At 45.1% G+C, this 284,999-nt stretch overlaps 7 protein-coding genes and 2 long non-coding RNA genes across 55 annotated transcripts; 5 read left to right on the top strand and 4 right to left on the bottom strand.

The window, feature by feature from the left end:
- On the top strand, nucleotides 15,609-66,795 carry SLC22A15 (solute carrier family 22 member 15). 4 transcript variants are annotated; one of them, XM_021397792.1, is made up of 16 exons: nucleotides 15,612-15,833; nucleotides 28,201-28,413; nucleotides 31,456-31,588; nucleotides 32,603-32,767; nucleotides 34,443-34,572; nucleotides 36,271-36,486; nucleotides 37,870-38,010; nucleotides 38,756-38,841; nucleotides 39,252-39,372; nucleotides 40,308-40,380; nucleotides 46,072-46,260; nucleotides 48,256-48,338; nucleotides 58,229-58,839; nucleotides 59,149-59,271; nucleotides 59,649-59,659; nucleotides 66,720-66,789. In XM_021397792.1, the coding sequence occupies exons 1-13, from the start codon at nucleotides 15,747-15,749 to the stop codon at nucleotides 58,242-58,244; spliced, it is 1,653 nt and encodes a 550-aa protein (XP_021253467.1). In that variant the 5' UTR covers nucleotides 15,612-15,746; the 3' UTR covers nucleotides 58,245-58,839; nucleotides 59,149-59,271; nucleotides 59,649-59,659; nucleotides 66,720-66,789. The 4 variants fall into 4 exon arrangements, with proteins under 4 accessions (XP_021253487.1, XP_021253467.1, XP_021253458.1 ...); XM_021397783.1 differs by having other exon boundaries at nucleotides 58,229-59,271; nucleotides 66,720-66,795; XM_021397812.1 differs by lacking the exons at nucleotides 58,229-58,839; nucleotides 59,149-59,271; nucleotides 59,649-59,659; nucleotides 66,720-66,789 and adding an exon at nucleotides 42,031-42,209 and having other exon boundaries at nucleotides 15,609-15,833.
- On the top strand, nucleotides 59,789-90,948 carry MAB21L3 (mab-21 like 3). 12 transcript variants are annotated; one of them, XM_021397888.1, is made up of 8 exons: nucleotides 59,789-59,853; nucleotides 68,080-68,188; nucleotides 71,621-71,761; nucleotides 73,836-73,907; nucleotides 75,790-76,081; nucleotides 78,574-78,755; nucleotides 79,442-79,636; nucleotides 81,307-82,578. In XM_021397888.1, exons 2-8 carry the CDS (start codon nucleotides 68,141-68,143, stop codon nucleotides 81,538-81,540), a joined length of 1,164 nt encoding a protein of 387 aa, XP_021253563.1. In that variant the 5' UTR covers nucleotides 59,789-59,853; nucleotides 68,080-68,140; the 3' UTR covers nucleotides 81,541-82,578. The 12 variants fall into 12 exon arrangements, 11 of the variants coding, with proteins under 11 accessions (XP_021253563.1, XP_021253552.1, XP_021253573.1 ...); XM_021397877.1 differs by lacking the exon at nucleotides 59,789-59,853 and adding an exon at nucleotides 66,209-66,370; XM_021397898.1 differs by lacking the exon at nucleotides 59,789-59,853 and adding an exon at nucleotides 66,500-66,815.
- LOC110399312 lies at nucleotides 114,725-120,635 on the bottom strand. Its single transcript, XR_002439103.1, has 2 exons — nucleotides 120,557-120,635; nucleotides 114,725-117,432 (listed from the first exon to the last, which is right to left on the bottom strand). It is a non-coding gene; the product is annotated as an uncharacterized LOC110399312 (long non-coding RNA).
- On the top strand, nucleotides 125,721-150,558 carry ATP1A1 (ATPase Na+/K+ transporting subunit alpha 1). Of its 2 annotated transcripts, none has more exons than XM_021397570.1 (23): nucleotides 125,721-125,891; nucleotides 131,602-131,706; nucleotides 132,918-132,977; nucleotides 133,988-134,191; nucleotides 134,547-134,660; nucleotides 135,221-135,355; nucleotides 135,558-135,675; nucleotides 136,457-136,725; nucleotides 137,716-137,914; nucleotides 139,471-139,580; nucleotides 140,027-140,161; nucleotides 140,697-140,889; nucleotides 141,386-141,561; nucleotides 142,101-142,237; nucleotides 144,027-144,177; nucleotides 144,686-144,854; nucleotides 145,485-145,639; nucleotides 145,973-146,096; nucleotides 146,841-146,986; nucleotides 147,114-147,244; nucleotides 147,783-147,884; nucleotides 148,979-149,070; nucleotides 149,570-150,558. In XM_021397570.1, exons 1-23 carry the CDS (start codon nucleotides 125,880-125,882, stop codon nucleotides 149,596-149,598), a joined length of 3,066 nt encoding a protein of 1,021 aa, XP_021253245.1. In that variant the 5' UTR covers nucleotides 125,721-125,879; the 3' UTR covers nucleotides 149,599-150,558. The 2 variants fall into 2 exon arrangements, with proteins under 2 accessions (XP_021253245.1, XP_021253236.1); XM_021397561.1 differs by lacking the exon at nucleotides 149,570-150,558 and adding an exon at nucleotides 149,311-149,547 and having other exon boundaries at nucleotides 148,979-149,136.
- LOC110399273 lies at nucleotides 157,850-205,873 on the bottom strand. Of its 28 annotated transcripts, XR_002439074.1 has the most exons (14): nucleotides 204,926-205,872; nucleotides 196,045-196,114; nucleotides 195,215-195,415; nucleotides 194,696-194,863; nucleotides 193,090-193,318; nucleotides 191,538-191,586; nucleotides 190,019-190,184; nucleotides 189,799-189,928; nucleotides 183,777-183,971; nucleotides 182,471-182,541; nucleotides 179,715-181,365; nucleotides 178,837-179,130; nucleotides 175,807-175,987; nucleotides 159,293-160,106 (listed from the first exon to the last, which is right to left on the bottom strand). It is a non-coding gene; the product is annotated as an uncharacterized LOC110399273 (long non-coding RNA). The 28 variants fall into 28 exon arrangements; XR_002439076.1 differs by lacking the exons at nucleotides 189,799-189,928; nucleotides 190,019-190,184 and adding an exon at nucleotides 157,850-157,964 and having other exon boundaries at nucleotides 159,902-160,106; nucleotides 204,926-205,865; XR_002439065.1 differs by having other exon boundaries at nucleotides 189,799-190,184; nucleotides 204,926-205,873.
- Nucleotides 208,955-226,128, top strand: PLA1A (phospholipase A1 member A). The gene is made up of 11 exons (XM_021397613.1): nucleotides 208,955-209,675; nucleotides 211,013-211,214; nucleotides 212,831-213,008; nucleotides 214,002-214,110; nucleotides 216,770-216,871; nucleotides 217,763-217,852; nucleotides 218,484-218,651; nucleotides 219,576-219,665; nucleotides 220,115-220,223; nucleotides 224,287-224,451; nucleotides 225,743-226,128. Exons 1-11 carry the CDS (start codon nucleotides 209,603-209,605, stop codon nucleotides 225,825-225,827), a joined length of 1,371 nt encoding a protein of 456 aa, XP_021253288.1. The 5' UTR covers nucleotides 208,955-209,602; the 3' UTR covers nucleotides 225,828-226,128.
- Nucleotides 227,733-241,500, bottom strand: POPDC2 (popeye domain containing 2). 2 transcript variants are annotated; one of them, XM_021397628.1, is made up of 4 exons: nucleotides 236,097-241,500; nucleotides 233,798-233,906; nucleotides 231,137-231,653; nucleotides 227,733-228,005 (listed from the first exon to the last, which is right to left on the bottom strand). In XM_021397628.1, exons 1-3 carry the CDS (start codon nucleotides 236,606-236,608, stop codon nucleotides 231,183-231,185), a joined length of 1,092 nt encoding a protein of 363 aa, XP_021253303.1. In that variant the 5' UTR covers nucleotides 236,609-241,500; the 3' UTR covers nucleotides 227,733-228,005; nucleotides 231,137-231,182. The 2 variants fall into 2 exon arrangements, with proteins under 2 accessions (XP_021253303.1, XP_021253309.1); XM_021397634.1 differs by having other exon boundaries at nucleotides 231,275-231,653.
- LOC110399266 (cytochrome c oxidase copper chaperone) lies at nucleotides 241,644-243,651 on the bottom strand. The gene is made up of 3 exons (XM_021397645.1): nucleotides 243,440-243,651; nucleotides 242,415-242,525; nucleotides 241,644-241,850 (listed from the first exon to the last, which is right to left on the bottom strand). The coding sequence occupies exons 1-2, from the start codon at nucleotides 243,556-243,558 to the stop codon at nucleotides 242,441-242,443; spliced, it is 204 nt and encodes a 67-aa protein (XP_021253320.1). The 5' UTR covers nucleotides 243,559-243,651; the 3' UTR covers nucleotides 241,644-241,850; nucleotides 242,415-242,440.
- MAATS1 (MYCBP associated and testis expressed 1) lies at nucleotides 251,793-282,855 on the top strand. Of its 4 annotated transcripts, none has more exons than XM_021397591.1 (17): nucleotides 251,793-251,920; nucleotides 252,452-252,528; nucleotides 254,705-254,862; nucleotides 257,632-257,715; nucleotides 259,414-259,470; nucleotides 260,365-260,546; nucleotides 261,346-261,523; nucleotides 261,830-261,987; nucleotides 262,228-262,410; nucleotides 262,521-262,663; nucleotides 268,117-268,233; nucleotides 270,884-270,955; nucleotides 271,633-271,779; nucleotides 274,782-275,003; nucleotides 276,246-276,394; nucleotides 277,578-277,669; nucleotides 280,660-282,855. In XM_021397591.1, exons 3-17 carry the CDS (start codon nucleotides 254,729-254,731, stop codon nucleotides 280,959-280,961), a joined length of 2,220 nt encoding a protein of 739 aa, XP_021253266.1. In that variant the 5' UTR covers nucleotides 251,793-251,920; nucleotides 252,452-252,528; nucleotides 254,705-254,728; the 3' UTR covers nucleotides 280,962-282,855. The 4 variants fall into 4 exon arrangements, with proteins under 4 accessions (XP_021253266.1, XP_021253269.1, XP_021253256.1 ...); XM_021397594.1 differs by having other exon boundaries at nucleotides 252,452-252,654; XM_021397581.1 differs by having other exon boundaries at nucleotides 251,805-252,111.

The raw sequence follows: 284,999 nt of genomic DNA, 5'->3' as shown, positions 1-284,999 counted from the left end.
TTCAAAGACAGCATCCTGTGTGCAGCAGTGGCCAGCAGCAGCTGTTTGGGAAAGAACACAAAGACTCAATAGACAGAAAGGGATCTTCTGAACCATCACTAGTTTCAGGATCTCTTAAGTCTCTTCGATCTCTAAAAAGTTCCAGAAATTGTAGCTTTTCAGGTTTGATGCCTTCCACGTGATTTCCTATCAAAGTCCATTCTGCAGCTCCTCGGCTGTTCTCATGCTGCTTCTGTGGTTATGTCTACACACTTTCAGGAAACAAGCAAAACCTCTGGTGCATCCTCTCACCATGCTCCATCCACTACCAGCCTGTGGCTCCTCTGATCACACTGCCACAAGGATGCTCCAACCCTGGGCCACCTACAAACTCCAAGGACAGCAGTACTGTGTGGCATCACAAGGACCCAACAGGACACTCACCCACCCAACACTATGCATGTGATACCACTGTGATGGTACATAGAAATCACGGCAGCAGCCTCAGGCTGGGAACTGTGTGCCTTCTGTTGCCTGCACTGAGGCAAGGTGCTGTTTAAGTGTGTGCTGATGACATAAGTGTAAGAGTGTAAGAGATAATTTTAAGTGCATATCCAGACTGGTTCTTGAAACACAGTAGATGTATCCACCATGTGCGACCCAATTCAAGGGCTTGTACACCTCTTAATGGTGTGGGCATAATCTGTTTGTCTCTCCATATAAGTTTCTGGGTTCTCATCCCATCCTTAATACATCTCAGTTTCTAAGGCTCTGGTCATTTACAGAAATTATTGTTTTAACCCTGTGTATAATCATGAAGTCTAGGCACATCTATGGCAGATCATATACTCCTTTTTCACTATATGGCAGGGCTTGCCTGGCCACTGACTTTTCAAGTTGACACAAACATTTTTGATAGCTACAAACGCTGATCTCTTCTTTGATGTTTGCTGGCTTGACTTTCAAAGCAGCATGGATGGCACAACTATATTTTAGCCTTGCAGGACCTTCTTGAACTATTCTGCTAAAGCGCTGGGTAAGATTTCCAATAACCTCTTCATCCATACCACATGGTAGGGATATTCTGGCATTCCTCCATGGACCAGTATTATAAACTAAGAAACAGCATTTTCATGAGGTTTGAAACACTCACTACTTGAAAAGGGTGATATTAGAGCCCCGAGGGCACTGACTGGACTAAATTGTCCTGACAATTGGGCCCTCCATAAACACATCTCTGCCCAGGGATCCAAGGGCTCTAAGCTCAAGGCAGAGACCCCAACGTCTGGCTTGAGCACTGCTATAGGTGTATCTTAGTATGATCCTGAATGGCAGAGGAGATTTTAAGGCTGGATGCCAGATCTATGTTGTAAACAGCTTTGTTCCCAGTCCCAACTCTGATCCTGATCCCTGCTGCTCCTGGTTGGACACCTGGATGGATCTATGACCTGACACATCTCTTTGCCTTCTTTGGGGCTCTCAAAGGACTGTCTCCAATCCACCCTGGTCAGGTACTGTGGGATTGTCTTGTGGCAGTGAAAATGCTGCGGCCACCCTCAGCTCCTTGCTCACTTTCCCTTCTGTTGCTGCTCCAGCACAGATGTCCTGTTGGTACTGTCAGACATGTCCTGTCTGCTCAATTTCATGGCAATAAAAGGCAATCAATTATCTGGCCCTTACTGGGAGAAATGGACAAATGTTACTGTGACGCATCCAGAGAAACAAGGAGATCATCATGCTTACAACCTTCAGGAGATGCTGGCACCCAGATAAACTTGCTTTAGTACAGTGCACACATTAGTACTGAAATTCTTCATGCTGTTGTGATTTTGTTCTCTACTTTTCTGAGGCATGGCTTCCTTTGAATCCTTCCTGAGAGCAGGAGGTGCTTGACTATTTCAATCACGTACCACGTTGCCATTCTTTGTAATTCTCAACAAGGACAGAATAGTGTATTTCTTACCATGAATTGCATTTGCCTTGTGCTGGCCAATGCATATCATCAGCACATGGATGTTTTTCTTCCAGCTCATTTTCCTGACTATCAGTTTTGTAGGTATTACGTGGCAGCTACATCTGCCGTCCAGCAGAAATCAGATTGGTCATTGATCTTAGAGCAGAGTTACTGCAATGGTAGCTGAATAGCTGGCAGGCTTCAGGGGTGTGCCTAGCATGTGTGGATCCCTCTGTCTCTGTTATCACACTGTAGAGATCCTCTTCACTGGAAGTCTGCTCTGCACCTTACCACTCACTAAAGAGCTCTGATTTCCTTCTGCAGAAGATACCATACAGTGTGGTGAAATTGAGCTGGTTCTCCAACATCTTCCATCTCTGTTCCTGACCTGCATGTTATTCTCCAGACTCTTGAGTTGTTTCTGTGGGATGTGCACTGGATTCTGGTTTACTAGTCTGAACAAACTGGAGTCCTCATAATTCAAGGTGGGATCACTCATAGGGATCTCAGATTGTCCATGCCAAGCCTCTTAACTTCTACTCTAAGCATTTTGCTTCTATCTTATATGAACACAAATCTGTTGTAACATTCCCTGAAACAGCTCTCATTTCTCTGTAGCCATTGTACTCAAAAAATACATTGTAGATTTCCTTACACTCTGGGCTGTGGATGTCACAGGGCTGCAGGTTGTCCTCTTCTGCAGTGCTACACAGCCAGCATTAAACTATGTACATGTGTAGACAGACTTACAAGTTTCCCCAGTTTTTCATTCCCATTTTAACAATGCTACATTGACTACTTTGAGGCTACATCAGAAAAGCAGTCCTTTGGTGGATCCTCAAATATGAATGAGGCCCAAGGAAAGGTGTGTGAGTCCTGAGCCTCAAACTAATAAGGTGTAAGTTTCAAAGGTTGGAGCCCTCACTTTGCTAGTAGCTACTTTGACAGTGTCAAACGTGTGTGTAGTTCCCTCCAGTTGGAGACAGTTGGATAAGTGACAGCTCTGCAAGCTAGCAGGGGATTATTTTCTAGGACAGGAGGGAAGAAATGTCTGTTGTGGCTGGTGTGACTCCAGGATGGCACTCCAGACTCGTGGAGTTATCCTGCGTTGACAAGCACTATCATGGGGTGCATGATCTGAAAAGCCAGCTGAATCACACAGTGTCATTGTTAAAGCATTCAGCACGCTGCTTCAAACTGCCTGGAAAAATAAATATGTTTAAGTGTGCAAATAACTTCAACAATTTAAGTGTGATAATACACTGATCAAAATGCTGAGAATTTTTAAGTCATAGAATCATAGAATCATTTAAATTGGAAGAGTCCTTTAATGGTCATCTAGTCCAACTTCCTTGCAGTGAACAGGGACACGTTCGGCTAGATCAGGTTGCGCAAAGCCCCATCCAGCCCAACCTTGAATGTCTCCAGGTATGGGACATCCACTACCTCTCTGGGCAACCTGTTCCAGTGCCTCACCACCCATATAATAAAAAAAACTTTTTTTCTTATATCCAACTTAAATCTCCCTTCTTTTAGTTTGAAACCATTTTTCCTTATCCTATCACAACAGAGCCTGCAAAAGCTTCTGTCCTCTTCTTTCTTGTTGCTCCCCTTTAGATGCTGAAAGGCTGATCTCAGGTCTCCCTGGAGCTTTCTCTTCTCCAGGCTGAACAGCCCCAGCTCTCTCAGCCTGTCCTTGCAGGGGAAGTATTTCATCCCTTGGATCATTTCTGTGGCCCTCCTCTGTAAGCTGTCCAACAGGTCCATGTCTCTCGTGTACTGAGGATTTCACATCTGGATGCAGTACTCCAGGGGAGTTCTCACCAGCACAGAGCAGAGGGACAAGTCAGGGTGCATCTGTTCATCACAGCAATCTTGTTAACAAGTAAACACTCAGAGCCTGAGAGGTATTGAGGAAACACTGCAGGATTTCTGTCTGGCTGGATTTTTTCCCAGTATTAACTTGTGCTGGATCTTCACCATGAAAAGGCTCTTGTCAGGGTCTTAGACACTAATCAGAGAGACATCAGCAGAATCAGGGTCAAATCAAATGGGACTTGAGAGGCTAGAAGAGTCTCCACACTGCTTCTCAGCATCAGCACTGATGAATCACCAAAGCTGATAACCATTAATCAACACAACTAAACAAATGCAAGGAGTTTAGACAAAGTTAAAAGGAGCAAAGTCATGGGGCCAGTGTGCGGAGCTCCTGTCATTCATGTGAGGTTTGGGTCGGTTTCTTGCTTGTGCCACTGATTCATTAGGTAACTCTGGGCACCTGTGGGGCTAACAGGAGGTTTCCTGTTGTCTTCCAGGAGCTTGTCTTTGAGCTTTCATTCCCTCTTCCCTGCTTCTGAAATAAGGACAGTTCTGCTCACCAGAGATGCTCTTTTCAGGCTTGTACTACCTAGTCAGTAACAAAGAGCCAGATCTCCTGTGGCCATTAAACTTCTTGGGATATTAGCCCCACTGTCTGCGTACAATGTATCTTGCCTACCATGAAATTTCTCTGGGAATAAACCCTTTTGAACTGATACACTTCAGTCCTAACAAAGCAGAACAATTTGGATTACACATCCATTGTTTTAGAAGACAATGGCTGAAATCTGGAGCTCCACACTTGGCTTTCACTCAGTCTGTCTTCTGTGGAAATATTGCCAGCCAAAGAACTGACTGAAGAAGCTCTGGTATTAGCACTGTATTTCCACAGCGTTATTTGTCCAAGGACTTTGGAGTGTATTTATTAACCTAAAGTAAAGCCCAGGGAAATCAGTGGACATTTTCACATTGACCACGAGGAGCTTTTGTATCAGAGCCAAAAATAAAGAAATATGCAGGTTCTTGAAAATCTTGGCATGCAGGCAGGAAGAATAATACATTTCCTTTTGGGATGTTGGCAGGAATGGAGGCATAGAATTGAAACTGCTTCCCGGTGCTTCTTGGATAATCTGAGAATGACTCTAGGATAACAATACATACATTTTAGGAAGATGCTGACTTTGGAGTGAGGATATTCAGTTGATGTGAAATGAGCTAAACTTCAAAAAGCAAATTCAAGCCACTTCAGAAAGCCTTTCAATTTAAAATAATCCCAAAGCATCACATGGATTTGAAGTAGCATGAATTAAGGACTAACTTCTTTTAATTGACTATTAAAAAGCTCCCCTGACTAGTCTCTCCTCCATTTCTACCTTACCCCTTCGTTGGTATCTGGAACTGCTATATTTTACTTACAGATAATTGGAAACAGAATACAAACTCTTTCAATGAACCCAACTGGAACTCCAAAGAAATCAGCAATTAATGAGTTTACTTAAAGCAGTCTTACTTAAAGACAGTAATGGTGGACAAATAGGGCAGCAGTTGACATGTCATGGCAGAAGGCATAAAAATCCAAATATTGGCTCCCGCTTCTCTTAGCTTAGGGAAAACTGGATCTCAACCCAAAACCTAGTGACTGACTTCCTTGGGTGCCACCTTTTCTTCATAGGGCAGATATGGTTCTAATCACAGCTCTCAAAACTGATTTTCAAATAGCTGAAAACCTAGATCCTCATTTGAATTATGGGGTGTGGTTTCTCATTTTGTAATAGGCATAACAACCAGTGGTCAAGATGGACCAGAATATGCCAGAGGGGAACAGCACTCTGCTCAGAGTACTAAAATCAGAGCAAGTTTTGAATAAGGGTCTGTTCAGTTCTACTTCCAATAACTTCTGCTCTGCTGTTGCATCTGCTTTCTCAGGGCTGCATCATCTGTGTTGGCTAATAACTAATCTCTTCTCCCCGTGGCCAAATCTTTGGGTCCCACTTCTTGACTGTTTATTTCTAAGTCTAGCAGCAAGTCCCTGGCAAAGAAAGGATCCTCCATTTCAATTTTGACTTTTTCTTTCAGTCAATGTATGCTGTTTCATTTGTTTGTTTGTTTCACTTTCCTGCTTCTTTACTAGTAAATATTAAACTATAGAGGTGTTTGAGCTGAAGAATATGTGGCACATATGATAAAGATGTTCTAAGTGGCACAATGGACAAATCACTTCCCAACTATTTTCCACATGCAAGGAGCACACGCAGTCCTCTGCCCATATTCGTAGCAAATCTCTCCTTGCTTTTATTAGCAATTATTCTGTCTTGGCAGCAACCTGTCAAGTTCAGACCTGACAGAAACCTTCTGGTTTCTTGTGCAAGTTATTTAAAATCTTAATCTCTCCAGAGAGCTTATTTTATGCTCCTAGATCTGTTGTCCTACTGCCTGCCCTCACTGAGAGTTTCTTGCCATTGGTCTCCTTCCTGCAGGAAGGATGCCAGCTCACGACATGCTGTGCTTTGGTCCTTCCTCATCCAATATCATCTGTTTTTCTGCTCACCGCACTCTCTCTCTTTGCAACAACATTAAGTGTGTAGCATTCCACTTCAAAGCTATACCTGGAAAAAGAACTCAGTGTTTCCATCTAGCACTGTTGCTGACTCTCTAGGCTATCTCAAGGCTTAGGAAACCAGTTTAGCTTATGGCCTCCATTTCCCTGTGCCTCCTATCCTGATTCCTGAATTCTTACTGCACTCTACCCTTAGGGAGATCAAGTAATCTAAGATGGGATTCAATTTTCAGTACCCACACATATGGATCTTAAAAATATCGTTGTGAGGCAACGAGCAAGTTAATCTCTACTGAGAAGTTTGGAGCCCTGTCTCCAGCACACCCTACGGTTAGGATAAATAACCCAGCCCCAGCAAAGAGTAATGCAGTTCTTCACACTTGTGCTTCCTTTATCCTTTCTAAGGGAGCCTCTGTCCCCTTGACACAATTCACTTCATTGGCTGCAATCATTAAAGGCGTTGGAAATAGGGTCTGAGACTTAGGCAAACTCCTGCCTTAGGTGTCATGACCAATGAACCGATCAAAAATGCCAGCTCCTCTTAGAATGTCACCCCTGACTTTGTACCCGATGGCAGATCTGTCACTCAGCAGCCAAACATGTTAATACAGCTGAAGCCTTTAGGTGCACTTCTACCCTCGAAACTCAGTGGAGTTGCTGTCATCCTCCAACAGTTCAGTGGCCTAGATGAAATTAGAAGTCTAAGTGCAGCTGCTAATAATGATACTGTCAGTCTCAGAAAAAGCACCAGCTCCCTTCTGCTACCAGATCTCCTCCTTGGCAGTTTGAGTCAACAAGGAGCTAACTGATGAGCACTGAGCACGACCTCCAAGAACAGGCCTCAAGCCTTCAGTGGCAGTGCCAGAGACAGCAGAAGGGAAGTTCTCTGTTGCCACTGCTTTCTGGGGCTTGGAGTTGATGTCAGTTCCTACTTACGCTGCTTGCCACCAGAATCCAACAGAGCCACTTGTGTGAGCTTTTTCCCCTCCAGGAAGCTTCCTCTGCTGGTTCCACATAGGTATCCTGGAGACCATGAGGGGCAGATGGGCAGAGCAGTCTCAGGAAAAATGGCAGGGTCTGGGGTCAGCTAGCAAGTGAAGGTTGTGGATGTCCTGATCTTTTTTAGGGAGGAATGTGCATCTTTCCTGCTCTGCTTGTTACTATCAGGTAGAATTTAGGTTGGGAAATTGAACTCTGGATGGGCTGTGACAACAGAGCTCCTGAAAGGAGGAAACAAAGCTGGAACACTGCTTGCAAACTTTGCTGAGGATTCTGATATGAAGGCTGAATGTAGCTTCACTTCAATACCACTGGACCTTCAAGAGCAGAAGCGCTCTCCAGTTTTCATCCATAGCAACAGCCCCAAATGGACAGCTTTGGACTGAGCAAAGCTGTTTTTGAATAGCTGAATTCAGGGTGAATTCACACTCTGAATGTGTTTTAAAACCGTTTGGATGTGGTGCTCGGGGACACGATTTAGTGGTGGGTTGTTATAGTTAGAGCAGTATGGTTAGGTTGCAGTTGGACTTGATGATCTTGAAGGTCCTTTTCAAACTAAGCAATTCTATGATTCTGTGATTCTGTTTTGAGGCTGGTTACTCTCAGATTTCAGCATCATCCACACTTTCTAGAAACGAAAAATATAGATTTCAATTTGCTGCACAAGACATGGACTCCACCACATCAGTTTTCTGGAGCATTTTTTCTCACAGAGCCTAAGCTAACTCAAGACAGATTTGCTTCTGTGTTACAATCCAGTGGCTTAAATAGATATAAAAAAAATGGAGGTACTGACCCCTAGGAATCCTATGATGTGACTTGGACTTGATAATTCTTTCTCTGCCCCTTTCATAGATTTTGCCACTGTAAACAAATTTTACAGCTACCCTGTACCTGTTATTGCAGTGTAATTCTTCCTAGCAGCATGGAAGGTGCTGGTCAACTTGGTACTTAGCAATGTCATAACAAGAAAGGCAATCGTCTATAAAGCAGCTGCTTTTCTCACTTCTGCTAGCACAAATGTTCTATGGCTTCTGCTTTGTGTTGCAGCTGCATGCCTGTTGCAGTATAGCACAGTATAGTGATTGTGGCACAGTGATTGATCGCAGTAACAATTACGAACTAGATCTTCAACGGTGTGAATGGCAGATTAGTGTATCTTTTACCAGAAACATCTGACAAGACAGCCTCTATATTATGACAAAGCTTAATCCATGCTTAATTTCAGACACGCCAGAGTGATCGCATTGAAATAGCAAGATGTGATTCCCGCTCCAGCAGACACACTGGGAGGACAGAGTACTCCACAATCAGTGCGCAGCAGACCCTGGCGTGGCCGCAGAGCCGATTCCCGGCTTCTAAACAACCTTTGCAACGACTCGGAGCTCTTCTTCGCCCTCCCGCTCATTTCTGAAGCCCGGGGCTGGCCTGCAGCTCCGGCAGAAGACGAGGGGAGCAGCTGCGGGCAGCCGGTGCTGTCCCCGCGGCGAGGCCGGCGGCGCTCGGCCTCCTCCTGCTGGCCCCGGCCGGCAGCGCAGGCAGCCTTTGTTCGTGGGGCGAGCACAGCTGCCCCTTTATTATTATTATTATTATTATTACTTTTTTCTTTCTTTCTTTCTTTTTCTTTTTTTTCCCTCTCTTTCTTTTTTTTTCTTTACTCCAACCTGAAAAGTGATGTAGGCATCTTACAGGGTTCCTCGCCGCTGTCCTGCTGGTGAAAGGACTCCACACTCTGTACTTGTCTCATCTGCCTGGGGCTCCAGGGAAGCCTCAAGCCCACCTTGGAGCAGCATACTTTGCTTTCCTCCCCCCAGTTCTTTTTCCACAACTGCATGTTGCCCAGGAAAATGTGTCCAAAAAAAAAAAAAAAAAAAAAAGGCCCTAATCCTGCCCAGCTGAATCAGTAAACCTCTGTTCCAGGGACACCTCCACAACTATTTTAAAGGAATTGCTTCAATTGTAACACTAAGCTGTGGTGTCCAGGTGATTCAAGCTTGTGTTAGAGCTAGGTGTAGCTGCACAACAAAAAAGAGGGGAGGCTGGAGTGCTCTGAAACCAGAAGTTCCTTCCCTGACACACCAAACTGCTGCCAGTGTTCAGATAGCTGGCCTTGGTGCAGGTCTGACCTTCTCCCAAGCTCAGAAGCAGCCATGCTGCGTCTCTGTAGAGCCAGCTGAATGTTTTGAGCCCAGCTGGATGTCCTGCCTGCTGTCATTTTGCAGGTTGTCCTGAGCCAAATGTATAGGCAGGTCCCAGCTGAGACCTCTGGGCTTTCTGAGATTGCCCCTAGAAGCAGAGCAGGACAATTGTCAGTACTGTATGATGGCTGTTGCCAGAAACCCTCCGGCTGGCCTACTGTTGTGTTCTGCTTCAAAGAGTCCCAGTGCCTCTTTCGTGCCTTGGTGTGCATAGGGAGGGAAGAGCTACTGAGCTTCTTGGGACAGAGCTGGTCAGGCACTTTCCTGCTGTCAGAGCACTGATATGTAAGCTTTTGCACTCTCTGCACTTTCACACAGACATCAAACTCTAAGGTTGAGGCAAAGATCAACTCCTGTGAGGTTTATGGGAAAATACAGACAAGCATCCAGAGATCTCTTTGAGAGCTACAGCTCTTCGGAGGAAGGAAGTTCACAAGACACATCTGTCTTGGGAATTCACTCACAGTGCATACCCTACGGCTGCCAAACAGAAAGCCTCTCTGTGGCTTCCTGATTACTGACAGAAGGAGCATCCCCTGCCTTCACTATCTGGAGATAAAAATGCAAAATCCCATCACCCATGGATGCTTTCTGGTTTTGTGCAGAAGCCTAAAGTATACCTACACCATTCAGTAGATCATACTGTCCAAAGGGACAGCATTTTTCAGAGCATTGTGTGGAGGCTATTGATTGTAACAAACCCTCTTCTGCTCCCAAATAGAGTGCCGTTACTTCTGCCAGACAAAACACCCACAAGTTCTTCTGTGTACTTCTGCGGAATCTTTGGCAGTATACAGAGCAAGAGACATGTCCAAACAAGTTTTCTGCATGGTGATAATAAGGAAGAAAGTGAAGTGTCAAAACATCAAGATTGTGAGCCAAACGATGATTGCACTTGTTGAGATAAGAGCACACAAACAGCCCACGGGTTCTCTCAAAGGCAGCGTGGCACAATAGTTCAAGAGAACCGTTCTAAGGGACAAGTCCCACCTGTATGTTCAATGATGTTACCTCATGCCTCAGTCACTGCTAGGAGATCATAACAGCCAATCCTGCCTCTTAGGTTAATGTCTGAGTTTTTAGTATGCTTTAAGTACAGAAGTGTGGTTCATAAACTCCTTTTCTCAGCCTGGACTCACTGCAGGTTTTAGTGGTGAAACTGAAGCTCCCACCGCAGGGTAGACTCTGTAGGCCACATCGATGTGATGGGAAACTGGATAGGATCATGGCAGTGGTTACAGATACTGCTGGCCAAGAGGGATGTCAGATACAGGTGTGTGCCTTTGGATAGGACCAAAGAACCACCTTTACAGCAACTATCAGAGGTATGTGATGTGTGAGGAAGCTCAGATTCCTCTGGAACCTGAATGGACAATCAGCTTGTAACCTCCTTCATGGCACAGTGAGAAATTCAGCTTTCTCAAGCCTCATCTAAAATTGAAAAGTGTCTCCAAAGCACTTGTTTGTTGCTTTGTTTGCAAGAAGTGCAAACGGCACATCAGAGAAGCAATAATGCCTTGGTGGATTGTTTGGCTGAACACTTAGTCGGAGTATATTGTAATGAGCCATATGCTAGCTTTGCATGGTATTATGGGGCAAGCCAGCTGCAATGTGCAGCTGATTAGTCTGGTTGAAAAAATCTTCATTTTCCATAACAGGAGGCCAGCAAAGGCAAGCGTTCTGGCAGGTGCCAAACAGCCCCTCTGACTGCTTCTGTCATGTTGCCGTGGATCAGACCAAGCCAGGAGAGAAAAAGAACCTCTGCTTTTTTTCTGTCCAAAGAAGGGAGCCTCCTTTAGCACTAGGCTGGTTTAACGGTAGCTGTATTTACGAACCATAACCTTTTCATTTTCTTATAGAAGAGGTTTCCACCACCTTTCCCTGCAGCTGTCGCTTTCATTGTCTCAGTCAGAGTTCAGTCATTCAGCACTGAGCTCAGCTGATGTGGTGGCAACCTTCTGTGAGATAAGGGGATAGAGGCCAGGAAGAGATGGGTGCCAGCTGAAGTGCAAGATCACAAGACAGCACAGAAGCAATGGTCCTTTTCCCCCAGAGCTGATCTTTTGCTGTGGCCAAAAGCTGATGCTTAGAAATCTGCTTTGAATTTCAGCTGTGCCAAGTGCTGAATCAAGTGTTTTTGTGGTCACCTTTTGAATGGGTCAGAAGTCCCCATTAGAAGGAGGAAACGCCAACAGCTCTTTTAAGGTCTTCTTTCAAGCTATTATTCGTTGTGTTTCCAAAGCAAAATTAACAGCCATGTCAGAATCTACTGTGAATTAATGCAACAAATCTGGAAACACAATCCTAATGAACCAGAATGAGATTTTAGCTTTAAGAAATCTGATTTAACAGATTTTCAGAGAGAAATTTAGCTTAGGATTATCCCTTTGTACATAGCTCTAGTGCTTCAAAAGGCCAACATTGCATACAGACAGGAGGGGGGCTGAATGTACATGAAAGTTACTTCAGAAAGGCTGAAAAGAAGCAAAAAGGCTGTCTCAGTTTTGGGGTGTCCACATGAATTTGTCAGACAGGCATCTGAAGTGCAACAGTGCTACAAAGCAGAGGTAATAGAAGGGAAGTTGGGAGCAATGTGGGAAAACCTAAGGTATACCATATTTATGTCTGACTGAGAAGCCTGGTTCAGTCTCATTAAAAGAAAAATTCCCCACAGACAGGAGTGCTTAAACTATTCTTATTTGATATGGTTATTAATGAGGAGGAGGATGGAGCAAATTGCGCATTAATGAATTTCACAGATAGTAATACTCTGGGAAGCTCTGAGGGCTCCAGTGAGGAGAGATCATTGGCCAAGTGGAGTGCAGTACTACCATTTTGTCAATAAAATGCTGAGGCTTCTGAATATTGCATCCAAATCTTTCCAAGACCAGTGGGATCACGGGGTAGACACCTTGCATTGTCAGTAAAAATCAGGAAGATGGAAAAGCCTATTTTCCTCTAAGTTCACCATATGGTCTTTGCAGAAGACATGAGGTGACCTGAGTGTTTGGGGGTTAGGGTCATGGTTTATGGGTATTTTACTTCACCCGGACAGTTCCTCCTGTCATCTCCCTACACCCAGCTGAATTTCTTGCTTCAAACCTCTGGTCAATGACTCAGTGGCTGGATGGAGATTGGTGATGAGTGGTGTCCCCCAGGGGTCAGTGCTGGGGCTGTTACTCTTTACTATCTTCATCAGTGATGTCAATAATGGGATCGAGTGCAACCTCAGCAAGTTTGCTGATGACACCAAGCTGTGGGCTGCAGTCAACACACCAGAGGGACGGGATGCCATCCAGAGGGACCTAGACTGCTTGAGCAGTGGGCCCAGGTGAACCTCATGGGAGAGCTCATGGCAAAGGCAAGCAGAGGACAGCTTGAGTTAGAGCTACAAATGCCATAGAGCGTGGCTGAATGGAATGGGTGGGTGGGAAGGGTGCACAGGAAGAGGGATGTCGAGTGTGCTGAGCACCAGAACACTTCCTCTGAGTCTTAGCCAAGTGTTAAAATGAGACAAGTGCAGTTGGATGAACACCAGAAAGGTCCTGACATTTCAGAAATCCTTTGCTGTTTTGCCTTTAATCAATCTGTACTAAGCCTCAAATATGAAAAGAAGTGCTTATGGCAAAGGTGAATTTCATATTAAGAGTAAATTGCTTTGATGCTTGTCAATTTGCCAAGATTTTTATAGCAAGGAAATGATATTATTTCCCAGGCTCCTGGCATGGCCCTAAAGGTCACATCTCACAGCACAACTCTCTTCCTTTTTCTCCAGCTGTTGTTCATATGACAAAAGCATGACTGGCACGAGTGGCATTGCTGCTGCTTCTTGGTACCACTAGGAAAAAAAAAAAAAGTCTCAACATCCTAGTTTGTTTATGTTCTTGGAGTTTTATTGTGAAGGTAGAATGAAAATGGACCATGAAAAGTTCATGGCCATTTTGCATGAATATTCTTGAGTATTTCACAGATGTATTTATCTCCCTTCTCACTTAGTGGAGTTCACGTTCCTTCACGAGTCAGCCCTTTACTTCTAAATGAGAATCTCTCCTACACATTCACAATGCAGGCTCTCTAAACAAATGGCAAAAAGCTTTCATAAAACACATGGCAAGTATTACATGAAGATAGAGAGAGGTATGTCCTCACTGAGTATTAAATCACAATATGATATTGGTAGGATCAGAATCAAACTCTAGTGGAACATACATAATAGTCTCATGCCAAATCTGTGTGTGTGTTCCTTTTTTTTTTTTTTCAACACACAGCAGGTATGCTCTGCTTTGAAATATAATTACAGAATATCGCGTAGTTGAGGTATCATAGAATCATAGGATTGTTTCAGATGGAAGAGTCCTTTAATGGTCATCTAGTCCAGCTCCCCTGCAATGAACAGCGAGATCAGGTTGCTCACAGTCCCATGCAGCCTAACCTTGAATGTTTCCAGGGATGGGGCATCCACCACCTCTCTGAGCAACCTGTTCCAGTGCTTCACTACCATTATTGTAAAACACATCTTCCTTATAACTAGCCTATATCTCCCCTCTTTTAATTTGAAACCACTTCCTGTTGTCCTATCACAACAGACCCTGAGAAAGAGTCTGCCCCATTCTTTCTTGTAGTCCCCTTTAGATACTGAAAGGCTGATCTCAGGTCTCCCCAGAGCCTTCTCTTCTCCAGTTTGAACAGCCCCAGGTCTCTCAGCCTGTCCTCTTAGAAGAGCTGTTCCATCTCTTGAGTCATTTTTGTGGCCTTCCTCTGGATGCACTCCAACAGGTCCACATCTCTCCTGTACTAAGGACTCCACATCTGGACGCAGTACTCCAGATGAGGTCTCATCAGCACAGAGCAGAGGGGCAGGATTACCTCCCTCGCCCTGCTGGCCACTCTTCTTTTGATGCAACCCAAGATCATAGAATCATAGAATTAGCTAGGTTGGAAAAGACCTACAAGATCATCCAATCCAACCATCCACCTACCACCAATAGCCCCACTAAACCACGTCCCTCAACGCTCTATCTAAATGTTTCTTGAACACCTCCAGGGACGGTGACTCAACCACCTCCCTGGGCAGCCCATTCCAGCGCCTGACCACTCTTTCAGAAAAGTAGTACTTCCTAATGTCCATTGCTGGCTTGTGTCCAGCTGCCATCCACCAGTACCCCCTGGTCCTTTTCAGCAGTGCTGTGCTCCATCCTTACAACTCCCAGCTTGTACTGATAGTGGGTGTTGTGCAAGTCAGGTGCAAAACCGTGCACTTGGCTTTACTAAACCTCACAAGGTTCAGCTGGGCCCACTGCTTGAGCCTGTCTAGGTCTCTCTGAATGCCACCTCATTCCTTGAGCATGTAAACCGCACCACTCAGCTTGGTGTCAAAGTTGCCAAGGGTGCATTTGATCCATTGTTGATGCATGTCATTGATGAAGTTATTAAAGAGCACCAGTCCCCATACTGATCCCTGAGGGACACCACTTATCACTGATCTCCATCCAGACTATGAGCCATTGACCACCACTCTCTGGGTATGATCTCGCAACCAGTTCCGTGTCCATTGAACAGTCCACCAATCAAATCCATAGCTTTCCAATTTGGAGAGAAGGATGTTATGGGGGACCATGTCAAAGGCCTTACTGAAGTCCAGATGATGTCTGTGGCTCTTCCCACGTCCACTGACACAGTTACACCATCATGGAAGGCCATCAGGTATGTCAGGATACAGGAGCCGTGCATGAATTTACAGGCTTAAAGCAGAGTGCACCATATAGGTACAGCTTCTCAGTCTGCTTGCTGCAGCCAACTGCCTCCCTCACGCTCCCCTCACAGACACACCACAGGCCCCATCACACGACCCACAGTCTCCCTTCACACGTCCCTCACACCACCCCACAGGCTCCTCGCAGACCGCTCAGCCACCCTCCCCTCATTCTCCTTCACACAACCCTCACTCGATGCCGCCCCTCCCCGCCCCCTCCTCACTGGCAGCCAATGGCAGCCCGAGGAGTAGGCGAGCCTCCCTTCCCGCCCACCCTCTACTCAAACTCCTCCCGCGCGCGTGCGCTATGGCTCCTCCCGGCGTTCGGGCGGCCGCTGCCTTTCCGCTTCCCTCGCGGGCGGCGGCGGGGCTGCGGCTGCGCGTGAGCGCCGCCTCGCGCCTCCCGCCCCTCCCGCCCTTTCCTGCTGGGCGAGGGCCCGGTCTGAGCTTCGCTGCCAGCCCCGGGCCGGGGATGCGCGGCGCGGCGGGATGGAGGTGGAGGAGGCGTTCCCGCTGGTGGGGCAGATGGGGCCCTACCAGGTGTATCTGTGCGTCCTGCTGGCCGTGCTCCTCCAGGTGAGGGGGGCCGCCGCCTCTGCCCCCGGGGGGGGATCGCGTGCGGGCTGCAGCTCGGTGCTGACCGCTCGGAGCCTGCTCGGGGCGCAACCGGCGGCGTGTGCCGCGCTCCCGGCGCTGGGAGGAGCTCTAGCCAGCGGCAGGGCTGGAGCTGCTGCTCTTGGAGCTTTGGGCACAAGGCTGGTGCTGCCTGTGCCTTGAGGAGTCCCGGCTTGTGTCGTTCGGCGCACAAAGTGAGAGCGTGCGCTTTGTCAGATGAAAGGCAGCTTGCACTGAAATTAATTAATTTCCTTGAACTAGGCTGCGAGGCAGCAGTTTGTGTTGGAGATTCTGCAGGGGATCCTGCACGGCTTCAGGCTGGATATTAGGAAAAATCTCTTCTCAGGAAGAGTGGTGAGGCACTGGCATAGTCTGCCCGGGGAGGTGGTGGAGTCACTGTCCTTGGAGGTGTTCAAGAATCAAGCAGATGTGCCACTGAGAGACATGGTTAGTGGACGTGGTGGGGATGGGTTTGTAGGTGGTCTGGATGGTCTTAGAGATCTCTTCCAACCTTAATGAAGCGGACACAAGGAGAATCTGTATCTTTATAGTCTGGCCTAGGCATAAGGTACAGCTTGAATCTGACACAAGTTTAGTTTACGCCGATTTAACTGATCAAAACCGTGACTGTAGTGAATTCATCTAGACTCATTAATTCTGGACTACTGCCGCTATAGAAACGTACTAGTTTCACAGAAGAGGGGGACTTAAAAGCATCCCTCCCTCTGCTGACTGTGTTTTACAGTCACCTGGAACTTCCAGTCGTAAGCAGTGAGACTGAAGATGTCTTCTGCCAGCTAAGGGATTGACAAAGGTAGTAAGAAGCTCCGTAAGATAACCAACAAAGTTCAGATGCTCAGTTCTGTCAGTTGGGAGTTCCATAACGTGGTTGCAAAGCTGAGGTGTTGGATGGCAAAGACCTTATAAGTTTCTATTTCCTTGTACTGTTTATCCCCATTCATTTTCCTCCACCACCCTTGCTTTAGCCGATTGATCTTTTAAAGTTAAGCATTGATTAGAGCTTGTTCTACTGGCCATCCAGACAACTTGTGTGCTCATTGAAGATTAGGGAGGAAGGAGGTATTAACTATTTCTACCAGTAATGGTCATGCTTTGCAACTGTAACAAGTGCTCCATATTCCCAGGGTGTTACATAGTGTGGCTCAACTGTTCTGCAGTGCCTTTTCTTGTTCGTTTACTTTTTGACAGCTTAACTTATTTCTCAATTCAGAAGTAGACTGTATCTTTACAAATCACGAAATAAATTCAGGGTTGTTGTACGACAGAAATGAACAGGTGTACAGGTCTGTTTGTTTGTTTTCCTCTTGTGTTATTTTTAATTCCTGAACTTAATCCATGAGAATCATCCTCTGGCTGATATAAACTCCTGTGCCTGCACAGATGTGAAGTACAGAAAATGTTAGGGATGGAGCTTTTTGTCTTTCAGCCTGTGAGTCAGATTTACACGAGTTCCTGCTTGGGTGCTGATTGCCTTCTGCATTCCTTTGTTGATGCCAAAGTATATGATCTGTCGCTGGGATGTGCTACAATCAGGCTGAAGATAGTTGCCATGACTTGTGCTAGTCATTTGTCTGGTTTATTGTCAGACTCTGGAGGACTCACACAAAAGTGTAAGTAACGTATTTGGTACATGTGACATGGATTCAGGTAATCATGGTCTCCTTCAGTGGATTAGATGCAGCATCTGGCTACAGAAGGAGAACTCGTGTTAGTCTGTCAGTGCCTCTGCTATGGACTGACAGTTCACTTCATTGCTCACTTCCCTGTCCCTTGCCACATGCTCCCTCAGTTGGCTTTGTGTTTTCACATTAGCGTATTTGTTTCAGAACTATTTCTACATTCTTAAAGATAAAAGCACTATAGGATGAAAACTATTTATATTTTATCTAATCTGTCAAGTTCCTTCACCTGATATGAGTATACAGAGTTCAAATTCTATGCGTTCCCTAACCCATAAGATTCCTTGCAGATTTTCACCTTTCCTTGTAGACCTTGTGCTTTTTCGTCTCTGAATATTTCTGATCTGTTGACTTTCGTGCTGCTTTGTAGTTGTTTTCCCTCGTGTTACAGTGATTTTGTTCTCATATAAATTTTTACATTAAACTGCTTTTACCACGTTCCTTACTGACGTGCCAAAATGAAGTCTTCATGTCTGGTCTCTAAATTCTAACTACAAACAGTTTAGCTCAAAGAATTTCAAGTCTGTACGTGTGAAACTTTCCACGTGGCAGTCAGTTTTCTTGTGGGCTTGAGTGAACTGGTGCCAGACCTTTGGGACAAGCTTACTGACACTGGTGGGTGGGGAGCGGAGGGAATTCCTCCAGGTTGGTTCTAGTTGGAAGATTGTACATCATCAGTGTAAAACTAGCCTAAGTATAAGACTTGTAGGTCTCCCTTTTTCATCTTTGCAGGGTATTTGTTTTCACTTCTTCATTTTGTTCCTGTATTACCTGCTGCGGTTATTCATTAACTTGTTGGAGCTGTTACTGTATTAAATTACTGTTGGCTTATTCACTGCTAGCTTAATGACTTTGGAAGATTTTATGGCATATTCTGCAGCATTGGTTGCTGTCTTTATAGTAACATGATGATAACTGAAGTAGAGAAACGATTTGTTCTAGTTTCTATAGACATACCTGAAAACCAAATTTGACTGAAGGTAATGAGGTTAGGCTAGTTCTATGAATTCTAGGCTGATAAGTCTTGCATTTCCAGTGTATATTCAGGAGTTAGAGAGGAGTAAGGTGAGCTAATAACTCTTCGAATACTTATAACTTTACTTTGAACTGAAAGTAGTTGTTTGACACTATTGATTACTTGCTGCTTTTTGGAGAAAGTGTATGGATGAGTTATTAAATAATTGTCTTGTGCTGTTGTTCAATGTGTAGCAACACTGAACAATCTCACGTCTTACTTAAGATACTTAAGAGTGTACAAAAAATGTTTATTGCTCTCATGTCTCAATATATACAGTTGACAGAGATTTATGTTGACCATTGAGCATGAAAGGTTGGTCAAGTCCAAACAGAACCTGTGATAGGAATCTGAGAATGGGAGCATGTTGCTACTATGGTTCTTTTAAAAAGGATTTGTAAAACCTTTTAGAGTTTAAAAGAGAGGTCTTGTCTGCAAAGCTGAAAGAGTCTTTGCCTAAAGTTGGGTAACATGCGTATTGCATGGTAGTTTGAATAATTACTTAGGGTGTTGTTTCTTTCCAGCTTGGAATTATCACTAACTAAAGGGAAGATAAGATAATAAAGATGGTTAGTATAATCAAGGTTATTAGAAAAATGTTTAAACTTCTGACAAAGACACTCGATGCAGTTGCAGCCCTACCGAGAGGTGTTGCTAATCCCCTTGTAGCTGGCAGCAAGGTAGTGACCTCTATCATTAGAATATCACGATGCAGAAAGCTACTCTTTAATGAGCCCACCTGTATGAGCGTTCTGAGGGAAAGCATATAGCTTACTTAAACTTTTTGTCCAAGTAAGTTATCCCTAGACCGTGAGAAATACTTCAATTGAAGCAGCGTCTGGCTTCAGGTAGGATACAGATGTGATTCCATACATAGCATTGCTTAACTGTGTATCTTGGCGTAACATTTCTTATTCTCCTCGTGTTCTGCTTCCTGAGTGGTATGGGACATCACTCTACAGTTGTAGTGATAATATTGAAATCTTGTCTATGAATCTTATCAGTGCTTGTATTAGAGTTAGATATGCTGTTCTTTGAGCTATGTGGACTTGATATAAATTAGTACAGTTTACTCTGTACTTGATGAGGTATTCTGTTAGGATTTTATTTGAATAGAAAGTACAAAACAAATCTGAGGTGTAAGAAAGAGTCATGAACACCTAATCTGCTGCCAACATCTCTACCATCCCTCACAGTCGTCTCAATCCAAACCAGTGTGTCATCCTAAGCTTTAGACATATGCTTATATGCGCAGGTGGATCTTAACCACCAAGCACATGTAACCGAGCTTATATTTTTAGGTGGTTCTACATGTCATCCCACAATTCCCAGGTTTTGTTGCTCTTTTTATGATTGCCACTGAAACAACATGTTCTGTGTATGTCTCTATATAAACACATCTGGTCAGCATTCGCAACTTAATTTGCAAGGCTGGCTTCAGTTTCTTTGCAGTTCAGTCCTAGAAGATGCCTGCTCAATGTGCTGTTGAAAGACAGGAGTTCTTGTTGATGGATGTGGCAAGAAGCATGAATATGGGGAGGAACACCCAGAAGCAGATATCCTGAATGCACAGCAACAGAGGAAATCAAGCAGATCATTTTGCTTACTTAAAACAAACAGGACAGCAAAAACTTTTTAAATAATTGGAGGCAACAGCTATAAGTCCAGTAACACTCTACCTGACATCACTTACTACAGAAACTCTATTTCTTTTTTTACTGACACCCCAACTATAGAGAGCATTCTTCTGTGTGATGAGGTTCCCAGCAGGGGTGATATGATTTTTCTCATGAGCAAAGATGATGTGAGAAGTAATTGTGCTGTGTAAGGAGTGAAGTTGTCAGGAGGAGCTTTTTCTGCAGCAGTTTACTCTAGCTGTTGTTGAACACTTTGCCTTTGGGATATCTTGTTAACAACTGGAAACAGAAGGTAACTGGGAGGCACTGGGTGAATGGTGTCTGATATCTTTCTATGTTGTATGGCTAAAACATACAGGGAGATGGGTTTTTGTGTGTTATTAACAGTGAATTTATTGTTACATCAAGTATTTTGTGCAATGGAATGGTAATTGGCTACAGCAGGAGCTGAAGCAGTCCCCTCTTCTGCTGTTAATCAGGATGACTTTCAACATGGCAAATTCTGCTGAAACTATCAGTCTAGCTAGTCTGTCCTCTGAGCACCTTTGGAAGATGAGCTGGCAAGTTGGACATAATTGTACTGGATGCCAAAGATTATGAAATACAGATATTTACTTTATGACACACTACTCCCTTTCCTTCTTCCCTGCCCATGTGTACATAGGCTCTCCAATCTTTCCGTGTTTTATAGGCAATAAATTTGCTGTGTTTTTCCACTAGCAAGCCACGTCATTATTGTTCTCCTCGATGACATTCCCTCCATTTTAGACAGTTGGTTTCCTTTTCTGCCAGATGATTTAACTGGTAGGTGTGTAAATGCATTTCACTGATTCTGTGATTCTAATTGGCTTCAGAATAATTGTTTCCAGTTTGTACATGATTATTTGGGTGACTTAAAGAGAAGCGAAGTTCTATGCACTCAGATACCTTTTTCTTCATTAAAAGAAAAGAAACCCACAAACCCAACTACTAAAGTTAAATATTGGGGTTTATGGGTAACGAACAGGTTTGTGTGTATTTCTTGCATTGAGTCTTGCTCTTTGCAAGTGCCATGCCAGTAGACTGGAGGCACTTTGGAGCAATAGCATCTGTTTTCTAGGCTTTCTCTGTTTCCACATCTAGCCAGAGGTCATGTTGTAAGAAAGTCAGTTCTGCTGTTATCAATATTTAACCTGAGTAAGCACTGTATTTGTTTCATCGTTTTCCTAATCCTGGTGGGCTTGGAGGGGAAGGTCTAGAATTTGCCTTGCGGGGCAAAATGAAGATTTAATAGCCTGCAGTAAAGAAAACTGGGAAGAGTTCTCTCACTAGCTTATCCCAGCTTCTGATTTGCGGCATTCTGTTCAATGAGTGGTGTGTTAAATATACATATATATATATGTTTAGAGAGAGATGGGAGCTTTAAAATCTCCTTCAAGACCCCTACAGACTTCACGCTGCAGATATTAAATCCTTGTACGGTAAATTTAAAATTTAAGACTGCTGCCACTTCGTGTTTCTTAATTATTTTCCAGAGAACTTTTCGAAGTAGTTCAGGGACTTTGAAATTGAAAATCACTGGTTTAGGGAGTTCTACCACAAAATTGGCAAAAATGTTCTTTCATTTCTGGAAATCATGTTGCTCTCAAGCAGCAGTAAAACCAAGGCAGTGTTTTGCTGTTGTTGTTTTTAATTAAAAACTACTTATCCTCAAGCAAGCCCTTAAAATGATTAAATTAATGAAAGCTGATACGAATACAGCAATAACTTTTAGTCTGGATACTGGCTGTCAGTATGTCACTGAAGTGATCAGCGTATGCTTTTAATTGCATCTTTTTATTGAGTTAAATGCTTACTTAAATGCAGGTTATTGCTTATCAGCTTGGTTCTCAAACTTAAGCGTGTAAGCATTTAGCAGAGGAGAACCACAGGTTTACATGTGGATGTTTTAATAAGGCACTTAAGCTTTCTTTCGACCTTCTGATTTTAAAGGTGGAAAAATAACGCTAGGATATCCCAATTTGCAGTTTCCTCCTTCGTATTTAGAGGGCTGTCAGCCTATGATGCAAGGTTTGCTTTATTTCCTTTGCACTAGGGGGATCCAGTCAGAGCAGTGGGAAGTCCTGTCACAGCCATCTGAGCTGCAGCACATGAGCCCGTGCTGGATGGCTATGCTTGCCTCTGTGTTGTTACACATGCTGTGGAATGGAAGCAGTTCTGGCCTCATGTTTTCAGTTTACCAGCATGCAGTCAACTGCTGTGATATTCAGATATATAGCAAACTTGGTCAATTCGTGTCACTGAACTTGATGCTTTACAGGGCAGCAAGACCGTGCATCTCTTTTTCAGGTTGGTGTACTTTCTTTATATACATTAGTTTATTCAAGGGAGTGGTATGGCAAGGTTGGGGAGTCCTGTGGAAGTCTTTTAAATTCAGAAAGTTGTTTCATCTTTCCCTAAGTAAGTCCTGTAGATAACTGTCTGGAAGGATTTTGCTACAGTAGAAGATTGGCAGATGACTAGCAGAAAACTCTGTGCATCTATAATACTATGTGGAAATCTAGGTTGCAGGTAGTAAAAGCAATGCGTCACTGAAGGTAAATTTTCTTATTTCTATTTTCTGATGTTTGGGGAGCAACTTAATGAAGTATGTGTATTAACAGAGTAAAATCCACTGCTGTGATCATGTTATGTGAGGAGCCTTGTGGCTGGGTTTTTGTTGTGGTTTTTTTTTTTCTGCCCATAACTGAGAAATCTCAGGTGGTATCGATTAACTTGGAAACACTGGGTCTCCAGGATGGCACTAATGTGAGAAGTCCAGAGCTTAAGTTACTGCACTACATTTTGCTAGTACAACTTTAAATTGAGTAGATTGTGTCTCTAGAGAAACCTTAGGTTCTTTCAAAATACCTGAGATCTTAAAGAAATTGTAATTGTTACAGTAATCCCGGCCTTGCCTATTGTATTTCTGCTCATCCCGTTTAAAGAAGTTAATAAATGTTCTCTGTCTTTGTTATGGGTAGGTTAGTTGCAACATCTTTCCTGTCACGGACTTGTAGTTTCCAGGCTTCCTTCACAACTTGTTCTTACTGCCATTGCACAGGTAATAGCCAACAACAGTTACAGTATTCTTGAGGAGTATTTCCTATCAGAGTGGGATTGGAGTTGTCAAGTGTCTGAGATATTATACTGTGTTTTTATGCATGTGGCTTTTCTTCGCTAAGTACAAGATAGCCTTTCCTTCTAGTATGTGGGATCTTCCCCCACTGTGCTACTTTCATTAAAGAGCATTTTGTCAGCATCAGGGCATCACTTTGCAACAAGAAGATGCTTTTAGGGCTCCTCTACAGACAGGCACACGCACATGGTTGCTCAGAAACAAAACAAAACTAAAATCATGTGACTTAGTAGGCAAATTGCCCTTTTTGGAATAACTCGGAGCAGATGAGTTCATCGGACTTCCAAAAACTTAAGGTGGCCTCCAGCTTTAGAGCTGCTTGTACTGTGCTCAGGAGAAATAACTTCAACCTGGAAATGTAACTCTGTTTGTCATGGGCTTCTATCAAGGTCATTCGTTGTCTTTCCTTGAAGATGCCGTTCTTGCCTTTCTGTATTTGAAAGGTCAGAAGCTAGTGGTTGACTCATAATTTTGTTTAGCAGTGAATGCTTTGGCTGATGTTTGTCCACAATGACTAGCCTGGCTATGAACTACTGATGAGCTGCTAAAAAGTTTGAAAGCACCTCTTAATAGAATAAGTCTTGCTTTTTTTTCTTTATTTGTACTTCATAATGGATGAATTAAGGGTTTAAAAGGTTTCTTAAATGATTTTGTGTGTGTTTGTTGGATTAGGTTCTATGTCTTTTTTTTCTTGGAAGTCATGAATATTGAGAAAGCTGGTCAAGCGATTTCATTCACTTTTATTAATATCAATTTAAAAAAAAAAACTGTTTGCTTTGCAACAAAACTAAGAGGGTTTACCACACCTGTTAGCCAAAGTAAAAGGCAAATGATCACTAAGAAGAAGTCTTGTCACACCAGTGACTTTGATGTACATCTTATGAAACAGCATTTTTCTGTATTCAGCCTGTCACCATCTTCGTGTATGTTTCTGATTCAGCATACTAATTGAAAGTGTTTCTGTTGTTCTCTCCTTGCTTGCTGCAGCCACTAGGATGCTTATGGCTGAATTTTTTTATTTAAAAAATATTCGTTGTGTTTCTTTGTGTGCCTGCAATCATTTATTTTTTCAATTTAATCTTTTGTAGCTGAGTTGGGCTTCACTTGGAGCAAAAATGTAGAGCGTTCTGCTTTCATTCCCTAAACTAAATGCCTTGAGGATTTCATTTCCTGAGCTAATTCAAAAATGTTTATCATTCCACAAGACAAAACCAAGGATATTATTGCTTAGTCCTGACATGGTACTGTCTGAGTGGGTCAGTACGGGGATGCACCAGAGGTAGTGACCCGTAATTCTAAGTTTTCACTGATTCAGACTATTCCTGAGGGCTTGAGGGTACCGTGTCCACATGTCTCTAGCAATATGTTAGCTCAGCTTTTTCATGACCCCTTCCTCATCTAATCTTACTCATTGTGCTTTTTCTTGGGTGAGGCCTTTTACTTCTCATCATTATCTGCCTATAAGTTGTTCTTTATCTTAAATAATGTAATTTAACAGATTGTTTTTTCTTCTAGGTGTAACAACTGAGGAGTTTCTTTATTAACATAGTAGTAATTCTGGTTCAGACTGGGGTGTAACTCCAGCTGTTCCTCAGTACAGTGCAGAATAGGATCACCTGCTGCTGCTTGCGTCAGAATTCAGGGGCTCTTGGCTATTTTTTGTGCCTATCCTCATTCTCCTGAGTTCTGCTTATTACTTGTATAGCAGCCTTGTGGAAGACTGCATTCCCAAGGGAGATGCTCTTTCCAGGAATACACCGAGGAGGTGCTGGGAGTAGAGCAAGGCCCATTCAGATGCAGGTGGTTGAAGGAAAGTTTGAGGGATGGAGTGGCATGACAGGTTTTCTTCATGGAGAAAGTAATCGGCAGGAGAAGCAACAGAATCCTGTTTTTTCGGGAGCTCCTGTGCTGAGTTAGTTACCTATGCTCAGAGAGGTCTAAAGCATTGAATTTTAAGATGAGGTTGTAACGGTCTAGAGACTGTTAAAGCAGTGACCTGTGGCTGTTCTCCTGGGTACACACCAGGAGCCCTGCTCTCTGCCATGTTTAAACCATCTGGGGTTCCAGTGCTTTTATTTATTCTTTCCCTTAAACAAAACCAGCTATTAATTACTGTATGTAGGCCTTGTGTGGGTGTATAAATATTAAAAATATATCTGTACATTCACATGTGCCTCTGTTCCTCTTTTTAAGAGTAAAACAGATTAACAGAAAAAAATTGGTGTTAGTGGGAATATGAAATTATAAGATCTATTCTAAACATCAAATTAATGGAATGAATAACACAAGTAAAAGGAGGAATAAAACAGAATAACATACTTGCATTAAAGACTTTTTGGCATTAATCTGATAATCAGGTATTTGCTGGCAAGGCAGCACGGTGAGCTGTAAGTGAACGAGGAGACTGCCAGAGTCCATTGGCAATAACTTTCTGGTTCAAGTATTGGGCAAATCAACCAGAGGTGAAGTATTGCTGACCTGGTGCTTACCAGTGTGGAGGAGATTGTTAAAGATATTAAGATCAGAGGCAGCCTGGGCTGCAGCGACCATGCCCTGATTGAGTTCATGATCCCAAGGAACACAGGCCTGGTGAAGAGTGGAGTCAGGACCCTGAACTTCAGGAGAGAAAACTTCAGGCTGCTTAAGGAATTGCTGGTTTAGATCTCCTGGGAAGAAGTGCTTAGAGACAAAGGAGTGGAACAAAGCTGGCTGCTCATAAAGGTTGCCTTTATGAGCATGCAAGAACTCTCCATCCCTCAGAATAAAAAAGCAGTCGGGCAGGCAGGAAACCAGCATGCCTTGGCAAGGACCTGCTGGTCAAACTGAAGGAAAAGAAGGACAAGTACAGGTAGTGGGAGCATCGATGTGTCACCAGGGAAGAATACAGGGATGCTGTCTGTACTTGCAGAGATGGGATTAGGAAAGCTAAGGCACAGATGAAAACTGAACTTGGTGGGGGATGTTAAAAACAAGAAGGGATTCTTGCATCCCTGAACCTCTAGATGGGAACCAGAGCAAGCTCCACCCCGTTGTAAGGGCAGAGCAAGTCTGAAACCGACTCATGAGACTGAATGTGTACAAGTCTATGGGGCTGAATGGCATGCATCCCAGGGTCCTAAGGAACCTGGCTGATGTGATTGCTGAGCTACTCTCCATCATATTTGAAAAAATCATGGCTGTCAGGCGAAGTCCCCAGGGACTGGAAAAAGTCCCATTTACAAGAAAGGAGGAAGAAAAACCCAGGAAACCACAGGCTGGTGAGCATCACCTCTATGCCTGGGACAATCATGGAACACATCCTCCTGGAAGACATGTTAAGGCACATGAGGGATGAGTGGGTGATTTGAGACAGCCAGCATGGCTTCACTGAGGGAAGGTCATGCCTGACCAATCTGGTGTCCTTCTATGATGGAGTGATGGCATCGGTGGATAAAGGGAAGGCAACTGGTGTCATCTACCTGGACTTCTGCAAGGCTTTTGGTGTGGTCCCCTACCACATCCTTATCTCAGAATTGGAGAGATGTGGATTTGAAGGGTGGACTATTCAGTGAATAAGGAATTGGTTGGAAGATCACAGTCAGTGGGTTGTGGTCAATGGCTCTGAATCCAGGTGGAGGCTGGAAATGAGGGATTGAGTGCACCCTCAGTAAGTTTGCTGATGACACCAAGATGAGCAGCGCAGTTGATACAGGAGAAAGAAGGGATGCCATCCAGAGGGACCTTAATAAACTTGGAAAGTGGGCCCTTCTGAACCTAATGAGGTTCAACAAAGCAAAGTGCAAGGTTTTGCGTTTGGGTTGAGGTAATCCCAGATATGTACACAAACTGGGAGAAGAACTCCTTCAGAGCAGCCCTGCTGAGAAGGACTTAGGGGGCTTGGTTGATGAAAATCTTAGCGTGAGCCAGCAGTGTGTGCTTGCAGCTTGGAAGGCCAATGGCATCCTTAGTTCCATCAGAAGAGGGGCGGCCAGCAGGGTGAGGGAGGTGATTATCCTCCTTCTATTCTGCCCTTGTGAGACCCCATCTGGAGGAGGCCCTGACACGGAAAAGATGTGAAGCTTTTGGAGAGGGTCAAGAGGAGGGCCACAAAGATGATCAAAAGGCTGCAGCACCTCTTCTGTGAAGCCCAGTTCCTTCAGCCTGTCTTGTTCAGCCTGGAAAAGATTGGAAAGCCACAATGAGGTCTCCCCACGACATTTAAAGAGAGTTTATGAACATGAGGGAAATCAAGGGTGGATAGTGATATGACAAGGGGAGGTAGTTTTAAACTGAAGGAAGTGAGATTTATATTAGATGCCAGGGAGAGTTTTTACTGAGAGAGTGGTGCGGTGCTGGAACAGGCTGCCCAGAGAGGTTGTGCATGCCCTGTACCTGGAGGTGTTTAAGGCCAGGTTGGATGGGGCCCTGGGCAATCTGATCTAGTACTTGGTCTAGTGGCTGACAACCCTACCTTTGGCAGGGGGGGGTTTGGAACTTGATGATCCTTGAGGTCCCTTTCAAGCCATTCTATGATTAGCAACTCTTTAAGCATCCGGGTGCTGTACTTGTTGTGTGTGGGAGCTGGGATTGGTCTCTGAGTGAGGAGTGTCAGGAACGGAACTTCCTTTCTCTCAAACAGTCCACAGGTAAGAAGTGCAAGAACAACTGTGTTGAAGTTGTAGTTCTCTGCTTTGTGATATTGAATAGATGGGGACCATATGCAACATGCTGTAGTGGCAGAAGGAAAATATAGGATTATTGAAATGCTGTATTGATCCAACTGTAAAGGAAACATTGCTTGGATGTGTGTTTAGCATCTTTGATGTTTTTCTCTTTCCAGCTCTATGTGGCCACTGAAGCCATCCTCATTGCATTGGTGGGGGCAACTCCTCCATATCACTGGGATCTGGAATTGCTCTCGGCTAACCAGAGCCATAGCAACCAGTCAGCAAGTGAGCAGAGAGCCTTTGGGGAATGGCTCCTGACTGCCAATGGCAGTGAGGTTCATAAGCATGTACACTTCAGCAGCAGCTTCACATCAATAGTCTCTGAGGTAAGTCTGAAATGGGTTTTGCTGTCCTGTGTGTGAGCATTAAATCTCGTTGACAGACTGGGAAGGAAAGCTGACAGAGTTGCTGATTCTTTCTCCCATACTAATGCATGTTTTGATTAGCAAATGAAGCAGGTGCATTTTCCAGGTAGAGAATGAGTAACCTATTCCTATCCTCATCGGCACCTGCAAAACCCTTATTTTGCAGTACAAATCTTGATCATCATTCTGCACTAAAACTGCCCACCTTCTGCATGTAGGAGGTGGGTATTGGATCGCATAGCCTGGTTCCACCATGGGGCTGGAATCATGTCATTGTACTAATGTGTTTAAAATACTGTATGTACCTTAAGCTCATTCTGTCTGCCTTCTGCAGTTCCCTTGGTAAGACAGATGCATGTAGTGAATCCATCCTGTAATTAGCAAGCAGTGAAGGGAATTGGAGAGAAAACAGCTTCTGCTGTTATTTTGCAACTTCAGGGAGGGCATGGGCAGTGGAGAGCAAGATGTATGAAGCAACCTCATCTGTTTTATCCCAAAACAATCTTTAGCTTTGTCACCGTGACCTCTGTGTTCTGTAAGTGTCCTTTTTCATGGTATGGCCACTGTCTTAAAAGGAGTGATTCCAGCTTTCATGCTGTGCTATGTGCAACACCTGCCATTGCTGAGGCCTACAATATCTATTAACATTGTTCTTCTGTGCAAGAGCCCTATCTGAGTAAGACCTGAATTTAGCGCTGTACAGCTGAGTTAAACGTAGCATCACTTGATAATTCATGGCTATTGTCCAAATGTGTTAATGCTGTTTGAGTTGGTCCCATAAAGTACTTAACGTTATTGGTTATGAGCGTATTAATAACTGTCAGTTTTGGAACAGTACCAAGCAATTGTGTACAACGTGTACCGCTTCTTATTCTGGTAATAAAGAGGATGAGTACGTATGCCTCTATTGCAATTAAAATCCTAATGGACAGTGGCTTTTTTGAGCATAACTTAAAGCCAATTGTCGGTAAGTTCTTTAAATCTTTTCTGAGCTTTTCATTTTTTGGTTTCCAGTTTCTCCGGTAATGGTTTATTCTCTTAATCTTGACAAGTCAGACATGTTTTCGGAGCCTAGCAGTGCCTTAGGACGTAAATTTTGTGAAGATTCTTGTACACCTTAGCTGCACAGGTGAAAAATTTGTGTAAAGAACATAGTTTACTTAAAATACAAAATTAAAAAATATATCCCAAGGCATCTTGTACATTAAAGAATTTCAAAGCAGAATCTGAACTTTTCAGAAAAGGCCCACGAGTATAAAAATCCTGTTGCCTCCTATATCCCACTACTAAAATCAACTTTGTTCAAAACTTTAACTGCGTGTACCACATATTTGAAAATGGGGTTAATTATAAAGATCTCAGTGCATTTCTTCAAAAACTATTTGATCTTATCTTGGAGGCTTTTGATCACTAAGCGGTCTCTCTACTGACGTGTAGAGAATTTTTTTTTCAACATTTGAGGAGGATATTTTTAATGTTTACCTTGTGGTATCATTTCCCAATTATGTGACTATTGCAAACTTACACTGAAAAATCTGATGTAAAGAGATATGTAATATCCTCTCTGTAGAAGAGAAATCTCAAGTCCTTTAAAGGATGTCTCAATCACTGAGATTGAACAAATTTTACTTCACCACAACCAAATTATGCTCTGATCTCTGAATGATTCAGAATTAATCTAATGTCACTGAGATCGGTTCTTTTCCACAAAATTTATACCAAAATTAGGGAATTATTCTTGTAGCTCTTATAAAATTAACTGTCTATGTTATTTCTAGTTAAATGTAATCTCATCATATGCTGTTATTATAGAAATATACTTTATTGTGAATTATTTTTTTAAATCTAGAGAAGCTAATTTGTGGTCACATGGTTAGTTTCAGAAGATAGTTTCGTCAGAGTCCTGACACGCTACTGCTGATCATGTCAGTACATGCTTCACCATTTAAGTGACAATTTGATGAAGCATGTACTGAGAGTAAGCAAGTTATTTTCTTGGAGCTTCTGTGTGATTATATTTTGTTAGCTCTGTAATCTTGGTGAGGTTTAATTGCACAGTTCTCTTTTCATGGTGAGGTAGTTTATAGCTGAGATGTGAAATAATATAAGCCTGACTAAAATGGATATCTGATGGGGTTTTGGTAGGGGAAGAGATTATGAAGAGAGGATTAGATTGTTATTACAGGGATAATGACATAATCAGCAGCTTACCTGTCCAGGAAGAAAATATGGGTATCTCTGAAAGGAAACATTATTTCAGGACAAAAGAGGAGGAAAAAAAAAAAGAAAATAACACTATATGTGAAGTTTTGAGAATAAAAAAGGAAATAAATTTTGAACGGTGAGTACATGATATAATTTAACTCAAGTTTTGTAGCGGAAAGGATGTTCTCTGCCAGGCTGATCCTTTCTGAGGCAGTATCAGGTCTGTAAGAACATCTGAAGATCAGGTGTGTATGTGGAATAGGGAATTGGAAGTTGCATAAAAAGTTCTGTAAAAATAAATAAATAAAAGGATGAGCAATACCAGAAAGCCTGTCAAAAGCTACCAAAGTGTTTCTCAGTGACAAGACAGTTAGTAAGGGGGAGAGAAATATTTCTGGACATAAATCACAATGCTTAATTTTGCACAGTGTGCCTACGCACATGCCAAGAGGTAGGACTGAATATATTTAAGCTAGTAGCTTTTATGTGAGGAAAGGCAATAAAAATGAGAGAGGGGACATAGGCTACAAAATTACAATATCCCATGAGGGATCTATCTTTGAGTTCAGGATCAAAGACTATACTTGATCTGGGGAGTTGTGCAATTGGTTACTACCCCTCCAGAGAGTCTGGAAGAAAGCACTTGTTCCAGTGGCTATGGGATGACAGACTGACTGGGATGCTTAGGAGATTTAGGCAGTTTTATCTTCCTGAAAGTATGTGTCACCCCCCTCCATCTATTAGCTTTTGGTGAACCGTTTTGACTCTGGTTAATTCTCCTTTTTTGTCTCCATCCAGTGGTTTTTAATTGGCAACACATCATACAAAGTCAGTGCTGCCAGTTCTTTCTACTTCAGTGGTGTGTTTGTTGGAGCAATCTCATTTGGCCAGCTCTCAGACCGCTTTGGAAGGAAGAAAGTCTATCTCACAGGTAACAGTAATGATCTTTTCCTCCGGTAAATGATCAAAGTGAATGAAGTGGAGGTGTTGCATCTCTGAAGATGAGTGGCAAGAGCCCAGTTTCTGCTGGGAGCTTAGTACAGAGCTGTGATTTGTCTTTCCAGTATATTTCTGGGGACAAGAAATTAATATTTGACTGTTCAATCAGTACCTGAGTATTAGGGAGACGTTCTGAATTTAGGAATCATACTACAGGGGCTTGCATTTAAAAAAAAAACAAGTACAAACGATGGTTCTCATGCTCAGAAGTAATTAGTATTTCTAATAATTTATTAGCAATGTATATGTATAATCTTATATGTATAACATGCAAATTTGTTTGATGCTTTATCTCTTGACTGCATTATTTAATTTTTTTTTCTATTTGGGATCATCACTTTAAAGTTCATGAGGGTTTTTTTTGTTGTTTTTACTTTCCCCAAATCAAACATTTGGAACTTTGTGTTTTGTGTATGTATTTTGTCAATGGATGAGCATATAGAATTAAAAAGAGTGCAGTTTCTTTTCCAAAGAAACAATCTCATTAATTCAAAGGTGATAAAAAATGAGCCTGCTGTGCAGCGCAAACTTCCCACGTACTATCCCCTGATAAAGGTTCACTAATCTATATGGAGTGCTATCCAGAAATGAGGGGAGATATTTGGTCATACGCTTAGTCTGGGACTTCTGTATGAACATAAATATGAAACCATCTTAACTGGAGCCAGGAAGTAATTTTAAATGTTTGAAAAATTGTCTTCCATGAATTCAATTTGGAGATTTAGTACTGCAAGTCACGTATTAGAAATCACTCCTTGTGTTCTCCCTTTTATGGTATTGACTTTGGGTTCTTGTATTTCTACCCATACTTGTGGAACGTAGTGGTGTTTTGTAGCTGATGAATGTGATTACTTAAGGTATCAAGTGAATATCAAGTAAAGACATTGATAAACACTTCTATTTTACTATCCTTTCCTGAAATGAAACCTTTTGCCTTCATTTCCAGGTTTTGCCCTCGACATCTTGTTTGCCATTGCAAATGGATTCTCACCCTCATATGAATTCTTTGCCGTGTCTCGATTCTTGGTAGGGGTGATGAATGGTGGGATGTCACTGGTGGCCTTTGTTCTACTGAATGAATGTGTGGGTACTGCCTACTGGGCATTAGCAGGTAAAATTTGAGTGTCAGTGTCTTTATTGTCAGAACTTACCGACTTCCATCATATGTACTGCTTGAGACACATGAAAGCTAACTGGCATTTACAAAGTTAACTCTGCTTTCCTGAGCATCTGCGTGACCACAGTCTTTGAGCCCTGTTTTATTTAATATGAACTTTAGACAAGCACAGCAGATAACTTGGCCATTCAGGTTTCTGCATCACCCAAGTTAACTGTGTACTCAAGCTGAAACAAATACCCTGTGGATGTTATGCAGCTAAAAGCTTGCCTGTAGTTTATGATAGCTGAGCTCTGCCCACCAGAATTGGGACTGTGCGTTGTGGTTTCACCCTGCAGGTGGCTAAGCACCACACAGTTCGCTCACTTCCCCCCATCCTACTGAGATGGGGGAGAGAATTAGAGAAAAAGAGTAGAACTTGCGGGTTGAGATAAAACTATTTACTAAGCTAGTGAAAAGGAAAAGAAAGGAAAAGGATAACACTTTATACACACTATATATATATTCGTATGTATGTGTATATATATATATTTGAATGTGTATAACCAGTGATGCACAAACATTTGCTCACCACCCCCTGACTGATGTCCAGCTAGCCCCCTGGGCAGTGGAAAAGAGAGAGATGAACTCCTGCTCATTTCAAAGCTCCTTCTACATGATGACATATGGTATGGAATATCCCTTTAACCAGCTTTACTCAGCTGTCCTGATTCTGTTCCCTTCCAGCTCCTTGGGCCCTTCGCTGAGAATGGCCTTGGTTCTGTACAACACTGCTTAGCAGTAACTATAAATATCAGTTGTTTATCAACATTGTTTTTCTCCTGGAACCAAAAACATAGCATCATACCAGACACTCTAGAGAAAACAATTCCATCCCAGCTGAAACTGAGACACTGTGGAAAACAGAGCTTAGTTTGTGTCTCTTTGCTAAATATCAATTGTTTCATCCCTGGCTGTTCTCAAAAATAAATTAAAAAAAAAAAAACTTTTTGTACAATGGGAAGATAACTATTGTTAGTGTTCAAAAGGAGATCTGTCCCATTTGGTAATCCACCTTAGGACTTAGAACAAAAGATACGGCCCCTTTGACTGTCCTGGTTATTGATGTTGAAGCTGTCCTTCAGATATGATGCATACTAGACTGTACCAGTACAGCTCTGGGGTTTGAATTACCATGTCCCTAACAAGTACCAAAGAGGTGTTATGATGAAAGATCAGTGACTGTTTTTTTTTTTAAAAAAAAAAAGAAAGGGTACCTTCCAGATCATGAGGGCAGCAAATGAATACCATGTATTTCTAAAAATGCCACTTTTCCAATGGTTTGTACTACTTTTTATACATTTTTAATTCTTTACAGAGCTTTAGGTGAGCAGAATGTAGAAAGATGCTTTTTGGACTTGTCTTGATGTTTGCAATTAGGTGCAGTGCACCTGCGTTGAGTGGGTGAAGGATGGAATTCTCTTTTGTTGAATAGCTGTGTGTTTGCCTGAGCTACTGAGTGACATGTTCTTAATGAAGTGGTATTTTCTGTATGATCCCATGTGTTGGGAGTTAGCAATGTTCTTTAAAGGAGTGATAATGGTGTTTTTGTTCTTGTTTTTTTTTTTTTTTTTTTTTTTTTTTTTTGTTTTTTTTTTTTTTTTTTTTTTTTTTTTTTATTGTGTGTTAGGATCTATTGGTGGCTTGTTCTTTGCTGTGGGAATTGCCCAGTATGCTTTATTAGGGTACTTCATTCGTTCCTGGAGGACTCTGGCTGTTGTGGTTAACCTGGAAGGAACAGTAGTCTTTCTTCTCTCTCTGTAAGTTGTTTTTCAAACTGAACTTCGTCAGGGAAGATGTCAGTAATGAGAGAAAATACAGTTAGGTCAAGGAGCTTTTCTAGGAGGGTATGAAGTGCTGTAACTAAGGTATTTTTCTCAACTTCAACCACCTCGTGTTACATGCTTACTTCAAATTGCAGTGCTGTAATATCTGAATGCAAGTGTATGTCGCATTGTGTATGTATTTTTACTGTAAATCAGAGTAGTCTTAAGTGGTGTTGAACATCCTATTCTTTCATTGTTATGTATAGATTCTTTCAACTGTTGTCTGATGTGCTACAAGATACTGTGTACATGTCCTAAAAGATAGATAAATGTTTATGTGCTTATATGATAACATATTTCTCTTATTCTGCTTATGAAGAAGGAACTGCATTGAAATTGTTTGCATGTACAGTCTTAAATGTGACATGCAAAAGAAAAAAATGGGCAACTTCCTTTTGATTTTTCAAATATTATGATTAGGAAAGATTAGGAAGAAGGCTTCTTTATTAAGGTAGTCAGGATTTCTGTTTGTGGAGTTCAGCACTGAAAGGTATGTGGTGCAATATTCTCTTCCTTTCTCATTTCTTTTTTTCTCAGCAAAAACTCAGCAACTGAGAAGAAACAAAATTTAGCTGCTGTTCAAACTTAAGGCTTTTTCCTTCCAATAGCTATTTAACTTTGGTAATTACCTTCTCGCTAAACAGTCAAAACAGCCTTTCAAAGGAAGCATCATAACTCAGGGAAAGATCTTAAAGGCTGGCTGTGAGGTGGAAGGCATATTTGACATTTCTAATGTTTCAAAACTTAAAACAGTGGCGTTTGGGGCTTTTTGATATTTATTTTAATTTTCAGATAACATGTACAACTTTTTTTGAAGCACTTTATGCTTGGGACTTCAGAGCTGTGCTCAGAGGCCCATATCACTGTAAGTAATGATTTTTCATTCCAAATTTCACACTACCTCCCACCTACACTACTTAAAAATGACTATTTGTAGGAAAAGTTACCAATTTTTTTTTATCATGGAGAAGAAAGCATATTCTGTTCTAAACTCTTGTTTTATAAAAGCACAGAAACACTTGTTTCAGGAAAAAATGATACTTCAGCCTTTTGCCAGAACCTTTTTAAGACTTTGTCTCTGTGCAGAAGTTTAAATTAGTTCTAGGGATCTGAAAATAGTTGATTTGTTTTCTAGGGTGTATTGGAGTTACAGACCTATCAAGTGAATGCTGTGTGTGAAGTGCAATAGCCTCATTTTTTTGTACAGCCTTGCTATCTACAAGAGAGAATTTGGGAAAATGTTGGAACATGAGGAACAGAAGACAGCTAGTAAACACTGTGAAAACATTTTTCTTTCAGTAACACGGAGTGTCTTTGATTCTGAATTCCACTAGGAGGAATCCTAATGATACTGGAACTTATACTGTTGCGTGTGTGTGTATACATATACGCATAATTTTTTGTTACCTAAATTACATTTGAATTATTTCCCTTTACTTCCAACATACTTCGTCTGTATCAGTAAATGTATTCTATACCTGAAGGGTTGTTTGAGAAACTACCTTATGCTGAAACATATTTCAGCCTTATTTCCATAGGCAAGCCCAGCACTGTAGAATAGAAAAGCCCTCAAGCTATCTCTGCAATATATATGATTTCTATATATAAATTAAAAAAATGTGTGTGTTACAGATTTATTCCAGAGTCCCCCCGCTGGCTATATTCCCGAGGCCGGCTGAGTGAAGCAGAAGATGCCCTCTACCTCATTGCAAAGAAGAACCGCAAGCAGAAGTATACTTTTTCATTAAAACTCCCTGCTGAGAGGAGCCCCAGAGAAGCTGGCAGTTTCTTGGATCTCTTCCGATACAGGATTCTCTTGGGACGCACCTTAATCATGATGTTCACCTGGTACTTGAAATGCTTTGTAGGCCCAGCTGTGTTGCTTTGTCTCTTTGAGGGAATATGTTGCTGAGAATCAGCTAATCCTGCATGTCGTATGTTGTCTCAGCCTTTATTTTTAGGGATACCGTACATGAAAAGGATCCCTATTATGGTATTTCCTTAGTGCATTTCTAACGTTAAGCCATTTTTACAGTTCAGGTCTGAGGTATTCTATCTTTGCATTTCACTCATGCTTCTTGAGGCATAGAGCAGTTGAGAGCTGTATATTCCTCCCTGACCCTCAAAGGCTGCTGAGATTAGGGCCTCAGGGCTCCCAGCACAAGAAAGATGTAGAGCTCTTGGAGTGGGTCCAGAGGAGGGTCACTAAGATGATCAGAGGGCTGAAGCACCTCTCCTTTGAAGAAAGGTTGAGGGAACTGGGCTTGTTTAGCTTGGAGAAGAGAAGGCTCTGGGGAGACCTCATTGTGGCCTTCCAGTACTTGAAGGGAGCATATAAACAGGAGGGGGAACAACTGTTTACATGAGTTGACAACGATAGGACAAGGGGGAGTGGTTTTAAACTAAGACAGGGGAGACTGAGGTTAGGTATTAGGAAGAATTTCTTCATTCAGAGAGTGGTGACACACTGGAACAGGTTGCCCAAGGAGGTTGTGCATCCCTGGAGGCATTCAAGGCCAGGCTGGATGTGGCTCCGGGCAGCCTGGTCTGGTGGTTGCGGACCCTGCACACAGCAAGGGGATTGAAAGTAGGTGATCAGTGCTAGCAGTTGCTATAGTATGGAGCAAGAACCCATGACACTACCTCTAGTCACTAGCAGAAATGTAATTATCCAAAAGTACTTATTTGGTTTTGGATAGTTCCACTAGCCCTGAACTTTTTTGCTGTCTTTTTGGAATAAACCTCATGTATGACAGGGTATGCAAGTTCTCTGGTATTGCTGTTCATCCAGTTGCTTTTATAATGCGCGTTTTTGGGGAAGAGAAAAGAAAAAAAACCATGGCATTATTTTTTCAGCAGACAGCATAAATCTGTACTTCTCTTGCTTTTCCTAATATTTAGTGCAGAACAGTCAGTTTTCTGCTCTGTAAATGAGAATTAGAAGGTTGCCTTGTTGATTTACTGCTGAATTAATTGGTGACCTGTTCCTTTTTTCTCTGTACAGAGTTCAGTAAGGGTTACAAAGGAAGAGTGAAAATCAGAATCTGGAAATTAGGATTGGGTATAGAACTGGACCAGGGTATAGAAATTAGAGGAAGGTAGAAAAGTTCTAGGCCTGCTATCTAAAATGCTGTATATAATGTGTACTACTTTGTGCCAGATGAGTGCTTTGGTATGGCTGCCAAAGTTACAGCTCTGATTTTACTCTTTTTTTTTTCCTGTCTTTTACAGGTTTGTGTGCAGCTTGGTTTATTACGGTCTTACCCTTAATGTGGGTGACTTAGGTGGAAGCATTTATGCCAATTTAGCCCTGTCAGGGTTGATAGAAATCCCAGCATACCCGATCTGTATTTACTTGATTAACCAAAAATGGTAAGTATGAAATTCTACTAGTGTGTATTCCTTTTTTTTTTTTTGTAAAATATAAGTTTCTTTCAAATTGTATCTCCTAGCCCATAGGCATTGTGTGGGACTTTCTGCTTTGATATTTCCAGTTCATTATATTCTCCCAAGAAATGCTTTTTTATTTGAAAGCGCTGCTGGTAGATCTTCACCTCTAACAAAGTTTAAGTTGTTCTCAGTGACTCATTCTAATACGGCTCAAAGATGAAGATGATTGTCAGTCGAACTAGCTGTGCTGACTCCATCCTGACACAAGATGGCATTCTTCCCACCTGTCTTGTAACTCCCATTCTCACTGTTAGGTCAAGGATACTGCAACTAAATTCAGTTGAAACCGTTGTGTGATGTTATTTAACAGCTGCTGCACAAGTATAAGAGCAGAGCTGTCAATTGTGACTCTTAGCCTTTTCCTGAGCTGTGGTACTCTGGACAATGTCTTCCTTTTTTTTTTTTTTGTGAAATTCACTTCCCAGTCACTTCTCTAAATGTCTCCTGAGCAGCTTTACACACATGCATGCAGTGGGATGGAAATAAAGATCCTAGAAATTGTCAGCTACAGCATGAATGCTTCTCCGTGCTCATTTTGTTGAGAGTAGCAGAATTTTTTTTTAAGCAGTGAGGGAGGAGGTGTTTGTGGAGATGACATTCAATATTTCTACAAGTAGAGACAAGGTGAATTTAGAGGCTTCATTGGTTATCCTTTTCTGGACATCAGGTTTGGTCGGAAGAGAACGTTGAGCACATTTCTGTTCCTGGGAGGATTGGCTTGTCTTATTGTCATGTTTCTTCCTAAAAAGAAAGGTAAATGATTCCTTTTGTTTCTGGAATATTTAGTAAGAAGTTGCAAAACTCCCCATCCCACAGCCTAAGAATGTATTGGTTGTCAGTGCATTAGGCTTGTACCACACGAGTCTCAATTTTAAAGCCTGAGAAACTAAGCCATAAGCAGCAACTTCCCTAAGATCTTAAGAAAAGCTTGTTGAAAAGATGTGGATTTGACCTCATCTTTGGATTCTGTCCTGCACTTCCATTTTAATCACATCAGTCACTCCTTTCCAGTGTTTCTGAAGTAATCCCAAAGAATGATGTTTCCTAGCGTATCTCCATTATCCAAATGAGCTGTCAGTGTAAATACGCAAGCAGCTTTTAAGTATCTCTCCAAGTGAAAGAGTGATGCCAAAAGAGCCTAAGTGACACATTTTCTCTATCAGATACTGGAGTTTTTGCAGTGGTGAACAGTCGCTCACTTTCTTTGCTGGGAAAACTGACAATCAGTGCTGCATTTAACATTGTCTACATCTACACATCAGAACTTTATCCCACAGTGATCAGGTAATGCAAGTTAATCTTAAGGTCTTCCTTTTTCTGGTTCTTCTCCCTGATCACCTTTTACTTCTCTTACTTTTTCTATTATTACATTTCATTTGAGATCTTCACTTAACATACAATGATTATCTGTATGGTCTTGTATGTATTAAACTTTCTTCTTTTTTCTTATCCTCACCTCCATCACATTCAAATCTGCAGTGTTCTCTTCAGAGTCACTATATTCTCCGTAATAGTAAAACCATTCTTTTGGATGCTTTGTGTTCACCGCTAATGAATATAACAGTAGTATTGCTGATGTTCTAATGAACAACATCTGTGGGTTCCTCAGTGCTTTCTAAACCAGACAACTCTGATATTCATGCTTCCTTAACCAGTGATGTTAAAGATGTGACCAGTCAGTAAGTTTTATGAAAGTAATTTGGTGGTTCAAAGGCAGAAATGCCCTGTACTTGTGGTGACTGAGTAGACAAAAGCATCTATTATACAGGTGCAATTTTTAATACATGCAGATGTTTGCCAAGTGTCACTGTTAATGGCTAGATATCATTGAAACTATCCTGTAATGTTGTTCTCCTGTGTGGGTGAATCTACTGATATGGATAAAGGAATTTTGCCAAAGTTTCAGGAAGAGATGAGATGCATTGACTGAAATTACACTTTTTTTTTGTTGTCTTAAATGTATGCATATGTTAGAATTCTGACTGAGCAGTGGGTTTGTGCTTCTTTCAGAGTACAAAGCATATAATTTAATTCCTTTTTTCAGGTATTTTCATTTAGATTTCACTTTTTGTTGCCAGTTAATATGGTCAGGATCATGAGCGAGACTTTGTTGCTGTTTTTTAAAAAACCCTTTTCTGCACTTGCAGCTACTTACTCTTAAAAATCTTAGTTTTTCCTGTGCAAATCTGACTAATTAATGATTTTTGGTTTCTTCTTAGGAATGTTGGAATGGGTGCCTGCTCCATGTTTTCCCGTGTTGGTGGAATCATTGCTCCTTTTGTCCCTTCATTGGTTTGTCTGAACTCACTATTTTAAGTACATTTTTGTTCTGTGGCTCTGATGATTCAGAGGCTTGCAGAAGTGGGAATATCTGGGTAAACTATCTATATAAAATCTGGAAATTAGGTGTCTTGGCAGTGGTATGGTAGGCTAAAGGCATTATAATCTGGATAAAGGATATAAAGGATATAACCTGTAATTAGACAGAAAATCCCAGTGTTTAATTCAGAAGGTACTTTAGGATTTTGGAATTTAGCCCTTGAATTTCATCAATATTGTCATTTGAAAAAACCAAATTGATGTTCCCAAATTTAAACTGTAAGCCAGCAATAACAAAAAATGTATTTAAAAGATGTACTACATCAAGATGATAAAGCATAAGAGCTCAATGCCCTTCTCAGAAACTCATATTTTTTGAGAAGAAACTCATTTTACTGTTGCTGCACTTCACTGAATCTGTGCATTATAATTGTCAGCAAAGTGGTTTATATTTCAATGAATGCAGACACTGTTGTGGAGACCTGAGAAACGTTTAAGCTTCTGAGCACAAATTTCACAGCAGCCTGTCAAGGCAAAGAGAAATTCTGAAGAACCAAATATGAAGATGGTGCTATTATTTTCCCTTATGTTTATAGGCACGTGTGTTTGCAGGTACAATAGATTGCAGGTTTCTTTACTGACACAAACTGCTCAGTGAGGTCAAGTGAGTATTCCTTTAACGTGACATGAATTTCATCTGGAATAACTTTTGTCTGTGCCATCTGCCATCTTACTATGGCATGCAGAAGGCTAACTGAAGGGTAGATGAGCACGCTGGACTTCTTGTTCTGTAGAATGAAACATACGGTAGGTGAGAGTGTGTTCAGGGCAACAACAGACAAAGCCGAAGCTGGTACAGATCTCTGAGGCAGATTTAATAGGCTACTTTTATGTGGCAGTGGGGGCATCCATCATGTTGTATATAGTGGACATTTGGCACTGAAAGAGACAAATACTGAATCATTGCGTTTTGAAAGGCTCCAATGAAAGTCAGAATAGCTCTGATTAAAGAACAAATGAGCAATAATTTGTGGGAAGAACTAAGATTTTCACTGGAATTTCTTCAACTATTTGAATGTATTTTTAGTAGCTTTTTTTCTGGGAATCTTATACAAAGGGTAGCAATGGGGAAAAGTTAATTGCTGAGCTAAGAGATGAAATGTTCTCTTGTATTTAGTCACAGCCTGTTCTTTTTTTTTTTTTAACTTAGCATTGCTTTTTTACTATAGAAAATGAGTTTTTGAAACAGTGCTATACTCCTGTATATTTTTAAATAAGCCAGCTTCCAGTATTCTTCTGAAAGTGAATATATACATTTTTGAACTATATTGAAGATAATTTGTATTTTTACAAACAGCTATATGAAGTGTAGCTCTGCTTTTAACAAAACATGTGTAAAGAGGGATGGGCATTAAAGGTAGTCTGTAAACATCATTAGGCTGTCATCAAAGGTGATGGCAGGAAGGCCAAAGCTCAGTTGAAACTAAAAACTAGCAAGGAGCATAAATACAGATTCTGTCAAAGGACATATATAGAGAAAGTGTTTAGCTCATTGTTGAACTGAGTAGATATCCTGTTGGCAGATGAGATGGAATAAGATGAAATACTTAATACTTGCTTTAGTCTTCACAGGCAAAGCCTAACCCCAAGCTGTTGTGCATATCAGCACAGTTCAGGAAGCAGAGGGCCAGGCAGCAGTGGAGAAGCAGTAGGTTCATGAACCCCGAAAGAAGCTGGAAGCTTTCCAGTCCATGGGATAGGATTTCCCAAGTGGTGGTGAAAGTGCTGGCTATGCTAGTGAGGCAAGTGTCTATCTGAAAACTCATTATAGTAGATGGAGGTCCCTGATAACTGGGGGGAAAAATGCTAATACCATGTGTGTCTTTAAGATGGATCAGAAAGTGGATCCAGGCAGTTACCCGCTGCTCAGCTCAAACTCAGTCCCTGGGAAGATCAAGGGTATGACCTCATAGAGTCTGCTTTCAAGCATGTGAAGGCCAAGAGGATAATCAGGAACAGTCATCATGGATTTACTAAGGAAAGTTAATTCTCAGGCAGTTTGATAGTCAGCCATTCCATCACGGAACATAATGTGGGTAAAGAAATGGAGGAGAACAGAAAAAGCCTTTTGGCACTGTCCCACAGCATTTTTGTTTGAAGGAATATTAGATGGATTTGAATGTGGCTCGTACCATCCTCATCATATTTGTAGGGAATGCAAAGGGGTGTTTTGCACAACAAATGGTAAAGCTTGAATCCAGAGAGACCTTTTGGACCAACAGGAGCACCATGAAGACCAGCAAGAAGTGTAAAAATTCTCTTTCTGGTGTGGACTAATCACAGAGCTTGTATAGGCTGGGAACCAACTGGATGAGTAGCAGCTTTGCTGGAAGAGACAGAGGGGTTGCAGTTATATGAGAAGTTAAATGACAGCCAGCAGTGTCCACACTGCAAACAGGCAAACTTCATGCTGAGCTGCATCAAGCCCATATCAGTGCATCGTTTCCAGATCAAGTTCAGGGTCTCTCAGATCTAGAAGGTTATGGAAAAAACTGGGGGTGACCAGAATAAGGCAGCAAAGATGATGAGGGGCCTAGAATTTGTGGCTTTAGATGAAAGCTGAAGTAGTTGTGCTTATTTGGCCCCAGACAAAATTGACCAGTTATGTGAAATAGTTCAGCAAGGGTCAGTGGTAACAATCTGCAATTTGAGGGTTACAAATAAGCATGGAAAACTTTTTTGTCTGAGAGGCTTATTGTAGACCTGGAGTGGTCCTCTCAGGAGGAAGAAATCTCCATCCTTGGAGTTTTTCAGTACTTGGCTGTAGAACGCTATGGTTGACATGATCTAATGTTGGCTGTAGCCCTGCTTTGAGTTGGTGGTTGAGCTAGATGACGTGTAGAGATCTCTTCCAACCAGTGTCTTTGTGTGGTATATCTCCCTGCTACGAAGCAATGTTACATTTTATTAGAAAGAATGTACTATGGACAAGAATTGAGTACAAGTTCAGCAGGCATTTCTTTTTAAGTCCATCCCAAAATGTGTATGGCTGTGACAGTGTTGATAGAAGTTGTCGTAGTTTCCTCTGGGATAGAGGTAATTTTATTCATACAGGCTTCTGTGATTCTGTATTTTGGATTCTAGATGAAAATAGCGGTGTTAACACTGATGTTTTAGTTGTTATAGAACAGTGCTTTCATAGTCAAGGACTTTCTGCTTTTCATGCTGCCCTGCCAGCAAGGGGAGCTGGGGTGCACAAGAAACTGGGAGGGGACAGAGCCAGGACAGCTGGCCCAAATGGATATCCCATACCATATGGCATCATGCCCAGCAGTAAAAGCTGGAGTGAAGGAGAAGGAAGGTGGAGAGCCATTTGGAGTGATGCCATTTGTCTTCCCAGGAAACCATTGACGTGTTAAGCTCTGCTTTCTTGGAAATGGCTGAACATGTATTCTCATGATTTTACTATTCTGATTCTCTCCCCAGCCCAGCTGGGGAGAGTGAGAAAGCAGCTTTGGTGCTTAGCTCCCTACTAGGGTTAAATTACATCAGATGCAATTGACAATACTGATAAGAAAGAATGAAATTTGTAATTTTTACAGTAAGGGTAAAGCACAGAATGGTTAAGACTGTAAGGGATCTCTGGAGGCCATCTGGTCCACCTGTTCCACCTGTTCCACCTTCTTGCCCTTGGCTCAAGCAGGATCACCTAGAGCCACTTGCCTAGGACTGTGTCTGGATGGCTTTGGAAATCTCCAAGGTTGGAGGTTTCACAACCTCTCTGGCCAACCTGCGCTGGTACTTGGTTGTACTCACAGTAAAAGTGTTTCCCAATGCTCAGATGGAACCTCCTGTGTTTCTGTTTGTGCCCATTTGTGCTTGCTGTGTCACTTGGCACAACTGGAAGGAGCCTGGCTCCATCCCCTTTGCACCCGTTCTTCATGTATTTATATACCACTCTGGAAGCAATGCCTCCTATTTATTTCCATGAAAACAACAACAGATAGAAAGAGCACAATAACACTATTTGATAGAGTACATTCATAGCTACAAAACACTATTTTTCAACATAGTCACCACCATTAGCTTTGCATTTTTGCCAGCAATGAACAAGAGCCTGCATGCTGTGTTTGTGAAAAATGTGCACCAGCAGAGGTGACCCACTGTTTCACAGCTGCTCCAGCAGTGTCAGTGCTATGAAAATGTTGCCCATCTTTCATCTGCCCAAATAGACAGAGTCATAAAGTGCCAAATCTGGACTACATCGTGTGTGTGGTAAGAGAGTCCAGCCAAGACTGGCAATGGTGCCTGGCATTATTGTGTTGCAAGATAAAGGCTGTCTTCTTCTCTGGCCTGACTCTGGAAGTCTGAGCCTTCAGTTTAGTCAGCACTGCAGTGTAGCTGTCAGAATTGATGGCTTGTCTAGGTTCCAGGAGATCCTGGAAAGTCATCCCTTTCCTCTCCTGAAAGACTTTACATCACTTTACCCACTGAGGACTATGTCTTGAACTTTTTCTTTTGGGGGAATTCACACGTCGCCACTCCATGGATTGCCATTTTGTTTCTGGCTCATAGTGGTGACACCACATCTTGTCACTAGTAATGATGCAGCTCAGGAAACCATCACTTTCAGCCTTGTGTTAGTTCACTGACAAACTTGCTTGTGGTGTTCATTCTGTTCTTGTGTGAGCATTCAGGGGACCAACCAGGCACAAACTTTGTGAAATACCAATGTTGCTGCCATTGTTTCCAACGCATTGAAGCCAATATTCAGCTCTGTACACTGATCCCTGATCTTAATCTGCCAGTTCATGCAGATGAGCCAATTGAGATGCTCTTCAATTTTGTGGTGCGACAGCTGTACGTGACCATCTGGACCGTGGTTTATCTTCCACATTGTTGTTGCCACTGCTGAAACTCACCACCCACTGCCTCACTGTGCTTACATCAACTGTTTAGTCTCCGTAAATGTTCATCAAGTCTTGATGAATGTCAACGAGTGCCTTTTTTTCCTGCATGGAGGAATTCAGTGACACGTCTTTGCTTCATCTGCACTCCCATGTCAGACGCCATTTTGTCAGACTGCCCTCTGCTGCCATCAGTCACACGGCAACAATATGTAACAGAGTACTGGCAGGAAGGATCAACTTCTATTGCCATACAACCAACATCCACCTCTGATGTTATGGGCCAACATAATAAAATAGGAGATATTACTTTTGGAGTAGGCTTTGTATGTTGATAAGATCTTCCTGAGCTGCCTTCAGCCTAAACAGATCCAGCTGTCTCAGCCATTCCTTCTCTTATATGAGAGATGCTCCTGTCGCAGTATCACCTTTGTGTCTCTTTGCTGGATTCTCTCTAGTATGGTTATGTCTCTTGTACTGGACAGCCCAGAATTGGATACAGAACTCCAGGTGTGGCCTCACCAGTGCTGGGTAGAGGGTGAGGATACTATTAGCTTTTTTTTTTTTTTTTGCAGTAAGGGCACATTGATGGCTAATGTTCAGCTTACGTAAGTTGAATATGAGCATAAAAGTTTCAAGGATACGAGTTCATTATATTCCTGAGAATTGCCACATAGAATGATTGTGAAGGTTAACTGTTTGAGTGTGCAGTATGCACTAAAATGAACCAATCTACTTTCTCTGCTCTTGTTTCCAGAAATCTGTGCAGTGGTCTCTGCCTTACATTGTATTTGGAGCAACTGGTTTATTGTCTGGGCTCTTAAGTTTATTGTTGCCAGAGACTTTAAACAGCCCTCTGCTAGAAACTATTTCAGACCTGCAGGTGTGTTCATACTGGAGACTGGGGGATGAAGCCATGTCATTGCAAACCCTAGATGGCTCACAGGTATTTTATTATTATTATTATTTAATTATTTATTTCCCTAACATTTCAACTTGAATATCTCACTCTAAATTCAGTAGGATATTGATTTTTTTGGCCTGTGGAGAAAAGATCCTAATGAGATACACAAGATAGTTTAGTAACTTTACCATCCCATCTGCATTGTTCTGTGGAAATGCAAGCTGAAACATAACTGGATTAATTTATCCCTTCAGGGCCAAAAGCTTACAATCTTTTTGTTTGGGATGAAGGACTTGGTGATATCTGTGTCTCTCTAGTCTCTAAGATGGATTGCTGCGTTATGTTTCATGCACAGCTGGCCACAGAAGTTTCTGAAAAGTCTTAGATGTTAAAGAAAATTCTTGCTGGCAAAACAAGTCTATCATATGCATTTACATCAAGTTTGTACCAGCTGTTATTTTGGTAATTACATGAACATTATTTATTAACATTGATGGCTCACTAACACAAAGTGATTCTAACAAACAGTACAGTTGTTTTAATTCAGAGGAAGGGAAAATCATCATTTTGGCCCTTCCAGCCAGGTAAGGTCAGTATTACCATTTGGGGGTGACGTACATCTATAAACATGCATACAACTGCATTCACTTTCATCAAGCAGTCTTCTCAGGTTTAAATTTTCTGTCCTTGCATTTCTGCAGGCCTTCTAAAAATCCCAGCCTGAACAGGATCATATATATATGATATATGTATATATAATTTTATACAAAGAAAGTGCTGATAAAATGGAAAGCTGGTAAACATTAACCCTGTTTGACAAGGCCATGGAGAGGTCTGTGAAACTGCTATAAGAAAGCAATAGAGTTTATCTGGCATACCCTGAATTTCCCCTGTGGAATCTGTTGTCCTTTTGTACCACATTCAGGATAACATGCAGTCTAGTTGCCCAGAGTTGGAGGTTTTGTCCCTGTTAATGTACACAAATGTGATATGCATGTTGGATAGCATCCAACAATAGTCTGATTCTCCTCAAATAATTTTAGAAATAAAAAAAACAAAAGCATAGCATGATTCCCTTTATATCTTCTGGCAGTTTCTCATGCTCAAACTATTTGAAATTCTTTTGCAGTTACACACGTTGCTGTAGCAAAACTCCATTGAAGACAGATCTAAAGCTACAGATTTTGCTTGTGTGGTTCTGTCAGTCAGGAGCATGATTTCCATTTCTCTGTTTTTCACCTTCTTTCTCACCCTTCTTTGCATATGATTAGTTAGGCAGAAGTCTTAGAATAGATGTAAGCATACTGGAAAAAATCCTACTCATTTAAACTAGATGGAGTTTATGCTAGCAATTGACTCATTATAACTTGGATAGTCCATATTGGTTCCACGGAAAAATGCCACGCTGGCCAAATAAAAATCAACTAGCTATAATAGCTGATTTTAGTTTGGGTGTGTGGTATAAATTATGCTGTTGAAAGGACTCTAGCTGGAGTAAACATGCCTGTATCAGCGAGTTTATTTTCTGCACATACAAACTTGGTTTTTTCCTTTTCCGTAACACCTTTGTATCGTATCAGAGAGGTATCTTTCAAAATTAAACTTCCATAGAAAGATACCCATACTACACATGAAGAAGTAATAATTCAGGATGCAGAAACTTTTACCTGATCAAGTAATCTTTGTGTTCTGAATCTCTGTCTCCTGTAGCTCACAAGAGAGTAGGGTCCTTAGGCTTGAGTGGAGAAAGCTGAGTAGACTACCACTTCAGAACCATCCTAGCCAGTTTCCCTCATGCATGGCTTTTCTCTGGTATACTGATAGAGCCAAGAAAGTCCATCTAGTATAAGCCCAAATCTTTCCAAGAGATTTTGAAGAATCGAGCACAAACAAATCTAGATTCACAAAGCGTTAATAGTGATTTGACTTGTCTTTTCTTTACCAACATTCTAATAGAGGTATCGTGCTCAGTGCTATGTGTTTTGAGATTTATTTGATAGCTTCTATGTTAACCAATTGCTTCATTTTTCTTTCTAGTCTGGAGACAAGGACAATTCTGCAGGAAGTGGAAGTGAAGATGAGGAGTTTTATGATGCTGATGAAGAGACCCATATGATCAAGTAATGAAAAGAAGAAACATGGACTTGTTTTCTTATTTTTTCGTACTTGTCCAGTCAGTCCAGCTCTAAGATGAGAGTACTGGAGACCACCTATCAGGGAATGTAATTGGGCAAGTGCCTGTGTCTTTCCTGACTAGGAAGGGATTTGGGTACCATTAAGATTAATTACACCGCTGATTTTTTTCATGTGAGACAGCCATTCAAAAACTTGTGGGTAGGAATGAGAGAGAATGCACAAACTGCATTTGAATCCAGGTGTGATAGCAAGGGAAGGATGATGCATTTCTGAAGCACAGGAAATTATAAACTATTTTTGCAGATCATCAGTGCACACATTTGTATTTTTGAGGTGGTTGGTTTTGAGTCATCATAAACTGACAAACTTGAAAATGTTCACTGTTTGATCTCTGTGGAGTGGAAGTGATCAGACAATATGCTGTGTGCTACCCCAGGAGGAACAAACTTAAGAAAATTGTATGTTAAAATGGCATTTGTGTATTGAGTAGGGGAGAGGCAACTATGAACGTAAGGTTTCTCTTTCAGCATGTGGACACCCGTGTAGAATTACAGGGTACAGCCGATCAGTTCATGATCTATCCATGAACTTTGTGATGATGAAAAGCTGGGAAGAGTCCTCTGGAAAGAGTCCATAACATCTGTAGATTTTGAGGATGTTGCTGATTTCTCTCTCCCTTATCCACCAAACTTTCTCTTGGGCTGCCTTATCCATAGATTTGTCACATGTTTCCCACATCCCAGGACTGCTGTTCGTAGCTTTGCCTACTTTTACTTTCTCTTCACTTTTCTATAAATATTGAAGCTTAGCAACTTCTCTGACTGTGCAGTGAAGCAAATCTGTTTAAGGATATAATTTCATGAGTGGTACACAGGTGAGGTGTTTATCACATACTGTGTAATTTGAAGTGTGTTTTTAGGGTATTTAGCTCAATTCTATGGACCTATCTGTGTCTTTATTTGTGGAAGAAACATAACGCTTAAGTGACAAGAGGAGCCATGGGCTGCTGTTACATTTTGTAGGATTATTGCCAGAAAGCTGCTAATATCTATTTAAAATTCTTTTGTTAGATAATGCTCTTAAACTCTAAGCCAGTGTTTACTTGATTACTTGACCTTGTTGAGGAAGACAACTTCATTCTTTAGTTTACACTACACTTTGTTTTGTTAGAAGGATATGGAATCTTGAAATATGAACAAGTGCAATGTTATGACTACAAAAATAAGGCCTTAGGAAGATTCAACTTTCTTGATTACATTATCATTTTCATCCTCTAACCACTTGCTTGTTATTTATTAAGATTGATTTCCATAAGTTGTTTGCTAGTTTTTATACTTGGAGTTACTAAAAAAGTTCTGTGTAGTGACTGAAAAGAGTTGTCACCCTTGCTAGCCATTTTTTGCGAATAGTAGATTTAGAAAATGGAATTAAAAAAAAAAAAGAGAAGAGCTGTCAGCTGAATTTATACTGGGAAGTTCATTTTCTCTGAAAGGAAGTGAAAGTGAACCACGTCTGAAGTTTCCAGCTAGCTGCTTGACGTTTGTTCATTGGAACTGTAGCACTGAGCAAAATGCAACTACCCTGCTTGGTACAGCAGGCAGCCCAGAGGCTACAGATTGAAGCATGTAGTACTCCCTCTTGATTGGAATTTGATTCAGGAATTGGCTGTGAGCAGAGTAGGAAACTTCAGTCCCTGCGGACAATGTGTCTTCAGTTTTTCTTCCAGACTGCTGTATAGCTGTTGTAGCAGGGCGCTTTTAATCCCAGCTGGATATTCTTTCTGCCTTAATTTGGCCCTTACGTATGCTACGAAATTTCTCTAAATAAGGTACTTGGAAAAGCATGGAATGTCTGAGTATATTTATTCAAGATATTTTTAGTTCTGTATTCACATTTTGAATTATGGATAGCTGGAGAAGTGTCAGGACACTCAGGGACATGATTTAGCGGTGGGTTGTTAGAGTTAGAGCAGTATTGTTAGGTTGTGGTTGGACTTGATGATCTTGAAGGTCTTTTCCAACCTGAGCGATTCTATGGTTTTTTGATTCTATGACTGGTTTTGTTGTTGATGACTTCTGAAGACATAAAACCTGCTTACTTGAAAGCAAACTGTGGTAAGCCTGGCATTATTAGCACGCTGCCAAGATCCAGCATATTTTTTAGAGAATTGCTGCTTATTTTCCCTTCTTGTGTGGTAGGTTCCCTGAGAGACAGACAGGAACTGTTCGCCATTCTTTGTCCATAGTTTTTGTGTCATTATCTGCTACTGGCAACACTAGTCATGACACAGGACATCATGTCCACATAGTTTTCATTAGAAGAGTAGGATGTAACGGTTCAGGTGGGGAGATCACTTTGCAGAACCAGAGTTGGATTTTGTGGTTCTTCAATTTTAGTCAGTCTTCAGCTTATAATCGAACTTACTTCTCCATTCATGCACTTTTATATTGTAAGTATAGATGGAAAAATGCAAAAACAAGAGTAAAGAAAAGATCTTCTGTTTGACGAGTTACTGTGCTTTACTTTAGAAATATAGGAATAGAAGCATTCAGTACGTCTTTTTGTCATGCAAATTCTTGTGAAGTGATACTTCAGCCGCCTTTTAAGAGAATTTTTCTGGCTGGCTATAGTTTTAGGCTAGAGAGAATAGAATACAGAAGTGGTTTGGTGTTTTTAAAAAACTAGTTCCCCTGAAAACAAGCCCGGTACCCTCCTTCTAGGGGCCGGAAAGTTGCTGTTCAGTGACTGAAGGATCCTAAAACACTGCAAAATCAGAAACTCTGTTAAAGTAGGGGTTGCAGCCTCATGGTGCTGAATGAAGAATACACCTGCACCTCTCCAAAGAGACATAATTAAGATGGAGCAGGCTGTAGCTAGTTGCCACTTTTGATGTTACAGTCAAGACACTAAGAATTGTAGTCACGTGCTGATCTGCTCACAGTGCAATCTCCATGATGTGATATTCAGGCTGTATGGCTGTACCAAGGTTAGCAGAATACCCTTTACAGGGTATTCAGGATATTCAGACTTTGGGAAATGCGGTTGAGCTGTATGTTTTCCAGCATATTTCATTTTAGTATATCAAAGTAGTATGCAAGAGAATGGGTTGGGTGTTGATTTGGGGTTTTTTTTGTGGACTGAGGAAGAGGGGAAAGTAAGGAACAAACTCTTAATGGAAACATTGAGCTAGAACTCATGAACAGGAGTATTCTGCACAATCTCCAACTGTAAATTTGGTCAGTATCTTACTTTGTTTCAGCTGAAGGATGTACTAATTTTAATTTTTCCCACTCTTAGAGCTTCCTCTAATCGTGCTCTCTGACATATAGCTGAATCTAGGCATCTGTGCATGCAATTTGTGAACATGCTGGTAAATGTCAGAAAAGCTCACGAGCAGCAGTACTGTCATTTGATGGTAGAAGTCAGTCTGGCCTGATATACTGAGCGCCTGTGTCAGAAATGTCTATGAGCAGCTGTTTACCAAACAGAACACTTAGTTATAGGTGTATTTTGAGTCTCATTGCTTGTATCTTGCTGCAAGATGTATTAGGTGGAGGAAAGACCTGTGTACGAAAACTTTTGTGACATCTGAGTGTAGAATTGGAGTGTGAACAAACTTATACAGAATTTTGCCATGTCTTTTTAATGCCTTGTCCAGTGTATGTTAACCTTATCCAGATTATCCAGGTACTGCAGTTATTTCAGTCTTATAGAGGTGTGCAAATATTTCATCCTGACAGTCTGAATTTACTGAACTTTCTCATCTTTTTTTGGTACTACTAGCTCCTATTATCCTGAAAAGAAGCTCTCATATTGCCTAATGGAGAGTGGATTTTTTCTGCTCTAGTTTATTGCAAGTGCCTGTTTCATGAAACACTTGTTTAATTTCCTCAATCAACTTGATATAGGACTGTGTGTAAAGTAACATCATAGCACTGGATGATGTAAGTGCCAAAGACCGCTTTTGCTGGAAAGCAAAGGTCCAAGACTAGTTCTAGCTGCATACGTTTGGAATTCTTCCATGCAACCTGTCAAAACTGGTATTTACAAGCATCTCCAGAGCTTTAGGGGACAGAAAGTTACCTTTGTTTGCTTGTCTTTCCTTTTTCAGTTCACTTAAATATTTTATGTTTTCTGAAAGAACAAAGAGTAGGATTTGTAGAAGAGGCTGAGTATACACTACTTGGCAAGTAGGGAAATCTGCAGAGCCTGTTTGCTTCTGAGCTGCAAATGCCAGAGCTCACTCTCAGACTGATACAACCTGGTAAAAACCACACATTGGAATTGTACTTCAGTCATCAGCCTTACCAATTAGCATTGCTAATAATGGCTTACCTAGAGCATCGTAGGATATAGCAGATTTTTATAAAAGGTGCAGTTTGAGGCATCATTAAATAGTAATTTCTGTAATTTAACTCCCTACTGCAACTACAACATTCGATGCGAGTCTTCTCTATCATAGCTGTTTCTTCACCAGCAAATGGGCAAGTGTCTAAATGTTTGTGCAGCAAGAGGTGGCTGCCATCAGAAAAGTGGTTTAGAGAAAGTAACCTGCGTTCTCGGCTGTGTATGCACAATGAAGTAAGACCCTGATGTGCCAGGATTCTCTCTTATATAGTAAGCTTATAGAGTGGAGTACATTTAAACAACTACTTGCCCATCCTCAACTGCAAAAGGCTTTAGAGAAAAAATATCTTTTGCATGCAAGTTAATGCTTACCAATATGTCTGAGATGCTTATGTTATACCTGCTCCAGCAGGCAGGCAAAAAATGTGGCAATAAGAATATCCCTGCCAATACTTAAACAGTTATTTTGTCTTAAAGTTGTCCCAGTAGAAGTATCTAGTACATCCGTGTTCAAACAAAATATTTTAAAATGATGGAAACTTGACTGGGAGATAGATATTTCTGATAGCAGCTTGCAGGGGGGAAAAAAATCATTGTTTCAAACTGATTAAAAAGCCTTCTAATGTAGAACTGACAACTGCTGAGTGGTTTGTAGTAAAAGAGTTTATTGCAGTTGCTGTGATGTTAAGTATGACTCCAAATGACTGTTTTTGAGTACTAGACTCACCTCACTACCCAAAGTCTAGTCCTGTTCTTGTTAAAAATCTGAATATCTTGTAGAAATCGGAAATTTATTTTTCATATGGATACATTTATTGCACTACTTTCCTTCTTGAATCTAATTTTACTTTCATTTTTTAAGCTACTACCTCCTTATGTTGAGCTTTTTGTCACTTCTGTATTTAATAGATTTTTGGTAATATAAAATATTTCAATTTTTTATTTATGTAGTAATCCATGATTTAAGCAGAAGTAAGACTTGTGTTTTTTAAAGTTTTATTTTTAAAATTAGCTTAAAGTGCTAATGCTTTTGAAGGACCAGAATTGTTGCACCTTTAGAACTTGAGTTCTCTTGTGTATACTGTTGTTAAGGGCAAGAAACCTGTAATTTTGTACTAATCTCAGTTGAGGAGATAACTTGTTTGAAAGGAAGTTTTGAGTTGGTAAATTTAATTTATTGCCAATTAAAGAGCTTTTATTTATTGCTTTTTGTATTGGGAGGGGAGAAAAAACAATTGGGGAAACACTGCTACTTCTCTCTGGACACTCTTCTATTGCCACCTTGGCGGTCTCCTGTCCCTGGGCTGGATATTACTCTCAGTTCCTTCAGCAAGGCTTGGGAGACTGGGATTAGGACGTTGTGCTAGCTGTCTTTCCTTGCTCCTTGTTTCTTACTTAGCTGCTCTACTTTGGGTTTCTTCACTGGATTCAGTGCCCTTTAGAGCTGCATCTCCTTCTGAGTCTCATCCTGTCTGCCCCGGCTTGGGTTCTTTGGCATTTCTCCTGCCCTGCTGTCACCCCTCTCTCTTCCTGTGCTGGGATAGTCTTCTCTTTTTTTTTTTTTTCCTTCTCCTTCTGTAAGTATTATCAGTTTTTCTTAAATATGCTGTTAAATTGCAGATATACCACAACCTCCTCTGGCTGTCTACAGCATTGGGATGAAGTGGGTCAGTGCCTGCTGTCCCAAAGAGGCAGTGCGCCCAAACTGAGAGACAGGAGGATCTGCCTAAGCATAGGAGAACACTTTTTCTTTTCCTTTTTTTCTTTCTTTCTTTCTTTCTTTTTTTTTTTTTTTACTGCTAGGATGGCCTATCACTGCCACAGGTTGACCAGAGAGGTTGTGGAGTCCTTGGCAATGTTCAAAAGCCATCAGGACGAGGTCCCGGGCAACCAGCTCTATGGGACCCCAGATGACTTCCAATACCAAAACTCTGACAGGTGTGCCTAATACATGACTCCACAATGCTCTCTTTCAGATCAAGTCCTTACAGAGCTGACAGTTGCTATGAGCAGAACTTGGTACTATATTCCCTTTCTGTGTTACTATTGTCTTAGGTCAAGTAAATGAAACTCCTGCGGATATAACCAGACATTTATAGCCAAGTTCTGTGTCTGGTTACATGTTTGTATTCTCACTGATTTCAGAAGACAGATCTTAGATTTCCACTTGACCAGAGGAACAGCCAAAGGGGTAAACTTCCTTCTCTCTGCTTAAGCCTTCATCGTCATGAAATAAAATCTTTCTACAGTCTCTGTATCTTGTAGATGTGAAGTCCTGGTCAGCTCAGAGTTGAGTAACAGAAAAGTGGCAGTACAGGGAATTGTTTTTTGTTTGCAGCAGTGAATCAAGTTGTATATAGTTGGTGTGCATCTTTTTAAACATTTTTTGGGAGTGACTTGAATACTGACTGTTATGAGCCTTCCAATGTTAAAATGCAGACTGAAAAATTTCAGAGTACTTCTTTAATTGTATTAGTGTGCTGTTGTTAACTCTAAGTTGTACTGATGAAAAGTTTCTGTGTTTAGAATACTTGATTGGAGAAGCCACAGTTAAAGCATCATGAGCTTTTCCACAATAGACCTTTTATGGTATTATACCCATACATTCTGTGAACAGCTGTTGGGTCCATCTCTTTTTAAGATGTTCTTTACCCTAAGGAGGGGACCGTAGCAACAAATGTAGAAATATTCAGAGTAATTGCACTTATCTGTGTTCTTTTCTTAATGTATTTCCTATGCATACTGCCTTACCCATGTGTACTGTGCTTCACTGGTGGTACTAAGGGTAAATATCAGGTTTTAATTTATAAAATATAAAATGATTTTTTAAAAAATAATAATAATTCTGTAACATTAGATATTTATTCCAAGATAGAGGAAAGAGATGAAGGTAAGCCTAGGCAAATTTAATCAAAAGTTAATATTGGTGGTCTTTATTCTCCGTTAATTTCTGAATGGTTTTGATCATTTGAAATAAATTTACTATTTTAAGATTTTTGTAGAGGAAAGCTCACTTTTAGGTGACTTGTGACAGCTCTGATACTGCCTCTCACACGTGTACTTCATATAACGTCTTTGTAACTTATTTTGTGCCTTTTCTTCCCCTGACACAAAAATCTCTCAATAAAAACAAACTCTTTTGGAACACTGTAAACCTATTTTATTGTACTGATTTTATTTGCCTGACCCTTTTGTTTTCTGGAGGGCACTGAAGCTATCTTATAATAGAACAGATATTTATAACGGATGCTGCAGAAGAAAATTGACAAGGTGGAAAGCAGGTCAGTTTGGAATGGCAGCACTGCAAAGCGCCTGGGAAACTGGGGCTGTCAGTACTAATCAATATATTCCACCATATCTATCACAAATCATTTCTAACAAAAACCGGCAGCAGTGGAATGTGAGAATCAATTTTCTACTGGCTTCAGTTGTGCTGATTGATGTTGAAAGACTGGAAACACTTTGGGGCTTTAGCATAACAAAATATCTGTTGTTGTTGCTACTAACACTTGTGTTGGTGGAGTACTCAAAAACACTAACTGGCATTTACACCTCTTCTTCAAAGTGCTGTGCAAATGCACAGAAGCACAGACCCTGTCTGGGGGTTTCTGCCTACACACTTTGGCAAGGAATAGCAGAATTCGAATATTTGTTTTCGTTACCTGGAAGAGAGGTGGTAAATAGCCTAACTGCATTTCCCTCCTCTATCCAGTGATATTTATTCTCTGAATCTGAATAACCGGGAGCAGTGCTCTGTTTTAAAGCGCTGGTTAGCAGAGCTTTTGGACCTTTGCATATTCATCATGAATTTAAACATTCTCCTTAAATATCTAGTGGCTTGAGTGGATGCCAGAGCACTTCATATATATCAGTATTTTAAAGTATATACGCTAAAGAAAACAAGTGGTCTTGCATGATAGGTAACATACCAGGCCATCTGTTCTTGTTTTTCCCAATTCTTGTGAACTTTAGTCTTTACTTCTGGTAGTTGAGATGCATTGGATTTTAGTTCTGTTTTTACTTTTGCTGCTGTTTTACCATGGAGTCAATTGAAAACCCTGATTTTCAGAGGTGTCTATTTACATGCTCTGCTCAGTTCTTCCCGTAGCCATCCAAATTTGTTGTTCCCTCTCAGATTTACTTCAATTACATATGCAGGGAGCCAGTGGCCTGATAGAGTTGGTCAGCTGTCATCTGTGGAGTGCTTCCGTGAGCAGCCATTGGGATTATTTACTTTCACACCAGCCCTTGGGCAGGGCAGATCGTGCTGATGTACCCAGCCACACTGTGTTAAACTGGGCTGCCATTAAATAAAGCTTTGCTTTCCTGCCCATTGTATGGGAACTGGCCATATCTTGCTCTAACTCGAGCCTGTTTGACTACTGAGTAGTTGTATTGTGCTGTTTGTTGAGTCAAGATAAGGAAAAACAGGGTGAGACTGGAAAGGGGATGTAAATTACTTATGAGAAGGGCTGTGGTTCGCATTGCTGTTTTGTTTTTTTTTGGCGGATGTAACTGGCCTTTGCCTTGTTGTGACGCTTTTGCTGTCCATAATTTTTCACGGTAGCAAGGAGAAGACATCTCTGAACGTCATCAAGTGGGAGGGGTGGAACTAAAGTACCATCCTTTGAAAGGAGGGATGGTTTGATATGAATCCTTGGCAATGAGAGCTGGTACTGCTGTAAATTGTGGTGGCGGAAGTAAGCTTTGCCTACCAGCTACCAAGCAGCTATCAGGCAAAAGCACTCAGTCCTTCAAAGCACCAGGTTTTTGTTTAACTGAGGTGTTAACCACAGTGAACTTCTGCTGAATTGATACATTAGCTTGTGCAAAGAACTCAACTCTGCCTTTTCCAGCAGTGTCGTCTTGCATCTTGATGCTACATAGGACAAGAGACAGGACGAACACTTGTGGCCAAATTATCTCTGTCTTGGTGAATAAGCCTCTAATCCTGCTCAGTTACTTAAGAGCATTTTCAGTGAACAATCCTTGCTGCAGGGAGGAGGGAGGAAATCTCAACTTATTTATCAAACTTGCTAACAGCATATAATACAATATCAAACTTGAAAAATTGGTTCACAGATGACTTATTCTTGCCATTTTTTTTTCTAATAAGGAAGACAAAGATTCAGTTGATGAGATTTGCCTCCATTTTGGGTATGGAGGGTGTAATGTGCACCAGAAGAAAATTCAGCCCTCTTTTTGATCTCAGTTTGCTGAGAGGTAGCTAGGATATGGCAATGGCAATCCTGCAATCTGTTCTGCAGCTATAAGTGGGCAATTTTGTTCATTTCTATGCACTCTGAATAATCCATGCAGTGCCTTGGCAAAGCTACAATGAGGAATGTCATGAGGACTTGTCAAAGGGAAGGCTGACTGATCCGTGCAGATGGGTTTGCTTGGAAGTCTGCAAGTTTAGAAACAATTTAAAATCTAGTTCAGCTTTATTCTGGTTCAGCTATGGATTGAGCCGTGGACCAGATTCCAGTGCTGGGGTGCTCTAATGTTTATTTTTTCTTTTATTTAGGCGTGTCCTTAGGTAGCTCCAAGAGGCTGCATCCTGAAGTGTGAGCATAGCCCAGACTCATGGTCCCTAAGTTGTCTTCCAGCTGTGACAGTGCAAGGTGACATTTTTGCTAATATCATGATGGAGCTATCCTGTGGGTTTACCTAACAAAAGCAGAGGAACATGCATAAGAAGCATATAGGTGCTTTGTGCAAGCAAGAATGACTGATAATGGAAGTTGTTCAGCTTAGGGTGATGCCTCTTGACCAAGTACTACTACTTGCATGATCTCCTGTAAATATTTGTTACTTCACAATGCTTTTAGTAGCACTTTGGCTTGGTAGGACTCCTTTACCTCAGTTTTGGTTGGTGGGTGTACCAGATAGTAGGTTCTCCTTCTGCATGTATTGTAGCACAGCTGATAGTTTGTCCCTGTTCTTAACTCTGAGCTCAAGTAAAAGTAGAAGCTGTTAGGGAAAGTAAGTATTCTACCTCCAGTTACACCAGGGAGCCAAATCAGGGCCAGTACAGAGCTTTCTTGTGTGACAAGAAGGCAATGGGCTCATTTCTTCAGCGTGCATGAATTGCCCTTTGTGAAGACCTGCCCTGCCAGCTTGAGCATGCAACTCTAGGTATGCTTTTCACTGTGCTAATTTCCTGGTCTGCAGCCACCTTTATTTTCCTGTAATAGTTAATCTGTCTCCTTGTATTTCATGTACTTGGTTTTTCTTCCAAATTTTAACCTGTATCAAGGCACCTCAATGCTTGTCAAATGTCCTGGTGCATGGATATATTTGCAGTGGATACCAGATATCCACCCTGTTGTTTGTTGTTTCTTCAATAGCTGCAGTCATGCATGCACTTACCCAGGCCTCGTTCTGTTTGTGTCAAGTACTCTTTCTGGTTTACTTGATGTTCATTTTGAAATGTTTGACGAACAGCTTGTTAAAGGAAGTAGAGAAAAATGCACAGAACCTTCTGCAAGTCCTGCCAACACACATTACCGGTGTGGTGAATAGGACAGAGCCTTCGAGTACTGCAGCTGAAATAGGTACCAGCTTTGGGTAAGTCGCTTTTCCTCACCAAGTTTGCTGCTTTCTTCAAACCTCTGCCCCAAATCGCATCTAAAATTCAAGCCAGTGTAATTTCCCTGGATCACAAAATCATAGAATTGAGTTGGAAGGGACTTTTAATGGTCACCTAGTCCAACTTGCCTGCAATGAACAGGGACACGTACAGCTAAATCAGGTTACTCAGAGCCCCGTCCAGCCCAAATGTCTCTAATTGAAATAATAATACTATAATTTAATTTAATTTAAATAATAAAATGTCTCCATTATTGTAAAACACTTCTTCCAGTCTAAATCTCCCCTGCTGAAAGCATTTGCCCTTGTCCTATCATCACAGGCCCTCCTAAAGACTGTCCTCTTCTTTCTTGTAGCTCCCCTTTAGGTACTGAAAGGCCGCTGTAAGGTCTCCCCAGAGCCTTCTCTTCTCCAGGCTGAACAGCCCCAGCTCTCTCAGCCTGTCCTCATTGGAGAGGTGTTCCATCCCTTGGATCATTTTTGAGGCCCTCCTCTGGAAGCACTCCAACAGGCCCACATCTCTCCTGTATGAGGACTCCACATCTGGACACAGTACTCCAGGTGAGGCCTCACCAGCGCAGAGCAGAGGGGCAGGATCCCCTCCCTCAACCTGCTGGCCACGCTTCTTTTGATGCAGCCCAGGATACAGTTGGCTTTCTGGGCTGTGAGGACACATTACTGGCTCATGTCCAGCTGCCATCCACCAGTATCCCCAGGTCCTATTCAGCAGGGTTGTGCTCCATCCTTACATACCCCAGCTTGTACTGATAGCGAACATCGTTGTGACCCAGGTGCAAGACCTTGCACTTGGCTTTGTTGAACCTCTTGAGGTTCTCCTGGGCCCACTGCTCAAACCTGTCTAGGTATCTCTGGATGGACCATGGCTTATGTTCAGTTAGTATTTACTCTGATGATTCTGGGCATCTCTACTGAAGTCAGCATAAGGATATTACAGAGGAATTGAGAAATCCTAGGGATTAAATTTTGAATGCTCTAATCCTTGTGTAATATATAGAAGAGTAAACTATTGGGATAATGTGGCTTTCAGAAACAATATGCACAAGAGTAGGATCAATTGTTTGTACTGTGACCTCTCCTGAGTGTTCCTTGAACTGAGGGTCTCTTACCTCCTCAAACTTTGGGTTACAACTGATGGCATTTGGCCTTGTTTGTTAAAGAGTGGTGAAAGCAGTAGACAGTTCTCTGAACCTTTTAAAATGAGATCTCTCTTGTCCAGTTCCTGCTGTCAGGGATGGAATGGCTCTGTGCTCCCATAAATGCTGCTGTGCTTCCTCTTCCCTTCTGACCCAAACTCAGTATGGTGAAGAGGCAGCCCTTCCCTGTCTTCCCAGACAACTGATAGCTTTATTTACCTTGTTTTCCTTCCTAAACTTCACCTTCCCACACATGTGCATCTGTAATACCTTCCCCTCCCTCCAGGAAAAGCCCGAGGAGCAGAGGTGCACTTGCTCCTGACACTGACTAGTCAAGCAACTTCCTTTGCACATTCCCAGTGCTTTTATTCCAGGATAATTTCTCCTCCCCTAGTCCTGCTTTCCATGCTCTGAATTTGCATTTAACTAGTTCCAGCCCTACATATCTACCCTGTGTCCTGCCACAGCCTGGAACAGATGCAGCACAAATGATTGACCCTTTTCCCTTGGGCGGTTTGGCTTTGACTGCAGAAAGCAGCCAATAAAGTGGAAAGGGTTGGGCAGCTGGCTGCGGGGATTCACTTGAAGCTGTATAGCTTTATGGTCTTAGGTAGAGGAGGAAGTTTGCTTAGAAAATGCAATTGCATTCCTCCTTTTGCTGCCAGCTCTTGAAGACACATTTTTAGAAGTTGCCAACTACAAGAATAACATCTATTTGCCAGACACAGCTTGGGCTGGAGGCTGTTAGCTGTCTTCCAGTCACTGGAGCTGGAGCGTGTAGCAATGCAGGTCATGATCTCCTCTGATAGAAGTTCTTTGAGCAGACCCAACTGAAGCCTCTGCTGAGATTCTCTCTCAGACAAGGCGAGTTCTCACTGCAGTTTGTCTGCTGAATCTCTTGATCTGCTTTGTGGTACATGTAGCATACTTCTAATAAAGTGAATCTCTTTTTGCACTTCTGCTGGTGCTCTCATTCTTGTCTATGTTTTATTGTTCTCTCAGCAGCTGTTTCCCTGAAGGCCCTCATGCTATTGAGTCTCTTAATGATCTTCCCCTCCTCTCCCTTCATCCCATCCAAAACATGCAGCTGTCTGTGCTTTCCTTGTGCTTTTCTCTGGTCATTCCTAAAGATATACTGACAAAATCTCCCTCAGCTTTTCCTTTCCACCTTGTCCTCGGTGCTTGTGTTACCCTCAGAATACAGCACAGCATTCAAGTTAACATATCTTGGGGAACACTTACTGGTTTTCTGTTTGATATTTATTAGCTGTGCGTGATGTGACACAAGCTGAAGTGTGATCAAACAGCTTCTTTTACCGTAGATCATACTGCCAACAAAGATTGTACAAAAACACGGGTGCTTTGATGTCGTTCAGGTTCACGCTGAGTGTGGAAGTCCAACTCCCTTTACTCTTGTTTTGTTTTTCACGTCTGTCGCACCCTGACACACAAATACATCTCCTAGCACTCAGAAATATCCAAAAGGAGGGAAATGAAGCTGTGAAGGGGAGCACAAGTCTGGTGGGGAGCAGCTGAGGAAACTGGAATCGTTCACACTGAAGAAGAGGAGGCTCAGGGGAGATGTTATTGCTCTCTACAGCTCCCTGAAAGGAGGTTTTAGCGTAATGGGGGTCAGCCTCTTCTGCCGGGTGACAGCGATAGGATGACAGGGAATGGCCTTAAGTTGTGTGAAAGGAGGTTCAGGTTGGATATTTGAAAAAATGTCTTCTCAGAAAGAGTACTGAGGCACTGGCACAGGCTGCCCAGGGAGGTGGTGGAGTCACCGTCCCTGGAGGCGTTCAAGAACTGTGTAGATGTGGCGCTGAAGGACACAGCTTAGTGGGCATGGTGGGGATCGGTTGGTGGTTGGACTAATGATCTTAGAGGTGTTTCCAACCTTAATGATTCTATAGTTCTATTCTAAGTAGCTCCCAAGGATCCAGCTCTCAGACTGGGACCCTTCTCACCCACTTGCTGAAGCTGGCTTCTTTGTTCTGGAATAATTATATTTTCACTTAGAGAAAGCAATAGACCTCATGGCCATGTAGCTGTCGCTGCCTGTAAGATATAAAACCTAGTTTCTAGTTCTGGCTCCAGTGAACACGTTTTTTATCAGTCAGTCGCTGGATGAAGCACATAAGCAGGGATGCCAGCTCGAGTCCCTCTTTCTCAAGTGAGCTTGCATTGCAGTGACTATTCTCATTTAGCACTAGTGATTTATTCAATTTACTTCAAACTACCATAGACTCAAGCAATAAGTTATGAATCAGGTCAATTTGGACACAACAGCAAAGTGTAAAAAATAATAAAAGTGGACATTGTTTGTGCTCTGGAGGGCAGCCACAGAAATACACCAGCTCCTTGAAGTGCTGCAGCGCAATCTGATTTCCACCCCATATAGACCGACCATTGCAGTAAGCAGGCTTCTTCTTTTGGCTCTTTTAAAGGTTGGCTGTGGTCTTTGTCCTGGAGTTACTATGCCTCTATATTTAAAGTATTTTTCCTGACAGCTGAAAGTAATCAGTCTACCAGGAGCTGAGCAAGCCCATGCTGAGCCCAGAAGTGTGGCAGCTTTTTCTCACCTGCCGTGACTTCTAGTGCTAAATGCTTTTCCGCTTGCAATGTGCTCTGCCAAACATCATGTTTCCTCCAGATGCAGCTCTTCCAACCATGTGCTTAAATCAGTGAGTGTTCCTTGGTGTTTTATATTTCCTTTTTGGCATTCAGGCCATTTACCTAGGCATATAAATAAAAGTGCTGGAAGGCTCCTGTTTGTATGAATGTTGGCCACAACTAGCTTTTCAGGATGGTGGGACCTCTGGATTAAAACAAGATCAGTCACTGTAGTTTAGTGGTGGATAAAACGGTAATGGAGGAAAAATATCCATTACAGATGCTTGGAAATGATCTGATGACATATTTTGTTTAAATCTCGATGCGCGAAACTTGACTATTTCATTGAATTTCCAGAGGATAATGCATAGACTAAGAAGTCAAAATGTCACTCTTCTGGCCCACATCTCAGTCGGAGCTGTCCTGGGAACCTCAGAGCTGGTACAGCCTGTCTCCTGTGCTGCCCCATGAGCTGACCATTATGAACTTGGAGATTTCCAGGCTCTCTGAACAGCTCACCACACTGGGTACCAGTGATCTTAGCAATACTAGAAGCCAAGCTGTATGTTTTGTGCTTGTTACCCTGTGACTTGCTTCATAACAGCTGCAAAAGGGACTGCATTCTCATGAATTTGCTAGTTGGGGGTGGTAAGTAGGGGGCAGCTGCTTCACAGTCTTAGTAATTTTCAGAATTTTCTGCGTCCTCAGCTGGTTCTGCTGGAGTGATCACTTTCTTTGGAGATACTACTCTGAAGTCTGAAAAGATTCAGATTGCAAATTGTTTTGAGTTTCCAGATCCCTCAGATTTCCAGATAATTATTTTCTAGCGAAAGCTACTTCCTTTTTCCGACATGTCTGGTCTGGTCACAAATGGAGAAAAGATATCAGGCTGCGCCTGATCCAGTGCTGTGCTTAGTTTGGAAAGTATATAAGCTTGATGTGTAGTACAGGTTGAGGGCTGATGTAAGAACACGTGGCAGTGAGACCAAGCAGTACGAGCATTTGGAGCTTGCCAGGTATTGATTGGTGAGGAGTGGGAATGAGAAGAGAAGCATTTCAATTTGGCATCCATACGCGATTCTGATGCTGTCATAGTGAATTAGCAGCACTTTCTTTTCCCTGTAGCCCATCCCAGGCTTTTGTCATTGAAGCATCCCTTTTGTCCATATCTCTTTGTTGAAAGACAAAGTGAAAAAAAAAAACAAAGTAAACAAAAAGAAAACCAAACAAATAAATGCACAGAACTTGTGCTCCTAGAAAGTCTGGTTATGTTATGCTAGTATCCTCTGAATGGAGACTCAGTAATACTGTGCCATCACTGCTAAAGACTGTTACAGAATAAATACAGGGGATTCAAGCTACAATTATCATTTTGTACAGTCGCTTAGTCCACTAATGGGGAGAAACAGGGCAACAGTTTAAAGAAGGCAAGAGGACTGTCAGAGGTTATTAAATCTACGGGGATGATTTGCTTTGGTAGCCTCTCCTGACCCAAGTACACACTTTGGCAGCAGACTTAATGCCTCTGGTAATTAGAGCAAGAAAAGATGGGTCATCATTAGCAACTGCAAATTGTGTTGTATTTCGTCTGGAAAGCAGCATCATTTTCAGTAGGGCTTATTTGTTGCCACTGCAGATCATCTGTGAGTTGCAAGTGGTACACTGGGCTAACTCATTTATGTGATTTAGTAGAGGCTTTCTAACGCATGCTTACTGTTCCGTATGAGTAGCTTTTCTAGATAGTTGCAAAACAGAAAATGCCACAATATTAGACTTCCTTGTGCAGCTACTACTACTGTTCTTATTTACATGATGTTGGTGATTTTTTGTTGTGCACTTCATGGTTCAAATGGTTTTTGATTGTGTGTTTGAAATATATTTGTCATGTCTGTAGAACTAAAGAGTGAAGAAAGGAAAGCCAGACAAGCATAGAAAGCATCCGTAATTGTCAGCTTCAGAATATACAAGAGCCAATCCAGTACCATTCAAGGTATATATTCGCGGAATACTTTTATGTGGGCTTCCCAGAACCACAGTCATATCCAGTTCTGGATGTTGCCAAAGACCCAAATAGATGATCTATCGTAGATTCAATGTAGTTGGAGATATTAGGAAATCCTCAAATACTCTTAGAAGCATATCAATAAGCAACTGAGGGCACAGGTGCAAAGCAAATGAGGTACAGAGGAAACTGGCCACAGTGAATGCTGTTAGAAGGTGCTATGTGGACACTGAAATAAAACAAAGGGGAAGTGTGTAATACAGCTGAATAATTTCAAATTAATTTACATAGATCAGCAGGGAACTATGATTGAAGAAGAACGAGATATTGAAGCCTGGCTTGGAAATGCATGTGAACAGCTGGATAAATCAACGGATGCTCATCAAGCAGAAACTGGGGGACTGTCAGTGGTCAGCTAGCTATATATGAAAATGAAATGAATGAAAACCTCCTGAGGGACATCCTTATGCCATATTCTTCTCTATAGAGAGAGGGAGCTGGGGACATCTAGGCCCATCTGGGGCAATCCCAGGTATTTATACAAACTGGGGGAAGAACTCCTCAAGAGCAGCCCTGCGGGGAAGGACTTGGGGGTCCTGGTGGATGAGAAGCTGGACATTTGCCAGCAGTGTGCGCTGGCAGCCCGGAATGCCAACTGTGTTCTGGGCTGCATTAAAAGAGGAGTGGCCAGCAGGGAGAGGGAGGTGATTGTCCCCCTCTACTCGGCTCTTGTGAGACCCTAACTGGAGTACTGCGGCCAGGCCTGGGGCCCCCAGCACAAGAAAGATGTGGAGCTCTTAGAACGAGTGCAGAGGAGAGCGACTAAGATGATCAGAGGGCTGGAGCACCTCTCCTATGAGGAAAGGTTGAGGGAACAGGGGTTGTTTAGCTTGGAGAAGAGAAGGCTCCTGGGAGACCTCATTGTGGCCTTCCAATACTTGAAGGGAGCATATAAACAGGAGGGGGAACAATTGTTCAAGAGGGTGGATAGCGATAGGACAAGGGAGAATGGTTTTAAACTGAGACAGGGGAGGTTTAGGTTAGATATTAGGAGGAATTTTTTCGCACAGAGGGTGGTGATGCCCTGGAACAGGTTGCCCAGGGAGGTTGTGGATGCCCCGTCCCTGGAGGCATTCAAGGCCAGACTGGATGTGGCTCTGGGCAGCCTGGTCTAGTGGTTGGCGACCCTGCACACAGCAGGGGGGTTGAGACTAGATGATCTTTGAGGTCCTTTTCAACCCAGGCCACTCTATGATTCTATGATTCTCTTGGAGAAGTGCTTACAATGGAAAAAGATGGTAAACTCAAGGTGTGTTATTGTACACAAGAAAAATGACCAAACCCATGTTTTTTCTGTGTCTGCCAGCAACTGTGATTCCAGACAGCTGTCATGAGGAGAGAGACCTTATAGGTGCAAGAAAGTGAGACTGACTCCTTGCTGCCTAATACACATCTGATGGTTTGGGTTTTGAAGTAATGTATGGTACCAAGGTTGTTAAGGAAGTTATCATTGTGCTTACGATACTTGAGGGGGCATGAGGGAGTTGATGTATTAGTGACATATTTTTAGCCAAATCACCATTTGTAGAGCTCATTCTCCTCCTTTGCACGCTGTTTGAACTAATCCCATCTAATGCGGCCCTACACGCCCTTTGTAGCCAATTGTTCCAGTCACCTTGTTTTGGATCCTGCCTTTTGTCTGACTTCCCTAGCAGAGCTCTCACACCGCTGGCCCCTCAGGTGAAAGACATCCAGTAAGTCTTGAAGCTAGAAACAATGAGGTAGGATTCCTGAAAATAGAGGGTTCCATCTTTTTCAGTGTCCAGCTCCCATGGAGGCAGGTTGGGGAAGTAAATGTGCCTATATATCTTTGTGAATATTCCCTGAGTCTCTCAGCAAAAAGACAAAGGCAGCTTTGGTGCTCGGGAAGCACAGAGAGCAGTTTGATTTGTAGATTCTGGGGGATTGGATGTCCTCAGGTATTGGTTCTCCATTAATGTACTTAGCGTTCAGCTCTTAATGAGAAATGATAATCACAAAAGATACCCAGCAATGAAAGAGCTTGCTCCAAGATTCTGAGATAGCAGCCAGTGCCTGTGGATGTGCTGCCCTTTGCTGGCTGCTGTGGTGGTAATGTCAGCCAAGGGATGTCAAAGTTCAATTTCCAGGGGAAATAAAGATTTTACTGGAAAGTAGAGTGTGCCTTCCTTAATAAGGAAGCAGCATTGGATCTCAACCGTATATTCCATCATTGCTCTCCGTGTGCTGATGTACCCTTTTTTATAAAAGCCAACAACCCTCACTGGATCGATAAGTCCTGATCAATTGTTTTTCTCGCTGAATTATCCATATGGGGTCGTTAGCTGAGCTGCTGGCAGAAAGTGAGAGAGAGCGTTCAGCCTGTTTACTGTAAAGAGAGCGAAGCAAGCAACCAGGAGGGGACAGGCAGCAGGATATTTACTGTCAATACAGCCGGAGAGAGAGAAGAGATATAAGGAGAAAGGAGCCGAGGCTGAAGACCGCAACTCAAATGAATGATCAGAGCGTAAAAATACCCATGCGGTTTCCGATGGAAAGTGGGTGGATTGAAGACAACAAGGGATAACTGAGAGTGTTTAACAAATGGTTTAGTGAAGGGTTAGAGAGACAGGGAAGTACTTGTGGTGCACAGAATGATAGCGCTGTGCATGAGCCTACTGGATCTGCAATGCAACCTGAAAGGATCTGCCGAGACAAAGCAGTAACTGGGATATTTGTGGGTGTGCCTGCACACAAGACGTACCATTTAAGAGTAATCATAGTAAAAATAATAATGATCAAGTTTAGAAAATAGTAGTTGGAGTTAATTTTCCTAAGCAGTTGGGAGTCACTGTTGTTACTCAGACCAAAGGAAAAAAAAAAGGCATATTTTCTTGCTTCTCTCTCCATTTCTTCATGCACAGAGGAATTAGGTGATCTGAGCTTTACAGGGCAAGAAGGCTCTGAGCAGCTGTCTCTGAGTGTCCTTCCTGTTTCCAGATGCAGGCGAACAAGTGAAGAGTGAATTCACACTTTAGAGAACAGTGAAGACCATCTTGCCATGAAACCATTCACAGATGAAGATGTAGAAATCTACATCCAGAGCAAGGTAAGGCTTTATCTGTCCAGATTTTCTGTCTCCCACACTAGGTGTTGATTCTGAAGGGTGCCAACTTGACAGATAGTTGCTTGCCTTCTGTCTTCATTTTTTGAGACGAGACTGGGTAAAGTTTCATGAGAACTGTATTTCTAATGAGATTTCTAGGTTTCTGTTGCAGAATGTTATCAGGGATCTTGGCTGGTAGCCTTGTTTTCCAAGTTGTATGTTCTCTTCTTTATCTTCACATCTCCTGAGTTTTGTTCCCATTCTCATAATTCCAGATGTGAGATGAGCTGTGATCACTAGCATTTAATCTAGGGAGAAGTCCTCGCCTCTTTCCTTGTCCAGTGGTATGGGATTGACAGAAACAAGACCAAAGCCATGACAACAGGGGCTGCTACTTAAAAAGATGCACGTGTAGGAATTAGGGAGAGATGGAAAGAGTTTGAATTCTCCCATTGCCTGTCACCTCAGCTAAGGATACTTCACTATACGCCATAACTAAATAGCTCATCTCAGTACAGGCAGGTTGGAGATCCTTCTATTTTATAGAGGTACTCCAGCACTGTGATATTTTTCTCCATTATGAAATGAAGTAAAACAATAAAAATTATCAATGAAACTGTACATTCCATGAAAAGGGCTTCTAAATGAGCCATAATATATTATTATTTTTTTAAAGCTTGTGCTTCATCACAATGCTTAGCTAATTTCTGTCTGACTGTCTGTTATCCATTACAAAATGCAAGACACTGAAATGAAAAATGATTTCCAAGTGGAAAGCTGTAAGTCTTTCTTTCAGAAAAGGATGAAATATTCTAATACTGTGAAAGGCCTGGTAAAAAATGTTTGGTTTTTTTTCCTGTGGAAATGTTTTGGTGACAAGTAATTGTGTTTCTTTGAGAACTTTCATTTTTCACCCATTCAATGTTTTGCATTGGAAGACCATTCCATTAGAATCTATGCAGTGAGCTATAACAGTGAACCCTTCTCTAAGGATTTATAGAGCTATAAAAGAGGGAACAGAGGGAAGCCATGCACAAGGAAGATGCTCATATGGCCACCACGAGTACAGAATAGACATGGAGCCTAGTTGTGAGGCTCATAGAAACAAATGTTTTCCTTTTTTACTGAAAATCTGATTTCTAGCAGCCTTCCAGCTCTGATGGCTTACTATTACTAGCTTCTTCCTACTCCCAGATTGACTGTCCCAGGGAGGCTGTCCAACCTTCAGGTAGCCCTATGTCTGCCTGTAAAATGCTTCTGTATTTCAAAATAGGTCAACCACCTGCAGCAGTGAATCTCTGATACCAAAGATTTCTTCCTTAACCCACTCATCCATCAAAGGAAACACTTTTTGTTCTGGCAAACTTCTGAAGTAATTGGCTTGGTAATGGAAGTGCCAATAAATGGTAGAAATGGCTGCCTGATGAAGAACTTTTTCTGCCTTTTCTCCCAGCATGCTCATTCTGGTGCTAAACACATTAGGTAAATGCCTTGGTCCTTCAGAAATTGCATTCACTTGGTCATGCTCTATCTTCTGATGTTTATGGCTTCCCTTATGTAGGAAGGTTTAATTTTGCAACAGCGGACTGGGGACATATTTGGAATTAGCTGTGGGTAACACGTTTCATGTCACTTGTTCTTCCATCCTTGCCTCAGTGATGAGGATCTACTTGCAGATGAAGGTGTTTAGTGGTATCTCCCCTAAGCTTTTAGAGTCTGTACTTTCCTAATGACTTCGTGGCGGCAGCTCAAGTTCAGCCAGTAGGCAATGAATGTGCAATTAAATGAGGCCATGCTGGGTTGTATGGATTCTCCCAGGATACCAGAGATAGAAGGAAGTGTTTCTGACAGGTGCCGCTCAGAGAGAGCACAGCATGAGGAAGCAGTACAGGGGCAGTCCTGGACCTCAGCTTGAGCCAACCAACAGTGATGATATACTTTATACAGTCTGTTTTTAGTCTCTGCAAGCTCTTAGGGGTGGATAACTTTCTCTACCACTCATAATGTTTGCTTGTTGAAGGACCCATTAGGTGTCTTGTTGAGCAAGCCAAGTTTATTGGACTGCTCTAAGAACTAACTGGTTCTGGACTAGTGAAAGAAGTAGCTGTAGCTACAGGTGGATACATGTATTACATCTGTATTAGATATAAGCATAAGGGACTATGTGTTGTTAACGTAGCAAAAAATCAGGATGTAAAAGGCAGATGAGAGTCTGGCAAAGGTAATACAATACTGCTGTCTTGATGTATTTCCCACTTGTAAACACTATAAAGGCTTAGTAAAAATACTGTTACCTTTCATAGAATCATTTCCAAGGTTGGAAAAGTCCACCAAGATCATCTTGTCCAACCATCCACCTACCATCAATATTTCCGCACTAAACCATGCTCCATAGTACAACATCTAAATGTTTCTTGAACACCTCCAGGGACAGTGACTCCACCACCTCCCTGGGCAGCCCATTCCAGCACCTGATCACCCTTTCAGAGAATAAATTGTTCCTAATCTGCAACCTGAATCTCCCCTGGCACAACTTGAAGCCGTTCCCTCTAGTCCTATCACTAGTTATGCAGGAGAAGAGGCTGACCCCCACCTCATCACAACCTCTTTTCAGGCGGTTATAGAGAGCTGTAAGGTCTCCCCTGAGCCTCCTCTTCTCCAGACTGAACCATCCCATCAATCAGTTTTGTTGGCTGAGAAAGGAGTTTATTCCAACTCTGTTCGTCTTCAAGTTGTATTAGTCAATTGCTCTTCCTTGATCTAAAGCAAACAATTATCCATTCTTCACTTCAGACCTTCCACTGAAATATTTTTTTAATAAATAATTACACTAATGCTGCTTGAATTGAAGGACTATCTATCTCCTAGCCCCCAGCAGAATCATCTTTGGAAAGATACCTTGTCACTACCTAGGCTGGAACTGTCGCCTGTACTCAGATATGAAGATAGCATGGATATTTTCAATATTCTACATGGGCAACTAAATGTTGCCACATACAGTTGCAATCTGACTAATGCATGAGGTATCTGTGATTCTTGTAGTCTTGCCAGCTCTTGGAGCAAAAAGTAATCCAACTCTGAGAGTGGCTCTGCAGGGGAATAGCTGGCTGTCCTGGATCAAAATGGGTGAAGAACAAGACTGCAGCTAGTTGTTAGCAAATTCATCCATGTAATTAACTCCTTCTCTTCCATCCACTGGAACTGGCATGAGAATATCAACTAATATACTTGGAAGTCTTGAATACTGCCTTTCAGTGCCCACCAGCAAGAGCTCTCCCTCATGGTAAGTTGATTGTAACCTAAAGGGAACAAGTTTTTATTCCCAGAGCAGCATAGGCACATATGTTTCAGGGTGCTCCAAGCTGAATGTTCTTACCACTGGAGACAAAGACTACAGTTATATGTAATATGAAGTGTCTTTCTTGGAACTGACAGGTGGAGCCACGCCATTATCTGGTTTCCAAAACAGTGGAGGAGGTGCAGAAAATCATCCAGCAACTGACCACAGAAATCAGCTATAAGGCCACACGATTCCAGGCTATCTCCAACTCTGGCATTCACAATGAGAATATTAAGGTATGGACAAGAGATCTAGTGTAGTGTCTGAAGTTTGTAGGCAATCAGCCAGTGATTTTCCATTCTGTAAGTGTATGGACAGGTATCTCAAGTAAAACACCACAGAAGATACAATAACATTTCAGTGTGGGGATTCTCGTGACTATCTGGGTCATAAGGACTTACTTGTGGGCATCTAAATACTGGAGGTGCATCAGAGAGGGATGGGTAAATCAGGCAGTTCCTTTTTTCACAACTGCTGCTTTTACAACGAGATGCTGTTGCCAGAGCTGTCAATCTGCAAGCAGAAGCAAAAAGATAGAAAGAAAAAGAAAAAAAAGTACTGCAGTAACATTAAGGGGAAAAAATGTCCATGCCGTTATGAGCTGTGACTCATATTTTTCACAGGTGGAAAGCCTGTCAACTCGCTAAAAAAATTCAGAAAGCTTTCTTCTGCTGTGAACATAGAAAGCTTCTTCAGAAAAATATATTATTTTTTTCCTTGGTCATGAATTACAACTTCTTTTTCCTGGGAAGAAACATGCTTATTATTGGGAGAAGAGAAGCCATTTTAGACTGTCAGATACGAAAAGAACGATGTCCTGTCCCAGATATGACAGAAGACTGATTATTTCCTTTGGCTGCATAACACAGGAATAACAACTGTAAGGGTATAAGTAATACTGATAACAGTGGAAACTTAAGATGAAAATGATCCTTCTCATCTGAACTAATTTACATACTCTAGTTACGTCAACCCATACACTAAAATGCAGCCACTTATGGATAAACGCACAGGGTGTGAAAGCATAAGGCAACTTTTGCAGCTGTCTAGGATTGAGAGGGAAGAATTCTGGGTATGAAGCTGTTTGAAGGGCATGGAGGTGGAGGCAGAATAGAGTCATCCAGTCTGAAAACTGGCTGTTCCTCTGGGGATAAACACATTCAGATTTACGTATTTTCTGGAATGGCGAGTGTCCCAAGGCAGATGTGCTTGCCAGTAGGAAAGACCACAGTGCCACAACACAGTGCCACATCCTGATCCACACGTTCCTTGGTTCTGTGGTCTGCCACCCACATCTCATGCTGGAATGAACCTGCTTGTCTAATGACGTCTGCCAAAACCAAGGCCAAGGTAAAATGGCAGTTCTGAAAAACAAAACGGAACAAAAACAAGGCAATCTATTCTGGTCGGTAACTTGGCACACTGTAGGCTGGTCTGAACACTCTCAACTTAAAAGAGACTCCTGAAATGTATTTTCTTAAAAAGTGGCAGAATTGTTACACACACTTAACCCAGTGCTGTAAGTCAGTGACAATTGCACTTGGAGGACTAGCTAACTTTGTGCTGTAGATAAGGGGCAGCAAAGAATGGGTTAATAAGAAAATGTTTTTGACTTGATCTGTTCTGCTTCCAAAAAATAGAATCTTTAATATCGTTGTTGAAATAAATCACCCTAGAGGAGACTTGTGTCAAGGGAAAGTCAGTATATTAACAATTCTGTATTTAATTTTGCAGCATCTTTCTTTTTTCATGTAAATTAAATTTATGGTGACTTTTCAGAACTTCCAGCTTCTGGTTAAAAAAATTTAATTTAACTTGATGCAGGGTCTAGATTTGTTGAGAAACTACAAGCCTCCTTATAGATACACAGGGCTGTGTGTGGAATTTTAAGAGTTTATAGATATTCAGTGGGTTTTTTTCTGCAACTCAGGGGCAGAAAGCCAAAATCTTCAATAAGAGAATTTGAATTAAACTCAGAGAGTTATTAAATAATTAAATAGTTCATTTTTTACAGCTTCCAAGTTGTGGCCCATTGTTTTTTGCAGCTGTCATCTGTGCAGGTCTGGTGCAAAGGCTGTGGAGGCTTCAATAAAGATGTACGGAGTGGGTTAGCATCCAGAGTAATTCCTAGTACAGCACTGCCCAACCACAGTGCCAAGCGGTCAGCTCTGTAGTGCTGGCAGAGGGGATTTCTTTCCTTTAGCAAAGAGGCTTGAAATATGCTTGCGGCTTTGCTTGGTGAACAGATAACCCGGCACATGCTTTCTCTCTGTTCTATGTGATTCTTGTTTTCCTCTCTGCTGCTCTCAGGATCAGCCAGCCTTACTGGCCAAGTGGTCAGCTCTGCTGCGGGGAAAGCGCCCGTTCCACCCGTCCATCCAGGTACAACACCCTCCCAGTGCCCACTTTCTCCTTGCCCACCCTCTTCTCCAGAGAATTCGCCCTCCTAACTCATCCTCCCATGACTATCTCAGCCTTTCTGCAAGAAACTTCCTTTTTTACTCAAGGCATACGTGTTGTATTTCTAACCTAATGCTTCCACTGGGAACTGAGACATCCTGGCTGCATTTAATTTTATCAGTGTGCTGCAGGCAGGTTTTTAATACAACAGGATTGGCCGCAGGTTACACGTCACAGAGCTTGGGGCCTGCAGTCTGGGTCTGGCATGCAAGGCCTGGTGTGACAGAGCATGGGTGCAGGCCTGGAGTTTGTTTAGGGCGGGAGGATACCAGCTGCACAGCTGAACTTGGTATGAGTACAGCCTCTCAGGGTGATGTTTGAGCCTGGTCAAGCAGAGCATACACTTGTGTACGGCCCAGATCAGCATTATACCCCAACCAACGGCTTTCTTCTTTTGCCTTCAGCTGGGCTGTTGTTTCCCAGCCAGTGGCATGCCCTTCTGATTTTGAGGGGGATGACAGCCACCTGCATACAAGCTGGTTTTGTTGTGGGAAGGAGCAAAGTCTGGGGCTGAGCTGAAATGGAGGTCCACAGGAAAAAGGTGTGGGTAGAAGCCTCAGAAAGCCTGCTTGGAACCATTAAGGTCTTGACAGTGCCCTTAGGGCCTTGGCACCTCTGCAGTAATATTTTAAATCCTAAGTTACACTGATAAGTATCTGAATGTTTGGGATTATTTCTGGAGAATGACAAGGGTGCTTAATTCACCTTGAGGTAACCACCTTCCAGCAACTGCTGTCACCTCACATCTTGCTCACACAGCACTTTCACCTTCTTAATGCCAGTGTAAGTAAGGCTTGGTTGCAAGGGAGATGGAAAAGCTTCTAAGTCAACACAGTAAAAGTCTCAATGGGTTTGGACACCAGCACCTGGAGCCAAGATTGCCAAATGCTTCCAAACTAGTGTCTGGCAGTTCGGGCTGTGTCCTGAACCTGTATGAGGTTTTCTGATATTTTTGTGCCATCTTACACACTCTGCAAATGCTGGTTGAGCGCTGGTTTGGTTGGAAAATGGTTCTCCTCAAAGTGAGGATGATGAACTGTCTTGCAAACAAGCTTGCTTGTGGGTGTTATCCACAGATCATTTTTCCATCCTTACTCTGCTTCTCGCTTCTGCTCAGCAGGAGATGCAGCTTCATACAGCACTGGTCAAAACCTGGGGTTGTTTCTGACAGTGCCACTGCCTGTGTAGGCTCAGGCATGTCACTTGCCTTGATGTTTAGGTCTCTTAATGGAGGACAGTTGTTCTAGTCAGGCAGAGTGAAATCCTAGTAAAATGAATGGGCTGTGGTCTTATTCTACTAATGTCAGTAGTGGATTTTGGAAAACATCCAAAAAGTGCACTTTTGCTATGTTGTGGAACTCTAGGCTTATCTCTGGTAATGGCTCCGAGTTAAGAACTTGAAATACTTTGTTTCCCATTGCTGTATCTCAGAACAAGCTGTCTGATGCTCTTCTGCTCCTTGGAAGCTGTTAGTTATTACATTTCATACAATTGCAGACTAGAAGTAACAAGGAGTGGGGGAAACTATAGCAGATGTGGTGGCAAACCAGCCAGAGTGTGTTCTTGTCTTCTGTGGGCCATGTCTGTCACATCAGGCTCCTCTAGGACAATTTCCTCTCACTCTGTATACTTCCAAGGCAAATCTCAGACAGGTATGGAACAGATCCTGGATGCATTCAATCATTCCTATCATACCATGTTTTTCCTTCCCTCCAAAGCCTCCACTTGCATGTGTTACTTCCTTAACCCTCATGATCATTGATCTGCCCTTGCCTGCACTCTTAATCTCTCCAAATTCTCCTAGGTCTTAGCACCCAGCCAATTCCTCATCACAGTCCCTCTGCGTGGTCTGACCGGGTACAGGGAATGCCAGGTCCGACACTGGCGTTATTACACCGTGCACGGAACCAAGCTACTCTCCTCTGTGCGAGACCCTGAGGAGCTGCATCAATGGCTCGAGGTGGAACAGTTCTCAAAAAGCCTTCAGCAGTGGCATGAAACAGATGTGAACATTGAAGGTGATCTGGTTCCAGCCAAAGTCCTTACCGTCTTCCGAGAGCTGGTGGAAAAGTCAATTGTTTCCTGTAATCTCTCCAGTGAGTTTAGTGGGGATGGGTATCAGGGGAGCTGGCTGTCTTCTGTAGCTAGCAGGGGGAGAACTACTGCATAAACAAAGTGGGCCATTCACATACTTAGAAGTTAAAAAACAACAAATCCCTCCGAAGTCAGGGAGCCTTTAACCCATTGCAGTGGTGCAAATGTAGACCTGCAGAATTAAGTAGTCCTTGGGTTCTTTAAAATCATAGAATGAATCATAGAATGGCCTGGGTTGAAAAGGACCATCATGATCACCTAGTTTCAATCCCCCTGCTGAGTGCAGGGTCTCCAACCACTAGACCAGGCTGCCCAGAGCCACGTCCAGCCTGGCCCTGAACGCCTCCAGGGACGGGGAATCCACAGCCTCCCTGGGCAACCTGTTCCAATGCGTCACCACCCTCTGAGTGAAAAATGGTGTTCTTCTCTTAGGAACTTGGGTAAGTTCTCCAGCAACATTGCCTTCAGCCAAGATGCAACCCAGATTTTCAAAGCAGTTAGAAATTTGGGGAAAAAAATCTTTTTTTTTTTTTTTTTAACAGCAGCTGCAATATGACTTGACTAGTCAGAAAGACGCTTTAGGAAAACTTGGTTACAGGGGAAGTGCATAGGCTGGAGAAGTCTTTGAAGATATGCATAGGGCAGATAATGTTCTAGGGAAGCCTTAGATGCCCATACCTTTCCAGCATGTAGAAGGACTTGAAGCAAAGTCTGTTGGACAAGTGCTCCATTTTCCCCAGTGCCCAGGCTATTCAGCAGATATCACAGAAGCTTGCTTTCAGTAGTAGTGCTGATCCCTCTGTGAGCAATTCCAAAGTGCCTGTGTATATCCTGTGGCAATTTGTACTGGAAGTGCTGACATAATGCAGTCAGTGGTGCATGCAACATGCCTTCATAGCTGCGACATCTGCAGCAAAACGCTGCCTAAACAGTGATCCTCATATTTAATTCTTAGCGTCCTAAAGGCATGTTATAGACTTCAGCTAATGAACACATGGCTTCATCCAAGCTGAATGGTTTATGTTCATCTTTTCACATTAAGATACTGTGACATGGTCAAGATCAGACTATGGTGCCTTTTCTCACATCATGTTTCTAGACTGTCTTTGCCCATCAGCAGCCTGATATGGGTCTTCTGTATTCTAGAAATGTAGACATATTTCACCTCCTCTGATTACATTCCAAATTTTACTCACAGAAAAAACAAGTTAAAGTCATGTTCAGCTAGATGATTGCATTCTTCCAGAAACTATTTGTTATTACAAAAAGGAAAAGAGGGATGAGAATAAAATTTTACCATTGAGGCTCACAGAAAAGATCACATGGAAAGAGGTTTCATCTGAAGCTTTACTTATGTGGAGGTCATTGTGCTGAGGTGAAAACCTGCCATTGTGTCTAGCAGCAGCTCATCAAGTTGCGGAGCCAGAATAGGTGCTCCAAGGGAGCCAGGGAGTGATGTCTGGGCTGATGATTGTCTTTCCATTTTTGTAAGGCCAGCTGGAAGGAAATGGAGACAGAGGACATGAGCTGAATTGAACTTGGGAGGAGTAATTGACTTTTTTTTCTTGTTTTGTTTTGTTTTTGTGAAGAATGAACTTCCTTCACCCCATGGAACATTTAAAGTTATGTAAAAATGTCCCCAGTGTCATTGCTTCTCTGTTTTTTAGTTCTTTGAGAACCAACAAAAACAGAGTTCCTGTGTTGCCTCTCTTGCCATTGGTGGAAAGATAGGTAGCACAGTCATGATGCTTTTGGAAATGCTGTGAATTTATTTATGCGCTGACAAAGCTATGGCTTTAATGCTTTTCAGCTGCTTGGTCTCTCTGCTGAGAGCTTCAGAGCAATATAGCTCCTGTTTTGGTGCCAGGCTGGGCTCATTGGGGAAATAACACCCAGATTTACTGATGTTTACAAAATTATACTGGGGGTGTACTCCACTATGCTTTCTGGAGGAGATGCTAAGTTGCCACTGGGACTAGGTGAACATTTCTTCAGTGAAAACGGAAGAAATTGCCATCCTAAATGTCCATTACTGTCCCTTCAAGTCTGCTGCATGGACTCCTTTTGGAATTGGAATCCCTACCCAGTGTCAGTTGAAATGAGATGGACTAACATGCAATTACTTAAACTGCTTATGGTAATCTGCTCTGTATTTACTTCAGTGGCTTAGAGCATGATCACATAATTGGCTCAAACAGCAAAGCTGAAGGAACAGTGATCCATTCAGAATGACAGGAAAAGATGGGGACAGAAACTTTTTCCATGAATACAGTTGGACCAGCATTGACAATGTTCAGCTTTTCTTCCTGTTCTCATTCCTCTGGGCAGATTGAGATAAGCTTTTTCTTGTGTTCCACTTATGTCACTGAAGAGAGTGCTAAGACAGCAGTGGAACTGCAAGGCTCTATTTGGACATGGGCACTAGACAGCCCTTCACTTGTCTTGAGGAGAGGATCTTTTCACCTTTATCACCTTTCATGTTGTTCCCTCACAGATAAAGTGACGGTGCTGGAGAGCTTCAGCTCAGTGGTCAGGGTGGCTGTGGAAACATCAGAATTCCCGGTTGAGGTGGAGCTGGCCCCTACCGTGGAGATTCCAACTTGCTGGCCCGAGAAAGCTCGGTGGCCTCGTTGCCTCAAGCGTTGGCCGTCCCAGGAGAAAGTGCAGTGCATCAAGGTGAGCAGTGTAAAAACAACTGTAAAGTCTGTGCAGGAATTTACTTTGCAGGTATGTGATACTAGTTTGGAAGGCTACAGAGAAGAAATGTTTCAAATTATTTGGATTTTATTGAGAATTTCTTCCCTCAATGATGGTGAATTCTGTGGAGGGAAAACTGATTTAACTGTCTATTGCATGAGTCTCTTGCAAGTAGCTCTGGCCATTTAGCTCAGTCCATTTTTCTTGCTGTTCTGCTTTCTCTCATGTAATCTTTCTGCAAGCAGGGAACTATCTCAGAATTTTCCTTCCGCCCTTATCCCGTTTCTCCCCTTGGCTAGATTCTGGCACTCCATATCTACCCTAGTTGCCATGATGCCACACATCCAGTTCTGCCTTCCAGTCCTGCTCCTCACTTGCTCAGGACCTGCTGCTCCATGGCAAAGTGCCTGCAGAGCTGTGCCTCAGCTTTAGTAGCACTGCTTGTACTGCACCTGGCACCTCTAGAGCTGAACCTCCTGGGAGTAACCAATGTCACCACATGAGGAAACAAAGCGAATTGCTTGTTCCATCAATCAGGAGTCACGATGGGAGCGTTAACCGTGTTTGCTGCCTCTGATAACATACAACATCTTTGTAACATCCCTCTGCATTACTCAGAGAAGTCTGCCTCTGATCTGGTGTCACACTTTCCCTTTTGTCCATAGTCACTTGGATTTGACCTCTTGGCCCGCTCCAATTATCACTGGCAACTGTGCTTCTCCCGTGCTGAGCATATACTCATGGAAGGCCTCGATGAAGATGGTGGTTGTCGCATGAAATGCTTCAGAGTCATGAGGCAGATGAAGGAAGATGTCTGGTGTGCTGGAAATAAGCCTGTCATCACAGCTTATCACCTTCAGGTAGGCATCACCATGATACGAAGATACAGTCTCAGTATCTGTTATAGGGGAATGACATTCATAATCAGGAAGTCTGAAAGACCTAGGTGCATTTTGAAAGCCGTGTCTCCTTCAATTGGCAGCTCTGGCCAGTTCAGTAAATGCTGGGGACAGATCACCTGTTTTTCGCCTGACTGGAAAAGTTTCCTTGCCTCTGGAAACTTCACTGTAACAACTGCCTGTGGATCTTGCTGAATTGGTGTTGGTGCTGATGGGAGGTAACTGCCCTGCAAACCTCCAAGGAGTAGCTCTTACTGAACTACAGCTTGAATCCTCACTATGTCTTTTGTTCCCTGGCAACATCAGAAAGAAGACTTTGTGGTCATTGTAGCTATGAATAAAAAAAATTTGCTCACATTTGAAAAGATATCTGAGAAGAAATTCTTCAGCGCTACAGCTATTGCACGGCCAACTGGAGGGGGAAAGCAGGCAATCTAGAAAATAATGCCTTATTGTGAAGAAGCAGAGGAACTGAAGGCTGTAGTTCAGCTGTGTCTCACAGCATCTGTGGGCCTCTTTGGGGCACTGAATCTGCAGAAGAAAATTTGAGTTAAAAGAACACTAAGAAACTTAGTGGAATTCTTACACCCAAGATCGGTGACTTTTTTGTTTTAGAAAAGATTTTCAGGTTGATCAAGATGGTCAATATTGCATTTCTTTGGTACAATAACTGTAAGTACATCCAGAAAATTCTTCACAAACGTAGAAAAGTCTGTAAAAATGCAATTTGAGCAGCATAAAAATAATACTATGAGAGAAATAATCATATGCAATTAATTATTTTATCTATTGATTCCTCTTTTTACACAGGTAGATAGTGATAGGAGAAGGGGGCATGGATTTAAACTGAAAGAGAGGAGGTTTATGTTAGATATTAGGAAGAAATTCTTCATTCAGAGGGTTGTGAGGCACTGGAACAGGCTGCCCAGAGAAGCTGTGGATGCCCCATCCCTGGGGGCATTTGAGGCCAGGCTTGATTGGTTACAAGTCAGTCTGATTTAGTGGTTAGCAACCCTGCCTACAGCAGGGAGGTGGAACTGGATGGTCTTTGAGGTCCCTTACAACCCAAGCCATTCAAAGATTCTATGATATTACATGAAATAAACTTGGAGAAAGAGAACATAACACATGCGATACTGTGTGTCAGAAGAAAAGCAAGTGTAGCGTGGAATCCCAGTGTACTCAAAAGGCAAATCTGTGTGCATCTTCAGCACAAGTATGGCTGAAGCTAACAGTTATGCTCATATGATTATTATTCTCTCCCTCCTTGCACCTACTGGCTTCTACACTTGTTTAACTGGCAATTTTCTACAGCCTAAACCATTTCTGCAGAGGTCCCTGGCTTTTACAAATCCTCCTTTCCTGCCTGCTCTGGCCATAGGTGCAGGATCCTTGGTATGTCCAGTGAGGCAAAGGAAAGGGGACAGGCAAGGGAAGGTGAAAGGGCTCTGCCTTAGGGTGTTGGTCATGATCCCTCTGTTGTCAAATCGTTAATGTAGGAAGACTGCAGTGCGAGGCTCTCCAATTTCCAAGGCTGTCAGCCACTTACCAGCACTCAAATTGCCTTAGCAAGCTGTGTGAGCCCTCAGCAGAACCTCTAACACCTCTTCTCTCCCATCTGCTTCTTGCAGACAGTGCTATTCTGGACGTGCGAAAAATACCCACGCACCAAGGATTGGCGCTGCTTTCATGAAGCCTTCCTGAGGCTGGTGCAGAAGCTGCACAAGTGTGTGAGCCAGCACTTCCTCAAGCATTACTTTGTCAAGAACACCAATCTGCTCAAATATGCCAACACCAGTGACCTGGACGTGGTGGCCAGCAAGCTCGCTGTCTTCTTAGAGAACCCTGTCTTCTGCCTGGACTAAGGCAGGAAAAAGCTTCCTCACCTCAACTTTGAGCAGTTTCCCCACCTCTTCTCCTCATTGATGGTGTTCTTGTCCTTCCAGTAGGTGTTGCAGCTGGCTTTCTGAGGCAGTTGGCATCGATGGCATGAACAAAATGTCAAGATTGCAGTGGTGGGTGGTGAAAACTGATGGAAGGCATTGCTTGATGCCCAGCCGATCTAATTTGCTTTCAACAGCAACAGCTTGCCTGGAAGCTACAGCCCGTGAAACCCAACCCTGTGTCAGTCAGAGCAGCAACTGCCTTGTTCTCTGCCTCCAGCTTTGTGGCACATAAGCAGAAAGATGGTGCAAATAAGTTTCACTCTGCTGCCTACCCACTGTGCAACCTAGCACATGGATGGTGGCTGCCTCCTCCTTCCTCACAAGGACAGTGAGTTTAATTCATAGGATCATAGAGTGGCCTGGGTTGGAAGGGACCCTAAAGATCATTCCCTGACAACCTTGTAGGCCAGCTCTGCAGAAGAGCAGAGGAACATTATTTTGGAAGTATGCTAAAGGCGGAAGCCTTCTATGAGACAGTTTGTGATGCCTCCATCTACAGTCAAATGGGATCCTGCTCCTGTACAAAGATAACCCTGCCAATAGTGTTGAATAGCTCAAGGGAAGCAGGATGAAGAATGCTGTTTTCTTCTTGCCTCCTCATTTTTTTTTCTCCTCTACCTCCATTTTTCTTCCTGTTACTTCAAGTATATTTTTCTTCATGTTTGCCAGTCTTGTTAGTGCCATACAAACAGGGGGCTTGCCCAGAGCTGATTTCACTTGCACCCCTGGCTCCACCCAGCAGGCTGGAGGAGGAGCACGTCTTTCCCTAGTCTTAAACACCCATGTCTTTCTGGGGCGTTGCATAGGAGGAGAATATTTTTTCAAGGGCTCGTAGCTCCAACATTCCCAGCGCTTTTAATATTAAGTAAATCAGTTTTAGTGTTTCAAAAAGAACCAAGTGCTAGAATGAGTAAAATGAGTGTTGGTTTTAATTGTAATTAAATCTCTGAAACTACACCAAAGTGCACTTTTTTCTTACGCCTGTGAAAGAAAGTAAATAAGCATGTTCTTAGCCCAGGGAGATGAAGTAGTAAGGATGGGATGTGCAGCCCTACTCCTGGGAGCCGCTGTGGTGAGTGGCCATCTGTGGCAGAGCATCTCCCCCGTGTGTTTAATTGTGGTCTTACCATTCATCTTCAGCACAGTCCCCGCTCTCTGGCTTGGTTCTGTACGCAGGATTAACTTGCAGGAGTTACCTTGCATTTGGGAGCTGTGCTATGTGGGAGTGTTGGTCCCAGGCTCACGACTGGTTACAGGTTCAGGAAGGATTCAGGAAAGGATGAAGACATCCTCACCTATCCAACTTCTAGGATACTTCTCTCTCCTTGGTCAACAACCTGGAAGACAAGAGAAGCAGACAGATGGAGAAGAAAGAGGATGAATAGTACCTTCCTTCTTGGCTACTCACAGCTTTGTCTGGTTTTTCCCACTTGTCTGGTTTTTCCAAGTAAGCTTTTCCTTTTCATTTCTTGCAAAGGAATAGTAAGGAAATTTTGCAAAGGAAAAGTAGAAAGACACAATGCATCTTGAGATCTTAGACAATATTCCTTAGGCTCCTGATCAAGTATGTGTGTTGGTATTAAGTATATTTTCAGAAAATTTGATAACCTGCAGGTGATCATGTGTTGACCCCCTACAGAAACCAGTGTCTGGCAGAAGGATTGTTTTAGGATAAGCCCAGTGAATGTACCCATGTCCAGCATCAGCATCTTTCCCTCTTATTTCAGCCTGGTTACCAGCACTTAGAAATCCCTAATGAGTACCAAAATGAAGAGCTTAATTCTGCTAGTGTTGGTGGCCGTATTTAGAGAAGATGATCTCGATATTCTTCACATCTCCAATTCCTCAGTGGTCAGCCATTTCCTTAAAGAGCTTTTGCTTCCTCATCCCTCACCCAATAAAGGAGGTCTTCTTCCAGAGTCAATGCTTTAGGATGTCAGAGAAGGGCCAGGTGGGATCTCAGCTGTGTGGCCCTTCTTGTGCTGCTCTCCTGCATCAGATCCCACCCCTGGGAATACCCTCCAAGGTGCTGTTCCACACCAGTAGACGTGTTGTGTGGAACTGTTTTGAACAGGTCACTCCTCTTGCTAAACCTTTGTGCTCCAGGCTCACTTCTGAATGGAGCATGAGTGGCAATTTCTTGATGACACAGCTTAAAGCACAGCTTCACTGTTTCTGGTGAGCAGAGCTGTTCCTGTACCTTCCATCTAAGGAGCGCAGAGACATCAGTTTGCCAAGAGGGCTGTGACTAGGACATAATGCCTCCTGATGTACCTTGGTTTCTGCTGTTGTTGTAGTGTGTAGCTTCTGAAGCTGGAAGAGGGCAAAAGCAGTTTGAAAGGACAGTGAAAAACCATTCAGGATTCTTTATCCCAAATGTGATATTTTAGAGCACCGATGCATGGTCCGTTTGGATTTAGTTGAAGAGAAGGCCTCCCTCTGTAGCCAGGGGCAGAAGGTGTTTGAGTGGTGGTATCCTACCTTGGCTGCAGCTGTGTATCAGGGTCCTTGGCTGCTGCAGTTCACAGGGAGATACGAAATGGCATCATTTGCAGAGCTACAGGATGGAAGCACTGTTGCTCTGCCCCAGCCCTTCTAGCTGCCAGGAATGAATCAGCAAAGCCAGCAAATGAGCCCAGAGAGATGGAGCCCTGCTTGGAGCCAAGTCTGACAACTTTTTTTCTCTTTTCTTGTTGACACAGAGGCAAATGCATCAGCTAGCATATAATGCTGCAGGAAATTTCATTGTGACTATAGCTACAGTGGTTGTAGCTACAGTGCTATTGACCACAAAGGCACAGAACCATCCCTAGTTTTTTCTCCAAAACAGTAAGTTACAGCCACTAATTGAGGGTGAGGAAAAAGGCTTTCAAGGAAGAATTAGTGTAAGAATTAGGGGCTGAATACAAGGAATAATTTAATCTCAGAGATGGATGGGAAGCACGACGCATACTATCGCTCAGTGTAGGTCAGGTTGTGGGAATGTTTTTGTGTGGTGGTGGTAGAATTCAGGAGGTCTCTGTTTTAAATGACTTCTTCAAACGTAGTTGTTGCATTTATTTTTATCATAGTCAGCTTTCTGCAAGCAGCTTTTCGTTTATGCTGATTATAAACTTGTGGCCTGGGAGCCTCCTACGGACCCGAGGCATTCTCAGCACTCGCCACGGGCCCTCTGCTCCCCCTAGCAGAAACCTCGGTAGGAAATCTGTTGCTCTGTTCCGAAGGAAAACCGTGCAGAACTAGTCCTAGCACTAGAACTTTTACACTGCGTTTAAGTCACTAGAGGGCAATCTCGCTCTCAAAAACACGCACCTCGCGCTCAGGATCTTTCTTGTTGTCAGAATCCGGGTCCTATTAGTTTTCATCGGACTGAGAAGCAAATGATCTCAATTAATCTAATTCTAAATGCCGTTGCCAAAAAGGAGGGAAGGCAAGAGACCAAGGGAGGGCCTTCTAATAAGTAGCGAGGCTCAAGTAGAAGAAAGTCCCTCAACTCTGGGAATGGCTCCAAGGGACAGATTATGGATTTATTGGTTTCTGCAGCAGAAGATGGGCTGGCAGCAATTCCCAACAGCCTTGTTTCAGGGACAGCACCAACAGGCAGAGAGCAGGAGCGTGCCGGGAAGAAGACAGCTACCACCCCGCCTCTCTGTCCATGGAGCTGGACTATGCACCTGCTGAGGAGGGAACAAGCATGGCTTCAGCTCCCTGGCAACTCCGTCTTCCTCTTTCTCTCCTTTTTCTGCCCCAGGAGATATACTCTCCAAGCACAGCTTTCTGATGCCATTCCTTCAGCTCGGGTGGTCAGTTCTGGCCTCTCCTTGACGTCACAGGCACCACGTGTGGACAGTGCCCAGTACAGACCCTGTCCTCATGCTCCTCCTTGAGTGACACTGAAGTCAGACTACCTTGCAAACTGTGTTCCTGGTGGAGCAGCCCTGCCCCTCTGAGCAAAACTAGGGCATAGAGAGTTACAGATAACAAGCTAATTCTGCCTGCACTGTAGATGTTTCCCTCTCCACCAATGCGAGGGTTGCTGTTTTTAAGGATAAACATTGCTTTTTCATAGTCATAGATTGGCTTGGACTGGAAGGGACCTCAAAGACCATCTAGTTCCAACCCCCTGCCATGGACAGGGCTGCCACCCACCAGATCAGGCTGCCCAGGGCCCTATCCAGCCTGGCCTTGAGCACCTCCAGGAATGGGGCACCCACATCTTCTCTGAGCAGTTTGTGCTAGTGCTTTTCTAGTGATGCAGGTGTTAGTCAGTTTTGCTCCAAGCAATACCTTTTGGTCAGAGCTTGGCTTTGAAAGCAACTCCTCGGTGGGTCAACAGCTCAGAGAAATGTACTTCCTCCTGCTGGCAGGGCACAGCTTTGGGTGCAGGGTCATCTGCAGCCTGATCCTAAGCTAGGAGCCAGTTGCCTCTGGTTCATCGCTTATTTGCTCTTGCCTTGGAGGAGATGAGTACCATTTGTACTGCAGCAAACCAGGCAGCCAAACCTCTTCTGCTGCAGGGTCAGGTAGCCTTAGACCCATGCTGCTTCTGCAGCAACAGCTGGGTCATATCCCCTGCAATACCCACGCTGCCACTGCAGTGCCAGTACAGCACTGGCATGACTGGTAATGATAAGAAAAGACAATGCCCATCAGGAGATTTTTTTTCTAAATATGGCAAAAAGAATTTTAAGAAAAATGAACATGGATTCCTGTTGATCCCCTTTTCAACATGTGAGAAAATGGGTTAAGAGTGATCTCACCAATCGCCGAATCCCATCATTTGTTCTTTCTGCCCCTGATCTCCAAATGAACCAAGAGCTGTTTCAAAGGCCTCCAGATGCTCAGCCTCTGCTCCTTCAGCAGACAGACCATTTCAGGCCTGCACAGGTCATCAGGAGCTTTCTCTGAACTTTCAGCCTGAATTCATTCGACAGCCAACATTGTGGTCTTGCACCAATACAGACTCAAGATGCCACTCTTCCTCCATAGGGTTTGCTGTCCATACAACCATCAGAGGGGTAATCATTATCTCCCTTGCTTTTAGCAAAGCATGACCAGATACGCCAAATCCTAAGGCCCCTTTTTCTCTGCCAAAATCTGTGTTCCAGCCCTGCTGTGCTACTTTTTCAAGTGTAGTTCACCTGAGCGGGAATAACCAGGGTGCTTTGCACAGTTCCAGATGAGGTGTCTTCAGCACCTCCTCTAGTGGCACGCCAAATAAATATGGGATGTGCTACATGGATTAGTATTGCGCTGAAAAGAACACCAAAGGGTCAAGTTCCCTTAAAGCATAACTGCAGCTTCAAAGGAGGAGCAGCTATCGTCAATGATTTCCTTATTAAACCAGGTTAGGCTGGTTGAAAGGCTCGCCATGGTCCAGTTGTCTTTGAAGTGAACCAAACTCCCAAGGCTGTGAGCCAGCAGATCCATCATCTCTGCAAGCCATGAGCTCTGGCCAGAATCAATCCGTCTGTCCCAGCCTGTTCCTCTGTGTCCTCCCCAGCCCGCAGCTGCCTCAGGGCTATGCTTCTTCCCTACTTCTCAATCTGCTGGTGGACACCATCCCTCCTTGTAACACCCATCTGGCTTCCTACGCCTAGGCTGAGGAGTTTGACTGTTTTCTAGCTGTGTCGTTAAAATATTGTGAGCTGGAGAGGCAACAGATCAGTGACCAGAGCTAATGGCAGCAAAAAGGATTAAATGAACAATAGGTCTTGAGCGTAATTTATGAATGCCATTAGCAGCTGAGAGGGAGTTACGTTATGACTGCAGTTCTGAGGGGGAAGGGTGGTTCTTATCTGGCAGGAAGAAAAAAAAAGTGTCTGATTGCATTTGGATTAACAAACAATGGTAATATTAATCTATCTTGGACTGTTATGCTTAGATTAGGTCTAATAACAGCCGAGCAAACAGACTGCATTTCCTGCATCTTGCCTTGGATGCCCGTGGCCAGTGAGTGTTGTGTTGGTACCTGGGGTTGTGGCTGTGCAGCATGCACTGCCCTGCCTAGCACAGCGTGGTTCTCCATCAAAACTCATGCAGAATGCGAATTGTCCAATGCAGTGCTCTGCATCGATCAGGACATCTGTTACAGGAGCGTTTGGCTGGAGCCCCACAGCCCAAGGATGGCACTGAGCTAACCTCTCCCTGGTCTGAAATAGCATCTCCCTGCTTTGTTTCATAATCAATGCAGCATCTCGTTAAATTGCTTAGCTTGGCATCTGGGACCATTAGTCATCGCGTGATGCGAGGGATCCTAATCAGATTAAACCTCAGGATCATATTGTGGAGGGAGAGATTAGACTGGAGAATAAAGCAAAAGTAATTTTGTGTGGCAGTGCAGTTGCCTCTCCTTGGGGTGGAGGGGGCATAGGAAGTCCCTGTGGAGGGTGGATGTATTGGGGATTTCTTTCACCGACCCCCAGCCCAGCTCTGAGCAGAACAGCTTCAGCACTGTTGAAGGAAATACAGCCCTGCATGGGGTTGGCTCGCTCTGCTTTTCTTCCCAAATGGGACTAGAGTGAGTGTTTGCCTGGGGAAGGAAAACCCAGGGGATGCAGGGGCTGCCAGGAGCCAAAGCCGTGTGTGCACTGAAGCAGTACTTCTGGGTGGGGGATGCCCTGGGCCCCGGCTACTTAGTGCTGGAGCTAAAGCCAATTAGGGGGTAAAATCTGTACAGAGCACGGCTTTTTCTCTGGGAAACTCCGGGTTCAGAGGAAGTGCAAGCACTCACATAGTCACATGCACGCCCCGTCACCACCAGTGAAATCAGTGGGAATCTATAAATACACTCACTTGCAAAATGGGGCTAGGCTGACTCCTATCCCAAAAGAAGTAAACAGCTGTCAAAAAAAGTGGAGATAATGTGTACATAAATTTTTTACAACTGTATCTAAGACAATTGTAAGCTCTGTTCCCGCGCTCCTTGTTACTTGTCCTGGAGATACGCTTAATGCATAATATATCCTTTCATCAGCTTGATCTTCTGTTGAGATACGGTGCCGTCTTCCTTCCCCTTTGTCTGCTCTCCATTCCCAGGAGATTAGGTAGTCTAGGGCAGGAGCCTGGCATAGGAAGGATCTTCATTTTCACTGTGCTTCCTGAAGCTTAACACAATGCAAGCCCATAGAATAACCTCAGAGTAAGGGCAGGAGAGGGGCAAGGGTGGCAACCCCGGTCCTGCTGGCTGAGCCCGCCTGGGTACAGCAGTGTTCTTAGCCAGGGGAAAGCAGCTCCGAGACCTCGGGAGCTCCATGACACCACATGCTCCCAGCAGCATTCCAGCTGACAAAGGAGCAAAGGCATCTCAGGCCTTGCCGTGGGTTTAATGAGATCATATGCAATATGGATATGATATGCAATGAACGTAGTGATCCAAACATAGGCTGTATTTCCCTCCCTCCCTCTCTCTGTGAATACAGGCACCATGTAGTAGGAGTAGAGCCGAGGCTCCCTTTGCCTGTGCCCCAAGCTGGCAGCAAAGCCGCAGACCCTACGAGCAGGGCAGGGCATGAGGTAGAGGAGGCTGACCCAATGGAAGGCCTCCTATCGCCTGCTGATGTTCTCAGACCACATAGCCTGCCCTCCGGGCACTCTCTGTTCCTGCATTAAAGGCTCTTAAGGCATTGATCCTGCTACAGCCCCCAGTGCCAAGAGGCCCTGGTCTTTGTCACGTTCATGGGATCGCAGCGTGGTTGCTTTCATTTGCTAGGATTTAATGAGAGCAGAGATTTTCCAGGCAAAAGGAAGGACCACATCTCTGTTTAGATTATTTGATTTCTGTCTTTTACAGAGGAAACCACAGCAAAGGCTGCTCTTGGTGCTCTCAAACTGGATCTCTTTGAAACCTCACCCCACAATCAAAATAAGAAAACAGAAAACAATGCTTCAATAAATAGTCACTGTTTATATCCCAAATCCATGTCATTTAGGAAAAACATGCTAGCATCCAAAACGGGTGTCTACTTACAGAGGTCTGTTTAACACGTGGTTAGTAAACAGGAGGGCACCAGGGTCTGTGTTTTTCTGAACAGGAAATGTCTCAAAACCCAGAAATTTTGGCAAAACTCCATAGTTCGCATGCAACCTAAAGCAGCATTGTAGGAGCAGCCTGTGAGAGCTCTGGCACCCAATTCCACTTTACTCTGTGCCCCGAGCATTGCAGGCATGCCTTTTGGAGAGACTGATCTGGTATCCACAAACTGCTTGTGTTGAGTCTACTGGGAAATTTTGCACAGAACTCCAAACAGGCATGTTCCTTTCTCTTTTCACAGAGAGACCAACCTGTAAGGAAAACTGATACATGCCAAATTCTGGGGCTTAGTAGATAGAAATTCTAATGTTAGCTCAGCAACTTGTAATACTAACATGGCTATGTGGGAACAGTAGACTGGTTCTTAGCTGTGTACATTGGACACAAATCGATCTAAAAATCACTCTGTAAGAGGCTGTAACTATTGATTTATTTTTTTTTCAGCAGTCTTCTCTTACAAGCTGGAAAAGCCCTGTAACAAAATCCTGGTCAAATGGAACGTGACTGCCAGAATCGTATTTGAAATGTTTGGAATATAAGGTACAGCTAGTGCTCTGGGAGAAAATAACCATTAAAATCACCTTTTTTTCTTCTTTCCATTTCATAGAATCATAGAATCAAAAAGGCTGGAAAAGACCACTAAGATGATCTAGTCCAACCACCAACCCATCCTCACCATGCCGACTAACACATGTTCCTCAGGACCACACCTACACGTTTCTTGAACACCTCCACAGGCGGTGACTCCACCACATCCTTGGGCAGCCTGTTCCAATGGCTCACCACTTTGTTTCTGAGAAGAAATTTTTCCTAATATCCAGAAGAATCATAGAAAAAGACCACTAACATCATCTATTCCAACCATCATCCCCAAAAGCATTCCCAGACTCTCTACTCCCTGGCTATACTCTGTTAGACAGGGCATGAACACACTGCAAGCTTCAGCCCACCTCTGAGAGCCTTCACAGACTGGCTAGGGCTCAAGGTGGGCCTAGCAGAACATTCAACCTGTATTTTGACCTGCTGAGCACGGCCTTTTAGTGCAGGTCATGCTGTGCATCCTTAGCTGGGAAACAGAGAAAGATGTGACTGGTGTTGTGTGGCTGCATGGGGCAAAAGGGTGGCTTGTCCAAGGGGCAGAGGGTGGGAGAGGCTGCTGGGCTTTGCTGACCTGAGAAACTCTTCTCTGAGCCTGTGGCTGCTCCTGTCTGCAGAAAAGCTGCTGCTGCTGATTGTGACACTGTGCTGCTCTCTCTGCTGTTATTTGATATTCTTAATGGATATGAGTTTCTATATTTGTCTGTTTGTTTATATCCTCCTTGGTGATTACGGATCCATCTCCTGTCAACTTGCAGGGCCCTGCCTGCACAACACATAGCATTTCTGATGCTTTGGGAGTACATAGGCTGCTCCAAAAGTAATGCCTCCTATTTATTTCTATGGAAACTAGCTACAACAGATACAAAAAGCACAATAACGCTATTTGATACAGCAAGTTTTCAGCTACAAAACACTATTTTTCAACACTGTCACCACCATTCACTGTGCTCTTTCACCCATGCTAAACAAGTGGAGGTGCCCCACTGCTGCTGTTGCCGCTGCTGAAACACACTACCCACCTCCTCACTGTGCTGACATCCACTGCTTGGTCTCCATAAATGCTGAGCAAGTGTTGATGACTATCAGTGCGTGCCATTTTTTCCACATGGAGGAATCCAGTGACACCCCTCTGCTTCATCCGCGCTCCCATGTCAGACACCATTTTGTCAGACTGCCCCTCTGCTGCCGTCTGTCACAGAGCAACAACATGTAAGGGAAGACTGGGGGGAAGGTTCCACCTCCACTGCCATAACACTGACATCTGCTTCTGATGTCATGGGCCAAAATAATAAATTAGGAGGCATTAGTTTTGGAGACTCCTTGTTATTACGTTTCATTACTTTCTGGCTGTAAACATGAGATCGACACGAGGGGAGCATCATCTCTGCTGCTGCCGTGACCCCTGCTGTCCTGCGACAGGGCAGGAGTGACTGACTGGAGAGATGGAGTTTCTCTGACAGACCAGAATTGTGCCACATTTGCAAGTTTTTCTTCTCTAACCTGGACAGAAAGCTGTAGTGTTGGGCCTGCCATCGCTGTCTGCCCAGAGGCACAGCAGCAGTGTCTGCTGCTTCTGGGCACCTTGCTGGCCCTCACGGTGATAGCTCCAGCAGCTCCAGCTCTGCCTAGCCCTTCAAGGAAAGGCCCTTGCTCCTTCCTCCTCCCTCCTCCCTCCTCCCACCTTCCTCCTCCTCCTTCTCCTGCACTCCCTGCCCTGGAAAGGTCTGGTGTCTAGGGAGGGGACCAGCTGCTCCTCCCTCTTGCTGCAGGCTGGTGCCCCACAGCCATGCATTTTAATGTAATACAAAGCTGCATGGTTGTTGCTGTTGTTTTTTCCTTTTGCCACCTGCTTTGATCCAAGCCTAATTTTTCCTCTGTGCTAGCTGTGCCAAGGTGAACAGGCAGGCTCTCCCTTTGCAACAAGCACGCCCAGTGCCCCCTGTCCCTCTGCTGCCCGTGCCCCTCCTTGGCCAAGAACACGGTGTACCTGCTGGGTGCTGCACCCCTGCGCTGCCTGCGCTGTTCTCTTCCTCAACCCGGCACTAAAGCTCCGCTCCCTCCCCCCTCATTTAAATGAGAGTGTTAGATTTATTGGGCAATGGAAACTTTCCATTGCAAATGACTCAAATTACGTTGGAAACTGGAATATTTCTCAGCAGCCTTTCACACAGCTCCCTCTTCTCTCCAGGACAGCTTCCAAACTCGCTGAGGAGTGGGGGGTGGGAACACATTTTGCTGCCCTCTCCCAAGACTCTGGCTTGCAGCCCCCCTTTGCCACTATGAGGTCTGGATGTAGCCAGGCACTTGGGCCTCCATCACTCCTCCTCACGCCAGGTTTTCCTCTGGCCGATGAGGCGAGCTGGCTCTGTCTCATCAGTGACTGCCTCCTTAATGCTGTAATCAGATCTGCTGGGTCTAAATTCCATCCTGTGCCCAGAGGGCAGTGCAGGAGGAACGAGGGTGCCCCAGCCCAGAGGTTGCTGGGCATCTTAGCACCGTGCTGCTGCTTTCCCAGCCCGATCCGGGCCCCCCTGTCTTCAGCAGTCAGAGCAGTTTGGGGTGATGCTGTCTGAAACCTCATCTGTCTCAAAGAGTGTGTCTATAAATGGAATTATTTCAGAGCAGGGGAAAAGCACTCACTCTTCTTCCACACATGGTGTTATTTAGGCGGAGCGATTAACATTCAAATGCCATTTGCATCCCAATTAATCGTTTAGCAAGGGCAGGCCCCGTGGCAGCAGGTCAGCCCGGTCCTGCCTCCGTGGCTTGTGAGGCCCACATGCCCGCAGTGCTCCCAGGCACACAGAGTGGAGGGGCTCTCAGTGTGACTCTTTGGTGGCCCTGGGGACGTCACCAGGGCTGGGATGGCAGCCAGGTGCCCACAGGAACCCTCTCATACTCCACGGCACGGCCCCACGGCACAGTGCTTCCAGACGCAGGCTGCAGAGGATGCTCGTGGCCGGCTGCTGAGCCAGCCCCAGGGAGCCCAGAGCACTTGGCCTCTCGCTGATTGACACAATGACTCACATCACCCCATTTTTTCCCAAGAACAAGAGGCGTCGCCGAGGCTGAGTCACTTGGGCCCCGGCAGTTTTATGCAAAGTGTGAGCAGCCATCTTGGCCCTGTCCCCAGTGGGAGCACAGACGGCAGCCAAGACAGGCGGGGTGGGACCAGCAGCAGTTTGATGCAGCATCAGGCTGGCACGCCGCCTACTGCAGCACGGCTGGAGGCTTGGTGCTGAAGGAGAGATGGAGATGACCCCTCCATGCCCTCTGGGGGCTGGATTTCCACCATGACGAATGTGGAATGGGAGGCTTCTGGATGAAGTGCTGCTTTGCTGCAGTTCAGCAGGGAGAAAAAGAGCAAGCTGCACCTTTTAATTTTCTCTCTCCCATCCCCAGCACGTTTGCTGTGCTCCCCTCGGTCTGCATCCCGATCTCTTTCTGCTTCCCACCAGGGTTGTGTTTGTGTTACCTACAGGGAAACTCACAAATCCAGGTTATACCCCTCTGTTCTCGCTTGATAGCGATAATTTCTCCAAACAAACTCTTTGATTTATATTCTTTTGTACATCAAAACTCTGTCAACAATCATAATTACATGTAAATCACTTCCGTGGTTTTCATATCAAATATTACTTCTCCAAGCCCTAAACAGAAGGGGAGAGACTTTGCTCTTTGCTTGCAGTAGGACTGAAACCTGATGGTCCCTGTGCAGGTGGCTGCTGACAGGCAGCATTACTGCAGCAAAGCCCCAGATCTTGCGGCCATGTAATTATGAAAAACACCCTGTTTTCATTTAAGAACAATAAAATACTTTTCCAGCCCTGGGCTGTGTGGGGGTGAAATGTGAAAAAAAAACAAGCCTACGAGCCTCACATTTCTCAAACTAAGCAGCAAATAAAACCCCTACAGTTTCCTTTTTAAAAGCCACGATTTTTTTTTTTAGCCATCGTCATGACACTTTGGGACCTCGCATAGATTTCTTTTCTTCCCCAAAAGCTGAAGAGGTGGCAATAAAGAGGAAGCTGTTAATCCACCCATCGAGCGGTTCTGAAAATACAACCTGTGGCAAAGCAGCCGACATGGCTGGCGGTGCCGGGATGGCTGCATACACAGCGAGGGAGGAGCCTTCTATATTTAAAAGGCTAATGTGGTGGCTTGGGCAGAAAATGAGACAAGTGAGCCTGTTAATTAGGAATATAAGCTTCATTCCCTGCAGCTCTGGTACACATCACACTTTCCTCCAGCCCTCGGCTTCCTCTCCACCTTGATTATTTCATCTTTCTTGTTCATCTTATATTAAATTACAGAGTCTTTGAACAAAGGCTTCATTGACGCCACACAGCAGCATGGCCAGCTGCAATGTGCTTCTCTGCTCTCCAGGTCCCTGAAAGTGTTCCTCAGTGATCCCCACGACAGGGTACAATGGCTCTCACAACTGCCTGCTGCTACGCTTTAACCTCAGGACATCATTTAATAGCAAAAGATCACCTGGCACCCGTGTCCGCAACCAGAAGCTGACATTTCTTTGAGGTATCTCCCAAAATTTTCCCGTTCCCAGTGACACTGTGATGTTCTGCCAGTAAGAAGCCAAAATAGTTGATGCTAAAGATTTTAAAATCAAAGAGTTCTGTAACTTGTGGGACTAAAGGAGCCATATCAAAATTTGGAAGAGCAAGAGCTTCTGTGTTGGTTTTGGCCTGGTGCTTGAAGCAGGAAGTGCCCGAGGTCTCATCAAGAAGCCAGTTTCCACAAATCCAGACCAATTTTGGCAAATTCAGAAGGCTTGGAAACTACAGATGACTTTTATATGATCTTAATCACATGGAAGCAGGAGGGTGGGAAGAAGTCAGGTTCCAAGGCACTTGAGGGTTTCCTCATTGCTTACCAAGAGCCCAAGTTTCTCAGAACAAATGTTGCACCCTCTGCTGCTTGTGAACCCTTGAAGTGCAGTGCAGGGCCAGGCATGTGCCCATGCTTTGGTGTCACCCACCAGCCCTACTGAGGGCTTACAAGGCTGGGGGGAGGCAGGCGGTACTGGGGCAGCCTGTTCCAGAGGGAGACTGTCCTATTCTTTTCTTCTGGAATGAATTTGGATCTCTTTCCTATAGTTCTGAGGAACGCAGTCACGCTTCCCAAGGGGAGAACCATGCCTATCTTGTGGCTGCAAAGTTGGGTGTGATGGACTTGGCAGCTAACACTGCAGAGGTGACGGTGTGCTTGGAACACAATGCCCATGTTTCCAGTGTGGTCCATCCAGTATGTAGCCTATCTGGGGCAAAACCAGGATCCTGCTGCACAGTCTGTGCAAGAGAAAAGCATGTGTGGTAGCAAGGGAAGAGGAAAACATTCACCTCCCTGCTCTGGTGAGGAGGTGAAAGGCTGTTTGGGGCTCACCAAGCAAGAGCAAAGCCTGGATGTGGATTCTGCTGGAGAATTGAGTGGTTGAGGGGGATCTGCTCATCTCAGGCTCCCTGTAGTGCTTCCAAAGACTACACTGCCCTATCAAGAAAAGTAATTCCCTGGGGCAGTGATGTTCTATACCACATCTGCTCTAGCTTGTTGTGTTGCTCCACAGCTGAAAAATTGTCCTGCAGTAGCCAGAGAGGTGGTTCTCCATCAGATGCCCTTTACCCTGAATGGCAACCACCTGTAACGCTTTGCACTCCACCTGCAGCCTTAAGATTCCTCGTCTCAATAATTCAGCATGTGCTCAGCAGAAGCTTGGCTGCTTTCCCTGGGGACTTTGCCTCCTGGCATCAGGCATTGCGAGTGCTGCCCTTTCTTTCCCTGGGAATGGGCTCACCCCAGCAACCACCAGCAGTACTGCCAGGCCCATCCAAACCAGGATGGGAGGTACTGAGCTGATTTTCTTTCCGTTGTACTCTCTGTCCTGTGGCTCCTCTGCAAAGTGAAAGGCTCTGTTGTTTGCGGTGCTGGGCATCACCTTCCAGGTGTACAAAGCCTGCATTGAGGGAGGGCTGCTTATCTCCTGACCTGTGATGGAGACAGCAGTGTGTCCTTGGTTATGTCTGGGTCTGTGCACCATGCCTGAACATGATTGTCTGAGGATATGTGATTAGATAGCAAGAAACAAGCAGCAGAGACAGGTAATCAGAGGTGTGGAAAGACCAAAAATAGGCTGAAAATCCCATCTGTCCCCAGGCTGATGTCCAGCAGGGAGCTGGGCACTGCTGCAACGTGGAGCTAAATCCTAAATGCAGGTGGGCAAGGGAGGATTTAGCAGCAGAGAAGATGGGTGGGCACCAGGGGTTACCCCAGAGGAGGAGCTGGGAAACAAAGGATGCTTGGAAAGGATGCGGGAGATGGGTGCCCACCTGAGAGACAGTGTGCCCAGCAGCACACAGGGCTTGCTCCACCATGGGCATTACAGCCAGTCTTGGCCATGTTCATGACTCTTGCTGCAGTAGTTTTCCACTGGGGGATGTGTGCAAGGCTGGTTATTTTCCAGAAAGTAAGACAGAAACATTGACATCTTCCAGGACCCCCTGGCCATCAGCTGGTGGAGCTGACTCATTAATACCTAGTTTTGGGTGCTGCTCCTGCCTTTCCTTTCTCTCTCCCCCTGTGCCTCCCCCAGCAGAAGCACTGCACACACCCACGCTGCTGGCACTGCCAGCCCTCCTGGCCAGCTCTGTCCCCATGAGTGGCACGTGGCCATGCAGGGGGGCAAGAGGCGGCCATCTTCACCCCAGCAGCATCCCCAAAGCCTCCTCCAGCACCCAGGGACAAGCCCACAGACAAATGGATGCGCAAAAAGGGACAAGGGCTGGCAGAGCTCAGGGAAAGTGGGCAGTGGTGCTTACTGGCCCCACAGGACAGGGCTCCCGGCCAGGCAGCCTGCCCTCCTCCTGCCTCCTTGGCCGCATCCAGACTGCAGACAGCCGCTGCTTTCAGCACTGAGACCCACCCAGCGCGGCCACGCTCATTTATAGGCAGTTGTCTGCCCTTGGCTGCCTTACAACATCTTGCAGGGAAAACTTCCATGAAAGAAGGTTTTTTTTTAAAAGCTGACCTGCACAAGCCCAAAACCAACAGCCCAGAAACGCAGGCTCATTAACCTCTCCTTGTGTAATGAGGAGAGAAAGTACGTAGGTCTCTTTGAAAGTAATGCCTCCCATTTATTTTCTTGGAAAATCCTATAGATACGAAGAGCACAATAACAGCATTTGATAGAGCAAATTCTCAGCTACAAAACACTATTTTTCAACACTGTTGCCACCATTAGCTGTGCATTTTTACCAGCCATGAACAAGAGCCTGCATGCCATGCTCATAAAAATCTGCCCCATTGCTGCTGTCATCACTGCCGAAACACACTACCTACTGCCTGACTGTGCTGACGTCCACTGTTTGGTCTCCATAAATGTTCAGCAAGTGTCGATGACTGTCAGCAGGGGCCATTTTTTCTGCATGGAGGAATTCAGTGACACCCCTTTGCTTCATCCACACATCAACCCCACTCCTCTTGGCACCTTCTTCCTGTTTTTCCTCAAGTCTCAGCCTCCAGTGAGGTACATGGAGCCACCACCAGACAAACACGTTGCCCAGAAAAGCTGTGGATGCCCTATCCCTGGAAGCATTCAAGGCCAGGTTGGATGGGGCTCTGAGCAGCCTGATCTAGTGGTTGGCAACCCTGCCCATGGCAGGATGTTGGAACTAGATGATCTTTAAGGTCCCCTCCAACCTCTAAGATTCCAACATTCTAAGATTCTATGATTTTAACACAGCTCTAGACCTAACAAGAGCCACTCAGGGTGGTGCTGCCCACAGCAATCCTGGGCACATGTCCTCTTCCTTTCATGGCTCTGAGGATGGGAAACTGAAGCCATGGCGCTTGCAGTGACCCACCAGAGTCTGCTCATGGTTGCTTCCTGGAGATGTTGGCTCTATTCCTTGGGCCAATGGAAGGCTTTTGGCACGGGAGCCAAATCAGCAAATGGGAACATCCTCTCTGCGAAGCACAGTGACATCCTGCTATTGTTGGCACCCCTTGGCAGGTTTGTTCAGCTGCTTTGGGCCTATTGACATCCTTGGGCTTTCATCAGCATGTCGGTATTGCCGAAAGGCACACGGGCTTCCTGACTCAGCACCCAAGGAAAGCCTTTTTCTCCTGTTTATGAGCAGGATGTGAAAGTAAAGGAAGTCAAAATGCTTCTCAGGAATCCACTCCAGGCTTTAATCATTACTGTCACTGCTAGAAGATGTGGGGAATGCTGAAAAATAATCCCCATCCCTACGTAATAGAATGCAGATGTTCAGGTTGTAATCCATCCAGACACCATGACCTCTTGGCTAATGGGAGACGAGTCTTCATCAAAACTCCAGAGCTGAAAATCATTGCCACCACGAACTTCCAATAAACGAGGACTGGCTTTGTGCATGGTTATGGGATGAACAGTGTCTCCAACCTGAACTTTGGCTGGGGCAGCGGTGCATCTATATGCCAGCAGCCAGGGGTGACCACGGTGCCACGTCCTTGTGTCCCCATGAGCCCAGGTGTGCCACCCTGCAGGTGTGCCCCTGGGGAAGAATCACCTGGTGCTTGGGCTCGCTGCCGATCACAGCCATCAGCACGTGCCAACACCATCTCAGGTTGTAAGAAGCACAAGACTGAAGTGAGCCCTCCAAATCAGAATCATAGAATCATAGGGGTTGGAAGGGACCTCTGGAGATCATCCAGTCCAACCCTTCATAGTCCAATGTCTGCCCCATTGTCTTCACAACCTGTGTTAAATTAGGGAGAAGCCCTGCTGCCAGGTCAGGGCGCTATTCTCAGCTGGGTCCCATAGCTCCCGCAGTGTTTTGCATCTTTCCCTATTCCTCCCTCGGCTCTCTTTGACGCGCATACCCTGCCAGCACAGACAGCTCCAGCAAATCCCAAAATAGCAGAGTTAGATAAATACAGAGGAAAGAGTTTACAAATTTCCAAGTGGGTGACAAACAGCCCTGCTTGCGGGAGAGAGGAGCTTTTTTTAACCAAGCTTTTTTTTCTCTCTGCAGATCCTTTCCTTGCACAACACAGAAGATAGCTGACTTTTAAAGCAAAGTGGCCTGAAACTTGAAGATTGTTTGACTGACAGAGAGAGAAAAAAAGATTTTCTTTGTGGCAAAGACATTTCTGCAAGAGATTGAATGAGCTGAGCCTCAAGTTTGCTCTTTTGCAGATCCCTGGCTCTCAGCCTGCTGACTTTGCATCCGAGCTTCTGGGAACGGCATGGGCAGCCAGCGCTGGGTGAGGGATGGTGTTCGGGGGTCCTCAGGTGGGTGCAGAGGGACAGGCAGCACATAGGACAAGGGACCCCCTGCTTGGGACGTGTCCCCCTCTGCCCATGCTCCCAGAAGGGTGCAGCTGAGGTTGGGACGGGGACAAAAGGGGCTGGAGCCATTCTTGTTTTCCTGACGGATCAGTTCTGTGTGCTTGCAAATGCTGCTGTAAATCAGCCAAAATTCATTCCCGGATCCCTGTGCTCTCAGTGGCTGGCACAGGGGATAAGGCTGCTGTGCCTGAGACTGCAGCTCAGCTCTCCATGCCAACCCAGACCATGGAGGGCGTGCGTACCAGAGATCGTGCCAGTGCCCATTTCAGATAGAGGCATTGTTATCCCAAGGAAATGACCTCTGGTTTTCCAATATCCTTATTGGCAATGAAACAAAAATAACCCGGCCGCTCTCAAGGCAGAACCCAATGAGCTGTAATTGCTGCACAGCTCCAAATATGCTGTGGCATCCTCCATGTGCCTGCTTGGCATGGTGCAGCCTCAGCTCCTGCCACTGCTGCTCCCACACAGGTGAGGATGGCAAGGGAAGCAGGGCTCCTCCCTCGGCTCACATTTATTTTCTTTCCAGAAAAAAAAAAAAAAAAAAAACTAAAATGAAGAAGACTTTAAAATGGCCAGCAGGGAAGGAAAACAGCTGGGTTGGGTTCAAATTGTTGAACAGTAAACAAAAAAACACTGCAAGTCTGAAGTGTATTATTTGATGGTTAAAAAGCCACAAACTCTGTTGTCTCAGTATCCTCCTCCTGCTCTCTCTCTGCCGTTAGTTTCTGGCTTTTCTCAAGCACCTCCCTTTGCTGTCACCACTCAGGAAGGTCGCATGAACTCCATTTCATCTGTGCTTTGGCAGGGTGGTGAGAACAAACAGCAAAAAAAAAGCAACTTTGGGAATCAGCTGGTGTGGCCAGCCAGTTGCTGGCTGGCTTTTAGAACCTCTCGCTCTCTGCTCAGACCTTTGTGGCCAGAGGGAGCGAAGCACAGTCTCCCAGCTGAGCAGTGTGGAAGCAGCACGGTGTGTGCTCCTGTTGCCCCTCCTGTTGTCCAACCCTTCACATTAAACATTTGTGACAGCTACAGGATATTTTTTGAGCCTCTCCAAGCCAAAGCCATGGCTTTGAAGCACACTTGAGTTTTTCACTGGGAGCTGGATAATCACAGGGCAGAGGAGGATGCTAAAAGCAGGGCTGCGCTTGGGAGTCAAGTAGCATCCCTCACACAGGACAAACCCCAAATCCTGCTGAAGGGCACCAAGTGCCATAGGCCAGCTTCTTCACTCTACCACAGGGGAAAACCTCCAGCAAAGCCTCTGGGGAAACCACGGGCACCCTAGTGCCTGCCCTCGGCACTTTTTGGCATCATGATGTCCCTTCGAGCAGCCCCAACAGGGCTGCGGTTGTGCCAACCTGTTCCCAGAGGAAGGAGGCTTCACGCTGCGGGCAGACGCGCTGTCTCCCCCAACTAATTGCAGCCTTGCATGGGGCTGGCACATCCTAAGAACGTAGCTGGCTCTCCCCACTACTTGGGGGCTATCATCCGGACCTTCCCAGCTCCTGGCTGCTACTCTGATGACTCCTTCTTTTGGAGCAGAAGAAGCCAAGGGCCCGTTCGGGCGGGTTTCCTTGCGTGCCCCAACTCCTAAGGATGTCTGTGCACACGCATGGGCACCAACCCCATTAAAATCCCCCCTTCCCCATGAGTTTCCTTTTGGTTCTGCAATCTGGTCACTCAGTGACATTTTGGCCAGACATGGCCAGAAAGAAAAGCTCCAGAAAGCTGTGGGTCTGGGACGAAAGCTCTAAAACAATGGTCAGGCTTCCCTGCAGCCGGGAACCAAAGGATGCACGTGCAGGGGCCGTCAGGCATCAAGGATTAATGACAGCCAGAGGAAACCGCTTGCCGGCTGCACCGTCGTGGGACTCAGCAGTACAATAGCATGCAGCCTCCTCTGCTTTTTCTCAGGACTAGGTAAATAATCCCCTTCCACGGGAGCTCTTCGGGTTCCCATAAGGCCAAATAGCAAAAGCCGTTCCCAGGCTTATGGGCAGTAATCATTGTTTCCCAGGCCACATAATTATTATTTTGACTGTTAGAAACTTGGAGGAGAGAGCGTGCAGCCACAGTATTTTCCTGGTCAGCTCATGGGGAGCAATTTCACTCCGCTCAAAGCCAGCTGGCATGCAGCACCCGAGACAGGACCCGTCAGTGCTGGTGGGATGCGGGGCTTGCAGCGCATGATGGAAACCACATCTCTCAGGGTCTCAGATGCCACAGAAATGCCTTGGGAATTACTATGGGGCTGAGCGAATTGGGGAGGAAGGGAGAAAGGAATGCGCTCAGCCTGCATCAGGCCTGCTCTACCCTAGGGGAAAGCACAGCCACATCAAGGCCTAGGAAGAAGCAGGGCACATGGGGTTTCCAAATACCTCATGCAGGTGAAAACATTGATGGGCATTCACTTGCAGTTGAGGTAGCAGCACTGCAGCCTATGTCTCTGCTGCAGGGGTGGGAGGGCAGCTGCAGGGAGCCGCCGGCCTTGAGCAGGGAGAGGAGAACTAGAACCCAGCGACTCTGGCATGCACAGGTGGTGCAGAGAACCAGTTAGGTCACGTTTCTCAGTTACGAGGGAATTAATTTGCATGGCTGGAGAAAAACCATGCTGAGTGCAAAGTCTTGCCCTGACAGGTCAGAGCTCTTCTCCCGACACCACCTGTGGCGCACACACCGGTGAGCCCATGCACAAGAAGAGGATGCAACCGCTGCCGCCAGCACGTGCCAGCCTTGGGCTGCAGATGCCAGGCCCTGCCCTTGGGATCAAGCACAGCATGGCACGGTCAGGAGACACGGCCAGAGTGCTCTTGCCCTAATGCAGAGCCAGCGCTTGTTGTCTGGCTCTGTCCACATTTCACGAGCGAGCAGACTGGGGAGAACAACAGCCTGGGGGCACACCGTCACCCCGGCGGGCTTGTCCATCCACTCCCCGCTGGGCTTTCAGGACATGTCAGTGTTTGCTCAAGTGCCCGGAGCCTCCCACCTGTGTCTGCTTCCACATTCCCCGGCCAAAAGGGCTTTGCCTCCTCCGACATTGTGTAACTGCTTCCCGGTGCCAGCACCAATTCCGCCCGCTCCGGTTACACAGGATGATTACAAGAAGTGTCTGCAAGCGAGGAGCAGCATCCAAAGGGGCACAGCCACTGCCCCAAAGAGCCTGCAAAATCCACCCATGAGATGCAAAGGCCAGGCGTGCAGAGGAATGTGTGCCCTCGGAGAGGCACGGCCGGATCAGTGAGATGACTCTGGGCAGGTTTGAGGTGCGGGCAGCCCAGGCGGGGTGGTTGCCTGAGGCTGCACTCAGAGCTGCCTTCTGCAGCCGCCTCCCCTCCATTAGGGCTAATGGGCTTTTGGCTGCAGGCCGGATTCAAGGTAGTTCCTGCTGACTGTTGTTTTCAGAGCTGCTCTGTGGAGGGAAGAAGTGTTGGCTTTTAGTGTTTGCCTGCGGGTCTGAGTAAATGCTTCTCTATCTTAAAAACTTGTTCTTGTGGGAAGATTGCTCTGAGGCCTCGGGGAGCTGCAATTCCCCAGGCCTTTGCAGCTCTGCCTGGTTTGGAGGGCAGACCGAGGGGTCCGCCTTGTGCCCATTGCCAGGGCAGTAACACTTCCAGTCCAACACAGCAAAACGAATCCCTGGATCCAGCCCTAGGGCAGCTGGGTTATCATGGGTGCGAATCTGGCTCAATAGGGAATCTTCTCCAAACAGATCTTCTCCAGCACAGTAACAACAACGCTGTCATATTCAAGCCATTGTATCTGTTGACAATACACTTCCAGAAATTAGTCCTCAGGGCCAGTGATGTAAGCCTTTGTCTGGTACCCATTTGAGGCAGCAGTAAGGCTCAGCACCCTGCGTGGCAGCAGCTCCGGGATGCTGGAGACCAGGGGGTGAAGGGTACAAGGGAGTTAGCAGAAGCATGGAGCCTGCAACCCAGACCTGGACAGTGCTCCTTTCCTGTAGTATTTATGTTGAGACAACCTGTTTATATTTCATTGCTGTTCTGCTTCTCTCTTTGGGCTTGATAGAAAAAAAAAAAAAAAAAAGCAGTGGATGCAATGGAAAAATGAAGTGAGAACAGAAATGTTCCTAGGTCACCCTCTTTTTCCTTTCCACTGTGCTTGCCAAGCACAGCCCATTTGTGTCTCTGTGAACAATGCTCCATGCGGCAGCAGGACGGCATGCTCCAGCCTCCAGGGCAGGAGCTAGAGCAGAAACTCCCAGCAGGCCCCAGGGACAGCAAGCAGGGAGGAAGGAGCTTGTGCAACCAGCACGGGGCTCTTACCGGGAAGCCAGAGATGCTTGGTGTCACAGTCCTGAGCTGCGTGCGTCAGGACACTTGCGAGGGTCACAGATGACCGAGGAGGACGGCCAGCATCTGCGCCAGCCACCAGCTCCATCCTTAATTGCGTAGGAAATGCCGCAGCAGTTCTGGTGAGCCCCCCAGAGGTTTACAGACCGGTCCCTTGCACTCAGTTTTAAAGAGCTTAAACCTGAGCCCTCGGTAACAAAGTGACCTTGACCCATGGTCTGCAGACCCCAGCAGGTCTTGGGCTCTTTCCAAAAGGTCCATGAGGGGCACTGAAGAAGACCGATTTAAACCGTTGAGTATAAATTCACCGTATGAAGCTGCACCTTCAAAGGGAGAAAATCTTGCAAAGATCTGTGATGAGAAAATTTGAAAGCCACCCAGCCAAGAGACTGGAGAGGCTCATGGGAGAGATGGCCGTGCCAGCTGGGGTGTTTCCATCTTCCCAAGGGACACCGCAGGCCCTGATTCCTTTCACAGTCCTCTCTTCAGCAGTGGCTATGGAGCAAATGGAACATGTTGTATTTCCCGGAATATCTGTTTCCTTCTCGAATAAGCCACGTTGTTGTTGTTGTTGTTGTTTATGGAAGAAACACAAATCATGAGGGATCTTATGAAGCTTTTAATAGCAGCCTTCGGTCCCTGGATACTAGGGGGATTGATGAGATTCCAGCACACAGAATAGCAGACAGCCCTCGGATCAGCCATCCCATTCTCCTCTCCAGGGCAGGATTAACTCAACCTAGCCCATGCCTCGCACATGTTTCTTAGACATGTCTTTAGCAGCCCTGCAGTACTCCGGTCTGCTCCAGAAGTGATTGGCTTAACTTAACATTTCAAGGAGGCTCATGGCGTTGACCTGCCTCTCCACACTGTGTTTTAAACACGAGTTGGACTTTTTTCCCAGTGGGAAAAGGGAGTGGGTTATTCCCTTCCCTTCTGCAATGACCTTCCACATGTATGAAGCCTGTTGCTGTGGCTCCTCTCAGCCTCCTGCTGACTGGACAGAAACCCAAGTAGGTTTTCCTAGGCCTCCCATCGCAGTCTTGTGACAGCGCTGCTGGATTTGGACCCTCTTTGGCCACACAAGCAATCCAAGGGATGAAACACCTCCCCTACAAGGGCAGGCTGAGGGAGCTGGGGCTGTTCAGCCTGGAGAAGAGAAGGTTCTGGGGAGACCTGAGAGTGGCCTTCCAGTATCTAAAGGGGGGCTAATAAGAAAGAAGGGGACAGGCTCTTTAGCAGCATCTGTTGTGACAGGACAAGGGGAAAGGGTTTCAAATTAAAAGAGGGGAGATTTACATTGGAGATAAGGAAGAAGTCTTTTACAATAAGGGTAGTGAATGAAGCACGGGAAAAAGTTCCCTAGAATGGTGGTGGATGCTCCACCCCTGGAGACATTCAAAGTCAGGCTGGACAGGCCTCTGAGCAAACTGATGTGGCTGTACATGTCCCTGTTCATTGCAGGGAGTTGGACTGGATGACCTTTAGGGGTCCCTTCCAACTCAAATGATTCCATGATTCTATTACCTAGTCTGTCCCATCTACTGATATGAACCCTGTGATATGCTCTGCTCTGACTCCTACCTCCTATACCGCCAGGCTTCTGGAACGCTTGGACTGACACTCCAACACCCTCTCCAGTGGGCAGGTTCAGGCACACACAGGTGTTTGCAGGCAGGTCTTTGCTTCACCCGTGGATAATTCTCATCTGGACTGTTTGCCTCCAGCCCCAATGTTGTGGCCACACGCATGCAGCTCATGGCTTGTTCTTGCCTCCAAGTCCTCGGCCTGACAAAGCCTCATCTCTGTTGCAAATACTGTAGCCCTGAAGAAGCCAGCTACCCTGCCCCTTATCACATTGCAGGAAAATCAATCCCTTGTGTCCACGGAGAACTAAAACTGCACTTAGCTATTTTCCAAATTGGGGCACACTTGAAGTGAGTAAAATGCCAATATTTTGTCCACGGTTTCTGCAAGTCCATGATATAGCAAACTGAAGTAGGTGAGGCCAAACTTTGTTTACGACATGACATTGCTCCATGTCTCACCTATTGCACTGCTGCACTTTCTATCTCTGGCATAACTGTCTGTCCCTCCCACATGAAAATCCTGCTGTCAGCCTATTAATATTGCAGATCCTTCTGAATGATACAGCAAGACAAAATCACGTCTGCAGATAAGATTTCAACAGCACTCCTCAGCCAGGCTGAAGCCTAGGGCATGTTTAAGGTGTTTGGCTGATGAAGCACAGGCATGCTGACAATGACCTTACACTGTAGCCCCATCCTCTAAAAGTTTCCCCTTATCTGCTGTGCAGCATCACAGTATGCTTTCATGCACACACGCATGTCTAATGGGGCAGGTGTGCAAACAACCAAGGCCTTGTGCTTCTCCAGACCGTGACCTGCAACATCTACATGTCCAAGGTGTTCACGGAACCCCTCTCCTTCTCCATGAACCATGTGTTTGGCCTCATGTTGTGCTCTGATGTTGTTCTTGGAGATGCCCAAAAGAGCATGAGGTTCTTGGCTATGGTATTAGGAGTTGCATCATCCTCTTTGTGAACACAGAAAGAGGAGCCCTTGACCCACCAACAGGGTGGTAGTGAAATGGTGGGTTTGGTCTTATTGGTGGTCTGGGTGGTCCAGGTGTTTCAAGCCTCTGCCAGACAATCCGTGCAAGTGCTGCTGCTGGATGTTGTACTAGCTTGTTGAAGGGAATGGTCTTCTGCCTGTGCAAGTCTTTACAAAGCCAGTACAAGGCCCCTGCGCTGGGGTTTTTGCTGCGGGTGTCTCTGCACAATGGGCCTTTGAATCTTCACATAAAACACTGGGGACAAAATGTACAAGACCCTTGCTGTCAAAAGCAAGAGAGTGTTTTTCATAACCAGAGTAATTACATGCTGGAAGTCATGTTGGTGGTTCAGCGTTCCATCTCACCTAGAGTGTTTGCTTGATCACCAACACAGGCGAGGAATGTAGCATGCCTGCAGCATGTCAGTGACACTGACGCTGGCCAGAACAACAGCTCGGCATCACCTGCATCCTCAGAGCAGCTGTTTCTCTGGCCTTGGAACTGTGATTGGCCTCGTGGGTCCCTGCTCAGGTTGCACGGAAAATGAACATCCTCCAAGCCATCAATGATCATCTGCTATTTCTAATGAGGCTACAATTGGAAGTGCTGCCATGAAATTAGTGTTTGCAGTAGGGATCTGCGCCAGCAGTCACGTCTCTGTGCAAACCCCTGTACCAATCTGCTTTCTTCCTGGGGTCTGAATGGAGTCACATCTCTACTGCGGAAATGCAGTTGCAAGTATAAACCCTCCTGAAGTGTGCAGACATAGCACTGTCATTTTGGGTTCCCAGAATTATGATTGTGAAGTCCGTGGCAAAATTTATTCTGAATTCATACTCTAGAAGGGCAGAAAACATTCCTTATTGCAGAAAAACAGGAAAAGCTCTTTGATGGCAACCTACCCTTTATCGCGCTCTTTTTGTTCAGAAGGTTTCTTACCTTGAAAGCTAGGTCTGATACTTGCCTGGCTGTTCTGAACAGCGTGAAAACTTTGCATTATGTGGTTGTCAGAAAACCATGATGAGGCTTGTCCACTAGGGAAAATTTGCTGGCATAACTTCTTTGTATGAATTATGCTGGCATAGCTAAACAGATGATAGATATGACCACATATTATATGTCATTCCTTAGCTAACAATCCTGTGCAAAGAACATGTTGTGGGCAATAGCTTGTTTTGATGTCTCTGGCCTGCATAGACAGTGGCTTCCTGAGACTGTAATCAGTTCTCAGGATTGCGCAAGGTTTATGGATTGCCTTCAGGCTTCCAGTTGGGGACCACTATTGTGTACAGAGGTACAGTAATAACTAAACTACATAATTACTTTTGATGACATGCACCTCAGGGGCTTTAGGGCCAGGCCTTCGCTACATCTGGTAGCAGTTAAGGCTGTGAAGAAGTGCAGTCTTTTCGTTACTGAGCTGTGTTGGCAAGTCCCTGCTGCACTCGGCTTGGAGGAGTAGGGATTAACGACGCTGGTAGTTAGTGTAAAGCCCCAAGTATTTTGCTGCACAATTAGTAGAGGGCTACACTGAGAAGGATTGCCTTTGTGCAGACCTTGCAAGTGAGACAGCCTGGCCAGACAAGAGTTTTGGATCTGGCAGCCTGTACACAGCCCTCACCAAGGCACCAGAATGAGGAAGGGATGAGGGCTTTGGTTCCTGAATGTCAGCAGGGAATAGAAGCAGTTCTCAATGTCATTCTGCAAGCAGGACACTAAACACTGTCATCTCCAGAGACGGGGAAGATACACACCCTATTGCAGATGAAATACAAGCCATTTTTTTTCTGCAAGGAATAAGCAGCATATGCTCTACTGCTGTTGAGCCAGGCTCCTGCTGCTCAGAGGGTCACATGGCAACCTCTCACCCTTATTAATGCCAGGTTGGGTTTCCCCTGCTGCTCTCCAGCTGTTTGCAATCATGTGGCCACTAGCCAAGCTGCTGGGGAAAACCCTACCCTGCAGGTGGGGTGTGGGATGATCCTAATCAAACGGTACAGCTCTTGGGCCAGGGGAACATAAAGAGGGGATCAGAGCAGAGCCCCCCCGCTCATGCCCACCTCTCCTTGCAAGCAACCCAAGCATGGGGAGATAAATAGTCACTGTGGTCCCTCCTCTTCATCTTTCTCCTCCTGGGGCTGCACTAGGACATCTCTCATGGTGCTGAAGGGATTTGTGCCCAAGGACCTGTGAACCACACTGTGACTGTAGGATTGTGGAGTTGGCTCATGGAGCAAGCAGTCTACCTGGGCTCTCTCAACATCTTTTGAGGGTAAAGGGTGACTCTGTTTAGTGCCAAAGAGAGGCATGGGGCTGGGGAAAGGGAGCAAGTGGGGTCCAACCAGTTCTAGTTTGGACAGTCTCTGGCAAGTGTCACCATCTTCTGAAGCACCAAGGGTTCTCTGCCACCTGCACTCAAGAGGTGGAGGATGCATGATGGGGACTCACTTAGGAAACCTCCTCTCTGCCCCTTAGTGATTGTAGGAGACCTAGGTATTCCAGGATGTTTGCTCTTGGAACTGGGCCTGGGCAGAGCACAGAGATGGTGCAGAGCACAGCTCCAAGGACCCATATGGCCTAGCTGACGTGGGCAGAAGAAGCTGCTGTCCATGACCAGACAGACCTCCACGTGTATCATGTCTTTTGGGTTAGGAGGACACACCAGCAGGAGCCCCTGAAAGCCTAGGGGCTTGTGCCCACCCTAGTCTTCCTGTGCAGAGAGAAGAGGGTAACTCAGGAGGGCCTGGCAAGGCTGGCCCAGGGTCACTGCTGTCCTGAGGTACTGCTGTAGCGCTTGTACTGCGGTGGTGTTCTGAGGGACAACAACACTTGTATTTCTGGTCAGACTGCCCCTGGTGCTGCTTCCTATTCCCCAGCCCTGTGTTGTTCCCCATGCAGGCAGTCTGGATTGCTCACTAGCCTCCTTGGTTGCCCAACAGCCCCACCACCTCCCCACAGGGACTTCGGAGGACATAGGCCTCCTCCGCACAAAAGGGCAGGGTGCTGGGTTGCCATTGTCCAGCTGTCTGACACCAATCCTGACGCTCACAGCAAGACCGGAGAGGAAATTAGATGAACTTCCCCTTTCCTCCTTCTTCCCCTGAGCTTTTATTGCTGAGCATGATACATGGCGTGGTCATACGGTAAGCAATATCCCTTTGGCCTGTTGTGGTCAGCTGTCCCAGCTGTCTCCCCTCCCTCCCACCCACTCATCCCCAGTCTAATGGCCATTGCGGAGACGGGAGGGAGAGGAAGCCTTTGCACTGTGCAAGCCTGGCTCAGCAGAGGCCAAAACACTAGTATTATTGGTACTGTTTTAGCCACAACTGGAAAGCACAGTGCCATCGTGCTGTTGTGAAGAATGTTAACTCCATAACTTCATCCCAAACAGACCCAGTATGTACACTGAGCATGTCTGGTCTCTTTTACACATGTATCGTAGAATCATAGAATTGCTTAGGTTGGAAGGGACCTTAAAGATCATTGAACTCCAGGTCCTCTGCTGTGGGCAGTGTTGCCACCCACCAGATCAGGCCGCCCTGGGCCCCATCCAACCTGGCCTTGAACACCTCCAGGGAAATGCATTTGCAATTGCTTAATCTTTGAGGTTTTTTTTGCTCATTTTGTGCCTCTGTTTGCACCTCGATTACATCCATTTCTCAAATGATGTCATGTCAGCTCAGTCATAAATATAATGAACAATTCTCTGATGTCTGCAACAACCTCAGGAGAGCTCCCACCCAGAGATGTACATTTCCCTCATGCACCATATATAATGGCCCATTTACAAGTATTCCTGTTAATAGGCCATCATATATATTTGTGCACATACACACCCATTTGTTCCTACCACAAATACAGCATAAACATGAATCTGAACTTCTGCACTAGCAAGATACTTAGCAACCTAGAATCTTCACACAAACCAGCCTGACTGCAGGAGTGAACAGCACTTGCCATGAAAAGCATGTTAGCTTCCTTCTTGCTTGCCATTCAGACACTGCGGCAGCCTGAGAGTCACATCAGGTCAAGAAACGTAGAAGTCAGAACTAGCTGCAGCTGCCTGGAGCAGCTCTGCAAGAGTCTTTGTTCTGCTGTGATGCTGCTTTAGTAGGCGATCACAACTGGCTTAGGGCAGCATGTTCAGTCTCTGGGAAATCCACTGTTAGAGCAGACACTGGGCTTTATCCGGCTCCTGGGCACCTCAGGCAGAATTGAGACTTTGTGTTGGTGTGTAGAAGATAACCAATTCACATCGGAGGTTCATGAATATTCAGCTCGTGCTTAGAGCTGAGGAGAACAATCCCTAAAACAAAGAGGCAAATTCTTTTACCATTCACATGAGGAAAGGCATGTGAAGCCTATAGCTTCCAGTAGCCTGTGATCCCTGTCTGTCCCGGCAGGATCAATTAATGACCAAGACTGAGCATGCATTGCTTGTGAAAAATGCAGTCAGTGAGGGCCTGGAGTTAATGTTTCCGGAAGAAGGAGGGTTTGAAGGTGAGTTCAAGAGCTCAAGGACCCATCAGTCTGTTGGGGTTTTGTCCCTTTTCTGCAGTTGTGCATGTCCTGGGAAGCTGTGGCAGGGAAATCTGTCAGCAATGTGGATGTGGCTTTTTCTGCAGAACTGCTGTAGCTCTTCTGTGCAATGAAAAACTGATGAAGATGAAGAGGTTTGCTATGGGCATGCTGTTACTAAAGCTGGACATGGCCTCTTCCTCCTCTTTCCTTGCACAGCGCACTTTTTAGGGCTGAGACACGCTGCTGAGGTACTGGTGCTAATAATCTACTAAAAATAACCACTTTGTATTGTCTCTCTGTGTTGAATGATGCTGCAAGTGCTACAAACACCAAATTTCTTCACCATGACCAGGTGATGTGCAGGACTTTGCTATGCCACAGTACGCTGGATGCATATATACAGTCTAGTATACATACTTCTCCATACAAAGCACTTCCTGATGTTTTTTTTGTTGTTGTTAGGTTTGTTTTTTTTGCAACAGTTTCCCAAATGAAGCAAGCTATCCTGCTAAAAGTGCTCTTTTGTGGCATAACTGTGTGTACCTACGCACGAATTGTTACTGCTCTTACAAAGCACTGTCTTTCCAGCTCCCTTAAGAAGTGATTACAGAGGTAACACTTTTAATCCCAGCCTTGTTTTCCTTGCCTTCACACTCCTGGAAAGCCACCAGGCTCCTGTAGCTTTGCTTTTCCGTGTTGCTCGACCGAAGCAGCAGAACAAGTTGGGTGACCAAGGTGGGTGACAGCCACGTGACTGATGCCACCCCACTGCACAAGGCGAATAGCCTGGGCTGCAGCTGGGTGAAGCAAGACTGCTTGCACCAAACAATGGCAGCACTGCCTCTCTGGGTCTCTGGTCTGGTCCCCAAACTCCACAACCCTTAGTTCCCTCCTTACTCTGTCCTCTCCCTCCATTATCACTCGTCTTCATTTTCCAGGAGAGGCGTTGTTCAAGCTATCCATCTGCTGAGGAAGAAGAATTGGGATGAAGGGCAGATGTGGTTCATGGGCAGCAGAACCTGGCACACATGACCACAGGCCGGTTTTGCCCAGAGTGTTGATGGAGAGGGCTGTCACAGTTATGGTGTTGGCATGGCAAAGGTGGGTGGGAGGAGGCAGAGGACATGGAAAAGGCACTTGAAGTGGCTGCTTCCCTTTGTCTTTCCCCCCTCCTCTCATTTTTTCTGGTGCCTGTGGAATTTACTATCTGCTCCTGCAAGGGGCTGTTGTACTGGAAGCTGGAGTGCCTGCCAGCTGGGTGCTGGACCTCGCCTCCTTTGGCCAGCTAGCCTGACCTTCAGCAACCTCACAGGGCTTAATAAGCAACAACAAGCTTTGTCCCAGCAACACATTTGGGCAGACCGATTATCTGTTTTACAAGCAGGGATCGATTGAGTCCAAGTCTCTGTGGTGGAGCTGAGTGATGAATACAGCCCCAGATTTCTCATACATTACTTCGAGGTTGCTAACGAACCTCTTTCCTTTCTCTTCGGGCTTAGCTGGATACTTGCCAGCTTGGAGAGAATAAAAGCATTAACTCTTCCTGTTTGAAAAGGCAGACAATAGGTTAAGCTGAGGAGGATGGGAGTAACTCCAGCTGAAGAGAGCCAGGAAAAATCCTGCCTCAGCAGCTGTCATCTGGGTATTGCTTTTCAGGTAACACATATAAAAGACCTTATGAGCATCAACATTATCTGCCTCTCACCTCAGGGCTACAGTGTGTGGTGAAGGGGGGTAGCCCTTGAAGCCTGCAACTGGAAAGCCACGTTTCTGAAGCAGCTCTGCTAATGATGGTTTTATAATGAAGCAAGCACAAGGGGTAGGTTCATGCCCCATACCCCCTTGTCAGATCATCTTGTTCCCCCCTGGAGGCAAGGTCATGCATGGGATGGGACTAAGCAGCACCAGCAAACTCTTCCTAAACACTGGGCCTTTTTCCCATTAACTGTTCACTGCTAGGAGGGACTTGAAATCAAAGATAAAGGCAGCACCAGGAGTCTGTCTCCTCCTAGCCCTACAGCATGGTCAGGGAGGCAGACAGCAGGAAGGGGAACAACTTTTTATGCCATCTAACAATGACAGGAGAAGGGGGAATGGCTTTAAACTAAAAGAGGAGAAATTTAGGCTAGATGTTAGGAAAAAATTCTTTTACTCAGAGGGTGGTGAGACACTGGCACGGGCTGCCTGGAGAAGCTGTGGATGCCCAATCCCTGGAGGGGTTCAAGACCAGATTTAATGAGGCCCTGGGAAGCCTAATCTGGTAGGAGGCAGCCCTGCTCATGGGTGAGCTTTAAGGTCCCTTCCAACACAAGCCGTTCTATGATTCTATGTCAAGATATGAATTTCATGCCCACTAGCTCCAAAGGAGAGGGATACGTACCTGGGGACATGTCAGGCTGACCAGGAGTCCTCCAAGGCCATGGTAGGTGCCAACACAGCCTTCTGAAGCAAGGTGCAGCTATCCCTTTCCCCAAGCATGCAGCAGCCTGGGGGCCCAGCAGCACACCACTCCCTGGCTCTAGACATGCACAGAGCCCCTGGGCTGCAGCACATAGCTATAGGGCTGTTAGCTCCTTCCTCACATTCCTGAGAGAGGGGGGAAGACAAATGTGCAGCAGCAGCCACACTCCTGTGCAGCTGGGACCCAGGAATGGCCACCTCACTGTGTCTCTTGGCACTTGGTATGGGTCTGCCCTATTCCTGGGTGCAAGAGTGTCAGAGGCCAAGTTGATACCCGTGAGATCCAGCTGTCTTAAAGCTGCTTCCTTGCATGTGGTTTCTCAAGCTTGGTGCCTGAGGCAGGGATATACAAGCTGCAAACTTGTTGAATTTGCCTTTTTTATTCTCTAGAATTCATAAAACATGAGACTTGCTCTTTAGTAATCTCCATTACTGCTGTTCTGATGTCCTCTGAGTAGGATTTGCAATAGGATAGCCCATGGGCTAAGTGTTTCTTGGATCTATTTCAGCTTGCTTTCCCCATAGCTCTGCCACGGCTTCTCTGGTTACCACCTGTAGATGTACTGAAACCCAAATCAGTAACAAACACCATGCCTTCTGCTGCTGGTGCCTGTGGGATGAGTGCTGCCTGCAAAGGCTCCTCTACCCCAGCCTCCACAGGAGCCCTGCATGGCTCAGTCCTAGGACCTGCAACTCAATACATTTGGTGCAAGCTCTTTGGTAAATCAAGCCGAGTATCCCGAGGTTCTAATTCTCCTACATTATTAACGTCTGGTTCAGGAATTAATGTGGGTCAGGCTCTGCTTATGGACCTGTGCACTCATTTCAAATATAAGTTTATCCAAAACTTGGATGTGGCTAAAAGCAGGATTTTGACTTAGAAAAGAAAAAAAAGACTATGTATGAAATTATGGCCTGGGGACAAGCATCCCCATAGGCCAGAGGGTCACATGTTGCGGTCTTGTTTCTGTTCCCTCACCATGGAAATTGTTCACTTAGGGCCAAGGAGAATTTAATGCTGGTGTCAGGATTCAGCCTAAGTTTGCATTATCTCAGATCAAAGACTCAGAGAAGGGAGAAAAATTCTGCAGGAAAGAAGCAAGCCAGACAGTGGGCTCAGAAAGCATGCCTTCTGAGGAGCGTGTTAGCTAGTGTGAGCTAACTCATGGGTGTCCAACCTTTTGGCTTGCCTGGGCCACATTGAGTGAAGAGGAATTGCCTTGGGCTGTGCCTAAAATATATTATGCAGTTAGTATATAAGTAACAAAACTTATTTTATTTTTAAACATTTTTTTTTTTATAGATGGTCACAGACCATAAAGGCATCTGTGCTTTCTTACAGCGGACTCAAGGAGCGGTGCTAGAATCTAGCAGGCTTGTGGTATGCTGCTGCCTGTGTTGGCAACATGGACAAAATGTATTTCCAAAACTCAGATGCAGGGCAGGCTCCTCCTTTGAAAGAGCAGTAAACAGATCTCCATTCCTCCTTCACCCAAATAATTCCATTTTTCTCACTCTTCTCATAGACGGTTGTGCCCTTTTATCACCCTGTCTGTTCTCTGTTGCCTGGGAGAAGCAAAAAGGCAGCATGACAGATCCATCCTTCTTAGGGTGGATGCTCTCCCCAGAGAGAGCTCAGCACGTCCATGAAATCCAACACCTCAGAGAACCACCCACCTAGCTCATGCAAAAACCCATTTCTTGTCAGATCATATAAAACAGTCTGTTGTGCAACATTCAGAACATCAAATAGCCCCTTGTTTATGGTATAAACACTTGCAACAATAAACCTCCTTTTTGAACTTGCTTGGCCAATACAGATTAGAAGGTGTGTTCCTATTAATCAACACCTGAATTTGTTGTTTAAGCATTCAGTTCTTTTGTTTGATGGGCACTGGTCTCGTGACTTCCAGCAGGAATAGCTGATGAGGTTTGCAAAACCTTCTGTTTCCTCTGCTGTGGCTCTCTAGAAGGAGAGATACCGCTCCAGTTTAGTAATGCTGGTGTCTTGCTCAACACACTCAGCTTGCATGAGGAAGCCAATGAAACAGCTGTGTTTTCAGCTTGCAAATACAACTAGGAAACGTTGCCCCAGAAATGAAGAAAGAGGAAAAGGATATTTCCTTGAGCTGTGAAGCAAGATTTAAAAATATCTGTAAAATTCGAGAGGGATGGAAGGGATGTTTCTCCAATAGGTTCAGCTGTGAAGGTCAGCAGTAGAACGTCAGCTGCTTGCAGGCAGTCCCTCCATGCAAGTCCTTTTGCCCGCAGCAAAAACACTGCATCAGGCCCCAGAAGACACCCATATGTCTTAGCTCTGAGCTGGACACCTTGGCCAAGGGCAGCTCCCCATTGCTCACATGAAGTCCACCCACCGGTGTCAGGTCCTGGCCAGATGCAACACCTGAGTCACCCTGGGAACGGCTGGATCTCAAGTGCACTGGGACAGGCAACAGCCATCACAGCTGATCCCACTCATTATGCCTTCTCCATTACCCTGGAGGTTACCCCAGCCTCCCTTTATTTCAGCTAGAGAACAGTAAACTACCTCCATTTCTTCCCCAGTCTTCTCTGTCTCGTCTTCATTGCCGGTGACTTCCTGAGGGCAAGGAAATACTTTCCTTTACGTGTTTGTACAATGCCTAGAGAATGATTTGCATGCTTTTATGGGCGGTCTGTGCCCTTGCCTGGAGATGCATGAAAAGAGGATTGAATGGGCGTGACACGTGTTAGCTCTCCAGAACATACCTTGGGGTGAGATTGGCAATGCCCTTGGAGAGGTTTGTTTGCACACAGTAAGGCTAATAAGCTGAGAAGAATGAAGTCAGGACTAGCGTTGTTTGTTATTCCTGTCTTCTTACTCACATGGGTATCAGTAACAGAGGAAGCTCTCATTCTTTGTATAGGAACTGGAAGCAAGGCAAAGTTTTCTTATCTGCACGTTGGGATAGCTGAGAGAAAACTTGGTTGTAAGCTGTTTTCATTGCTTGCTCTTTGCACAATCTATATAATTTTTAATTTCAGCAGAGTCACATTCTTAAAATTTCCAATATAAATATTCCAGAAGAGCTACCCTAGCAAACATTCCTTGTGGGATTACTGCTTTTACTGTTACCCAGGAGTTCTCTTGCTTTAGCTGATCTTGATAAATGAAACAAAAATGGCAAGAGATTGGCAAAAAGGCTTATAAGTGGATTCAATGGCATTTGCACGAACGTTTTTGCCATTATGGAAATTTCAACTTATCTGCCAAAACAAACAATAAAAAAAGGGTTCCTTAACGATATTGCTGTGCTGGCACAAAGAAAGACTTTTAATGACCTGACTTGCAATGAATTTTTGCAGGTATTTGCTAAACTCACTAAGTACTTTCATTGTAACTACAGGCCAGGCTTGGAACATCCAGCCCTCCTCCTGGACACACAGAATGGGATCTGAACTCTGACACTGAGCCATCAAGCCAAAATAAACTCCTCAGTCTCAAAACTGGGAAAAGTTGAGCTCTGGAAATGCTGGGTCTGGTGGTTTTTTGCTTTTATCTGCAAGAGAGGAGTCTGCTGGGTTTAAGCGTTAGAGCTGAACATCTTGAGGCTTAAGGGTGGATCTCAATTACACAGCTCAGGTCTATCCCAAACCATAATGGGCTCTCTGCATTGTTTCTTGAGGACATGCCCATGCAGACAATAGCTATGTGCTGGCAAGCTGAGGTCTTAACCTATCTAAACACTATATAATTGAAAAAAATATAAGCAAAACCACATGGGGGTATAGGAAGCTGGGCTGCTGGTAAGGCATGTACTTGGCACACACCTGTGTACAGGGCAGTGTCATTCAAGGAACAAAGAACATTCTCCTGGGACTTTCTCCTCAGCGCTGCTCCCCAGACTACAGACTCCCCTGTAACTGCATCTTGGATAGATAGATGTGCACACCGCAGCCTGAGGGAATGCCATTTTTTCAGCAGCCTGTAAGAAGGAACAAAGAGAGCCCAGGATCACAACCAGAGCAGAGCTCAGCAATAGACTCCTTGCTCCATTAGGGAAAAATCCCAAAGTACAAGTCAGCGAATTTACCACAATTTCAACTGTTTCAAAACCGATGTTGTTGTTCTCGTAAAAGTATGTGTTGAACAAATCTAAAGCTGCATTTCCCCAATGCAGCTGCTCCCAGAAAGACATTAAAAGGAACTATTAGTACCCTAGTGAATAGCAGGCTTTTGGGTTACCCTGGACATGAGAACCAAAGCAGAAATAGGGCAGATCCTAGCTCTGCCAAGAGTTTTCCAAGAAGCTTGAGCAAGACAAGTTGTGGTGAAATTCACTGCCCCTAACTTTGTTTCATCCCAATGTTCAGTGTTCTGGGTCAAGTTTAGTGGAGAAACCACACAGGGACTTCCATGTGATGCATCTCACCCTAGGTTCAGGAGCTGGTGCTGGGAGAACCATTTCCTCTTTGGAGAGGCCTCTTCCTCTGCAGGGAGCGTAGAAACAATATAAAACCAACCTTTGTTTCTCGGTGCTGTTGTCAGCTGCCAGCTTGTGCTTGAAAGTTTTGCTAATTTCATTAAACCTAGTGCCACTTTTTCCTAAGCTGGGTGTCATCCCCCAGCCAGAGCCTTTGACCAACTCTTATCTTGAGCAGACAGAAGCCCTAAAGCATGACAGCCACACGATAACCTGCCTGGTGCAACAGATTCAGTTAGCAGCCATCCCAAGATTATTTAAAAAATGAAGCAAACTGGTAGATGCACGCATTTGTTGAAAAGGCTGGAAAAATCCCAGAGCTAGTACTTGTCTTTGCAGGCACCAGAAATCCCGTGTAATGCCAATGAAGGATAAGGGACTAGGCTGAACTCTCTGCAATAAAGACTGAACATATTTCCATCGTGCAGAGGAGCCATTCTCAAGATCTTGATGACTTCTAAGCGTGCTTTTTAGGCTTGTTTGCTTACATTCTGAACACACACATTTAAAAAATGACTTTTTTGTAAAAGGCAGCAACCGTGCCAACTATGTCTGTCATCTGAGTTCTCTCCCTCTCTCTCTCTTCAGTTCTCTTCTTGTAATTAATTTCCTGACTTTTTTTTTTCTGCTAGGTGAAATTACAGAGTGTTGAAAAGCAGCTCTTTTCTCCTGCCCCAGAACGAGTGAAGTGATTAGTGCAAACAGGTACATTTCAGAGTAGTGTTACAAAGAGGACTCAGAAGCTTAAAACAGAAGTCTACAGTTGGTCAGCGATTTGCTTGCTTGTGTCTATGTGACTTGCTCTGGGAATACAAGATATCTTTGGGCTATAGTCCATTTACATAGAACAATTTTGCTGCTGAGTGTGCTTTTCTTACTAAGGGCAACTGCTCATCTCAGAGCTATAATGATCCCGATGTACTCCTGAGATGAACTGCAACCCACTGTTCTGGCAGGCTGCTTGTCTTGTTTCCCTGCCGCAAGAGCTGGAATGAACCGTGTTTGCTGGCGAAGCTTCTTTCTGCTGGCTTTCCACTTTAGGCAGCGGAGGATTTTATGAAGCTATCTTGATTGTTTCAGAACGTTTATAAAATCCTCTTTTTTCTGCCCAGTAGTTACCTTGTACTGAAATAGTCTCATATATAAACACTGACCATCTGTATGCACTTCATGTTTCCCAGGGCACGAGGCACCAAACTCACAATATAAACCCAGTTTAGGGGAATCACTGTGGGACTGCACAGCCCGGCCATTGGCTCGTTTGGGACCTGTATAGGATCTCTACTTGATTCGCCGCAAATCTGGGGGTTCTTGGTTCCCAGGCTGTGTAGCTTTGTGTCAAAACCTTCACAGGGAGTGATTATCCCAAAGGTGAACCGGCTCAATGTCTAACTCCCTTTCAGAGCACAGCACTTCCAACCTTTTCACTATACTCCTGAGGCTATGTGGAAGAACTGGGGGGAAAAAAGTCAGTGCCATTTCTAAACAATAACTAGCTCATTCCCAACCAACGACTGGCTCATTCCAAAGCTCAAGCACTCCTCTGCTAGTTCAGTAAATAACCAACTGAAAGTGCACCTGGTGGAAGATGTGGAGTGGACCTGAGCCTTAAGAGGATGGTCCTAATCCATAACCTATTACTGTGCACACCAACTTCCAAGAGAGCCCACGCAGTGAGGTAAGGCTGCAGTATGCTCCCTGCCTCCTTGTATAAAGTGCCTGATTTAATGAGAATCAAGTCTCTGATTCAGCAAAGCACTTAAGTGATTTGATGAACCAGGGCCAGACTGAACATCTTGTGCAGAACTCAGTTGTCTAGTGAAAAATATCAAATATTTTATTGATGGATGCAGACTTAAATGAAATTTAAAGACGTCGCTATTTAGAGCTGTAGGTGCCCAAACTCATATTGTTCATTTTTTATTGTATTAAAGTAATCATCTCTACGGGAACAGAACCAGCCACCTCCAGAAAATCCATCCTTGTCATGCTCGGAAGAATATTCTCAGTCCTCCCCAAGTGCCCTGGCAATTAGATGGTTTATGCAGGAAGCCTAAAAACTTAGCACACTCAGGCTATTCTGGATCAACAAGTTGCAGACTTATCCTCTCTTTTACTATTGAGAACACCCAGCTTTAGTAGCCCTATTGGCTGCATAAGGTGTGGTGGAGTGAGGCACGGCCTCGTATAGGTGAGATCAGATACCATAGGGTCACCATCAGGACAGTGAACTCCATCAGAGGACTGCCAGACAGATCCTGGGATCCTGATGTCACCCTTTCTTGGCATTCGGTGAACAAGCAAGGTGTTGAACTCTCTATGGACCCTGGTCTCCAGAGGTATCTCCCCCTTTTTATATGACCCCAACCACTCATTCCCACAATCTCTGGGATCACACCAGCTATGTTATGCCCAGGATTTCACAGAACTCAAGGCCATGCATTTTATTCTTGATCAGATTTGAATTAGTGCTCATGAACTGGGAACACAAAATACAGGGTAGGAATTACTGGGAAAAACCTTTCTGCTCTTGGTGGACAAAACAGACTGGGTAGAATGACTCTGACAGGGTGCAGAATGATGAAGGTGAAACTTGGTCTACTAAAGCTTGTTCCTTCTTACTCACCAGGCAGCATTTCACCTGAAATGATGAATACGGTAGAAGGTCATAACTTGAAGACTGCAGCACCACGCATGCAGACAGGTGGAATGGGCCGAGGCTGGACTTCTGCAAATCCTGACTTTGTGGTGTTCCTCTCTGAAAACATCTTACTTTTCTAATGCAATTCTTTAATGAGAAGTTATCAAAAAGAAATATTTTTTTTTTTTTTTGAAAAAAGAGCACACTAAGACATTTTTTGGCTCAATTCTATGCTCTTTAAAATATTCCCGTATAGCCACTAAAGCTCAAAAGAAGCAGTGAGTTACGTGGTACTTGGTTTATCTGCTTTGGAATGGTGAAGTGCGCACACAACCAGATATAGATATAAAGTGGACAGATATAAAGTGTGGTTCCAGGGAGTCTGGGCATTTCAAAGCTGTTTTATCTCCCAGATTACTAACTGGCAGAGGAGGGCAAATTAAAAACAGTGTCTATAACTAAAAATGAAACGATAGATTATGGGCTTTAAAAAAAAAAAAAGCATCACAAACTCATATTACAGCTTTAATCGGCTCTAGAACTCCTATAGCAGGAGTTTAAAACCCTTACTGTGTTTTGATCAGTGGATTCCTAAACATTTGTTTATCTGAAGAACTGCAAATACTTGAACAGCGTATTTGAATTCATTGGCAGTGACTTTGCTGTTCTTGCTCTCACAGCATGCCCCTACAAGTGGTCTTCTGGGCCTTCGAACTAGCAGGAAAAGTCCTTCATGAAGCAGTAGAGTGGAACCCAACTCTCCTAAATTCCGCATTGCCTCTACCTCCTCTTCAGTAAAGCAGAAAGCAAAATAAAAACATGAAAACACAACAGTTTCAACTTACTGTTGAGAAAAGCTGAGCAGCTGAATTTCCCACCTACAGCAGGACCAAGCACCGAGGAATTTTTTAGGAATTTTGTACAAGCATAACACTGAGCCACTCAAAATGAGTGGAATGCTTGATATTTCTGCCCTTCGCCTCTGCAACCCACACAGCCACAGCTCTGAATGAAGGTAGGACCATTCATGTCTAACGGCAAAGGATGGAGACCTAGTGTTCAAAGGGCCTTTAAGGACACTTTGTCATGCTTTTGCAAACAGCATTTGAATGACCTAGTTGAAAGGCTTCTGAAAAATGCAAAACACTCTCAGAAATGCAAAATGTTGCATCCATCATCAGAGAGAGGAAAGAAAGCACATGAAGAACCTTAGCCAAGCCTGACTGCCTGTAGGGGATCTTGATCTTTGCTCAAGCCACAGTCATATTTAATGGAGTCCAGCCTTATCTCTCAAAGCCATCTCATTAAAGGCAGGGGACAAGCCAGCAGGCAGTGAGAGACCTGTAATTACAGCCAGTAGATTGACAGAAATAGTTACATACAGTCACCTGGAGTACTCTGTGTCCCTTGGTAAGTGAACCACCCTTCAGAAGGCATGAGTCTCCTTTTGACTGCCTTCTAAATGGCATTTATATAGAGACCTCATGGAGGAACACAGCTCGCTTTACCTGCACTGCTGCTGGTTTTATTGCCTGCTTTAGCGTGCTGAGTAACTCCATCCTCTGGTGACTGTAGTGATAAGGCATGCATGGATGAGGAAAAATAGCTTGTTTGGGTCCAGCTCTGTTCCTTTTTCTTTAATTCTGAATAAGTGGGAGCTTTGGCAGTTGGACTTGGCGACCTTGGAGGTTCATCTTCCAATCTAGATAATTCTATGATCCTTCTCTGGTGCAAAGGACATTGTACTGTCCACAAGAAACTGCCTCAAAGTGTGTGTATTAGTCGCTGCTGAAGCAGCAGCTGTGGTTTTCAAAGAGAAGGCCAAAGCATGGCTCTTGTTGCAACTCATCCAAAATGGTAGTGGGCACAGAAGATCTCACAGAAAGAAAAACTAAGAGGGAACTGATATTCTTTCCTGTTCCGGGTGGTATCCATTACTGGCATCTACTATTCTAACTTTCCCAACAAATGCAGCCCTAACCTGTAGCAGTTGAAAAGAGATAAAGATTTGCTTTTCTATGTCAAGCTAGATGCAGACTGCAAACAGAAGCAGCAGTATACCTGAGCAGAAGCTGTTGTTTCTAACAGCAAGAGCAGAGGGCTGTCAAAGCCTTGAATAGGCGGAATATTAGGAAACATTTTTTCTCAGCAGGAGTGCTAATGCACTGGCACAGGCTGCCCAGGGAGATGGTGGGGTTACTGTCCCTGGAGGTGTTAAAGAAATGTGTGGATGTGGCACTGATGGACACAGCTTAGTGGGCATGGTGGGGATGGGTTGACGGTTGGAGTAGATGATCTTAAAGGTCTTTTCCAACCTTAATGATTCTACGATTCTATGAACGCTTACCTGGCATTTATTCAAGCTTTTCCACCTCCCTGTCTTCCATCTCAGTGACGCTGTCTTCCCAACCCTAAAATCGCCATAATAAAACTCCCTGCTGTAGAACGTCCTCAGGTTTTCAAACTGAAAAATGCTACAGAAGGGCCATGTGATGTGCATGTTATAAAAGCAGCAGTTGGCACCCACATATTGCCCTGCACTACCTACACAAGGCCCACCCTTCTCCTTTCATTGCACCCAGTGCTCCCTACCCCTGGAATTCAACAGCTTTGCAGCAGCCCACAACTAGCTCCACAAACAACAAACAGTCAGGAGGGAAAAACATCCTCTTCCTTCACATCATCAAAATGGATTTGTGATTACTCCCGGGATGAGCTGAGAGGGACACACAAGCCAAAGAGCAGGAATTTTCAGGCATTAAAAACCGACTTGGACCTAATCCACTGGCAGGAGTGAAGTGCCCTGTATGTTATCTCTGCTTCTCCCAGTCACCATGCCAAGGTATCAGAAAGAGTTTGTAATTCCTGTAGATACTGAAAACAGAGCTCTCTTGGTTTTTCGTAAGCTAATCTCTCCGATACCTATTAAGGGAGGAGAACACACATACTCTACACTCTGTTCCTGGTTTTACGTAATACTATTTCCTTTGATCTGTATGGATTTGCCCTCTTTTTATGTCACTGCCAGCAAGGGAACTCAGCCTCGTTTTTCTCCTGGAAGAGACTTTAAAGCATCAGTTGATCCCTCTGGTTTTTCATCAGGAAGAAACAGCAACGCATCAACTGTCCCAATGCAGAGGATAGATCACATTCATAGTATTCCAGATTAGCTGTACTGTTTAGATCACAACTGTTACACATCAAGGGGCAGAATCACTTGGAAGTTGTCTGGAGGTCTTCTTTCAATGTTCTGCTGATGATGCTTCACAGCCACACTGAAAGAAACTGAAGTTTGATATGGTGAATTGCTGTTAAGGAGTGAAGATAAAACAAATAAGTGATTTCAGCCTCTGAGATTTCTACCCTGTTCCTAATGCCTACAAAGTTCTCTTCTCCCCACCTACTGCCAAGAGCGGGCACTTTCAAGAGAAAGAAAACTCCAGAGGTGAGTAACAGGAGTGAAATGACAGCTCTGCCTTTGGGAAAGGATGGTGCAGCTTGAGAGGGAGATGGCTGCCCAGGTACCCAGGGTTTTGTAGGTAAACTGAAAGCTTTCGTCTCTGAGGCTGTCAAACCAGTGCCAGATCCAATAAAGACCATTAATGGGAGCTTAACATGAAGCTTCTGCAGAAGACTAAAAACATGTATCTGAAATGCTTGCCTGCCATCTGAAATCACATCTGAACTCACTGCAGGTTTTTACTTTAATGTTCACTATGTCCTGTACCAGAAGTGCCTCAGCAGGACTTGGGGACAATGACAGGACTGAGCTCCACCAGTGGCGTGATGCTCCCCAAAAGCCTTTAAAACAGTAATTTGTAGCAGCATCCCTTTGCATCACACAGGTCTGTGGACAAACAGTTGGATAACAAAGCTCCTGCCCAAGACTTGTACAGCTGAGTTCAGTCTTATTCTCTTGCCATGGGGAGTTTCAGCCCTTGCTTACCCAGAAATCACCTATCCAAATGAAAGCTCTTCCCTCTGCAAGAGCATTCCCACTGCTCCCAGCTAACTCTGCGTGCCCAGGGCCCTCCTCAGTCCAGCAGCAGGGAACAGGCCACCCAAGCACATCCTCATCGGGTTTTCCCAGGCACTTCAGGGTCCTGCAAGTTCTTCTGAGCTAACAAGAATGAGGGCAGGAGCTGACTGTCTTTGCCAGAGCACAAAGATAGAAGAGCGAACATGCGCTGCTATAGCTTCAGGGAAGGGTCAGGTTGGGGGTTAGGAAAAGGCTCTTCACCAGAGTGCGGTGGGCATGGAACAGGCTGCCCTGAACAGTGGGCACGGCCTTGAGCTGCCAGAGTTCAAGGAGCGTTTGGACAATTCTCAGAGACCGGATTTGGATTTTGGGTGGTGTTGTGTGGAACCAAGTGTTGCACTTGATGATTCTTATGGGTCCGTTCCAACTCGGGATACTGTAATTCTGTGATTCCATGATTCTCTATATGTCCATCTCTCCCATGTGTTCAAGCGGGAAAGGAGCTGTGAGACCATCGCCTGGCCAGGCACTGAGCAGCAGGGCACAGAGATATGCCGTGCATTTCATCACTGGCTCCTGGCCACAACTTGCAGTAATCACAATGCCTTAAAGCCGCTTTGACGAGCACATACACATCTCCTAACACACAGAATTTGCTTGTAACCCCATAAGGTGTGTTCATGTCAGCACCATGTCACCCCAGCAGGCCGTGTGGCAGATGGAAGCAGGAAGGGACCCCTGGTGGTGCCAGCTCCCTCAGAGCAGGGACCTGCGGCCGTGCCTGGCCTCACCCCGGTGCCTTTCAGCGAACGCAGTGTCGCGCGGTGCCCCGAACCAGAGCGGGGCAGAGTAGTGCGGCAAAGCAGCGGGGCACCGCTCCGACTGCCCCCTCACCGCCCCGACATGGCGGCGGCAGCAGCGCCAGCAGGGCGGGAGCGGGGCAGCGCAGCGCCCTCAGGCGGCCTCACCCCGGGCCCGGAAGGAGCCCCCAGGCGGCGCGCCGAGTCCTCCTCGGTGGGGCGCGGTTGGGGCGGCCGAGGTGAGCCCCGCTTTACACGTGGGCAAAACCAGCACCACCCCCTACCCCAACGGTCCGGTCTGCCGCTTGGAGGGGCGGGCTGCGGGCGGGACGGGGCGGGGCGGCCGGGACTTTATCCGGCGGGAAGCCGGTGCTGTATCGGAGCTGCGGCGGCGAGGAGCCGGGCGGGAGCGGCGAGCAGAAGGAAACCGGAGCGGCGGGCGCTGCTATTGTTCGGCACCTGCTGAGCCACGTGGCGTCGTTGAACGCCGCTCCTCGCTGCTAGCCGCGTGGCCCGCACGCCCAGCACCATGGGCAAGGGGGTGAGCGGCCGGGCCGGGTGCGGGGAGCGTGCGGGGTGCCGGGGCGGAGCGAGGCGGTGCGCTCGGCCGGGAGCGGGAAACTCAGGGGGCCGCCGCAGGGATGGTTGGCGGGGAGGCGTTGTCAGTGCCGGCTCCGCTTTGTCTGGGAGGCGCGGGGAGGGGGGCGGCCATGTCGTGCGCGAGGCGGGGTGCCGGGCAGCGGGGCGGCTCCGGCCGGCTCGGTGCCGGGCTCGGGGGAGGAAGCGGCGGCCCCGGGGGCGCCGAGGGGGGCAGCGCGGGCTCGAGGCTGGCGCCGGGAGGCTGCTCCCCGCGGGCGTTGCTGGAGGGCGGGGGAGCCCGAGCGGCGCTGGAAATGGCCGCGGGTGGGGAACCCTTGCCGCGCGGTGAGGCGTGAAGCCGGCCGGCTCCGCGGGGCCGCAGGTGAGGGCGGTGTGGGAACGGGCGCGTTCCCCGCGCGCGGCGTTATCTGATGCCCTTTTGGAGCTGCGCCGGGAAGTGCGGCTGCCCCGTTGTCTCCTGGCCCTCATGGAAGTACTTTAGACTCCTTAACGGCAGTATGGCCCCGGGGGGGTTCAGGGGGGGGGGGGGGGGGGGGGGGGTGTTGGCAGCGTGCGGCGCTGCGTGTTAGCAGCGGTGAGGGCAGATAGGAGCTGACGGCATAAGGAAGGCGATCAGGCATGATCTTATCATGTGTGCCCTTTTAATTGAGATGATAGCCTCCCGGCATGCTGTGCAGCAGTGGTGTGTGTGTGTGTGTAAGGTCTCTGTCAGCCCGCTTGCCCTCTGTTCTCCATGCTACAGCCCGGAGCAAGAAGTCCTCCGTCCAGATTCTGTCTCTCTTAACCACGTATGTTTGGAGGCTCTCAGAGACGCAAGTAGGAACTCGAGGTTGGACAGAGTCACAGAGTGCCATAAGGATCATTGGTTCCAGCTGTTGGAGTGGAAAGAGAGGAGCCCGCACGGGACTCGAGCGTGTGATCTGGTGTTATCAGCCCTGTGCGCTAACCAGCCGAGCTATCAGGCCTGCTGGAGGGATGGTTAGACCAGCTGCCTAGAAACAGAGCTGTCCCAGCCTTCTCCGCTTCTGTGTGGAGAGTGTGGCTGTGGGGTGCCTCAGGGCAGCAGCCCTGTCCCATCCACCCCCCCCCCCCCCCCGCCCCTTGGTGGTGGAACTTAGAGGTGCCGTGTGTTTCCGGAGCGCTCCTCAAATACCTGCCTTGTCCTTATCAGTGTGGAGTAATGGTACTGCCGGCACTCCTGTGTGAATAGAAAGGCAAGGGCAGCCATTTGGAAAAAGGGGCTGGGGAGGGTGTGGAGTGGGTTTGGGGCTGCCTTCTTGCATGGGTGAAGTCCTCTTGCAATTTGGTTGCCCCAGCATAATATGTTTCAGTCTAGTGAGCAACAGGCAGCATGTGTGATGATCTCATCTGAGGGATGAAACATGGGGGATGGGGATTGATGCAGTCCTAAGGATGCTTTAAATTGTCCTTATAACTTAGCAGTGCAACAGGTTTGGGGGTTTAGGCTTCACTGAGGGGGGTTATAATTACTTTCTAATACGGAAGGCATATTTTCACTTCACATGACGTGGGTTGTGTGCATAGTAAACAATCAGCTTGAGGCTGAAGTGTACTGCCGGGAAGTCTGAGGCAACCACACACTGCTTCATTATTCCATAAGTCACAAGGTTTCTCTCATTCAGCGGTGAGAGCGTGCAGTAATGGGGACCCTCTGAAAAACAGGGATGTGAAAGAGCCAGGCTGCAGGGAAAAGTGGAGTGTGACTGCTGGGCTGAACAGCGCACTTGTCCTGCCTTGGGGTGCCCAAGAAGGAACCTCCTTCCCACGGGACCATGGGGGTGCAGAGGGTGTGTGTGTGTGTGAGCTGCTGTGCTGATGCTGTGTGACTTCAGATAGTAGTGGGAGGGCCCTGGGCTGCCTGGGTGTGTGTATTATCTGGGGAGAGTGTGCTTGTGTAGGGGAGGAGAGCGGGCTGGAGGTCATTACTGTCTTCAGGCAGCAGTATGCTTCTCTCCAGCCTTTTCACACATTACTGCTGCTTTAGGTTGCTTCTGGAGGTTGGTGCTAGTGTCCAAACCCTGGTTAGGTGTAATGCACCAAATGAGGGGAAACTATACCAATCAAAGCAATCCTTATGTGGAATAATTGAGGCATCAATATGACTCTTCCTCCTCCCTGTCTCTTTCATTCCAGCTCTTTATTTGTACAGTTAGAAGGTGCCAAAGAAAACCCCAGCCTAGTCAATGCACACTCTCAAAACAGAGTGATGGGTAAAAAGGATAGCTGACAAGTCATTCGTTCCTGAGGGCTGCCATCCCCCAAGCACAGTGGGGTCCTGACATGCTGCACAGTGTCAGCAAGGGGTTGCTGAAGCTACCAGCTCCTCAAAGGGCTGTGTCCAGCCCATTAGTCTCCCAGTGCTTCACAAGCACTGGAGATGTCTTGATGTGATGGTAAAGATGCATTAATATTCTACGTAAAAAACTGTATGATGACATGTTAACACCAAAACAAGAAACAGGGCAGGTTGTTCAGCTGTCTACCATTTAGGAAGCCTGCTCTGCACGAGGGTCTTCAAGCAGGCTCACAAGAAGTGGACATGCTTGTCCCACCCTACAGAAAACTGTGTGGTTCCCTTTCAACCCTGAGGATGATAGCCCTTGCAAGATTTGGCTCTGTTTTCACAGGAGGAGGACTTCTCCCATAGTTTGGGAAGCAGCTGTCTGCTTGCTGAATCCTAGTGAGAAGTGCTCGTATCAGGCTGTGAAGTAAAAACTGCTTTGTGTTGTCCTCGATGCTGAGACTCTGCTCAGCTGTGGCAGGCAGACCTTTGTGTGAAGGATTGGAGGTGAACACAGGAGGAAGGATTCCAAGAGGGCATTTGTGTCCCTTGCTTAATGTTAAATAGGGTCATGAAGCAGTGTTTCTAGTCTGGTAGGAATGGTCACTACTTTGGCTCATCTGGTTAGTGTATTTAATGAAGGCTGTCTCATGAGACAGCAAGACAGTAACTTCTCTGTTTGCTCTGCACAGTTGATTGTAATGACATAAATACTGGAACAATCCGGGCCTCCAGAGACTGGTTAATTTATTTTGGCATTTACTTGACGTTGCTGGTTGGATTAGGCGACGTTAGAATAGGATACTTATGAACTCATCTGCTGATTTGCACCCCTCCCGTTTCCTGGTCAATCATGGCTTGTGTTTAGAACATCAGCCATGAATGGCTCCATTAGTACGGATGGAAACGTAGAAGTTTTCTTTGAAAGACAATAGGGTTGCTGCAGGCTGCATAGTCCTCGTTACCCTAGTACCTACAAATGTTCTGTCTGAGCCAATGGAAAAAGTCATACATGAAGAAAAACTTTTTTCTTCTCCATGTGGCAATTCTGATGAGTCAGAATTCCTCTAAGTGAACTAACAGAGGTGACATTTCTGATGAGACAGACCTTCCTTTGTGTCCTGGCCGTGTGCTTGCATCTTGATAAGTCAGGAGCACCGTATGCTTTCCTCATTGTCTGGCAGGAAAAGGAGGGGGAGAGCAGGGACACCTTCTGACTCGGAGGGGCGGGATGGATGGCCCCTTGCAGCCCACCCAGCACTGTTCAGTCTTTGTTGAACTGATGAGCTTCCTCTTGCCAGCACAGCGCAGTGGCCCTGACTGCAGGGAACAGAATGGGCAGCACTGTGATTGTTCCTCAAGGTCACATGTGAGTGACAGAGCAGGAAGTTCAGATTCAGAATGATAAAACCCTGAAGTGAGAGCTGAGATCATTGTTACTAAGCTGGCTTCCATCTAAGGATGGGTTGCGGTAGTAAAGGGAAGGGAAGATACTGTGGGCTCTTCCAGAAACCCACCCTGCAGCTGGTGCTGAGGCTTTCTTAAGGATTTCTAAGCAAATCATGCTTGAACAAAGGCAGTGGGCCTTTTCATGCTGGAGCTAAAACTCCTATGTTCTTGGGCTGTTCACTGCTGCCCCAACAGGCTTGGTCCTCACATCACCTCTAAGACCTTGTCAGGCTCTTCTCGTGGGGAAGGGATGAGGCAGATATGTTGCAATGCCAGGCAGGGCCCTGGCTTCTCCAGCCTCACTAATGATCACTGCTTTCTTGAAGTGAGCAAGGAGCAAGTGTTTTGTGTGGGACTGCTGGAACTTCAGCGGTGAAAGATGTTTCTTTCAGACTAAAGGAAAGAGAAAAATATCATGGTGACTTGAGAATTGCCCCGTGGCAAATTCTTGTGATGCTGGAATGTGAGCACTGCCCGTTTGAAAGCTTTTTCTTTTCTTTCTTTTTTTTTTTTTGAAGTAGTGCAACGGGAGTTTAGGTACAGGGAAGAGAATGTCAAGAATGCTGATGGTCTGCGGTTGTGTGCCCTTTTCCAGAGTGGGAGGTGGCAAACAGGCGTTTCTACTTGGTTAAAACTGTTTCTACTGTGCAGCTCTGTATCTGCATGCAGGTATATGGGGGGTGCAAAGTCTGCCTTTACTGAACAGGGCAGGAGAGGCTTCTGTGCACGTGAAGTGCATGGATATGGTTGCAGCACGATGCACCCAGCACTTGCTTAGAGCACTCGAAATCCTGGCCTAGGCGTGCCTGATTGGTTTTGTAGAGAAGCTGTGATTTTTTTTTTCTGGAAAACTATTTTTAGCGTAGTTTCGCTTTTAGTTTCGTCTTCTACTTTCCTTGCAGTAGGTAATAATAAAAATTTCCTGTGCTTGTTGCTGAACAGGACAATTCTTGGACTTTAACTGTAGTCTGTGTCCAGAGCGCTCTGAGGAATCCAGTTAGTGATTTGAGGCACTTGTGCAAGGAGCACGGAGGGTCTGGAAACTTGTGCAATATTCATAGGAGGAACTGCTCCATGAGGCTGTGCTAGTGCCTGACTTTGCTATCTGCCAGGGTGTTAAAGTCCCTGTAGTTTGTTTTCTGTCTCTAAGCGATGCTTATATTTGCTGCCTCACGCTTTCTTTACCCTTCTTGCCTCTTTTACCCCATAGTGACAAGATCCCAGTCTCTGCATGATTTCATGTAGAATTAATCATAGGTGATACGAGTAAAATTCCATTACAATAAAGGGGCCTTATTGAACAGATCGTCAGCTCTCTGAGGCTGAAGCAGGGACTGAGCACAGATTTAGCATGTGGAAGTGTATTACTACTTTGTATACCATTCTTGCTGGACAGATTTCCATAAATTGAAAGCAGATTTCCATTGCGTAACAGCCCAGCTAGCGTGCCAAACAGAATTGAAAATGCTTGGAACTTATCCCTCAAATGTGATATGTCAGAGATACCACCTTTTATCTTCTCTTAGTAGGCTGCTCCTTGCTGAAGGGTCTGGAAGACTGAGCAAGGGGAGGAGGAGTTAATGCGTAGAGAGGAATGTTTGTCTTCAGGAACTGACTTTTTTTCTGCTTGAGCTGTGGTTCACACACCAAGGCTGACTGAATAGCACGCGGCTTGCTCTTATCCTAGATAGATGGCCATCTATTATCTGTGTATTAGTAGTGACAATTAGCTGGTAGTGATTGGTGATTAACTCACTCTTTTTAATGAAGTGGTTTATCTTTAAAAGAAAAACCTAAAAATTAATTTGTCTACCTGGCAGTCTTATGTACGTAGCTGATATATACTGGTGTAGAAATTCACTGTATCTTTTTCTTAACAGTACTGTATTTTCTCTTATAGGCTGGAAGAGACAAGTATGAGCCTACTGCTACATCAGAACATGGCACAAAGAAAAAAAAGGCAAAGGAGAGGGACATGGATGAGCTTAAAAAGGAAGTCTCAATGGTAAGATTTGTAAAGCATGGAGTGAGCAGTTACAAGAACGTTCACTGCTCCCAGAGCTTTGTGCCTCATATGACTAAAAGATCTGGGGAGTTGACAGCATCGTGTGGCTGAAAGCACTGATTTCCCTTCTCCCCTTTGTGTCCTAGCCAGATACCTTGCAAGTGTTTTGGTATCAAGATGATCATGCAGTAGGCCCTGAAAATACCACTTCTCAAAAGGTGTTTGAGGCAGAACACAAGTCCTCTTTGCCTGTGTTACATGTAGCAAAGTGTACCTGCATTTTCTCACTCAGGCTAGCATTGTCTCGGTATCAGCAGTGCAGGCTTTATTGTGTTGTCATAGGGGGAAGACTGCTGTTTTCATTACAGCTGGAATGGGGAGTTGGATCTGTAAAGCTCCATTTACTGTTGGCCTCTGCTCAGACTGACCTCAGTATTATTCCTTCTAATCATGTTTGAGACTGACGAGTATCTCCCATCTGTGAATGCTGGATGATGTTTGTCATCTGTATGAGCATCATCCAGCTTAGATCTGATGTTGAAGTTGATACAGATTTTATTTCTGTGCTGTGTAATGGAGTCTGGCCTCTTTTTTTTTTTTCCCCTCCCCTGTTTGTTTGGGAGAGGCGCTACTAAAAAACTCACTCAAGGTGAGTTTTCCTTGGTAGCAAAGCTTGCTTAAAGCATCTGTGCCCTCCAGTGTCATTGTTTAGTGAGACACTGCTGTGTACTGGTTCTTTTTTCCAATTGAAGATAGCCTGGCTGTGAAATGGAGCTTCTGGGGGAGAAAGAAACACTGCTTAAGTTGACAGTGTTATTTAAGATTTGTGAAATTCCAGAGTTAATCTTCTGTACACTCCTACCATCCTTCCAGCTACTTTTCTTTGTCCCCCTACCTCCCACTTCCAAGAAACAAAATGCTAAAAAAAAAAAAACCCAAACAACACTGTGACTTCACAGAATTTGCTGTGAGCATAAAGACAGCACTGAGGTAAATCAAAGGTTCTTTAAAAAGCTGTTATGTTGTACCCAAATAGCCATAAGAATGTTTTGAGTTACTGGCTGAGATAGCAAGACTAGCTTCTCCTTGGAGAGAATCTGTATCTCACTGAAATGATGCACATAGGAAACCTGGTGAGGGGGGAATTGCTGAGCTTGTGCTGACTGCTCTGCAGGGACTGTGGTCACTCTCATGTGTTACTTGTCTTTCAGGATGACCACAAGCTCAGCCTTGATGAACTTCATCGTAAATATGGAACAGACTTGAATCGGGTAGGTAGACTTTGTTTTCTCTCCTTCCTTGCTGGAGCTGGGACTCTTCAAATTCAAGGCACTTCACAATGGGAGACCTGGGTGGTCTGAGTTGTTTACTTTTTTTCTGTTTAATCTCCACTCTTCCAGTTAAATTTCCCAGGCTTTGAGAGACTTTTTGAGCTCACAAATGGTCCGCTTCCTCCTACTGTACAACCTGGCTGCAATGCTTTAGTGACTTTGTTTTCTAACAAAGTCACTGTTATCTACCTCCAAATTGTTCCAAGGTCAAGTTGATTCTTGGATTTTTTTTTCTCCTAGGAGCTTGTAATAAAGGCAAATGTTTGTTATACTACAGATGTAGCCTAGTGAGCTAGCACGTGCCCAAAGATTTAATGATGACTAGTAGCAATTAAAACTCTACCCTTTTATAGTAAGAAGTGTGCAGATATCCTGGCTAACCTCAAAGGCCAGTGCAGAAGCTCTGCAGTGATTTTTCTTGCACCTTTGCTTTTGTTTGCTTTTAACATGTTTTATTGTTGGATTGCATCCAGCGGTAGATTTGCCTTGTCTCTGTAGCAAAGGAGACTTGTGTACTTCTGTCAAAGACCTTGGCTTCTAAAAGTTGAACTTCCTGGAAAGCCAATCCAAAGTGTCATTGTCTTTATAACCCCAGCTTTCACTTGTTCCATAATTTGATAGTATAGATTGCACTGGGCTGTTCCTCAGAGACCAAAGTCTGCTGCTCTAGCCTTCTTGTCCTGCCCTCCTTCTGTGCTTGTAGCCCTGTGATCTGCAGACTTCTCAAGTAGCTTCCAACATTCTGTGGTTCATCTTCTAGCATTCAGTTTTCACATCCTGTTCTACCCTGCAGCAGATTTGCTCTGCTGCAGATTTCCATCATCCATTAGTGTCCCCTTATTTCTTTAGCAGGACTCTGCCTGCCTTCTCAAGCAAAAGATGAGCAAATTAAAAGCTTCTTTCCTCAGTCAGTCTTGCTACAATGCCTCTAAAAACAAATTCTCTTCTAGGGTTTGACTACTGCACGTGCAGCTGAGATTTTGGCTCGTGATGGCCCAAATACTCTCACACCTCCACCCACCACTCCTGAATGGGTAAAGTTCTGTCGGCAGCTCTTTGGAGGATTCTCCCTCCTGTTGTGGATTGGTTCCCTTCTGTGTTTTCTGGCTTATGGCATTACAACTGTGACGGAGGGAGAGCCAAACACTGATAACGTAAGTAAAAAACCATGTCTGTTTTACCTCAGTCTCCTCAGCCTGCCTGTGGCTCAAAGCATATCAGCTTCCTTTAATCATTCAGTCCAGAAGCTTTTCCCATAAGCTCACCCACTGAATTTCCCCTGCTTAACATGTCTTGGAGTGCTTCCACGTAATGAAATGAGCAGCTGACTTCCTTCATGTTGTCTTAACAACAGTGGCTTGTGGATAGCCTTTGTGTACAAAATGTGCAGAGACTGCAATTATCTCCGTACTTTGTAATAGAGCACTTAAATACCAAACAATTTATCTGAACAAACTGGAAGCCTTTGAGGTAAATCCTCCTCTCAGTCACTTTCTCTGCTCCTTGTAGCTGTACCTAGGTGTTGTGCTGGCAGCTGTGGTTATCATTACTGGCTGTTTCTCTTATTACCAAGAAGCGAAAAGTTCCAAGATCATGGAGTCCTTCAAGAACATGGTGCCTCAGGTACAGAAAACTTCATTTCCTTGACCTGCCAAGCTTGCTCAGGGTTATTAACTGTAATGAGCTTCAATTGCAAAAGGCCTGGCTGTGAACGTTATGTGTTAGCTTTTAGGAGACAAGGTGTCTTTTTTTGCCAGGTTCTTAGTATGGGTTTCTAGCTTTTAATGTTGAGGGAATGTTTGTTCTTTATGTTCCAAGTAGTTATGCAAGTAGCCCAAGGCAGTCCCAGGTACCCTGTGAGTTGCACTGGTTTTATTAACATCCATAACTTTCTTGATAGTTCCGTAACTGTGAGATAAACAAGCACTAAAACTTAGATTTCTTCATGGACAACCTGTATCATACCTAACCATCTTGCTGTCACCTTGGCAACAACAAGGAATTTTGGCGTCAAGAAAACAAAAATAGCTCTCTTTCTTAAATATCAGATGTATCTGAGATAAATGTGTTAGTATAAGTAGAAACTTCCTTTGAACCATTACAGAACTATTTCAAGGTACTTGGATCTTTTGAGCACCTTAAGAGTTGCTTGTGACATAGATTGTTTCTTTACTGTCTTTCAGCAAGCTCTTGTAGTCAGAAATGGTGAGAAGATGAGCATAAATGCTGAAGGTGTTGTAGTTGGAGATCTAGTAGAGGTCAAAGGAGGAGACAGAATTCCAGCTGACCTTCGGATCATATCTGCACATGGTTGCAAGGTATAGCAGTGATTGTCTGAAAACTTCATAGTAAAGGATGACCAGTAAGTCTGGTATCGAAGAATGTCTGCTGTGCTGTGAATGGACTGAATGATGGAGTAAAAGAGGAAGGTGGGGGGCAGGGGGTTTCTAGTGCTTTAGTGGCTTTCACTGCTGGATCACTTTTCTGCCTGTGTATGAAGTAGTACTTCCTTCCATGCAGGTGGATAACTCCTCACTTACTGGTGAGTCAGAGCCTCAGACCAGGTCTCCAGACTTCTCCAATGAGAACCCACTGGAAACCAGGAACATTGCCTTCTTTTCCACCAACTGTGTGGAAGGTATGTGTCTGTCTTGGTGAACTAAAAGTATTAATGTAAGGGAATTAACTCCATGGGAAAGCAGTGCAAATGTTGTCTGAATTCAGTGTATTTGTTTGTAACTCACTCCTACCATGCAAGAGCAGCCCTGAAGTTTCCAGCAAAGGCTTTGCCCATTCCAATCATGATACTGTACAGTAGGCAAAGAAGACTCCACGGCATTGTTTCTCTGTCTTTTTCCCAGAAGAGGAGCTATGTGGTGTGTCTTGAGGCATGGGTGCCTTTTTGTAGATAACGTAATGAGAGGGCTAGGCGGAGGTATAGCAAATGATGCAGCTGCTGCAGAAGCAGAAGTTTCAGATATCTCCAGCAAAACTTCTGTTGCAGTTCCAAGTATGGTGGTAGATCCTATTTGTGTTGCAACTCAGAGCATCCTTTCCATGCCTTGGGAAGAGAAAGTGTCCTCTGTCCTTTAAGGCAGGGGCCTAGTCTACTTAAGAGGGAAGCAGTCTTCTAATTCCCTATGCAACTGGCACTTGATTCAAGTGCATTCTTGATTCTTTAGGGAGAAGGGAAAGGGCATGCAGTATGGCCAGTTGCGCAGGAAGACTGCGTAGCCCTTATCTCCAGATACCTCCATCCTGTTGGAGAGCCTAAAAGCTGTGGAGGGAGACCTTGGCCCCTTGGGATGTCTACCTGCATTATATTGAAACAAGCTTGCAAAGCCGTCCAGCAGGCTAAACAAGCTCAGTTTTGTGTGTTCTGGGATGTTTTTCTTTTCTAAAGCCTCTTTCTCTTCTAGGCACTGCCCGTGGCATTGTTATTAGCACTGGGGACCGCACTGTGATGGGCCGTATTGCCAGTCTGGCATCTGGACTGGAAGGGGGTAAGACTCCCATTGCCATGGAGATTGAGCACTTTATCCACCTCATCACTGGAGTAGCTGTGTTCCTTGGTGTCAGCTTCTTCATCCTCTCACTTATCCTTGAGTACACTTGGCTGGAGGCTGTCATCTTCCTCATTGGGATCATTGTTGCCAATGTACCTGAGGGATTGCTGGCAACAGTAACGGTGAGCGAAGTTAGGAAAAGGTTGACTGGAATAAACAATGTGTATGGTACTTCAGAAAGTGGAGTGCTTCGTGAAGTTCTGTGGGTATTGTATGTGGTGAGCGTCTAGGACTGGGTTGTATAAATGTACTATATTTGGACCAACTGTGTAAATGACTGTCCAATGCTGCAATTGTTCATCTAGTGATGATGGATTTCTGAGTTAGGTCTGCACAGTGGCTTGGAATTGTAGAACTAACTGAGCGAGGCTAGTTCTAGATCTGTCTTCCTCCCCTCTTTCTGTGGTGGTGAGAGGCTCTCCCGCTGTACTTTTCATTTGGGGTTTCTACATGCGTGTGCACCTCCAACCCTGGAGGGCTGCTGGAGCATCCAGCAGGTTTCTCTGTTGTCCTTCCCGGCAGAGGTTCTTCTAAGTTTGGTCTCTCTAAAAGGTAGAGAGTATCTAGTTGTGCTCCTCTGTGTAGCAAATGGTGATGGACAAAGGTAGAGGCTTCCATGGAGCCTTGAGCTCAGAGCAGCGGCTGAGAATGGGAATGAATTGCTGGGAGGGAGAACCATGCAGAGCTTCTGGAGAGAAGGGGGAGCTGGGGCTGCTTGCTTCCTTTATCACTAAACTGCCGCCCAATCTCGAGCTATTTTGGGCTATTTTTGTACAAGGCATGGCTCCACCTATTTTAAGAGCACTGTGATTAGGGTACTGTGACTTTGACTAGAATCTTAGTCCAAGGTATGCTGTTTCCTTTCTAAGCCACTGAGAAGCAGGAGACTGAAACCTTTTGAGTCCTCTTCTGGAGGTCTTGTGGAGAAGGTATTGTCGTTAAACTCAGCAGCTGGGCCTAAAAACTGCAGTCTGTGCTCACCTTACCAGTGCAAAATAGCTAGGAATCCACTGCAGGGCACAGAAGTTCGTCATTCCATGCAAACAGTGAAGTTGGGTAGTACTGAATTAGTGCATTAGCACATCCAACCTATCTGTCTTCCTTGTCTCCAGGTATGTCTGACACTAACAGCCAAGCGTATGGCTCGTAAGAACTGCTTGGTGAAGAACCTGGAAGCTGTGGAAACTCTAGGCTCCACATCCACCATCTGTTCTGACAAAACAGGCACCCTGACACAAAATCGCATGACAGTTGCACACATGTGGTTTGACAATCAGATTCATGAGGCTGATACTACAGAGAACCAGAGTGGTAAGATCATCTCTTTGCACTTCTAATATGATTTACAATAAGCGCTGAAAGGCTTTGGGTAACCCATAGAAACTTCTGCACTATGCTACAGTCCTATTTAATCCATTTGTGTCCAACCTGCTAGCTTTGTTCTTATTACCCTCTTTTTTTTGCTTTAATGAGAAATAAAAATTTGTTACTTAAATACATTAACTATACTACATACTTCGTATGTGGCCCAACACACTCCTTTTCACTCAGTGTGGCACAGACAAGCCAAAAGACTGAACACTTATGGTTTAATCCATCAACTGATTATGGAAGTCCATAAACAGGAAAAAAATCAACAAAACCCATAGGGTGCTTTTCTATCAAATTAGTTTTTTTGAATGTGAAGGATGGTAGCATGGCCAAGTGGTCTAAAGCACTGGATGAAGGGTTCAGTCCCTTTGGGTGCGTGGGTTTGAATCCCACCACTGCCATCAGATCTTTATGCTCCATCCCTGGAGGTGTTCAGGGTCAGGTTGGGATTGGGCCCTGGCGGCAGCCTGATCTTCCTGGTGGCAGCCCTGCCCACTGCAGGGGGTTGGAACTGGATGGGTTTAAAAGGTCCCTTCCAACCTGAGCCATTCTATGATAAGGGGCTGACCATTTATTTCTACATACAGAAGAGGCTTGCTTGTATTCTCTACTTCCCACTACTGAATTACTTCTGCCAGAATGTACTAATCTTCAGTGATGCAGGCAGTCATTATCAGGGACATGGACTGAAACTTCCAGTGTTGAGGTGAGCAGCTACCCTTGACCAAGGGTTTTCCTAGAACATCATGGTTATGGTAGCAATGAATGAAGAGATTCTAAGGCTTATCAGTCTCTGGAAGGGACTTCCTGGTAAAGAATTTGAAGTCTCAGCCTGCTGTGAAGTTAAGAGGCACTTGTCTCTCCTGGACTATGTTTAGTGCAACCAAATTCAGGGGTTTCCTAACTGTTATCTACCTTCGAAAGGTTGTGCTTGCAACACATCACTGGCATTACCTTTTTGCAGTGGTGCTGCTGTTCTCTGTCCCTCTCCACCAGCCACCTCAAAACATTGTTCTTGTCTGATCTGCTTAAAGCTGATTTGTTGGTTTTAGTCTTCAACACTAGTGCAACGTAATAAGCTATAAATAAAGTGTTATTTGGAAGCATTCAGTTTTGGCTTGGAAATGGCTGGCTTGGCTGCAGTGGAAATAAACATAGGCTTCTCTTCATGGCAAATGCATTGACTTATCAGTTAACTGTTCATCTCTCTTGAAGCCAACTCAAGAGGCTTGGGGAAAGCAGTGTCTCTGTACTTAAATTGTTCCTGTGGGGGCTATTCCATCCAGTTTCTGGGTGATGAATAAAGTGAGACCCCCTGATGGGGGGTATCTCGTATCCCTTACTTAAGATAGGGATGGGGAAATGAAGTACCTGTAGTGTGCTAATGGGCTTTGGGTGAATTTCCTGTTTCTGAGGTAAATGCTTTTGCTGCTGCTCCTCTAGAGTGTTGAATTTGTAGCTTATTTTGGTTTATGACACTTTTCCTCTGCTTTCAGGTGCTTCCTTTGACAAGAGTTCAGCTACTTGGACTGCTTTGTCTAGAGTTGCAGGTCTCTGCAACCGTGCTGTGTTTCAGGCCAACCAGGAAAATGTACCAATTCTTAAGGTAACTTCCTGAAAGAAACAATTATCCAGGTTTTTCTCCCCCCCCCCCCCCCCTCCCGCACCACTTTTGCAGTAATGGTAGAGAGATTAAATTTCATGAGTCACAAGAAACTTCAGACTAGAGGCATCTGCCATTCTTGATCTGTTCTGAAGTCTCACATTTTAGGAGATCTGCAGTAGGTGGAGGAAATGAAATGCTTTCTCCAGCAGGCTCTTTGCCATCCACTAGTATCTACAGCTTGGGGGGGGATCTGATACTTTGATCAGGACAGGAAAGACCAGAAAGCTTTCCTAGGCATTTTCTACTGTCTGCTTGCTCTCTTACATAGAAGCTGGGACTGGGCTGAGATGAATGTACTTTTTCAATAAATAAATAATTTGGTTATGTCTTGCCTTCTGTGGTGAGTTCACAAGAATGGACCCTTTAACAGTTCTCTTTTTCCTCAGAGAGCAGTAGCAGGAGATGCCTCTGAATCTGCACTTCTGAAATGCATTGAATTGTGCTGTGGTTCTGTCAAAGAAATGAGAGAGAGGTATCCCAAAGTGGTGGAAATACCATTTAACTCTACCAATAAGTACCAGGTAAGCATGTCCTTTCTTGACAGGAGATACCTTGTGAAGTACTTAAGCAAGTTGTGTGCAGACCACTTCAAAATTTCTGATACCAAAATCTTGTCTAGCTGTTACTGCTTGTAGACTGCTCAAGTCTATAAAGCTAGTGAAACATGCCTAGCTCCAGTGTGAGAGCTTTTGGAGCTGCCTTGGCACTAAGGTGTCAGCTGCTGGAAGATGAGAGATGTTTCCCACCTGTGCAGCAATAGTGCACAGAGAATGAAAGATCATGGACCTGGGAGTATCAGCGAACTACAGGGAAGTGATCTTACAGATGAAACTGAGATTCAAAAGGCCTTTGCTACCTCTGAGGGTATATGGTAATGTTAAAGACTGTGTAGACATACCTTACTTTGCACAACTTCTTGAAGTGTGGCTGGATGAAAGGTAGAGCAGAATGTCACAAACAGCCCTGATCTACTGTAGTTACAAGGCACTAAGTAACGGTGACTACTTATGGCATTTGCAGTACATGTCTAAAAACTTCTTGTTTCTTCCATCCTAGCTGTCTATCCACAAGAATGCAAATCCATCAGAGTCTCGTTACTTGCTGGTGATGAAGGGAGCTCCAGAGAGGATCTTGGATCGTTGCGACAGCATTCTTATTCATGGGAAAGTGCAACCCTTGGATGAGGAAATGAAAGATTCTTTTCAGAATGCCTACCTTGAGTTGGGAGGCCTTGGGGAGAGAGTATTGGGTAAGGAAAAGCAGCTTTAATAATAAAAAGATTTGTTCCTCATGCTCCTGTGCAGAGTCACCATTGATTAGGTGGAGCATTGTACTTCATTCCTGCAGTGTAACCACAGTGTTGAGACAAGGTCATTTCAGCAGTTCATTTAGGAGCAACCCTGCCTTTTGCCTTTAATCTAAAAGGCAGTCTGCAGGGTCTCGTCTTGCCTAGCAGCTGGGTTGCCTGCTTCAAAATGAAGCAAAATACTTAGAACCTTCAGTCTCCATGGGGTTACATTGTATTAGACCTGCTCCACTGAGTGTGAACCACGCTGTGTCTGGGTACCTAGCAACAGCTGTTAGTTATCAGAATATGAGCATGACTGCTGTCTCAGTGGCCCTGGCTAAACCTCTGACACTGTCCTGGTGCTTCTGCAGCCAGCTACGCAATAACAGTAGGTGTTCACTCTATCTGCTTCCCAGTAAGTAGGAACAGAATAAACATGGGTTTTGATGTGTTGCAGGATTCTGTCACTTTGCTCTGCCTGATGACCAGTTCCCTGAAGGCTTCCAGTTTGACACAGATGAAGTAAACTTTCCTGTAGAAAAACTCTGCTTTGTAGGATTGATGTCTATGATTGACCCTCCTCGTGCTGCTGTGCCGGATGCTGTTGGCAAATGCAGGAGCGCTGGGATTAAGGTAGCTGCTTCTTGGGCTGTGAGAAATGCCTTGCTTTAAACCTGTGGATATGAAGGGCTTTTCATACTCTGAGAGGCTATAATGTGGATGGAATTACTGGTCAAGTTCTAACCAGTGCTACTTCAGGCTTCATTGCCAAGTTAAATTTAAGTGGTTGTATATGACTAACAAAAAAGGCTAGATTCCAAACTTGGAGGGTGGTATCTGCCAGTGCCCTGGTGTCCCAGAGCGTGTGATTTGGCTCAGGCGTGTTCTTTACGTCCCGCAGTACTGATTAAGATGAAGGGGCTAAAAAGCATGAATTGGAAAATGAACTGGAGATATGTTGACTCAGGATTATCTGTTTTCTTTGTCTTCCACTCACCTCTGTCTCTCTTAAATCGATAACACAGTGATGTGTGCCTGTGTTTCAGGCGTGCTCTGTGCCGTGACTCGCTAATGGAACAGAAGCCACGTGGCTTCTTCAGTCTGAAGGGAGTCTATCTCTTGGGCAGTGCTGCTCTAGGCAAGGCTTTCACAGCAGTCTGTTTGTGTTCTAGGTTATCATGGTTACTGGAGACCATCCGATCACTGCCAAAGCCATTGCCAAGGGTGTCGGCATCATCTCTGAGGGCAACGAAACGGTGGAAGATATTGCTGCTCGACTCAACATTCCTGTCAGCCAGGTCAACCCCAGGTACTGACTGGTGGGGAGAGCTAAAGCTTTTCTAAGAATTAAGCATTTGTTTTTCTCCTAGCATCTCTCCCCAGACATGAGAAGCTTGACTTCTGCTAGCTGAGCATGTTGTGCATTCTTCACATAACTCATGATATGTGTTGAAGAGCCACAACAGTCTTGAATGTACATGCCTCTTATGCATGGGAAGTAGTTAGGAGTAAGCCCTACATGGAAAACTCCATCAGTTTCTTCCTTTCTCATTGCTGTAGCTGCCTATCTTGATAATCTGGTCCCAGGTTGGGGGAAGGGATGCAGTGACTGGATGGAGTCTTTTGGAGTGAGGTGGTGTAACTCTGTTCTCCTGGAGCTGAGCATTTCCTACACCAAGTTCATGTTGTTGCACAAGCACTGTGTACTGGGCAGAAAGAATTAGCTAGAGGGTGGCCTGGGGGGGAAGGTGACTGGGGACTATTTTGAGCAGTACTGCTGCAGACCTGAAACAATGTATTCCTCTGATCTCAGTTCTTCTAGTAGATGCTAGATTTACTTTTGTCTTCCCAAACATACATTATGTAGTCAAAGTACTTTAGAAAAATAACTTAAAGGTTTGTGGGGAAAATTCTGGCAGAAGGAAATGAATCATTTATTAACCTATTTAGTTTGCAGTGACTACAAAAAGTAATATTGGCTTAACTTTTTTTATATTCTTGAGAGAAGAGTTAGAACACTACAAATGAACTTGATCACTCAGTGCCCTTGCTCTCAGGCTGTGCTGGGTCTGACTGCAAGTGGGCAAACAGAGTAGGACCTCAGGTGGCTGGAGGAATTGTAGCTACTGACCAGCAACAAGCAGGATAAGTGTGAAGATGCAGTTCTTAGGGGTTAAAGCTTGCCTTTACGGCCTAGTGCAGAACTGAGGTGGCCCTAGAAAACGTGCTTTGGTGTAAGTGGGCTGTTTGCAGGAAGGCTGGTCTGTCTCTGTTGCTTAGCTTGACCCAGCCTGTGTTTGGGCTGGAGGACAGCCATGTAGCTTTTAAACTGGAAACAGAGACAACCTGTGGGATGAACTGTTGGGGGAAGATGAGTATTGTGGCTGACTTCTCCCTTTTGTGGAAGGTAGCTTCACAGCCTGGCAGTGAAGGTTTGGGGATTGCTAGGCTGTGTGACAGAGCATATCAACAGCTGCCTGTAAGGACTGGAAGTAATTTCCCTGGCTGAATTGCCTGATGTCACTAGCTGCGTGACAGTCCCCTTGACCAATGAGAGATGGTACACTGGGTTAGAGGTGGTATTTTGTTCTAGTGTGCAGGGTGCCAAACTAGTCTAAATATAACATCTGCTTTTGTTGTTGAAGAGAGTAAAATAGACTGAACTGGCATAGCATGACCTCTCTGAAGAGCCAAATGTAGCTCAGTCTGTTGGAAAAAAGATTGCCTGCAGAAGACAGCTGCCTGAGCCTGGGAGTCCTTTCTTGCAGGGATACTAGGAACTGGGGGGGTGCAGGAACCTGTGCATGCCTTGATGCCTTTTTCTTTAAAAAACAAAGCATAGAAATAATTAGACTGCTTATGGGGTTTTGTCTGTTGTTTGATACTGCCTTGTTGTCTTCTGCCTTGTGTTGCCCATCTGTCGTTAAACTTGGAACATCAGACTTCCATGCTGAGGCTGCCTGGACTGGTCTTTAGTCGCACACAGCGGGGATTTGATCTTTATCCAGCGCACTGAACAGCCATAGCTTTATGGGGCAAACACAACTAATGAGAAAGCTTGACTTGACATAAAACATTATCTTGTCTTTTGATTGCAGGGATGCTAAGGCATGTGTTGTTCATGGCTCTGATTTAAAAGACATGACTAGTGAGCAACTGGATGACATCCTGCTTCATCATACAGAAATTGTCTTTGCCAGGACATCTCCTCAGCAGAAGCTTATAATCGTGGAAGGCTGTCAGCGCCAGGTAAGAGACAGGAGACCAAGGATTTAATTAGAATAATCCCCGGATAGGCAAATAAATTACCAAACAGTGTTGCCTTCTGCAGTAGCATGGCTTAGTTACCCTCAGATAAAGGGCCAGGACTAGACCTCAGTCTTTCTCAGCAGCCACGATATATATGTGTATATGTATATACATACAGGTCTTACAGGTGCACAGTTAGTGCTGAAACTTTCTTCTGATCCTTGCACTTTACGTTTACTTCTTAAATGCCCTGGAAGTTCTTGGGAGAGGTAGGTTCAACGTGGCTATAATTCTTACAGCATCTCTTTTGGAGGGAGCAGTGTGGTTTTCCGATAAGCCTGATCTAGGAACCTAAAAGGGATGGGGTGAGGACAAGGAGAAACAACTGTCTCTTCACAACAGTGAAATGCTTTGTATGCTTCATCTTCCGGAAGACAAGGCAAACCTCCTCTACACCCAAATGTTATACAAAGGCTACCAGTCTTTGCCTTTTTCTCTTTGTGACTAGGGTGCCATTGTAGCAGTCACAGGTGATGGCGTGAATGATTCCCCAGCTCTGAAGAAGGCAGACATTGGTGTTGCTATGGGTATCGCTGGCTCAGATGTCTCCAAGCAGGCAGCTGACATGATTCTGCTGGATGATAACTTTGCTTCTATTGTCACCGGGGTTGAAGAAGGTGAGTTTTTAACTGCAGTCGAGTCTAAAAAGCATGTGGGCACACGTCAGCAATGTTACTGATTATTTCTGAAATAGAAATTCCTGGAGGATTTGTCTCTACTTGAATCTTGTCTCCATGACAAGTGTTTTGAAGGAGGGAGTGGGACTTCCCTTCTTCCTTTAAATCCTTTCCCTGGAACCCGCACCATGCTTTAAGACAGCTACAAGTGGGAGGCAGTTTAGGTGACAATAGCTGACTGTTGTTCCGACTTGTCACTATGGATCTGCAGTCATCTCTAGCCAGAGTCTGATGTTTTTCCTCTCGGTAGTAATAGCTGTTAAAGAGGAGCAGAAGAGGGGGTACCTCCAGAGCTCTTGTTTGATCTCCAGAAAGCAAGACTTAGCATCGTACCGCTGTATGCAGTGAACCTTGCGTACAAGGATTTTCATGACCAGAAAATAGTACTTTGTATAGGTGATGACGTGCTTGATGTACACAGGCCTTGCTGTGTTGTAGAGCACCCTTAATTGCAAGAGAACTCTTCAATTTATTGCGGTAGCATTTTGTTTTTCCTTGTTACTGCTGAAGCTGCCTGTGAGCTATTTCTGCTGCTAAGCAAGGGTTATGCTTGTCTTTTCCTTGCCTCAGGGCGCCTGATCTTTGATAACCTGAAGAAGTCCATTGCTTACACCTTGACCAGTAACATTCCTGAGATCACGCCTTTCCTGATCTTCATCATTGCGAACATACCCCTTCCACTGGGAACAGTCACCATCCTCTGCATTGACTTGGGCACTGACATGGTGAATGCCTTTTTTTGTCTCAAAAAGAAATGTGGGTGTTTCTAGTAACCTTTTAAAAAAAGTGAAAGGAAAATGCTCATACAGCTTTCTTTAGTGCTCAGATGATAAATATGTGACAACTGGATATTTATTGGCTCGCCATGTCTGAGCATCCTTTCCTTGTCTCTAAGGACAGAATGGGGAGGGTGGAAGAGTGGGGACGTCCTCACCTAAATAATGTGTCTAGGATTTTGGGGCAGTACTCCTTCTCAGGCTGAAAATGTGGGGCAGGTATGGCTGGGTATAGTGGCAAACAGAAGTGGTTCTAACAGCAGTCTTATACCACCTCCAAAGGTCCCTGCTATCTCCCTGGCCTATGAGCAAGCAGAGAGCGACATCATGAAGAGGCAGCCAAGAAATCCCAAAACAGACAAGCTGGTGAATGAAAGGCTGATCAGCATGGCCTATGGGCAGATTGGTAAGCTGGTCTGTTTTCTCTGGCACTGACCTGGACTTAGTGGTAGCAAGGGTTATGCACCCTCCTGAGTCGGCGACTGTTCTGCTTATTTTGGTAGGGTTGAGGTTTGGGCTGCATAAACCAGAACCTCAGGCTGTTGAGATCTTGCTCTGATTCTGCCCCCACAGCGCATAGCGGTAGCTTGTGCAGTGTGATCCACTGAATTGCTTTTGCAGTAATTTTATTTAATTGCATAGCACTGTAAAGGAGCTGGCTGACAACCAGGTCTCCTCTGGTTCAGACTTGTTTAGCAAGAACATAGATCTCATTGTTAGTTTAATTAGAAGTAAAGGATTCTCTCCAGCATATCCCTAAACACACAGTATTAGGAGCCTTGATTAAAAGCGGCTACGGAGACGTGCCCAGTTCACAGGATAGGAGCTCGTGCTTAATTGCAGCAGACCTTGGGAACCTTCTTGACTGTTTTTGTAAAGGTTGGGGGTGGGTGAGGCTTAATAAGAATACAAAGGCAGTTCTATCTGCTGTCCTTCAGTATGGAGCAGAACAGAAGTAGTTCTGTACGAAGTTGGGAGCAGAAACTGCTCAGCGAAAGAGTTGCTTGAGTTTGTTACTGTGAACTATTTCTACAGCTGTCACTTGAGACTGAGCTTTAGAAAGTGGTTGAGGTCTCCAACGAACTGCTTTCCGTTACAATTGCACTGAGCAGTCGGTTCATCAGTTCTATCCCACTTTTTATCTGTTCAGGTATGATCCAGGCCCTTGGAGGTTTCTTCACCTATTTTGTAATCATGGCAGAGAATGGGTTCTGGCCTTCTGGGCTACTAGGGATTAGACTTCAGTGGGATGACCGATGGATTAATGATGTTGAAGACAGCTACGGACAGCAATGGGTATGTTTGGAGGCACAGTCCAGCAGACATTAGTTTTCTGGCTGATGGCCTCTCGACTTAGTGTTCACACCAGAGAGCAAAGGCAACGTGTCTAAACAAATTGCTCTCTGCTTTGTCTATTTCCTAGACCTTCGAACAGAGGAAAATTGTGGAATTCACTTGCCACACAGCCTTCTTTGTCAGCATTGTGGTTGTGCAGTGGGCAGACTTGATTATTTGTAAGACCCGAAGGAACTCTGTTTTCCAGCAGGGAATGAAGTAAGTAGGGCTATCTGCAGAGGATTTAGAGTGGGACTACAGGGCATGGCGTTCTAGTTCTTCATCCCAGCAGTGACTGGGCATCTTGGTACATAAGTCTTGAGCAGTCTTGTGATTTGATAATTGATAAAGGAGGAACTAAGTGTTTCTTTGTTGTATGATCTGCTGCAGTCTGCCAGGCTGAGCCAAAATGAAGTGCTGGTGTTAGTGGGAAGCTAGCTTACCTCAAATAATGGTGGCAGGGGGGATATTCCAGCACAGCGATTTTGTGTGGTGGCAGAGCTACTGAGGTCTTGATCTGGGGAATCCAGAACTGAACTTCTGATGAAGGCAACTGATGGCTGATACAGTTGTGCATTAGACTCTTTAGAGACCTTTCAGAGCTGTCAGGTTGGATCACCTGATAGGTCCCACCTGGTGGACTTCTGGCCTAAACCAGAATGATTGTCTCCCTTCACTACCGTATAGTAACTAGGTGGGCTTTAGAATGCCATCCACAGTAATACTTTGCCCCTGACTGCTTTCCTGTTTCTACTAGGAACAAGATCCTAATATTTGGTCTCTTTGAGGAGACTGCTCTAGCTGCTTTCCTGTCCTACTGCCCTGGAATGGATGTTGCTCTAAGGATGTACCCCCTCAAGTAAGTTGCGTCTTGCTGCTTGTGCAACAGGCTGCACTGCAGAACAGTAGTGTTAAGTGGGGAAATAAGTGAGAGTACTTATAGGACATTAAACCAACTCTTAACCCAGAAGAACTCAGGCTAGAGGGAATGAGTGAACTTCTGTTGCAGTGTGACACCCTAGAGATTTGCTTTTTCTTTACTGCCTGTGGAATACTTATGGGGCACTGAACTGCAATCTCTCCCTTAATAATTAGTGCAACCTCTATATTAGTGTTGTGGTGCAGCTGCTCTTGTACTTATATGGTAGTATTCTCAGGGGAGAGGGACTGCACCTCCAAAGAAAGCAGTTCAGCTGGCTGTAAAACATAAGCCAAGTATCTCTTCTTTACTAAATAATTGGTCGTGACATTTTGTGCCTTCCAAAGAATTTGCACAAAGCCTTCTGAAAGAGGCTACTCCATCAGTGCAGATGGATCAGTTGGTGCGTAGTAACTTTCCTAATGGTTGAGAGAGTGCCAGCATCTTGACTGTTGCCCAACAGCATTGCAACATTTCATGGCAGGGTTTAGTCTTGAACAAACTTTGAACAGTCCTGTCACTTAACTTTCATGAAATCCTAATGGCAAAAACTGCTGGTATGTTTTGCGTTCCATTCAGAAGTGTTGTTTGGAGTTCGAAGTGTTAGCTTTTCCTAACAAGAAAGCTGGCACCTGCCCAATGCCTGCGGCAGCTGGATGATAACACGTGTAAGTCATAAGGGAAACCAGTGCAGTTTGAGCAAGGCCATGGGTACAAAGGTTACAAGTACTAAGAGGAAATGTAGCTGGATTAATAGGTGGGGAGGTGCTGGTACAGAGATGAACAAAGATGCTGTGACCCACCTTGTCTTGGAATGAATAGCCAAAAGTGGATTAACCTATTGCAGCAAGAAGGTGGTAATTCTTGGCCTGGAGGATTCTCACTGAACCACAGTCTTGTGGGAATTGGTATGCTGGCAAGCATCAGCTTGCCAGCCTTCAAGATCTACATTCTTCTATGCCATTGTGTCAGAGCTCTGCTAGGCAAAGAGCGTCTCCGTTGTCTGTGTTTTCACTGTCTCTTCTCCCAAACAGGCCGACCTGGTGGTTCTGTGCCTTCCCATACTCCCTCCTCATATTCCTCTACGATGAAATCAGGAAGCTCATTATCAGACGCAACCCTGGTGGTAAGAATGTGTTGTTGGTCTGTTTCCTTCCCCACCACCTCATGCTGCTGAGGTCTGCTCAGGGACCCCCCCACCAGCACTGAGCACATCAGGGTGTATTGCTGTTTTCCTTTCTTTGCCCAGCTTGAGCTGCTTATGCTGCAGTGGGCTGCAAGGCGGTTGATCTTTGCACCTTGGAGGCTTGCTGGCATGTCCTCAACGTTAAGTGTGTTTGGTTCAAATTAAGGACTCTGTCCTTCTCCCTGTCTTTTCCTTGAGTATATGGAAGTATCAATACAGTGAACTAAGTGGAAAGACTAATGCTTGGGTGGTTTTACAAAGCCAGAACAAGGCTTGAAGGCATCACATCAACAGTCTCGAGAGGGTTTCTATTATACGACCGGGACTCTTTCTGGTATGGGTATTACAGTACAAGTTTTCAGAGCCTGAAAGGAGCTGTTGTGAACTTTATGCTCAGTCAGCCTTAAGACTAACTCCTTCTCCTTACTTTTCCTTCTAGGCTGGGTGGAAAGAGAGACCTACTACTAAAAAGCGCCTGTAGAGCATTCCACGCACAGCCCACAACACCTCTCCATCATCTCCTCTGTGTGTGTGTATGTGTACTTCGTCTTTGCAAGTGCAGAATTGGACCTGAAACTGAAGGAAGCATGAAGAAACATGGACTGGAGGAGAAAGCAAGGGGGAGGAACAGGATGGGGGGGAAATGTCAGACCATCAGTCCATGAAGATGAGAGATTGCATAGGCTCATATGCCTTTGCTTTTGTAAAAGGAGATAGAAGATTTTATATATGGATTTTTACAAATAAAGATGGATTATAAGAGGATGCCCCCATATCGTCTTAGGCAGATCTTTTTCCTCAAGACATAAACTGGTTCAGGGTGTGGTGCTAACACTATACGCTTTTAGCCCTTGGCTTCCCATTTTTATAGCTGGAGACAGCACGTGAAGTTTCCATGCTGTAGCTCCCTGCCTAACAGGACAAACTCTTGCAACCAGTTGCATGTCAATGCCTTAAGCACAGGAACCTTCCTGGTCTCTAACTATGCATCTTGGCTGCTTTCTGGAAGAAACTTCTGCCCTGCAACTCTGGCATCAAATGCAAAATGCTGTGGGCAAGTATCTGCTCTGGCTTTCATCTGCTTGCTGGGTGTAGAAGGGAGCATGCTGCATGCATGTGCGGGTCTGAGCATGTATCAGCGTGCTGCCTGCCCTGCTGCCTCAGGCTTTGTGTCCCAGTGGAGTTAGACTCATTACCAACCTTGTGCCCTACCTATCTTGCAAAGCTTTCTACTTCCCTCTCTTGAGTTTGTTGTGTTCTCAGAGCTGTCTAGCCCTAGCTCTCAACGTTTCTTCCCCTGAGTTGACTGAGAATGAGGAAGAAGAGTCATACTCTCTCAGTACTTCAATTTGGGCAAAACTGCAAGTAATAATACCTCTCCCTTCAGCCTCATTGTGATGGTTTGAGTAAAGCATTACTTTTTTAAGACATCTCTTGTCTGGGCTTTGGGCTGGAGTGGGCTGTGCTGTTTCACACTGCATTTCCAGCTATTTACCATATATTTTGATTTAAGTCTTAATGCTTGTATGGTTGGCTGCTGAGAACTCATTGGGAGAGGTGGTCTTCCACATGTGGACAATCAGCATCTTGAAGTCTTCAACTTCATCTTCCTTGTGTTATTGTGCTTAAGCCGGGTGAAGGTTCTTCAGGCTCTCGATCATATTCCTCAACAGCTGGTTCTGTTGCATATGCATCTGCCTCTGCAGAGGATTGCTCTAAACCACAACACTGAAAGGCTCTGGTTAAAACTCTTACGTTGTTATCATCGCTCCTGTTTTTCTCATATTTTAAGGTTCAGTCACTTATCTCCTGCAGACTTGTGAACAGCTTTAACAGTACAAAAGGAAGCTAGGGAGGTAGAAAGTGAGAAGCTGAGAGTGGAACAGTGTCACTTATCTTAGATATTCTCATGTGGAACCTTGACTTGGAGATTATGTATGGGGGGGGGAAAAAAAGTCCTCACTCTGTGAGAGTCTACCCACGCTAACAGCAGAATCAATACAGTTGTGGCTGAGGTGCTCCTAGCTGGGAACAGGGAGCTGAGCTGTACGAAAGGGAGGAATGTTTTTGCTGGCTCTGCTGCTGAAGGAGCAGTGAGGCAGAAATGACACTTGCTCCATCCAGCTGTTACATACACCTGCTGGCACTTCTTGATCAGTCCCCAAGATTTCCTCAGCATCCCATTACAAAGCAATTGCAAAATGTGCCTTGCTGTCTGATAATGTCAAAAATAAAGAAGGAACCTGTTCTTCCTTCCTGGGTGTTTCAGCATTCAACACCTTTAGGTGTCTCACATATAGGTGAGAAGGGACAACGGGAGGTTTGGCCACTGATTAATGCACGCCTGCATCAATGCGTGGTCAGATTGGTGATGGCCTTGCAGAGCTGAGGTATGAATATCTGCAAGGAGGATGGAGGGTGGATGGAGGCTGTCTTGAGTTCTATGCTGTTGTTTGTCAGTCTAATTGTGAGCTACCAAAAGAAAACTCTGGAGCCAAGCATAGAGCAAGCACTGGCTAATGTTAAAGGAAAGCTTCAGGGGCTAAAATCATGAAATAGCAGCAAAGATAGAGTACAAAGTTTAGGCTAAAAATGTAACAGGTTGCCTGTACCCATTTCTCATATAACTTTGGGGGCCTGGTCCTGGAAGGTCATGAAACTATGAATGAGGCTAGGCACAGCCCTTCCCTCCATGGTACAGAAACAAAGAGGATCTCAATGCAAGTTCCTCCCAGCAGTTTTCCCATGCAGAAGCCGACACGGCAACAGTATCTACCCTGTTCCAAGTAAAGAGTCAGCATCCATTGCTTGGGGCTACATAGCCAACTGCCACACCAAAGACAGAGGCACTGCATTGCTCTGTGCCAGGCAGAGTGACAACTGAGGTCTCATGTTGTCAGCTTAAGATCTGCGAGACTAGTATTACCTTCCTCCAAGGGCTCCGTGCCTTTGGGATGTACAGCCCGCAGTACCAGGTTCGTAAAGCCTTCAGAAAGCTTTCCTGAGCAGGATTGGTTTAAACAGAATGACTGAAATAAAGGGCGTGCTGTTTTGCCCACGTGCTGAGGCCGTGCTGGTTCCTTCAGCAGAGGGACCAAGGCCCGGGCCCACTCATGGACGCTCTCATTTCATGACCCTGAGGCTACAGCAGGTGTGCTCAGTTAGAATGACCACTGTGAAGGTGACGTGGGCTGTGTCACAGAGGACTGGGCACCACTCGGAGGGTGCAGCTCGGAACACTCCTGCATGAGCGGACGCCATGTCAGCAGGCCTCTGAGAGAGTTCAGCACAAGGCCCCATCCACAAGGTATTTCCACCTCGCCTGGTCACCCCAGCTTGAGGGACTGCACCCTCCCGTGTGCCCCTGACAAAGAGGCTGCCTTCCAGCCACCTAGGATTTTTAGGACACCAGCTTAGCCACGCTGCTGCAGATGGAGGCTCTGGCCCAGACTGTGGTAAGGGCACGCTCCACCTTAGGAGTCTGAGCCCAGACAGAAACCACCTGAGTCTGCTGCATGGGTGCCAAGCATGGAGGTTTAACCACTGCCCTGTGGCAGATGGGCTGGGCACAGGTCTGCCACAAACAGCAGGAGCAGGAGCTGGAGCACCTTGAGTGCTACCGGCGTCTGGCTCTGCGTCTTGGCACCGCCAGCAGTGTTTTGTCACTGTGTCGGGCCCTGGCAACAGACAAGTTTTTGTTCTGCCCTTTTTCACACAACCTATCTGCTCTGGGGCTCCCTTCTGTTTCCTGCTCCGGAGCTGGAAGCTTCCCAAGACATGCTGTTATGTGCTGTCTCCTCTGGGTTGGCTTTCTTAGAGGAGCAAGGACCGGTTTGGAAACCAGCTCCGCTCTTCAAAGCGGTCAGACCCATCCTTGACCCAGGGAGCACAAAGGTGTTGGAGCAAACATCTGCTTGGCAATCCTTGCACTGGGGAGGTCTGAAAGGCCTGCATAGCACTCAGCACAGCTCCTCAGTGCAATGAGCGCTCGCCACACTGAAGAAGGGTGTGGTGGAGGGTCCATGTTTATGGGGAGCTGCACTTAGAATCATAGAATCACAGAATCATAAAGGTTGGAAAAGACCTCCAAGATCATCAAGTCAACCCATCCTCACCATGCCCACTAACCACGTCCCTCAGTGCCACATTCACACCTTTCTTGAACACCTCCAGGGACTCCACCACCTCCCTGGGCAGCCTATGCCAGTGCCTCACCACTCTTTCTGAGAAGAAATTTCCTAATATATATCCAGCCTGAACCTCTCCTGGTTCAACTTGAGGCCATTTCCTCTTATCCTATCACTAGTTACCTTGGAGCATTCACTTCTCTCCCTATCCCTTTCATCACGCTCGTCTCTCCTCCAGTGAGATCATCCATCTCCCGACTTCTTTCATCTGGTTTCCCCAAACACAGCAACACCTTCACCCATGTGACCTTTTGAACTCCTGACTCCTCCAACGGCTGGAAAGCAAACACAGTGAGTTTGCCCAGCTCTCATAACAGCAGCATTGGTGTCTCAGATTTCTGTTGTTCCTTTCACTTTAACTGGCCCCAAATTTCCTACAGGGTGCACACAAAGACTCCCTCCACTTCCAGGAGGCTCGCGCTGCTGTCAGGCAAACAGCCAGCTCAAACAGTCAGGGCTGGGAGATTCGATCAGGAGGCAGATAATGAAAATCCTCTCTCCAATGAAATGCCAGGGGAACTTTCCTACAGCAGCTGAAAAAAGCTGTGCTTTCCTTGGGATCACAGGATGACGGTCTCTGCGTCGTGGAAAGTTTGTGTCACCCTTGCTGAGCTGGGAGCGTGATGCACGGAGTTTGAGGGGCCAGCGGGACAGTGACATGGATTTGGTTAAAGAAAAAGGATTCGTGACAGTGTTATCACTCACATGGGCCCAAACCCGCAGCTGGCTGAAATCACAGTTAAGAAAAAGACATTGACTGGAGTGGGTTTGGAGCAGCTGCAAGGAGTGAGTCCCAAGATGAACTGTGAAGCCAACACGCCTCAACTCCATTACAAGTTTGTTTTCTATCGAGGGTTATTTGCCTTGGTCTTCGTACCTGCCGGACACAGGATACTGCTCTCAGATTGCACAGTGAGGCAGACCCGGAGGCAGCAGGCAGTGTCCTTACAGGGATGCAGCTCCTCAGCCAGGGGGACAGCCAAAGAGGTTTCTGATTGTGTGTCCTCATACCACTATGTCAGGCAACCTCACCCAGCTGTGCTGGGATGCCATTCAGATAGCCTGGGTTTCACACAGCCCTTCATACCCTGATTTGTACAGTAGCTGTCCATGAGTATATTTCTCTCTCTCTCAGAGATGATGGTTAATAGTGGTGGGAAGGTTCATCCTCTACTCCCATACCACCACCATCTGTCTCTGACGTTGTGGGCTGAGGGAACTGGGATTGTTAAGTCAGAAGGAGGCTCAGGAGAGACCTTCTCACTCTCTCCAACTGCCTGAAAGGAAGTAGTGAGGAGGGGGTTGGCCTCTTCTCCCAGGTAACAGCAATAGGATGAGAAGGAGTCGCCTCAAGTTGCACCAGGGGAGGTTCAGGTTGGATATTAGGAAACGTTTCTTCTTAGAAAGAGTGGTGAGACACTGGCACAGGCTGCCCAGGGAGGTGGTGGAGTCAGCGTCCCTGGAGATGTTCAAGATGTGTGAAGATGTGGCACTGATGGACATGGTTATTGGGCATGGTGGGGATGGGTCGATGGTTGGACTAGATGATCTTGGAGGTCTTTTCCAACCTTAATGATTGTGTGATTCTATGACTTTTGGAACAGCCCTGGTATTAGGTAGTGAGATTCTGGTCATTTTCCCTCCAACTGCTGCCCATCTTCATTACTCAGCCATATACATCTAAACTGGCTGAGGTAGGGTAACAGGGCTTCATTTTTGTCCAACTGGCCATATATGAACACCACACGGTGTTTGTGCTGGCTTTGTCCCAACCACAGGACAGGCAGCATCTTACCCTGGAAAAAAGAGCAGCATAGCCATAAAGACCAGCCGTGCAGCACTACCATCTCAAAAATTTAGAACCAACAAGTTTGTTCTCATCTGCCCTTTGTATTGCATGGCTGTGGTATGTTTGATCTGATGCCAGGAGTCGGGTTCACCGCATCATCAGGCTACAACCTGAGTTGGCTGCAAAGCTGTACCCTTCACCCTCTGATATCCCAGAGCCCCACAGTCTTCTCCGTACTGCAGACCATGACATAGGAAGGGGTTCCCCTGGAAATACAGAAGCACGATAGGAAATTTAACACCAGGATGAGCATCCTCAGGAGCTGCTGGGTAGGATCTATTTCTGTCACAGACAGATTAGTCAAGGCAGGATCCTTACAGCCTCCACTGGTGATGTCCAGACATGTCTTATATAAATATATATATATTATATTTATATGTATATTATAGCTACAGCTGCATAAATACAGCTACACAAATACTCTTTTGCCTGACCACTTCTTGGGCCTGAATAGGCTTGTCCCAGCATTGAGGCAGAGTGCTCCAATGTCGGTGGGGCCTACCCTCAGAAGCTGTGCCCTGCAGGCTCTGGGTGTTCTCCAGCAGCAGTATGGGAAGGGTGCAGCAGCCCTCGGGGCAAGGGGCTGCAATCTGTGCTCAGAAACACAGGTATTTTGACCAAGAGTTCATGGGAACAAGCTGAATTGCCAGCAGTCCTGGGGAGCAGTTTAGGACGTGCCTTGTGAGGCCATAAATACATGATGGTCCCATAATGGGAAAGCAAAGATTCCCAAACCAGGTTTGGGAAAGGCACCCTGCTGAGTCAAGCATGAGGAAGTAGCACAGAAAACACCTTTTTTTTCCACAGCTTCATTCATACCAAGCCTGGAACAGTAAAAGTGGTTCAGTCCCTCCATGAATTTTGGGCTAACTTTTGTGATGCAAACCTAACAAGGTCTGCCCCACCCTGCTGCATCCCACGCATCCTTGGCACCCACAGTGAGTCCCACCTTGGTGAATCCCACCTTGGTGCACTGTTCCTGACACCCAGTGGGACCTTGCTGATGCATCCCAAACAGTTGTGGTGCAGGCTCAGCACCCCACAGCTCATGTCCCCTTTCTTGCCAGCAAGGCAAGCCCGAGCAGGCTCATTCATTGCTTTTCTCCACTAAAAGCACTGGGGAGCAGACAGCTGTTGCTATAGATGGCAAATTTTTGCTGCTCTGCAGGGAAAGCTATGTCACCCTTGACTAGAGCCAGCCAAACCACAGTCTTCCCTTGCACCACATCACTCCCAGCTCCTAGAGCTCCCCAAGGCTGTGCACAGGGAATGCAGGAAGGGGGTGGCCATAGGAGGAGAAGGCGTTCTCAGACGAAGATCAGATCTCAGAACATTGTATCTGCACTCATTAGGAGGCAGTAAAGAAGCTGGACAATCAGAGATAAGAGTGAGCAACACTCTGTTCCCAGACAGATGGCTTGCCCGCTGGTAAAAGCGGGGGGCGCAGCTCGACGCATTCTTGACATTTTGTTCTCCCAACGGATGCCAGCTCAGCCCTTATCAGATATCTCCACGGCCAGTGATTTTTCACAGTGGATAACACCACCAAACTGCTTAGGAAAAAATCATAAACCTCTGTCCTGGGCAGCTAAGCAGAATATTCCCATCCCGGCCTTTATATGGGGGTATTTGTGGTTTCACCTTTTCTACCCTTCTCCACTTAACCTCTTCCCCATCATGCACTTTTATGGCCCCTTCCCACCTGAAGTTGCAAGAACCTCAGGCTGGATCCCTCTTCCATCCTCCTGCTCCAACCTGACCCCTCTGGCACAAGCAGCCAAGGCTGACGCCCTTTTCTTTAAGACCAGTCCTTCTCAAGCTCATTTCTGGCTAAAGCTCAAAACGCCTTTGCTGCTGTTCTTCCTTTATGCTGAACCACATGGAACCGGGCTTGGTGTCACTACGCTGTGTGAGAGGCACCCTCTGTGCTCTGCTCGGTGTTCAGTCCTCTGTTAAAGCAATATTTGGGAAGCTCAGTTATGCGTGCTGGAGCCAGGGATGCAATCCCACTGCTTCCCTTTCGGCTCTGGGATAGGAAAGCTTTCCAGTGAGTTATCACACACAAGTGATGACAGCGACAAAAGCATTCCCTCAGGTAACATGTGCTGATACTGTTACGGCACGGTGCTGCTCTGCCCTCCATCCTCAGCTTGTGCTGAGTTCACAGAATCATGGAATCACAGAATATCTCCAGTTGGAAGGGATCCAAAAGGATCATCGAGTTCAACTCCCGGTTCCACACTGCACCACCCAGAATCCAAGCCCTGTGTCTGAGAACATTGTTCAAACGCTCCTTGAACTCTGGCACTTGGGGCCGTGCCCGCTGCCCTGGGCAGCCTGTTCCATGCCCACCGCCCTCTGGTGCAGAACCTGTCCCTAACCCCCAGCTGCCCCTCCCCTGACACAGCTCCATGCCGTTCCCTCGGGCCCTGTGGCGGTCACAGAGAGCAGAGCTCAGCGCTGCCCCTCCGCTCCCTGTGAGGAGCTGCAGCCGCCATGAGGCCTCCCCTCAGCTCCTCTGCTCTGGGCTGAGCACACCACGGCACCTCAGCTGCTCCTCATAAACCTTGCCCTCCAGACCCTTCCCCATCTTTGTAGCCCACACACAGCTTTGTAGCCCACATTTCCTCTGAGTGCATACATAACACAAATTTGCACACGTACAGATAGACATACACACCTATATATAAAATCTGCATGTATATTTACACACATCACACTGCTACATTACTGGTTGCTTGGCAGTGCTCTGCGGTGCAAGTGTCCATGTCACAGTGATAGTATCTGTGAGGTGGGCTCTGTGGGGAGAGGGAACAATTATTTTAGCAGACAAAACAACCACACCTGGTTAAATAGCCATTTCTGGGGTAATTTAGACCCTTCTTGGGGTCTTTTTTTGAAACAAGCAGGATTGTTTTCCTTTCTCTTCACCCCTCCATTGCATGAGCAGTGACGGGCAGTGATGATCAGCAGCTACCAGTCTGAATCCCTTCTGCGCAGATAGTTCTACCACAGCCGCACTGAACTGCAGTCAGTCTCATGCATTACCATGCCACAGCATCACGTACCAGCTGTATCCATCCATGTCTGTATTTTTGTGGCTGGCACAGCTTTCTGTGGGCCTCCAGGTCTGCATGCAGTCTCCCTCAGCCCACACATTGAGCCCTGCAGCTCCTGACTCCACATGCTATAGGACCCCGTTTACCCATTTTTTTGGAGGGGATGCGTTGTGTTGATTGGCACAATCAGGGTTAGTTCTGGCCCTGCAGCAGTCCAGCTTGTTTTCAGTTCCAGCCGTGGGCTGGTCTCCTCTGAGGGAGTTGGCTGCACTCCTCTTTTCCTTCCTCCTCCCCTAAAAGCACCCAACCCATCCAAGTGCAGCAGAGCCAGGCGGTGCAAGCACAAGGGCAGCTTTGCAGGGACATGTTGTTTCCTTACATCTTGTACAGGCACAGAGCAAATGGGCTTTGAGCTTCCTTTGCTGCTTCCTGCTCATCAGTGGTGGAGCTTTAAATGCCTGATCCTTCTGCTCTGACATTTCCTCTGTATTTCTGGCACCCTAGTGATCATCAGAGAATATCTGACAATATAGATAAAGCATGGCAAAGACCTGTCCATGGTCAGTGGGAAATCTGCCTTTTTCTTCCACACAAATTCTACTCCTTCTCTGTCCTGAGAAATGCTTCCCAACACTGATAGAAACCCTTTGATACAAAAGCCAGAGGCTCCCCGCTCCTTACAACAGTGGGAAGAGATCTGCCAAGATCCCAGGGGAGCAAATCCCACCCTCACAATTCTTCCCTGTCTGACCAGGACAACATATTTGTCCTGACTTTGCATCTGGACACTGGTTTACTTTTAAACGTACAAGCAAGAGGCACCGAGGAGATCCTTGAGAAGTTTCCCAGCAATGTCCCTGCACCCAGCAGGGATGTTGCCCAGAGAAGTTATGGAGTCTCCTCCTTGGAGACTGCCAAAAGCCGCCTGGGCATGTGGGGCTGGGCACCCTGCTCTTGGTGTTCCTGCTGGAGCAGGGGTTGGGACATATGCACCCAGAGGTCCCCCGGCCACACTGTGATTCTGTGCTTTGGGTGGATGCAATGCCACTGGTGCATGCTGGCACTAATTCCAATAATTAATATTGTTTATTTGTCCAAGGGCAAAATATTCAATCTCCTTAGCAATACAAGCTCATAGCTGCTTCTTCTGAAATAGGAGGTAAATGAGAGTGAGATGAGTGAAAGTGTATGTGTTTGTGGTGCTCACACTACAGAGAGGAAATGCATCTTAGTGCAAAATAGGGGAAGTGGAGGAAAAACAACACAAAGAAAATGCTCCATTGAACAGGGCTCGAACTGGTATCTTGGCTGCCGGTTTGACTAACTTATGGTATCACTAAATCCCATTCTCCACGCAGGGAAAGAAGCCCTGCAACTGTGCATTGTCAGCGTGACGGAAGAAACAAGGGCAGCTGATGCTGGCTGGGGCAGTGTTGCTCCCCGTCCCACAGACCGGCTATTGTTCAGCGTGGTGACAAAGGGCTCCCTTCTTTCCTCTACCTCAGTCACTTGCTCATGGATGCATTGGAACAGTGCATCTTTTAGGACTACATCAGTTATGGGTAGAATGCTTCGGCTGACTCCCCTCAGGCCCCCCACTGCCCCTTGGGAAGGAGCACACATGGTGGTTACTCTCAGAACAACCTAAACCCGTGCCTTGGGCACTGCTCTCTCACCTCTCCCCCCAGGTGAGTGTAGAGGGAATGGGAGATGGTTGTCAGAGTGACCTCTTCCTCTGCTCGCACGGAAGAAAAGACTTCAGAAACATTTGAGAAGTGGCAAGTTATCCCTGCTGGGGTCCTTCCAATCTGTTGTGCACACTTTTCCAAGAAGATCCAGTCCCTCAGTTGGCAATCTCTGGCAAGTGGCAGTGTCCAGCATCTGATCAGGGGAGAGAAAATAGGGAAAAAATATTTTAACCAGTAAGAGCAGCAAAAAGTAATGCAGTGGGGAGCCAACAACACAGGTACCACAGCCTCCTCAATTATTCTGGACCATGCGAAGTGCTCAGAGGAAACAGTGGTGACCACATCTGCATTCAGCTGACTTTTTACAGGGGGACTGATTTTTTACACAGCACAAGGGTTCGACAGAGCTCTGGGCAGCCTGATCCAGTGGGTGGCAACCCTGCCTATGACAGGGGAGCTGGAACTGGATGGGCTTTGAGGTCCCTTCCAACCCAAGCCATTCTCTGTTTCTATGATTCTTTAATTCTATGATTCAGCTCACACCTCTGACAGATGCCTGTTATGAAGCAAGACCAAATCTCTCTCTGCAAGTTGTGTCACTGGGCTCAAGTTCAGGGAGTAGCCTTCCTTGCATGAAATACGATCATTTATGGATGGAAGTTAAACAGGTGGAGCTGACCAAATCATTCAAAACAGGGGACACATGAGTAATGCTCTTCTCCTCTCCCCTTACACTTTCTCAGGCGCTGTCTTTTCCCCTTTGGGCTGTGCCTGAGGCCAAGCAGGATGGCTCACACGAAGCCTCGCCAGCATTGGCACACACATGTGAGGACAGACCTGCTCTCGTCCTGAGGCTTCCGCAAGCAGCCCAGAAGCACAGCTCAGCCTCTCCTCCAGGGCTGGGGTCCTAGATCTCTGTTTTTTTTAACACTAGGGAATGGTTGGATGGCTGCACATGTATGCAGGGTAAGAAAAATGAAAAGTTGAAAGATGCTTCGTGGTGAAAGACAACTTGCTAAGCCGTATGTATTTATTTCCCTTACCTCTTGTGCTACCGCCCACAAGAGGAGCTGCAGTAACATGTCCACTTGTATTGAAGAGAGCACAGCTGTGAAGACTGTGCCAAACATGCATGTTTTGGGGAGGTCACCAAAGAAGTTTTTCCATCTTTCCATCCCAATCTCAGAAACAATGAGACCGTGATTTGTATTTCGCAGCTCAGGCTAAGCTAAGTTTTCCCACAGCAGAATTGAAGGACAGCTTCTTCAATATTGGTCAAGGCAGAGAGAAAGTTTGGCTCCAGAGCCATTTTTTATGGCACACATTTGCAAACAACTTAGCTGTTGTCTCCACAATATTAGTGTTAAAATCACCCTTTAGTATCTGCCCTCTGTTTTAAGTAGGTGATGCATATATGCCAGTTCTCATGCCAGTGCTCTTCAGTCTTTTAGTTCAAATAGCAGCTCTGTTTCCCTGGGATTTACCCATCTGATGTATTAATAGGCAGCAATCATATGCCCTCTTAACACTCGTCTTGCTAGGCTAAAAAAAAGTCAAAGACTGGCAAGGCTCCTATCATCAGCTCTCACTTGTTTTCCAGATCACTCTAGTGCCAGTCTTTGCGCTTGGTAAACATTTATCGCTCCTTTTCCAGTTCTGCTGGCAGGTATCTCTGCCCTCCTTGCTACTGGCAGCACCTCTGTTTTGTCTCTTCAGCAACAACTACACTTTTTCTCCAAGGTCATTACTGAAGATATGAAATTGGCTGGTGCCAAAATCAGTCGCTAAGGAATTTCATTAGCAATTGCCTACTGCTTTATGTTTCAGCGTCTCTTCATTCAGTAATTCCTTACCCACTTTCTAGTTCAATTGTGAATCCCTGTACCCCTGTGCTTTCACAATTTCCTTACCACCTTATGTCAAATATAAGTACATTCCACGTAACCAATGTCTAAAAATGAGCAGTTCTCTCCTCCATTATAAAAACAATCCAAAAGGTTCCATGTTTCATATAACCACGTTAAATGTTGTCCCACTGTCCATACACTTCAATATGTTTATTTGTTCTTAACATTCTTCTTGGCCTCAGTTGTTCTGAGATCTTGAGTCTGTAAATAACCACATCCTTGTTTTGTACCATTGCTTATATTTAGGTAAAATAGTTGGCACTATGCAACTGCGTAGTCCTTGTCCACACCTCAGTTCCACAGGATGACTGAACATCTTTGTCATTGGACTTACTACTCAGTGATGTGGCATTTTTTCAGATTTCTGGGAACCTCCTGATCTGAATAAACCTTGCAAGTTTTTCCTTGACCTCTGATGGGATTGTTTCTATTTCCAGGTGCTTTTGTCTTGCAGTCTCCTTTTTCTACACAATTTTCCCACAAACTGAGCCAAAACTGGATTTATGAGGCATATCCTGATCGTCGTCTCACTGCACAGAGGTCTGATCTCTTTCCTTGATCTTTCTTACCTTTACAAACCACTTCTTTGGGCTACTTAGGATTTCTGCAGCCAGGTCTATCTCACCTTGATATCTGCCAACTGATGTGTCCTCTTCCCTAAGCTCTGTGGGTATTTTGCTGAACACACACATCTTTCACTGAGCAAGTTTCGTCACGAGAAAGAGGCACATTTTCTATACACTGTCCATCCATTCCCTTGCTCAGGAAACCAAGCTAGCTTTTGCAATGTTAAGTCTGAACGTCTTCCACATACAAATACTTGAGACTTTTAGCTCAAATGTCTTCATCACCTCCATCCATAACTTCTGTGATGATTCCTGGTTTTTGGTTGAAAAAAAATATTCACTGTGGCCCCATGATATTTATTCTTCCATTTAATTTAAACAGAATCAGCCTGTGCCCAGTCAAGGTTAGAAGTTATCTCCCGCCACATTGTTCTGTAATGTCTCACTTCTTACCAAGAGCACAACAGCAGCTCTGATTAGTTCGCTCCCTCTTTGTGAGGAAATGTGTCAGCTGATGCATCCGGGAATACCTGAGTCCAGCCAGTGCTAGTAGCAATTATTCTCCAGATAGGAAGATAAAACCTGTAGTAATGATGATTCTTGGTAGTGCAGATCTTTCTAAAAGCATGAGAGACCTTCATCAATATCCTGAGGCAACCTTGGTTAACTGCAGCAGAATTCCAGTCATCTTTCCTCAAGGTAATTTGAACCCAGGTGTTTTATCAGCTCTACTCCTTCTTGTTCCTTCACAATCAACATCACAGGCAGGCAATACTACCACATAGCCTACTCGCCTTTGCTCTTCTTCCAGATCCCTTCTGTGACATGGTGATGATTTCACTTACAGAGTCCCCAGTCACACAGACCTATCTTCCCAGGTGCTCCTGGAGTCTCTGGCTCCATTCTGCCCCTTTGCTGCCCCTCCTGCAGCATATCCTCCTAGGTAGGTTCCTGGATGCCCTCCTCATGCTTCTCTGAGCTCTGAATTTGACTTCTCCTCACCTTCTCTCTTCTTTCTCTGTTGGGTGTAGTTTTTCCTTTCTCTTTCATGGAATTGTAAGAGGGGACCTCTGGAAATCACCTAGTCCAACCCCCTCCTTGATGCTTTTCCACCCATTTCCACTTTGCGAGCTTTTGTTGAACCTCAGATGATGTAGTAGCAGGAAAGAGTTCTCTGACATGTTTGATAAGCTCCTCTCTGGTGTCTGCTCAGAAGATGCAGTAGTGATGACCCAAGCATATCCATGCTTATGCCACAGTGAGGATAACAGAAACTGGGATGAGGGATCAGGCTCCTCGCTGCAGTGGGATTTCCACATCCCCTTACAGCCTAGAATGATGTAAAGCCATCCTTACTAGGCGTGCACCGATAAGTGAAGCATGGCAGCTCTTGAGCATCCTGAAGGAAAATACAGTATAGCTTTCAGAACATGAGAGCGTATTTTTCCGCTGAAAAGTGCTGGCTGCAGCTATCTAAAGCAAAAACCTGAGCTCACAAGAATGGCTGTGAGATTTCATCAGCCTTTGTAAGCCTTTCATAAGCCTTGCTTAGTCTCCCAGCTCCAAAGTGTCTGCTGACTTAAGACAGCAAGGGCAGGCCGTGGTAGCACAGAGTCAGAACGTGCAACTGCCTTTACCTGTAGACAGTAATTCTAATTGCAAGTCATGGCTGGGAATCTCATTTCCTCAGGAGGAAGGCAGCTGCTGTAGCATTGCACAGTGTGGTTGACAGAGGTCAAGTAACTCTCTTGTTGTGCAATGCATCTGGTTCTAGCCAAGTATCAGATGGAGGCAGGTGGATGGACAAGTCTTCCGTACCCTACTCCAGGTGTCAAACCTCACACTCCCCTCTGCCAACACCTGAACCACATTCTTCCCCACATCTTCCCTGTCTCTTTCCCTTGGGTACCAGGTTTTCCACCACCGTGCTGCTGGGCAGCGTCACTCAAGTGGAATGTGTGCACTTCCTCCATTATGTCTCTGTCCTAGAGGTGATGTCCCGGCACAGCAAAGACCGATGGCAGCATCACGGGACTGCCTCCCCTTGCCTCCCGCTGGCCTCACTCAAGGTCACACCGCATGGCAGCGACAAGAATAGAGCTTGTGAATGCCACCTTCTTATCCCACTTGTCCCAAGGCCAAGCACCTGGGACAAAGTAATATCCGGCCAAGCGCGACAGCAATGCCCGGGCGTGATTGTGGAGCTCAGGCACAGGTTACCGCTCATGCAGCAGCCCCTGTGCACATACAATAGGCAGCGAGAGGTGCCAGCTCCGGAGGCTGGGGGCCTGGGGACACGTTGTGCTGGAAATGCTGGGGCCCCATCCAGCTGCACCAGCACTCTCCTGCTGCAGGACTGCCAGTTCCTCCTCTGCAAAGCAGCAACGCCCTGCTGCCGGCACTCCAGCCCCAGCAGGAAAGTGAGGATTTAGGGACAATACTCAGGCTGGGTGATGGGCCATTCAGTAATGTGCTGGCCAAGGTGTGTGTTTTGTGGCGTGTGCTCTGTACTTGCTTTTTGCATAGGCCCACATGCTAGGGATGATTCCCCCTGGGGAGGCTGCAGGCATGGGAGCTGCAGGGTGATCTCTGCCCCACGTGCTTCAGCTCTGTCCTAGAGACGTCCCCTGCAGAAAGGCTGTCACTGACCCTATAGGGACAGCTATCAGATGCTGACAGCATGGGCCCTTGAGAGCTTGGAGGATTCGGGCAGCCAGCCACTACAAAGCAAAGCTCTGATTTTGGTGGAAAAGGTCAGGTAGCACAGGCTACTGCCAGCTAATGAGAAACGAGTCTGGACAATTAATCAATACACAATCTCCTCTGCTAATCATATTGATGGAAGATGAGCTCCATCCCCCAGGAAGGGCAAAGGCCATTGAGTTAAACCATTTAACAGCATTTATTTATATCCTCGGTGGTTCAATAATCTGAGTCTTGCCTGATAGAATCAGGCTCCCAGGGGTAGGTAATATTGTACATCTGAAAAAGAAATACAAAAAAAAAATTCAGCTATTTCTTAAGAGGAAAATAGCCCATTTAGAGAAATGAATTCTTTAAAAGTTAACCACATTCCTTTTCTCAAAATGTTTAACCATATGCATGTATGCACAATGCATTTCTGAAAGATTCCATAGAAATGCTCCAGGAAGTATCATTTTCTAAAGCGAAATGTTAAAAAAATATTGGTGAGGTCTTAGGGCATACCTTGCTCGCAGTTACAGCAGGATGCCCTGCTCTAGAAGTCTGCCACAAAGCGTTAGAGGAGAATTTGCATCCTAAAACCACACCTTTCCTCTGGCAGGCACAAAAAGCTTTTTAAGAAACCAGCCCCTGTGGGTAGGACGAGTTCACACTTGTGTAATTGCGGCCTGTGTTGTAACACACACGTGCTGAGGGACAAAGATGATGTCAAGGCACAGCTGCTTCTGCCACACAGCTGGCTTCCTGCCTCCCCAATATAAATCCTGCTCTTGCTAGGCTGCAAAGAAGCGGGTGGTTGGACTGTAAATTGGTGGCTTCTGACTGTACTTTGTGGTGCTTTGTCTGTCTCTGCAAAATAGCGCAGCCCTTCCCTCGCACCATCTATCCAGCTGAACAACCTGCAGGGAAAGGCCCTCCAGCTCGCAAAGGAGCTGTTTGCTTACAGAGCTCCCTGCTGGGACTTATTTACAGAGCACTGCTGAGAGTCACCAAATCTGCTTGTACAGCTCTGGAGATCGTTCAAAGCCTCAGTTCCCAGACCAGTGATTAACGCTGTGCAGGGAGAAGTTAGGGCTGAGGATAAAACTCCGCTTTCAAAACAAGGACCGCTGGTCTCAAACTGAGTAAACATTTTCCCTTGCCTGTGTCAGCTAATTTGATTGCCAGTAAAAGGGCAGACTGTGGGAAATGGCAGCCATGCTGCTGAATTGCCTCCTTATCTGTGGCACTGAGGGACATGTGGTAGTGGGTACAGTGGTGATGGGTTGATTGTTGGACTAGATGACCTTAGTGGTCTTTTCCAGCCTTAATGATTCTGTGATTCTATGATTCTATCCCCTATCTGTCCTGCTCCCTCCATCAGGGCACAAGCAGAGCCCCTCTGGCACAAAGCAAGCTCAGAGGTAAATCTCTGTCTCTGATCCTGGAAGGAACAGCAGATTACTCTCCAGAGCCTCATCCCCCCTTTAACTCTTACTTATAAACAGCCATGGGGCCAGTGCATGCTCAGAGGATGTGCCTCATCCTGCTGGATCGCAGCACAAAGGTACTGACGCAACAGATAAACCCGCCCTTTGAAATAGTAACTGAAGCCAGAATGGGATTTTCTCACACTTTGAAAGCATCTCTGGACAGGAAGGCTTAACTGGATTGGCAAAGATGTGCTCCACGTGCCGGGGGTCTGTGGAGGCAACCTACAAAGCTCCACTGACAGCAACTGCCCGAGGCAGCATCCAGATTGCATGGCTGTCCATAAGAACCTGCGGCTTTTAGTCTACAGATACAGAAAGCACATGCAAGTACAAATATATATAAGTGCACACACATGCCATCCTCCAGACAGTCCTGCTGTGAAAGCCCATCCAACTGGCAGCTGTTGCCTCCGGTACAGCCAGAGGCTAATGAGATCTTGTTGAAAAGGGCTCTAAGCCTGCATGCATTCAGGTTTAATTCTGTGCTCATCTTTCCCAGCTGAGTTCGCAGAGAACGCCGCTATTGTGAGGGCAAGAACCATGCCAGCACACGCAGGGACTGATGTTTCATAACTGGCCTGCCATTGGGAGGACAAAGTCCTGTTGAGTGGGCATTGGCTCTGCCTTCCCTCCCAGATAGCACAGGATCACCTGAATGCAAGTTTGGCAGCCTCCCAGGGCATGGCACAAGGCTGGCCAAGAATGTGAGGCAGAGCCATTATCGGTGCACTGTCCCTAACAAAGTGAAGACATTCTGTTTCATCAAAAACTATTATTTGTCCCTGCCCTTTCCAAGCAGAGGCAGAAAGACGTGGGCTGTGCCTGCTGCGACATGTACCTTGTATGGGGGCTGCCGATGGCGTCAAACGCTTTGACTTCAGAATTCAGGATCAGCATTCAGTCTAGGTGTAAAGCACGAATAAAGAAAGGCTCTTTGGGAAGGAGAGGAGACAAAATCATGAATTCATAGAATCACAGAATCATCAATTTTGGAAAAGACCTCCAAGATCATCCAGTCCAACTGTCCACCTATCACCAATATTTCCCCACTAAACATGTCCCTCAGTACAACATCTCAACATTTCTTGAACACAAATAACACAAAATAACTTAATTCCATGCATTTTCCCATCACAACAATCAAGGAAGCTATGATTTGCAAAGGGGCTTGTCCACTCCTCTTAGGTGAAGGAAGCTGCTGGTCACCCAGAGCCTCTGCTCTGGTGTCTCCTCATTATCTTTAATGCCAGAAGCAGGAAAGATGAAGCTCTAGGACTTCTCCCAGCATTTTAGTTTTGGCTTAGGACCCATACCAGCCAGTCAGCTAAACAGGATGCTGAAGTATCTAAAGGGATGATGTTAATCTTAATTCTGTATGACATTTGTTTATTTTCCTTGTAATTTGACTCCATCTATGAACCAGATTCACTTGCATTTGTAAGTAAACACAATCCATTTGTAAACCAAGACCTACTGGCACAGCTGAGCCTGAGCAATATGACGCATACTGGAGACGCCCTGCTTCTTCTGGGCAGTGACCACTTAACACAAAGTTGTCCTGGAAAACTCTTTGCATGTCCACTGCCTGTGAAGTAGTGGAGATGCTGAGTAGTGGGAATGCAGTGGGCCTGCCCACAGACCACAGAGTTGCAATGTTGTGATGCAAAGGAGGCAAGAGAGGCTGTCTGCTTACAGAGGTTCCTCCGCAGGCATTAGGAGGAGAGAAGAGGGAGAGGGAGAGGGAGAGGGAGAGGGAGAGGGAGAGAAGGTCACTGTGAACCTGCCAAGCTCAGAGCACAGCCAAGGAGATGGATTTAGTGTCCCCTGTCTGTGAATATGTGCCCTTCCTTGCTGCACTGAGGAATGAAACCATGCCAGCAGCAGCTTGTATTCACCTTGTCCAGACTCCTGGGCCCCACAGACAGCCTTGGGAGCTGGACTGGTGAGAGACAAAGGGCTCTGGAGAGGCTTAACAGCAGAGAAACTAGAGTGGCTCTCTGCTGTTCCCTTCCAGAGTGACGGTGACAGGCTATTTCAGCAAAGGGGACTGCTCCTCGGGTGCCTGGCCTCTGCGGAACTCATCTGCACGCCTTTGGTTTTCCTGAGATGTGCAGCCAAAGGCAGTGGGGAGGCAGCACGTGTGTCAGTTGGGAGAAACTAGCCCCATGCTGGTTTTTAAGGCCTGGATGCTATGTCACCATCTCTGTCCCAGAGCCTGTCTCTTCACTTGTGCCACTGCTTTACAGCCTGCTGGGGCCTCTGTACCTAGTCCAGAGTTAATATTTTATCTAGAAGTCCAGGGAAGCTCAGTGAAAATAGTGCTAGCCTTGAAATGCCAAAGCTAACTTCAGAATGTTCCCTTCCAGACTCTGAAACGCTGCTATTACAGTACTCCCTGATAAGGAAGTGGCTTGGGCTAACAGCTGGGGAGATTATTCATGGAAATCAGTGCCATGACTGTCTCTCTGTCCTTTTCATCTTTCTTTCCTGAACTCCACCTTTATGGAGAGCAAGAGCATTACTCTTCCAGCTCCAAGGAGGCAAAGTGGGAGCAGCTCTCCAGCAAAGGAAAATCTGCTCATCCTGAAAAGGTTTCTTTGTTCTTATTGCATACGATCATTTTTCCATCGCATAGCAAATTTATGGGAGGGGCAGCAGTGGCAAGGGGACCAATGACGCCTTTTTGTTTAATAATTAACTCCTGCGGTCGCCTGGTGCCATACATTCCAGCCAGCGCTGCAAGGCAGTAAGATTGTGCTGGCTGCAGAGCTCAGCACGAGATGGGCAGTATGGGAAAGCTGATTTCTCATTCTTCTGCTCACTTCTGTTGTGCTCTGATCTGCCAGCACTTGGGTTTCTCCATCAGCAACATTTGAGTTGCTGTGGATGTGTCTTCCTGCCTGCCTAGCACTGTCCCAGAAGCGCTTTGCATACACTGCACACTCTGTTTTGCAGAAACAACAGACACTGTGATATATCGTTTCATGGGGACCACGTAACAACTATTTAAAAGAGCAAAGCCAAAGTATGTAGCAAAGGCAGCCAAAGAGATTCATCTCGTTGAGTTCTCTGGCTGCCATTAGTCACAAAGCCCTTGTCACCCATCACCACTCAGTCAGAAAACTGCGAGCTTTGCAGCTCAGAGATACAGGTGTCAGTAGAACTTGCTGGGAACCTTCTGCCAAACTTTTTTTCAAGTTTTAATGGGAGTTCTTCGCTTCCAAATAATTTCCAAGGGAAGTGCTGCTTTCAGGTAACATGTCAGCCTGACATTCCGCTCAGGGGATCCCTTCCGTGAGTGTCATAACATTCAGACGTTTTTTAAAGTCAAAAGGTCTTTACCATAGATTTACAATACTTAGTCATTAAATAGCAGAAGGCCAACCATATCTGAATGGTTCTAAAGAAAACATTTGAAGGTTGCTGAAATAAAACTCTTCAACTGAACAAGGAGAGCATTTTTTTTCCTAGTGAAATATCAGTTCTTTGAAAAGGTAGAGATTTTAACTTTCTATCCTACTTCATGACACATCTTTTCATTCAACACCTTGGCAGTTTTGTAGAAGGGAAATCTATTTCCCACTCTGTTTGCCTTATAGAGAGGCAGAGGCAAATCTTACTGGAAAAATACACTCTCAACAAATATCCTTTACGGTAGTGAAAATTACCCTAGGGCAACAAGTGACACTTGCAGCCAAGGCTGTCAGCTGCAGTTTTAGCAGCCCCTCCCTCTGAACAAACGCCTGAGATGTCAGCACGTGTCCTCGCTGCCTGGGAAATGAGCTCTGTTCCTATATCTCTGTCTATTTTAAGGCACATCCCATCTGCAGTCCCTTCAGCTCTCCGCGGTCAGGAATGCGGCTCCTTCTGGAAACCATCCACTTGGTAAGACAACTGGGCTTTGACTGAGGACCAAGCATGCACCGTGCATGCCCGTGTGGGGTGGGTTGGGATGCCCTGCCCAGTGCCATCAGCAGCAGCATGTGTCTGCACAGCAGATTTCCAAGGTTTCACAACCTCAGTTCTCGAGGTAGAGCAGTGGATGCGAGAGGGACTTGGGTTTATGCAATTCACACAGCTCTCACTTATTGCCAGTACTCATGCATCAAGCAGTGGTTCAGCTGCACCCTGTTGCCCATCTCCTCCCTACCTACCCCACATCAGTTTCTTTTCGAGGCCTCCTCTGCACTCTTTAGGCCATGAGTGCTCCCAATTGGTCACACTAGGCAACTGCCACTCCACGTCTTGTGGAGGCTGCCAGCCAAGCTCTGTTGCTGTGCTAGTGCAATGACCTTCAGGAGGCCGCCTGCAAGGTGAAAGAACACAAGCAACTGGTTATTCAGCTTGCAGGGATTAGACCAAAAGAAAAGAAAAAAAAAAAAAGCTTATTTGATTGCCTTCTGTAAAATGTCATTGTCTAATAAAAGTCAGATCTGCAAGCCTCAAAGCAGAAGCTAGGAAGAGCCAAGGGCCAGGGTAACATCAGCTCATGGTCCTGGAGGACACTTGGCTAGGCTCCCAGTGCTGAGAGAGCATGAGAACCAGTGAGAAATTGAACCATATTGTTCCAGACCACATCTAATTGAGTACACCAGTTCCCTATATTCCCTCTTTTCCCTATGGTCACTCCCAGAGAAACTCAGTATGGATGGTGTCATCCCTGATTCAAAGTAGGAGAGACAACAGTCCAAATCAGGAGCAAACTTTGTAAAATAACAAGTTTGAGATGACATCCTTCAAAATCCTCCCCCAGCCAAATGTCCTAATGGTTCCTGAGAGCCCTGGTGAAGATTTTAATTGCTCTGTGACCACTGAATATTACTACAGCGTTCAATTTAGCTATGCCCAGAGCACTCCCAGGGCAGACTGGCTGACCCTGGTGGGAAACAGCACCTCAGTTGGACTCCAAATTCATCAGGTGGTTGATTAAGTCTTTCAGAGCACAGGTGAGAGACCTGGGAGGGGAAAAAAGAGGGATATCTCAGCAGATCTCAACACTGTGCTTTTGCTTAAGTACAACAGCGCTCCTGCAGTGCCTACAATGTAAAGGTGGTGCCTGAGCTTAGGATGAAATGAAGATCTGAGGCTAAAACTCTCCCTTTTCAGTCCTTGAACAAGAAAAGCGTCTCCATATTTCCTCCCAGGCTCATCAAGCTCATTGATGTGTGACTAACTCTTTCATTGACCAAAGCCCAACCACTTCCCTCACATGATCTTACATAAATGCTCATCTATTTTGTTAATGAATGGAGCTTGAGAAATTTCCATTGCCCAAGGCCCTTGGGGGAAAATGCGCAAGCATAGTCTCTGCATTTTGCGTACCAGCATGGGATTTTCCTATGGATTAACTGAGTACAGTGGAATTTTTTTCTTACTGCTGTCACCAGTGCCTGAAATAGTAAGCAAACAGATGAGCACCACACAGAAAGGAAAAAAAAAAGAGAGACCCTGCCTGAGCCAGAGGAAACAGGAGACTCCCTGTGCCAGGAGGAGTAGCAGGGACATCATCACCATGGCCAGACATTGCACTTATTCCCAGGCAGGTGGTCACTATCAGGCAAACTCTGCTGTGTTTGCTCAGCCCTGTGCAGAGCCAAAATACGTTCCAGCCTGCCTCCCTTCCTCCCTGGCACAGACCCAGCAGCAATGGCTTGCTTGTGTCTTGGAGGCCTGGGGAAGATCTGGTCCTAGGATGGTAAGAAGCTCTCCCTGACCTGCCATAGCCAGGACAGAGCAGCCACAAGCACAGTTCCTATGGAAAGGTCTCTCAGGGTACTCCATAAGCTGAACTGCTTCCTCAGTGAGTTCTTCAGCTTCACATGGAAGGAGTCAGAGAGCTCACTCTGCTCTCCTTCCCCTGAATGCAGCATAATGCCCCAGCTCCCAGTTTGATGCTAGGCAGCAGTGGAAGGAGGTGATAATTTCCCTGTTGGCTGTATCAGCACACCAAAGGCACACACACCAGTGTGTACTGCAGACAGGAGCTGGAGGGAAGTGAGGGATACTTCTAAAAGCCCATACTGATGCTTCAGATTTTCCGATTTTAACCACTTCACTGTAGTGCTTCCTACGTTACTTTTATCCTCAAAGTCCTCCCATAGGTGGAAGGCTGGAGTAGAGGAACTCTACATCTCCCAGTGCAATACCACACAAAGGCATTTATAAGTGCTAGAGGTACTGTTTTTCTCAGAAATGTGATTCATGCTGTTCTCTGAGGATGTACTTTGGAACCAAAGTATTTGTCATGTGTGTGGCATGGGCTCCCTGCTTTGTGAGCTGCAAATCTCATGGCCATAGGCCTCGGGGGAACGCTGCTGAAGCTAATAGGATAGCTAGCTTGAAGTTGGCACTGAACTACCATGAAGGATGGAACTGGCTGCACCAAAACACTAGAGGATATTCCTTTCTCTTTCTGTTCATGAGGAGAAAATGCAAATGCAGCCCTAGCCTCTGTAATGTCTGGTCCATGTGCAATGCTGAGAGAATATTTAACTGCTGGAAGAACATTCCCTTCCAGAGATCGAAGTGAAGTTAATCAGTTCCAGACTATATTCAAGTCACGGGTGTTAAGAGGACAACACAAGTACAAAACCTTGAGGACGTTCAAAGTCTTCTGCTACTCCTGGTAGTTCCATGTCTCCCCTGGGATGCTACACAGAAGTATTTTTTCACATCCTGAGAAAGCAGGATCATTAACTCTCTCAAGGACAGGCTTCTTACAGAGGGGAAAGAGCTGGAGAAGTGACAAATGTAGTTTTTAGATCCTCTTTTTGCATCTGTATGGTGCTTCTGTATGAAGCCTGGGAGCAGAGGCTGCTGCAGCAGCTGAGCTGGGAAAGCCCTAAGGCAGGTCTGGAGAGGTTCCCTGGCCTGGAAATGTGCTGGGTGTTCATCATCTCCTGCTGGGCTGAGATTCTCATGACAAACTGCCAGTGGTGGTGGTTCTCAGGTTTTGGAAGGTGCTCAGTTTTTGCCAGACCCTCCTCTTATACAGCAGCATATTTAGTTATTCTTTCACCCTAGTAGAGCTGATTTGCCGTCACCTAATGGAGGCTTACGTATCAGCGTACTTTGTCCCACATGCATCACTGGCTGACTAGCTAACGAGTTGGGGTCTGGGCTGTTCACTTCTCAACCAAGTTCTGACTATTCCTAACACTCCAGCATGGAGATGTCTCTCTGTGGAGGAAAAAAAAAAAAAAAGCATTTCCAAAATGTGTTTACCATAAGCCCTCCTCTTTCCTGCTGTCTCATCTGAAAATCCCCTTGAGGCTCAAGGTGAAAGTTTCCAGTTCCCTGCAACAAACAATATTGTTTTCTCTAGAGCCCAATTTGCTCCAAGCTGGGAGGAGAAAGGAGGGAAGTGATGCAGCCTGTAAGTTCATTTGGATGACTGAGCACCTCTCAAATGCTTCAGCCAAAGCACTCATTAATGTTGGTTTGCTTTGTTGTGTTTTATTTTTGTTTGTTTTGTTGGGTTTTTTTTTGCTCGTTAACAGACTCAGAGATCTTACTATGCAAGTGAAACCTTCGTGTATCATGCAAAGCTCAGCTCCTCCTAGAGGAATGATGAACTAGAAGCTGTAATGGTAAACTGAATTGGCAAAATAACAAAGAAAAAGTCTGTGTTGCTATTTTTCACCTTGGATTTAAATCCTCTGGAATGAGCAGCCCTACTCAGGCACTGCATAAAGTTTTTCCTGAAGTAAGACGACAAGCGGGGAGCACGCTAAGCTGATTAGTGCAGCTAAAGCTGTATCACATTGCCACAGCAGGGTCATATGATTGATCACTGGGGTGAGTAGTCAGGAAGCTTCTCAGGGGCCAGGGAGCAGACCGGACATAGCAGAGAAGCCAGGTAAAATGGGCACTCGGGGAGTGTCTACGGGATGATCTGATATCACTTGCCTGCTGTAGCACAGACTGAAAAAGCAGGGACACCCTTGCTTTGGATTACATTTTCCACCTGCTCGGAACACATGCTCTCTACCACTGACTCACTCTTCACCACAAGGTCATGGGTCCAGGGATGGCCCAGTAGCCCACAGGCCCCACTGAGGCACCACTTTGGAGCCAAGGGCAGTGCCCCAAGATGGCGCCCACCCTAAGATGGCGCCTGGCATCAGGCCCAGCACTCACCCTCCAGCCTTTGCAACCAAGCTCAGTGGCTCCTGTGGACCCAAATGGCACCGGAACGACAGCTGGGCCCAAGACTTTAAAAAAAACATGAAGGCCACAAGGCTGTGAGGGATGGAAAGTGAACGCTCAGACACCCCACAGAACCTGCATTATTAAACAGATGCGAGCACTGGCTGCCACCTGCCTCAGGAGCTGTGCTTTCCACACATGCAGCACTTCTACAAGCCGTACTTCCTATTGGACTCGGCTGTTAAAAAAGAAGGCCCTTCCTCTGATACATCCATGTGAACCTTCTTTAACCACAGATTTGCCACCTCTCACTTTTCCTTTGCTTTTCTTTACTGCCGTAGCATAGACCAAGAACATTTGCCAGAAAATAAGACAAAGGGTTGCTGCAAGAAATAGCAGTGAGTGGGCATGCAGGGACACACAGAACTGCACAGAGAGTGGAAGAGAATAGCTCCTATTATTTTGGTAAGCCGCTGTTGACCTTGAGGCAAGACTCTCAGGGAAAGGTAACAGCTGGTATTAGACAAATGACACAGCTAGGGAAAACAGAAGAGCTTTCAGACACACAAATCCTTCTGAGCTGAAGAAAAAGACTGTGAATATCAACCAACGCACAAACCGCAAAAGTTTCCTGTGTCTCTCTTCTTCCGTCAGGGAAAATGCAGCTCTGCGGGGAAAGACCTTGCCCCTGGACACATAGCAAAACAAGGGCACGATAAGATCCCCTGATTCAGGCTCTTCTGTGATGATACGGTACTTGCCCACCCACAGAAGCTATGGCTGTTGCTGGAGCCACCATCTAAACCTGTTATGGCAATGCACTACCATCCCCAGAACTTGAGAAGCACGGGCAGATGCCATTGCATCACTGTACATGAGCCATTTTTGAATGCAAACCCCTGCCTCACAGTGCAGAACTGTGAATTACACTGACTCCAGAAACACCAGGTCATCTCACGCAACTTCACTGCAAGCAGTCATTGCATTTTACAAAAAAAAGCTGTTTGCAGGCACTGAGGAGAGCTACCAGGGTTCAATAGAGCTCAGCATCAGCACTGAAGAAGCAGGTGGGGTTAGAGGAGACAGCACAAACATACCGTTGAGCTGAATCTGACGGGCAGTGAAGCAAACCATATTCTGCCCTGCTACAGGGACAAGCAGCAGTAGTATATTGATTAATGACGTCAAAGCCTCCAGGGGATCTCTCCGAGATGCAGGCAGTTTACATAGCGTTCTGAGATCTCTATTTCAACTTTAGGCCAGTAACTCCCGATTTGTCTGTGGACAGACAGACGTCTTGGCTTTGGTACTGCACAATGGGATTTGCACAGGAGACTGCATTTGAGTATAATCACATTGTGTGTCACAGGAGAAATCCAGCCTACAGGGAGCAAACTGTGACTGGTACTCAGCTATGCAATTTCCTATTGCATGGCATGGTTGTTTTCAGACCTGCTGCTTCAGGCCTGTCTCACTCTCTGCTTTCCTTGTTAAAAAATTCCAGGGACACTTCCCCAGCAACAATACTATTTTGTTCAGGAGAGAAAAACTTAGAACTGACCAACCCTGTTATCAACAAGAAAGTGTCTCAGATAGCAACAAAAGAACCAGCATCAATAATGGAGAGGGGAGAGAGGGAGATGCAATGAAGTGGAGAGAGAGTGGCCAATCAACTTAATGAAATAAGGCCCAAGGTTAGCAAAGTCTATTTATAGACCCCAAGTGGTTCAGCCCTGTGCATTTAGAGGCTGGTTCAAACTGGCTCCTTAACAGCAGTAATAATCATTACAGAAAAGAAAGAGAAAAAAAGTGAAAGCTTGGAAAATTCACTGCCGGAGGTAAAGCTTTAGAGCCAGGGCTGGCTGGAGTCAGAAGTAACTGCATTACCGAGAGATTGAAAGGTTAATAGGAAACCAGCTGACACTGAAAGGGAACAATTAGAGAGGTTAAGGGGCTTAATATTAGATTAATGGTTGCCTGGGGGAAGAAAAGCAGAGATTTCAGGAAAATGGAGAACGATGACCAGAAGGCTGTTTTTCATGGATGGAGAGCCCCAAATCTGCTCCAGCCTATCCCTGGATAAACTGGAAGGAGGTGGCTCTGCCATTCCTTGCCAGTCTCATTCAGTCTCTGCTCCATCTCTCTTCTCTCCTGTCTCCCTCCCTGACTTGCTTTAGGTTTGCTCTCTCCCCTTAAGCACTGTCTGTGTGGTCTTTTCTGAGTGTCTTCTTTGTGTTCTTCACCCATCCCCCCACCATCTCCTTAAAGGTCACGATAATGAAATTATGCTGAGAATTCCCATGGCCCTTTAATTCCCCTTCAGCATGCTGCTCTCCCTGGTGGAGATCAAACATAGCACTTTTATCTGCATTACCTGTAACCAAGAGTCAAAGTTTCAAAGAAAAGCATTTTGCTAAACATCAGATGACACATTTGTCCCCCAGTAAATTTCTCCTGACTTGATGGACAATAATGACATTGGTGAGGCCCCTGAATACCAGAAGTGCATTTAAAAAGCTTTTTAGCAGAAGAGTGTTGGACATACTGTAGAGGGTGCTGAGTTAGCACAATATGAACTTACAGAATGGATCAATTGCATCTTAAAACCCAAAGGGAGGGTGGAATGAGATAAGAGTGGCATTCAGCACATGGGCTGAGTTACCACAAGGAACACTGCCCTGGCAGGTGAAGGGCCGTATGTACGTTGCTGCTGCATGGGACAAAAGGTTAAAACAGGCCTCTTAGAGGAGGAGATGGGAAAGGAGGATGTTCCATAGCTCAGAGGTTCTGATTGCTCTCCTGGTGCTGCAGGGGGAAGGAAATAAGCAGTTCTCTAATCCCCCCAGAGGATGGGATGAGCAGTAAGAAGCTTGAGATGGGCTCACTGCTTCTGTACAGAACACAGACTCTGCAGCCGTAACATGACCTGTTCTGCTCCCCCAGGGTCATTGCCCCTGCTAGCACACTCCATCACTGCACCTCAGTGCCTACAGAATCTTGTCACACAGCACCACCAGCTGCTGCCTAGGACAATGTTGGGAGCATCGGGCTCCTCCCCATACCACCCTGGGGGACATCTGAGGCCCAAGGAGAAATTCCTTCCCTCTGCAGGCTCAAGGATCTTTCCAATTCCACGTGCTTCTCCCATGGGACAGCAAGAACTTTCCCCAAGTGCCTGGCCCTTGACTGCTCCTTGTGGACTCAAACAAGCGCAAGCTGGCTGGATCCATCTGTATCCTACACTGATTCCCACAGCACAGCCTCTCCTCTGAAAACCTCCCTGGGCAAGATTAGAAAGCAATGCACTCAGCACTTCCTTCTAGGGCTGTAAAAGCCAGGCTGGGACTCAGACACTCCACAGGCACCTGACAGAAAAGTTTCTCCACTTGTGATAGTGACAGTGAATGGTCCCAGTCCCGACGAGTCACAGCCTTCTGTGGCTTGTTAGCTCCAGCACACTTGAGATGTGGCTTAATGCAAACTGTGGAGGTCACCCATGGGCTTCCAAGGGGAAAAGAACAAGGAGGCTCTGCTTGGCATCAGGAGCCCACTCAAGCTGTTTTCTTCATTTATTCATGACAGCTCAGCACTGCCGAGATACTGCAGATTGATACACAGACTGGAAAAACTGCCAGATAAACACTTGTGGATGTGTCTCTTTCTTCAATGTGGCTTAAAAGCAACAAGCCTGAAAGGAGAGCCCCTCTCCCACCTCTCTGTCCTACACAGCACTCCCAAGCCTTGCCCTGCCAGCCACATCGCTGGGGCTGCACTCCTACTGCCCAGCACCTGCAGCCTGCTGTGCCCCAGAGCTAAACGCACACTGCAGCTGGGGAACTCCAAGCACTCTACAAACAGCCATTAATCCTCAAATCATCCCTAGGAGCCAGGCTTCTAATTATTTGGCTTGCCATTATCTCTGGAACTCACTGTGCTGTTCCTCCAGCCCTGGGATGAAGAAAGGTAAAACAATACCCACTATTTCATAACAAATTGCAAATTAAATCGACTCCAGCTCAGCCATTAGGGGAAATGTTACCTCTTCCATAATCACCCCCTGCAGGCAAGAGCCTGAGAAAATGTAGCAACAGCTATTCTTTAACAGTTAGGTAAACTTTGACACAAACCTGGTGTGACAGGCTCCAAGTGAGACAGCCAACGAGTGGCAGATTTCTGACAGCAGAAAGCAGGAATCCTGCCTCTTGGTTCCTTGTTTTATCAAACAAATTGTCTCCCCCTCTGAGTCAAAGGTGGCCGTCAGAGGAAAAGAAAAGCAGCTCATGCCCTCGGTGTGTCTTTGTAAGAGATTAAGGATCCTGTAGGATTTCAGTCCAAGGGAAAAAATAAGCATTTTTCCACTTTTTTTTTTTACATCAGTAATGCGGGTCTTCAGGAGTCTGGAAGTCTCCAGTCTGTCTAGCCTAAATAATGAACAAATTGAAGACAAGAAAGTACGGGCAGGGGAGAAGGAAGGGGAAATTAAGTCAAACTCCCAAAGTGCTATTTGTGAGTAGCAACAGCATAAACACGGCAGCACAATGCACAACATATCAGTGAGAAAAGAGGTGAAGTTCAAGAACAGAGTCAGGGTGTGAGAACCTACAGGGGTCAAACTCTGAGTACCCCTAGAGGTCTACGTGGGCAGAAGACAAGAAATAAAACAAGGATCCCCATACCTTCCCCTTCGGAAAGAGAAGCCCTAAGCGGTGTGAGATGTGGAATAAGGCAGACCCAGCCTAGAGGAATGGGAAGGACGGGGCAGCAAGCAGAGCCACAGCTCTCCTTTTCATTCTTCCTGTGTTGGCTGGGCTTGTGCAGATGGATTCCTGGAGAGGCAGTGCTGAAGGGAAGGAGATGGAGGTGGGTGGGGAAAGCCAACAACACAAAGGGCAATTACAAAGCAAAGTAGAGGCGAAGGAAGCGGCAGGAGAACGGGGCTGGAGCAAATGTCAGCACGCAGAGGAAACGGACTTGCTTCAGTTCAGAGGGGAGAAAGGTCACTCACTTGGCTTTCAGAGCTGTCCCTCTTGCAGTCCTTCTCTGCCCTCTTCCTGCCTTTCCCTCCCACAGCAGAACCCCTGGCCTGCTCTAAGGCAGTAAAGAACATCTCTGTCCATTTCACCACTCCCACCTCTCTCTCTGATCCAGCTGTACCCGTTTAAACTACTTCTCTAGCTGGGAGATTCAATTATGGCTAGCCTGCTCGATGCAGCCTTGACGCTGCTTTAACAGTCATTGCTATTTCTAGGTATACCGAAACACAGAAATCCAAGAACGGTCTGCAGTAACCAAGTGCAAACCCTGTGTCAGGAACCAGGGAAATACACAGACTGCTCAGCTCACAGCCCTCGGGCCATGCTCCGAAAAGCCCAGACTAGAGCCTTAGGCTGCACCCACAGCACCCCGTGCGGAAGGCAGAGCTGTGAGCAACCCTTCCCGCACAGCTGTGAGCAACTGCTGATGCTCGAGCGGTACCTGCTGGCCGCTCGCACGCGGCACTTGGAAATACTTCCACTGGGGAACTTGCAGTCAAGCGTGGATAATACTTGTGGAGAAGAGCTGCTTATCCAGCTCTGCTGTGGCTCTGCCTGAGAGCTGGCATCCGGGTCCACCTTGCTGTAAGAAGATGTCCCAGTTTTATGAAGCAGTGCGGTATTTATTTCTATGGGATCTCCAGCCCCACATTGTTACTCATCTTTCTTTAGTTTCTACAGTTTTAAGGACTCCCAAGCCTCCAAAGTAGTCAATGACCACTACTTTGGCAATATACTTTGTAGTTTGGTACAACTGGAACAGCTCTGACTCCAGCTGATGTCGCCCCAGCCAGCGCCTGAACCCGTCAAATCATGTGCACTAAGATCACAAAACCCCAAACCACTGAAAGCTTTAACACAGCTTGACAGAAATGTGCTCAAAAATGCCAGTAATGCCACTGTTATGCAAACTGGGCAGAACAGGTGTCAAAACCTCTGTCCACTGTACTAATGATAAGCCAGGTCATTGGATGATGATTGGATTATCATGTGCTGGGTCATTGGGATGATGAATAGAATCCATCTCCTATCGCTGGGTGCTGAAATTACCAGTCTGTTATCAGAATGCTGTAAAGCATGAAGGGAATAAATGAAGACAGTGCAGAAAATCTTGAAATCAGCACTCTCTAACTTTTCTCTGTTTGATTTTGCCACAATAGTGAACTTCTACCATCATTTATTTGGCTCCAGAAACTGAGAAATAGAAAACAATAATAGAGAATCATTAATAGTGAACGTGTTAGTTAATGATTACAATGTTTCAATTCACCATACACCTGTTACCACTGTGATACCACAGTGACTACAGAAAGCATTATTAAATCAGTTCTGGCTGATACACTGCAGAGTTGAACGAGAGGAGTTTCAGATTTAACCGGTGCTGTTTTGCAGATCTCTGCTGCAGTGCCATGATAGAGCCAGAGAAGATCAAATATTCTGGCTGCATTCCATGCACTGACACATTCAGGGATCACATGACAGCTGTCCCAAATTAGGTATTATTCCCTGTGACCTTTTCACTGCTCGGCTGGCCACAGGCACCAATCAGCTCCACACCCACTAGAAGCCAGCGAGAGCCTTTTCTGTGGATGCTGGCAAGCTTTGGAGCAGATGCGACAGCAACTGTGGAAGGACAATGATCAAAAAAACACCACATGGAACCTCAGCAGCACAGGTGAAAGAGGTGAAGGGAAAAGTGGTGAAAATGAGAAGTGGGAGGGTTCCTAGAGCCTGACACACAAGCACACGTCCCCAGCAGTCTACATGTAATGGGAAATGTAATCCGTAGCACCCCTGGGTCACATGCAAGGAAAAGGTCTCCCACCCCTACAGGCTGGCCTTCAGCCACTAAGGCCATCAGATTCCAAGTCCCGCAGCCCATTCCTTACAGCCTTCCTTCAGGCCCAGGCTTTGGCCCATCCCGCCTCCTAGGCTGTGCATTAACCTAAATCATGATGCTATCGTTGAGATCATTTTCCCTAAGGGTCCAAGCCCTTCTTCTAATGATCTAAAGATAATAAAGATGTTGTGAATCAGCCAATTACTAATTCCTCTAGGAAAAGAAAAGGAGGGGGGGACATGAATACATCAGCAGGCAAACATCCCATCCCACAGGGTAAGCCAACCCCACATCACTTGTCTGATTAAGTGGGTACCTGCTTCCTACAGTATAGCATAGTATAGCACAGCATGGCATAGCATAGAATTCCCTCTCCCCAGATCAATGCCCTTCCTTAGAAACCTCCCCTCTCTGTTCAGCAAAGCGGTGGATACTGAGGAAACCTGGGAATAGCCCCACATGCTGTCATGTCCTAGAACATGTCCTGGCTCTGCCACAGCAACAACACACCTGGATGCAAAGAGCTCTGGGCTCTGGCACGTAGAGCTTCTTGTCCCATTTTCAACCTTCATGCTGTTTCCCATTCTATCACCAAGAACTTTCCTTGATTAGTTAAGTTATATTAACTATTTAGTTAAACATTCATTTAAAATTAAGAATTCCAACCCAAGTGAAACCTCTGAAGATTACATATACAATCAGAACTAGCAGGAATTCTACCCATGGAAAGGCATGGCTCCTCTGGGGCCAGAGCTGCAGGACACAGCCCATTGCAGCAAAAGGCAAGAATGTCAAGAGATGATTCTGGGACGAATTCACCCTTGAAGCCCTGAAAAACACTCTGTTTCGCAGTAGTGTACACAGTTTCTGACTCCTGTTTGTACTTACGTCCACTTTACATTCATCACTCAATTCCTCTCTTTTCCATCCTCGTGGTCCAACTCTCCACACTCTTCTCTCTGCCAGAAGATAAACAAGGACAAAAGGAGACTCAAAAATGCATACTTGAAGAACACTGAATCCCCCACTGGAGAGGAATGGCATTCAAGCCGTACCGGATATGAAAGAAGAGGGAAAAACATTCCAAATGGGAAATAAATTTGAGATTTTTAAGACAAGGAATGGATTTTCTAAGTAGAGAGAGAGTTTATTTCTCTAGCTGATAGAAAAAATAGACAAGTGTTGGGACTCAACAGGCCCTTCCTCAGACTTCCCACAGAAATAAGGCAGAAGCTGTATTACTGGGGTCATATAAAGCTTGACTAAACAAACTTAGTTAACGTCATCGGGGTACATAGGTTTTTCCCATGGCTGCGCTTAAATCACAGTAGCCCACACGATACCCGAGGTCAGCTCTACTCACCTCCTTTCAAGAAGGAAAGACTCCTTGAGTTAAAACCTAAGGCAAAGCTCCTCAGAGTTTTGTTAATGTGAGCAAGTGTTTCATGTCCTTGAACTTAGCAGAACAAACTGCACCCAGAGACAGCAGGAGCACACAAGTTTACCTTCCTGCTGCTGTTTTGGATGTTAGTAAATTAATCTGCTGCTTATTGAAGAGCACTGCGAACTTATGTTCCAGAAGCAGTGTGTCACAGACGGTATGCATCATCTCCTCACAGCCTAGTGGGTGTTATCAGCCTGTTTTAAGGTAGAGATACAAGTTTGATCAAGAGACAGCTGCATGTGTTGGTATTCCTGCTGACCCCAACTTTTGCCGCAGTCCTGCTCCTGGAAGCCACAGTCCTCAACTCTGCCTGCAGAGCCCCATGCAAAGCTGGCTGTCAGGCACTCATGAAGCATTTTCACTCACACGGTTGCTTTCCCTACAATCAAGGAGTGCTTCTAACGGTCATGCAGCCGATGATTAGATGAGGATTGTGTCATTTTTCAACCAGCCCTGCTAGATCCAGGACAGGGCGTTTGCAAACAACTGAAAGCTTGCTTGTGCACATCAGCACAACACAGAGTTGCCTTGGCTACCGTGGCTTCATACCCCAAATTCACAAGATTGCTTCTACACCAGCACTCAAACTCTGATCTCATTTATTCTGGGATGAAAGAGGAGCAACATCTCCTACAGGCACCATTTCTACTGGTTGAAGCAAATATTATTAAAAAAAAGAAAAAAAAAAAAAGAGTCATCAGCTGGGATGTGTCTTAGGAGCACAAGCATTTACCAGCAGCTTTTACTTACCAACAATTTGTGTTACTAGCATCGTGTCTCAGCATTGGCAGTGAGTGGGGATTTGAGGGTGTCAGAGGCCATGCTTGCTTCCTGGCATGCAGTCAGCATTTCTTGGACCCATGTCATACACCAATACTGCTTTGGAAACTGCAAAGTCCAGACTTCCAGTGCTGCTTGAAGTTTCTCATGCGCACAGCAGACACCCTGAAAAGCAAGCAGGGGAAAGCAAGCAGAGTCTGAAGCTCTTGGTCTTATGTCAGCCTGCAAAAGAAGTTGATTTATTTACTGATAAAGCTCTGAAGTTCCACAATGTACGCCAAAGTCTTCTCCAACTACTGCAGTTAATGAACTGAAACTGTTTAGTAGGCTGTCTCTTTTTTTTGCTGTGGAAACAATATAGATCATATCAGGTGTCAAGGAATTTCAAAACCACATCTTCTGCAAGACTTCTGCATGGTGCTTGGTATTAAATTGCATAAGATAAATGGAGTGTATTCCATCAACTGGTTTATTTCAGGGGAGCGATTTCAACCAATTCCTTCAAACAACTTTTGGACCTTTATTTCTCATATTAACAACAACAGAAAAGAAAACCAGGCAGGAAAGAAGCTGTATGTTTACCCTTAACACAATATACATAACAACGGACATCTTTGTATGGAAACTTGTTGAAAAGTAATTAAGCAGACAGCATCATCCTGGTAAACCTGTTGAAGATGCAATGGAGGATGCTTGGTCCAGGAGATGTGACTTAAAAAAATAAAGCACTTTATTTATTTTGGGGATTAGTTATTGACTTTTAATATTAAATAAAAAGTGTGTGTATGCATATATCACAAAAAATACAATATTTTTACATCTTTATAAGACTCTTTTAATAAATTATAAACATATATTTACAGACAGCAGTTAAGATGGCCTAGCTCTAGCAAAAGATCCAGTGAATAATATCTGCATTGCTGTGAGTGCATGGACAAATGAATGCAGCATGGAAAGCAAGCAGGAAAAACTAGAGTTGTGTGCAAGCTTACAGAATCATGACACTGACTTAACTGAGGCAGTCAGCCAGCTTGCATGACTGTATCACCACGGTGGATGTGCAGAAACCCCGCAAGAAAGAGTGGCAGGGAGGACAAGGAGAGGGGCTGCCCTCTCTGTGGAAGAGTGGCTTGAATGTATAGAACTCTGCTCAGGGCCAGCAACAGACTTGTTGACAGCTCGTATCTGGGGATCACAGAACAGGCCAGCAGGGATGATGAGCTGGTTGGAGTCAATAGATGAGCATAAGGAAGTAGGTAAAGGCTTCTCTAAATAGCTCGAGGAAGACTCTGAATAATAGGCAAATATGGAGGAACGTCAGCCTCTTTGACATCTGCTGGAAAGGAAACGCAGCAGGATTCAGGCAATGAAGATGATTTCCTGGCAGCGCTGGGGACTTCACCCAGGCTGGACTAGCAAAAGCTGGTGTTGCACTGCTGTGCCTGCTGCTCACCAACAGGGAAGAGCGGGATGAGGATGAGGTCATGGCTGTGGTGATCAAGAAGAGAGGAGTTTCAGATCCTTAGGAGAGCGAGGAAGGCAAGCACCACAGTATCTGCCCTATGCTTTGTTAGAGCAAATTTCAGCTTTTTGAGGCAGCTGAGCCTCCCATCAAGTACTGAAAGGCCACAATGAGGTCTCCCTGGAGCCTTCTCTTCCCCAAACTAAACAAGCCCAGTTCCCTCAACCTTTCTTCATAGGAGAGGTGCTCCAGCCCTCTGATCACCTTGATGGCCTTCCTCTGAACTCGTTCCAAGAGCTCTGCGTCTTTCTTGTGCTGGGGGCCCCAGGCCTGGCCGCAGTACTCCAGATGGGGCCTTACAAGAGCCGAGTAGAGGGGGACAATCACCTGCCTCTCCCTGCTGGCCACTCCTCTTTTAATGCAGCCCAGAACATAGTTCGCCTTCCAGGCTGCCAGTGCACACTGCTGGCTCGTGTCCAGCTTCTCGTCCACCAGGAACCCTAAGTCCCTCTCCGCAGGGCTGCTATCAAGGAGTTCTTTCCCCAGTTTTTATAAATACCTGGGACTGCCCTGGCCCAAGCGCAGCACCTTGCATTTGGTCTTGTTTAAGCTCATTAGGTTCACATGGGCCCACTTCTCCAGCCTGTCCAGGTCCCTCTGGATGGCTTCCCTTCCTTCCAGTGTATGGACTGCACCGCTCAGCTTGGTGTCATCTGCAAACTTGCCGAGGGTGCACTCGATTCCATCATCTATGTCATTGATAAAGATGTTGAAGAGCACCAGTCCCAAGACTGAGCCCTGGGGGACACCTCTCGTGACCGGCCTCCACCCCGACATAGAACCATTAATCACAACCCTTTGGCTGCAACCAGCTAACCACTTCTTAATCCATTGAACAGTCCATCATTCAAATCCATACCTCTCCAATTTGGAGAGAAGGATGCGGTGAGGGACCATGTCAAAGGCTTTGGAGAAGTCCAGGTAGATGACATCTGTTGCCCTTCTCCTATCCACCGATGCTGTCACTCCATCATATAAGGCCACCAGATTGGTCAGGCAGGATCTGCCCTTGGTGAAGCCATGTTGGCCGTCTCAGATCACCTCTTCGTCATGTATGTGCCTTGACATGTCTTCTAGGAGGATCTGCTCCATGATCTTCCCAGGCACAGAGGTGAGGCTCACCGACCTGTAGTTCCCCAGGTCATCCTTTCTCCCTTTCTTAAAAATGGGAGTAATGTTTCCCTTTCTCCAGTCACTGGGGACTTCACTGGACAGCCATGATTTTTCAAATATGATGGAGAGCGGCTCGGCAACCACATCAGCCGTCTCTCTCAGAACCCTGGGACGGATATCATCTGGCCCCATGGACTTCCATACATTCAGTTTCATGAGGAGGTCTCGGACTTGTTCTACTGTTACAGTGGGACAGAATCCGCTCCTCTCACCCACACCTTGAGGTTCAGGGTCCTGGCAGACATGGGGAGTCTGACCACCAGTGAAGACTGAGGCAAAGCACTTACTGAGCACCTCAGCTTTTTCCATGTCTGAAGAAGCCAATTCTCCATCCTCATTTATCAGAGGAGGAACACTCTCCTTGATCTGTCTCTTCCTGCCTATGTACCTGTAGAACCCCTTCTTGTTATTTTTCACATCCCTAGCCAATTTCAGGATCAGGAAAGCCAAGGCACAGATAGAGCTATCTCTACACATGTGGACAACAGCCCTATATTCCTCCCAGGCTACACAACCCTGCTTCCACTTCACATACATTTCTCTCTTTTCCCTCAGTTTAAGCTGCAGGTTCTTGCTCAGCCATGCTGGTTGCCTGCCTCCTCTGCTCGATTTCTTTTGCTGGGGGATGGAGAGCCCTTGTGCTCCCAGGAGGGTGTCCTTAAAGTGCTGCCAGTTTTGTTCTGTTCCTATGCCCTTAAGGACAGTTTCCCAGGAGATCTCACCCAGCAGTTCCTTGAGCACCTGGAATTTCGCTCTCCTGAAGTTCAGAATCCTGACTCTATCTTTGCCAGGCCTGCATTCTTCCAGATCACAAACTCCACCAGGGCATGATCACTACAGCCCAGGCTGCCTCCAATCTTAACCCCTCTAATGCTGTCCTCCACATTGGTGAGCACCAGGTCCAGCAAGGCTTCACCTTGGGCCGGTCCATCTAATACCTTGCCCAGGAAGTTATCCTCAGCAGACTCCAGGAATCTCCTGGATTGTCTGCCGCCTGCCGTGCCGCTATCCCAGCAGATATCCTGGTGGTTGAAATCCCCCATCAGGACAAGAGCTTGCGAATGCGACACTTCCTGCAGCTGGAGCAAGAAGGCCTCATCAACAGGCTCCCCCTGATCAGGTGGCCTGTAACAGACCCCAACCACTACATCTCCTTTACTGGACCGATCTGTGATTTTAACCCATAAGCTCTCAACCTGGTCATGGCTGTTAACTCAGACACAGCTCTTGGCAATCTATCCACTTCCTAATGTAGAGGGCAACTACCCCTCCCTTCCCGCCCTGTCTATCCCTTCTGAAGAGGCCACAGCCTTCAATCAGAATGTTCCAATCGTGGAATTCATCCAATCATGTTTCTGTGATAGCAGCCAGATCGTAATTTTCCAAACACATCACGGTTTCCAATTCCTCCTGCTTATTTCCCATGCTGTGTGCATTAGTGTAAAGGCACTTCAGCTGGGCTTTCTGGCACTCTACCTTTCTAGAGGGACCCTCCCTCAAACTTCCAGAAGAAATCTGAAGTTTTCCCACACTGCTTCCTAGAGGGACACGAGAAGGTTTCAGACAGGGTGTCAGCAACATTAACTCCTCTGAGGAGTTCCCAGCAGATCCTACAGGACAGGTCAGAGGCTTTTCCCCTCCATCTCCTACGACAACAACATCCCCAAGCCCTTCTCTGTTCCACTGACCACTATCCTCTTCCCCCATCAAATCTAGTTGAAGTTTCTGAACTACTCGTTCCACCCTAGCAAGTGTCATTTTTATCTCCATCCCCCTTCATACCTAGTTTAAAGCTCTATCAACAAGCCCTGCCAGCTTCTGGGCTAGGATCTGCTTTCCCCTTGGAGACAGGTGAGGCCCATCCACAGCCATCAGGCCAGGCAGCGAGTAAACTGCCCATGATCAAAGAACCCAAAGTTCCTGTGGCGGCACCAGCCTTTCAGCCACTTATTCAAAGCTTGCATTTTCCTAGATTGCTCCATATCCCTCACTGCCTCAGAAGGGAGAGAGGAAAATATCACTTGTGCTCCCACTCCCTCAACCACTCGCCCTAAACCCCCGAAATCTCTTTTGATAGCTCACAGGCTTCCCAGAGCGATTTCATCACTGCCTGCCTGGACTATCAATAACGGGTAGTAATCAGAGGAGCGAACCAGACCTGGGAGTTTTTTGGTGATGTCCCTGACGCAGGCCCCAGTGAGGCAGCACACCTCCCTATGGGTTGGGTCAGGTCTGCATTATGGGGCCCTCCGTTCACCTGAGAAGGGAATTGCCCACCACAATGACCCTTCTGTCTTTCTTGGCAGAGGCAGTCTCAAGGCATGGGGATGACTGCCTCGCCCTAGCCTCCTTCCTAGCAGGTCCTCCCTCACCTCCCCACTCACTTCCCCTTCAATTTCCAGTGCCCCAAACCTACTACTTAGGGGAACCTGGGAGAATGGGGGAGGCAGGCAGGGAGTGCGCCTGTGACGCCGAGCAGGAACTCTCTTCCAACCCTCCTCACCTGTCAGGTCTGTCCAACTGTGACAGGGCAGGGGGTCCACCACTTTTCTGGGGGTATCTCCCTGGCACCCTTCCCTGCAGCACACCAGCAAGTCACTCCACCAGTCAGTCTCCCATTCACACTCCCTGATGGTCCTTAGTCTCTCCACTTCCTCCTTGAGCTCCAGCACCAGGCTGAGCAGATCATTCACCTGCTCACACAGGTGGAACTCTTGCCACCCTCCCCTGGCAACAGCAGGCTCAGGCACTCCCCATAGCCAGAGACCTGGACAGCCACATTTCTGGGCAGGCCCTCCGTCTGGGTCACCACAGTCTTCCTGGGGGAAGTCCACTGCCTGGTGGAGACCATGTTTGAATCTGAGGTCACAGTGACTGTGGATAAGAGAGCTGGTCTCCTGAGCAAAGAGACCCACCTCCCACACACACAGTACCCTATGGGCAGCGTGGGCTGTGCTCATAGACCAATTACCCCTCCCTGTTCTCAGTGGTCAGCAAACCTCTTTGCTAACTATGTGTGCTCTGTGGGCGGAAGCTAGCTTCTGCCCTCCCTGAGGCCGTTAATAGCCTGACAGCCAGGGATCAAGGTCAAGGGTGGGAAACAAATGTGCCAGCTCCACCCCTGCTTGCTCAGCAGCTCGCCCACAAGCTGCCAGCCCCCCCCCCCGCCACAAGCACAGCACTGATGCTGGCTTCAAAAAAAGCCTTAAAGAGCTTTTTTGTCAGCCTTTTTCACTCCAGATCCCTTGCCCAGTGCAGTCTTACCTGCCCTGAAGCTGGTCTCCACAGCAAACATACCTGGTTTCTCAAAGGCCTGCCCAAGATCAAAATACCCAAAGCCTCGATCAAGATGTTGCCAGGAAAGCCAGAGTTTAACTTCCTTTTGAAGTCTCAACAGCAATAAGAGTAGCATCTGCTGCTACGTTAACTGTAAACAAATAAATGATGAAAATATCTGCCCTTTCCTGAATTAGGTGAGTGATTTAGGGATATTTGACAGAGAAGACTTGGTTAATACCTTTCTTGCCTCAATCTTCATTAACAGCCTCATAGGCTCTGTGCTTAGTCAAATGGTTCAAGAGAAACTACCAGCAGTCAGAGATTGCTTAAGATCTTGATCCATACCAATTCAAGGGGCTTTGATCAGATGTTTTCAAGGGTGCTGTGAGAGTTATCCCTGAAAACTATAAAAAAAAGGAAAGTGTTGCATCAATCTTCAAAAAGTATCAAAAGGTCAATGTGGGAATTTACAGGCTGATCAGTCTCACTTTCAGCAATCATTTAGCTGGTTTTCATGGAACAAGCTTTTGGGCTTGTGGAGAAAAATGGGCTGGGAACAGTCAGTTTATATTTGCTATGGGTAAATCATGCCTAAACTACCTTCGATGATGATGAAATAACCAGATTTATGGATGAGAAGGTAGCAATAGATTTCTTCTATACCTTGTCTTTAGCAAGGCTTTTGACACAATCTCCATTGATATTTTTATATCCAAGTTAGGACGTTATGTTCTGGATGGGTGAACAACTAGATATGTAAAGAACTGATGGATGATTGGGTTCAGATGTCAGTGGCTAACGTATCATACTGCATCCAGATGGTTGAAACAAACAGAGTTCTAAAATGGTCAATGCTGGGACTGGTCTCATTTAACATTTCCATCTACAGCATGGAGGGTGAGATGAAGTGAACTCTTGTCAAATTTGCAGATTATACTAAATTTTAGAGAATTTGTCAGCACATTAAATGTCTGGGGCTGGGGTCTGGGTGGCAGGGGAGCAGCTCTGCTGAAAAAAAAGCAAGGGTGTCTTAGTAAACATCAAGCTGAACCTGAGCCAGCAGTGTTCCCTGGCTGCAAAGACTAACAACATCCTGGGCTGTCTCAACAGGAATTTAGCCAGTATATTCAGGTTAGTGACTTATGAGGAGCAAATGAGGATACTTGATTTGTTCAGCTTAAAGAAGAAGAGACTGAGGGGTGACCTCATAGCTGTCTACAACATCCTCAAGAAGGGGAGCAGAGAGGAAGTGCCAGTCTCTCTGGTGTCTGGTGATAAGATGTGAGGGAATGGCTTCAAGTTGCATCAGGGGAACTTCAGATTAGATATTACGAAAAACTTCTTCACTGAGAGGCTGGTTGAGCACCGGAACAAGGTTCCCAAGAAAGGGGTCACAGCCCCAAGTCTGTCAATATTCAAGAAACATTTGGACAATGTGCTTAGATACATGGTTTGACTCTTAAGTTGCCCCGTGTGGAGGCAGGAGTTGGACTCAATGATTTGGTCCCCTCCAACTCAGGATGTTCTATGATTCCATGAATATCCTACTCAGAATTAAATTAGGCTGCATTTAGAAAATCACTTCTGGTTTTGTACCTCTTCAACAAGACAGACATCAGTCAACTAGAGCAATTTCAGCAAAGAAGCACAAAGATGGTTAGAGCAATTACATTGTAAGGAAACACTCTGGGCACTGTGTTTGTTTGCATCTGGAGAACAGTCTTTGGGGGTGGTAACTAACAGCACCCTTCTCTTACCTACAAGGTGATTGTCAAGAAGATGGAGACATGTTCTTTATAGTGGTACCTGGTGGGAAGATGAGAGATAACAGACAAAGTTGAAACAGCAGAGATTCAGACTGGAAAGATTTTTAACATTAAAGCAGTCAGACAACGAAAGAGGTTGCCAGAGGGCTGTCCAGTCTCTATCTTTGAAGATTTCCAAAACCAAAGTAGGTAAAGCTGAATCTCATTTCAGTATGGACCCTGGTTTAAGTACGAGTTTTGAATACCTATCTTCCCCATGTTCCATCTAACCTCAGATTTTCCTATCATTTCTAATAGTGCTACAGGTTCCTCTCTGTTACCAGCCTTTTCAACCACCTTATTCGTAAACATGTGGCCTTAATATTGTACCACTCAGAACAGATTCATTAAAATAACCACAGGTACCAAAAGCAGACTTTACTTGCATGGGGAAGGTTCAGATGTTTGAATAACCAACTACTTGGCTTAAATATTTCATAAAGCCAAGGTAGTATAACAAGAATTGGCAATATGCCAGAATCCCTTCCATTCCTACCCAATTTCAGTTCGAAGTCTGAGTAATACGGGCACGGACATTCCTACACTATTACACAGAGGAGAATTTGAACCCTGCCTTGCAAGTAAGGATCAGTCCAATATGGAAGACAAAGGAAAATCTTCTGAACTCTTATTATCACTATCAAACCTTTATGAATCTTCTCACAAATTTCAAAACCAACTGAAATGGCATTCTAGCTTCCATAAACAAACAGCATGCAGAATTCACACTCCACAGCTTGATGTTTTGAAAACATTAATGCATGGTATTCTCTTCTCTTTGATTCTTTTTGAGCTTCAATGTATTTATGAGCTCATTTTTCACATTTTCTCTCCAGTCATGAGCAACCTAAAAACTCTTCTTTAGAAATGGGTAGGCTGACATTCTCTCAGCATAACGTGAAACAGTAGCTAAGACATAAAATAATCCCTCCCCACAAAAAAAATAGAAGTGCAAAAAATATCAGAAGTTCAAGGAAAACAAAACAGTCCTAACAGCAGCAGCTCTGTTCTAAACTAAGAACAAACCAAATCACAGCTCTATCTTAAAGTCAACCACCAGCAGGAGATGATCACAGTTTGCCAGTCTTCTACTGACTCCAGTAGATAGCAATTTTTGAGAATACTTGTCTGGAGCATCGAGTTCCTGTTGGAGATCCAAAAATAGCAAATTCAAACTTCCATCTATTTGAAACTGCTGAAGGACGAATCATCTCTCTCCTGACTGTACGTGTATTGATCCAAAAGTTACACAGAAAGCTGATCAGATTTTGTTTATCCACATTTATGAATATGACTTTGTTTATGTCTGAAAGGCTGTTAGTCTCTAAAGGTTGTTCCCGAGGATCTTCTGAGATCCCTTCCAGCCTGGGCCATTCTGAGATTCTACCTATCAGTTATTAAAAAAATCTTGGCTCTTAAAACTTTTGTTAGTAGAATGCTGTTCATTAAAAACTGATACAAAAGAAGACAAAAGAGATTTTTGTTCACGATTCAACCTATTTACCTTCATGCAGCAACATTCACAAAAGAGGCTATCCATTCTGAGGATGGAAAAATAGACACTGGAAACAGCTCGACTAGTCTTCAAAGCATCACTTCATGGACAACTTCAGTGTTTCTGGAAAGATTCCAAGAGAACAGATAGCAGCTCTTCCGCTGTTGAATTCTCTTCCACTGGCTCAAACTGTTGTTTGGTTCACAAGGCAATTTTTTTTTTTTTATGATCTAAGATTCTGGAGCAAAATAAAAAAGGTAAGCTATTATGTCTCCTAGAAACTGTACTAGTTATACAAGAATACTGCAGGCTTTAAACACTAATACCGTGTGAAGGTGAATTAAGATACTGTCACATCAACGTAAACAAACCACTTCCAAGCACCCATTAGACCCACAGCATCTGATAGGCACTAGAAAATTACCACAGTAATCTCTTTAAAGTGATACATGTTGCATTGAACTGGAGCAGAATAAGAACATTTACCAGGTACTGCCAGTCATTTGCTAAGTACTCAGTAACCTGCAAGCTGTTCCAACTCCATGACTTTGGATCAGATAGCTATACCCTTATGACAGCACTTTTAAGCAAAGATTCAGGTTTGTAGTTTTTACACCAGATATGCACCACACATGCAAGTGATGCTGCTGCTTTCCTTTCCACACAGTAATAGCAGGTGCTTTTAGGTTTGGTTTTTTTGTTTTTTTTTTTTTTTTTTGAGGACTAAACAGAGTTCTTATTTAACAAGCAAGGAAATTGAAGACAAGGGAAAGTTACAGCACACGACGTTAAAAATATAGCAAGTTCAAGATTATATTTGTAATCTAATTCCTTTTTAACTTCTATTTTTGTGCATGTTTTATAATGCACCTACTTTATTAGCAAAGAAGTACATTTATACAATTTATAAATAATGCATTCACTGCTGACCAATGTCTCATCTCCACAGCACTAGCACAGTGCTTACCCAAGTCCTTCCTGATCACATTTAACCTGTTATTACAGCAGAATAATTTTTTTTTTTTCCTGTTGGATCAGCTTCCTGCTACACGGTTCACAGAGGGGTGTGGTGAACATCAGAGCATGCACAAGAAGTAAGACCTTCACTTCTAGTGGCAGTAAATTGCCAGACTGGCTCAAGCTATCCTGTGATTCGTATGCACTTAGAACAATTTTCACCCATCAACATCAAAGACAAAGCTCTGTAGAATCAGAGCATGCCTGGGCTATAGTAAATCACAGTGAGCCTCTCAAACCCAGGAAGGTAATTGCCCTCATTGAATGGATTCAAAGTTCAGAAACTGTCCTTAGTATCATCTCACCTGGTGTACACTTCACAGACAGACTAACAATTAGGAAGTTTTATTACATATTTACTCACAGGTGAAATCCACGATTATTGCAGCCAGCTGATTACAATTCTACAAGCAGCCACTCCATTTGCTACGTTGGGAAATAATTCCTACCTCCCCTACCTGGCCGCCACAAAGACTAACACTTTGAGATACAGCACTGCACTACAGCTTTAACTGTTCTGCCTGGAACCCATTTCACAGTTAGTCACTTCAGAGTTTTCCACAGATAAGGGCTAAACAGGATGTTCTGTGATACTAACAGGTGGAAGACGCACTAAGAGTGTAGCAGTTGCTCTTGATGAATGATGTTCTCTTGTCCTTTGCCAGGCACTGCCATGCTAGTAAGGTTTATCATTATAAACGAAAGGTCAACGATCCCAGAGGCAAATCTGTGAGAGGCAGTATTTCTTGGGAATCACAGTGTGAAACTGCATAGTAACAAGAGTGAAATCAGTTAGTTTTCTACAGGCTTTCTCTACTAGAGAAAAATTCTACAGAAACAGTATGCTGGTCTAGACAGATGAAAGACTGTAAGGCCTTGCCTGTACACTTCATTAACGCATAGCTTTATATACTTCTGCTCTCAGCTCTGAGGCAGGAGTAATGTGAGTTTTTATATTCTCCATGTTCTTGTACTCCAGGAAACATACACGTAACCTTACACAGATGGTCTGCACATCTACCACCAAAAACAGATCGAGAGGGCAAAACTGCTTTGGAGATGTGTAAATAGAGGCCTGTTATGTCCCCACCATAAATACAGCATACAGAACTGATACCTGAGTAAAGGACTTCATTAGTTCAGGAAGTATGGCATAACTGTTAAGAAACATTGCATCAGCGTGACCTGGAATTTCACTAACAAGATGAAGCGCTGATCAACTATTCTGCCATACACGGAATAACCAGTTTTCTCACTTTATCTGTAGATCCTCAGGCTCACTAGCCCATTTACTTGGAAGGGCTTTCCCACAGCATCCCTGTAGGTTGAAAGACAAGTTCAAACCACAAGAAAAACCATGAGTTAAGTACACTTGGCATTCTTTGTGAAAAAGAAAAGGCACCTGCATACCTAGGCAATAAGGAGCCATCAATGTTACGCAATATCTCTCTATCTTGATACAATGTTCAGAGGTGATCACCATTTAAAAGGCAGAACAGCAGTTCTGTCTACTGATACAGACATATCACCACTACAACCATTACCACTTGTTAAGGCATGACACAGAAGTATTAGCATGAGAAAGAGCCGTGTTATTAATGAATGCTAACGAATGCTAGCAAATCACAGTTTTAGAGTTTCCATGAGAGACGGGTCAATCTGCTAAGCACTTCCAGCACAAACATCTGATTTCATAGCAAACATCACACCTGCATCACACCAATAACAGCCCCAACCTACTACCCACTGCCCATGGGGCACATCACAGAACGCCCTTCCCCCTCCCTCCACACCAGGCCCCACAGTGTCCTCGAGCTTGTTTCCAGATCCCACAGAGGCCAAGCACAGAGGGCACTCAGAGCCAACGGCACCACCCATAGCTGCACATTAACAAGATTTAGGCAAAAGCCAAGCAGACAAACACCACTCCACTATGCAGGCACTTACCTCCTTCATTTTTCAACACCATCATCTGTGCACTTGGCCACAAAGCTGCTGTTCTCGTTTTGAGCAGTGTCTAAAGAGAGAGCAGAAGACAGCTACAGTTACCAAGCCCACAGCACCTCCTCATCTTCCAAGTGCAGGCCATCCTGTAAGAGTGAGGTCACAGCTACAGCTTACCACATTGCCAACATCAGCAGCTAACACTTTTCCCTGCAAACTAACCCACTGCAGAACACTCACCTCCCACACTTTCCTTATGGTCTGCTTCACAAAATGAATTTTGCTCTAGCCATTGACCATGCTGGTGGCACTCTGCTCAACTTGCTCACACTTACCAGCATTTTTCCAGCCCTAGGGGATGGCATATATCATCTACCAAGCACCAAGTAATGGAAAACAATCACTTCCTTTAACCTACTGGCTCAAGTTCACCTCCAAACAGCCTAGGATGTTATTAGCCTTCTTTGCTGCCAGGGAGCAGTATAGATTCATGTTTTAGCGTACTGTTGATAAAAACGGGTACCTTTTAGCAGAGCTACTCTCTTGCCAGGCACTCCTCAGCCTACACCACTGCAGGGTCTTAGTTCACTCATCCCAGCACAGGACGCCTTGCTGCCCCTGCAGAACTTCATGAGGTTCACTCTGGACAATTCCTCCAGCTCTTTCTGAACACCAATCCTACCTTTATACAGACCAACTGCACTCTGTATCTTGCAGTCTTTTATAAACTCAGTTACACTGTTTTCTACTTTGTCCAAGACAATGAATAAATATTGCAAAGTGCAGGCTCCAGAACAGACTTCTGCAGTAATCCACTTACCATTGACATCCATAGGAGAAAACAAACAAAACTTTAGCTGCTAACTGCAGGCTTGACATTCTAACACATTTTCTACCCATATATACAGACATTTATTCAGACTAGGACATCCCAACTTCAGTCTCCAACAGTGCTGTGGGAGACTGCATAAAAATCCTTGCTCAAATCAAGGTATATATCACTCACTGCACTCCTCTTGTTCATAGACCTGTTTGTTTCAGCCAAAAAAAGGTTTGTCAGCAGTTTGCTTAGCTAAGCTGATCTTATTTGCCTGTTTTCCTGACCATCAGGATGGCCTCTGCTCATCATCTCACTATGACTGTACCTGCAGTCACCAACAACTGTTAAAAATGAGCAACATTGCACCTGACCTATATACACATATATATGCATAAGGCACCATCTCCAAATACCTCCAGGCTTACACAGTCTCCCAAGACAAGTGGAGCTGCATTCTTATATATCTTCTTCAGTGCAGCTGAGAGTGCTGTTCTGTTGATCCCTGCTTCCTCCTTGTGCATTTGGTGGGGTGCATTTGCAAGGACAATGCTCATGAGGAGCATTAGAGCTCACACTACTGTCTATGGTTACACCAACAGCAGCCCTTGCCAGGGAATATGAACAGACATTACAGTGAGACAGTTATGGTAGAACAACAGTGGAAAAGGAAGTCAAACGTTTCTCTCAGGCCAACTTTCTCTTCAACATTTACCACCAGGTACAGGAGCTAGGTACCACCATGACTGCAGATTCATTTGTGCATTCTGTCAATCGAGATCAAGAGCAAATGGGAAAGCAGCCATTTGTTCAGAACCACCAACACCCTAATGCCCTACATTTGACTCTTGGATTCTTGGAGACCAAACACAGATTCACAGCACAATCTCCCCCTGCTACCACCACTGAGAAAGAAGCACTACACAGAAGTTTTTCTGATCCTTCAACTCCAAGAGATCCTGGCCAGTTTGCCCACAGCATCATTAGCACTGGTATCTCCATAGGATAAGTACTTTCTGACTCGCACAGAATGGTTGAGGTTGGAAAGAGCCTCTGAAGGCCACTTAGTCCAACATGTCTGCTCAAGCAGCATCTCCTAGAGAACATTACCCAGGATTGCGTCCATACGGTTTTTGAGTACCTCTATGGAAGGAGACTCCACAGCCTCTCTGGGCAACCTGTGATAGTGTCTCTCATCCTCAAAATAAATCAGTTTTTCCTTATACTCACAGTCAGTCAAAACTTCCAGTTTGTGTCCACCGCCTCTTGTCCTATCACTGGGTACCATTAAGAAGCATCTGGCCCCATCCTCTTGATATCCTCCCTTCAGACATTCATACACATTAATCAGAAACTCCCCGAGCCTTCCATGATGACCTGTCAGCATGCCTTTCAGGCCCCTGTCATCATTCCATTCTTTGTCTTCAAAGAGAGAAGAGCTGCAGTCCTCACAAGCACAGTCCATTGATCCTTCCCCACACTAGCATATGTAACTGGTCTGTGCAGCCCAGAGTGCAGCAGCACACCTACTCTTCTGCAGTTGCTAAGCACTGCCATGCTACCAGCAGAAACCTCATTTATATTTGCTTTGTACATCTATAGCTTTGCCCAGCGTTTACCATCTGGGCAACAGTGACTGTATGCTACCTAGGTGCTGCTCTACACAGAGGTGAACACGCTTGTTGGTGATCCCACTTAAATGCTAAAAACTTCAAAAGTACTTTATTTTGTTCCTCCAGTGTCTGCCCAGACAACATTTACCTACAGAGCTGATTCTTTTGTCTGAAAAATACATTCCCCTCTTTTCTTCCAAAAGACAAGCATAAACTAAACTTCCTTCTCCTATATTCATATGTACATACGTGGAAATAGTTATACAAGTGATAAAGTGATACAGACAATGAAAGAAAGGTTCAGCCCAGTCCTGCGTTGCACCATACCATGGCCATCACCTAAACAACTCATGTTTCTCCAAATGAGGAATGTTATTCTACACCCATTCTTCCTGCGTCAGTTGTAATAACCAGCAAAACCCAAGGGACTGCTAGTTTCCTTCTCCTCGTTGTCATCATGAGTGATATTTCCCTTTACCAGGTAAGGGAGGACCTCTTACTTCTCCAAACAAGGCCCTTATTATCAGCTATTCATGGAAAACAGTGGAATGTTGGTGTGCGAATAATCACTGTAACAGACTGGGAAAAAAAATGTGCTTTCTACTGACTTGAATGAAAACATTCATATTTCATATCCTCCTGGAGGAAAAGGAATTTCTAGAAAAAAAGTACAGATGAAATTTACACTGGCTGTATAATAAAACAGAACTGGGGCTTTGTTAGCTTCCTAATAAATATATTCAAAATCCTAGAATATAAATGAAGTGGAGGATACAAGATCAGCACTGGTGCCTCTCTAAGAAGCCTGCTAGATCTCCCAGACTGGCATTCTGCAAGCACCCTATCTCTAGATTGGTGTTCTGAGGCTCAGGTTTATTTTTCAACAATACGCCCAAGCTTTGAAACCAAAGCATTTCACCACTTAAGGTCTGCTTGAGGATTTCCTTCTAGTAGAAAGTGAAGATCCCATGATGACATATTAAAGAAATATCCTTGTATTCTATTGCATGCAAATAAGAGGTAACACTAGATAAAAGGGTAACTTGCTTATTTACTATGAAAGAGGATCCTTCATATATAACTCGTTTTCCTTTCTGAAGATGGTGATTTGCATACAGCTTCATTCTCATTATATCAAGAGGGAAGCTGAAGTCCACAGAAGGCATTTGCTCAGTTTTGTTTAACAGACACAAGGATCCAGGTAGTTTCAACTCCTCATCTAGTGATTCATCCACCAACATTTACTGTTCCTAAGGCAACAAGTCTGTCTAAGCCAACAGTGGAATGGAAATCTCTTGACCGAGAACACATTAATATGTCTTAGACTGTGAAAGGTCATATGCAAAATTAATTCTCCCCCATATTTCCGCAGCTGCAGGCAAACAGAAATCCTTTTAAGAAATGTGTGCGGGGGTAGCACAACAGTTTGCAAAATATGCAACTCTACCTTAAAGTGACCGCTTCATTGCTTATATAATATATAGCATATTCTCCAGATGACTTATATGTTAAGTCAGTTTAGTGAAAGCTTTACAATTCATTTCAGCTTCCCACCAGCACTGACTTAAGTTCCTAAACCACAGTTTGCATTACATACCTGCTTATAGCTTTACAAAATCTTTCTGAAGAGCGTTACAATAAAGTGACAGAGCTGCACAGATTTGCCATAAGAAGCCAGAGACAGCTGAGAAGAGAATCCACATCTCCTTTCTTTATTCCTACACGTGTCACACGAATGCTGTGATTTTCTCTTTGCAGACCTTAAAGAATCTCTAATTGAAACGTGTGTCATCCCAAACTACATCTAAGTGCAGTAGCAAAAGAAGGAGGGACTTTTTGTTTATATATAAAATCTTTTATCTTCTCCTAACCCATCAGTAGTTTGTGAACCTCAGAGACCTCTGAACCATTGGTTAGCAACACAGCTCTAACAAACATACAAAAATATCAAAAGAAAAATTAAATTCTTTATTCTGGATTCTGCTAAAAAGCTCTTTATATTTTGACCTGCCCAACGGAAAAACAAACAAGTAACAAAAAATGCCCCAAAGCCCTGTTTTGAAGGATCTGTCTCCCTACCTGTGTCATCTTTTCCAGGCCCATCACCATAGATGGCATGATTTTCAGCCACCAAAACTGTGAAAACATTTATTTAAGAAATGAAAAATACAGAAGATTTCTTCAAAGGTAACACAGTCATTTACAACACAAAAAGCATCCTGCTCCAGTCTTGTGTTCATCCCAGTACCTCATGTAAGAAACCAGACTGAGTATTCTACATACAAGCACTGTTAACTCAACTCCAGAACACTCTAGGAGAGCACAGAACTCCTATCCGATGGCGGGTACTTTGGCCATTCCCCACTGAAACAGTGGGGTAAGTGACCTCCACGGCAAAGGATTTGTCTTAGTCTTCCCCAGAACTCTCCAATCTGCTTGGTTGCTTAGGGGGCTGATGATCTAGTATGGTCCGTAAGAACAGACAATGGCACTCCCACATGTCTTAAAGCTGGAAGACATTAGCTTCATTCGCTCTTGGGAAAGAGAAATGGACTGATGGAAAAAAAAGAAACGCAGGATTAGAATGGACAGCAGAAGCATAAGTAATGAGCTAGACAAGAATGCAGACAACCCTGAGAAACTGTACTTCCTGCAAAAGGGCATCACGTAAAGAAATCACTGGTGGGCAGCAAACTGGTAGCTAATGGAAAGAAGTGAGAAATTCCTCTACTCTGTGTCACCTTCCCTCACCTTGATTGTTATGCGAAGACTTAAAATTGAATAAAAGTGAATCAAAAGATGCTGATAATTGATTTTTTTCTAAAACAACTGGCAGGGGTTAGAGAAAGGACAAAATTGCAACAGCCCACAAGAGGTAAGCATGTAGTAATGTCTATCATAGAATCACAGAATCGCTTGAGTTGGAAGGGACCCTTAAAGGTCATCTACTCCAACTCCTCTGCAATGAACAGGGACATCTACAGCTAGGGCAGGCTGCTCACAGCCCCATCCAGCCTGACCTTCAGTGTCTCCAGGAATGGGACATCCACCACCTCTCTGGACAACCTGTTCCAGTGCCTCAGCACCATTATAACAAAAAAAAAAGCTTCTTCCTTATATCCAACCTAAATCTTCCCTCTTTTAGTGTGAAACAATTTCCCTGCATCCTATCACCACAGACCCAGTGAAAGAGCCTACCCTTCTTTCTTATAGCCTGCCTTTAGATACTGAAAGGCCGCTCTCAGGTCACCTCGGAGCCTTCTCTTCTCCAGGCTGAACAGCCCCAGCTCTCTCAGCCTGTCCTCATAGGAGAGGTGTTCCATCTCTTGGATCATTTTTGTGGCCCTCCTCTGGATGCAGTCCAACAGGCCCACATCTCTCCTGTACTGAGTATTCCCTATCTGGACACAGTACTCCAGGTGAGGCCTCACCAGCACAGAGCAGAGGGGCACGATCACCTCCCTTGCCATACTGGCCATGCTTCTTTTTATGCAGCCGAAGGTATGGCTGGCTGGCTTTGTTTTTTGGGTGCTTTCTTTTTTTTTTGTAACTTTCCAATGACCCCTTTTTTTCAGGCTCTCTTTTTTTTTTTCCCCTCCCACTGTGAATTCTCCCAGTAGTTACATTCCTTCTGAATCATGAGATCTGCAGTTGCAGAGGACCCAGGCCTAGATGCTCAGCACAGAAAGGCAGATATTCACACACTGCTCTCTACCTCCCCAACAGGCCACAGACATGATCCTGTTCCCAAACTCCAGTAAGAAAGCTCTCGGACACTGGGTATAAAAGCAAAGGCAAGAGCTACATCCAGACAAGAAGGAGCTGAGACAGTAAGCTGCGGCAACCTCCCCGGCTGTTGCTGAGGCAAATAAGATTTGCATAGGAGTGACTGCAAATCTGGCGTGTGAGACAGGAAACCGAGTATTCCACTTGCTTATTGTGTCAAGTTCATGGGAACGTGCACTGCTGCCCTTGAACAACACAAGGCTGCCTGCAGCCCACACACCAATGTTTTAACTATGTGTAAGCAGCAACAAACCTCTGTCATTCTCTTTGCATCACTTGTATCATCCTATTGAAGAGAGAAGAGACCAACCCCCAACCACATTACAATCTCTCTGGCAGCTGTAGAGAGCAATAAAGCCTTCTCCGTGCCACTTCTCTTCCAGTCTGAACAATCCCAGTTCCCTTCTCCCTGCCCCACTTACTAAATTGTTTTCATATCAACCCATATGTTTTCCTTGTTCTTGCCCTTCTGATTCTCTCCCTCCTACCACTGAGAGGGAGGGAGCGTGGGGACTTCACAACTTTCAGATCCCCACCCATCTCTGGCAACCCATCTGAAGTCCTATGTTTGAATGAAGGACAGAATCTGATCCAAAATTTTGCAGCTCAGGTCTGTTTCTTCATGGATCTGAAATGGAAGCTCTGAGCCAAGTACTGTCAATTACTGACTGTAAAGATGAAACAAATTTTCTTAACCCTAAAAAGTTTGTTTTCCTTTGATACCAAAGAAACTCTGAGGAGATGCATCTAAATAAAACTTCTAACAAGAAGAATCCACTGGGCTACATTTCCAACTTGGAGAGGACATTCCTCTCTGTGAAGGTACATACGGGGACTCATTTTTGTCAAGTGAAGATGGGTGTTTTCTTCACTTGGGTGTTTTCTTTTTGCCAAAGCATTACTTTAGCTTATTTCTACGTAAGTCTATTCACTCCATACTAAATGAACAAATCAATAAGAAAATCTCCATCTCTAGCAAGTTCCCCTCTTCGCATGTACCCCAGGATGAGAGTACATGCAGACTGTCAGCACAGTGTTACCAGCATTATAGGCAGCCTGTCATCCTTAAGTAGTGTGGTACAGTGGTCACCACCTGCACTCACACCCCTCACAGACTTGGTAATGCTGCACTCCAGTATAGCAAGGGGAAATCCTGATATAATGGCTTAGACACACACAAGCATTACTAGCTAAATAATGCAGATGCAGCTATGCTCTGGCAGCTTCCACATGTCGAAGCTCCCCATGGGAGAATGGAGAAGCAAGTCCTCAGGATGGATTATGCTCTGTGATCCTCTCTCACTTCCTTTTCCAGATGCCAGAGATTGGTGCACAGGAGCAGTATTTTAAACCCATGCACTGGAGAGGGAGGGTGGGAAGTTTGGGATTCAGGAGGTGAGGGCAGATAGAGGAAGAAGGGCTGCAAACATAGTTTGCAAGACTAGAAACAAGCCAAGGTGCTACTGATGTACTGAGTACACTTGGGCAGAGGAAGAACTTCACTGTGAGGGTAACAGAGCACTGGACAGGCTGCCCAAAGAGGCTGAGGAGTCTCCTTCTCTGGAGATATTCAAGACCCAACTGGATGCTCTCCTGCACAACCTGCTGTAGGGAACCTGCTTTAGCAGGGGGTTGGACTTGATGATCTCCAGAGGTCCCTTCCAACCCCTATGATTCTGTGAAACCAGTATGACTTCTGAAGTATTGATTTTCTTATATGGGTATGACAAGTTATTTTACCTTGACAAAATCCACATGCAGCAGTAGAAACATTTACACACAGACCACAACACAAATAATAGCAGTAATGTAAGCATACAGACAAACAGAGGGTGTGAAATCTCACTTATGTGATTTAGTCCACACCTGCAGAGAGTTGTTGTTTGTACTCCTGATCACCCATCCTAATCAGCATATACATAATTACAGAGAGGCAAGAGAAACAGCTATCATTTTGCCCCCTCCCTCCCCCCCAAAAGACACGGAAAGGAAAAATGACATTGGCAGCCACCATTATCCTCTCTACTTGCCTAATTATGATCTTCTCTTCTCCCTGTGAAATACACATTGTTTGGAAGTTAGACTCTCATTTGGTGAATAAGCCCACAGCACAGGGACCCAGCTGCCCAGAACAGCTGTGCCAAGACAACCTGGTTTCTGCAGAACTCCAAAGCACCTTCACAAAGAATACAAAATTACAAGAGGATACTCCATCAGTCATATGTTACGGACACTCGTTTAGAATTTTATCTGTGAAATTGCTGAAGATCAGATGAATAAGTCGGGAAATAGCGCTACGGCTCACACCCTGCAACACAGCCTCCTGCAGGCACACAGCATCCTCATCGCCCTTCTGCACACCAAGTCCCACGCTTTCTGAAGGTCCCAGCTGCAGAAGCGTCATGCAAAGGTCACTAAACCAAACAAGCTGACAGCTCCTACGCACTCCACACCCGCAGGCCTTCCCTGTAACCCCTCTGTTCACACAGGCGCTGGGGCGACCCCAGAGACCCCAACCACTCCGACTCGTTCACCCTGCCATGACAGCCGCAGGTGGTGCGGAGGAGAAGAGCTCGTCCAGCCCCGCTATGAAGAAGAGCAAACACCCCCACCCGGAGCACGTCGCCCCTCAGCCCCGAGCAGCGCCCGCACCCCGCCCCACACTCACAGCCGCGGGGGGAGCGGGGCTGCCCGCGGGGTCCTGGGCTCTGCCCGCCGCCTCACCCATGAAGGAGCCGACCAGCACGCGCAGCCCCGACAACACAGGCTGCATCACGGTTGCTCGCCCCAGCGAGGCCGAAAGAAACCGAGAGCTGCGGCCGCTGCACCCGGCACTTTTTGACTCTCGGCGGCGGCTGGTGCGGCAGCGGGAGGGGCGGGCCTGCTGAGCTCCGAGCAGTTCGGTGTGTGGGGGCGTTCCCGCCTGTCCCGTGCGAGAGCTATGGGCTGCGCCTTGCCGCCTCAGCGCCGAGCCGGGCGGCCAGCTGGGTCAGCCTTCTGCCCGAGCCATCGGAAAGCAGGCAGTGAAACAGAAACCGGCTTTCAGTTCTAGGGCTTTCCTTCAAAGCCAGCTGCTCAAAAGCCCGTTCACAAAGCGAAAATCAGCGCGTGCCCTGTCGTTGATTGACTGGCCTCCAATATTACAGCGTGGTTTTGAGGAAGAAAGAGAAAATAACTGCAACAGTTAGACCATCAAGCATGAAAAAGTTGTTGCACAGCAGCAGCCATGCTATGAGCTGCTGTTGGGGCTGGGATGTCAGTCTCCTGCTGGTACCATGTTCGTGCTCATGCTGAGGGAAGGCCACGTCCACCTGCACCTCTGGCAGCCTCGAGGCACACTCAGCCTCCCGGGATTTCCTCTCCATCCAGGAACTGCTGCAAGCTCCCTTACCTCATCGCTGCAGCTGTAGCGTGGGCTACAGTGACACTGCATGGTGCCCTGAGCAATGCTGTCTTGGTTTTTATAAAATAGGAGTAACGCTATAGCTAGGTTGTACCCACACGCCTACCTGCATGGCATAGAACTGGCCCCACATGGTGTCAGACCTATCATAGAATCACAGAATGATTTGGGTTGGAAGGGACCTCAAAGCCCATCCAGTGGGCAGGGCTCCCACCCACCTGGTCAGGCTGCCCAGGGCCCCATCCAACCTGGCCTTGAATGTCTCCAGGGATGGGGCACCAACAGCTCTCTGGGCAGCCTGTGCCAGTGCCTCACCACCCTCTGAGTAAAGAATTTCCTCCTAACATCTAACCTAGATCTCCCTTCTTTCAGTTTAACGCCATTCGCTCTTGTTCTATCAATCCCAGCAGTTCCTTTTGCTTAGTGACAGGAGCTCATAACTCAGACTTCTGTCCTTCAGTCCTTGCTCTTCTTCTCAAGCCCACTAGCAGCTCCCTGCACTGCAAAGGCTCGAAGTCACAGCGTGTACTCCAGAAATGTTTTATCTTCCTGCAGTACACTGGTTCACCAGGCAGCTCCCTGCAGCTGACTAGCCCTCTTGACAGGTAAAATGTCCTTCCAAAAGCCAGAGGCTTTGGATGAAACTGTTCGGAAGGGTGCTGTCTCCTACCTTGCCCACTATAGCCATCCTGGGGTTATGTGATCTTCTGGGATCACAGAGAAATCTGAAGCAGGGTCTGGAGCACCTCTTTTTTGAAGAAGGGCTGAGGGAACTGGGCTTGTTTAGCTTGGAGAAGGCTCTGGGGAAACCTCACTGTGGCCTTCCTGTATTTGAGGGGAGCTTATAAACAAGAGGGAAAACGACTTTTTACATGGTCTGATAGTGATAGGACAAGGGGAATGGTTTTTTAACTAAAAGAGGGTTAATTTAGGTTAGACATTAGGAAGAAATTATTTACTCAGAGGGTGGTGAGGCACTGGCACAGGCTGCCCAGAGAGCTGTGGATGCCCTGTCTCTGGAGGCATTCAAGGCCAGGTTGGATGGGATCCTGGGCAGCCTGATCTGGTGGGTGGACACCCTGCCCGTGGTGAGGGGGATTGTGACTGGAAGGGCTTTAAGGTTCTTTCCAACTCTTGCCATTCTGTGATTCAGAACAGAATACTTTCACTTATTTTAGGATTGAAGGAACCTCAGAAGGTCACCCACATACACTGAAAGTAGGGCTTGACTTCTTCCTACTGGAACTGCTCTTCTTTGTGGAAAGCAATTAGAGCTTCATGGAACAGAGAAAAGAAAAGGGAAACTTGAGCCCAGTGGCTGGGACCCTCACCTTGGCTCCTCTGTTTTGAGAGACTGTAGGGATAGGTGGCAGTGTATCTTCTTGTCCATGCTGCTGTAGCAATGCTAGGTAGAAGGTCTCTTATGTGTTCGCTGAAGACTCAAGTGAAAGAACGTTTTCCCTTCTTTTCTCAGAATCCAATCTGAGTCACCCATGCTTTCCCCTCTCACTTGCCAAGCCAGTCTTTAACGTTTTCTTCCTGCTATCCCATAGCCAGGACACTCTCTGAAAATCAGGGATTTGAATCACTTCTTGCTGAGCTGGGAACTGAACCCCATTCCTTGGTTTCTCCTCAGAGCAGTAAGCAGGTGCTACCTACACCTGAAGCTGCGCTTTCTGCTCAAGGGGCAAAGGACAGCAAAGGAGCTGTGATGCCAAGAATTCCAACAGTGGGGTGGATCGCCCCTTAATGCACCATGAGCAGAGCTGTGCAAAAATTTCATGCCTTCCTTCGAATGCAGAGAAGAAAAGGAGTGGACTTAGTCATTGCTTGCTGTTACGACAACCTATTTTCCCCAAGGTCACGCACTGCTACTCAGGCTGCACTGTTTCCATTGCTACTTAATTGCTCTCAAACCGAAGTGAGTTTTCCTGCAGTCAGATTTCCTCCTGACATCTGGGCACGACAAAATGCTGACATGTTGCTGCCAGCTGTTGCTTTGTGAGTGAGGTGGTGACATTTTCCACTTTTGGTATTTGCTGGCACAATTTTCAGATTCTCAATAAAAAGAATTTGTGGATAAAATCACGTTTGTTTGTTGACTGACTTAAGTGAATCACACTGAGCTTCAATTTGGCATGGGCTGAAAGTTTTTACAACGGTGTAGAAGCCCCCACTGTTATTATAGTCACTCCCTGTGGGGAGTGATATAATGGTGCCAACAGTACCTTTCTGAACTGTAGTTACTGTAATTAAGTTCACAAATAAAAAAAAAAAAAGAAAAACCTTTACACTAAAATAGTTTTACTGATGAAACATTTTAAGCACAGAGCAACAAGGTGGTTTTCTGTGTTTGCATGAGGGACCACTGCAGTATGCTGATGTAAAAATTTCCTAGAATTGCTAAATGCTGAGATTACAGGGGAAAAATGTGCTAAGGCAATAGAATCCTCAATATGATGAAGATTTATTTTTTTCAAATGTATTTTTCATTGCATGATAGGGTGTTTAACAAATCTTTCACATAGTGGTGCAAAAAGCCGTATCAGATCTGCACACCTCGGCTGCGAGGCTTGCTTTACTCTAAGGCTGTAAAACCAGTGCCTGCTTTATAGTACATGGCACTTCAAAATTGATGCGGCGCTTGGCAAAAAGTTACAGCTGCACCCTGCCACAAAGAGTAGAACTTATCACACTGATTGTAAGTAAAAAAAATAGAGAAATAAAACCGATTGCTGATTTTCTTTAAGCGCTCAGTTTTGGTTCCCCTCTAAGAAATTTGTCACTTTCACAATTACGCTTTTGCTATGGAGGCTTGCATGGAAATGGCACTGCTTATTGGTAGGATTATACAAGCTTATTTCCTTTTTTCTTCATTAAGAAATGAATCAGATCAGTGCAATTTGTGGGTGTAATGACAAGGGAATGGGCTGGGCTCTGTTGCAGTCCAAAGTTACCTTGTGTCTTACAGTGTCAGAATTCACCCGAGTTGGGCTGGAAAGCCTGGTTCTTCATATTGCAACACTAAATCTTGGAAAATTGGTTGGGTAGACAACCAGTTGACACCAATTCAGTAATGTGTTTGAAGAAACATTGAGAATCTGTTCCTCAGACAATAAGCCAGCATGACCACAGAGCTATGTGTTTAAGGGTCAGGCAATGTCCACTGTCTGTCTCTTGGAAGATGCAGCGGGGTCAAGGTTTCGGCAGCCCTCAGACCGAGCAGTTAATGCTGTCCAACTTCCCCACAAGAACTGAGGGAAATTTCCCTCAGGAGCGTCTTGGAAAAAATAAAAAGTTCTGCCTAAAACAGCTGCTCTTCCCCATTACCCTTGGCTAGAGCAAACTGGGGTAAGGAAATGACTGCTACTGCCAGTTAATTGTGAATGAAGGTAATGCCTGGTGCTTTTGGAAAGGTTTTTGTTCATCTTTCTGGTCAGACCAAATCAATTTCTTCATATTGTTCTTAAAATAAAGCAGCTGTAGAGTAAATTCCATCTAGGTGGGGCATGAGCTTTCTCTTTTGCTCCTTGCCACTTGAAACAGTCAAAAGCAAAGCTGCGTGTTCTCCTCCAAGAAAGGCCAACATGCACCAAGAAGAAAGACACTGATGCAATACGAAAATACTCAGATGCAAGGTTCTGCTAGGAGCCTTCCTGACACAAACACATTATGAAACCTTGCAACTACTTCTCTTGCCTTCAGGAAAAGGAAGTAGGAAGGAAAGGGGTGTCAACATCTATTTTAACCAAAATACCGATGAAGCCTCTGCTGACACAGACTTTGACTAATGATCAAACAAGAGCAGAGCCAATTGCTCCTACTCATTTTCCCAAAAGAGCAGAGCCTAGTTGATCATTGACCAAGCCAAGCCGAACGAGCAACCCACCACTGTTGTTATTCTGTGTACAGTACTCATACTTGTAGTGGACTAACAAGAAGATGGTTGAGGATCCGAAGAGAAAACCCCTCTTTGTCTTCGCTGGCATCTTGCTGCTTAGCTCAGCACAAGCAGGTAAGAAAAGGAGTGAATGCATGACAAGGGATTGAAGGCTTTACATAGAAGGATCTGAATTAAATTCTCCCTAATACACCCGTGTTTCAAGAGGTCTTTGCTGTAATCTAGTTAGATGTCAGGAGAATGGCTAGCACAGGAAAAGTCCTTTCTTATCCCATCTGTCTTGGTGATTTTACTCCACAAACAAGATTTAAAAGAGCATTCCAGGATTGTGCTGAAGTGCAAGGAGGTGAAAAAGGGACCACTTGACCTCTGGCACTGGCAACTCCTGATTTGAAAGCTGAGCAAGTGTAATCTGCAGTAGCTGAGGGAAAATGAATAGATGCCACATCTCCATTCCTTGCTTTAGTTGGGATCTTTTTCCACTCACAGTCCTCCTCCCCTGATGCCATTTCTGATACGCTCTGTGCTTTTGCTAAGCGTGCCCCTTTAAGTGAAGCTAGTTCATGAGCAGCAGTTTTTCTGAACAGATGCCAGAGAATGTCTTTCCCTTTTCTCTCTTGTTCAAAGGAAGACCAAAAAAGAAAGACAACAGTAAGGGACAGAAGGGGAAATCTGAGTACAGAGTTTTGGTTTTTTGAGCTTACTCTTAGGCCACGTACTGCCTCACTGCTGTGAAGTATCTTCTGTTGGAACAGGCAAAAGTTGGGAGCTGGATATTTGGGATTTTTTTTCTTTTATTGAACACACAGATTCAAGGCTGTTTCGCTTCCTCCAGTCTAGAAAAGGAAAGGAACATGCACTGTCATTTCAGCAGGATGCAACTATGTCAGTTCACAAAGTAACCATTTTTTAGGTTAGAAGGGATCGTTTCATCAATTACTTGGCTTCCTGCTCATCACGTCAATACATTTCATCTTTTAGTCAATCCAACATGTTGTCTTCTGTAACTATTCCAAAATAGCAGCCAGTCTTCTAGAACTCCAAAAGATGGAGCTCTTTTGTGGATAACCTGTTCTACTGGCTAGCCATATACACCATGTAGGTCTGCTATGTAGGTCTTTCCTTGATTTATAGCCTAAATTTACACAGTTCTGTACTACCTACGGGTTTGAGGGATTTTTTTTTTTTTTATCATTCACATCACAGTAAAACAATTCTCAGAAGTCCACAGACATCCACAGTTTTCTTCCCCGGTCAATGCTCAAATTCCATCAATGGGCAGAACAGCTTCTTCAGGCAGTACTTGTTTTCCAGAATGGGCTGATTTTAATATATGTTCTATCCTTTCACTCTTTATTAATAGAAGCCAGATTCCTAGTAAATTAGAATGAGCTTTTTCTTCCACCATACAGACACAGGCCAAATATTTTTCTCACTCCCTCTCATTGCAGGGAACATAAACAGAACCTCAGGGCATCGCTGCACCGATTTCCAGACAGCAAATTTCCTACATGGCAGAAAGCTTAATGTCCAGTTTCTTCTATTCACCTCCTCCAGACCCAGCTGTGGGGAGCTAATTTTGGCTGATGATGATATCAAGAACTCCAGCTTCAATAGCAGCCTGGAAACGAAGATAATAATCCATGGCTTCAGGTGAGAGAAAGAAGAGCATTATGGTTAAATTTATATTCAGAAATTAAAAAGGGCATTCCCAGGCCTGGGAATCCCCTGCCCATCAGACAATCTTACTCTCCCCAGCAGTGACTACATTTGAAACACCTGCTAAGAGCAGAGCCTGGTGTGCTCAGTGCCAAACCATACCTGGAACTGCCTGTGACAGTGTTCTCTGACTCTTCTCTGACACTTACTTACAAGTACATCCCCCTCCCACATCAAATCCAGTTTAAAGCAGTGGTGATAAGCCCAGCCAGCTTGCTACCCAAAACATTCTTGGCCCTCCTGGTCAGTTGCATCCCATCCAACATCAACATGCCTGGTCTATTAAAGGTATGTCCAAGATCATACTACCCAAAATCATTAGCACAACACCATCCATGCAGCCATTCATTCAGCTGATCCGTTTTCCTCCTTCTATCTGGGTCCCAAACACCAAGTGGGAGAATCAAGAACACTATCTGTGCTCCCGATCCCTTCAGCATTCTCCCAAGGGACATAAGGTCTTTTTAAAAATTTTACAGTTTTCTTGTTGCAGCCTCCAATGATCCAACTTCAAACAGTAGGAGCAGATCCTTTACTGTCTGACTAGCGGTCTATTCTTTGTTTCATATTTTTGGAGCCTAAAGCAAGTTAGGAAATTATTTTCCCTATTCCTTTTCCTTTTTTTCCCCTTTCCATCTTCCTTTCTTTTATACTTTCATTCTCTCATTCTTTATTTCACTCCTTTCCTCTCTCTCTTTACCTGTTCCCTTTCTCTTTCCTTTCTCGTTCTTTTTTTCTTTCAATCCTTTTATTTAAGAAGTTTTTCTTCAAGATCCTCTTCCCTTTAAATTGTCTTCTTGCAGCTCATGTCCTGGTTCATCAACAGCCTGGATTAGTCAGTCATTTAGAATCCCTCCCAGACACACAATACTTCTAATCTTGAAAATGTGGGGTTGTAAATCAGGGATTTTTTTAACCTGTCACCATATTGCAAGCTTCTTTTACTGTGCCATTTTTCAGCCAGCTGTGACCATTTAATGTTATTTGATTTGATGTGCAAAAGCCTGAATGACAAGTGCCTAGAAAACCAAGATGAAACCACACAAGATGCTGTAGGGTCTTTTCAGAAAATCTGTTGTTGCCCTCGCATGACATAGCACACTCCTGCCCCAGGTGGTAGTAGGAGTAGTGGGTAGTACGCAGCCTCCTCCTTTTCCCAGTGTAGCAGTGACAGACTGTGTGATTTGACCCAGGACTTCCTGCTGGCTGGCAGCAGAGCAGGACCAGGTGTTCCTGGTCAGTTCACTATCTCCCACTAGGCCATGTGGTGGCTAACTGGAGCACCACAGCAAGACCAAGATCTCAGGCCGAGCCCTACAAATGTTTTTCTTGTTGGGGTCCTTTCCGAATCAACCCATTCTGGACAGTGTTTGTTACTACACTACAGCAACGACATGCCACGTAAATGTGTCTGACACCAGAACAACTTTTCAGCAGTTGTCTGGCAGTCTACCCTGAGACATATGAAGCTCTAGCATCAGTGAACAATATTTTGTCACATGCCCTGCTTTAGAAGACATCTGACATATTTGTTTCTGATTACTCCACAGGGCTTTGGGTACAAAACCTTCCTGGATCGAAGGGCTTGTCCGTGCAATACTGCACATAAGTCAAGTAAACGTGATTGCAGTGGACTGGGTTCACGGGTCTACAGGAGCCTATCACTCTGCAGTGGAAAATGTCACGCAGCTGGCCCTCTTCATCTCACACTTCATCAGCAAGCTCCTGGTAAGCTCATGCACAGCACAGCTGAACAACACTGATGCAATGAGGATGGTACATCTTTGTATTTACCAGCCATGCATAAACTCTGTGTAGCATTTGCACTGTAGACCCTGACTGCACAGTGTGGGAGTTCCTGGGTGTGCACCAGAGTGTGCACTCACACTCCTGGAGCAGCTGTGACATCAGGAGGATGGAGATAGGGCTGGGAGGGGAGAGGTCTGTCACCCCTCATTACTGATTTGGTCACAGAGTGAACAAATTACTGGGCCACTCTGGTCCCCAGCGTCTGTCCTGTGTTTGTGCTGAGCTCTACTCCAGCTACTTAAGGACTTTTTTGTCCAATCTCTCCTGCTACTTTACACTGACTACTTCTGGTTTCTCATAAGCCTCAGTACTGCAGGATGTAACTTCGCATATATCAAAGGCGGGATTTTTCATCTCACTCCTATGGCCTCATCCTCTCCCACTGTATGCTACTGCATCATGCAGAACAGCCTGCAGCCAGCAGGATACCTTCAGATGGAGTCCCCTCATGTCTAAGTGACTGTGCTTTACCTGGCAGTTCAACTTATGAATAAATCCTTTATCTCTGAAAATACAATCTTAAAATAATGGGTATGAGTACAATGTGCACAATGGTGGTATAAAAGTGAAATAAAATTATTTCCTCTGCTTTACTGAGGAAAAGATTTTATGGGGAACATGAGTTACTCAGCTGAGAGGAGGAAGTTCCATTTGAAACAAACCATGGAAAGAAGTGCAACAGGCTATGTAGTCAGGATCAGAAGCATCTGACCAACCTCTTTAGAGCTGGTTTTGCATGTGTGGACCAAAAGAAAGACTCCGAAAAGCAGAAAGGGCAATAGCCATCATCACCACATCTAGTTTGTTCTCCACTGTGTACCTCAAAAGCAATCCTACATGAGAAGAATTATGGAGTTGTTGGGTATTTCACCTTTCTTCTATAGAAATACTAATTTGTATGATCATCTGCAGGCCCTGGGAGTCTCTGCAACATCCATCCACGTTATCGGTGTGAGCCTTGGTGCGCATGTTGGGGGCCTAGTAGGGCACTTCCACGGTGGTCAGCTGGGACGGATAACAGGTATGATAAAACTGAGACTTGGGTCCTCACTTCTTATTCAGTGAAGAGAATGAAACTTCAAGGAAGGGGAGTCATCCATAGTCGTCTTTTAACTGCATGAAAACTCAGTCAATCCAAGCTTTGGGGCTTCTTCCTAGCTTCAAAAGATCCTGACAATCCTTTCCAGCTATCAGTCCCCTCCACAGTACCAAAAGAATGCACACACAGAAGAGTCCTTCTACCTCTGCTCTCTTCTAACTAGTGAGCTTTCCTAGTCATGAGGTCATGTGATTAGTGAAATGATAAGTCACCCAGTTGTACCAAATCAGAGCTGGCCTTGAAAATATACAACCAAACTCCTGGGTGTAAGGACGAGGTTGCAGTGGGGGAATTACAGATAAAGATGGTTAGAGGCTGATCATGGTGTGAAGAGCTCTTATATTCATGCAGGGCCCTGCCGGCTTTTAGGTATGGCCTGGAATAAAGTCACAGAACAGTTTAGGTGAGAAGGGACCTTGGAAGGTCTCCTGTCCAGCGTCTCACTCAAAGCAGGTCTGCCTGCTAAGTCAGATCAGATTGCTGAGGGTTTGTCAAGTCTGGGGAAACTCTGGGGCTGGAGATCTATTTTGGTAGGAAGGAAAGGAGGAACAGACACAGTCTGAACAGCCACCAAGGAAGAGCAGATGTAGACAGAACATGGCTCCCAGTCTGCTTCAGCTCATGCTTGACTGCCTCAAAGAGGTGGCCTCAAGGAGAGACACTCCACAGGAAATGTTGGTTCACCCTTCAAGTGTCATAGCTTCACACATTGCATGAACTACAGGCATTTCTTACTAGGAGCAGAGTTTCATGACGGGCCTCTGTTAAAGCAGTGAATGCAAGTGTATGTTTGGAGGGACTTTGGTTAACGGTCATCCTGTACCAGCATTTTCTCATCAGCTACATCTTCAGATGAGTAGAAGCAGACCCTTTTCAAGAAAACATAACGTTTAACTTCAGTCAGAGACCTTTGCCTTTATGTTGTTCACACATAATAAAAACTCTGTAGTTCTGTGTAGTCAATTCATTTTTAGCTCTACTAGAAGTCTCTTTAAACTGTGCCTGTTCCTGCAGATACCTCATTGAGCAGGAAAGAAAATGGTACAGAAACGGGAATGAACAGCCCATATCTAAAATTGTGAAGAACAACTTGTTTCAGGAGGAGGAAAAAAGGAATCCTGAGGGAATTTAGCTGCACACAGTACAGCTACAGTGAATAGTGCAGGATGTATGCCTCCATACATGCAGTTTGTGCTGGGAAATGGTGGAAATTCCATCCCAGGAAGTATCTAAGAGATGCGTGGATGTAGGATTAGGGACATGGTTTAGTGGTGGACTTGGTAGTGTTGATGGTTGGCTCCAATGATCTTAAGGGCCTTTTCCAACCTAAATGATTCTGTGACTCTACTTGTGGAGGAGACCAGCAGAGAAAATAGAGGACAGAAACAGGTTTGCTTACCTTGAAGCTGAGCTAGAATTGGCTGCTGTTTGTATAAAGTGTTTCTCCCTCCTCAGGAAGAACTTTAAGCTGTACTGAATAACGCTTCTTATTCTACCCTATGGCCTTTAACCTAAACTTGCTCTGTAGAATTGGGCAGGGAACCTCTCAGCTTTTTGCATGGGACAAGACAAAAGAACATGGATGACAAATAAAAGCAGCACATTCTTCTGACCACTTGTCCCTTTGATAGTGTTTATTTTTAGGTAGGACAGGAAATAACTTCTCTTCTTTCCCTTCTCCTCCTCCCTGCTTCCACACACAAATGCAAACATGTCAGTTTGTATTTTGTTGATAACACCTTCTCCATAGAGAATTAATGGGACTTAGTCCAAAAGGCAATTAAACTGGCCAGCTCTGAGGCAGCATTACAAGGAGCAGAGCTCCTGCTTAAACTATTGTTGGTGCCTGGGGAGTGAAAAAGGTCATGTGAGGTTATTTTCCAAAGCAAAACAAACAGAATAAACATCAGCCAGAATAAAAACATGATCTTTAACCTGTTCCTTGGAACTGCCTAAGAAAATCTGCAGTATTACTCTGGCTCCCCAGAATTTGCTCTAGGAGCAAGTTTTAGGCAAAAAAATCAGTGGCTGCTTGAGAACTTGATTTTATTTGTGGGGAGAGGGCTCAGAGGTCTTTCTGTTTTAAGACTGTTTGATAGTATTGAACGTTTGTAAAGCTTGGGTTGATCAACGCCCACAAAGCTGAATTGATCACCAAGCTTGAGATCTCCAGTGACATCACTCAGGCTGTAGCACTGTGCAATTAGGGAAGGTGTTACAGGTTTGATTCTCTCTCACTGAAAATCCAAAATATGCTCTGCCCCTACTCTGTTAGAGGTACTTGAAGCTTAGTCATGGCTTTATAGCCTAGAAATTTGAGGCTTCATGTGCTGCTTGGTACAGAGCTACTGCATGGATATGGATGGCTGGGAGCAGCGGAGGACAAGGTAAGGATGGAAGGCAAGGGTGGAGCTTAGTGAGGGCAGAAAGCTTTCTGAACTATGATTGATGCAATGAGGGAATAATTAATCGCTTCTGCTAGGCAACATTTTAAAAAGCTTTAAATAAACTTACTGGTCCAGAAACAAGAAAGAGAGGGTCTGAAGAGCATTTGTTGTTGAGGTGTTTGATTTTGTTGCAGGCCTGGATCCCGCAGGCCCTAAGTACACCAGAGCCAGCCCAGAAGAACGCCTGGACCCTGGGGATGCCCTCTTTGTGGAAGCCATTCATACCGATGCTGACAGTAAGCTGGCTTCTCTCCTCTTCAGCCCACACTTCTGTTTGTCCTGCCATCGTTATTGCTAAGAACCAAGCAGGTCATTGTCCCATTTATGCCAGATGACCACGAGTTCCGGTCTGGTCTGAGGATGTTCCCCGATTAGATAGGCTTCAGAGATGAATGCACTGGCAGGCATCCATACCCCAGAGCACATCACAGCAACAGGTGGGGGCTTTAGTGCTGTAGACACAGGGCAATCTTCCAGCACATATTTCTTCCATAACCCTGCTACAGCAGAGTGAGTTTCTGCAGAACAAGCTCAGTGTGCTTTTTACCACTTGCAAGGAATTTACATGTCTAACCTTGCTTTGCTTTTGCTCATGTGACAACAGAAAGGTGCCACTGTGAGGAAGCAATGGTGTAAAACCCACAGCTGGTGCAATAACAGAGTAACTTTCCTAAGACGCTTAGGTTGTGCTAGGTAAAATGTGCTAGAACATAAACATTTGCCTTTCAGTCACACCCTCTGCCTGAAGACCGCAAAATTCTCTACCGACATAACTCTCAGTCATGCCTCATAATTCCCCATGAAGGTTGTGTTCAGTTTTGCTCTCCTTTATACAGGATCAAGAACAGGAGTGAAGAAGATGGTGATTAAGCCAAAGTTGCCAGTCATTTTTATGACAGATCCCAAAGGACTCTCTGCTCCATGCAACAAACCCTTGTCCACAATGTGGGCATCTGAGAAGGAACAGGAAATACGTTCTCACTGTGTGAAAAAAAAAGGGCCATGGGGAAGCTATGTCTGGCACTACTCATATTGAACCTGTTCTTGGGCCCTGTCAAACACCACGTATGATACAGCCTACAGTAGAGCTGATCATAGGAATAAAGTCACATTTCATCTACTTTCAGATTTTGGGATCCGGATCCCTGTAGGCCACATCGACTATTTTGTCAATGGAGGCAAAGATCAGCCGGGATGCCCTCGATTCATCTCTGCAGGTGAGAATACTTTGTGGCCAAGCAAAGAGATTTTGTGGCCATTTAGCAATCTGTGAAAATGCTGTGTGGCAACCAGCTGCTGCCACAGTCAGAGCAGACATCAAAGCATGACAACATATACTTATAAAGACACGTGGCAGCAGAGATTCATGGCCCACATCTCCTCAGCAGTACAAAAAGCAGCTGAAATTAAAATCACATATAAGTCAAGTGTCTTGGCAGCACGGGCTGGATGAATATTCAAATACCTTCTGGATAAGACAGATCCACTGAGGGTAGGGACACGTAGGGCATCTCAGATCCCACAGCCGGGGTCATGGTGCAGGTGGGAGCCAAAGCTATTGTCTCTTTACAGAGGGCTTGGGTCCTCGTCAGTGGCACAATGATGGAGATAGGGCAACCAGGTGCCCTCCATCTTAGTATGAGAGATAGGCTTCCAGGTTTCTGCATGACTTCTGTTGCAGTCTGCATTTGCAGTCACAGAGGTGCTTTACAAAGATGTTATTTGTGAAGAGGAGGTGGCTGCAGAATCAGAATTTCTTGACTTATTGTTCCTTAGGAACATACAGAAAGGTCAAAACCATCTGGAAGGCTGACAGCTGCTTTTCTCTGCATGCATGTCTTCCTGCAGGCTACAAGTATCTGATCTGTGATCACATGAGGGCAGTACATCTCTATGTCAGTGCCTTGAAACATTCCTGTCCCATCGTGGCATTCCCTTGCACAAGTCATCAAGATTTTTTGAATGGACGTTGCGTGGACTGTGGTGATCCCTTCCTATTCTCCTGTCCCAGAATAGGTACAGTATCAGCGTGAGACCTTCATGGAGCAGGGGACAGTACATACTTGATGAGTGCTAGTATAACAGACAGGACGTGGTTGAGATTTTTCCAAGCAGGACCTGAATGGGAGCTATTTGGGGATAGGGAGAAACTGTCATTTTCAGGCTTCCGTAGAGAAGCCAAAAGCTTGTATACTGTCCAAGGTAGAACACCAGTGTCTTGAACATTTCTGATCTTTAAATATTTCACAGGACCGGTACTAGAATACATTCTCCAGAATCTCTTGCCTAGCAAATGGGCAATTCGCTCAAAAAGTGTCTTGTTTAGAGAAGCAGCTGGAAGTTTTAGCCCAACCCCAAAGTCTCATTCTTCTGCAAACCACTTTCTTTTGTTATGTCACTTCCTTCTCATAAATTGCTGCCCTAAAGATAAACCACCTGGACTGGGAGAAGGTAATCTTTGCCTCTCTGAGCCTTCTAATTCACAGCTGTGGCAAGAGGAGAGGAAGTATCCTCCAGTGTTTTTTGGTGACTGGTACCAGAGGAATACACAGAGAGGCTCTCAGATCATCCACTCCCTTCCTATCTCAGCAAAGCCACACTGTCACCTTGTTAGTGGGTTCACGTCTTCTCACTTCAGCCAGAAATACCATCTCCCAGCACCTTGGGTCTCCTTTGTCCTAGCACCTTGTGTTGGTTTGCATCTGCACAAAGCCACCAAGAGGTATGCTGCTGATGGTTAGCTACAGTAGTCAGAGTAGATATGCAGGGGGCCTGTTAACCTGTCAAACGGACATCACAAACCTCTGCTTGCTCTGGTATAAAGAAAGGGTCTGTCCTCCAAGACAATTAAGTTGGGAGTGAAGGAGATTTGGGACCACTTCTATTTCTGCCTTGGGTCTCTCATAGCTTTCTCTGCTCTGGTTTTGTTTCCTCCCACAGGCCTGCTGGAGCAGGCAGGAGTCAAGATGAGAAGGCTGCCTACAGAAGTGAATACTTATTTAATGACCAGTTCTTCAGCACCATTCTGTGGTAAGTAGCAAAGAAAAAAAATGAGCCAGAATGGGGATGACCAAGTCAGGCAGACTATCAGGCAAGGCCAAATAGTCACAGCCTACCACCCCCATCAGAATCAGCTGCTGGGGCGCAGATGATCCCAGACACATAGCTGAAGAGCAATAACCGTGCACATATCCCCCATAAAGCCCTTTCCAGTGGATTTACTAGTGTGGGCACAGCCTCTTACTAACACAGCCACATGGCTTCAGGGCTGAATTGAAGGGTACAGAAAATGCCTGGCTGTTCACATCAGAGTATGCAGATCTGCCCACTGGGTCTCTAAAACCACAGACTACTTTCTTTCTTATATCTGCTTAATCTTAGCTGTGCTGGTGGTGCCCAGCAGTGAGTGCTACTTTAGGCAGGGTAGGTCCAACACACATTACCTGTCCTCACTCCCACTTACTTTACTTCTTGTTCAGTTCACCACAGCCTCGTTGAGTTCCGCTTGCAGAAGAAAAGAAATGTAATCACCAGCATTGAAATCACTTTCTTCAGCAACAGCACCAAGGACACAACAAAGATCACCATGTGAGTTACAGTGCATACTTCTGGTCTGCTTTTTCTCAATTCCACGTGTAAGGATGCTTTTCCCAGTCCAGGAAGGGCAGAAGGATGAAAAATGGGTTCAGAATCAACATGGGTTGAAAGTGATAGGACAAGGGGGAATGGTTTTAAACTGAGACGGGGGAGGTTTAGGTTAGATATTAGGAGGAAGTTTTTCACTCAGAGGGCGTTGACGCACTGGAACAGGTTGCCCAAGGAGGTTGTGGATGCCCCATCCCTGGAGGCATTCAAGGCAAGGCTGGATGTGGCTCTTGGGCAGCCTAGTCTAGTGGTTGGGGACCCTGCACACAGCAGGGGGTTTGAAACTAGATGATCATTATGGTCCTTTTCAACCCAGGCCATTCTATGATTCTGTGATTCTATAACATTTCCCTGAGTGCAGCCACTGTGTGATGAACCACAGTCTTTCTTAAGTTCCTACACATTTACCTTAAATGTTTTCAAGAATCAGGTATGTGGTATCACTACTCGATAACCCTGACAAAGTCCACAAGTACACAAAGCAAGAGGTGTACTCTAGGATCCCCTTTGTACTGCTATGATAATTCCTCTTATACACCATACCCATGCCCAGTACTGATTTAAATCACCTTCAAATAGTCATTAATCGTACTGTGCCAGACAGAGCTGGCTACAGCTAGACCCCATCCACTAGAGGTTCTAGACTGATGGACTTGGCTCAGACATTTCTGTTGATGCTCGTTAGGACAGCAGTTGCAGAAAGAAAACAAGTACATCCCTGCACAGTCAGAGATATGTTCAGTAGCTATCAGGAGTATGCTGCTGTCTCTGCAGTAACACCAAAATGCGCCATAGCTCCCATTGTAGGGGAAAAGTCCAGTGGGCAGGAGACCAAGACTACATGGTTTAGTGTGCACGGTTGTGATGGGTTGATGATTTAACTACATTATCTTAGTGGTCTTTTCCAACCTTAATGATTCTATGATCTGTAGACAGTCAGCTCTCTCTTGCCAACACCATCCTCTTCCAAACCATAACTGAATTAAAAGACCAGGCTCAGAGCTTCCAGCCTGTGCCTCAGGGGGAATCTCCCCACCACAGAGAAGTTCCCCAGAAAAAGTCTACCTCACTTTTTCCCACAACTTCCTGCGCACTGCCAGGGGCTAGTAACCACCATGTAGACATGCAGTCTCAGAAAGCAGGAAAGCAGTTTGCTAAAGATCCCAGCCAGCTCTCCAGGGCTCGGAGGGGACCCAGAACTGGCTCCCACACAGCCCTAAGCCATAGCTAACTCTGTTGCTCTGATCCTGGGCACCAGGAGACAAGAGGTGAGATGTGAGGAAGGGGAGGCCCACTGAAAGTGCTCCCCAGCATGACATAGCTGCTTGATTATGGATTTCCAGACTAACATGGCAATTTGGAGTATGTCACACTCCAACCTGATGGAGCTCACATCTGTCCAACCCCACTGTGAAGCAAAGGCAGATCCAAGCAGCCCTGAAAACTCAGAAGCCAAATCTGCCTTTTCCAAAGGTGTGGGAAGGAGGAAATAGCAACACCCAGGTCAAGTCAGGACCCACAGTTTGCTCAAGAAGACATGCAGCACTTCCTTTTGCAGCTGTCAGACACAGCGTTTGTCACATGTGCAGCAGGAGACATGTGAGCACTGGAGAGAAATCTGCCTGGGAAGTGAGACAGCCAGGCGATCCCAAGGCTTTACTGTACCCTCAGGTTTTAATGAGACAGTAGAGTTACAGCTGTCCAGGGACACCCTTGCCCTGGAAGACAGCAGCTGTGCTTCACTTAAGTGCCCTCTTAGGAATCGCAGAATAGCAGGGGTTGGAAGGAACCTCAAGAGATCATCAAATTCAACCCTCCTAAAGCAGGTTCCCTACAATAGGTTGCATAGGTAGGCATGAGGAGAGGAGACTGCACAACCTCCCTGTTCAACCTGTTCAATCCAGTGCTCTGTCACCCTTACCATAAAGAAGTTCTTCTGTATGTTTGTATGGAACTTCCTGTGTTCAAGTCTTAGGCCATTACTCCTTGTCCTATCACTAACTACATATCACTGAGAAGAACCTGGCCTCATCCATTTGCCTCCTGCTTCCCTTTAGACATTTATAAACATTAATCAGATCCCCCCCTCAGTCTTCTTTTCCCCAGGCTGAACAGATCCAGGTTACTCAGCCTTTCCTCATACAGGAGTTGCTCCAGACCCTTCATCATCTTTGTGGCTCTGATGAACTCCTAGGAGATCTCTGTCTGTCTTGAACAGAGGAGCCCAGAACCAAATAAACACAAGGCTAAACTGAAAAATGTACTTACAACATAAGCCTGCAGATTTGAGAATGTGTGTGAAGATCTCTCTTCTAACTCATACGGTAGTAAAAAGCAAGAAACGTGCCTTCCTCAGGCAAAGCTCAAATCTCCAGTGCACCATACTCAACAGGCAACTCCTGTAGATTCTTACACTGCAGTTCAGCCACTGACCCATCACTGATTATTTCTGATGATCTGGCCTGCAGGTTATCCCCTAGTTCCCAGGAACTACACAGGAACTTGGGAGTGTTCAGCCAGTCCCATGCTTTCAACAAGTGACTTGCACAGATGCTGCTTGCCTCACACCAACCTTCTTCTCTCCCAAACATCAAGTCAGATCTCACTCCACAGGATGCCATTACCCTACACATGCTGCTCATAGAGATGAGTCCCCAAGCCTCACAGTTGCCATGGCGCTGACAGAATAAGGAGCTTTTTACATGGCATATTTCTCAGCTGCAGTGGTGTTGCTTATGTACCACATTATGTAACATGGCATCATCCCTTATACCCAAGAAAACATAGATCTGGAGTTAGCCAGAGTCCTACACGCACCCAAAGGCAGCATGGGCTTTGACAAAACGTCAGTCCCAGCAGTGAATTTCTTTGGCCTTATTAACTGTGCTCCTCTGTCCTACAGCATGGCTGGATCCTGCCCATGCACAATATGCTCTAAAGGGACGGCCTCTCCTCGGTTTGTTTTCCATTTACCATCCATTATTCACCTTTGTAGCCACAATTTAATGATGCTTCTCATTTTGGACAGCTTCAAGCCACACACACACAAAACCTCTAGCATCTACCTCTACACTCTAAGAAAGGAGGAACTGGATGCCCTAGTTTGGATTGGCTGCTCTGGCCTGGGAGGACACTGAGTCCAGCCATCATCCTGATCCTCAACTTGTTTTGGTTGCCAGAATTGTAGTCTCTTCCTGATCCCTTTGTCATATTTCTGAGCAGACAGTCACCAAATGCTTCTGGGATTTCACCGACTCAGCTCCACTCATTATTAAACAGTACAAGGGAATGGGAGCCAAGTAGGTCAGGCATAAGATGCCCATAGGACAGACTCCATGGAAGGGAGGCAGCCCATCTAGATCAAGCAGCTGGGCAGCATCACTTCAGAGCACACAGCCTGCCACCAGGCTCTGGTAATTAGCTGCTCTGGCCTTCCTCAGTTCATGTTACCTGGCAAAGAGCATAAAGACAGATGAAAATCCATCTATCCAATATTAGATTGGATAGATGATAGGTGAAATCCCACCTTCAGCGTGACCTAAAGTAAATACCTAGAGAAGAGCATAAAGAAGGCAATGTAGATGTGCAGCAATGATTTCTGAAGGTAGTTTCCCTATTTTTAGCTAAACGCATTTCAGGGACATTCAGAGCCAAAGGTGAGCTGTCTTTATTAGCTCCCAACACTTGTATTTTCTGTGAACTTGTCCACACTCCTCTCATGATTTATGCAGTTATGTAAAGTTTCTAACATGTGACAGCAATTTTTATGCAGAAGTACTCCTGATTACAGAGATGAAACATGAATAGAGGGCCAAGAAGGATATTTTCAATTGCTGACTCTCTTGTAGTACCCTATTTGGACAGATGAGTCTTTGTGCTCCACTTTTTTTTTTTTTTTTTTTTACCCAAGGGGTTCAGATGAATGCTCTAGGTTCCTCCAGTGTTTCAGTCTGCATCTGCAGGTTGATTGAACACCAGCCCTCACATCTCTCCCCTTCCATTGCAGACCTAAGCAGGAGGAGGTGGGCAGACGGCTGCTGGCCCACAGCGCTCCCCTCTGCCAGACAAACAGCGTGACACTCAAATATCTCCCCAAGAATCGGTTTTGGAGGAAGGATGAGTCACACATTGTTGGCAAGTTCTGTGCAGCTCCACTGCCTCTTGGTAACAAGTAAGTCACAGGAGTATCTCCCAGGCATGCACAGAGCTGGGGATGAAGTTTGTAGTTAATACCAATGCATTCTCTCTCCAGTTTTGATAAATGCATAAAGAGATCTCTCCCATCCTTCTGTGTCCCCACATAAATAATTTTCTACCCGTGAGAAAGAAAAACAATCAAGGTAGTTTTCCATGAGTTTTCCTCAGTCCTTCCCCCAGGATAAAAGTGTTGCACCATACAGGGAAGATGTCTGCCACTCACCTCACCTTGAAGACACTGAAGTCACAAACCATGACAAAAACTCATACTAAATGGAATTGTTGGTTTTGCCCTCCATTGTTCTCTTCATCTTCCCCATTCCTACAATGGGTTCCCATTTGAAACACAATGGAAATGCACATTTTTCAGGATGAGGCAACAGAAGACCATAGATATAGATATACAGACATAGATGCGTGTGTGTGTCTATACACACACACCCCACAAAATTTTACAAAACACTGAGGCTGAAGATAACCATTCTGGCATTTCTGGAGCCAGACACTGCAGAGTACATATCTTCAGCCATAACTACCTTCTCCAGAGCTGAAGCAACCAACCTTCTCATTCTGAAAGAGATGATGATCTTCTCTATAGTACAATGCACCTGCCAGGACTGTTGCAGATCCTAAGTTCTTGTAGGCAGGGCAAAATAACTGGGTTCGTACAGATGCATTATATTCTTTCCATATTATTTCTGAGCCAACACTTACCTCGGCTCCAGTCTGAAGCAAGCCAGTGGGCACTCCAAAGCAGGGAAACCAGCTTGTGTTCAGACTCTGTTCTGAAGGGCAGCAAGGGAAGTCGACCACAAGGCAGCAAAATATATCATACGCCCAGAGAAAATAGTCATTCCCTTGTAGATTTCAGGCAATTAAGTATAATGACTATTCGTCATTAGCAAGCTTAGCAGAGCAAAGCACTCCAAAGCAGTGATGGATGTGCAGATACGTGGCTTTTTGCCACTTATTGAAAGGGACAGCACTGCACATGGCCTTGAAGTTTGCTGACCTGTACCACTGAGAGCACAGAACTTGGCTGCAGTGCAGGTGGGAAGCTGTGAAATTGCACAGGTTCACAACTGCACTCATCACAGAACTGCCCAGAGCAGCAAAGTCCAGCTGATTCATCCCAGCTCAGCACCATGTTCATACGACCCTTGTGAAGCAGCATGAGATCCATCAGCAGATTGCTTGCCCCTGTGTTAGGACAGCAACCCCTGCCTGTTCAAACACAGCCTAACCTCCCTGTGCTCTTCCCACAGCAGGACCATGTTCTGTCTGCCCTGGAACCTCACTCTTTATGACAACACAGAGCTCTCCCTCCAGCTGTCTGCTGCTTGCGCCTAGCACTGCTTTTGGAGCACACAAGCATATTCAAAGCATTTAGGAGTGGATATCAAGGAAAAGAAGGAGGAGTACGTCAGTGATTACAAGACTAAGCAGTTACAAGTCCTCTCAGTAAAAAGACTGTATTGAGACTTTTATTTCACAGATTTTGTTCCCAGGTCTGAAAAGTGAGATGGGTGAGCCATTTAATCTCAAGATTTGAACTGCTATGAAAGGAGAAAATAATCTTACTCTTCCTACATGGGGAGTATTAGGATGATTCATTTGTGTTTTATTAAAGCGACCTGAGATCTTTGTAGTACAGGTGCAAAGTATTATTTGTCCTCAGCATGGGGAGTTTAGTTTTGGTTCAGACTTGGCATAGAGAGGCATTACAGAATCACAGAATCATTTAGGTCAGAAAAGATTCATAAGATCATCAAAGTTCAACCACCACCTAACACCACTAAATCCACCACTAAACCAATCCCTACTGCTTCAGAAGCTTTCCCCAGCTGATAACTCACTTGCACCATCTACAAGACAACTTCAGACTGAGAGTCTATTGATTTCATTAAGTACTCATTATATGTAATCAAAGTGGATCTCCGTCCTGTGACAGGACTGTAGCAACTCTTCTGGATGTTGTTTTTTTCTCTTTGAAGCTCACATGGACACCAAAAGCATAGTATGGCTCTTCCATACAAATTTGCACTGCTTTAAAACAACCACCCAGAACAGAAGATAATAGAACAGAGCACGGCCACCTAACACAAATTAGTCCCAGGAGCTCAGTACAGCCCTTTAGACCTTGAAAAGTAGCAGATATCTGGAAAGTACTGGTAGAAGCCTGCAGTATGAGGAAAACATACACCCACAAGCAGCCCTCATCCATTCCACCCATTTTCCACCACCTTGATTTATCTGCAAACTAAAGAGGACACAAGTCTTCCATTGCTGCTGCCCAAAACCCACACATTCTGCAGATCGCTCTCTCTAGTTCCCCGGACTGTCATCACTGGGTGACATAAAAGTGTACTAGGAACACCATACTCAAGAGAAAGGAACATACTAAAGGCATTTCAGCCTTGAGAAAGCAGAAATGTCACTCAGCATGAGCTCCACCAGACGTTATCAGTACAGAGTTACCTCCTCTGCTCAGCAAGCGCCAGATCCCGAGGCCTCAGACCTCACTTGGAGGAGATCTGTCTGGTGGGGGAAGCCCATCAGCCAAACACTGTTGCAGCTGAATGTGGAAGAGGCTTTTCCATTTCCACACTTTCTTCTAAGGGATTGCACTACCTCCTCCTTACCAGCAGCTGCTTTTCCCCAGAGGCTTTTTGCTTTCACTCATTTCCTTCACTGTGTGCACACCAAGACCAAGCCCCACTGAGTACAAAAATGCCATTTCAGGCTCTCCTTCTCACCTGAGTCCCAGTTTCTTCTCCTCCTTATTCCAAAACAACCAACTCACGCAACTGAGGCTTCACCAGAAGTTGGTCATGTCTTTGCTAAGCACTGCTTGCCAGCAGTGAGAAACCTAGTCCCTAGAAGGGCTTTCCTGGCCTTACTAGAGCGGACACCTACTGTGATGTAATAGATCCAATCTCCATATAATGCCTTCTGATACACACCCATTACCAAAGCCACCAGGCAGCCCAATTCCCACTGTCCTTTCTCCCATACTTTCAGACCACCTCACATTCTTCAAGCAGCATTATCTCCCTCTCCAAAATCCTCAAACACCACCAATTTCTCCTCTGTCTTTAATGGGAATCATTAAATCAAAGGGAACACAGATCCTGTGAGCAGCTCATGCTGCTTGCAGCCATATCGCTGTGCCGCGGTACCAGGGTTGCTGACATGCCCTGGAGAGACAAGACTAAAAACCAAACCAGGGAATCACCCTGGGGCTGGCAGGTCGAAGCAAACATTGTGGAGTGGGAGGTGCTGGAGGGTCACTGCAGTCCCACGTGTGTGCTTCATGTGCTCCTGAGTGTCCGTGTCCATGCAGGCAGACATTTTGGTGCGTGCTACAGAGTGTCCAGCTGGTCAGAAAGGTGTGTGAGCAGACGTGCCCCCAGAGGGGCTTGGGATCCAAACAGCCTGCTGTTCCCTAGAGCTCGGGGGTCTGCGTGGGAGCCAGGGGAGCTCGTCCTTTGCAGGGAGCAGGAAGGTGGCTCCGGAGGTTCTCAGAGGCTGTGGAAAGAAAGCAGTGGAGCAGGAAGGAAAATTAAGGGAAAGAGAAAGAGACAAAGAAAGAAAGCATCATTATTATCACAGGAATAATTCTTATTTGTGTTGCAAACCTTTCCAAGACACAAACCTCCCAGACTCCACCATTACCTTCCCTCCTCCCCTCGCCAGTTAAATTAGCATGCAAAACCATATAATTCTTCCACACATGATAAATCAGAAAATGCTATCCAAGCACACTGAGGCAGCAAAACCAAAGCACTTCCAAGCACCTGCTGTGATACTACTGGAAGAAAGCCCACAGCTCCTTTAGTTTTGCTCGCAAAGCAGGTGTAAAAATTCCTACTAATGTAGATACCAGGCTACAGGCCATCAAGCACCCATCCATTTTGCCCACCCAACAGAAAGCCAGCTCACAGATGCAAAACTAAGTAGCAGCAGCTACACATCTTGCAAGCATTTATAGAACAAGCCAGAGCAAATGCGATATGGAAGGGGGAAAAGGCAGGTGGCTTTTGGTTGTATGAATTTTCATTCTGGGATTAAACTCTGTTTGCTAGGGAACACTGGGCTGTACAGCAGTATGCTGTTAAAGCGAGTTTTGAACAGAACCCTTGAACCTGTCTCTTTTAAACAGGCAAATTACTGAAACAGCTGTTCTCCTGAGAAAGCATGTGCTCTTCAGTAGGATAACACAGTTCGTTTGCTCGCAAGCAGACTAGAAATTCTCTCAAGGACTAGATGATAAGTACAGTACGACAACACATCTCACAGGAACATTTTGTACTGAAACAGCCTGAAGTTGCACCAAGGAGGTTCAGGTTGGACATTAGGAAGAACTTCTTCACAGAGAGGGTGGTCAGGGATTGGAAGAGGCTGTCCAGAGCAGTGGTGGAGTTCCCACCCACCCCTGAACTTATCTAAGAGACATGTTGACATGGAACTAAGGGACATGGTTTAGTGATGGGACTCAGTAGGTCACACTGATGGTTGGACTTCATGACCTTGCAGGTCTTTTCTAACTGAGATCATTCTACGTGCAGTCAAAAATCACTGTGGGCATCCAAAAATTGTTTCCTGCATTGTGGCATAGCAAGGTAGCTATTGTAACAGCCAGTGATAAGAAAAGTGAGTTGCAGAAGCACTCCAGCAAGGAGAATTTAGAGAATCAGAAGGTTCCCAGGCTGGAAGCTGCTGGAGAGACAGATGAGAGCTCAGGACAGGGGAAAGCCCCAGGGATGCTCTGAGACCACAGCTACTGCATACCTCAAGCAAGGGTGCTGCAGGGACTATCCCTGTTTACTATTAATGTTTTCACCATTTTTAAGGCAGAAGTTACAAAAGCACTTGCCCCAGGCCACAGCAGGCTGGTGCAGCTTACCACTGAGCTTCATCTACCAGGAGAATTCTGACAATGACCTGAGAATGGATATCCTAGTGCTGAGAAAACAACATGCAAGCAAAGCATAGACAAAGTGCCCGTACCCTATTTACAGCACTAACTGCATTTATTTTTGATTGCATCTACTCAAGAGAAATGCCTGACAGTTAAGAGGGTGACTGTCTCATAACTGATTCATGTTCCTGCTTCTCCAAGTAAGGACCGAAAAAGCCTCAAGTTTGTTCCTCCAGCAGCCTCCAGCCTAACTGTCAAATTAGGAGGACTCCTATGCTAAAAAATAAATAAGGATTTTAATTTTTTTCCTCTCTGAACCATTTTTTTTTTAAACTAAGCAAAACTCTTGCTGAATTTTTTTTTTTAAATCCAATTCAAGGAAAACCAGACACACTTGTTCCTCTCCTGACCAATTCCATCATATCCCAGATTTCAAGTCTGTAGACACGGAAATGCAGGAACGGGCACATCACTTAATTCAAAGCAGAATGGCATAGGACAGCCAGACCTTCCAGCTCCAGGGCTTTCAAAAACTGTTTTCAGCTTTCTTGCTGCCATGCAGACTCAGTTGGGGCTCACGCAGTGGTCACTTCTGGGACAGAAATCCCAGGCCCAGGCTTAAGAGTCTGGCAACTGGCTGCCAGAACGCAGCTCTTCAGGACGGCAGGAATGCACATTTGGGGACTGCAGCTGGCGTGCAGCAGCTGGCTAAATGTAGCTCGGCATGGAATTTATCTCTTAGCCACTTGGATCTGAATTTCAAGTATGAGCCACTCTACCAGCTATTTCTGTTCGCCTGTACTGCCCCAATGTCCCCAAACCCAGGAATTTTTTCCCCCAAGAGCGAGGAGCTGGCATTTTGGAGGGGAGCGTCTTATTCCCACTTACCAGAAAGTAGAGCTTGGGGCATGTGAAAACAACATTTTACGTTTGGCCTGCCAGGGTTCAGGCTCATTGGAGACTTTGAATGACGCACAGTGCTCCCCACTATCCATCTATGTTAAGACCTGGAGGTGGTTTTACCTGTCCTGGCCTCACCGAGGTTGTCAGCTCTCTCATCTGCATACACCCTCCTCAGTTCCACACCAGAGTATCTCCAGTCATAGCTCTTCCTCACACAAGCAGTCTGATCCCATGCTGTCCTTGCAGGTACCCATACATCCCACTTACCTAGACACCATTATAGGGCCTCTGTCTCCCCAGGGAGGACAAGGCAGGGAGGAGCTTCCTATGGGCTGGCAACTAGTCCTTACCCCTCACTGTGTGCCTGATGCCTGTAATTAAGCCTTTACCTCCTCCTGCTTAAAATCATGCAGATTATGAACATCTCCTTGGGTTCTCTGTGTCAGCTGACAAAAAAATGCTGCCATGTGTGGCAGACCTCACGGCAGTATCACAGTCCTTCCCAGCACCATTATGACCAAGCAGGTGCACCTGGCAATCATAAGGTGCATTTGGGGCGATTTCCTTGGGGAAAAGAGGGCTGCGTGGTGCAGGTTCATACCTACTTGTATGCTAACCTCCATGACAAGGGAGCGAGAGCATCCCACACTGGCAGTGGGAAGCCACCAGGAGGGAGCTGGCAAGGCTGAGTGGCCACTGTCTTCTGCTCTGCTTTGGGGCTGCTGTGCCTCTGCCTCTGGGGACCTCAGGGGAGCCACCTGCGCTCTTCCCCAGCTCTGCGGCAAGCAAGGGCAAGAGGCTGGGGAAGGACTTGCCGCCACTGGCAGGTACTTACGTGGGGGTGCCACATGGGGCGATGCATGCCCGTGCAGGGAGCACCCTCACTTCATATACTCCCCTTCGCTCACATAGTCCATAAATGACCCTGGTAACTCAGCAAAATCTTCCAAGACAAGACTGGTGGAGTCCTCACCCAGCAGGTCGCTCTCGGGCCGGGAGGACCGAGGGCGCGAAGCAAGTGGTGGTGGTGGTGGAGGCTGTGGAGGGGGTTCCGAGGCCCCATCCAGCCTGTGGTCAGGCTGCAGCGAGCGCGGCAGCTCATCGGCCTCCTCCTGCTCCCCCTCCGAGGAGGCCGGCCCCAGAACATGGTAGAGGCTGGGCAAGCGGATGTCAAAGCGGAGACCAAACTTGGCAAAGAGCTTCTCATTGAGGGAGTAGAGCTTCTCTGAGATGTCATAGCCCAGGTGGGAGGAGAAGAGGCGGGCAATGTAGCGGTCCTTCCTCAGGAGGAGGTACAGCCGCCGCCTTGGCCAGGTGATGTAGCTGCAGTCAGTTTCAGCTGTCAGTGTGACCTGTGGGGCAGCAAGGGAGTCATTACAGCCATTTTTTACGCTAGCTATAAGACCAGGCTAACGATAATTTTAAAAATATACAACACGTGACCGTATATTCCAACAAATATAATAATAAAATACAAGAAACATATGCAGGGTGAAACACTCTTGGGCCAAAGAAAAGCATCTGAATGTAATAGAGACATTGGCATGCAAACAAGCGTCGGAACCAAAATATCCCGGGGGCTCCCTTTCACTCCATACACAGGGGTCTCCTTGGCCAGCCACCGTGGCAGAGGGCCATTGGGAAGCTGAACATGGCTTGGCTGCAAGTGTGTGTCCTTGGGATTGATATCTAACACTGCTGCCATGCAAGCAGCTGCCCTATGAAAGAAATACAGGACCTAATACCCGAGAACTTCCCCAGGGCAAGGTTAGCGAGAGTATGGGTCACACAGAAACCACAGTGAGCAGAATCTCCTTTTCCTGACCAATTACTGGCATAGCAATCAAAAGCCTCTGCTTTTCACAAGGGATTGGGTGAGCTGCAACAACAAAAATTTTCCCTAACCAGAGCAACAGGACAGAACTCGTTCATGAACCCCGCTGGCATCATCAGAGATTCTGGGGAACAAGCCAGCCACAAAACTTGACTCCTCCAGGCATTGGGAGCCAGCGGCTCAGCAGCTCTGTGGGAAGAAGACGTGGCCAAAGCAGAAAGCGTGAGGAAAAGTGGAGTGAGTCAGGCCTCTACCATTTCTCAGTGGGCCTAGAACTGCTCAACCCAGACAGCCATGGGGGGAAACGTGGGCAAGAAAAGCCTTCCACATCCTCTTACAGCAAAAGTCCAGAGTCAAATATGCATTTTTCTACCCAAATAATTGTGGTGCTGGAATAAGGTTGAGATAAGATAGTGTTATTGGTGACACAGATAAGAGGAACTAGCCAAAGATAGCATGTCACCATGGGCGTCAAGAACAATGTTCTGCTAGGAACATGGACCAGTCAAATCTCACCTGATGAATGCTGGTTTCATGCAGCCTGACACTTCCTTACTCTCCTTAGGAAGCAGACGAGGTTTTAGGCATTTCTAGCATGCTGCTGAAGCCTTTCCCCATCTAGACCAACACCTCCCTATCCCAGTACCTGGCACAACTGATCTCCCTGACCAGTTCCTGCTCCAGGAACATTCGGTTCCACAGAAATTAGCTCGAAAAGCACCGCAGATGTCTGTGCAGGTGTTTCCTGCCTTAGAGGGACCATTTCCCCTCAGAGAACAACAGGTATTGTTCTCTTTCCTCAACTCTTACTCAAACACAACCCAGGAGTGGGTTGAAGCCTGGTGCGGAACACGAGATACCCCACCTCTGGCACATCCATGCTGTTGTTACCTTCTGTCCACCTCAGTACTTTGGCCTGACATCTCAATTTCCGTTCACTGTACAAGCTGTAGCCTGTGTCACCCTCAAAGTCAGCCATTCCCTGCCACTGCTCCTCCGGCAGGTGGGTGATCATCAGTGATGGCAGAGGTCTCAGAACCAGTCACCATGACTCCCCTCAGACAGTACTCAGGCCAAATTCAGACCTGAGGAAAGCAGATAAGGGGAGCCGCCTTGGCTTAACCAAGTCTGAATGTGGCTGTCCTCATAAGAGCATTCTAATTCCCTCATGACTGTCCCACGCTTCTCAGGGATTAGCAAAGCCTCTCCTCATCTGCCCCAACTGGCATGCTCTAGATTGACATCCTGATAGCTATCAGCCCATCCCAGCTCATGGGTTAAAGGCAGAGAGATATGGGCTTGCGTAATCTTCTCCAGAAGGAAAGCCAAACAACAAATACCGTGGTGCTGACAGCAAGAGCAAAACCCTCTCAATTGCTGCAAATAACCATTGGTCTAGTCTCTCAGCAAGGGATTCCTCTGCTCAGAAAGGACCATATTCAGGCGTGACTCATCCTTTCTGCTTCTCCACCCCAAATAGCTGCTATCCTGCCACAGAACAATGCAGCCCACTGGGCAAACACTTCAGTGTTGGTATGATGGAGCATTCTGACAGCAGCAAGCCAGCAACCCAAGGCCTCACCGCCTGCTGAACCATGCCTGGCCCTGCTGCTGGCTGGCTGTGGGACACCAGGAGCAAGCCCGGGTGACCCTCAGGGTTACCTGGAACGTTCCTTCCTCAGAAGGTCGCAGTGACTCCCACTCTGGAGAGTCCAGGAACTGGTATGGGAAGATGTAGTGGAGGAACTGCCCATCCTGGCTCACGCGGACCCTGCAGGTACAGGCAAGATGCACAGGCTTAGATTGCAAAGCAGATATCCCAAGAAATTGACCACACAGCCAGTCCCACTTGCAAGGAGAGGCCTTCTCCCTGCCTCATATGTATCCCACAGCCTACCAAAGACAGCTGAAAAGCTCTGGCCTTTGGGGCTGTCCCTCTTTTTCTCTATGGCAAACAAGATTCAATGCCACTGCCCTCCTCTCCAGCTGTTTCATTTCTTACTGCATACCCAGCCCTCACAGGTGCAATGCCAGTCCTAAACCAGGACCTTCCAGCCCACAGCACTGCTGCTGTTCAAGTACTTCTCAGCCTGACCATACCTCTCTCTACCTGCATCTTCCTTCTTTCCTTCGAGTTGCATGAGGGCAGGCAATCCTCACCTCTGTGCTGCACAGTCCTCTCCCAAATCACACTGGTGTCATGCTGCAAGCTCATAGTTTCCTGCACATTCGATGCCTCAGCCTCTTTGCCTTCCAAGTATCATTTGCATAGCCTGGAACAGGGCAGGGCAGGCTGAAGCTTTGTTCTTAGCTCTGCACCACCACAGGGATGCATGATTTGGGGCCTCTTGTCTCTCTGTTGCCACACTCCTCAGTAGCATGAGCTCAGGGGCAATTCCAGCTGTCAGGAGTTACAAGGCTCGGTTCGCTGCCAAATTCCAGTCAGTTAGATGCACTGCCTGGGAAGGTCAGGGACTGCAAGACTTTCCATTCCAGGCACATCCTGTGCTTCCAGCCCACCTTATCTTGTTATTATTCAGTTCCAGAGAGGGCATAATGAGAGGAACAGTGCTCTGCAGGATCAGCCACGGCCTCATATGGTAACAGGGTGGGTACCAAGAAATGCAAATCCAATCACACCTCCGCAGAGCATCCCATAGCAAGATGCATGCTTCCCACAGCAAGAGAGCAGAACAACCCCACCAGCACTGGCTTACTGCCCGTTGCAGCATTTCGCGCCCACAGAGCAGCAGCAGATGACCCAGTGCAGGGCAAGGCAGCACCAGCTCTCCCCAGAAACGTTATTTACAGGCCTGGTACACTTCAAAGCAGGCTGCTCAGCACAGGGGTTTGGTAAGGAGAAGGGCATCCAGTAGAAATACTTGTACCCAATTTCCTCCCAGTACATTGCCTGGGTTGGTGGTCCCACAATGCTCTTAACACATCCCCCCAAAACATACAAACACACACAAAATAACAAGGACAACCCTTCTTCACGCACCCCCTCACCTCCACTGCAGTAGACCACAAGTTTCAGCTGATGGTGGATTTGTCTTCCCAAAGGAAAATTCTTGTGAGATACTTACAGGTCTCTTTCCCTTTTTGCTCTCACTTGGCATTAATGCTGAGTGCCTGCCAGCTGTTAATATCGCTACTATTTTCTGCATTTAGATTTTGCAAATTGGAAAAGAGATATGTTCATGGAGGTGTGCCACAGGCTCTAGGGTGAACAAACGCCAGTACCTCATCAGCACAGTTCACTCTACAATCAAATCCCCTCAGTAAATAAATAGCAATTGAACATAGCTTGCAGGCAATCAGCCGCAACAAGCTACAGGTCCCTGAGGTCCTCCTTGGTGGTCCAGAAGGAACAGCGTGAATGCATGACAGTACAAAAAAAAAAAGAGGCCTGTTGAGGTGAGATGGATTCTCTTTTGACAAAATGACCCTCAAAGTGGAAAAACTGAGCCTTGAAGTTTCAGGTATTGGGAACAGGAAGTGGAGCTCTCCCTTAACACTGCTGTCCAGGGCAGCAGGTGAACCAAAGACTCCTGCTTGGCATACTCAGACACCTGTAGCACAGAGCCATGTCTGGAACCCACAGAGAACAGGTTCAGATGCATCTGCTCTGATGGCCCAAGGTCTGCTCCCACTAGAAATAAAATCACTTCAAAATGACAAAGAAAGAGGTAACGATCCCCCAACGTTATCACAAGCACAGCTGTGCTGGCAAATTCACTGCACACTGCTTGGTTCATTACCTGACATATTTTTATAAATAAAAAAAGCCCGAAGGCAAATTAAAGAAAATAAATCAACCAAAGCAGAAGGCAGATGCATATCTCAAAGCCCCTTCAGAGGAAGGAAATGATCACCAGCCCAGTTAGTACAAAGGGGGAAAACTATGAAGAGCAGCCTCAGCGCTTTGCTGTGGGCCTGCTGGGAACCAGGAGAGCTTTACCTGCCAGACAGCAGCAAGGAGAGGCGGTCGATGGGCGTCTTGCCTTCCACTGCGTAATTCTGGTCTCGGCCTAGTGGCTGCACTTGCTCTTCACAGCACTTCACGATTTCTCTGTAGACTTCCAGGGGCACCTGCAAGGGCAGGTACATGGCCTTGTAGAGAAGCTCAAACTCTTCAGGGACGGTGTCTCTGCGGAGCCGGTAAGCCAGGTGGGCCAGCTGCAGCATGCAGGTGAGGACGAGCAGCGCATTCCAGACTAAGATGTCAAGCCCGCAGGCGCTCAGCCAGCCCCACAGCGCATAGCAGAAGTAGCCCGGGGCCAGGAAGCCGAAGATGTAGAGGGACCCAAAGATGCCACTGCCGCCCATGTAGCCCAGGAGGACGATACAGCTGCCCAGATGGTAGGCCGCTCCCTCCATGTGCTCCTTCCAGGCATCGCAGGCGGGAGGCTGGAGGACAGCTTGGTCCCAGGAGAGGCTGCTGGTGCTCATCCTGCCCCGGCCGGCTGGCATTAAAAAGCAATTGTCATACGCAAAGAGCGCAGAGGTCTGAAACCAGAGCTGCTGGGTGGCTGTTCCTCCTCCTACTCCTCAGTGCCGGCTGGCCCCACAGCAGCGCACTTCACAGCGACATGTTAAAGCACTGCTAGATATTTTCACTCCTGAAAAATGCCCAAAGCGCTCACTTTTCCTCTTTGTGGCTCACAAATCAGGCTGGCCCTCTCCCTAGCTGCACCAGAGAAAAACAGATCTGGCAAAACAGAAGCTGAAAAAGCCCAGGCGAAGAGAAAGCAGAGGCCATTAGCTGGAAAACTCAGCCCAGTTAGAGATCTGGTTGCAATGCTCCTTTCGCCAGCCCTCTGGCAGTGAAAATGAGCCCGTGAGAGCGCAGCGGGGAGGGCGGCCGGGTTGGATTTGGTACGTCTATCACTTGGCAGCGGCGAGGAGAGGGACCCCAGAGGGATAACCATGTTTGGAATTGAAATCCAAGGAGCAAAAGCAGCAAGGGGAATGGAGAACAGGCACGCACCCGCCACTTAACATAACTCAGGCACCCAGATAAGTCCAGTGCAACGAAAGGAAAGGAGAGGGAGAGCAACGGGCTTTATCACTGAGAACTCCAGGCATCTGTGGGGCTCAGCACTCCTCTGTGTTCTTGAAAGAGAGTGACCCTCACATGGAACAAAAAAGGAGAAAGGTTGTCTCCTTCTCCTGCTGCAATTGGCAGCGGTGCCAGGATTTCAGCAAAAGAGAGGCTGTTCCATGCAACATTATTTTCCAGCAAGGGGCTCTGCAACACAGCCTCTCTGTGGGCATTTCAGACCTAGAGGCTTGAGGTATAGAACCAGAACACATTTGTGAGTGCAAGGGACAGAGCTAACGATAGTGAGCTGTTAGGACACAGCTTTATCTGTTGTGAAGAGGAGATTATCTTGTCTAAAAGTTTCAGAGCACAGCACTTGGAAGCATGTTTTACAGGGACATCCCAGCTGAGTGAAGATTCTCTCACCCCACGAGTGTGCGGCCTGTGTTGTCAGCTGTGGGTAAGATGTGTAAATGCAGCTTTTCCCCTGCTTCGAGTAACACGTTATCAATCACATCAGCAGGATCTGCCCTGCTGCCAGGAAGCAGTTACATTTCAGGCATTGACGCAACCGGCATGGTCAGTCAACAGTATGAAGTCAGCCCGCATGGGTCAGTGGGGTAGGGATAGGGTTTCCAAAGGTGGTTGTGTTTCAGGATGAGCTTGCAGCTGCCCTGCCTAACATGCCATTCCCATTGGCACCATTCATTTAAAGAAACACAATCAGCTCAACCACTAATAACGCTCCAGGATAACACTATTGACTGGGTGAGGCTCAAGTCTTCATGGAAGCCTTGAAGAGCACAGCATGGTCTCAGCCAGCACAACTAGTCTCTGCAATGACTAGTCTATGTGCAACATGGTGCTGTACTACTCCTAAGAGCAGCAAAGGTACCTTGACCAGTTGCCACATGGTAAGGAAATAACACAAATCAAGCTTTGCCTAGGGGGTGAGTACAATCCACCCAGAAACATGCTTCTGTTAAGGGTGAAGTGATATAGGAAATTTGTCACCAGTGGTCCCCTATGTAAGAGAGAAATTCTACCAACTGAAGCATAATAAAGCTCAGCTGCAAGAGATACCTTTGGCCTCTCTTCAGAGGTGGAAGGACGATCTTACAGCCAAAGCACTACAACACCAGTATTGGGAGCCAATTCTGTTTTTCCTACCATTGCCATGATCATGCTAGACAAGCTGTTGTTGAGACCAACTACCTTAAGGCCCCTGCAAAACCAATACTAAAAGGGACAATTTTTCCAAAGCAAGTTGGTATTTGATATAAAGGACAATTGGGATATCAAGACTGGGAACACTTAAGATATGTAACATAAGATATGCAAGTTAAAAATTAACTGCTGTGAATAACAATGCTGAACTACATTCGAAGAACCATTCTGAAAAGCTTACTTGCAGTAAGACTACCTCTAGAGCTGCCCCATCTGAATAATGGACTCACTTCAGAGCCCACCTTCAAAACAGTTTGTTAAATACCTCCCAGCTCTTCCTTTTCTTCCTGGTAGATCCCATTCCTTCATGTAACCTCAGGTCGTAATTTCTCCTGCCTTTCTGTACTCCCAAAAAACTTCTGCAGTACTACCAAAGAAAGGGACCAAAAAAAAGAGAAAAAGTTACACATTTTACCTCAGGTAAATTCTTGCACTAGGAGATACTCAGGAACACAAAGTTAACTACTACACAAAGAAAGTGCGGCCCCTGATACCTTCCAGGACAACATCTCACTTAGGAAAAAAACACTGATGTCAGTAACTGCAGCCATTAGGATTGCAAGGAGCATACCCCAGAGCTGGACTTCCTTTACAGCACTGGCACATTCAGTTGGGGTCAAGCCCTGACTTTTGATACTAGCTCTGTAACTCGTACAAATCAAGGCCTGAATCACTGAGGATACAGAATGAAGAGCCCTGAATAGCAACGTGCAAGAGTGCCTGAGCTGCTGAAGTTGCTTCAAGCGTTTATTTGGATTAGTGCTTGCAGAGGTGTCTGGCAACTGTTGTTAAATGACTGAAACACCAAGACTCAAACCTTGCTTTCTGCCTTAAGAATACAGTGCCCATCTTCACAGCATGTTCAGTTTTCTGTCCAACAAGGGTTCAAAGAACTTTCTTAGTTTTCTGAAAAGAGATTTTATTCTCATGCATTGCCTAGAACTGGAATACATGCCTTCCCATCTAGGAATGCTGGGGTTCACCCAAGCTGAGCATGCATAAGCCAATACTGACTCAAGAGGAAAAGCTAAATAAATACTAGAAGGAGCGAGATATCAAACTCAAAACAATTTGGAATCAAGAGAGCAAATATATATAAGATATCTGAGCAGCATCAATACTCTTTATTGGAAAAAGACACAGAGGCATTATAACAAAATGAGCAAGTGAGGAAGAAAAATAGGCACGTCAAGCTCTTCAGCTCTGAAATCAGCAACATGTAAACAGTTTCTACTGACTTCTCACATATGATGAACTCATTCAGTAGCACTTAACATTCAGTAACAGGTGATGATGCAAACCAGGTGCATTATATGTCTGGCAAATAAATCTGTGTACTTGGCATTATCCTCTATGCTTGAGAGCAGCCGTGTACCAAGAGATTATCGGTCTCAGACCCCACAGCAGCTACGACCAGTTATTTTCCTCAGGATGTATACAGACAGGTTCACCAGTGACCCCATAATCTGAAAAGAAGTCTAATCACCTGAGTTGTGGACACTAATACCTTGATGGCCTGAAGTGAAAGAGGGGATAGTCAGACAATTTTTTAAATTTATTATGTAGTGCATTACCGACAACAGTTTACAAAACATATCTACACACTAATAAACCCTCTAGCTCCAGACTGTCCACGTGATGTTTCAAATCATATTGGATTTACAACAGTTGGGAAAGGTCTCAAGACTGTTCCAGACAAGCTCTCAGTCAGTTGCAAATACACAAAGATAACCTGTACCGTAGTTGGTTGAACTACTGCTACACAGTTCAGACACACTTCCTGCTCCATTTCATGGCCTTGCAGCTACACTGAACACCATGTGCAGAACAGGGTCTGCCATCAGTCCCCCCTCCATCCAGGCTTTGAATCTACCCCATAGAATTCCTGTAGTAATAACAATGGAAGCCTCTCAGCAAGAATTGACTACAAGATTATTGCTTTTAAGTATATAGCTGCTCAGTACCTTTTCAGCTCCTGTTGCACGCTTGTATTGCAGCACACTACCCATCATTTTCCTTCCTTCCAAAAAATTTGAGAACACCTACCATGCCTTTCACTTTATGCAGCTCTAGATGTCTCTAGAATTTGTGCATGGGAACTCATTTTTTCCTTCTCTGGATCTTATTAAAACAGCACTCCATACTCCCTTGCCCTGCTCTTTACTCTGTGGCACCATTTCCAGACAGGATATGCTACTACAGGACCCTTGTTCTTTGCTTGTGAAACATTCTAGAAAGCAGACTGAACTCCTCTCACACAACCTGCAGTCTTGGCAGAGACAGAACCAAGCGTCACATAACAATGTTCACAGGCTTGTTGCTGCTAGCTCAGAATATGCAATCCCCAGCACACAGAGAGAGGATCACTACTACACACGTACATGCAACAGCAATCAAGACAAACCACAGATTTCCTGTCTTCAGTTTCTGACAAGAAAGCTCAGCAGGAGGAAAGGAAATAACCAATCATGCTACCTTAAAGCCAACTTGCCAAAGGAAGAAAAACATTAGGACTGCATGAAGACATAATATGAAACAAAAAAGAAGTCCTACGGGTGACAAATTCCAATTTCACTTTTTACTCTGGATTGTAAGAAGAAATAAAAGGCCACGAACACCTTCCCACTCTGATGCCACAGAAGAGAGGGAAAAGCCAGAAAACAAAACCCTATATGAAACCTAGCACAAGACCAACCCCCCAAAAACTGGGCATAAATAACCCCTCTTATTTCAGGGGACTGACTTGCAGTCCTCCCCTTTATTTGAAGAACAATTAGCTCAAGAATTTGAGCTTAATACAGGAAGTTCTTAATTCTTTGTTAAAAATAATTACAATTCTAGGGCAGAGCTGTATTAGAATTGTTTCTGCTTTTCAGCAGGGGAAAGTAAATCCAGTTTTGACTCTCCTTTAAGGAAAGTTCATTTCGTAAGTTGTCTTTGCAGAAATACAGTTACACTTAGAGTTACAAGCTGCCTGACAAGCCCCAGCATGACTTTGCTGAAAGCAGTAATGCAACAATACTGCTAGCATGATTTCTCAATTGGCATTGGAGGGAAAACCCACACCAAAGACCCACCTGTTCAACCCCTAGTCTGACTGATCCTTGCTCTCATTTCAATTAAACCTTTTCTCACTTCCTCCATTCATATGACACAGTGTTTTGAACAACCACTGTCTTTTTTTTTTTCTTAACTTTTTACTGAAAACAAACAAAAAACAGAAGTCGGGATCACTGATCATTTTTAGACTTTTATTAAGAGGGAAAAATATATATTTTCTATACCAGCAATAAAGAGGTAACAGTGAAAAAGCTGCAGATGTGATACACAGTCTACCATTAAAGACTCTTTATAAATAGGTTCTTTTATCATTTGTCCTTTGAAGCAACTTGCAGAAATAATTTATTTTTCAGCCTTCCAGTACACCAGTCACACAACAGTCATCTAGAAAAGGGAGGAAAGACAGCTTCATTAAACATGGATTCCAACAGGATATCTAGGGACAGTTCAACAGCCTCCAGTCAGTGAGAGTATTGTATACAAACAGCCCTACTATGCTCTTAAACTAGTTACAGAATTTCTTTCTGAACTCCAGGGTGACATGTGTCCATTTCCAATGAGGATGAGACAAGAGAAAGGTTTTCCTCTCTTTGTGGCTTTTGCACTTGTATGAAGGAGGGAGGTGAACTAGACACAGTGTCCTACCATTAAAAATCTAAATTGAAGTCTGCATTTGTCAAAAGAGAACAGAGGCAGAACCAAACTTCACTATTCAAGAGCCACTCACAAGGGCTCTATGCTCCCTGAAGGCTTCACATGGAGCCTCACAAGGAGAACAGCAGTTACTCCAGAGTCAATGAGGTTTACTTTGCCTTCCCTCTTTTAGGGAAGATTTGTCCTTTGCCATCATGGACAGTACCCTGTACCTCCCAGTGGCACCACTGAGACGCCAGGATACTTTAGATGCAGAAATCAAGCAATGAGTGTGATCCTGAAGGCTATACTCACCACACACATCGTCTTGCTCATCTCACTCATATCTTGAAGCCCAGAGCTCTCATACACTCTTTGTGAGCTTCAATTAAGTGCCCGCAATTTTCTTCCCCCTTCTCAATGATGCTGCAAAACAAAAACATTTCTAAGGTTCAGCAAGAAAACGTTATCTTACTGTTAGTCAAAACCACACAACTGACAAGCTGTTGAGGACAATTAAAAAAAAAAACAAAGAAAAATAACAATTAGGCTCCAGAGATTTTTTTGCATATCCTTTCTAGGGTAGCACTACCAGTGTCCATAATGAGCAATTCTACTAGGATTTTATTATACAACACATGGCTGTTGCCTCACTTTAACCAGGTTGCTGATCTTGACAGCCAATTTTCAAATCTTTCAGTAAGGAGGGGGACAAAGTGTCTACAACACAAGACAGACTAGACTGGCTTTACCAAAAAACAATGGTTTCGTCTGGTTTTTGGTGGGTTTTAGGGATTCTGTAAAAAAGAGAAAGGGAAAAAAAAGCCCAGCTGCTTAATAAAAACAAAAACAAACGCATTACCAAACAGTAACTTTTGATATTACTCATCCATCCCATGTCCATTACATATTCGAATAGCGGCAGGAGCCTGCCGGCATCGTTGCACAGCGGACACCACAAAACCAGTTCAGACTCGCTCTCTGGCGGCTCGGAGAGCATTTCCTGCCCCCAGGGGCGGGGATTCCACTGCCAGAAAGACAAACTATCAAATGAAGAGTAACAAAATACCTTCTACTCTTCGGCGTTTTAGTTTCGTTACGGTAAGCCCAACCAGAAGCGCTGGCCACCCATGGCAGCTGCACCTGACACACGACTTACACCCTACCCATTTTCTCAGGGGGTCCTGGACGCACACGCCCGACTTTTGCAGAGCCAGCAGCAGCGAAGCCTCCTAGGCAAGCGCAGCGGCCGGTCCCCGCTCTCCGCTACGCCAGGCCGCCACACGTTAATCCCTAAGGACGCGCTCAGGCAACCCGAAGGCCGCGGCCCGGCCACTCACCAGGCGTCCCGCGCCTTCTTGGTCTCGGGACAGGCGCAGCACGGCTTCAGCGGCTTCTTCTCGTCCCGCGCCTCCCCGGCGCCCTTAGAGTCGCAGCTGGCGGCCGCTACCGTCGACATGGCGAGCGGCTCTTTGACGCTACAGCCTGCTCAGGACAGGTGGCCTGCAGCGAGCTTGGCTTCCGGAACGGCCCCGCCGCACTGCGTCTGCGCGCAGAGCCCGTGGCATGCCGGGAAGTGTAGTTCTTAAGCCTAGGTACGCGTCTGCGCGGGAGGCACGCATGCGCGATGCGCCCTCAGGATGCTCTGCTCCGACCCCTCAGAGTAAGGCTTCCGAGGCCTTGAACAGAGCAGCTCTGTTCTTCTGCTACAGTCGGTTCTCTGGGGCAGCTGTGTACAACACACTTTTCCACACGGCCAAAGCTCCTCGTTTTCATCCCATGCAGAGATGAGGCTTCCCTCTTTTCCCCACTGAGGCACCTCCTGTGGCTCCATGTCTATGCAACTCCTCAAAACACAGCCTCCTGATGAGTCTGCTTCTGAAATGGTGTCATGCACCACTCGCTCACCTCATTGACCACCTGTTTAATTACCTACCAATCTCAGCTCAGTAGCCTGTCCCCAGCTACCCATCTGTGGCTGGTAAGGATGTTCAGGATGGCTCGTGCCCAACTGGTTCACGCGCAGGTGCTGTGAGGATGTGCACCCAGGTGTGAGGGGTTGTGATTTGAAGAAGTTAATACACAATATATTCTAGTAGTGTATTTTTAGAAATACGGCTGTTGAATTGTTATATTATGTGATTAGTTCTTGCTTGCAAAACTGTAATAGCTTTTAGATGTTGCAAATAGTTATGGATATAGCATCATAGACTAGGAAGCGTGTTGTAAGGCTATTCTCTTTTAACAGGAAACCTTCAGCAAAAGAAACACAATAATGGAAAGACACGAGTAGGTTTATCAAACATCTAAAGAAGCTAGGGCCTACACACAAGACCAAATTGTCTCACTCTGGGTGTAGATCAGGATGCAATAGGCAAGTGTCAATAGTCAAGGTGCTCCCCTCTACCCTCCTTATTTACAGCACCCCGGTATATATCATTAAAAGACAGGTTGCCTAACTTATCTCTATCCAAGGATGAGCAGAAGTTAAGAAATAATGGCCAAAGTGCTGAGTGAGCAAATGTTATGATTTTGGTACCTATAGATTACTTTTACTAGGCATTCTCCTACAGAGCATGCATCAATGAAGAAAGCTCATCTAGAGGGTGAGCGAGGAAGATACAAGGTATCTTCTTCATGGCAAGAAAAATGATGAGCCTCCTACAGTAACATACGGAGTGAAACTTTTATCCTGATCAATATCTACAGCAAAACTGATTTCAAGCATGGCTACAACTGCTTCTGCTAAGGAACCAATGTCTTTATGGAATATGTTGAACTGTTTCCAGCACTGAATGACTTTTCTAGTGAAAACCGGTTCTTTCTGTAGAAAAATAAAATGGACATTAGTACTTCTTTTTCCATAAACTTAACGTACTCACATTTTTGCTGCAAATCTCTGCCCGTTTTTTGCTAAGATTATCATCACTTTAATGTTATGCCTCCTCGTCTTTTCACTACCCTGAAAGCATATCCAGACATGTTAGCAAAGATTATGAATTTGCCATGGAACACTCAAAAAGTCAGATCAGTACATTCAGTATGCAATTACTGTAGCAACATCACAAAAGAAGGAAGCTGGGATTCTGTATTCCTCTACAGAGTTAACCATGTCAGCTGCTGATGTAGATATTCCTGAATAGGAATCCTCTTTCATTCTCACTTCTCATGACTTGGAAGAGTAAGACTTAAACTTCTGCATAACCTTTACATAAACTGCCAAAAATGTCTGAATGTGAGCCCAAGCAATCAGACAGCTTAGCCACCATTAATCCAGCACCCCACATATGCATGTATGATCTCTAATTAGTTACCCTACAGAAAGAAAGTGCTGTCTAAGGTCCATGCTTATGCAATACAGGAAATCTCATTCAGAACACAAATTTACTTGTCTATGTATTGAAAAAATAATGAGTCACGTGAAATATTCCATAGTATCATCTTCTCACCGTGATCATTGTGCTCAAATCAGGCAGTGTTACTGAATAACTCCAATGAATGGTGTTCAGCTGTTGATCCACTGAGAACCAGCGATACAGTAGGTCCATTTCTTGCCCACTGTATACATTACAGTCATCCCTGCTGCTATTAAAAATTTAATTCTGCCTGGTGCAGTTCCGTTTTGTTGTCAGTGTCAGCAGCAAATCTTGCTTGCTTTAATCTGTTCAAGTTTCTCTTGATCATGTTTTATGCAATGTGAGCTCTGCTATAGCAAACAGTTTAACAGTCACAACAAACTGCAGGAGATAAATGAAAGCCTGGAAGGAATACTTAGTATTTCCAAATATGTTATTGATTTTGGCTGCATTCTTCTGCATACTCATGTCCCAGCATCTCACTCCTCTTAAATATTGCATCAAGACATATGCTATATAGCACTGCAAGTTACTAGTTAAGAGCAGGAAACATACATATCTTCTAAATCCACTTAGACTCCCCACAACTCTGATTTGCTGGGCAAAGTTACAAAATAATGTAGAAAATGCAGCCATTTCTTCCACATCCGTGGTCAGACTAGTTTGCAGTTTTAAACACCTAATTCTCCTGTGCTTGTTTTCTTCTAATTTTCTTGTTGATCCAAGAGAAGAACTTCTGAGTTTAATGAGCATTATCAGTACCTTCTGAAAGACATCTTTGGGAACTTCATTCCCACCAAAATCAATTTGAGTTGACTATTGAGTGTTTACTGCTTAGAATATAAGAAACATTAAGGCTCCATGTACAGGTAGAGATTTCTTGAAAGACCCTGTTTGTTTTGACATCTTCCTAAATTCTATTATGTACCGTTAGTATGATTATTTTTTGAAAAAGTGATGTAGGAACCAATCTACAATGGCAAATAATTTCATCTAAACCTTCAGTTCAAGCCTTCCCTTCAGTTCAAGGCTCCCTTCATATCAGGTCTTTGTGCAAACTCACTCACTTCCTAGAACAGTTTCCCGCTAGCTGGAAGACAGACTTCATCAGGCACTTTGATAAACATTAGGAGAAAGAGCAAGGAGAGCAGAAATGCTGCAGAAGTTAACAAGATACTCCATTGCATAGTTTTTGACACATCACATAAATATATACTGCCTGTCTTAAAACTACTCTGAACTACTGTTGGCTACAGTAAAAGCCATCCATCAAGCAGCAAGTAAAATCTAGCTACCAAACTCATGAGCTTCTGGATACAGAGATCTCCTTTGTCCAGAGACAACCTTCTCTTGGCAGACCTTGATACTTTCAGGAAGTTGTGATTCCTCTTAATCTGAAGGAGAGAAGAGACAGGTGGCACGATCAGCTGGCCCAGCTGTGATGGATAGTGCCAGTAAGGGCACCCTCCCTGCATCTGTACAGGCTGAACAAGAATCACCAGGCAAGAACTATGGAGATGGCTACCTTGGTACCACTCCTCCTCAGGTTTGGCTAAGTAACGATTTGCTAGCAGCAAATGCACCTGTTATTTTAAAAACAGACAAACAGATTATAAGTCTGGGGCCAGACCCTTGTGAAAAGCAGATTTGGGACTGATACACCTCCAGTCACAACTCAGCTACATGCACATCTACCAGGTTTCCTGAAACAAGTAGTTGGATTCGCTTTGAAGATACAAGCTCTCCCCTACTCCTACTAAGCCACAGATATAGGGAAATATCCTGTCTTTTAAGTCAGTATAATATTCCCCTTCCATCAAACCACTGTTCCTCTGGCTCTGGAAAGGATTCTTCTCTTACTTCTTGCGCTCTGACAGAATGTTGATTCAACCATTGCTTGGGAAGGCAAGGGAGAGAATGAATCCAAGGTTTTATGTTGAAATTAGATGTCTTAGCGCACTGGAACTTGAATGCTGCAAGCTAACATGCTGGAATTGCTATTTATTTCACTGAGTATTACATGGGGAAAGTGAGAATACTAGGAATTCACCAGTTTCCTAAGCAGTTCAGTCAAGATCCTCTTGCTACTAAGGTTAGACAACACCATTCCAGCAAATGGTAGACAACACCAGGCCAGCAAAGCAACCAAATGTCTGCCTCAATCATTCCCCAGTCACTGAGAATTTCCTCCAGAGTTCATCTACGTGAAATGAAGTTTATGAGCATGCATGTCTAACTGTACAAGTGAGCTTGGGCTTTTGTCAGAAATTGCACTTCTCTGCCCACTGCCTGAAAAAGTCCTTAATTTCTCCTTCTCTTTCTTCCTCTATTTTTTTTTTCTAATCTAAACCATTATAGAAATCTTTCAGCAGGCTTTGGAGTGGATCCTTTATCTGTGATCACAAAGCACTGCTGCTTCATTTTCTTTGAGCTTTGACTTTTGAAGCTATCCTCGTTTGTAGATTGCTTTTAGTACAGGAAACATGCCAGCAGTTGTACTAAGAAAAGAAAAGAAAGAGAGAACAGAAGGTCTCCCATAAAGAGTTTCAACTTTGTGCTTCCTTTTCCATTTCAGTGTTTTTATCTCAAGACGCCTGTTTCAGCCAAACTATTAGTAAAAAAAGCAGAACCCAAAGTTTCCAACTTGATGAAGCTAAATTTAGCATAATTAGTACTCTAAGGCCATTTTTACAAAAGATGTCATAAGAGAGGTATTCCACAGCAGATACAATGCATTACCATGGCCAAGAGCCAGCACTGAGACAAGGCCTAGATCCACAAAGCAACAGATTTCACAGGAGCCATCATCTCACTAATACCGTACACAGTTAGAGAGCCACGTGGAGGTCAGTCTGATAATGGATAGTTGGGCTTATCTGGGATAAGCCCAAGGGCCAAATTCATGTAATTGGCATTTCACATTCAATAGAAGCTCTGACTGGAGCCCTCAAGCTAGGGCCCGTGACGGCCTCCTACACGGAGAAAGGCTGACATCCTGTGGCAAACCTGGGAAATGGCAGCTCCATCTGACGGTGACTAATTTTAAACGCGTGGCTTTCATTTGGGCATTTCAACAATGCTTTTAACTATAATGCTATAACTTTGTTGGCTGTTTACATGGATATATATATATTTTTAACAACCAGAAAAAAACCCACCATGAAGCATCACACCACAACAGTGCAGTTGTTTGACTACTGCTAAAAACAGAGCGGAAGAGGAATGCCTACGTAATCAAGCCTAGAGCCAGACGTATGATGTCTTGCCAGGGGTTTCACAGATGCTCGTGGATTGCAGAACAGCCACACTCAAAAACCCAGTTCCCTCCTAAACTTTCTGGGCAGAAGGAAGACCAAGGAGATATTACAGCCTTCCTCACTTGCTCATCCTCAACCCAGTCTCCCGTTTTCTTGTCCAGACCACGTACTGTACTACTGTCTGCTCACCCTGTCTCTCCCTCTTCCCCTACACACTGGCTCTCTACACATTTTTCTTTGCTCAGCCAGCCAAACCTCTCCTCCTATATCATATTTTCATGTCCAATTCATCTTCCCTTTGCACAGCTACTTCTGCTCTCAGCTGATGCCTCCTCATTGCAGTTTTCCACTTCTCTGTCTGGTTTTACAGTTCAAGCACATCAGCAAACTATCACAGCATAACAAGTCCATCAACAGAGTGGCAGTAATTCATCTTTGCAGCAAATTACACTGTCCTGCCTCAAGGTTAATAGGAAGTAAAATGCAGTTAGCTCAGCCCCTTTCACAGCTGGCTAAACTAGTGCACTTCACCACACATTTGCAACATGCTAAGCACTGGGCCAGCATTAGTCCACTCCATCAGTTACTGGACAGTAACTCACGGAGCTGTGGACAGCCTACTCATACATCTTGGCACTTGCTGTCCCCACACAGCCAAATGAGTGTAAGAAATCATCACATGGACAGGACCCCAACTCAGCTACACCGTCCTGTCCTGAAAAAGCTATTACTGCAAAAAATAATAATAATAAATAAAGCCCATGCTTCAACCTGCACCCCTAAGGAGAAAGCCAGCAGTCAAGTTCTCTGAAAACTAAGCCAAGGAACAGAGGAGTTTTTTTGATTGCTTACAGCTTCATTACCTTTAGCTCACTTTCACTCAAGCAACAGCATGTATCCTGAGACAGAGACCTAGCAGATAAGATTCAAGCCTGTTTTCTGAAGTGCCGGCCAGAGACAAGATTGTCATAGTTTACTGTCTGGGATCAAACAGTTTTCTGAGAGCCCTTCATGCTTGGGAATTTTTTTCTTTAAAAATGGCTGATCCACATTTAAAAATAAAAAATAAAAAATAAAAAAAGAAGACCAATTCAGACAAATATCAGCACTGTGCCATTTCACTGTATTCCGTAGCATACGGCCATGCTTCCAGGGCCCTGGCCAACTTCCTCTCCAGCTGCAAGTCCACAGGAACATGAAGCTTTCAGGCAAAGATAATTCAAGAAGACAGTAGTAAGAGACACACCTTTAAACACTGCAAGACTGCTCCTTGGGCACATCTGTAATTCACAGATTCCTCAGAAACGTTAGTTAAAAATGAGCCAGTCTTTCCCTCCCTCCCTTCCTCCCCTAATCTAATCTAAGCATGTTCCAAGAACCTGAACCTTGGGCTTTTTAGCTCAGCCCAACTGCCTGTCACCTCCCATGAGCGGGTGCTAGTCTTCAGGCAGTTATGCAGTGATCTGAAAACATCTGTTTTATTTTGTGGCAGGTAAGTTTCCAGCCACATCACTCTCCTGAGCTGCTTCCCCACACAGCCTTCCAGCTGCCAACATCCACAGGTCAGAAACAGTGAGGCCAGGCAGCATGTGCAGAATTAAGAAGATGGCAGAATCTTACATTTAGACCTATGTGAGGTGGTGAAATTTGATGGTGGGACTACACCTTTCTGATCCTCCACAGCTCCAGGAGTACTCATCTTTTAGGCTACATCCTGAGATTTTGCACTCCTGTATCAACAACTCATGTAACTGTTCCATTGCTCCTTTTCTACCAAGTTTCCATCCAGTCTTATCCTCAGAAGAAATAAACCAAAAGTCCAGACACCTGCATCCTATCGTCTACGAAAACCTTGAAGGGGAAAAATGTGAGAGTGTGGAGCTGACCATTAGAAAGAGCCATTATTTGGCCAACATACAGTTGACACATCTCATCATCTCAAGACAGATGTTCAGCATGGAAAATTTCACCGTGGAAATTATGAAGTTCTTGTGCAATGAGATACATAAAAAGGAAAGCAGAACTTGATCATGGGAAATGTTAGGCAAGCCTATTAAGTTATGTTTGCTGTCTTGTTAATAATTACAAGGTATCACTTTGTAAAGCTTCTTAATAAGTGAGGGCCATTACAGCCAACTGATTATCGCTAATCAGTCCATTGTGTAAAGCTGTGACAGCACGTCTTATTTTGAAGTTTTCAATTGACCCATTTGATCTGCTACCTGAAGAAATACGTAGCTGCTTCAAACAAGGCTCAGGCCTTGAAGAAGCGTAAACCAGCATTTCAAACTCAAATTCAGTGTTTAAACATAAATTGCCAGAGTCAAAGAATTTGAGGCCACAGTCCTCATGTCTCTCTCCTGTATAAAGTACCGAGGGAACAAAATCTTGTGTCAGACATGCCGAGTTGTGAATAATTTTTTTGACATACAGTTTTGTACACAAAATAATGAACACAAGGGACCTATGAGCAGTCTCAGCAGCACTGCTTCCAAACCCCTTAGACTGACAAAAGGAGAGGCCTTCCCATTCAACAGCACCAGCGTTTCCAGGCTTGTTCCTCAGAGTGGATGACTGCCTCCTCCCTTCCAAACCAGCAGTACAACTCACTAACAGCATAATATTTATTTGTAATCCCTCTTGTAGGTCTTTTCGGATGCTATACAAATGCAACAATGCCAGGAGCTGGTCCAGGAGGTAGGCACCAAGCCTATTTTCACTGTTTTATAGCAAGGGAAGTCCTGCAGACATGAGCAGAGCCAGGAACATCCAGGCTTAAATCCAGTACTCCAGCATAATTGCTAAACCAGTTTTTCTTAAGCACTAAGCAAGGATCCAGGGGAACTGGGGAGCATCATCCACAACAAATGCTGGTGCTGGGAAGGACTTGAGGTGGTGCTGCTAATGTAAGGCTATGCAGTGGTGGTGCTACTGGTGGTGAAGAACGTGTGAGGATAACAAAGGTGCTACTGAAAGACTTCCACCCACCGCCCTCCATCTTGAGCAGGACAAAGCCCACGACCACGGCTCCCTCTCGGTGCGGTGACGTCACATTGGGGGCGTGGCCTCCGCAGCCCGGCCCCGCCCTGCCGCCTGTTGCCCCGGTAACGGCAGGCAGCCGCCGCCAGGAGCCGCGCGGTGTGTCCGCGTCCCTCCGGCGGCCGTTGCTGAGGAGCGGCTTCCGGTCGGACTTTCCGCTGCCTCTACGGTACCGGGCCGGCCGCAGCAGCGGGGCCCTCGTCGCGGCCCTTATCTCCACGGGGCCTCCGGGGTGGGGGGGGACGACTGGTGTGGCCAGGCACAGCATCCCCGCGGGAGGAGGCCGCCTCTGTTTCCGCCTGTGGCTGGGGTCCGGGAGCGGGACAGCTGTGCAGCCGCTGGGGCTGCCTGCCCCTCCAGGTACGGCGATGAGGAGAGGCCTGGGGTTGCAGAACTCTGCAAGCTGCAGGAGGGCCAGCACAGCTCTTGGTGCCGTCGTGCACAGTGCCAGATTTCCACTGTCTTACATTGCACCATCCTTCCTTTTTTCCTGTTTCATTTCATTGCCAGCTCTGAGCCTCATTTATGGGTTGCTGGAGTTTAGTCAATGCAGAAGCATGCTTCTTTCTTCTTTTCTCCTTTCCAAGTTTGGCTTTTAACCTCTTTGGACAGACACCTAAAGAGGGAAAGGATCCTGAGCAGTGTCCCTTGCTGGCTCCTCCTGTGTGTAACTTGTTCCATTTGTTCATTTATCTTTCAGACCCTCTGTACACACTACCAAGTGAGAAGGACTGTTCAAAGGCAAATACCCACATTCAGCTGGTTGGTGAGAATTTGGTACGTGTTTGCCAAGGAGAGCTCACCTGTATACCTGGTTTTCCCCATGTATACACACAAATGGATAGAACCTTATTTACTCAGCTGCTCCCTTAAAACAACAATCTACGCGGCAAAGGAAGGAAGGTTAGGAATTTTACCTAACATATAAGACAACACAGGGAGCACCTTATTGCTGGCTGGGATGACTGTAGCAGCAGCCTAGAAATGCCCAGTTTCATATCCTGGGTAGTTTCCAAAATTGCATATCAATATTTTTAATAAAGTACCACCAAATGCTGATAAACAAAAGCTTGCATATGGTATTAAGATCTAATAAAGCAACTGGACAATTGTTGGGCTGTTGTTCAAATGCAGCTGTTAAAATGTGTTATTTCACAGTGCCCTCTCCCTTACCTTGGGATGTACTTACGTTACAGCTCAAGATAACATACTTAAACAGCTTGAGATATACTAGGTACCAACAGCTAAACAGCCTGTAGCAGGCTGCAAACCCATCCTGATTCTTCATGCCAGGTTTGCATAGTTCAGCTTCCCAGCTAAGCTTTAAGTTAGCCCATGATTAGCTCCCCACTGTCCTGCTATCAGCATTCAACCTAGCTAGTTTAAAACCAGCTAGGGCACATCCTTAGAGAACTGCAGTCACACCTGTGGACAGCAGTGATCAATGTCTGGACAGTCCTCATATAGGCAGAATGCCAAGAAAAGTAGACTTACTACAGCGAGACTACAGCAGCACAATGAATTGGATTTTAAACAAAGAGCCCTCCTGAAACTCTGTGCTTGACTGAGCCTGCAAGGCAGATATTTGGAACTCTGAAAGTCCATTCCTACACAGCACAGGGAAATTCCCCAAAATCTTTCTCAACAATGAGATCAATAAACATTTTTTTTAAGAATGTTTCTGGATGTCTCTTACCTAGTATGTCAGGCTCTTGTGTATGTAAGTATATATCTACTTGACAGAAATGTGTGCTTGTCCACACCTCTGTGCAGAGACATGTGGAACTGTCATCATAAAGATCCTTGCAGCAGTATGGCTTTGCCAGCAGTTCATGACAAGTAAGCGGATGTACTGTCACGAAGGTTGTGAATGTCATAGATGTAATGTTGCAGAGGGGTATGGTGACATGCTCTGATTTCTATAAAACGTGTTTTAAGTGTATGAATCACCAAGTGCGTAATGTGCAATACAAAACGACACAACTTTGAATTTCTGCTCTATAATATCACAAAGTGGGGCGGGCAGAGGCTGAGCTAATACTAGTTTATAAGCACTTCCGAACTCTTAGAAGTTGAATTCCCTTTCAAGAGAAATAAAACAAAAATGCAGTCTCATGCCCAGAAAGCAGTTACTCATAGGAGGTTGCTTAGGTCTTCATAATCTGACACACACTGATGAGTTAGTGTGCTTGAAATGTCACTGTTATCCTATATGTGTGTGAATTACTATCCACTGAAATGAAAGGGGTAATGTGCAATTCAAAACTGATTTCAGGCTTTACAGAAGCCAATATATCTACATCACTTATAATTGAGTCACAATTACAAAGATTTATTGGTAATCATAAATCTTCGGATTTAAGGCATATCTCCCAAGGGAAATCAGTGCTCCAGAAGAAAGAGTGTGGATTTTTGATGTGATCTTTTTTATACGCTAACTCCCATCAAGATATTTTTAGCACATGCTAAAATCTTTGTAGTATAAGATAATGTAACTTTACTCTGTAATATGTGCATGGAATATGCTTCTTTGTTTCTAGAGCACACCAAGTGGGAGGGAGTTACATGGGGTAATCTGTGAATTTATAAATTCACATTACTGCATGTTCACAGTTTCTGCACACTAACTTCTTTATGTAACACATTGTTAGACCCTTGGATTTGTAGTATAAGTTTAGACACTGGAAAACAGCCAGAAGACGTATCTGTGCATCTGCTGCTAGTCTGGTATGCTCCACATCTTGAGAAGTACCATCTAACCAGCTGCAGTCATTAGCACGTGTATGCCTTCTTCTTTCCTCCTCCCAAATGCCCTGTAAATAACACCAGGCTTTTCTATGGACTGCTTGTGTATACGTATACTCACCAGCACCAGCTGAAATTCTGATCACTTTAATGCTATTTGAAATCACTAAAGCACCCTTCTCCTTCTTTGTGTCCACACAAACATTAGGTAAAAGTACCAGTTTTCACGAGTATGCTTAGTAGCTTGATCCATTTCCCGGGCTACGGTCTGTGCCTGGAGGGCAAAGATGCAGTGCCTCCATTTATTGACCGAAGATGGAGAGGGAAGGCTCAGCAGCGCCTGGCGGCTCTTCAACATCTTGCAGTGTAAGTGTGCCATGCTTGGGTAATTTAAAACAAACATGCAAACAAAAACAACAGAAACCCTTACACACTGAAGTGGAGTTGACTGCAATTTGCTCCTACTTATATTGCCCTTGAAATTAAGAGCTTGCAGCTGTTGTGGAATATGGTTGCCTGTCTGTTTCTTACAGGGAGGACGTTACACATTCCTTCATCCCCGTGCTATCTGCACTGCAGTGGTTGCTGGCAAAATGAAGAGTTATTTCGATCTCTTATAGATCAGACAAGTTGCAAAGACTTCACTGGCTCACGTGTTACTTCAGTGGTAGCTGTTTCCTTTTAGTCCCAGGAGCTTATATCTGGTTGGATTGCTGTTGTTATTCATTCAAGCACGTATGGTGCTTGAACCTGGATGCACATTTAGAGTTCAGAGGTTTCTTGGATGACTTTTCTCCTGGCATTGCAATTTGCACTTCTGATTCAGTAAATATTTAAGCAATCATTTGAGTTTTGCCACAGCATGCATCTTTAGGAGTCTTGAGTAGCAACACTCAAGAATGCAGGCATCAGCCTGGCTACTTGTTTTCAGGTTTTTTTACTGCCCTAACAAACTTCAGACCTCTTCATACGATGTATTCTCTGGTATTGCTATTAAAAGAGTTTTACCACTTGCCAGAGAGTAATCAAGGATGTTTAAGAGTGATATGAAGGATTTCACACCTGTTTCTTTTCAGTTTCAAAAGCATACTCTTCTTGTTTCTACAGCAAAGTAATAATTTTGGAGGGTTTTTTTTTTTCTTATTTTCAGCATTTCATACTGTCCTCAACACATAAAAACCTCAGTGACTTCTTCTATTTTGCCTGTTATTCTGTAACAGGAACTTTTTTGACACCTTACGTGTTTTAGAATTACATTTACATTTCAGCAACATATATTTGCAAAATATCTTGCAATTAGTGAAAAAAAAAAAGAAGAGAAATACATCCCCTCTATTTCAGCCTGCGCAGGTTGACAGTGCTGCAGATACTGAAGATAGAATTATTTTCCAGATGTCTTCTCAGTAGTTGTATAGCTTCTGCAAGGTTATCAGGAGCGACTGCTCATTTATTTCAGCCAAGTCAGCTGAACGTAAGTCAAGGACTTGGAAGAGGCAGGATCTGTGGAATAAAAGAGGCTGTTTCACTGGGTTCCCGTTGTGCCTATAACGTATCATAACAGGATGAAGAGCTTATGCTAATAAAGTTACATCTTATGAGTAAGTGCCCACCTGTGCTGAATGAAACACAAATCCATCTGAATGGAGCAACAGTCATACTGGATGTCAGCTAGTGAAACTAGCCATCAGCTCAGTTAACTCATTACAATTTCAAACACGACTTTACAGTAGTAGGTTGATTAGTGCTGAGTAAGTATCTACTATTACCACACAGCATCTTGAACCCTTCTCCTCCCCTTTGTTACATGATGTGACTGAAAATGCTGGGAAGAGATGACCTTGTCAGTAAACTGTATGTCACAGGAGATGTAGGAAGCATCACTCTACAGGCTTTGCTGTAGTTTGTAGCTGTACGGTTGGCTCCTTGAGTTGCACAGCACAATTCACAGGGCTTATGAGGTCTTTGACGACAACTGATCTCAGTATGCAGTCCCCATTTTGATCCCAGCTGTCAAGCAACATTATGTACTGTTAACTTTATCTTTGTGAGTGTGGCTCTGTATTTAAAATTAGGTGGCAGCAACCAACTCTAGTACACAGAATCCCATGCATTTAAGGTCAGGATTGTTGTAAGTTACAAAAAGTTATATTAGGAAAACATAACATTCAGGACTGGCCTTACAAACAATTTAAGGATTGACCTTAATAGCATGACATACTACTTAAAAACAACAACAAGAAAAACACCACAGTTTTGTTTTTAACCCACCACTCAGTATTATTTTTTTCAAGCTCGCAGGTTGAGAAGACTAGAGTATGAAGTAGTTGCGAAATCTAATGGCAATCCTGATGCATAGCCTTCAAAGGACTCAGTTCCACCCACTGCCTCACTGTTTGCCTCAGTAGACCTCCTGGTTTTAAAATAAAAACCTCATGGCTTTAGAAGTAAGGAAACCAAGATGTTATAGTGAAAAATGTAAACGGTCTGACTACTTTAAATTCCAGATGAGGAGAAAATGAAGAAATGCCGTTGATGTACTTGTTTCAGCATAATTTTTGAGACATTCACATCATCAGCATAATTTTTCTCCTGTCTTGGAGAACTGAAATTGAAATGGCTGATTCTAAACTTTTTCACACTTATTAAAATCTCTAGCTACTTTTGGAAGGCAGCAAATTGTAGTCTTCCACTTTGTTCACTATATCGCATACCTTTACTATACCACATATGATCTCTTATGGAAGTTTTTCACTTTAATCATAGCTTGGAAATGAGCTTGGCCCCCCAACTCTCAGTAGAAGTAGTTTATTAAGTTAAGCATTTAGTCCTTGACGTGACAGGTACACAAAGAACTTTTATTAAATCTGGCTGGGGACTTTTTTTTGCCAAGGGGAGAACACAGTAAAGTGTGAAACTGTCTTGCTACATATGTAAGTATGAAAAAAACAAAACATAATTGCTTGCGTATGTATGAGGATTTTGTGGAATTTGTAATATGCATGTTTGGATTGTGCAGCCAGAACAGCAGAGAGAAAAAATGAATGATGAAGCATAAGAAAAAAGAAATCAGAACTGCTCTGAATGTGCTTCATGAGTAAAGAATCTGTACTACTTTACCTGTATTTTGGCTTTTAGAGGTCAAACTTCTCTTCAAATACCCCAAATGGTGTATGAAGATCCTGAAGTTAGTGGAAGGAATCGCTACAAATATTTTGCAAGGTAAGTAATGAACTGATTTGAAACAGAGTTCTGAAGCTTGATTTTGTGAAGTTTATATAATATTTGAATGCCCGAGTCTTTTCTCCTTTTTATTTTTCTCTCTCTTTTTTTTTTTTTTTTTTGGTCTTTTCTGTCTCTTTACATTCACTCTGTCCCAGAATGTTCAGGTAATGAGTTACTGTATGAAGCATTCTGTACTTAATAATTATTTGTAGAAAGCTTCAGGCAAACTAAACTGTCATGGCTCTCTAGACTCCTGGAAAGATGCCTTCTGGCGAAGGCACAGAAGGCACTTTTAAACTCCCAGTTTCTTCCAGGAGCAGAACGGGATTAAAGGGAATCTTTAATTAACTTTTAATCCATGTCCTCTACTGACATACTGCTCTGTTCCTGCCAGAATTACACTGCAGTCAGCAGTGGAATCAAGATCTAAACCAACAATTAGCATACAAACATTCTCAACTTAGTCACATGTACTTTGTGTTAAATCCATTTGCAGAGATAGCTATTGACCAACACGTCTACTTTAAATCCCATAAAAATTGTATGTCAATAACATTCTTTAAAGTTACTATAATGGAGTCCATTCCTTCTGATGGGACCTTGATGTTAGGTTAGCTTTGCTGTAGCATTAGCTTAGAATCATAGAATGGCTTGGGTTGGAAGGGGCCTTTAAGATCATCTAGGTCCAACCCCCTGCTATAGGCAGGGACACCTCCCTCCAGACCAGTTTGCTCAAAGCCCCGTGCAGCTTGGCCTTGAATGCCTCCAAGGAGGGGACATTCACAACCTCTCTAGACTTGCGCTTTTTGAAGGAGGACAAATGAAACAGTACAGTAGTAGTCACATGCAAAAAGTCTGATGCACAGCTTTTGTTAATTGAAAGCTTTTAGTTCATCTGGTTACTTTAGAAAAGGAAAACAAAGGACTATGTGTTAAAGAAAGAAACAGAACAATAGTATTCCTAATTCATCAGCTGTTCTTTATAATATTACATTAAATCTTGACTGTAAATACAAAGTATTTCTCACTTATAAAAACTAAAACATTATCACACAACACCAATTTTACACCTATTTCAAGTTGCAGACATGCAAAGTTTTCTAGTTGTAATGTCTTTTAAGTCTCTGAGAGGCTAATCAAAATTGATATGAAGCAACAATATGCAAACTATAAGAATACCTAAGAAGGAATTCTTAGTATGAATACTTTGTCTTTGTGTCCAGTCTTAGTGTACGTCACTGTATAACTAATATGATAGGTCTACTTTTATTTCTTCTAATGAACCACTTGCAAATAGTCCACTGGTATCCAGGTTCTCTATCCTGTTGAAAATCACTGAGTTAATTTGCCTTGCTATCGGTGACTCCCCACTTCCTAGCACATCACAGATCACTGTAATTCTCCTGAAATCACAGCTGGATCAGTATCAAAAGCTGTAAGGAAAATCAAGATTTTGAATCAGAAAATACTTTTTTTTTGTCATGCTCTGTCAGAAGAATAGCACTCTTACTGTTGAAGTATTACTTAGCTGTGAAAGTATTGTTGAATATTCAGACACAGTGTGCAGGTTTGTATCCTGAGCTGTGGAAAATCAGTGTAACTCCACTGAAATTAATGAACTGCAGTTTTTCTAAGCTATGATAATCTTTTATGCCTGATGGCTATTGACTTGCTTCTTTGTTCTCTTGTTTTCAGACCTCTTGTCCCTCCTAATAAGGTGCTTCCACTAGATGTTTCTTATGTGATTTCAAAGTAAGTATTGACTTCTGGAACAAAACTGTTGTAATAGGCCACAGCTCACCAGAAAATGATTGGTTAACTGCTTAGTTAGTGATCAGCAGTTTTCGTAATGAATGACAGGAAAAACTTGTTAAGTGGTAGAATTTGTTTGCTGTTGAGAATTCCTGGGCAAGCAGGTGACTGCATGGTTTGGTGTTTGCTTGCAGTAGGTAAGCAGTGCTTTCTGGTGAAAGAAAGATATATGTTAAGATTATAAGGCCTGAAACAGAAAGCCAAGCATCTCTGAATCTTGGAAGATATACGTATACAGAGGATTCTCCAGTACAGCAGTGCTATTAGAAATTCTCCTGAGATTTTTTTTTTTACAATTTCTATGATAGCTGCAATACTGTTCAATCATATGGAGCATCCATTGAGTAGAGTAATGCGTTAGTCTGATGTGATTTCCAATGAGGATCAAATTTTGAAGAACACAGGTGGAGTCAATGAAAGTTGCACCTGTTTGCATCAGAACTGAATTTTGTTCTGGAAATGTTGGAAAGTCAAACATGTAAGTTAAACTGAAGCAGCATTTCTTCATTTTATACTCAACCATCAGTTACATTTTGTGCCTATTAAAAGCAACGCTTTAGAATGAATACATAGGGAAGATTTGTATGTAATGATTCAAGAGAGCTGAAACCGAAAGATTTCTGGATTGGTTACCTAGGGAGGGAGCTTTCAAAGGATTCAGTGTTACCTCAGTCTGCTTTTACTAAAGACAAAGGATTTAACATGAATGAAAGCAAAATTCAGATGAAACAATGCACATTTGAATATGCTACCTTTGACTTAGTGTTGCATCTCTGTTTTGTTTTGTTCTTTTAAATGTGACAAATGTTCTTCCATCTTCCATCTTTTTTTTAGAACAGAGCCTGTTGTCTATTTATCTACAAGAGACAATGGGATCTTTGGTCCCAAGATACGAACATTTGGCACACAGACGGATTACAGGGATGGTGAAGCCCAGACAGATCCATATTCCCCTGAATATGTAGTTCCCAGTGGCTCAGTCCCTGAACTTCTGATGCTTGCTACTCTCACTTGGGGTGAGCTGCAAAATCAAGATAAATTATAACAGTTATACCCCCCTTTAGCAGCAGGTTCTCTTTTGTTCAATATCAGGTTTGAAGTCTACTTACAGCTTTGGTATGGTAGCCCTTTGCTGTCTTTCTTTAGGGCACGTTAAAGTGATAATGGCCTGAAGTTGCACCTAGAGAGGTTCAGGTTGGATATTAGGAAATATTTATTTCCAAAAGAGTGGTAATGCATTGAAACAGGCTGCCCAAGGAAGTGGTGGAGTCACGGTTCCTGGAAGTTTTCAAGAAAAGTGTAGACATGGCACTGAGGGATGTGGTTTAGTAGACATTATGGTGATGGGTTGGTAGTTGGACTAGATGATCTTAGTGGTCTTTTCCAACCTTTACGATTCTATGATTATTTTATCTATTTTTAAAATAGGTATGAAATTCACATATTCAATAGTGCTCTTCTGAGGCATTTAATAAAGAGTTTTGAGATCACTCAGTATAAAAAGGTCACATGTTTAACAAGTATGAACTAGTAGAAGTTTTGCACTTTCCCTCTGTTCTTCAGTTGTTCTGAGCTAGACATCAGTAAGAAAATAAGAATGCTTCTGTACAAGTGTACAAGTGTACAGCCAGTGGTCCTCATCTCCCAGTGTTTCATCTACAGTAGTGGTGGGTGCTTGGAAGTATTTACTTCTGCCTCTTGGCCCTCCTGCATCTCTTTAACATATGGGTTTGTGCCCATGAAACCCTCTAATACTTTAGTGCTCTGGTGGATTGACAGTTCTTCTAAACAGCTACTGCTTCTTGTTCCTCTAAGGTCGGGGGCTACCAGCAGGACTAGCTGAAGTGGAGATGATTGAACGTGCCCGGGAAAAACGTGCATGGGAAGCAACTCTTCCAGCCATGGACAGTGCCTCAAACATTGAGAAGAGGAGGAAAATGATGGATGAAATGGAGAGGAAGGAATGGGCTTTTAGAGAACAGGAAATAGATAAGTGAGAGTCCAGTTATACACTTTCTTTCTTTTAATTATGACCTGAAGAGAAAAGAAACAAGAAAGCTTAGTGAATTGGCTGGAGGGTACAAACCTTTGATTTCTGCGAAAATCTCGATTTTCAGAAGGGATGTTTTTGTTAAATTTAATACAAGTGATTGCTACTACAACAGTTTTTTCCCCAACAGGTTTTCACTTTTAAAAGTGAAAGATTAAAAATGAGATACACAGTATGAAGTCAGCTGGTACATTGGACAGAACACTGCAGAGTACTCTAAATCATACCTGGCCTTTCTTTTCCTTACAGGTTGCAGGAGATTCGACTGGAAGTCTTTAAGAAGCTGCTGCAGAGGCGAGAGGAGAAACAGAATGAGCTGGATGCCAAGCGCTTGGATGACCACTGGCAAAATCATCAGAAGGCTAAAGAAGAGAAAATGAAAAAGATTCAGCATGATTTTGCGCTGAGTACGTTTGAAAACCAGGGAAAGAGCAGCATGAGACTTAGTTTTCACACAAGCCCTTTCTATTTTCACAAAGTTGCAGTCTTTGTTCAGTATGAAACAGGTCACAATCACAATATAGATATGCATGGCCAGCATGTGTTCTGAGCAAATCAGCCATGTTTTATATTACCCAGCAGGAGCCTTTGTGAATTTCTGAAGATGAGGCTTTTTAGAACTATTTGCATTTGTGTATCCTTTTCAGTGCTCAGGAAACTGATAGCTAAGAGGAAGAATGTGATGGGGAAGCTGGAGAGACGAGATATCATCAAGGAGTATACTAACTTTGCATCACAAACATACGCTCCTTTGTCTAGGATTGGTTATTTCCCGGATAACCATTCTGAACGCTACGTTGTAAAAAACTTCTACCTTAAAACCTTTGCAGGTAAGGCATTTTGGAAGACTTAGGTTCTATGAGATATTTATTTAAAATGTTAAAAAACTTCAAATTTTGCTCTCCATCACTGTTACTTAGTTGCAATTTGTTTCTCCTAGGACTGTGTGAACTGGAAGCATCTCTCCCAGATTCTGTCACCCAGGTCAAGATTAAAGCTCCAAAGCCTAAAGACACCATCACTAAGACTGGATATATTAAAAGATCAGCAAGGCTAGAAGTGGACCTGGCACTGGTTCACCAGGTATGGAGATGCATCCAGCAGTATGTCAGTTCCCTCAGGTTTGAACTGCTCAGAAATGCTTTTAAGAAGAGAAACATGTAAGCTATGTCCCAATTTGCTGCGCTAAATTCATACTTCGTCCAAGACAACTTCAAGAACAGAGTGTATCAGACATTCAGTCTGTTGTAGACACGACCAGTACTGCTCTGATACTCAGTCTGACAGTACTTTGTCTCATGAGCATCTGTGGTTCTGCTTCAGCCTTGTAGAAAACAAGCATAGCTGCTTCTGTCTTCCTATGGATCTGGAATTTGGACTGGGATGTGCTATGTCAGTTAGAAATTGTCTCCTGCCATTTGTTCTTTCTCTTTTCTCCCTTGCACATGTGGCAAGCCTGCTGGTTACGCTGTCAAACTAATAATAATTAAGTAAACCAAATGTGAGTTCACAGTCTAAAAGTTCTTCACATTTTAAAAAATGTACATTCTAAGAACATATTATAAAAACATGTGCAGCAAAGAATGACTAAGATGACCACACATAAAATTGGATCAGAATGTTGGATTTATATCACTGTTATTCTTGAACAACAGTATTGTATCATAGTGCTTTGTATTATCTTAATTTATCACAGCTGTTCATGCATATGAGGTGTCCGTGTATCCATGGGTGCTTTTCACATAAAATCAAAATAGTGACTATATATACTCATGATCATGATATGTCTGATAGCTCTCACGGGCAGCAGAATGTTAGCCTGAACTTTCAGGACTGAAATCTAATTACAGCAATTGTATTCTGTTTTCAAAATACTTCTCATGGTTTGAAAGAACACAGTGGAATGTCTGAACTGTAGTCACTAGTGAGAAATATGCCCTAGTAGAGGCTGCTCACATAATAATGTTTCTTCAAAGACGATAGCCAAAAGGAATGGAATGCAGAACAAAAGCAGACAATACTGCATGTTTTCTTCTGTGATACGTCACTTGGGCTCCATTGATTTATACCAGCTGAGAGGATAGCACAACAAAAACTCATTTCCGCTGCCTAAAAAGGCAAAATGTATGTTCTTTTAAAATCACAAAACATCACAAAACATGATAAATCTACTGCACAAAATTTAACTACTTATTTTAGATATACGGAACTAGACACCAAGCTGGTCTGCCCAGACTAGCAGAAAGTAGTGACGCACTTAGCCACCATTAAACAGATTTTCTGCTCAGAGAAACAAGAGAAGAAACAATTTCATCATAGCAGTCAATTTGCAGAATTGCAAGTATTTCTGCCTTGGTTAGCTCTTGAGCTCTGTGGTGATGTTGCTGATTAGTTCTCCCATCAGAGCCTTTGGAGTACTAATTTTAGCAGCTGTAGCATGTTCTCTGGCTTAGCAGGGACCTCTCTGACAGGTCCAGCTCATAAGCTACCGGTGCTGTTGAGAAGTGGGCAGTAAAGGGGGCAGAGTACTTGATTTAACAGAATTTAGCACTTGAGAGGACAGCAGTCAGATCACTTGGTTTAAGCAATCTCAAGCTTGCCAACATTCTTTGGCGTACAGAACATGAAAGAGGTTTAAAGCAGGCAGTTAGGAATCGTCTCAAAAGGACTGTGTTGGTTTACATTGTTTCTATAGCAAAGCAGGTAGACTAGTTTTCTCTTCAAAATCTTCTTTTTAGTGCTGTCCTAGCACTCAGTCTGGAAGTTGTCTCCCGTAATTCTGGAAATGAAGCAGTACTGTAGAAAATTCAGAGTGTGTAGTCATCTAACTTCGGAATTATCTTCCTCCTGTGTTTTGTTTTGTTTTGGTTTTTTTTGCTGGCTAATCTCTGGAAGGAGGCAGCAAAAGAGGAGGAATGTTAGACTTTGGCATTAGAAGTAATTATTTTTAATAAAGAAAATTTGCAAGGCATGCTTCTCTGGCTGAACAAGTGGCAAGTTGTACTAGTTCTCATTATATTCCTCCTGGATTGCCATACTGAGCATTTCCCTAAGGTTAAAGGCTATAAAAAGGGACAAGAGATTATCCAGGGATCTACGGAAAGGGTGTGTGTCCAGAAGAACAGCTTCCTTCAGAATTGAAACTAATAAAAAAAGGAGTGATTTTAGATTCAGGATTTTAGAGGAGTATCCTGAGACCTTTTGCAAGAGTATTATTTACCCTCAGTGTTCTTTGAATAATATTCTATAATGAGAACATGGCAGAAACAGGGTTTACAGTAACAACAATGTTCTGTATCTTAAGCCAAATCTGTAAAAGGACGAGGAAAGCCAGTTCTTAGCCAGCACAGATAGTAATGCTTAAGGGAATGTAAGTGAACCATTATGCAACGTTAAGTGATAATCAAAGGCATTAATTTAGTTCAAGAAAGAGATAATGTATTGATGTAGCTAATTACCGTAGAAAATAAATGCAACTAGGGAACTGAATACACCAAGGAACAGAGGAGCTACTAGAATAAATCCCAGCACAGAGCAATGCATGACTGCAGGCTGACCATGATGCTTTGATGACTCAGGAGAGATGAGGTGTCAGGTAGTTTCAAAGTGCTGGGTCCAGATGACATCAGAATAGAGAATCTCTCACTTCAGCATTAAGTGTGATTCTCATCATGGCTGTTTTCCTTCATCCCTTTGCTGGAAGGAGGTGGAGAAGTAGAATGGCCAAGAATACCTCTGGAGAAAATCTGTGCCAGCTTCAAAGAGTAGGAAAACCTGTAAAAGCAGTTATTTCATCAAGATCAGCTCTCTAACACAGTGTTAGCTGGGTGATTCTCCAGCAGACTCTAAGAGCTATCACGTCGGACTTGAACAGCCAAGATGCAGAGCAAAGTAGGTATTCAGTCTGGCCTTGGTGATCTCACCTTTCTCATTCATGGGCAAAAAGGAAGGAAGAGACACGACTGTACACTCTGCTGAAAATAAGACATGGTGTCCTGTGAACAAGGAAGATTAAAGAGAAGATAGATAATGAAGAAATCTAATGGATGGTTTCTTTGAATGGAGAGTTGTTTCTCAAGCCACTATCCTGTCAAGAGTTCTGCTTCCATCGGAAGCCAGCCAAAAGAACAAAGTGTTTGGCCAAAAGCAGAGGTGCCGTTTCCTGTTCACTGCATTTGTTAGGAAAATGAAAAGGAGGTGAAATATTTAGTTGCTCCCTCACTGTCCAATCCAGTCAGACTTTACCATGACTCTGAACCTACTATTTGAAAGAAGTAACACAGTCTACCTCAGAAATGTTAGCATGTGAGACGTAGGCAGTACCTTTTGAAATATGTTGTTCTGAACTTTAGCATGTTTTTCTAAGTCTTAAGAAAATATTTGTACAGCAATTCTTCCATTCTGGTCTATTTGGAATGGAAGAATGGTCACTTGTTAAGCAGAACAGGTTAATGCCAAAAACACACTTTTCTTCTTTTTGTACATTGAAGTCTTAAAATAGCTTAAAACCTCAGATTTGAGAAAGCAAATGGTAACCATTTTTGACTTAGTAAGGAAAACAAAACAGCACTAGCTCGTGCTGACATGAAAGCTTACAGCCACTTCTGGAAACTGCAGTATTTCTCAAAACTACATTTATAAGAATTCCTGCTTGTCAGAAGTGCTTGTAGATTTTCTGGCTTTAGAAGTTGTAATTCTGGTTGTGTTTTGTTATTCTGGGTAACAAGTATTTAAAGAGAAAAAGGTTTTATCAGAAAAATTCTTATGAATGCAACGTTGTATTAATAAACATAGGAGCCACTGTTTTGAAAACCATCACAATTATAAGGGATTTTTTTCTTTCACTTTTTCCGCTGTCATGTAAAACACCTTATAAATCATAGCAAGCACTACTGTATTCTTCATGCCAGAAAGCTCTAAGGTCATCAAATACAAGAAAGGGTTCAGAAAATCTAACATTTTTGAGCTATAAACTTTTCATATGGCTTATATACCGTTTACAGGCTTTGAGTTTTGCATTATAAAGATGGTCCATTTCAGAAGTTCCACTACTAAAGCATTTTACCCCCTCCATCTACTAGACCCTCTCCTTTTTTGCATCCATTAATTATCCTGGCCTGAATGTTCAGCTCCAATATGCAAGAAGAGTTTTGTACAATGACCACTGGTGTTTCAAAACTTGAATTTTGTGCAAGTGCCATCTATTTTCTGTTACTGGAGAGAGAAATGCAGTGTGGAATTTCTTTTCTTTGATTTCTTGATTTTTTTAATTTTTTTTTTATTTTTTGTATTTGACCATGTCTTTGCAACATAACTTCTCTTAAAAAAAAAAAAAAGTAACAGAAAAAAGAAAATAAAAAGGCCAACTTTTCCTTGCTGAAATATGTCTGTTCTTATAAAGACCAAAGATCCAACCCATGCAGTAGTAGGTTGGAGGAAGTTTCTGAAGGAAGTTTAAATGTGTGTAGACAGGTGTTGCAGTGCCATTGGAAGAGATTATTTGAATATCTTGCTCTAAGTAGCTTGCAGAGGGCATCTAGCAGGACTTTGTCTGCATAAACAGTTTGGAAATATCTTGAAGTGGCTGAGGCCTTGGTGGCAATTTCAACTTCCATCCTGCGTTGGCGTACAAGTTCTGGCATCTGCCACCACGCAGCTGCAAGCAGAGTAAGTCCATTTTTAGTGGTGGATTTTCCTGGTAGAAGGAAGTTCTTAGGCAAGTTTCTCTTCCCTTTTGCCTTTAATCTTATGCAGTTGCTGTGAGTGCTGCTGGGCAGAGGAGAATTTCACAGCATTTTGCAAAGAGGTCCTGGATCATTCAGTACAGCCCTGTGCGGTAACAGCATATCATACAGAGATATTTCCCTGAGGAAGGAGCACAGGACAGTGGCTCTTGGAGTGAACCTTTTTACAAGTGGCTACATAACATGTTCAACCTGCAGTAATAGTCATTATACCTAGAGTTAAAGGCAAAAAACTTACAACCATTCTTTATCAATACATAAACTGTAATAAAATTATGATATTCTTACCCATGCTTTGAAAGAACTTCACTTCTATCATAGGAAAATTATTAATGTCTTTGTCATTGCATAAGGCAAGAAAGTAACACATACAACTGCTTCTGCTTGCAGATGGGTCAGTGTTAAATTTAAAAATGGAAAAAAAATACTTTTAAGAATGGTTTATTTTAGAGATCAGGTTCACATCAATTTCAGGTGACTCGCACTATGCAGTTGCTGATGATTGACTTGTAAATGTCATAAAATAGCTCTCACTTCCTTCTTAAAATTGTTTTGAAATTCCCATCAGTATCTTCTGACCAACCAATAGCATCATCTGCCAACAATATTCCCATATACTATAAAACTATGTAGTTTTTCAATTGGTGTGCAGTGAGAAATGGAAGCCATAAGCCTGCAAAATGCAGAACTTCTTGCAGTCAGTGTGATCAGGAGTAGTCAGCATCAGCAGGAGAGGCCTTACTGTCTTGTTCTATCTGACTCAGTTCTGATTAAACTTTATGACTGTTTCAGGCACTGTTGGAGAAGAGGAATAAAGTCAAGGAGCCAAAGAAGCCTCTTCACTTCCTTGAGAAAGTAGAAAAGCCTGTCCCTCGTCCCCCCACCCCTATTCTGGAAAAACCATCAATTGTAAGTGCAATGATTTTAGCACTATTCATTTTTTTTCTCTTGATCCTTGATTGTTCCCTGCCTGGTTGTTGAAGGAGAAGGAAAGAAGTGAGTTTTATCTTTTTTTTTTTTTTTTAATGTGTATTTGTCTTAGAAATACAACGGTATTTCTTAAGCCTCCCTTATTTATTTATTCTATAAATATTCTAGTAACTGAAGAACTGAAAATGTTTTACCTTATCTGCTGGCTAAATCCTTTAATTAGCTTTCATTTATAAAGCAATAAATTAGTAGACGTGTTGTTCCCTTGCTCTTTGGGAACAAAAAGGCAGACATATTCCTCTGCAAGCATGAATTTATTCAGCATCTTCCATCCTTCTGATCTAACAACACTGTCGTAATCCAGTGGAGCAATTAAGTTTAGTCCCATTGAAGTCAGTGTGACTTTGGGTACTTAGCACTGAGCGTGCACATCATTAATTTGCTGGAGTGAAGCTCTTGTCATTGCATAGGACTCAGTCTTTGATGAGCATGCTCAATTTAGATGACAGTTCACCTTCATTCTTCTGTAGAGATCAGAGCAGCAGCATTGTGTCATGAGGGTTGTGATGTGGCATAGGAAAAAAACCAACTTCTTAGGGGAGCTGCAACTTCTTTTCCTTTTTTGAAGTAATGCACTTAAGAGATGGTTGCCCCAGTGGGTTGCTTTGTCTGCTTATTAACACCATTTTCCCAAGACAGTAAAAATCAGACATAATCACCATTAAAACTGGTGAACTTTGGAGGGTCAAAACAGCCATGAAAGCAAGAGAGAGAAAGTCTTATTAAACCATCCATGCCATCTTCTCTCATGCTGTATGGTGATCTATGTTTTATACAGTCCACTTTAAGATGACTGCAACAAGAATATCTCCTTGGGGAGAGCTTTCTACAGTTTTACTAACAGCTAGGTATTAGGTATTGTATTGGAGTAGTAGATTTACACTATTTAGATACAAGAGTTTAGGAGATTTTTTAGCTACAAGGAAAGAACTCAGAAAAATTTATCCCTCAGTCATAGTCATTCTTGAAGCTATTTTCAGACTATATTTTCTTTTGGAAGAGTTCCATTACGATAGAACTCCACTTAAATTAATTCTGCCAACATTTGGTTTATTTTCAAATATCTTTATGTGTGAACACATACAAGATTTGAGCTCTCCAGTGAAGAGATCTATAAAATCAGTCCACTTCAGCCACTGAAGGGTACCTGCAACATCACCTACCTCACAGAATCCAAGTAAGCTTTCTCCTACCAGCTGGCTGCAAGGAGCACTGAAAGCAAGGTCACTCTTTCCTGCTGGTTTGTAGCAGGTGGAGGAAAAGGTTGATGATTACCCTTGCTAAAGCATTGTTTGCAGCACCAAACAATACAACTCCAAGTACAGAAGATTACATCCCACAAAAATATAAACTAAATCTTATAGAAATTTGCCTTACCTGTCTAGCATGTATGGCTTGAGAAACAACTCTCCATTTCCAAAACTTTGTCTGGAGGGGTTGTAGGCCTCACCTCTGCAGCCAGGTGATGTGGTGCAGTTTAGCTTTCTAACTGGACTGTAAATTCATCCTTTCTTTCCATAGGAAAAGAACACCCTAAATCAAAAGACTCTGGCTAGTTCCGCTTTTCTCTTCTTGCGTGGTGGTATGGAAAGGCAGGAATGCTTCCTTTTGCTTTCAGAATACTTCTTCTGCAACTCCTAAGGAAAAAACATATATTAAGTTCCAAGCCCACACCACTTCTCTCATCCCACGCTCTTCCCAGCGCTTCTAAAATACCACATTTCAATTCAAACCTTACAGGCTCTTTATTAAAATAAAACTTCCTTCTTTCAATCTTTAGTTTTCTTTTTATCTCTCCCAGGTACCTGACAAGCTTTCCTCTCCTGCTGCTGTCAATTCAGCAAGATCCCTCAGCAAGAAAAATTGCTGCCAGTTCTTCTATTTAAAATAAGCCTTTTTTTTTTTTTTTCTCCTGTGGACATGTTCTCTTTCTCATTACGTACCATCATTTTTCCAAGTTGGTATCAGTCATACAGTGCTAGGCCAGTAAACTTGCCAAAGAAACAAATTGCCCTATAGGGTAATTTATTTTACTACCAAACTATCACTTTCTGAGTCTTAAATTTACCAAGTTACTCTGATAAAGGTCACCACTGGAAGAAATATCAGACAAAAAAATGGAGATGTTGCTTTTTAATCCCTTTATTTATGGTTAACAGCTCTCTTGCACCTCCTTAAATAATTCTTCTATCCCCTTAGCGTCTTCACCTGTAAATTTGTGTTGCTCATGCTCATTTTGCCAACTCAGTCAAGCAATAAGTAGTGCTTTTAACGTGTACAGTCATTTTCTCCATCAGCATCTCCTGACTGTTAGGTACTTCTCTCTAGAGACCCTCTAAAATCTCAGATAGAACCTCATTATATAGTCATGCTCCTCCACCTCTCATAAAACATGGAAGTAGGTATTATTCTGACTCATAGTCCTTTCATTAGAAGAAAAGTGTTCAGAAACAATTGAGAAATTGGATCTTAATTTGACTTTTTTGGATAGTTAGGTGGATACTCCATAGAAATCTCAGCCTCTAAAGAAATTGTCAATTATTGTGTGGATATTTGTTTGTTTTGGCAGGAGGAAGAGGAAAGAGAACTGGCAGTGATCTGTTTGCAGAAATTGCTCCGAGGCAGGGCTATTCAGAACAAGGTATTTTGTGTCTCTTTGTTTATGTCTCTCTTCAGAATGATGATGGGAATGATTGGACGTGTTAGCGATCTTTCTTCCTCAAAACTAATCTAGGGTAATGAGGATTATGCAGCATATCCTCCTGTATGTCTACTGAAGTCCTTGAAGTCCTTGGTCTCCATCCCATACTTTTTACAGGAACTCTTAGGTTCCTACCTGTTTGTGTCTCCCTGCCATACATTCAGCTGTTTAATTTGATGCTTCATAACAGAATTACTCAAATGGCAAATTCTAGACTAGATCTGGACCATGAGTACATTTTGCCTTGATTATGCCAAGATCCCAGGCGTATGAACACACGAGAACAGCACCAGGGAATGTTCATACTGGATATCTGGGAAGATTTCTGCACCTTGAGGGTGGACAAACACTAGAACAGACTTCCTAGAGAGGGAACTGATGACCCATGCCAGTCAGTGTTTAAGACACTTGGATAAATGCACTCAGTAATATTCTTTAACTTTTGGTTAGCCTTGAAGTGGTCAGGCATCAGGCATTTGGACTCAACAATCTTTGTAGGTCCCTTCCAACAAAACTATTCTATTCTATTCCTGGAGAAAAAGTGTGTGCTCTGCTAGCAAAACATGTCGAATATATTCTCCATTTAATATGCTTGTTTGCCTAACTTTATCTAAAAGATGTTTGAAGAGAAGGAGAAGAGGCTGGAACTGATCCAAGAGCTACGCACCACTCATGCACTTCAAGAGGATGGACAGCTGCTTCTGAAGGTGCAGGAGAGAATGACCCGGACCTTACAGCAGCAGCGTGACTTGAAAATGCACAAGGTATGCCTGTAAAGATGGAGAGGTTGACTCACCACACTCCTCTAGCAGGACACTCTGTGCTTGCAGCAGCATCAGCACTCTCACTTATGTTTTCTGTTATCCACAGCACAGAAAGTACCCCAAATAACTCAAGACTGTGGGGCTAAAAATGTTTCTGAGATTTCCCAGAGCCTGCACAGTATCAAGAGCAGACTGAGGCACCGTGACCACAGCTGCGACCCAGGCTGTTAGTTGCTTATTTATAGTTTTGTAAGTCAGAGCCTCTGGCTCTGAACAAACTGCACCTTCAGATGAACCTCAGTTTACCCACATTTCAGTCTGTTTGACAGGTGTTGTGACCTGGCATCACAATACATGCCAGTCACTTGCACCTGTCAGATGCTTTTTATTGAATGCATGTTTTTACTGTGTCATTTCCCAGTTCCTTTTCTAGCTTGGCACTCCCTCAGGCTCCTCTTCAGGCACAAAGACTCAGTGGATTTATTTTGTAAATCTTGCAGGGATTGAGACTTCTAGGAATTTAGCAGTGATGTCATATTGCTGTCCTTGCCACTGTTCCAGAGAAGAGAGAAATTCTAGGCCCCCTCCTCTACCAAGAATCTAGTGAGTGCTGGGGACACAAATTCTCATCATATTTCCTTGCAGGGCCATGGCCTTCTGGAGCAAAGTTAATCAAATGGCAGTCTTAGACTGGAAGAGATCATAAAAAAATTCTGTCTGTTTCAGATACCAAGTCTCTCCCACACTTCTGCAGGAGTTTATATAGTTTTTACCACTCTCCTGTCTTTTTACTCATCCAATGTGAGACAGTACTGCACGTTGCACATTATGCTGACAGCATCCACTAGCCACTGGCCTAGCAGAGATGAAGTCAAGACACTGCATCTTGCTAGGTGGGCAGCAACAAAATTTCCCCTCAGATCCCGATAAAAAATGAATTAGGTGTCTGTATTTTGCTGTTTATCATTTTTAGATGCTCCCTAGTACACAGAGAGCCCAAGTATAAATCATAGAATACAGGATTCATCTACTGAGAAATTAAGAAAAAATCAAAGCTTTTTGCTCCTTCTTCTCTGGAAGCCCGGGTAAGAATAAAGGAGAAAGCAGTTCAGATACAATGACATTCAGAAGAGAGAGAGCAAATGGTAAAGATGCTGACCTCTGATCTCAGAATTTCCTGCTGGGAGAGCCGCTATCCCCCTCTGCTGGTACCTATCTCCTCTGCACTTGCCTTTTTTTTTTTTTCCTTCCTTTTTTGTTTCCCCTCTTTTAACTAAGTCTCTGAAGGCACACAGTCCAATGCTCAAGTCTTTAAAAATTTTGAGCTTTAAAACTCTGGACTGCATGTGCAACAGTTTTGTAAGTGTATGCCTGTTTTGGAAAGTCATTGATGAGTCACAATCCTTCAGTTCTTGCTGGCTGCAGTTTTTTCAGGTTTTTATCTTTTCTGGTATAAAAAGAGGAATTTTTTCAAGAAGTGTTTTCTGTAGAAGAAAGACTGAAATTCCAGACGAAGTAGTCAAAGATAAAAATTTCTAACCCGAGGTATAGCAAAATCCTAAGACAGGCTTGTTCCTGGGTTGTTCTCCTCCATTTCATACAGATTTTAGACACAGCACCTTGAGCAATAAAGAGAAGGAGGCTTGTTAGCTCCTTGGTATCTGTTCCTGTGGGATGGTGCAGTTACTGCATTGCTGTCCTCCATCTTAAACACCTATGGGCTGAGCATCGTCACTTCTAGGTACATGCAACACTGACAATCTCACTTTCTTTGAAAAACTGCATGAACAAATGGCATAGCAGTATAAGAAAGCTGATTTATTTCTACTTGTCTGGCATATTTCACCTCCACTATGCTTTGAGTTTTACATTCAAGTCTTCTCTGTTATTGCTTGTACATTCCAACAGAGACACAGCATCCCAGCCAGCTCCAGACATTCTTTCCTGCTGAAGGCTGTGGTTTCATAGTCCATGCTGGAGGTAGTGCACTTACCATGTATCTTGTCACTTTCTGAAGTGCAGTCACACATACCAGGCCCATAAAACAAGTCATGAATGGCAGTGTAGTGCCAAACACCTGAACTCTGGTCTCAGCTCTGTCACAGACTTTCTGATTTTCCATTGCCTGGAGTTTTGAGTTCTCATGAGCACATCTGTGAACTGAGTATAATCACTGTTGATTTGAATTTGATAGCATCTAGTACTTAATTTGTACAGCTTTTGGAAGTAACTCAATACCTAAACCTCTTGATTCCTGTATCACCTCTGCGCTTTGATTGCATCATGAATGTCCAACCAAAATTGAACCATTTCTCGAGACAGCTTTGAATTCTGACAGACACAATGAGTCCTCAAAATAGCATAAAAATGTGGCTGTACTCAAAATTGTACAGCTTCCTAAACTTTGACTCAAGCTCCCGGTTTGTAAGAATTGAGGCTTTACTTTCCAGATGTTAGAAGCTGTATTTGCATCTTTTGATCCTATTTTTTCCAGCTGAGCTTAGCACAGAAAGATGAAGGGTATGCAGCTGGAACCATTTCATTGTCACTTTTTTATCTCCCTTTTCTTGGACTGGGAATTGGAGCAGTTTCCCAGTAGCAAAGAGAAGGCCCCAGTGACTGTTCTGATTGTACTCACAGATAAAATAAACAAAACAAAAACAAAAACAGTTTGGAATAGCTGGAATACAGTGCATCTAGTGTTTTATCTCCTCCCACTCACCCAAGCAAAGGGGCTGCTTGTCATGGTGTAACAGGACCAGGACCGTCCCCACAGTGGCTATTTTTACCATCTTTTTGCCTCTTCGTACCAGCAGGGCCAGTATACAGGAACATTACGTTATGTGGAATCCAGGTCTGTGCATGTAAAACAAGAATGCAAAACTCCCCACAGTCAGTGTGAGGGGATGCTGTAGAGCTGCTTCACATGCCTGTGGTAGTCCTGGGACTCAGAGGGACATTCCTGAGGCTTGTAACACAATTCTTTGCATTTTTTTTTAAAGCTGTCATTGATGGAAAGCCACTTGGCCCAGGAAGAAGGAAGGGCACTGGGAAACGTGTTTGATTTCCTGTCTAAAGAGCTGCTGAGGCTGCAAGAAGAGCGGAGGATCCACGCTTTTGTCATGCTGGCTGAGAGGACCAGGCGGATGCGGGAAGCAGAGGAGAGTGGGCGCCGTCAGGTGGAAGAGAGGCAGCGGCAGGAGGAAGATGAGATTTTCAGACAGGCAAGAGAAGGAGACTGGTGGAACTGTGGGCAGCTTGTGGGAAGGTCTGGATGGAAGGGAAGCGCTTCAGAGGTCACCAAGGTGGTGGCTAGGGGAAAGGCTTAGTGAAGAGAAGGTGGTTCCTTCCTAGGAGAGTCATCTCCACTCAGTTAAGGGTGATCTGAGTGCCCCTACAGACACATCAGTCAAGCATTCAATTACATGTCTTGAATGGATGTAAGTTTCCGAACTTCCACAAACACTTCTAGAGAGCAGATGAACCTAAGTCATCTTTAGGATTAATGTTTTGTCAGAACGTGGTCTGTCCAGCAGAACTGCTAGGGGCTCTCCCAGGAAGGATGCCTTTAAGCAAGATTCTGGAACGATTTTGTCCCCAAAAGTGGACTGTAATAACAAGGAGTACCATAAGATGAATCATTTTGAAACAATAATGAATAACGTAACTGTGAAGTCCAGAAATTATTCCTGAGATTATCCTATCCCGTAACTAGTATGTAGTCCTGCTCCTATTCCTTAGCTCCTGACTGCATGAAGCAGTTGAAACGAATGAGTGGGAGCCGATTTGTCTAAACCAATAATTTTCGAATTTGATGGGAGGAAATTAATACCAGGAGAGTCTGAAATTAGGATTGTTTTTCTTTTAATTTTAGCTTTTTCTCTTTTCCAGTTCTCTAAGTGGCAAGCAAGGAAGGTCAAAATGCAATTAGTTTAGGCCCTTCAGACTAGCAGAGGGAAAAGCCCCATTTCTAGAATCTCTGCTCTACATCCGTTGTAAGGAAACCAATAATTTTACCTTGTTATTCACGTATCTTTGTCTGGCTCAGTGGAAGCTTCTCCTGCAGGATTTGCTTGAATGAAAGGTGATTAATTTACTGAAGCCAATACTGGCATTTGTTATTTGGCAGCTGTTCAGGAGACCATGAGAAGTGAAGAAGCAACTGCTGTTGGTTTCATAGTAAACCTTCTGCAGAAGAAGTGTATCTGCTGATAAGTTTTGCATCTGTTGCTGGTTCTTTCTTGCACTTGTTTCTATCCGTTTGTTCTCGGATGGAGTTATTAGAGAAGAATTTTTTACACAAGTTATTTTTCTCAGAAAGGGCCTCTGAGGCCAAACCTCAGGCTGGCCTGCCTGAAATTGAGAGCGACTGGTGAAAATCTATTGTTCTTGTTTCTCTGGAACTGGTTTCATTCTCTTAGCAAGGCAACAGGCAGTAAGAGCAACACCTTGGTATTCTGTTCCAGGTGGTGAAAGTGCACCAGAGCACGGTTGACTCCTACCTGGAAGACATTATCTTGAGTAGCATGGAGAACACAGCTGAAGAGCAAGCAAGGGAAGAGGTTCAGAGAATGGCTGTAGAAATCAATGACATTGCTTATGAACTGGAAAGAAGGTATGTTCTTAAAAAGCATGTTGGAGGTCGCTTACAGCAGTTCAGAACCTGCCTAGCTACCTGCATCTGTGGTTACACATACAATCTAAGACAAAGGGTAGAACAGTGCTGTTCATGACCACCTCGTTAGTGTGACTGCTGTATGGGAACCACACTGTTACTTTCTGGTACATGCATATCAATTTGTCAGAGCTTTATTTTTATGCAGCCCCTGCCAGATTCCCTTTGGAAATCACTTGTGGGATCTGTGAATCACCCTTTTTAGACTTCTCCATGCCAGTGTGATTGCTGTGACTGAACTTTAAGTGAATCTGGGAACTGCCTAGAGCAATGCCCATTCATACTGGTCTTTTCATTTATTTACAGTATTACAGAAAATCAGTTTGAAAGAGATGCTAAAGATACAGCTGTACAGAAATCTCTCCTTCTGAGGTGCTGTTCTTTAAGAAAGTGCCAGTTTCCATGGGGTCAGTCATATTGATAGCGCTCTGGGTAGAGTAACTTGTTGAGAACACCACGGTCCTGTGTTTGGCTGGGGCATCAAGAATGAATACTTTCTAGGACCTGCCAAACCTCTAATTCAGTTTCTATGCCCTCTCTTTGGATCTGAGCCATAAAAATCCCAATGACACAGTGACTCTCCTATGGTACAGCAGCCGTCTATTTTGCAACTAGATGAATACGACCAGAATGTCAAAATCTTTGGGGAGAATGAAGCGTAGATAATGCATGCAGCCCTTGGGCCAGTTGGGAACTCACTAAATACTGGCGTGGAAAAGAGCATGGGGACCAGTGCAAAGTCACAAAAGGGAAGAATTCAGCAAACTCAGCAAAGGGCCAAAAACTAAATTGTGAAAGACCCTAATCCTTGGAGCTATGCGTGCGTGTGTCTAACTCAGTTTGTCGTCAGTGAGGTCTGGGCTCCTAAATACCTCAGAGGATGGGGAGTCCAGGGTGATCTTCTCTCCAGAAATACTGCATTGAAGACACTGGCAGTGCAGAGGGCCCGTAGTCACACTGTCACGGCAGTGCATCAATTTTTAGGATAAATAGACTGAGCTGATGATTACTGCCATGACTCACTTGAAAACAGTGATAATATTTACAAGGAAATTGTGTGCTTGCAGAGGTAATCTGGAAAGAAAATGAAATACTAATATTATTCTCTGTATCTGTTCTGTAGTCGAACTCGCCTACAGTCAGAAGAGATTGTAGCAGAGCTGGTTTATACTTTCCTGATACCCGAGATTGAGAAAATGTCTATCAGAGAAAAAGGTGAGGAGTCACGTTTTATGCTGTTTTTGAACTGCTTCACCATCCTCACTCTTGCTCACTGAAAGGAAAAAATGCAGTGCAAGGGGTTGTCTCAGTTCTCTGAGATGCCTCTTTTGCACTGTGCAGGCAGGAAGTTGAGCCCTCTGACCCTTTTTCACCATTTCACCAATTTCTCATGATCTTTCTTCTTTTAAAATGATGGCCTGAATTAGATCTGATGCAATTTGGTGTGGCTGGTACATATAACTGTATGAGTGGAAAAATGAAAAAAACATTGTAGCTCCAGAAACAAACAGAAAAAAGTCTTTAAGCATGGTTGCGAATTGTCTGTTATGTGGCAATCTGTAAAATCTGTAGAAGTCTTTAACAAGCAGATTACTTAAATACGGGCCATATGTGAAAGGAATATTCTATCCTTTCCAATGCTTTTTTTTTTTCCCCAATTGGTTAAAAACTAAAACCACAAATAAAGTTTTAAGGTTGACTGTAGTGGCACCATGCTTCAAGGAGATAATCTTGCTGTGTTAAAAGATATTTCTGTTTAGTCAAAATGGAATAGTATGTCTCAAAATACAGAGGGGAGGACGCTGGAAACCCATGCATTACCTTGATGGTCATGAATAAATGTCTGTTTTGAACTCAGAGTTTTCCACTGCCTAGCATGCTCAGAAGGCTGTGACTAAACCAGTCATCCATATAAAGAGAATATAACTTATGAAGAGCAGTTGCATCACTGCTGAGTCTGAAGTGGTCCCTGCCTCATTATACTTCTCTGCCTTGTGAACAAAGGCACTTACTTTATTCTATTTTTTTTTAATGAAAGCCTTCCAAATACATTTTATGATCTAGGAATTGTGCAAACCTCTTTATTCCTGGTTTGTGTATTTTTCGCAACAACAGCATCTGTTCAGCAGCTGACAGTTCTGTGTAAGCTTAAATCAGCTCCCTTCTCCTTAGCTTTGCTTCTGCACACCTTCCAAAGCAGGATGATGTAATTGTAGTCAATGAAGCCTGCAGCATAGGTAATAACACACACAGGTTAGCCTGTGTCAGAAAGGAGAACACAAAGAGAAGACCTGGACATGGCTTAGCATTCTGGATGTACCGAGATACCATCAGTAAAGAAAATACAGACTGTGCTTAAATGCAACAGTAGCTAATGGATGAAGCATCTCAGAAATGCTCCCAAGCAGCAGAAGTTTAAAAAGATCATCAAAGGTTCCACTGTCTCAGATACAGTGGAACTGCCTGGAAGGGGGAGCTAGGCCCAGCAAAAATGGAGGCTGGAAGAAGAGCTAGAGCAATAGGTGATAAAGTGTAAGAGCTCCTTCAAATGTGGTCAGGGGAAGTTTGACACAATATTACTGTGACAGAAGCCTTCACAAGAGATTCAATACCAAACGTATGCTTTAATGAATAGGCTCTGCTGTAGACCTCCTTCACAGTGAGACCTTCAGGGAAGCAGAATCGGTAACTATTCCGTGTGAATCCAAAGGAAATATTATCAAAGAGCAATGTTAGATCTCATGTGCACATCTGTATATTGCATTTCTGTGAAAGCTTTTAAAGCTTTCCCCATTGTGAGCCAGCTCATCTGTTACGAAACTGTGTCTTACTGACCCAGCACGTTCTTGAGCGTGCACAGTCCTTGAAACTATCAGGGAGTGATCTGAGAGCACAGTTGTGCGGCCTGCCAGAGGAACAAGTCTATTTGTATAACAAAGATCTGAGGGCTTCCAAGTTCAGACTGCCTACACTTCAGCTTTCCCTTAAGCATCTCTGTTTTGCCATTAAGTAGACTCCTCTCCTTGGCCCCTTTCTCTCCCGTTCCTACGCATAAAAGTGGGAATTATCCAGAGCTGGCTTGTCCTGGGACACCTCTGCACATCACTTCTGAGCCCTCCCTCACGGAAGGCCAGTGTGCTCATGTGAAAAAACTGCTTTTAAAAGGAGAAAACTCACCCAGCAGTTTTGAGCCCTCCTTCTTGTAGATGGAGGAAGGGACTGCAGCGACACCAGGAGAGTATCCCCAATATGGTACATGCAATTCATGTACACGCAACTGAAGCTGAAGTGCCTCGGGCAGAGGAAGCTCCCCTGGGAATTGAGAGCTGGCTGGTGAGGGTTTGCTTACCAAACCCAGGCTAGATCCAGTTCTGTCAGCAGAATGGACCTGAAGATGGATAAACATGAACAGGCTGGGTTCGTAATGCTGAGCAGTGAGGGCTGTCTGTACGGCTGCAGACCAAAAGAAGAAGTCTTGGGCTTCTGCAGGGAAGCAACACGATGGCAAGCACCGCTCACTCCTGGAATATTCCCTTCGCCCTCCTACAAGCACACAGTATTTCATTCCCCACAATTGCTTATCAGCATCTGAAGTCTGGAGATAGAAAGAGAGAAGAAAGAATAGCAAAGAGAAATGAACTGTAGGGTCAGTGATTTAGCTTGGGTAACTACTTCCCAAGAGGTGGGCTGGAAATATGTACAAATAATGGCTGAAAACCATGTAACTTGGTAAAGAACAATTCTACAGGAGCAAAAGGGAGATGATAGGGTGGGTGGCTTAATGAATCTGCACTGTCTCCAGGTCTTTCTTTGAACTCTTTCTCAGTGTAGGCCTAATCATAACATAAAGAGCAGGTTGTAGCTCTGGTCTTCTAGAAACCTGCTGCAATTAGCAGACACCAAAGGAGAAGTTAATGTAAAGCCCGCTCACACGTGCAGTTATGCCCTAAGCTGGAAAGGACGACACGGGCTGTGCTTTCCAGTGGTGGGGGAGCTCATCTTCCAAGTGAAATGCAGAGTTGGTTGCTGCTATTAGGTGGCAGTAGAACGCTTTCACCAAAGTTACTGGGCTGTGATGTTTTTCCTGAGATTGGCTTTTCCACAGCTTCAGAGAGGCTACGAGCTGCCCCTCCCGCCTCCCCCGCAGAGAACCCCGTGCTGCACATTCCCAAGGCAAAGCCTTACTTACCTCTTTTCCTGTGCAGTGAGGCGGTCCCAAAGAAAACACATCTACGCTGCTCATCAGATCATCCACGGGAGCGTGGAAGAGTTATTGGCTGATCCAGCACTACACCAGGAGACATCTGCCAGCAAGATCAGGGGAGCTCCTCCTGCCGAGACAGCCAGCGCTGCTGTGGGCAGGACAGCCATCAGACTGACTGCGGCTGACTGCTCTCACCCTGCCCCAGCTGCACAGGAGCTGTGTAGACCTCTGCAGGAAGAAAGCCCCCAGGAGCCAGCAGTGAGCCCTGCTGATGGACCAGGCAAGGATGGCGCAGCCTCCTAGAGATACGAGCACCGGGAGTTTCCCTTCCCCTCGGTGATCTGAGCTCAGAGCATAGGGAAGGAGATGGAAGCAAATTACATTTATTTTTTCCAAGGCACCCAAAATGCAAAATTCATTGTCTGTCCCTTCTGCTGCCCGCCAGCTATGTTGTCCTGGAACCAAACAACATACAGCTCAGTGTGACAGTCCCACTCCCACCCCTGCACCTAACTACCACTGGATGTCATTAGCTGATTTTTCTCTTCTAATTATTAGAGAACCTGAGAGACCATTGCTGGCATTCTTGTTTGTTATTCCTGGTGCAGGCCAACAGCAATCTGCACCTGAGCTTTTGATGGTGCTTCCCTGTATCAATAACGCTGAATGGCAAAATATTCCAGCAGTGGGACGTTTTGAGGTGAGCCCCTACACACAGCTTTTCTCAAGCACATCCCACTGATTGCCTTAATGGAGTAAAGCAGAGAGCAGGTTGCTGTATCAACACCACTGCTAATTGGCACTGCAGTTGAATGAAACCTTAGCTACTAATGGGGCCAGACCTTGCACCATCTTTTCATGTCCTTGCACTGAGGAAATGTGCCCTTTGGCCTCAGCAGAGCGGCTCCTGCCAACCAGCCTCTGTCACTAACAACCAGAGCTGGGAGGCAGCTGGGTGGCACGGGGGCTGATGCAGCCTGCATGAAGGACCACACGGCCAGCATGTGTGACTTTTCCAGAGATGTTACTCTTTGGGCCTCTGTGCTTTTTCTCATCCCAATGGAGACCACTTCTGGGTAGTACCTTATTTCTTAGACCAGCATTAGGTACTCTGCCCTTCTTGTCTGTGGGGAATGCAGGAAGAATGCTGGCACGGCCTGGTGTGCAGGCAGGGGGTGCTCAGGCTCAGGATGCCAGCACTCAGCGGGCTGCAGACACACGTGGTGCATCTGAGCAGGGAACTGTCAGCTCTCCAGCACTCACCTGTCAAAACTCCCCAGGTCTCTGGGTTTAGTGTCTCAAAGGTACACTGACACCAATCCCAACATCAAACGCAGCCACAGCCATGACCAAACCCTCAAATGCTTACTCACCGTTCCTCTAGTTACAACTTAGTCTACAAATAACAGTAATAGCTCTCGATGCCAATGCACTGGACTGATATCTGCGTGCTTCCAGCACCTCTTTGTACCTGGTTGCCTGTGCTTTGTGCTGGGCCTGTAGAGCCTCAGGCACGGTCCAGTCCAGTTAATTCTGAGCATTGCTCCATTCCTTCAAAACCAGCAGCTGTTCAAAAATCCAGGCCCACTGGGGCGTTCCTGGAAACATTTTGCATCACTTTTCCATTCTGTGGACTGAAGGGGGGCAAGTGGCAGATAGATGAGAGAGAGAAAGAAAAAAAAAGTAGCCCTGTATTCCACTGAGCTGTAAGTGAGGACTGGAGAGAAGAACACTGCTGCACCACGAGGCCATTGGCAGGCTCTCGGCCCTGCACCGGGGGCACCAGGCAAGAAGCGGGGGCTTGCACAGCCTCTGTGATGCTGCAAAGTCTGGCAGGAGTCAGGGATCGATGAGAATGCTGTGAGAATGCATGTGGCAAGGCGTAGGGATTGGGGAAAATGCCCATGGCAAACCTCGCTAAGCTCTGGAAATGAAGGTAGCAAATGTAGAAACAGAAAACAAAACGGCAGAGTGTGGGAGGAGCGGCTGTGCAGGGCATTGGCTCCTTTGCCTCAGGCCACCTTGGACAAATTTAGCCTGGTTGAAAGAGGGGATAACACGAATCACAAGATCCAATGTAATAAGAGAGACATGGAAAACTTGATGCAGCACAACAGGAGAACGGGAAGAGCAAGCCAACGAAGCATTCACTGTATTTCTGAGATTGCATGTGGAAATAAACATCCTCTGTGTGGCATATTGTACCATTTGTCATGGTTACAAAGACAAGAAGCATTCTAACAGGTGTGGGAATGGACGCAGGGAGCAGCGTCCCTGCCTGCCCCAGGGATGCAGCCCTGCATGGCGGCCAGGAGCAGGGGATGCAGGTGCTGTGTGCGGCCTGAGCTAAGCACACGGTGGCTTCTGGTGTTGATCTAAGGGACACTAGGGGACTACTAGACACTAAGGGAAAAGCCATCTTCTCCACGTGACATTGCACTGCATGGATACTGAAGGCCACGGCGAGGTTTCTGTGGGAAACTGCTCCAGAAACTGCTTTCAGTCGTCACGCGTGGGGCTTTTCAGGCTTTGCCGAATGTGCTTTGAGGAAGAAAATGAGCACAGTGAGAGGGAACTGAGATCATAAATCAGTACCACAGGAACGCACCATTCCCTCCTCGCAGGAACCATAACAGCCCTGGGGAGGAGCTGCATCCAAAACAAACACAGCAGATGCCTCCAGGGCTGCACCAATACAGCGCAGGCAGGCACCAGGAGGATGGCACTTGCCCTGTGCTTCCTCCGGCAGTTCCTGGGAGGAGCCTGGCAGTGCCACACAGCTCTTCTGCATCCCCGTGGGGCCTGGAGGGACCGCAGAACACAGGCTCCGCAGGGCCAGTGAGAGTGGCTGGGAATTGCTCTCTTTGGAATGAAGGAGTAAAGGCAGGCGGTCTCCGGTCTTCCCTGTGGCCTTGGCCCTTGCAGTGTGGGCTGAGGAATTCCTTTTGCAGTAAGTACCGTTCCAGCCAGCAGAAAGGCCTATTGATGGGATAACTTGAAGGCAGCACACCTTACCCCAGATGCTTACCCTCAACAGACGCACACTCCTCTGTCTCTCCCACCTCCCTTCAGAGCAGCGCGGCCATTGCACAGGAGCTGCACTTCTGCACTCCAAGCAGTGCTCTCTGCTCTGGTCTCACACAGGCGCTCGGGCTCTGCCTGCCGCTTTCCTGGGCTCTGCCTGCCGCTTTCCTGGGCTCTGCTCAGCCCTCGCGCAACTGCAGGGTCAGAAAACTACAGGTATGGTCCTCACACACTGAAGGCTCTGCAGGGCTCAGATGTGGATATTACTGATGCAACCTCCTCCTGCAAGTGTTCCTGCTGGAACTTGGGAGGAGAGGCTGCTCTGGCTCCTGCTCCAGCAGCATCATCCCCTCTCCCTTTTCTCCCACGTGCTGCATCAGCCCCACGCGCACCTCCTCCGCCTCCTGCAGCCGGACCCGGGCCACTTCTCTCGGCCCATCCCCACGTGCCAGAGCCTCATCCTTTGTGTAGGGCTCAGAGAGCCCTTCCACCCTTCCCAGCAGCCGCCTCTGTGCCCCCATCCTGGTACCCTGCGGTCAGTGCTGGGCGTGGAGCCGCGTGTCCCCTTCCTTGGGGAGAGGCCGGTGGAGCGTGGTGCACTGTGCTGCAAACTGTGCTGAGCTATGGCAGCTGCGCAGCACGGACCTGGTGCTGTTGCTCCTGGTGACGATGCCGGCACTGAGCATGAGCAACGCCAGTGCACTGAATACAGATGCAGCAATACTGAGCCATGCTCCTACGTAACTCCTAAAGGACAAGCACCCACCCTGCTGCCCTCCCATACACCCACTCAGCAGCATCTGCCTGTTCTCTGCTTCGCCTCTCCAGCATTTGAGAAGGAGCCGCTCCCACCAGTGCTATGAAGCTGCGGAGAGCTTCTCTCTCCCTGAGCTGCTGCAGGACTGATCCTAAGAATGAAATCTCTTTTTTTTTTTTTCTCTCTCTGAGTCAGCAATAGCCAGCAGCTGCAGTCTCATCCTTTTGCAAACGCCGTGTTGGTCCCTCACCTACTGAACCCTCCAGCCCACATCATTCTTCCACCTAGCCAAATGCAAACCATTTCTCATCCCTGGAGAGGCCCCAGATCCATCATTTCTTGCAGAAACAGCTGCCACTGACAGCCCAGCATGATCACAGGCCTCTTAAAAAGGGGAAAAGGCTCTGACTTGTACAGCCCGAACACTATGCAGCTGGGAGCCCCCTGCATGTTCCAAGACTGAGAACAGCATCTCAGGGAACATCAATGGTACAGTTCGGGTCACTAGGGAAAATACCTTCGAATAACTTGTTATATTCCACTCTTGCCTGGCAAAGGGT

The sequence above is a fragment of the Numida meleagris genome, chromosome 1 (assembly GCF_002078875.1).
Source record: "Numida meleagris isolate 19003 breed g44 Domestic line chromosome 1, NumMel1.0, whole genome shotgun sequence".
Lineage (NCBI taxonomy): Eukaryota > Metazoa > Chordata > Aves > Galliformes > Numididae > Numida > Numida meleagris.
This window is presented reverse-complemented; position numbering and strand designations above follow the sequence as displayed.

What these genes read in the sequence shown, in the direction of transcription:
- SLC22A15 (XM_021397783.1), top strand. Translation starts at nt 15,747, where the DNA reads ATGGAGGTGGAGGAGGCGTTCCCGCTGGTGGGGCAGATGGGGCCCTAC. An exon ending in TGCTGGCCGTGCTCCTCCAG is followed by an intron (nt 15,834 to 28,200) that starts GTGAGGGGGGCC and finishes TTCTCTTTCCAG; the next exon opens with CTCTATGTGGCCACTGAAGC. An exon ending in AAACCCTAGATGGCTCACAG is followed by an intron (nt 46,261 to 48,255) that starts GTATTTTATTAT and finishes TTTTCTTTCTAG; the next exon opens with TCTGGAGACAAGGACAATTC.
- MAB21L3 (XM_021397888.1), top strand. Translation starts at nt 68,141, where the DNA reads ATGAAACCATTCACAGATGAAGATGTAGAAATCTACATCCAGAGCAAG. An exon ending in AAATCTACATCCAGAGCAAG is followed by an intron (nt 68,189 to 71,620) that starts GTAAGGCTTTAT and finishes TGGAACTGACAG; the next exon opens with GTGGAGCCACGCCATTATCT. An exon ending in TCACAGCTTATCACCTTCAG is followed by an intron (nt 79,637 to 81,306) that starts GTAGGCATCACC and finishes TGCTTCTTGCAG; the next exon opens with ACAGTGCTATTCTGGACGTG.
- ATP1A1 (XM_021397561.1), top strand. An exon ending in GTCAGCCAGGTCAACCCCAG is followed by an intron (nt 142,238 to 144,026) that starts GTACTGACTGGT and finishes TTTTGATTGCAG; the next exon opens with GGATGCTAAGGCATGTGTTG. An exon ending in GTTTTCCAGCAGGGAATGAA is followed by an intron (nt 147,245 to 147,782) that starts GTAAGTAGGGCT and finishes TGTTTCTACTAG; the next exon opens with GAACAAGATCCTAATATTTG.
- PLA1A (XM_021397613.1), top strand. Translation starts at nt 209,603, where the DNA reads ATGGTTGAGGATCCGAAGAGAAAACCCCTCTTTGTCTTCGCTGGCATC. An exon ending in TCAGCTGGGACGGATAACAG is followed by an intron (nt 214,111 to 216,769) that starts GTATGATAAAAC and finishes ATTTTGTTGCAG; the next exon opens with GCCTGGATCCCGCAGGCCCT. An exon ending in CCACTGCCTCTTGGTAACAA is followed by an intron (nt 224,452 to 225,742) that starts GTAAGTCACAGG and finishes CTCTTCCCACAG; the next exon opens with CAGGACCATGTTCTGTCTGC.
- POPDC2 (XM_021397628.1), bottom strand. Translation starts at nt 236,608, where the DNA reads ATGCCAGCCGGCCGGGGCAGGATGAGCACCAGCAGCCTCTCCTGGGAC. An exon ending in TCCTTGCTGCTGTCTGGCAG is followed by an intron (nt 233,907 to 236,096) that starts GTAAAGCTCTCC and finishes CTGTACCTGCAG; the next exon opens with GGTCCGCGTGAGCCAGGATG. An exon ending in CTGAGGAAGGAACGTTCCAG is followed by an intron (nt 231,654 to 233,797) that starts GTAACCCTGAGG and finishes GCTGCCCCACAG; the next exon opens with GTCACACTGACAGCTGAAAC.
- LOC110399266 (XM_021397645.1), bottom strand. Translation starts at nt 243,558, where the DNA reads ATGTCGACGGTAGCGGCCGCCAGCTGCGACTCTAAGGGCGCCGGGGAG. An exon ending in AAGAAGGCGCGGGACGCCTG is followed by an intron (nt 242,526 to 243,439) that starts GTGAGTGGCCGG and finishes TTTGTTTTGCAG; the next exon opens with CATCATTGAGAAGGGGGAAG.
- MAATS1 (XM_021397591.1), top strand. Translation starts at nt 254,729, where the DNA reads ATGCTTAGTAGCTTGATCCATTTCCCGGGCTACGGTCTGTGCCTGGAG. An exon ending in AGAGAACAGGAAATAGATAA is followed by an intron (nt 261,524 to 261,829) that starts GTGAGAGTCCAG and finishes TTTTCCTTACAG; the next exon opens with GTTGCAGGAGATTCGACTGG. An exon ending in ACCTGGCACTGGTTCACCAG is followed by an intron (nt 262,664 to 268,116) that starts GTATGGAGATGC and finishes TGACTGTTTCAG; the next exon opens with GCACTGTTGGAGAAGAGGAA.